General features: G+C 41.4%; 3 protein-coding genes across 8 annotated transcripts; all 3 read left to right on the top strand.

Annotated features, from left to right (window-relative positions):
• The first annotated feature begins 73,917 nt into the window (after nt 1–73,917).
• On the top strand, nt 73,918–79,904 carry LOC118563695. Of its 4 annotated transcripts, none has more exons than XM_036138932.1 (2): nt 73,918–77,137; nt 78,095–79,904. In XM_036138932.1, exons 1-2 carry the CDS (start codon nt 74,063–74,065, stop codon nt 79,223–79,225), a joined length of 4,206 nt encoding a protein of 1,401 aa, XP_035994825.1. In that variant the 5' UTR covers nt 73,918–74,062; the 3' UTR covers nt 79,226–79,904. The 4 variants fall into 4 exon arrangements, with proteins under 4 accessions (XP_035994825.1, XP_035994823.1, XP_035994824.1 ...); XM_036138930.1 differs by having other exon boundaries at nt 73,918–77,141; nt 77,463–79,904; XM_036138931.1 differs by having other exon boundaries at nt 73,918–77,476; nt 78,113–79,904.
• A 29,677-nt stretch (nt 79,905–109,581) lies between these two features.
• On the top strand, nt 109,582–240,842 carry man1a2 (mannosidase, alpha, class 1A, member 2). 2 transcript variants are annotated; one of them, XM_012852461.3, is made up of 14 exons: nt 109,582–109,872; nt 112,699–113,237; nt 140,361–140,622; nt 158,457–158,553; nt 178,452–178,570; nt 193,046–193,126; nt 209,664–209,758; nt 212,333–212,456; nt 214,236–214,329; nt 223,208–223,323; nt 223,526–223,745; nt 227,000–227,172; nt 234,100–234,215; nt 236,283–240,842. In XM_012852461.3, the coding sequence occupies exons 2-14, from the start codon at nt 112,924–112,926 to the stop codon at nt 236,416–236,418; spliced, it is 1,947 nt and encodes a 648-aa protein (XP_012707915.1). In that variant the 5' UTR covers nt 109,582–109,872; nt 112,699–112,923; the 3' UTR covers nt 236,419–240,842. The 2 variants fall into 2 exon arrangements, with proteins under 2 accessions (XP_012707915.1, XP_035994821.1); XM_036138928.1 differs by lacking the exons at nt 109,582–109,872; nt 112,699–113,237; nt 140,361–140,622; nt 158,457–158,553 and adding an exon at nt 178,251–178,360.
• A 30,286-nt stretch (nt 240,843–271,128) lies between these two features.
• On the top strand, nt 271,129–275,022 carry tent5c (terminal nucleotidyltransferase 5C). 2 transcript variants are annotated; one of them, XM_021310580.2, is made up of 2 exons: nt 271,129–271,482; nt 273,318–275,022. In XM_021310580.2, exon 2 carries the CDS (start codon nt 273,340–273,342, stop codon nt 274,489–274,491), a length of 1,152 nt encoding a protein of 383 aa, XP_021166255.1. In that variant the 5' UTR covers nt 271,129–271,482; nt 273,318–273,339; the 3' UTR covers nt 274,492–275,022. The 2 variants fall into 2 exon arrangements, with proteins under 2 accessions (XP_021166255.1, XP_021166254.1); XM_021310579.2 differs by having other exon boundaries at nt 271,129–271,487.
• Nucleotides 275,023–288,358: the final 13,336 nt, after the last annotated feature.

Genomic DNA, 288,358 nt, shown 5'->3' with positions numbered 1-288,358 from the left:
TCTGCTGAAAGTCTGTAGTTCCCATCTCAACTGGAACAAAAATTCTTATGACATGCACCGTTGTTACAATGCCATCGTTTACATCTCCATGGCTTCTGGTAAAGATCACAAGCTAGCAATTATTTAAATTTTGTGTGAAAATACAAATGTATTATGTATAAATATACAGTATGTACGAAAAATGCAAACCAAATTGCTACTGTCATGTTATAAAACACTGACATTCATCCATGAATCAGGCCTCCATTTTGTTACCAGAGATGGGAAAGTACCTCCTCTACCATACAGAGACTCAACATAAAACCAGCGAAAAGAATCTTCAGAGAAATGTTTTATCAAAGGTCAAATTACTCTCCAAGGGTTTGTTGTGGTGGGGGTAGGGGTTCCGCATCTTCTGCTCATTCATCAAACAGGGTCTCCAGGGCGTGTCGCAGAGGGTGAGGGCAGTTGTGGCCCTCTGGGGTCAGAGATATACTGCCCCGTGTGTTCGAATAGGCAGAGAGCTTCCTTTTTCTGACATATGCACTAGACTTATGTGGCAGGAGGCCAGTCTGGAAAAAATGCGTAAAAACTTTTCACATACCAGGAAAATCTTTTGCATTGTCATGGCCTACGGTAGATAACTTAAGGGTTGAATTACTAAAACAATTCTAATAAATGCACATTACTTTTATAAGAAATATAACTGTCACAGTATTAAACATGTTTTATGTGGTACATAAAGTCAATATCTAGAGTATAAACAAATCAATGGCCAAAATAGTGAGAGACCTTAAATAGCTTTTTGATTTTGTGGTTGTGAGTGTTTTAGAGTATGGTTTTGGGTAGCTGAATTAATATCATGAGCAAGTATTTGGCAACAGTGGGAAAGAACAACTTTCTTTGTTAGTGGAAGAAATCACCAGAACCAGTGTCAAGCTGGCTGCTTGTACTGTTGAGGTTCAGAGGAAAGATAGCAGACAAAGAAAAAACACACTGCTTCCAGACAGTAAGATAGACCATTTTTTGTAATATTGATTACTGATGGCATGCCAGTAGTTAACCAGTTCCACTATTTATTCCATAATGCAGCTCTACAGATAATCAAGGCTAAAGACTTTGATGCACAAGGTGCACTTGGGAATCATTTTCCCTGCGTTTCCAGTTGCACAATTTGCTGATAAACTGATCATGCTGCAAAATGAGTTAAAATGACTCACACTGACTATGAAAGAAACAATGATCAAGGCCAGTTTTGTAATCCATTTGCTTTTAATGAGAAGAGAGCTTCTGCACATATCCGGAGATGTTGATCTCTCCTTCAACCAGAAAGTTTCTGATCCGGCTTCACCCATAGTTAAATAAAAATGTATTTGTGCTTTCAGCAGGTAAGTGTATTTAATTCTTCTTCTAGCAACAAAAAGCACAAAGAGAAAATAACTTTACCCTGCATCTTATTTGGCTGCAAATTTCTACAAGAAAATAAATATTACATTCTAAAATGGATTAACTGCCCTGCTGAGAACAGAACCAGTAGGATTGTATGCATTTCAAACTGAGTGCTGGTAGCAGACATATCCCCCACATAGTTCAGGCAGCCTTGGCATGGGCCGAAACAGCTGCCCACATTTTCAGATTTTCTTCATATTCCAGGTAACTGGCAGCTCCAAAAAGCAGAAATCCTGTTATCATAAATCCAATTTTGAACACATTTTCAAGATCCTCGACTGACAAAATGGACAGACACACAATCCTCCTCACACCGTGTGTACAGCTGTACATGTCCCATCGGGCACAAGGGCTCTCCTTTTCCCAGTCTTCTCGTTGAAGAAATTTGATCAGTTGCATTGAGAGTCCAGGTGACCAGATCCATAATTTATAGTTTAGATGATATGTAAAAAGAGGCTCTAAAAAAGATCGATAGAAGAAAGCATAGATGTTGGGGAGGGAGAGGGGAAACAGAGCAGAGAAAAGAAAAACGTCTGCCGTCACCGAGAAGCAGAAAATAAAGAGTGACGCATCGTAAAGTCCCACCTCCCATGCTGTAATTGGTAGGGTCTGTTTTACCACTTGGTAATAATAGCTGCGCGATATAGCCGCTCGTTTTCTCCCGGTTATTACCACTTTTCTTTTCTCGGTTACTTTCTCTTCCCTCTCGCTGGGTAAAGAGTATGGAGTGTCCTCCTTTACAACAGAAAACTGCAAATATAATGATCTATGGTCATCTTTGCTTGTTTTCTACCCCTCCTCCATCAACAGAAATTTTTTCGTACAGGAGATACACAGGGAAAACGCATAAGGCTGACAAATGAGTCCCCTTTTCGGCAACTGAAATCAGAAATAGAGAGGCAACATGGCGCCTCCCAGTGGGTGCACAGACACCTATGTGTTTATAAACTACTTCTAAATTATGAGAACGCTTTCACTTTTTTATGTAAGGTTATTAAACTTTGGCAGAATATGTATTTATAAAAACAGTACTTGGTTTTTGCTAATTAAAAGCCAAATTAGTTACACACTGTCCCTTTAAAGAAAACAACAGATTATAAACAAATTAAATTATTATTTTTTCTCCGTTCTCTGCCCATTGGGGTGCAGTTCATGAAGCAGATAAATGTATTCAGCGTACTTTTCTTTAGGGCATCATCCCAATCTTTGAACGACAAAGGTGAAGTTATGATTATATTATCACACAAAGACTGCAAAAGTTGTTGCTACAACTTTTTAATCCGTTTTTGCTGGGCAAGTGTGTTGCTGGTCGGGAGCAGCATTCCAGAACAGCATTGGGGGTTGTAGGAATAAAGTAGGGGAAAAATAGCTTCTTGTGTCATGGTTTAGGTTTTTGTTTGATTTGCTTTGGACTTTTCTTAATCAGCCTTCACCTCTAAGCCATCATCCAATCAGCTTAGTCTCCCTCCAGCCACCACTCTGCTCTAAATCAGCTCCACCTGTTCCCTCTAATTACTGTCAACTCTGTTCACCTGTTTACATATACCTGCCTCAGTCATCCGCTCACTGTCAGAACGTCTCATCTCGTCTAGTGTGATGTGCTTCGACTCTAGTAGTTCCTGTGTGCTCAGCCTGCTGCACTCTTCTGTTTGCTTCTCTGAACAAAGTTGCCTGTGTCTGCATGCAGCACCTCTGCCTGTTTTCTCCGTGAGTTCCAGCCGCTCGCTCTGCCCGTTCTGGTGGTTCCCCGGTCCACATCGCCTGTTCTGGTCTGTCACTACCTGCATCTTCTGGTCCCCTGCTCATCCCTGCCTGCCTAAACCTTCAGCCGTTAAATCATCTGGTCAGGTCTGGTCCTGCTTGCCTGCCTCATCATCCACTGCTCATCATTTCATTAAACCTTTTAAAAATCTAACACTGTGTCCAGCTGAATATCGGGTTCACTAGTATTAATCATTACATCTTGAATATGTAAAAAAAGGGGTTGATGTGTGTGGCTTTGGCTGTTTTAACTCTTACTAGAGAACCAAACTGAGAATAAAAGTTGTCACTGGAGACTAAACGCAATTATGAATAATTATTGGCATATAAAAAAAAGTATCTTTATTCATAGGAAAACCCAAAGAGCACCTGGCCTTTTGCTTACCATTTGTTAAACTTTGCCAGGAAGGAGTTTTACTTTAGACTTAATTTGTTATGTTACCACTAAAAAAGATTCTATTCTAAAGGTTCTACTTTTTTATCTAGAGCATTAAATACATTTGCATGTAAGATATCAAATATGAACTTGGATCAAATGCTTGCCATTTTATATCACAAAAAGTGACAAAATATGCCGTGATGCCTCTAATATGTTCTGTATGTATATTCTCTTCTTGACCTTATTAAAAAACATATTTCATTTTTGGTAACCACAGCAAGCCGTAAACAGTAAATATGGACATTGGGAAATGACGGATTCAAAAGAGTGGCCACATCAGGTCACCTGGTCTGCTGCCGGCTCACCTCTGCTCTAGCTCTGCCGTTAAAACTGTGTGATTAATGGTCTGAGCCTCTGAATGCACCAGAGGGTCCGCGGCGTTGAGCGCTCGCAGAGGCGGAAACATGCAGAAAGGAAGAAAACGATGTGGGAATTCTGCTTGCAAGCAAATATACAGCTCTCTGTCAGTCTTTTAGTGTGCAGGTCATGACTGAAGGACCCTCTGTTATGATTGGGCCTTATGGGTTATTTTGTCTAGCGGCTAGCGGCAGCAGGGTGATGATAGCTTTCTTAGGAAGAGGAAGTGAAGTGATGTGGTGTTCTATCAGCAAGACTGTGCAGAGAACCCAAACTGAAACTTATCTTTTCCACTTTGGTAGCGTTGCACTAGATATCCTGCATTTTTATATATGTATGTAGTATGTTTATTAAATGTAGCAACTTTTAACCCTGCAGTATTTTAATCTTTCCTGTTTCAAAAACAAGCAGCCAAGTTAGTCTGCCATTCTGATCCGTATTGCATTCTCTGATGAAGGACTCTCTGACCGGAAGCTTACATTAAATAGTGAAATCTTTTGCAAATAAAGTGTGTGGAAATGTTTTGTTTGCTTTTGGACTATTTTTGGCTTCCAGCATCTTTACTAAGATTATATCCAGGTCGAGCAGCAGACCTGCTACAGCTAGACCAGTTATGCATTGAAAATAAAGAGATTAAAGAAGGGCCTAAACATTTTTGATTATACCAAACTTCGATGGTCTCTGTTTCAACACTGTCTTGACAGTAAAATAGCCATGTAGTCCTATAAAGGCCCCATGTCCTGATTATTTTCCTTTCTGTTACATGATCAAAATTTGACACGTCTATCATACATTTCAAAAATCCATCCAAATCTCAATCAAATCCTTTCATCCAGTAGCCCAGTTTCATCTCTACATTCCTGTGGCCTAAATGTAACTAATAACAGAAACAAAATGCTAATAGAAACATGTATGAATTGCCACATTTTCCACTTTTTCTATGCACAATGAAGTCTAAATCTAATGCAATATTGTAGTGCTTTGCCAAGGTTTCCAAAAATAGATTTTTTCATTCTGTCTGTGTTACATCAGAGATCACTGTTCCCCTCGCTTTATTAAACATAGTAATCCTTCCATGTTCCTGTAATGCATCCTCTGTATCTGGAGACAGGATGATTCAACCAACACAAGAAGTGGAAAATTTAAAAGAGTGAGAACTGGTGTTGCCAGAACTGGAAATGACTGGGACTCGTATCAGGATCACTGTAGAGAGGAGAATAAGGTTAATGGCCAGGAATAACTCAGTCAGGGTGACAACACACTGAATAAACGCCACTGACTTTATCAGATATTGGGGGGTTGCACTGGCTCTGAGGATTGAGCCTAATGGCTCCATCTGGAGGATCCAGATCACTTTGTGACTGATCCGACTGTGTTATCTGTTATCGCTAGGCAGGGCAAGAGCTAGCAGGGAAGTCATTGTCAGTTTAGGAGTCATACACAGAGAGACAGTACGCTTGGCAGAAGTTGCCAGGAGGGCTAGGCGATAGAGGAATGCGGGTTCCAGACGAGAGAATTGGTAACGGGAGGCACACGCACCGTGAGGGATATCGAAGCAGGGCAGAGACAGGAGACTGGCCCGAGGTCCAAGCTTGAGTCATAAACAGCAGGCAGGCGAATCCAGACGGGGCAGAGGCAGAAAGGTTTGGTTGATAGGCAAGGCAGTAGGTCAGTGTCCAGAGATCAGAAGCCAACAGGAGTATCTGACAAGGCAGACAGGAGCAAAACAGGAACGGGACAGGTCAGTAACATGAGGTCAAAACAAGGAATGCTGGATAGGCTACTCATACAATAGCTTTCAAGAATCTGGCGGTCACACACTGGGAGAGCCAGGAATATATAGTGCTCCTCCCAGGTGTGACAGCTCAGTAATTAGAGCTGCCACAGGTGTTACCACTCAGCTCTGATTGCCTGTGCAGCACAGGGAGCGGGGGATGACATGATGGCACTGCACACAGCAGCTTCACAGGCAGGAACAGACTGCAATCATTACAGTTCCTTTATTCAATTAATAAGGGTTTGCTTATGAGAACTAGAAATAGGTAGATTCCTTATCTTCTTTTTATGAGGAACTATGTTTAATAAACATTTTAGCACTTAAATAAATTTTGTTTTGTACTTGGAGTCTACACTCTAAAAAGAGAATGCAGCTCCAACTTAATGAATTTGCTCAATGCAGGTATATGAGATCCCTCAAAGCAATATTTATGAGATGTTGATTTCTATGGTAATTTTTGCTTTTTCTGGGCAACAAGGGGAATCCAACTGCACTGCAAACTCTCTGAGTAAAATGGTGTGTTTAGATAAATCTGTAATTAAAAATTGTGTTCCTATACTGGGCTTATAAGTGAATTACAGTTTTGGGACGTGTATCTGTGGCACCATGTTTTTGTAAAGAGTAAGACCGTAAAGTTTATATTGAGTACAAGTTTTTCTATTCCCTTTTCAAAATTAAAGTCTGTATGAAAGCATACCTTCAGGATTTAAGTATATATTTTTGCTTACCGTTCTCAAGATTTACAGTGATTTAATGAAGGCAATGTAAAATACTGATTTTATCAAAGACTAATATCTCATTTTTAGCGAACATAAGATGGTTGACTTATGCAAACGAGGGAGTATAGGATTACTTAAATGAGGGTGAAAATGTTTGGTAAAGAGTTTTTATGTCATGTTGATATGACTGTAACTTAAATGTTTAGATCCTTCCAAAGTGTAATATGTGTTTTCAAAGACATAACTTACTAGTAGAGGGAGTTGTCAGACAGGAATAAAAATAAATATGTTGCATCTTCAGTTAAAAGTTGCCTGTGTCTGCATGCTGCAGTTCTGCCTGTTTCTTCGTGAGTTCCCCGGTCCACAGCGCCTGTTCTGGTCTGTGACTACCTGCATCCTCTGGTCCCCTGCTCATCCCTGCTGCCTGCACCATCAGCCATAACTCATCTGTCAAGTCTGGTTCTGCTTGCCTGCCTCAGCTGCCGATACGCATCCTCACGATAAACCTTTTAAATATGTAACTCTGTGTCCGGCTCAATATGGGATTCACCAACATTATTCATTACAGTAAAGGCCTGTCCTGGACAATAATTAAGAAGGAGGTTGGTCTCACTGTGAGGAACTAAGCGTCAAAACTGACTCAATTACGCAAAGGGTTTAAGGTACTGAGAGAATTTTAAAATATGGTTAACAAGGAGCCACTGGAAAAGAAATTGAAGCTAAAATGTCCTTGAATTCAGATTTAGTGTACCCTGCATAAACTTAAATTCTAAAAATATTGAAATTATTGGTGAAATATTGTGTTTTACCTTGTTTAACTTGGTAAAATCCCATTGAGTTCAAGATAATATTTGTTGTTATGTGAATATGCCAATGCATTGAATAGTCAATTCAATGCAACCTCAATTAAATAAGTGACTTTGAATACATTTCACAAGAAAGCGATGTCAATTCAGTGAGTAGCAGTAGTGCTACAATGTCTCCTGCTGGCATGGTGGTGGTGAAAAGTGTTGCAATAAGGAGTCTGAGCAGGAACCGTCAGGTACCCTGTAAGAGCACAAAACACACCTGCAGGTTCTAAGGTTATGTTGGTGGTGACGTGGCATGTTGGTGGTGACGTGGCCATAGATGGTATGAAATTCCCGAATTACTGAATTACTGTCCCAGTCCGCCCCTGGTAGTTGCTCTACATTAATAAAATAAATAGTTTCAATAATATTCTAATTTATTGAATATGACTGTAAATTGGAAATGTAACTATCTCTGTTATCTATCTTCTGGTGGAAACAGAAGAGGTGGTATAACAGTAAAAGGTGTGCTTCAGTGATAGACAGTGCTTCTTTAAGGTAATCTAACTGGATGTATTGTGTGTCATTGATGCAGGTGCTGTTTTTATTTATAGGATAAAATTAATGTCTTTTAGACAATTCATTTAGAATTATGTTTTAAAATTGCATAATTCTTTGATTGACCGAAATGAACAAAGCCTGTTCCCAGAGCTTACACTACCATACCCATTAACAAATAAAGGTATGAGGACAGATGGACCCTCTAACATGCAGGGCTTTACAATTCAAATATTCAGGTTTCAAGAAGACTGTTTGACTCTCTTTCTAGTGATAGAACTGTAACGGTGTTAGGAAACAGAAAATAGACTTGAACAACCCACAACCCCACCCCCCACCCCCACCACCCTACACAGATAAATTCTTGTGCTGTGTTAAAGGCACGCATCAGGTAGAAGTGATTAATGAGGCTCTGAATATTTCCTGGTGATGCCTGTTGCTGTTTTTTTCTTTCATGTCCAACACACAAATGCATGTAGACACACTGTGACTGTTGCCCTTTCATGTGAGCAAAAGGGCAACTGCAGGGACCAGCTGCTAAGAACTACAGCAGCTATGTCCCTTTCACCCGAGCAGTTGGCTGCAGCCCGGTAAACATGCATATACATAAATATACATCTTCAAACCCTGATTTTCCCTTTTTCTCCTAACTCTTTGGTAAGGCTCGGTGTTCTCTAACCTGACTCTCACCAGATGGATGTAGTTCCGCAGAGCTCCACACGGCTCCACACATCCATCTGGGATTGCTACATTGGAGATGTATTTCAGAAGGAGGGGCCTTATCACAAATCCTTGCACATGATTGGATAAACCACTTGTCCATCATCTTTGCTGTCGTACTACAAGCTCTTGCCAAACCTGGTCGGGAGACGTGCAAATACATCGTTTCCACTATCAAAAGCCTTCAAAGCCGTTCTCTGGTGTTCTTTTAAAGAATTAATGTTCAGTAGGTTGAACAACACAGATGAAATAGCAGCATCAATGTTACGGCTAGCTTCCTCGTTGCAAGCTGCCATTGTTGTTTGAATCAAAACAGTCGCTTCTCTGGTACGTCACATCTACGAAAATCCCGCCCGGCGATCCTGATTGGCTCGTCCATTTTTTGTGGTGTTGAAATCCCTCTCAATAGCAGCGAGTCCAGATGGATGTGTGGAGACATGTGGAGCTCCGCAGAACTACATCCATCTGGCGAGAGTCAGGTTAGTTGCTCTCACCTGCTGGATCACATGACCGTCCAGTTTTTACTTACATCAGATGTATGGAGATTTGCTTTTTGGTGGATGGACTGATTTTAGACTGCTGCATTGTACTGATGTTGTGATTGTGAGTTGCAGCTTATAGGCATGTTTGTCTGACATACCTGTGTAGTGTTTGGTCCATGTCGATATTATTTGTTTTTTGATTATGTGTAGAGGCAATCTGGATTTGATTCCTTTAGTCTCGACATGGTGAAAGTACAATGTTGGGCGTGCTTTGGTGGTGCAGTGGGTAGTGCGCACAACCCACTTATCCTCAATGCAGCTGACCAAGATTCGACTCTGACCTGTGGTCCTTTGCTGCATGTCTCTCCTCTTTCTTGTACCCCTTTTCCTGTCAGCCCACTACATGAAAAACAAGCCACTAGTGCTGTAAAAGCCTAAAAAAAAAATACAATGTAAATGCATAATCCAAATCATGAAAGACATGCATGAAACATAATGTAAATCAATGTAAATTGTTCTGGTTTATTCTAGGAAAGTTACACTTTAGGAACCAAATTTTGTAAACATATAATGTCACACAAGGACACAGCTGAGGAAAGTTTGGTGACAGAAACACAGAGGATATTCTTCATCATCCACTTCAGCCTGTCACTGAGTTGCTTAGAAAAACAGGTTCAGAGCAGAGCTGAGCTGTAACTAGGATCAATTGTTCCCTCAGGAATGTGTGTGTGTGTGTGTGTGTGTGTGTGTACTTGTTTATGTTGCATATTTAAGCCCTTTTCTGGTATAATCACTTACATAGTGAAGACCAATCTTATGGGAACTAAAGCCGGCTTCTAATGCAGCTGAGCTCCATTTTCAGGGTTAGCAGTCTGGGTTAGAGATACGGTCTGAATTAAGTTTAATTAAGGTAATGGATTAGGGATAAGAACAATGAAGTCATAATATGGTTAGAAATACAAACTCATAAAATATTTCCCTGTCAATTTGTGATGCCTCTGTTTGGGCAGCATGGAATTCACTGGACATAATTAGAAAAGATCCCTTGCTTTATGAAGCCTAAAGGTATATCTCAGAGCAAAAATTAGGGCATAAAAATGTGCACTAGCAAGGGCAATGCTACACATACATAAAGTTATTGGTTTAACTGTGTCATGATCAGTGACTAGAAACAAGACTTGTCAAGTAATTTAAGGTATCTGAAGAGTGTCTGGAACTGTATTTAACACCTAATATTCGTATCAGAAATTGTATCAAAACCATTATCAACGGAAGGACACCAGAGAAATTTTGACCACTTTAGGAAGCCAATGTCACTTCTTGGATATGGAGGGTGAAAGGGGATGATATTAAATAAAAAATAAATGTACCATGAAATAATGAAATATGAAATAAACTAATAAAATCTAAAACTACATAATGAAATGTTAAATGAAATACATAGATGTACTATTAAATGTTCCATTGAATTATTAAGTGTACAATTAAATGATGAAACGTAAAATTAAATATAAGTTCAGAAAAGATCTTGCTCTGGTCCAGCGTGGGGTAAACTGTGACAGACAGGATCAACATTAGCCCCGCCCACTTGCTAACACATTCTCTCACATACTTTCTAGAGATATTTCTGACCAAACTAGAGATATAGAGGCTGGAGTTGCTCGACAGGTGTGTGATAAACAAATGGCAACACCTTATTGAAGTTATTTCTACACTTTCCAGAAAGATATTGACCTCAGAGTCAATATTCAACCAAGAAGTCTAGCTCAGTGTGAAGCAGCTAATCAGGCATCAGGGTCTCCCTAATCCTGCCCACTGAGTTTAATGGGTGAAGGTGATAGTTTAAATGATTTCATGATGTGTCTGCTGTGCGACACCATGAAATAAATAAATACAGAGTGAAATAATGAAATGTATAATAAAATTAATTTATTTGACAAAAATGACATTTAATTAATCAATGTCATAATTTCAAAGCCATATTTTATTATTTAATGGAACATTTCAACATTTTTGTATTACATCCCATAATTTCACTATGCACTTAATTAATCATTTTACATTTAATTATTTCGGGGCAAATTTATTACATGATATATTTATTCATTTATTTATTTAATATTTTGCTAAAATGCACAAAATATCATTGTTTTATTATTATTATTATTATTAACAACAACAACAACAACAACAACACAAATAATAATAATGATAATAATAATAGTATTATTATTATTGTTGTTATTATTGTCATCATTATATTATAGTCATATATGGTGAGGACAATTAAGGACAATTAAAAAAGAAATGGAAAGAATGTTTTAATATTTTATACATACAAATATTTTAAAGCAATCCTTAGAAGCACAATTTTTATGTGTGCAGTGATACAGATGGAGCAAATTACTTACAGCTTGCACGACCATAATAACCAATCAGAAACAATGTTTGAAACTCATAAACTCTGATGACACTAAACGAGAATATTATAATTTGTATATTTGAGATGTTGCCCTCATTTACCAGCCCTGATTCACACAGCCAATATGTTAGAAGAATCTTTATTTAAACAAGATAAAAAACATATTTTATTTGTGAAAAACACAAAAAGGGCATGTTCACTGTTTTTTGGCAAAAGGCTGAAGGTTTATGTTAAGACATGATAACGAAAAGAAATAAACTGCCCAGAAAACAAAACTTTTTAAAAAAAACAAATCCTTGTCAGTTTCATACATGGGAAAACCTTTTCAAATCCTTGCTTTATTAGTCAGTTATATTGGTTTAAAGGCCGCTTCAGTACTTGGTTTATGCATGTTGCTGTGCTGATAAAGTTTCAAGTTAAGAACCAGAAATCCTGGAAGGTTTTTACAGGTATCGATCACTTTCCCCATGAAATGTGTCCTACAAACATGAGCAGGGGTTTCTGTCACTGCGTATTTCTCCAACTTTGCGCTGCATTTAACACACTCTCTCATGGACTCTGGGAGCACATAACAGTGATGGATGGGCCGTGTGTGGAGGCCATTATTATTTGTTATGTGAGCGGGTGTGTGTGTGTGACCTAGCCGAGCGGTCCATACACCTGCTGCGCGCCCTGAGAGCCCCGGCAAGCTGGGAGAACAGCTGGACGCATTGATTTAGCAGCTCAGTCTGTAGGCTGCAGGAACAAATCAAGCAACAGCTAATAAAACCACCCTTTATGATGCCTGCCCCATTTGCCCTCCAAAACAACTGGCTACATCATGTGTTTTTCTAACGCCTGCTGCCACACTAAAATTAAATGCCAGGCTAAGGTGTCACTTCTGGATGCTGTGGAAATCAGGGCCTGATGTTTGATATCTAAGGCTTTAATACTGCAAGAGTAATCAATGTTGCATGGTGTATATATGGGTTTGGATGCACAACTACGTGTTATCAAATAACATATTTCCAAGGGCAGCTTGCCGAGTGAATTTTCAATGTTAGCGGTTGCATGTGAGTGCTTTTATGGTTGTTTGTCTTGGCACCTAGACGTTAATGTGACTAAAAGCTTGTTTATATATTTCTGTCTGAAGCCATAGCTGGCTGAACAAGGTTTGAACATTTAGAGGTGTAGCAGTGGGCTCATGAAAGAGGATTTTATTTAACGTGTGTTTATAAAGGGGTTAGTTCGTTTTTGCATGAGAAAGTTCTGCTAGAACCTTTCCACACAGAGCAGTGAGTGCAGCTTTGCTGAGAGTCCATGTTTTGCAGATGATCGTAAATTATCGTAAATTTATTCTGAGCCATTTCAGTTACACTGGCTGACGAGCCGTTTGATGCAAATAAAAGATTAGCTCTTTCACTTGTTTTATACAGATTCTATAATCTGTAAAAATAAGATTTTGCAATTCAAAAGAAGCCCTCAGCCTATTTACCCAACAACAATAGATGTTCTCTGTCCAGTTGAGATAAAAAGTACTGCTGGTTCCACGGGTTCCCCTGGTAAGTGGTGGACATGCATCCAGCCATCCACGTGATGAAAAAGACAACATGTTTAATCAAACAAAGGCACATTTTCCCAAAGCTCCATGGCCCAGTTCTGATGATTAGGTGACCATTGTCGGTACTTTCCTAAGAATGGATACCCTGACCGTACTTAAAGGTATATAGCTAGATCATATGCCTATAAAAAAGACCAAAAACCGTTTGATCATGATAAAATAAGTTATATACACCAAGTGTCCATCCTGATAGTGTATTGACATCCTTTATGAGCCTAGAAATAACCACCCATCGGGCGCGATCAGCAGATATAAATAGATGTGGCGCCATCTACCGGCAGCATCACAGAACTATCAGAACTATCATGTGCTGACAAATAAATGAATTAATCAAAATTCAATTAAGCCAGACCGAGCCTGACCCTCTGAAATGCCTTGCTGTACAGCTGCAGCTCGGCATGATCGAAGACCAACCGTTAATAATTAAATAAAGCCATCTTCTGCAACTTTAAGTACCTCATATCAGAACATTTACTCACATCAATTAACTCTGTGGTCACATCTGAGCAATCGGCAGGTTTAGCTCAGTATGCTTCAGTGAACACCAACAGTCATACTGTATTCCCAGCGCTATTGCAGGCTTTTCCCTCTTGGAAAAATTTTATTTTTTGTCTTTTTTACACTGGATCATGGACCTTTCTTAATGGACCATTACCTCTCTGGGAGATGCTAATAGCAGTTAGCTGCTTCCTGGTTTGTCTTCTGCTGCGCACATGCAGTGATGTACTTCTGACAGGGCTTTTTTTTTTTTTACTAACAAATTGAGCAAAAACAAAGCAGAAAACACCACAATAAAAACCAGTACACCAGCAGAATGCGATAATCTTTCATAAAAGCTTTGTATGCTACCAGTGTGAGTTTCTAACATACACATTTTAAAAATGTCAATTCACATGGCTATGCACCTTTCAGGGAGGGCAGTTCCCACACTATGCAGTGGGCCATGGATTATCAACCTCAGAATAAGGACATTATGAATGACTTTTCCAATTCTTTGGTTTAAATTAAACTAAAGTAAAGTAAAGACTCCTTCTTAAACCTTACTTATTCTTTTAACCTTATGCTGTCTGTGACTGGTCCCACGCATGAACATAGACACACTCGGGCTTCATCTTATGGTTTGAATGACCATATCCAGCACCATAGTTGAACCCCACGCTGCAGCTCACCACCCCCGGTGGCAAAGCCCCGGGGGTGGATGAGATTCACACTGAGTACCTTAAGGCTCTGGATGTTGTGGGGCTGTGTTGGTTAACACGGCTCTGCAGCATCGCGTGGACATCGGGGGCAGTTCCCCTGGATTGGCAGACTGGGGTGGTGGTCCCCACCTCAAAAAAGGGGGACCGGAGGGTGTGTTCCAACTACAGAGGAATCACACTCTTAAGCCTCCCTGGTAAGGTCTATTCCGGGGTTCTGGAAAGGAGGGTCCGTTAGATAGTCAAATCTCGGATTCAGGAAGAGCAGTGTGGTTTTCTTCCTGGCCGTGGAACACTGGACCAGCTCTACACCCTCAGCAGGATTCTTGAGGGGGCATGGGAGTTTGCCCAACCAATCTATATGTGGATCTGGAGAAGGCATTCAACCGTGTCTCCCGAGGGATCCTGTGGGGGGTACTCCGAGAGTATGGAGTACCAGGCTGTCAGGTCTCTGTATGACCGGTGTCAGAGTCTGGTCCACATTGCCGGCTGTAATTCGGACTCGTTTCCGGTGAGAGTTGGACTCCGCCAAGGTTGCCCTTTGTCACCGATTCTGTTCATAACTTTTATTGACAGAATTTCTAGGCGCAGCCAAGGTGTTGAGGGGATCCGTTTTGGTGGCCTTAGGATTGCATCTCTGCTATTCGTGGATGACGTGGTCTTATTGGCTTCATCAGGGCGTGATCTACAGCTCTCACTGGAGCGGTTCGCAGCTGAGTGTGAAGCGGCCGGGAAGAGTATCAGTGCCTCCAAATCCGAGACCATGGTCTTGAACCGGAAAAGGGTAAGAGTGCCTTCTCCGGGTTGGGGAAGATGTGCTGCCCCTAGTAGAGGAGTTCAAGTATCTTGGGGTCTTGTTCACGAAGGAGGGGAAGATGGAGCGGGAGATCGACAGGCGGATTGGTGCTGTGTCTGCTGTGAAGCGGGCGCTGTACCGATCCGTTGTGGTAAAGAGAGAGCTGAGCCAAAAGGCGAAGCTCTCGATTTACCGGTCGATCTACGTTCCTACCCTCATCTATGGTCACAAGCTTTGGGTCGTGACCGAAAGAACGAGATCCCGGATACAAGCGGCTGAAATTAGTTTTCTCCGTAGTGTGTCTGGGCTCTCCCTTAGAGATAGGGTGAGGAGCTCAGTCATCCGGGGAGGACTCAGAGTAGAGCCGCTGCTCCTCCACGTCGAGAGGAGCCAGTTGAGGTGGCTCGGGCATCTGGTCAGGATGCCTCCTGGACGCCTCCCTGGAGAGGTGTTCCGGGCACGTCCCACCGGGAGGAGGCCCAGGGGAAGACCCAGGACACGCTGAAGGGACTATGTCTCTCTGCTGGCCTGGGAACGCCTTGGGATTCCTCCTGAGGAGCTGGCCCAAGTGGCCGGGGAGAGGGACGTCTGGGCCTCCCTACTGAAGCTGCTACCCCCGCGACCCGACCCCGGATAAGCGGAAGAAGACGGACGGACAGGCTGCAGCTCACTTCGGTTGTGTTTTTAACTCTACCACAGCTGGTCAGTTTTCATCTAATGTCATTCACCACTGTGTATGGTATGGTATGGTATGGTATGGTATGGTATGGTATGGTATGGTATGGTATGGTATGGTAGGTGGGTTACAGGGCCAGCCTTCTCTTGACATGTGGCCTTGGCTGCTCATGACCCTGTCTCACGTTCACCACCCTTCTTTCCTTGGACCACTTTTGATAGACCGTGACCACTGCGGGCCAGGACATGACCCCACCAAATATTTTATACATTCCCTATTTTTGTTCTTGTTCATTGTGTAGAGACATACAAGTTATTTTTGAAATACATTTTGTTTAGCCAGCTTCCTTAAGATTGCCCATAGTTTTTTCTTTGGATATTGCCTGCTTTCTCAAATAGTTCCTCATCATGTCCTTGTACTCAGCCATGACAGACATCATGGTCTATGGATAAAAATTCCTCAGGTAGGTTGTAGCTTCTGTGGCTTGTAAGGTGTGATGGTGTGAGACGGATAAGAAAAGCACACTGAGTCCTCAGTGATATGTGCTCATCGCTGCCAGAAAGAAAAAAAATAACACACAAATAAGTGGCACGCCATCGCCACAGCGGCTATACTGAACCGCTTAAAGTGTTGTGCCGCTGCTGATGCTGTGACGTTGTTAAACAGACAGCGTGTTGGTGAGTGACACCACTTAGTGTCATGCTGTGAAGCTGATGAAAAGCGACAGGCTTTATTGTGCAACAAAATGAGCCTGTCAGCTTGTTGCCGAGGTCGAGGGCTTACATTCTGCTGTGCTATAAATGCTCCCCAATAATAGATTCATAGCTCAACACGCATCAATCAGAGTTTAGAAGAAAGATGCAGAATGCCATCCATGGAGGAGAGGCGATCAGTTGGAAACCTTTTTGAGTTGCAGAGGAAATGACCACAGCTAGACCTACATTCTTTTACGGCCTCACCAACATTTTAAACCATCAATAGGAAAATGAGCTCAGGAGCTGGGTTGAAAAACTGAGAGATTATCTTCAGCTTTGTAGGCTCACCTTGTTTTATGCTCTGTAAAATCTCTGTCAGGAATTCTGACGTCGAAGCCAAGACTATCAGAGCCAAAGTTGGATTTTAGATGTTAAAGCCATCAGCTGTGTGTCCCTGTGCATGCGTACCGAGAATGAAGGAGTTTCTATTTCCATATCAAATGGCTGCAGAGCTTACAGCCATGAAGTTTCACCATTCCATCTTCTTTATTCATGTGTGTGATACAATCCCTGGACACATTGTTGGAGATGGAAAAAGATGCTATGAACATCTCTCCTTATTGTGGCCTTACTGTCAACACCACACAATCTCCCCATAAAACACACTTAGTTATTCTATTCTTACAGGACTGCATCCAGGAGACCACCAGGAATTGCAGAGCAAAACGCTTTTGCTTTCCCCTTTATCATCTCAGCAAACCAGCTCCTCCTTTGAATGTTTTCATTCTCAGCCACACAGAATCTATAAGCATTGATTGAAATTAGCTCTGCTATTCTATCATATATCTATATCTATATCTATATATATATATATATATATATATATATATATATATATATATATATCTATATATATATATATATATATATATATATATATGTACATACACACAGGGTGTCACGATAACAGTTTTTTCCAGCCCAAGTACAGGTGCGAGTACCTTAAATATAGTCACAGATGTATTTTAATGGGAGTTTGGGAGATAGACCAACACAAAATAGAATAAAACAAATATATGCGTTTGCAAAGTTTTACTTTTCAAATATAAATCTTAATTGTGTGGTGAGGGCTCTTGTTCTGCCTTAACCTGGCCTGCAAGCTGAATTCTTGTGATATGAATGCGATCACAAACACGTGAATCCATCTTGTACCGCTCCCGCCTCAACCGCACGAGACCGAACCAAAACGGGTTGGGCCAATCACGTTGCAGTGTTATGGTTTCAAGGCGGTACATACAGCTGTGACGACAGCAAGAGCTGCAGAGCCAACAGGCAAACCAAAAAAACATGGCAGCGCAAGAGGACGCATGTGTAGCTGCTGCTATCACATCTGTTTGGTCAGAATCCACAATTGTCACAAGTGTCACAATCCAAAAAAGCAGGTTTTGACCAGCGTAACTTCTTGTGGTTTCTCATGGCGCCTGCTGCTTACATTTTCATTTGATACAATGATTAGCTAAAACCAACCTTTGGCAGGCTTCGCCCAATCAGCACAGACGCTTCTGCTGAACATCAGAACACAACAGAGAGTGCTGCATATTATAAAATCTGGCTTGCCATGTTAGTTCTGCTTCCCTAGAGAATACTTTGAAGAACCAGCTTTCAAGGTAATTAGTCAACCTTTAGTAACCCAAATTACTCCCTAGTAGCTCTTTTCATCCAGGCTTGCCCTGTGTTTAACTCCATTCATTTAATTCCTTATTTTGAGGAGGCTTTATTAGCACAAGCAGACAGCATTCAGAAAATGCACCTAGTAAGAGATTAAGAATGTTTATATGAATAAGAAATGCGTAGAACCCTGACAAAACGGAAAGAACTAAATGTGGAAGGAAGGAAGGAAGGAAGGAAGGAAGGAAGGAAGGAAGGAAGGAAGGAAGGAAGGAAGGAAGGAAGGAAGGAAGGAAGGAAGGAAGGAAACACGTTCTCTTAAGGCATCCATCCATCTAAAAAATAGTCAATTCAGTCCAGTCACACAGACAGACTCCAAGTCAACTAAATACATTTCAAATTCATCCTTTAAATAAAACATGCAGTAAAGTTCGCTTAGTTATTCAAACGGATTAAAAGTTTTTTTTTTCCTCTAAAGAATAGATTATCTCCAGGAGAAGAAAAACTTAAAAGGTGAAATATTTAAAAGAGACCTGAAATGGTAAATCTATTTCTGCTCTGAAAACTATTATATTTTAAAGTGTTTATTTGAATAGAAATCCTTTCATGTCCCACAGTGGAGAGATTCAGGTGTACTAGCTGTAAAGTGAATGCAAATGGAAGATGAAGACACAGACTGTGACGGGGTTCTTCTATGCTTGGTCAAACATAAATGACTGGCCAAGGCCGGAAATCACTTTAGTGAAATTTATTCAGTTTTTCTTTCAGGTGAGCCAAAGATGGCAGGTGCATAATATATACAAGGACGTCCAGGCAGGTTAAAAAAGAGACAAAAAAAAAAAAAAAACAGTACCTTCCATGTTACAGGCATTCACCCTCAGTGTGACATCTCCGGAGTCTAACCACAGACTGCCTCCATGTGGAGCAGAGCCCTGCTTTTAAAGCCACAGGCTCTGCCCACAGGAAGTTCAAACAAGCAAACAAAAACCAAACAAACAAAAACATCTAAGCAATTACTTCTAACTCAAATAAATTAAAGTATACTAAATAATAATAAGGAAAAAAATAAACTTACAATCAAAAATACAGTACTCAATTTAACAAAACACTCAGTACTTCTGATGACATCACATCATCATGTGACTCCCTCCCAGCACACCACAGTCCAGCAATAAACCTGCTTGAAAACAGAACCGGGAGAATGTTTGAAACTGAAACAAAGGTTAGAATAAATGCTAACTGAAGCAGGAACACCGTGTGTACACCCACAATGAACCACATCAGTTTAGCTGCAACAAAAAGTTTAGAGAAGATGTATGTGTCTGTGTGTGCAGGCGTGCTCGCATGCTGATGCAGACCTATAACTACGTCCTGGCTCGTGACGGCTCCTCCGTCACACAGACAAATGTAAAAAAAAAAAAAAAAAAAAATCGACATATATATAAAACCAAAACCAATTTGAATACGCAACACGATGTGCAAATTTTCAACATGAGAAAAATAACACTTTACAGTTATTAGAGGGGACATATAATCATGCCAAATCCACTTGTTGCGCCATTAAATACATTTTGCTTTGTACTTGGAGTCTAGAAGTGGATACAAATTGTATGTAAGTCTATCCATGTGTTGCATATATATCTTTATATTCTTTTTGGATCATATTTTTATAGTCATTGAGTTTTTTGTTGTTTTTTTTTCTTGTATTTGAACAACTACATCACTGTATTTTATGCGGAGCTGAAAAACATGGCCAGCTAATCCATTTCACACTTTGCCTCTTGGAGCGATTTTGTAGTCCAAACTTAAGGATGCCAAAGCGACAAGTGGATAAATTGATGATAATTGAAGTGGAAGAAATTGATGATGAATTCCATAGTTCCTTCAGAGTTCTCGCTGAAATGTGCATGGCCCATCTGTCCTAAGTCAGTGATGTGGCTAAAGTCAGATAAAAAAAAACTTTTGCCTCCAACATTTACATTGTTCACCTTTTTCCACAATGGTTTTGAGGTCAGACAGACCACGCACATGTGCTACAGCAGATCAGTGTGAACATTCATACCTTCTCCAGGTTCAAAAACTGGTGTTGCTAGAAAATCCCTGATGTTTCAGTCCTCTTTTCAGCACCTTTTAAAATAGTAATACTCTTAAATGTACAAATTTGAAATGAGGCAAAATTAAGTTCCTCAAGAAATTATAAAGACATGGAGAGTTTTGATAAATGGCTGGGAATTGTAGTTCCTAGCCATTTATACACATGGCGAGAGGTCGCTCATTGTTGAGCGTTTATGGTACAGAGCCAAGCGGCAGTGGATGGTGGATAATTCATGCTCAGTGCCCAGTGCTCCCGAGGAACAAGCTCTAAATTATCTGACGGGGAAAGAGCTGCCAGACAGAAAATTAAGGAGGAAAAAACTTTTCAGCATGATTTAGTCGCTATACACGACTCTGGGGCCTTAGACGTCCCTTTACAGCCTGACTTCCAGCTCCAGAATGAGTCCCCCCTCCATGTTCTTTTTCCCCCTCTCCTCCATGCTGAGAGCACCAAACTGTTGCCGTCTTGTTGCCTTGTTTTATTATCTCTCCTAACATGTCCGCACAGGCTGCTCTTTGTCACCTTCCAAATTTCCTCTGAAATGTCACCATGGCTGTTACTGTCCAGGCGTATACAAGCCCCCGGTGGTGGAAATTACATTCACTACCTGCAGAAATCTGGCACGACTGGCGAGGGCCGCCATTTGGCAAAACAATCAGGAGTGGTTTATGTGTCTGACCTTCACGTGTCTACAAGCAGTAAATACATTCGCCTGGTTTCTGTTGTTGCATCCCAAGCAATGTGCGTTCTAGTGAAACTGGGACAGCAGACCTTGAGAGACACTTTGGAAATAGGTAACTAATTTTTTTTAGAATTAAATACTTGGTAAGTGGACAACACTTCTATTATTATTATTATTATTAAAACTGCTACTACTACTACTACTACTACTACTACTACTACTACTACTACTAATAATAATAATAATAATAATAATAATAATAATAATAATAATGCATTTTGCACAACTCTCAAGTGAGTACTTGATCCAGAAGGTGAACGTTGATCATGCAACCTTTCTAATGTGGTGTCACACATTCACACCTCTTGAACTTTTATTTATGTGACATTTGAACCACAAAGTTTCATGTATTTTATTGAAGATTGGAGTCTTTAATCATCAATTTTCAAGAGGCTTAGTCACGTACTATGACTTTACACATTTCTACGCCAGTAGCTCACTGCTTTCATGCAAAGGTTTTCCGATTAAATTATCACACCCTATTGGTTTGTTAATTTTTATTTCTGTGTTTTATTCTTTGTTTTTGCTCTATTTGTGAGCAAACAAAGCTCTTTTGTATTATTTACAATAATAATGTTGTGCATGTGTGCAATGAGTAAACAAGAAGAAGCAGCAATGGAGCCCACAGATATATATATATATATATATATATATATATATATATATATATATATATATATATATATATACATATATATGATATTATAAAGATGTTATAATGAATAAATACTATTAAAAGTATATGTTTATTCTTACCTGTGAAAGGTAATGCCAGTAGGTCTGATTTGTACTGTGAATCGGTTGGTACAAATCCACAAATCCCTGACAATGCCGTTAGCACTGGGACTGGGGCACTCAGACTTGAGACAGCTGATGTCTACAGTAGAGAACGTTGAATGCGACAATATACTGGGACGGGTGCTCAAAGATTGTGCTGACCAGCTGGCTCACATCCTCACGCACATATTTAACAACTCGCTGGCTCACGCTTAAACGATTACCACACCGTCGCGCTCACTGCGATCATGAGGAAGTGCTTCGGGAGGCTGGTGAAAGACCAAATTATCTCCAAATCCCCCAAATTTTGATCTGCTTCGACTTGCTTACCACTCCAACGGCTCAACGAAGGACACCATCTTCTCTGTACTCCATCTGAGCCTGCAACACCTGGAGCAGAGTAATAACCAAGTGTTTATGCTGTTTCTGGACTTCAGCTCAGCATTCAACATAATCATCCCCCAGCACCTGGTGAGAAAACTGGTCCCCCTTCGAATCAACCCCCCCCCCGAATCATCAGGACAGTGCTTCCCTCCATCCATTGCCTATGCCGCTCACAGACACTGCATGACCAGGGCTCAGAAAACCATAAAAGATGCCTCACACCCCACCCTGCTGCCTTCTGGAAAGAGATTCAGCAGTTTCAAATGCAGAAAAAGTAGATTCCACAGTTTATATCCACGTATCGTAAGACTGCTAAACTCCCAAGAATTCCCCCTCCTATACATAGAAAACTATCACTTTACATGGACACTATTGTAAACTCTATTGCTCTGAGTAACTGTGCTATCAGCATTATCATATGGTTTATTCGTCATTGCAATCCTGCTGCTACAAATACTTATACTATGTATACTATGTGTTGTCTTACACATAACTCTACAATTAAAATGGCATTATTTTTTGGCTTGCTGCAACATTTCTGACAAATGTCACAGCATTTTTTTTTTTAGTTTTGCTGCTACATTCCTGACAAATACTAACAATGTTTTCTCTTGAGCATTGCAATGGAACTCAATGTGCATTGTGAATGTGCAATAAAGTCTGTCTAAGTCTATATTCTAATATGATCCATGTTTTACTATTCTACATAGCTCAATTGAACAGTGTTTAATTTATTTTCCAAATACATTCATTCAGTACAAATTATTCTGAATGGTAGACATAAGACAAGTGATCTAAATCCTTCCACAAATCCCCCTTTAGCAACACTTTCACCCGGTTGTCTGCTACATGGATTTGGTTACTCTAAAATTTCCATTTTTCTCCCCTTGTTTTCACTCCTTGTTTTGGTTTTCTGTCAGCATCAATATGTTGGCTGTGATATTTCCTTTTCAACGTGTTCCATCTCCTGATGGTTCGCTAAAACGAGGCCCAGAGCTTCAGCTTTTAACATGTTTCCAAGTCTTTGACCTTTGCCCAAGGAAGCATGTCGTAGTATTGTTGGATATTTAAAAGCGACGACTGACAGAAAACTAACTGACAGTGTCAGTGAAAATGTAAATAGTTTGAATGTGGTGAAAGCTACTGGCAAACGTGGAGGGGGTGGGGGGGTGCAGCAGTAACAGTTTAGGGGGTATTTATGGCCAATTTTCAACAAAAAACAATACCAAACTGTCTCTGATTATGTTGATAAAGACATTTGAAAAAATATTCATAAACATCTTTTATAGTTAGTCACATCCACAGACTTTAACATTTTTTGTTGGGTTCTAAGCAATAGCCCAACGTAACATTTTGCATAATTACAAATTTAAAAAAAAATATGCATGGTTTTTAACAGAGGTGTACTCAACTGTCTTAGGAAATTCATTAAACAGACTATAGCTACATACAGTCCTGGTGTGTGTAACTTGATCTCAGTATGAATCCAGTGTTTCTGTGATGGCCTCAGAGGATTGTTGGAGAACATTAGTGAACAAACAGCATCACGAAGAGCAAGGAATGCAGCAGAGAGGTCAATGATACTATTTTGTTCAAAGTTGAGTTACAAAACAATATCCCAAGCTTAGAAGAGCCTTCAGAGCACTCTTTTATACCATCATCTGAAATGGAGAGTGTATGGCACAGCTGCGGACCTACAATAAAAGGAATATCTACTTAAAATGATGGGCAAGGTGACCACCAATCAAGGAGGAGGTCCATGGTAACTCTTAAGGAGCTGCAGATGTTCACAGCTTAGAAATTAGAAGAAGTATTAATGCTGCACTCTACACACCTTGGCAAGCAATCCATAAGAGCTCCTGCCTGCCGTTGGCCACAAGTCATTTAGCAGACAGTAGGTGCTTTGGTCAGATGAAACCAAAGTTGAACATTTTTTGGCCTGCATGCAACACACTGCGTGGCGTAAAACTAATACTGCTGATCATCTTGGACACAGCATCTCCACGATGAAGCATGTTGGTGGCAGCATTGTGCTTTAGACATGGCTTCCTTCAGAACACACTGCAAGCTTTTCAGAGTTGATAGGAATATGGGAGGTTCTGAATGCCGGACAATCTCGGAAGGAAACATATCAGACGCGGAAAAAAAGACTTAAGGCTGGTGCAGAGAGGTTCGCCCAGTCAGCATTAGAGTATTTCAACAGGAGCACTTGTGAAGTATAAATATACAGTCAATCGGAGCAGGAAGACAAGCATTTAGACATAAATTGACATGGAGGGATGCCTGTCAGCCCAGCAACAAGGTTCTGCCTTAGCTTTTGTCACGTTAATTCCCCAGGCAATCAGCCCCCAACCCCATCCCCATACCTGTACCCACCCCCAATCCAAGTGAGAATTTGAAACAAGACTGCCAAGGCTGTACCATAGTGAAAGCTGGTTTTACCTGCTGGTGGTGATGGTGGTGGGTTTTATAGACCCATATTCATTGGTTTCTTTTTAAACCTTAATATTCTGTTCAGGAATAATGGGACCTGTGTTGAAGGTGCTTCAGATATTTGCGGGCCTAAGCTGTTTGTTGTGTCGTGGATGACCTTTGTGAATCGTGCACGATTTGTGTTTTACTTGCTTGAACTTTGCACATTTCCTCCTCCATGAGGAAATGTACGTCCTTTGTGTGCCTGAGCGTCGGGAGGTCTAGACCGAACAGATAGAGTTACAGAGTGTGACTGAAGAGCTGATGGAGGGATTGCTATAAATTGACTCACCATGCTGACACGTCGCTCACTCCGAGGTCTCCTTTTCACAGCATAAACACTCCATCAGTCAGCACAGACAGTTTACCATCGATGGAGCAGATCGCCGTTTAATTCCTCCCCAGGCACAATAGTAAAACCCAATCCTGTGCAGGGCAAATACCACAGAAACCCCTGGCACAGGTTTGTTTGTGTATTTGCTGATGACGCCTAGTTTGACCCAAAAGTAACAATAGTTTTAGCAGATTTTGGTGGTCAGACGTCTCTAGTGGAAGAAAAGTCAATCCCGCTGGTACATTTCCGCTATTTTCAGAAATCATTAGATTACAAAGAAACAAAGAATCTTATGTTAATGATTCTTTAAATGGCAAACAGACTTTTTGATCATCGGTGCAGCGGTGCATTTTACAGTGCATAACACCACATATAAAGATCATATGACGCCTTTAAGGATTAGTGAGAAATAATTGTTTACTTGCACCATTATTTGCATTTTATGGACAATCGAGAAAACAATTGTATGGTATTTGATGAATACAACATCAATTCACCTGTAGTTATACAAAACACATTCCTCATAGACAGCATTCATCTGTAAATCCTGCTTGCTTTGTTGTTGCTGCCAATAAAAGCTTTGAAGGGGGCTCATCCCTTGACCTCCTCCCACCGTTTTTTGTCCTCCAACTCATGTCCTCTGCACCTTGTACACCCCTCCTATATTTAGAGAGGGGTATTTGGGGCAACCACTCCCACCCATTCTTTCTCTCTCTTCTCCAACCTCTCTCTCTCTCTCTCTCTCTGTCTCTCTCCCCCCCCCACCCCGCTGGTATTTTGGCTCAATTTGTTTCTGTCAGGGAAGGCCCAGCGATCAGATCGTGGCGCAGACATCTCATGGTGAGACGTAAATATTCTGATAAGCTGTGAACAATGTAGTTGCACGTTAATGGTCCGGTCTGGAAACGTGATGTTTCGTATGGGGCGGCCACAGAGGGGCCACAGATAATCTTTGGGTTGCGCCGCAAAACCAAAAACCAGAGCCATGACAGGTCGGTATTGCAGAAATGAAAAGGATCCTCTTTAGAGGACCTAACGGTCGTTCCTATTTTTAGCAGGAGTCAGCTGATTAGAAATGTCAAAACATATTTTTTTAGCCTCTGCAAAAGTCTTTTTGCAATGTTTTAGAAATGTTGTAACCTTTCTAATTTTTGAAGTGATGCAACAACATCAGAATATTTCCATGTAAATGGTCAGCATATGCAGAATAATGCATTTAAAACCGTCTGGAAACCTCCACAAACTGCAACTTTATAGAAGTGCCTATTGCCTCCATCCATCCATCCATCCATCCATCCATCCATCCATCCATCCACCGTTCCATCCATCCATCCATCCATCCATTCATGGGGACTGGACAGGTTGTCATTCTATCACTGGTCAATACATAGACACAATATAAATATTAATGTCAACACACACACACACATACACACACATCCTTGTTTAAAATACAATGTGAGGACCGTGACGTGACCTCCGTAGACTTCTGTTCATCTTCAATCCTTTCTGTGGCCTAACCCTAACCTAAGCCTAATTCGTACCTTAGTGCTGAACCTAAACCCCTAGCCCAGGAAAAAGTGAGGACCAGAAAAAAGTCCTTACTTTACATCATAGTCCTCACTTTAGTAGTAAAGTGAATACATTTTTTTTTATCTTTCAGCTGCAAGTACAAGAACACACACACACACACACACACACACAATATCTGAGGGTAATTTAGAAACACAATTTTTCAGTCATTAAAAATGAGTCAGATAAATCCTTATTAATGAATAAATAAATATTTATTGTACTGAATAAAACATTACTCTTGTTTCAGTCAGTCTCACAAGTTTATATTCATGTTTCTTTAACAAATTGTACTGCAATTACTTGGTAGATTTTGTTTTTAATGTGAAAAATCTGGATTATAATTGTTTCAGATAAACCTAAAATGTTGCCTGTAAGACAAAATCCTTCATGGGAAAAACTTCCAACACTTGGCAAAGAAAAGCACACTTTTCAGAGATTTCCAGTGATTCTTTAAACCCCAAAAAAATCCTTCCTTTTCTTTGACAATGGGTTAATTTAATGTTACAGCTCTTTAGAACCAGGTTTAGTAGAACATATATGTCAGCTCTTTTAATCCAAAACTATGGATTCATTTCAGGAATATCCTGTGTGTTTAAACACTGTGTGAGACGTGCATTTTCTTTTCCATCGTCTTTTTTGTAAATGCATTTCTAATGCTAATGTCTGTGAAGTCAATTAATGTGAACGACGATGATTCATTAAAACTTATATAAAAATATTTTTTAAAAAGTCTCAAGTATTCAGCCACATGAACATGTCAAATGAACATGGGCTTTTTTGTTTGCATGTCAGATACGTTTGTGTCACGATTCTTAACGATTAATAAAGTGCATTTGACAGTACCGCTACATACTAATTTTTTCCCACTAAAAACTGAAAATGAAGAGGGCTATGTATCTAAACTCCCTTTGCCCCTCGTTTAAATGATCTTGAGTAAAATACCTAATCCCACACTGATAAAATTATACACATGTAAAGTTCACCTTTCAGCAGTACAAGAGTGGCCAGCAACAGTTGTGAAACGGCTATGGAAGGTTTTTACACAAAGTGTGCAAAGTTACCTTGGTTTATGAGCTCTGACTGATGAGTATGTGTGTAACTATTCACACACGTGGGACCTTCATGGGTGGATAACCGTGTGTGTGTGTGTGTGTGTGTGTGTGTGTGTGTGTGTGTGTGTGTGTGTGTGTGTGTGTGTGTGTGTGTGTGTGTGTGTGTGTGTGTGTGTGTGTGTGTGTGTGTCTGGCCCGGCTGGCTTTGTTTGACCAGCTGTTTGGAGGGAAAGCCTGATCCCATGCGACCTCGTGTTTCTCCAGCTGCTATTGGATCAGAACAAGCAGCTCTCTCTTCCAGGAGTCCCGCGTTAAGAGGCCGAACTCTGCTCTCGCCTCTTTTCATAAGTCTATTTTTAAGGGTTGTTATCATTGGTTGCAATAATAGCGACCAGTACTAGAAAGTTCAACATTTAATTTCTAATAAAATAAGGAAAAGGAAAGGTGCTTGCCAAATTTCCTAGTTAAGTACTATTTCTGTCCCAAAGTGAGAAAAATAACATACAAAAACATCCCTGCCTGGCGTGGAGATTGGCTGCCTATGTCACATTAGCAAACTGATGACAGAATACAAATAAATGACTGTAGCTTTTTGTTTTATACATAATGCAAAACTAATTTAAATGGGGAAACAAATATAATATATAGAATAGAAAGACTCATGACTGAATATACTTCCAGACTGCATGAAAAATACAGTACTAAAGAATGTCTTGATACTAGTAACTTTAGTTATTCTAATGTGAATTGAAATCTGATACATTTATGTGAAAACTTTTGAGTTCATCAAAAATGAGTTTTCTAACTGAACAGCTAAAAGACTATTTTATGATTTTTATGATGTCATCTTTGCATGGGCTGGTATGAGATTCTCGTGGAACGACAACTAAATTTGCCAGTTTCATATTTTCATGGAACTTAGTCAAAAAAATAGATGACATTTAAAAAAAAATAGTAAAAGAAAATCTAAAACATTTCCTTAAATTAAAACAACTATCCCTACTGCTGTAGAATTATATATTGGTTATTGTTACAATTAATAACTATGGCTATATAATTATTATGTAATGATGCCAATTATAACAATAACTAATTCTGATATTGACTTTGATTTGATTTTGGACTTGGGTAAAAATTTAAAATACACACCTAATAAATTTAGCTGTAGCTTTTTTGAGCTAAATATTCAACGTCTTATGTAAATATTCTACGTATGTTTAGGTAGCTAACCTGCATTCAGCTGCTGAGTTTTTTTCACATCATGACAGAGATGGAAAAGTGTATCTGCCCTCTCTGTAATATTAAGATGTTTTTCAGGAATATGTAGTTTTAAACCTGCATGTTAGTACATTTTAGATTGACCCGTGTTTAATAGCCAAATGATAAAGAACTGACCCCACAGCCACCGCCGCAGTGTTCAGTGTTTGAAATAAACTGGATCTCCGGTGTGTAAAACATTTGCATCACCAGTACCAAGATGTGCCAATAAAAGAAAGTTACAAGAAACTCAACTATGTTCATAAGGTATAATCACCTTTACAGCTTCTCTGTTTATACATAGAACAACTTCAAATATTTGATATCTCATGCCCTGCAGAAAAGGAAAATATGGTTTTGTGCACAGTATATGTCGTACGTCTGCGGCCAAGCTAAGGTATGTTAGTCTTTAAAGACATTTTAGATACTCAAGGATTAAAGAACGCTGTTTACGAGGCGACAGAGCAGCAGCCACTGAGGACCAGGAAGAGGAATCTCCAGAGGAGAGAATCGAGCCGAGATCGGCATCAGCGAGGTGGTGAAACCTGACGGCTTCACACTCACGCCGTCACACAGATGCACACTCTGACACCCGCTGTGGCGGACAGAGCCACAAAATCACACAAGAAATGCTTCAGCCAGACACACCTCTGCAGTCTAGTAAAAAGTAGATGCACCTCCATACACACACTCACACAGATGCTTTCCCAGGTGAAGGTTTCTGTTGCAAACACAAAGCTCAGTTAGAGGGGTAAGTGTGTCTCCCATGCACGTTGCCATTTATAGTGAACATTTAGAATCTTGTTCGCCACAACAGGAAAACCGGTTTTGTTTGTTCCTCCTCAGAACAAATTAGAAACAGCGGGAGAAATCGGCTGGTCAGGAGGTCTTCTGTGGCATTTCAGAGTCAGACCAACCTATGTGACATAAATATCACATTATGTGCTCAAACACTGATAAAATGTTTGACATACATTTAGATAGGTTACATATAGGCATCATCAATATACTAGTAACATAAAATATTGCAATTGTACCACTAAAACGCATAGGCTATAACAATTGCACTCAATCATCTGTTTAAAGAGAAACTCAGCATTTAGTGAGGCAATGATGGAAAAAGGTTGCTGAACATCAAAAGTAAAGATTTTAGTCTAGCTTTTTTTTTTTTTGTCTTGTTTCTGATTATAAATGATGCAGGGATTTCCCAAAAGATAACAGTTTTAGCAATTTTCTAAAAAAACAAAAAAAACAACATATTTTAATTAGCATATTTTGAAGATTTGTCATTTGTTTAAAACGTTTTCAATACTTGACCAAAAAGCCTCTATTCATGCCAAAGCAATCAAACTCTTCTTCTAATGTCTGACCACCTTCTTGCATTTTTTTCCCTCTGGTATTTTTGTGTGACGCCTTTCAAGATGACTAAAGGCATTTAATGAAATTCAAAAGAGTGCTCTAGATCTAAATGTGACAGAGGTATGAATACATTGTTGGCTTACATATATAATTTTGGCTTCATCTTTGATTGATAAAAAGTAACTTAGTACATCTGTGGTGTGTGGTTTTGTACACTTTAGGTTGGACTTTCTTTACTGAAGTAAAGTGGGTTGGCTAATCAGAAATGTATTTAAATGTTCATTATTGTGACCACTATTTAGCAGCACACTCATCACATAATTTAACCCTTTAGATACAGAGTGAAAACTTTAAAGTTCACATTTAACAAACATATCTAGATTCCGATTAAATCAATGTAATTATTTTGTAATGGAGAGGACAAACAGGCATTTGTCATGCAGGAGCAGAGAATCAGGCCTCGACATTTGCAGTAATCCCTTGTCTGTTCCCGACTCTTGTTTACAGATGTCTCTCTCTTTCTTTCTTTCTTTCTCTCTCTCTTTCTCTCTCTCTCTCTCTCTCGCTCGCCCCCCATTCAGTTTGGTAACGTTTTAAAGCGTCCAGACGGCCTTTTCTGGGCTTCCACCTCAGCTGGTCGTGCATGTCTGTCAGCACTGCTATTACTATCATCTGCATGTGTGTGTTTTTGTCTGAGTCTGCATGTGTGTGTTGGAGTGTATTTGAGCCTCTGACCTTGAAAATACCTCTGAACATTATACTCAACACCTTCCCACATGCACATATATACTCATGTACATGTTAGCTAACTCATATTCTCGGCTTCGGGCCGTTGACCCTTTTTCTTGGTGTTACATTACCGGCACATGTTCAAATCTTTGCATTCAGAGCATAACATGCATATTCCCCCCTCTGGAGCTTCTTTTCTCTGAAGCGCCGTCAGGTTGTAAAGAAAATCGTCTTGCTGCTCACTGGCTGACAGAATTAGCATCCAACAGCTTATGTCAGAATGTTAACCCTGTAAGAATATTAAAAATACTGAGGTGTACACGAACACTGAACAATTTTAAGAAAACCAAACCAGCTCCACCAGCTTGAGAAACTGAATTTATTGTCTTTAATAGTCATAAAAGCATCAAAATCTAAAATAGAATACACAAATAGAAAAATAATATAAACTTTATCATATTTCAAAAATATGGATGTTATGCATCAACAGCAATTTGTATGGATATAAAACTGTAGATTAGTGTAGATATTCAGTCTCATATTTAGTTGCTAACAAAATCCTTGGAGATGCTATATTATTTAGATCAGTGCAATCTTTTACAGTTTAGGGTTTTGATGCGATTCTTCTTCCAAAATAAGATAATTCAGCTAATTTTAGACATTGGTAAAATAAAAGAGCATTTAGAAAAGTAAATTCAAGTAAAATGCACACGTGTCACATTTGAGAAATGTAAAGGAAGTTAGTTTGTAAATTTGCTCCACACTGTTAGATGTTTGAGCTGAAGTGCTAAAGTGAAGGGCTCAGTGGTCACGTTAATGTGCTAATACCACAATGGGTGTCAGACAGGGGGAGATGAGGCGCTAATTTCCCAGTTTGACAAAAGGACTGTGATCCATAGCAGTTAGCGGTTAGACACACTAGCAGGTGTGTGTCTATGTGTGTGTTAGAGAGAGAGAGAGGGAGAGAGAGAGAGAGGAAGAGAGAGAGAGAGAGAGAGAGAGACAGACAGAGAGAGAGAGAGAAGTAGACCTTAAAAACTGACAGACTTTCTTAAACCAGGTCCGGGTCATATTTGGGCCTGTCCAGCAGAGTTACATGAGCCCTCGTGAACAACTTGTGCTTTCAATCATAACATGGATTGAAGTCACTGATTTCAATCTGAAAAACTCACACAGAAAGAAAAGGCAATTAGAAGAATTTTATTGATACAATATTTTAAGAGTTTGGCGCTCAGACCTCGGCAGGAAAAATTCACGCTGAATTATACTTGAATATGCATTAGCAGGCGTATGAGAACAGGGATATTTCCCCCCCAGGTCTGAAACTGGTGGTGGAGTGGGGATACATAAAGTTTGTTCAGTCCATATGCTGAATTGTTTGAGCTAGATGTCCAACTTGATAAACACAGGTTTGCATGAACTGTCCATGATGAGCAAGCATGAAGCGACTGTGGAGAGGAAAAACTCCCCTTTTGGAAGAAACCTCTGGCAGAACCAGGCTCAGCATGGCGGTCTTCTGCCGGACCGTTTTAAAGAGTGACTGGGAATTCCATAAGAGTCCAGGAGGAATTACACTCTGATGGGGATGAGGTTGAAGGAGGACCGTAGGAAAGCCAGGCGAAGCTTGCTACAATGGTGGAGAAGGGGATGGAGGTGGGTTGAAACCGGTCAACAGAGTCCAAACCGGACACGGCGCAGCCACCGCTTGCTCGCTGAGGAGAAGGCCGAGACGAGGATGTGGAGTTCTTTTTAAGATGAACCCAGGATGCTGATTGGCTTCGAGGAGGAGCAGTTCAAAGCTGATTGCTTGTGTCAGAGGCGGATGAGTCCCTGATTGATGGAGGTAGGCAATAGAGTTTCTTCAGTCTGAATTTTCGCTTAAGCTGCATGTTTCATGTCATAGCAACCAAATGTCAGGTTAAAAAGAATTACATTTAATCTGCACTACTATAGTATTATTTTAAGTCATAAATCATTGATTTTAATCATATAACCAACACCTTACCAGCCTTGCTTTGTCCTTTCTGTGTTGAAGGTGCTTTTGCCTTGCTGTCAATGGGGTAGAAGCAGGGAATAGCCTGGACAGATTCCCAGTCCGTTACAGAGAACAAGACAGACAACAACGTTTTGCTCACACTTACACATAAGGGCAGTTTAGCATGGACACTTAAGCTAACATGGATGTTATAGCTTAAGTTTCAGCAAATGATGATCTAAACATCTCACTTTGTTTTAATATAGCACTTTTTTTTAGGCCAGAGAGAACATACAAACTCCTCACAGAAGTTGAGAGTCCAACCTGGGACCTTCCTGCAGTGAGGGCAGCACTGCTCAGTGCTGCTGTTAATCAATTTGGACGTATTTAATATTCCAGACAACCAGCTTGAGTTTTAGTTTAGTTTTTTTGTTTTGTCTTTTGCTGTGTTTCACACAGGTTGCTGCTAAAGCCCTTTGCTAAACTGTAGAGTGAGACGAACAATGTAGACAAAGAAAAGAGGGGGACAGAGTACGCGCGCAGTGCTCATTTGATGTAAAAAACACTGCATGATATCATTTAGGTTGTCCACACAGCCTTAACATGAGTGCCAAATATACTGCTGTCTAAAGTCGTATGTTCCAATTAGATATCACTGAAGAAATTAACGTAAAATAATAATAAAATAGTAATAAAGACAAAGCTGCTAATCTTTCATCCTGAAAGATAAGCTCTGCTGGGGATCTTCAATCGTTGTGGTCGTGCAGTCTGATTATCATGATTCTGGTGAAGGAGTGTGGCTTTGTGTATGTATAAGTGAGATCTCCCCTGAATAGATGATCTCTGCTGGAGGCTACCTGTTGCTCACCTGGTGACAACATTTCTAATTGGCTGCTGGGGATTTAAGCAGCTATCCGACAACCAGTCTTCGCCTGATGGTCACTGTCCTTGGTGGAGTCCAGCCCTTGTATCTTCTCGTTGGTATCTTGTTCTGTGAGAGAATACTTTTGTCTCAACCGCCTTCGTCTTGAACTTATCTCATGTGTCTTCTGTGCCTTTGAGGTGAAGCCGTTGACTGGTGCTCTCACCAGACTCTGGATTAGCTCAGCGAGGCTTTTCCGTGACAGTCTGCTCCTGGAAATAACCTCCTTCCAAAAACCTCCCTACCCCCAAGCCAACAGGGTCATCTCCCCCCTCTGCACTCTTCACTCCAAGTCACTCCTTTACAAAGGCAGAAGCATCCATTGTTGAATAGTTATCGCCTATTATTTTGTATAAATAAACACTCATTGGGTTTATTGTTGCCCAGAGTCCTGATTCTGCATGTGGGAGTCAAGTGTCTGTTTAGCTCTCTCCTTACCAAAGACGACCAACAACAAATACCAAATAGTGTCAGAAATGTTTGTGCTGCGTTATTGTTGCTTCAACAGATATCTGATTCTTGTTCACTTTTGCCAAGCCCTTAGCACTTCAACGGCCCACTGCTTTCCCTCATTCTCCTCTCCCTCTTTTTAGCACCCAACTCTACTAATAATCGTATTAACACCCTTACTTTGCTGTCACCTCACACAGTGAGACATGTTACAAGTGATGATTGGTTTTCAAACTTTTTCCTAACTTAGTGGGAAGGGCTTCGTTTGGAAGTGAGTGGCGGGCGACTCAAGACACATTCAGTTAGATGAGCCAAAAACAATGCAGCAGTATCTGAGTGCATTTTACTCATGACAGAAACATCAAAGCAAAGAGTAAAATTTAGGATGTTTAGGCTAGAATGATCCTGATCCCATTCCTACATCACTGTAAAATTCCTTCCAGTGATCATTTCCCGGATAAAATAAATAATTCAAGTTATCCTAAAAATAAATGTAGTCTTTGAACTGCTCTTGGCGTTTTTCAGTCAGGTTTCCGTGCTCATCAAAGTACAGAGACTGCTCTTGTCAAGGTGTTCAATTTTTGTCCATATAAATGCAGCCTGTGGAAGAACCACGGTGTTGGTATTATTGGACCTCGGTGCAGCATTTGATATTGTCGATCGGTCCATTCAGTTGGAACGCCTGGAAAACTGGGATGGCCTTTCTAGTACAACACTGAACTGGTTTAAATCCTTCATAAAGGTCAGGGATTTTTTGTGTCAGTAAGAAACTTTACATTAGAGAGCACAAAAATCATGTGGGGAGTTCCCCAAGGGTCCGTCCTGGGTCCCATCTTATTCAATATCTACATGTTTCTGCTAGCTCAGATCTAAAACAAATAACAGTATAAATCATTATAACTATGCAGACGACATGGCTCTACATCACCATGTCCCCTGGTGACTGAATCCTTTCAAGTGGCGAATAAATGCTTAGAAGAAATCAATGAGCCAAAATTGTCTACATTTGGACAAAAACACAACTGAAGTAATGATATTTGGACCAATGGAAGAGCGATCAAGAGTTAGCACAAAGCCTCAGTTGCTTCAGCTCATAACCACTGATGAGGAAAGGAAATCTGGGAGAAGTGATGGACCCAAAACTTCAGAGGCATCTAAAGACAATTACAAAGTTGGCTTTCTATCACCTGAAAAACATTTCCAGGATTAAAAGACTAATGACTCAGAAAGATCTGGAAAAACTAATCCATGCGTTTATATTTAGTAGAATTTATTACTGCAGCGGTGTTTTCACAGGTCTGCCTAAAAAGTGGATCAGACCGCTGTAGCTGATCCAGAACGCTGCTGCCCGCGTCCTCACTAAGACTAAGAAAGTAGAGAACATCACCCCAGTTCTAAAGTCCTTACACTGGCTCCCTGTATCTCAGAGAATAGACTTTAAAATACTTCTGTTAGTCTAAAAATCCCTGAATGGCTTAGCACCTAAATACATCACAGACTTGTTATCAGCGTATCAACCCTCCAGACCACTAAGGTCTTCTGGCTCCAGTCTACTCTGCATATGCAGAACCAGAACTAAACACGGGGAAGCAGCTTTTAGTTCCTATGCTCCACTTATCTGGAACAAACTTCCAGAAAACTGTAAACGTGCTGAAAGCCTGAATTCCTTTAAATCAAGGTGAAAAACCTATTTGTTTTTGGTAGCCCTTAAATGTTAATGCTGAAGTTTATAGTCCAACTTGTCATATATCCTGATGTTCTGTTCATTTACAGCACTTGGAATTGTCTTGTTACTGAAATGTGCTCTACAAATAAACTTGCCTTTGAAAGGAACACACACCTGCCTGCCTTTTAAAAGCCAAAAGTCTAATTTCTACTGCTAAGGTGTTTGGGTCATGGATGTGCAGTAGATGTTATTGGACACATAAGTGGCATGTGGGAACTTTGATGACCTGCAAAATATCTTAAAGCAAAAACAGAAAAATTAGGCTACTTCAAGGTACTGCATTTTTTGGACTATAAGGCGCACTTAACATCCTTAAGTTTTCTCAAAAGTTGATGGTGTGCCTTATATATGATTAAAGTTGTGCTTACTGACCAATTCTATGTGGTACAATGTGCTCAAAAATCTGTTAAAATGTGTAAGTACGACTTTGGTAAGCAACAAACCCGCACCTCTCAAAGGATATTCTGAGCATTACAATACACTGTGTCACTATCTGATCAGACCCCTGAGCTGTCTACAAGACTGCCTGACTGTAATGTCTAAACTAGAAGTGCATTCATGTGAAGACCCCACATACTCCGGCATAGTTCACTCCACGGAGGACCACGCGTAGTTGAGGCAGACTCTCTACGGACTCCACGAATACTGGTATGTGTCACACTATAAACATCTCGGAGGCAAGAAGTCTTTACATTGAACTGTTTTATATATGACACTAAGCTTGATACACTGAGCTGCTCCAGGCAGACAGTTGCAGGGACAAACAGAGTCACAGTCCCTCTCTGCTCTCACTGAAAGGTGTGCGGTAGGAGTCTGCTGGAAAACAAATGGCTCTGGGTGCTCAGCTAGCTAATCACACATTTTACCCTCCATTCCGCCGCTAAGGCCCACTGGCAGAAAGTGTGGGAATTGTAGGAATTTGCCAAAAGAAATGTAGGCAACAGTACGCTCGACTATGAAGGGTAAAACGTCTGCGGAGAGTCAGTGCGGAGTCCGCACAGCTCACAGTATGCGCACAGTACGGACAAGTATGTGGTAGCCTTTAGGCAGCCCGTGGCGAGAGTATGTGCTAGCAACAATAAACCTAGTAAGTTAATTAAATATAAAAGTTACTTTTTTTTGGCCTTATGTTAGAAACAGGGCAGTGTAGTCCAACTACTCTGTCCTCCCTACAGAGACGGATGGCTCTCACTCTCAGTAGAGTGCTGTATACATGAAGAGGCGGAGTGATATTACACACTTTGGAGGAATATTTAGTGCACCTTATAATCCAGTGCACCTTATGGTCTGAAAAATACGGTATTGCAATTAAAATGCTCCCGTGACTGGGACTTTTATTGTCATTAAAAGTCCCAGTCAGTTTATTCAAACACTATTAAATAAAATGTGGAAATCTTGATGGGTATAGAAGACCTCAAGGTAAACCCAGACTCTTGAACAAGAAAAATGTTTACAACCTTGTGCTTGAATTCATCCAAGATCCCAAGATCATTTCTGACATAAGAAAGCTAATATGTGTGCTTTAGGTTGAAGATTTTATCTTTACAATTAGTCTCTGGAGGTAATTATCTTCTAAGAATAACTACTGTGGAACAAATAGCAAGAGATCCAATAATATGTTACGCTGACCTTATGAGTATATGGATGAATTCAAATAATGATCAATGTGTTTAATGAGTGTTGGACAGATGGTCAAATTTTTCCTAGTTAGTATGTGGGGGAAAAGGTAAGCTCAAATATAAAGGCCATGATGCTAGAAGAAAGTTGGGTTGGAAGTATCCATCAAATCTGAAATGTGAAGATAGAAAGGATTGCTATGTTTGGAGATGAAGGAGCCACTCGGACAGTGTTGAACGACTGGACACATGGAGTGGAGCAGAGGGGAAGGAAGAGGAGACAGAGGTGAAGGGCAGCGGCTTGGTGACAACTCTGACAGTTTCAGGCCTCGTCCTTTCCTTCAACTCCTGGGGTATATTTAAATCCAAGCATTGCATTCATAGACCTGTCTCTAAGATACTTTACATTTTTGCGTGAATAGTTTTCCAATTCAAGCCTGTGAGTTTATGCATGTGAGGAGAGTGGATTTCCTCACAACTACAAAGGAGGAACCGTGTTATCCACGGCAAATACGGATGGAAGTGGAATATCTAGCAACCTGTTATCCAGCTTTTCCTACAGGGAATTATGCTCTTCCTAATATCAAGGCATGGCAAAATGATTTGGCAGTGACACCAAAAGGGAGATTAACAATTAGTTCAATTCCTATAAAAAGAAAGGAGACAGATACGCTTGAATCCATTTACGGTAATCTTATTTTGAAGTAAGAAAGAAAGTTCGATTGATTGAGTCAGTCAAAACTTTTCATCAGAATGACAACTCTTAAGCATTTTAAAAAGCCTAAAAACCCTGTGAAAAGAATTAACAGCATCCAGTTGCAGTGCTCCCAGGTTATTTACCCTGTAAAGGTGGTCGTCTTTATCGTAGACTTCTTTAATAAGAAATTTGTACATTTTACATACTTGGTAGAACAAGGAAAACTTTACCAGGGTAGCTTACAAGGGTAGTGTCATGGTTGGATAAGAAGGCACAGGCTGCCATAGTTTACTGTATTCTTATTTTTTGTCTGCACCATCAATACCAAGTCAAATTCCTTGTAAGTGCATACGTACTTGGCGATTAAACTTGATTCTGATTCTGATTCTGATTCTAAATCCGGACTAGGCCCCTATTTTGGAAATGTTTTCTTCTCATTTTCCATGAACTGAATACTGTGTATTATCTCATGAGCTTAATGTACCATTATAATCTACCATTTCATTTCATTTCATTTATTTAACCAGATTTATTTACTGTAGAATCTGTGAATGGCTGTATTTGAAATAAATTATTGTATGTTGTTGGTTGTTGTTTAAGTTCCTATTCAAGTTCAATTGCCCAATTCCACTGAGAACCTTCTCTGCTGTCACATGACTTTAAAACCAGTTAAAAATACATTTCAAAATTCTTGAATATCATCGAAAAATGACAACTGGCATTTAGTGGGTCTTTATGGGAAAGAAATCATAAATGGATCTCCGTCTGTCACCCTATCCACCCATCTGACCTCTATTCTGTTTGATCCATGCGGTGTCACAGGGGACTAGTGCCATCGGCAGCAACTGGGAAACAACCAGTCAGATTTCATTATGCTCTGGAAATGTCCGTTAGCCCTTATGACCCAAACATAACCTATAGACTGTGTGGTCTTGTTGGAATCCAGCCATGGATGTCGAACAAGGACTTATACACGGAGAACAAAGGTTACTGGTACAAACTCTAAATCCCAGAATGCACCACATTAACTTATTTCAATGGCAGCTTCCAGGAAGGAGGAGTTTCACAGCTGGAATTTGAGTGGTGATATGAGACTGCATAGGTGGGATACTCAAGTGATCATCTTAATTTGGCTGGCTGAGTAAAAGACGGCATCTTCAAGGATACCTTGAAGCCACAATCAGTACGGTCTGACGTCTGAGTAACCCCGGACCCTATTCCAGCTGAAAACAATTCTAGCAGCCTGAACCTAAAACAAACCGTGGGTCTTGAACGTACATAATCAAATTGAACTGGTATATCACTGCATAATTTTATTGGTTATTGGTTCCAGCTGTATTATCATTTCCCTTCGTTATTTATTCGTTTTGGTAATTCTTTCATTTTTACATAGGCTACAAGCTTAGCTAAAGAGTTTGTTGACTAAAGCAGTTTAACTGGAAATTAAAATATTGTGTTGGTACATTTTTGTATCTCAGAAACAAGACGTTTGTGTTTACTCTGTATATGCGTGCAGTATTTACTGTTTAGGAACACCAATGCATGAATTCAAGCATTCATCTATTGTTCTGTAACACCACCTCTCAGCGGGCAGACCATGAAACAGTAACTGACTGAGACTGAGAACATTTGCCTAGTATTTCCTAATAATCCCACGGTAGTTTTGATTAGAAAATGACTAGCCTCGTTAATAATTGCCTTTGGCACATACTAGTATGTATTCATAGTGGAATCAACATACTGTTGCCCTGCAGTCTGAATAAAGTTAATAAGAGTGACTGACAACACGATTGCTGGTGTAATTGTAAGGACACTGACAGAAGTTCTCTGTAAGATGAGGAAGGCTTTTGTGAACCATTAAATTTAGTAAACTTCTATTAAAAAAAGAATGGTCGTGGTAACCAGCATCCACGTGCTTAGGTCAAATCAGTCTATCCGCATGTGTATGCAAGCTGTGTCATTTTCACAGTGTTATTAGATGACGGACTCTGATCTGCCCGTACTGTGTAGCGGCTGCTGTGGATTTGTGATTAGACCGCAGCTGTCCCCGAGAACTTTATCGTACTTCCATGTTGGGGTTTCTCCTGAAACCGGATAAACTTTCCATCCTCTGGGGCCAAGACTGAGTGGTCGGGGAGCATCTGACACCACATCAGATGTGTGGAATTTAGGGAATTGGCCTGTTCTTCTGATAGGCAAGCCCCCACAGAGGGTGCCATGTCTACATTCTGTTTATTTGTTGCCACCCTGTCAATAAAACCTCCCAATAAACCCCATGCCGATTCTCCGCCAGAACATCTCTAAAACTGCCTTAAATTTCTCCCAAAAACACCGCTGCTCCTTGCATGTCTCCCTGTCTTCTCCTTTCAGCCATTTCTACCTCCTGGGGTTCAGTCCCACGCTTTCACTCCAAGTCCCAAATACACGCTCATAAACACGTAGCGCTGCTTGGGTTTGGTGACATGTCATGGTGGCTATGAAGGGCACTAAAAAGGCTCCAGTGATGAAAAACCTCCCAGCCGTCCAGGGAAGCCATCTTCTGTTTCACGCCAGGCCAGATTTATGATTTCGGCACTCAGCATCTCTGCTCTCCTGCTGAGATGTGAGGAGAGATTTAGAGAAAGACGTGTAGAACGAGCTGGAGGAATGGAGACGATTGAGATGTGGAGAGGCAGTAATTGGTGGAGAGAGGAGTGGAGGGGGTGATAAGAGGGAAAGAAATAAACAAGAGTGCAGGTGAGAGATGTAAGCCAGAAAACATTCACAGTGGGGCCTGCTTCAACTCTTGGCTGATCTTTCTTTTTACCACAAAAAGCTGGCGCAGCCTCCTCTTCACTGAGGATACTGCCCTAATCTATCTTACAATGTTCCTTCTCTCATCAAACCCTGTTTAGGTGGCCAGTCAATGTGTGGGAAAAGTATATGTCCTGTTCCCTGAACCCATCCTATTGGAAATGCAATGCTGTTTAAGGAATGACAAGATACTGAGAAAAAAGCTCCAAGTTGGTAAAAATCTCAATCCCAACTGGTTTTAAATCTGGACTTTGACTGGGCCGTTCTAACACATGAATATGCTTTGATCTAAGCTGGGATGTACCAATTCGGATAGGTATCGCATTCTTTTCAAAGCGTCCGCATGTGGCGTAAAACGGATAAAATGCCACATTTATCCGTCTTTAACGTCACTCTCCTGTCTCTCACTACATCCACACACAGTAGTAGCAGTTAGCGCTCCATAGAAGACCGTTGCTAATAGCTTACCTTTCTTAGGCTACGTTCACACTGCAGGTCTTAATGCTCAATTCCGATTTTTTTGTGAAATCGGATTTTTTTTCTAAATATATGCGACTTGTATGTGATCTCCTGTGTGAACTGAATGCGTTCTTCTTAAGTGTCCCGCATGCGCAGTAGAGGACGCAATGACGTCACACGTAGCAAGCGTCCTCAGTGTTTGTGGAAGTAAACAAGGATTAATACTGGCACACATTTTTCGGTTATTAATTTCTTTTCTAACCGGAGCTTTCCGTCCATTGACTGCTCTCCTCATTCTAGTCCGCCATGGGTGTCGTCTTTCTTCCTGCTTCTGCATAGCAGGACGCAGAATAGTAACGTTTGTCGAGTATCGTGACGTACAGGTCGGATAAATGCGACCTGGCCGTACAGACATAGGTCGCATTTGAAAAGATCAGATACGTATCGGATTCAGGACCACATATCCAAGTGGCCTGGGTCGCATTTGAAAAGATCCGACCTGTGTTGTTCAGACTGTCATAAAAAGATCAGATACAGGTCGCATATGGGCAAAAAAATCGGAATTGGGTCACTTCAGGCTGCAGTGTAAATGTCTTTCTTTGATATGGTCCTAATATTGTCAGCTCCCATTGCTCAACCGCTTTCTAATAATAACAAGGAGAGAGGCTGGCTGGTACCCATGTTTTTTTTTATTTTATTTTTCTTTTTCTTTACAAAACTTTATTGAACATTTCTAGAAACAGTTACATTCAGAATTACTTCCACAAACCGTGCACCGCTATTTGATGTCTCCGTCTGTTACCCGCGCAGGCGGTTCACTTTGAGGTTTTGAACCGTTCAGATAGCATGATGAATGATGACGGTTGCATTTAATAGTAGTATGAATGACCACCTCAAAAAAAATCTGATTTCAGCAAAAAATCTGAATCATGACATCATAATGACCTGCAGTGTGAACGTAGCCTAAATGGGTTTGGATACAAATGCTTGCCATAGTGTTCAAACCCTGTTAGTAAAAACTGTACGGGAAAAAAATTCCAATTCAAAAAAATAGTTTGAATTACATAGGAATTAATTAAATTGTAATGTGACTAAATTTGAAGTTTGTGGGAATCCATGTTAAAATCTGTTGTGTTAATGTGCTTATTTTTACCTTCTGTGTCACATGAAATACTGGATTAACATATATAGTTTTAAGTCCTTTTTTTACTGCTTTAAATGTCACAAAGAGAGTGCAGTCACAGCCTACCCTCCCAGGAGATGACTGTTTCAGTGTCCATCTTCCTGGAATACGCTGCTGCAAGAACTGAAATGATCCAGTTTGATGTCTTTGGGACATTTTGAACACACTTTAAATTGGAAAAACATATTTTTTAACATGTTTTTTAACTCTGTTCCCTTTCAAATGCCAAGATGATGATTTATAATTATTGAGTTGTTATTTTATGTATCTGAAGGGTTTGGTCTGCAGGTCTCTCTTGTAAACGAGACCACCAGTCTCAGTGAGATTACCTGTCTAAACAAAAGTAAATAGAAATAAATTCTATAGCCGACATGCCTTTTAAACTCTGCGGCGTTCTGTGGAGATGGTCAGCCACATCAGAGCATATCCCTTCAACGCCAACATTTACGTCCTTATTTCAAAGGTTTGGAGCGCCGTTTTGCCCGGCTCGTTCAGAAAGATTCCACATAAAGCTTTCAAAGAAAAAAAAAATCATACTGAAAAGGCTCCATGCAGGCTACATAAAAACGTCCCTCTACCATCAATCATTATGTTAATATACTGGGTTATGAAATAAATTTGTTGAATGAGAGTCTGATGGAAATTTGGAAGTGTCGACACCGACAGCTCATGGAAAATGTCATTCACCGAATGGCTGAAGCGTGGCCAACACGTGTGGCCACCTGCATTTTGTGCACGGGGGAAGTGAAAAAAAGAGCTTCATAAGCAACACATGAACAACTTATCAGTCAAATCTCCTTGATCCATTACGTCAAAAAGTGAAACCAACCCCTGCCTGTGAAAGGTTCAAGTGCAAAGGGTCACCGGCTCCAATTAAAATCCCAAATGTCAGCCAAGGGAACCGGTCAGCATTCTGCCCCGTCTTATCTCATCTCAATCTGGATTTCTGGTCTGACGCGAGAATATGTAGAGGAAAGTCTGACGCTATCATGTAGCTACATGCTGATGAGTAAACGGGAGAGGAGATGGGAGGCAGACATGCAGTGCAGGGCAAAAATAACAAAGACAATGATCAGGGCCATAAATTACGCCGCAGACACATCAACCTGTCTACGCAGTCCTTAGGTCGAGTGTCAGCTGGTTTGGGAATGAAAACACTTAACCCGCGTTGCTCAAAAGGTCATAAATCAGAGTTCTCCTCTGTGACGTGAGTTATGGCTCCTTGTTAGGACCGGACATCTCTGTGTCTTCCTTTTTCCTTCCACTCTTCTGCACCGTTTCTTCCACCTGGCGCAAGGGATCCACCGGTGCTGAGCGAAGACCCTCTTTTCCAACCACGCAGAACTAAAACCCCAAATGTACGTTATAAAGAGGTGAAAACCACAGAGGTGTCGCACACAATTTATTTTTACAAATCAGACACGCTACACTCCCATGTGATATGGGTGGTTAATCCCCGCTGGTGTAAATTCAGATTCTGCTCTAGTACGGGAACAAGACATCTTTGGAATGAGCCCCTCCTGCCAGTTAACGGCGCTCTGCATGGGAGATCCCCCACCATGTTCTCTCTCCCCACCAGCAGACTGTGGTCCTTAACCCAGAACTCACGACGTAAAAAAACGCTTCGTCTCCGGAGCTTCGACTGATCTGACGCCGAACATGAGCCCCAACACGGGAGCGCTATCATCGGCTCATTTCGCTTTTCCTAGCATGGTTACAGGAATGAAATACGGAGAGCTTGAATCAACATAGACAGTCGCTGGACTTTTTACCGGAGCGAGATGAGTGAAGGATTTAGATTTCTTCAACACAGTAATTTGGGGATATAAAATAAAAAAGTGCTGCCAAAGCAGTGTAACTGAGCCGTGGGAGACGCCGTGAGCACGGAGGAAGATTTATCACCTGCGTGTTAGCCAGATAAAATGTTACCGAAAACCTCTGCGGTAGGTGGACTTTGCATGAAGGAGTCAGATCGGGATACGGAAAGATGTTGATGGATAAAGCCCTATAAAACAAAAACAATGAGGTAGAAGAGAAAATAACGTTGAAGAAATACTAGCCTATTCGTCCAGAGATCTCTCACACATGCTGGGTAACTTAGCTCCGCAGCAGCTGAAAAGTCGTCTCCTTTCTTCCGCCGCGGCTGATAAAACAATTGTTGAAAGAGGAGGATTTCTCAAGGAGATTTCATCTGTTTTTCTATCCCTCCGCGTCATCTGATCATGTTCACTGCCTCAGTCTCTGGAGATCTGACAATGGTTATCGGCGATTAAATAAAAGCGGAGAGCAGAGGTTTGTCATTTTAGAGGAAGATAAAGAGGAGATAACTGACAAGTGGTAGCTGCGACTGTTTGTATAAGCAAAAAGAGATAGTAGGAGCTGAAACATGATGATACCCAAGGTAACTATTGAAGGAAGAAAATATGAAACAAATGGGAGGGGGCAAACCTACAGAACTGAAGTACAGAACTTGTATATGAACATATGCTAAGAGACCGACATGTTAAACGACTTGTTCGTATAAGAGGCATAATCAGTGTCTTGTGAAAGTCTTTTTTTTTAAATTTTGTGTTGTTACAACCACACCCTCCATGTATTTCGTTGAGTTTAATGTGACAAACCAAGAAGAGCGTACAGTATATGTGCAGAGAAAAATTATTGCTTTAGCAAAATTACAAATGTGGAATATTTCCAAGTATTTGGAATATAAGGCTCTTCTTCGCTCTAAAACCTTCTACTGCCACCAACATTTTTTTATTTTTATTTTAACTGCTGCTTCCGCCATGTTTTACTGTGGACATTAGTGTTTTGGGTACAGTGTTCATTTTTCACCAGACATAGTATGATTCAACTAAACAACAAACAAAGAGAAAAAACAATTTGATCTGATCAGAGCTCTCATATGGCTTGTGACAAAATGTTTTGTTTTATTTTTATCATAGCTTTTTTCTCACTGCTCTTTTATAGAGGGCAAACGGGTAGAGTGCATGGATAAAGTTGCATTTAACAGGGAGGAAGGGTACGCACTCCAAAAGTGAAGCAATCGTCCCCGCACCCGCAAGGTGAGTTTATTGGACAGGTTTGTCAAGTCAAGTTTATTTGTATAGCACATTTCAGCCGCAAGGTGGTTCAAAGTACTTTACATCATCATAGACACATGGAAACGGTCACCGGTTGTGAGACCAGTAACATTAAATTGTATCAGGTGATAACGTCAATGCACATCAAATGGTCAATGTTCCTGTTACTATGGGTGGAAAGTGTGTCTAAACAGGTGGGTTTTCTTGCTTGTGGGCACTAACAAGGATTTTGATTCTTGATTCTTCTGTTTCCATCACCTGCAGCATAAATCAAGCCAAAACAACAACCCACGGTAGGTAAAGTCGTTAAAAAAAGATCCTTATGGTCTTTACTGACAGGCTGTGTTCCCCATCTTCCAAGTCTTTCTGTATGCAGTTGGTAAACATATCATCTTCTTCTACGTCTCTAACCCTTTGTTTATTTCTGTTCACACCAACTGTAAGTCGTGACTATTTATGATACCGTGCATGGCCATTTCGGGTGTGTGACGTCATCTGTTTCTTACCATGTTTACTGCATGTCAACTGGTTATGTTGAGTACTGCCCTCCATGTGTTTTTGGAGAGCACTGCTGGTCTTAGATCAGCCTCAGAGTCTGATTTTATGTTTTTTCCTGTTGGCTGATTTCACAACACTTTCTTGTAGGATTTTTGTTTTTTTTTCTTGCAGCCTTGGGTAAGACATGTATCTGTTCTTGTGGAGTATGGAGATGCCTTTAAACTAGGTTTCACTAGGTTCAACACTCAACATGGTATGGCTTAAAACACAGGATGAACATGTGGAAAACCACCTCATGCCCGCTGTTAAGTGGACTTACCGATAAGTATAAAAAGTGCTATAGGTTTGGGGACTTTGATGGACATGAGAGAACGGTTGATTTTTGTACCTTAAGAACTATTTCTGTTTCGACTGGGCCTTGTATTTTAGATTGCTAACCTGCTAAAAGACAAAATAAAATCACAAGAACAGCTTTATTGTTTTTTTTTTGTTTTTGTTTTTTGTAGAAGCCACCGGAATTTTTTATTTATTTTATTTATCTATTTATTTATTTATTTTGTGGGGTATCCTAAGTGTCTATTATGCAAAACACTCTTGCAAGGTAAGGAACAGTACCTGCCCACAGCATCGTGAAACCTTACCATACTTCTCCTAGCTTTTCCTTTTTCCCAAAAAAATCTCCTAATGGCAAAGCAGCAACCCTCCGCTTTCAGTTTTGATTCCAGTTTTACCTCAAAGATGTGCCACAAATCCATGTTAAAGGAACAATGAGTGATTTTTCACCACTAGGTGGGGCTTAAGCATTGTCTGTAGACCAAAACAAGATGTGTGGCAGCTGTTCACATGCACGCCCGTGCATGCATGTGGATTCACGTTCATGTAAACAAGAGACTGGAGAACAACACAGAGATGCGGTGTGACGTTATAACATAGTTCTTCTAAAAAGATACCTTTAGTTCTTTACAAAAAAAATTGTCTATCTAAAATAATTACATTTCGCTTGTTGCTCCTTTGAGCAGACAAACATGCACACTCGCATACGATAACAATCAGTTAGAATGGAAGAAGCAGGAAATCACATAGAGCTCTATTAGCATCCAAAAGCATTAGTGTGCTGTTAAATACCTTGGCTAACAACAATTTTATCCAGATGTTTGTTTACAATTTTAGTATTTAAAATAAATGTATGTGTTATGAACACCAGGAAACAGCTGTTCATTCAGCTGCTCAGTCAGCTCCATTTTTGTAGTCTTATGGCTCACACACCCAACATCATTATCATTATCTTAATCACCCCCATTCTGTCTCAGAAACAAAACCGCCTTGTAGTATTCTGGCTGTATTTTTCCTTATTGTGATCTTTTTTGCAGAAAGCCATCATGCTGCCATCTGTGTATCTGGGTGGCAATCCTCCCATTACGCCGACCTATAATGGCGACCTTAGGTGGGTGTTCGGCTACTTCTGTTTTACAATCATGTATTTGTTCTTTTCTTTTAAAGCCAGTCAATGACTGCTTAACAACGGTGAAAATCTTAAGTTATTGTTCAAAAACACAAAACACCTCAAAGATTGAAAAGAGGTGCATGGTGAATTAAGACTTAGGGCTTTCGAAGAGCATTCAGACATCTTCATGCTTCGCTTCACACCAAATCTAAATTCAGAGTTTGTTGCTAAAAGACTCAATGCTAGTCCCATCTGAACATGTAAGTCCCAGCGGTGTTTAATAAACTCTGGGTGTTCACATTTGTGATGATAAGACAGAAAAGATGTTTTCCTAATGTCTACAAACTTTGTCTGTAAATTATGTTTTATGAGCTTTATGATCCACGATGCTGTTCTTTGCTGCAGTTCTCAGGCAGTGAGTTTTGGAAGATATTTTTTTAGCTCTATACAATCCTCTTTCTTGTGCAGGGCTTGATAAACTCTGATCATTGTTCAAAGTAGTCCACTCTCTGTATGCTCCAACCCAGTAAAATGTAATTGCAGAAGAACCTTCCTTCTGTCCTATCAGAAAGGAAGGTTGTACAAAATATTACTGGTTTAGTAATGGAACTAAAGTGGAAGTTCAACTGAAGAAACTCTGCTTACTTCCATCCAATTGGAGGCCGGTCCGCTTCTGTCACATCCAATCTGCTCCGGGCCACACCTCCACGAAGTCCAATCAGCATCCAGCGTTCTACTTAAAAACTGCTCCATATCATCCCTCAGCCTGCTTCTCAGCAATTGCGAGAAGACTGATCATGTCGGACTTCGATTCGGATGACCCTCAACCCACCTCCATCCCCTTCTCCACTATAGTAGCAAGCTCTACCAGGCTTCGTCAATGCACCTTCATCCTCGTTCCTAACAGACTGCTGTTCCTCCTGGACTCTCCGGAGTTTTTCCGCAACTCCCTCGGTCCGGCAGAGACCGCCATGTTGAGCCCGGTTCTGCCAGAGGTTTCTTCCCAAAGGGGAGTTTTTCCTCTCCACAGTCGCTTCACGCTTGCTCAGCATGGACAGCTCTCAATCTAAGTTATCCTAGCGGGACCAGCTAAAGCTATCGCCTCTCAACCAACTCTTGGACTACCTACTTTATCTATCTCCACTCCACCACCAGTTTCAGACCCGGGGGAAATATCCCTACTCTCATACATCTGTTATGTATATTAAAATATAAATCAACATTCATGTTTCCTGCCGAGGTCTGAGCGCCAAACTGAATTTGTATCAATAAAACTCTTCTAATTGATTCCCTTTTTCTCTGTGAGTTTTTCAGATTGAAATCACAATCATGTAATTCTGGTACACATGGTAGCATATAGAATATATTTCTAAACATGGTAAACACGAATAGATGTATTCAAAGGGAATACTTGAGTTATTTAAATCGCTCAGCGTAGGATTGTGCTGCCGCAGTAAAACATGCTTTTATTTTTAGGGGCTAAACAGAACTTTACTAAAGATGCTGAAAACTATGGTGGATGTTAAACAAATTATCATCTGCATATCTTCACATATTTTTTAAATTTTGCTTGATGTTAAGAACAGCAGCAGATCTGACTGGACATGTACCATACATCTATTGTAAAAAAAATGTCAAAAAGGAAATTGTACAATACTGAACAGCTCCCATTCAGTCATGCAAAACTTTTTTTTTCTTTCATTTTAGAGAGAGATTGGAATGTTATTTTTTTATGATCCTGTTAAAATACAAATGCAGGTAACTCAGAATATGGAGGAATGGCACCCATCACATCCAAAGGTTTGAACGACCACGGAGAATAAAGAGTCCAACCTGCTTGTCTTGGCAGCGGTGTGGATGAAGCATTGGCCGAAGGGTAAAAACCTGAACCACAGCAGGCGAGGATACGGCGCAGTGAGAGAGGAGAGGTCTCCAATTAGACACAGCAGGTGGTACGAAAGGAAAACAAAAAGTGGGGGGGCATGGAAGACAAAATCAGGGAAATGTTTGGGGATAAGATGTGTACCTAATAGTTTCACTAACCTAATCATATGAGTAAGACTTCAGCGATGGCCGGAGGCAGCTGTCAGGGGCTGCAGCCGTGATGCCAAAGAACCTGCTTGTTACAGCCTGTGATCCCTGGCTGCAGCAACACCAGCTCAGAGCCATGAAAGGAAAGAGGCCTTCAATTGAGTTATTGGACCGCGGAGCGAGCGAGGTGGAGAGAGTTCTTTTAACTTAATTAAACACTAATAGGAAGCAGTCGTAGCCTCGCTCCTTTTTTTTTTTTTTTTAAAGGAGCCTTTCATGTGTGAATTGTGTATATGGGGCTGAAGGTGAAGACTTTGACAGAGATGTTTGTGAGCTCGGACCCCCCCCGGAGTTTCTGCTGCTGGTCAAGTCAGTGGTCTTATTGCGTTAGGATAGACAGATTAGTGTGTGCGCTTGTGTGTGACTGCTTGTGGCTGTATGTGGGAGAGTGTGTTTGGATAGCCCTACTCTTATAGGATTAGTCTGAGGCCATGGGGGGGGGGTGTTTTTGAGTTTGCATATTGCGGTCGAACTCTTGTTTTATGAAGTTAAAACGACGTACATCTGAACTACATTACACACTGCAAAAAGAGAACTAAAAATAAGTAACATTTTCTTGAAATTAATGTATTTGCCCTTGATTTGAGCAGGTAAATAAGATTATTTGCCAATGGAGTATTTTTACCCCTAAAATAAGATAATTAGATATACGGCACTCGAAATAAGATGATGGAGATGAGTTGTTCCTATTTTCAGTGCAAAAATCTTATTCCATTGGCAAATGGTCCTATTTATCTGCTCAAATCAAGGAAAAATACTTTAATTTCAAGAAGAAAACTCTTATTTTTAGGTCTATTTTTGCAGTGCATTTTTGCATTTTCGCTGCCAGTGAGCTGTTCTGAAAATGCGCGTTTTACTTTGTGTCTAAAAGCTTAAAAAAACGGCTTTGTTGTTTTTTTTTTTTTTCTCTCTTCCTGTTGAAATACTGGTCCACAATAGTTTTCCCAATTCATCGCAAAAGAGGGCGCTTGGGTTGCTCAGAGCCCAAACCTCGTTCCCGACCGAGGACCTTTGGGATGAGCAGGAATGCCAGCTAAAAGCTAGGCTACTTCCCTGAAGCACTTGGATGTAACCGAGCCTTTTAGTAGCCAAATGGAGGCAAATCCCTGTAGCTCGTCAAAAATCTAATAGAATGTTAGAAACCTGAAGAGAAGCTGGCCTCTGTGGCATTAATGCCGAGGGTTATGAAAGTTAAATTACCTGGGTATAAAAGTGGTCAAGAACGCAGTGTATTAAATGGATGGGGATAAAATCTCACTAAAGCTCACACACAATGTATCATCAGTATGTATCAAACATGAATGTGTCCCATTGAATAAAATATATTATTTTTACCTGGAGGTAAGGGGCCAGAAAACAGTCTTTTTGCAAGAGAGGAAGGAGGATCTGTCAAAATTATTTATTCTACAATTGTGCTGCACAAGGTGGCAGCTCTGTTATATTCATTGCCATATATTCTTTTTAAAGCGTCCTGACTTGTTTCTGGTTGGTACAACCCATTTTAAAAGTATCATTTAACTGGTCTTGAAAATTGTGAAGCTGTACCTATTACTGCAGTTACTTTCTTTTGCTTTTGAAAAGTTGTTTTGATGTGTAACTATAGCAACGATACAGTTCCTGTGAGAAGTGGGAGCAGCTGATCAACATTTCTAAAGCTCATATAATATCTAAACTAGGACCACAAATCCCACATGAGTTAAAGAGATGTACAGCATGGCTTACGAGTTTAATTCGTACTGCGATTTAGTTCGTAATTCCAATTACTTGTATGTCAAATCCACTTTCCCCATTGAAATATACTGAAACGCCATTAATCCACAATTCTTTTGTTACGTGGTTTTGAAGGGAAAAATGTCAGACACAGTATTGTATAACACACAGTACAATAGAATATAGTGAAATAAACAGGTTTTTTAAGTGAGGCCCTGTGAAGCAAACAGCATGAAGATGCTGATGGAAGTGGAGGAGAAATGAACAACTGAATACCTGAATCTTATTCGCGACTTTCCCCCCCCCCCCCCTTTTTCATCCCTTACTTTCATCTGCAGGGGTTTTCAATTAAAAGCTGTCCAAATCTGTTTCATCCTCCCTTTCAGGATGTCTCTGAAATAAGGAAGCGCCAGGATGAATGCTTCAACAAATGAGCAACAGATGCAGGAGCAGACGGAGGCTTTCCATGAAATAGGTGACTCGGAGGAGGAGGAGGCTATCCTTTTTTATTTTATACATTTTCTATTTTTGTGTTTCTAGTGACCTTTATTTCAAAGTAGGCTAACAGGAAATGGGGTTGAGAGAGAGAGAGAGGGCCGAAACTCAAACCTGGGACAGCGGCTTTGACGACTGAGGGCTCCTTACATGGGTTGCGAGTACTACTCCTGCACCACCAAGATAAATTAAGATAAATTAAACATTTGGAATGTTGAAGAAACTTTCAGACTTTAATCAAAAATAAAAAGTTGCAACTGAAGTTGTGGTTTCATCAATTACACCGAGTTGTCCAGACCTCAAGTAGCAAAGAAGCCTGGTGGATATCTTGACTCTGCAGGTCTGTCAGTAATTAAGGGCCTTGTATTTGGAAATTAAACTAAATTTTCAAAAAAAAAAGGGGGGGTTAATAATAATCAATTCATGATTTAACAAGGAGGTGAGAAAGATTATATTACATGAGAATTGGTTGGTTTGAACGCAATTTATCCCTAATGAACCAACTCATTACTTGAGACATGCATTTTTATGTCCTCTGGTTATATTTTTCTGATAACCAGAGGACATTTTTGTGACACGGTCACAAAAAAGCAGAAATTCAAGAAAATTATTTTTCACCGCACTGTAGCTTGAACTCTGAAACACAAAAAATAAAATAAAAAAATGAAAACATGTGGCAGGATTTTCTATGATTCCCAGTTGGACGAATTTCCATTTCAACATTTTCTATAATTTTCAGTTTTACGTGATATTTTTCTTGTCACATGCGGCACATGTGAAGACAAGGTTCACAGAGCTTGCATTTTGTAAAAACAGAAAGTCGGCCAATAGTGATAATTTTTTGCTAAACTCTGCGACGACGACATGAGCTTCAAAAGAATCCAGATTTTCCACTTTCTACTGTTTCTTCTTCCAGTACCAACAACTCTCCTCATACCTCCAGTAACTTGGACCCGGTCATCTGTTTCTGCTGCGAACATCGACTGTAGTGAGTCTCCATCTGACAGGCTGAACATCTAGTGGGCGCCCAGACATGCCGATTACGTTGACCAACAAATACTTTCCTCCAAACAGTCCTGTGTGATATTAATACTACGCGCACAGATGATATTTGCAGTATCCTGTGCAGCTCTAATAAACCTTTTCCTTAAGGATGACCAAAGCCAACCCTCTATCTCAGCCGTTTTACAAGCCACCATTAGTTAGACTGTATCTCATGTCAGGTTCAGCCCGGTCTTGGGAGCTAGTCGGTGTTTTTGCAAAGCCCGGTCACATGTCGTGATATCCGAAGAAAGCCGTTCACGTTCGTTTCTCTCAAATCTCCCAAGATTAGCCAGATGCCTGGAGCCTGCGGTGGTCTGATCTGTGGCCGCAGGTCATGTTTGGACTGATGCTTAAAGGCTGGGTTGGTTTATTGGTTGGTCAGTGGTCGGTGTGTGTGTTACTGGCAGGAGGGCTGTTCACTGACGGAGGGATTACAGCGGGCTGGATCTCAAGCCTCTGTGCTGACAGACGTCCTGCCCCCAAGAGTCAACACACACACTTACTGTGGATCCACGCTCAGGCTGCCTGAGCCTGATGTATGTGTGCTCATCGTAGTGACGATTAGGCAGCATCCCAGGGCAGTTCGTATTCGATTTGACACTCGTTGTTTAATCTGAGAACACCTAGATAACTCCCTGTTATTACATGACTCACAAAACCTGATGATTCTGGCCTATGTGCCGGTTTCAGATAACTAGTGCATATGGCAATCAAGGACATGAAATACATCTTTGTATATAAATGAAATCAATAAACTGTATTTATCTATATAGCAGTAAAAATCAGAGCAATGATCCACCAAGAAACAAAATATTCCACCTAACTCTCTGAGTGACAGCTCTCCGTTCTTCCTGGGTGGTCTGTCTCTGTGGTGGTAGCGGTACAAGTGGCCGGGGCGAGGAGGGCTTTGACAAGCTCAATTATTCATCACTCATTTTTCCTTAACTGAAACGATCACATCATCTTTACCATGTGTCCAGGTGGGTCTGTTGTCAGGCTCAGTTTTATTGGACTTTTCTCTGTTTATTTAAGTATTTCAGACTTCTTCCTTGACTGGGTTTTCCGAGCAGTGACAAATGAGAGTTTCCCTCATCGTGCTGCTTTTTTTTTTTTCCTTTTTCTTTTTTGGAAGAGCACCAAAATAACACCCCGCTTAGTTTTAAAATCCATGCAATGAATCCAAATCTTTGAGGTTGCCGTGACCCTAATCTTCACCGATTCTCACCGATTCGTTTCAGGACTCTGGTTGGGTCATCCAAAAACCTTAATACTTACATGCACACCTTCCATCCATCCATCCATCCATTAGTCACACGATTTAGCTCATTCTTAACCAGAGGGGATATAGCCACTTCAGTCGTTTGTGGCTGAAACGTCTCCAAGAGAGGCAACAGTGCCAACAACTGCACCACCATAAAATAAAAAATGACTTTAAACAGCCGAGTGTATAAAGGATTTTGGGCGGTTAGTCTAGGATGTATCACTACCAACGCGGGGGTCCAGATTTTTGCCAGTATGTAAGTGGTAAGGTACTGTGGACTACAAAATGATGGTATGTTTTGAGTGCAGTTTCATGACGTTCTGGTCTTATTTGGTGTTGCATTTTTTTTGTTTCAATGGAAATGGTCGTTTGGTAATTAGAAAATCGTATTTGATGAATACTCCTACCATGCTATTCCCTATATACCTTAGCATACAACAATATATGGATTAAATAAATGTACACCTTTTGGAAGCACTAGAGAATATTGATGATAAATGACCCGTACAGTGCTTTATCAACTCCTGAGGACCCCAAAGTGCTTCACACTCTAGATGTACATATATACAAGTCTTGCTTTAGCAGTGTTCTTCAGGTCGTTGTCCTGCTGGAACCATCCTAGTCTCACATCACAGGCACACCGACAGGTTTTGGTCAAGAATTTCCCTGGGTTTAGCACCATCCAGTTTTTGCTCAACTGAGACCAGTTTCCCAGTCCCTGCGGCTGAAAAACATCCCCGCAGCATGATGCTGCCGCCACTGTGTGGTGTGTTAGGTTTGCACCACACACAGCATCTTTCTTTGTGGTCGAAAAATTACATTTTATTCCAAAAGCACTTTCCTTCATACATTTAAGGAGTCATTCACATGCCTTTTGGCAAAATTTAAAATGTGCTTTCTTATTCTTAACACAGGCGTTTTTCTGGCCATTCTTCCATAAAGCCCAGCTCTATGCAGGGTACAGTTTATTGGTCCTATGGACAGAGCCTCCAGTCTCTTCTGTGGAGCCCTTCAGTCTCTGTGCTGCCTCTCTGATTGATCCCCACCTTGGCCAGTCTGTGAGTTGTGGTGGACGGTCCTCTCTGGGCAGGTGTTTTGCTTTCCATTTGAAGATGATGGGTCTGATGGCGCTCTGGAGGAACATCAAAGATTTGGATGTTGTTTTCTAACCCCCACCCTGACTTGTACTTCTCAACAACTTGTCCTGGCTTGTTAGGAGAGCTCCTTGATCTTCATGGTGTGATGCCTCGGGCTCAGTGGTGCTGCAGCCTCTGGGGCATTTCAGAAAAGACGTGTTTATGCTAACAGATCATGTGACACTTAGATTCCACACAAGTAGACTTAATTTAACTGATTATGTGACTTTTGAAGGTAGTTGGTTGCACCAGAACTTTTCGGGGGCTTCAAAGCAGGAGGTGAAAACATGTACAATAGGTATTTTATTTGGTAAATCAGAGGTTTAATAAAAATAACAATATTATATAATAAACGTCATATGCACATGCCAATATCTACGTTTTTTACTCTTTTTTTGTATGAATATTTTTTTCACTACCAAAGACTATTTTGTGCAGATCCATCATATAAGATAAGAACACACATAACATCCACATAGGGCATCCACATAATAATTACAGGATGGAATATACCAGAATTGGAGAAAAGCCGAACAGCTTTTCAGTACTTTTGTGTGCCGCTGTGTCATAGTTTGCATGCTTGAGTATTTTAGGAAATTAACTGGCGATTAAAGGCCTGATTCCCCAAGGGATGTGTTGCTAAATGGGAGCAAAGCAGAGACTGTGCTTCTATCTAATTCACATGGTTTGCGCATCAGCAGGGGCGAAACACTGTTAACTGCTGCCAACTGAGCAGCATCTCTCTGGCTTAGACCGCCCACGATTTAATGAGGTTTATTGCATGTTTAATGAAAAAAATGGCACATATATATAATGTTGGTTCCTAGGTATAAAGCATCAAACTCTCAGGGCTGTTGATCACATGAAATTAGTGAGGAAATATGACACCACACTAAATAAAGTAAAAGCGAAAACAGCTCATTTACAAAGAGAGGGCAAGCATGACATTGCAGTTTGAATCTGCATTTCTTTCAGTGGCATGTTTCCAACGTTGATGTAAATAAAATCATACTAAAACCAAAGGAGGTGCTTTTACAATTCTAGGGATTTATGTCGTCTAAGAATTTTATAAAACATTTCCATTTTAGCTTCCTGTTTGTCGAAAATGTGAAGCAGAAATTACATTTGTAAGGATTTGCAATTCTTGTGAAGACTTTTCCCTGTTAATGTTGCTATAAATATTGGAGCACATCTTTTCCTTGATTTTTGCGTACTTGAACCAAATTGTTCTTATTTTAGTATCCGCATGTGCCGCTACATTACTGGCGGGATTTATTAGCTCCTGTACCTATGAAACCTATTTTTCCATCTGAAAGTACAGTTATGCACGTTGACTATAGTTCTGTTTGTTGCACGTTTTGGTCTCTTCCAACAGGCCTCCATAACTTGCTTGCTTCCTGCCCCAGGCTAATAACCATGTCCTTGCTAAAGGGTTAAAACAGTCATTGACCTTTGGCCTTTTGGTGTCACACCACACCCAGATGTAGTTCTTTACCACAGAAAAATCTTCACAGGCATTCCTTAGATTGCTTCTCATTTGGTCTTATTCCCCGTTTCCTCTGATTAGGCCCACTGGAGTTTTGACACCTTGATCTAATGTTAGACCAAACACAGAGCTGGCTGCCAGGATGGCCTGCTGATCTAGTCGGTCTTAAAGCCCCGGAGGATGTTTGGGCAAAACAGCGGGTAGAGCTGGATAATTGGCTGCATATTTGGGATTCTAAGCCTTCTCATAACCACAACACGCGGCGTCTGCAGTAAAACAAAGCATGATTTACATTGTGTCCCTGGTGTTTGCCGACAGGTGGGTATTTAAAAAAAAAAAACAGGTGTGTTCATCAGATTGTTACTGTTTGGCTAACAATTCAGTTTTTTCGGATCTCGTTTTTACTATTTCAGCTGTTTGATACACGTTACTGTCAAAGTTGGGATTCAGATGTGGTCTGTAGTGTTTATTAATGTTATTAACAAAAATGACGCTGCAAAACAGTTGTGACAGTAGCATGTGTGACATTTCACACAAAAAATGATAGATCTTTTTTATACATAAGAATAAATCTGCTAAAAGTGGTACAGTCCTACTACTTCCACTCACACTGACAAAATAAACTATTAGAGTTTAGCCAATAATATCAGTGTAACAGTTTGTCTGCATTTTATCTGTGTAGATTTTAACCAATATTCATTAACTTTCTTTTAGCAGATTGACTGCTAAAATACAGCTTAAAAATTTAACACATTTATAATCAGTTTTCAACTTGTTCCACTTGCTGAAAAAAAATTATGGAAATTCAAACTAATTTTTAAGCCTGGGATCATTCTCTATGGAGCTCTATGTTCTCCCTGTGCACGCGTCTTTTTTAGATTTAGTCATACAGAGTGATGTACAAACCTATTTCACCAAAAACCACAGCTAAATGTGTCATTACTGGCAAACCGTAACCTTAGGATTCAGATGATTAGCTTGTTAGCACGTTTGGCTGTAGCATTAGTGCTTTCACTAATTTGGTTTAAGCTGCATACAAACATAAACTCCTGCCTCAGCACTGAAACTTTCTCCACCACCACTTTCTTTTGACAGTCTACAAGTGTAACTAAGTTCATATTTAATCATAATGTACCCATATAAACATGTGTTTATCATCCATACCTCCTCCTGGTGGACACAGAATAATGGTTGACTAAACCAATATTGTCAGTTCGATTGTAATCAAAACGTTTCATTAGGATTTGGTGCCCAATAAAGACTAAAGAATTTAACAACTATTAATTATTGAAGATTACATGCCTGATTTTAATTTTCAATTGTTACTTTTTAAGACCTATTAATTTTGCTCTTTCTTTGTATATCTGCTGCAGTAAATTTGACAGAATCCAGCACATTAATTTTCTGTCATTGGATTCATATAACAGTATGGATTAAGTTAGTGTTTTCTCACACAGGAAATTGCGCGTCTGTCAGGGAGGTTAATGGTCAGCATCCTCTTCATAAATCACAGCTGTAATAGGGAGCGAGCAGTAACTTGGTGTTAAATAAAACAGCTTTGCTCCTCTAAGTTTCTAGCCGGAGCTTAATTAACTTGAACTAAATTTGACTTCTGCAACAAGGATAAAAAAAATACATGTTAATGCTTTTTTTTTTTACAAATGAAACACCTTTGACCTTCCAGGCTTAGTTCAATATTTTGCTAATTAATGTAACTAATCCACATTCGTACCATAGTGTATTAGATTGATAATAGATTAGCCTTCTACAAACAGTCGGTGGCATGTCGTTCCATCGAGTGGCCTAACACCACCCTGTAAATCCTGCTGAAGAGAGCCGTCGTTAAAGAGGTTTTGGAGAAAGAAAAAAAATGAAAACGTGTGCCATCAAAGTACGACCAAAATTTTTATTTATTTTCTGTGTTTAATTGGACAAATAAAAAGCATTCCAGCCCAGGAGCATAGTGGCATTATTGTTCTCGGAGAATAAACACAGAGGGGTCCATGGTGGACTATAAAACTCCTGAACAAACAGCTCTCTCAAACCGCCGTATTGAATGTCTGTTTATGACTTGTAATATGAAGTGCAGAGCCCTAAAATCACTAATTACATCAGCCATGTCCATTTGTTGGGTGAACTCTTAAAGGGCACATTAGTGCAACTCCCGCTCTCAGCCAGTGTGTGTGTGTGTGTGTGTGTGTGTGTGTGTGTGTGTGTGTGTGTGTGTGTGTGTGTGTGTGTGTGTGATACATTTTGTGCCCCCTTGACCGTCTTGTGCTTTAGTGAATATTTTGGGCCTTTGTAAAAACACAGATCCATTTGCTCGGTTTTAACTTTATTCCTGAGAGTATTTAGGGATTATTAGCGTGCTATGCGTGTTCTGCACATGTCCTTGAGGCGTGTGCGTGTATCGACACTCAGAGAGCTGACACTGAATGAAGGGGGGGAAAATGACTTCCTTTCTCTTACTCTGCATACTCTGGCTATTAAAACATGTTTCGCTCCTCTGTTTAGACGAGCCGCCTGCTTCCCCAACGTGCCGTAATGACTTTACTGACCAATTAAGTGCTGCAGGAATCGATGATTTAATCAGTTCCGGTTGAGAGCCACAGCCTTGTACTTAGAGGAGTGACTCTCATGTGTGAACCTCTCTAGGTAATGCTACAGGTCAAGAAGAGGACAACAGGAACGGATCATCAGCAAAGAGCAAAGATAAAACACTTAAATATACAGGAGATTTTCAAACCCAAAAAAAACAGCCTCTCCATGATTAGACCTGTCCATGAATATCAGGAACAGGATTGGTGATGAGGGCGCAGTGCTGGTAGAGTCCAACCTGCACCGGATAGTCTTAGGAACCAACCTTCATTGTGAATACATCGTAACGTGGAGCTGGAAATGGCACGAAGAACTGGGGGCTAGTCTGCAGGAAAGCCGTCTCTTCTCCGGTCTGCTGTGGTGCTGAAAGAGCTGATCCAAAAGGAAAATCTCTCGGTTTACTGGTTGGTCAATTCTGAAACTTCCTTACAATCACATTTAAAAAAAAAAATCAAACTTGACACTTCGTTTGAATTTCCTCCGCTTGTAGACCATATTCCTAATAGCATAACAGCTGAATTCAAATTCTTTTTTCAAACCCCTGGCCAGACTCATACGTTGACGTAGCAGTGGCTTTAACAGTGTTTCTCCATGGAGAGCCCCAAGCAGATCCTCTAAGTAGATCCTTTGCTGCTCACCGTGGAAAGGATCAGGCTCTTCTGATCCTACTGGCCCGTTCAGCCTTACTTCAAGAGTCAAGAAAACACCAAGTTCAATCTATTAAGCTCAAGCAAGGCAAATGCTAAGTAACCATGTTTGGTTAATGCTAATGTGCAACCTGGTGGAATAATGTATGTGGGATATTGAGTACTTCTAATTGAAATTAATCTGGGAGTCTTTACTTCAGCTTTGCTTACCTGAAATGTTCAGTATTTGTATCAAATATCCATTTTTCCTAACATATAAAAAAAAAAAACTTTCAGCCTTTTTACATGTGTTGTTTGTTCAAAAGTACAATCGTGAGATATAGATCGTTACCAGAAGGACAACATACAAGTCTTTAGCAATGTCTCTCTGTGGAGAGATCCTTTGCTGCTCACCATGGACAGGATCGGGTTCTGGTGCTTTTGGGCTTCTTGTTCGTCTCGTTTTTTGGAGATTTGTTTGATACAGCTTCCTTAAATGAATCCCATTTAGTCAATATTGTTTGTTTGAAGATGGAAATTACTGGGGAGTGGACAGTTTAAAGAAAAACACAACATAGCAAAGTAAAAAAGAATAAGATAATGCGTTTGCCGGTAAGGGTAAAGACGTAACGTACCCCTGCAGACGATAACAATAACGCATACAAACATTGAGACGTGTAACACGTCTGAGGACAGCAGAAAGATGGAAAAACTCTGAGGATCCAGAGAAAGGGAGCATTCATAACTTGCCTCGTGCAGCTCTGAGGCTCGGCTGGCCTTGCTGGCTGAATGCTCCGTCACCTCATCAGTCAACGGCCGGGACTGCCTGCAAGTCCAGCAGCCGCCGCCCGTTCCCCCTCGTTCCGCTCCTGCTGCTGCTCCAGCGGCCACATTACAAGCACGTCTCATCAGCCTGAGCCGTCACCTCATATCTCAGCTCAGGTACGGCCTCATTCGTGAGCGCTGGACACAGACTTAGCACAGGGCCTGTCACTGGGCTGACTGGTGGCCAGGTTGGCTACGGAGGAACAAGGCCAACCACTCCACCGTCTGACTGGATGCTGTCCTGATGGGGCTGAGGTCATCACTGACCGTCAACTATACCCCTGAGAAACAGTCCTGCAGCAAATAACTTCATCTGATGAGTCACCACCCTAGGTTGACTAAGAATGAATAAAACATACGGATTTGATGACAGTACCAGTACAAGCTGGCAGAAAACCTTCAGACAGCATGCGTTCCCACTGCTTTAACAGTTACAACTCACACGGAGAAAAAAAAAAGTTTTTAATGCAAAGATCTTTGAAAGAACAACTTAAGATGGAGTACAATTATCCCAGTCGCTCTATGGAGTGTATATATTTGTTCCTCAACTTTTAGAAGCATGTATTTCTGCCTTAAGGAGGGCCGACTACGCTCAGCACCTTGCACAAGTTTTCACACTAAACTTGTATTTTACTAATTATTTTATTAGGATTTTACATACAGACTAACATGAACACTCCTGGGGAGTGTTGGCCGAGTGGTTAGAGCACTGTGCTTGCACTCAGAGAAGGATGCAAGTACCCGGTTTGATCCCCAGCGCCGGCACTCTGGGTCCCTGAGCAAGACCCTCAACCACAAATTGCTCCCCAGGCACCGCACATGGCAGCCCACTGCTCCCCAAAGGGGATGTGTTAAAAGCAGAGAACAAATTTTGTTGTAATGTATGTTTCAATGACAATAAAGATGATATTACTATCATGAAGCGGTGCCTAATTGTGAAGTTAGTGGAACATGCTGCATGGTTGTTGAACCACGCATTTGTGTAGTTCAAGCTGCAGGTCTGTTGTAGTGTGTCTAGACTCTCTTTGCACCAGTACAGGTAGGAACTGAGCCCGTTCTGCTTTGCAGAACAGCTCGCTCTCCATCAACGGAGAGCATCTACGTGTTTCATTCTCTTCACTGAACCTGCGCCGGGTCCGAGGAAGCGACCTCCCCCGGGGCGCCGTTGATGCGGGAGCGGCCACAGACGGGGGATATCAAATGACAGCAGAAGATGCGACCTTTATCGGTCGCCGGTCTCCATGGAGTTCTCTGCCTCCGCTTCCTGATGAAAGCAGGCATTTCCTGTGGCCCCGCTGAGCCCGGGCGCTGAGCTAGTGGCAGTTTATCGATGCCAGAGTTGGTGCTCGCAGGGGGGTAGGAAACAGAAAGAACCGGTGCAAGGTAAGCCTCGCACCTGTTAGAGTTTAAAACCGATTTGGTTGGGAAAAAAAGCCCTGATGTAAAACGCTTGCCCCCCCCCCCTCCCCTAATTTAGAAAGCTGGTCAGAGCTGAGCGGCCTATAGTATTTTCATCATCGCTCAGCGTTTCATTTCAGCGTTGCGTCTGCAAATAGATTTTTGGAACTGACTCACGATTCTTCAATAGCAACGTCAGCCGGTGGTGAAACACGACCTGCACTGTCGTGGAAAGACCGAAGCATTCGTTAGAGGATCCATTTGGACCAAATCTTGACACCCTCACCTGCTACCAATTAATCCGAACACTGAGGAATCTTCAAAAGCAGGATTGCGTTTATAACCTGGCACCTTTTTTTCTTTCATCTCCCACTTTTTTACTGGCTGGGTTAACGTCTACCGAATGCAACAACCCACTTCCCCCTTGAACCTTTACTGTCAAACCTTAATTCAGTTTGTTGATCTTTTTCTTTTCATTACTTTACAAACACGAATGCATCGCAGACGACATACACAACATTTAAGGTATAGAAGCAGCAAATGTGAAACGTCCTGTGTTCTCAAGTCAAGCTGTTTAAGAGTCGGCGTGTAACTTTTGAGCCGGGGAGCAGAGCCGCAGTAAAAAGGAGGCCCAGTCACTGCTGCCAGCGTCTATTTCGACTGCGGCTCACAGACATTTATAGCTCATATCACATTCACTCACTATAGATCCCGCAGAGCAAGCCAGCATATAAAAGCCACCTATAGGTATTATGTGTATGTGGACCATAACGCCGACTGATCCCCTGTCCATCTCAACGTGAAGCAGTTAAAGCGTTTAAAATCGCGCATATTATTGTGGAACGGGCGTTACACGTCCTAAATATTAACTCTCACTTCCTTGTAGTCCTCGTAAGAGAATGAGATCTGTTTTACAGGAAGTGGTGTATGCTGTGTGTTTCTCTAGAGTAGAAAAAGGCAACAGAAAAGGTGAAGAAGCAGTAATAAAGATGTAAATAAAAGATCCAGGTAATGGCTGCCCTTATGCGTGCTCTGTGTTAGTGATGTCTATAAAAAAAAAAAAAGCTGTATGTTGTGTGCCAGCACCAATATTTCCTCCTGTGGCCTCTTAAAGCCCCACCACCTTAAGCTGAGCAGGTGACAGGAGGTGCAGACTTGGTTAAGAAGGAGCAAGACTGCCATCTAGTGGCTGAAGGGTGTGTTGCACATCTAGTCATGTCTTTCTGTAACCACTAGATGTTTACAGGCAGCATTTTCTGGTAACTGGTCATTGAAATGTTTGGCTTCGAAGCACATTTCTGGTGATATTTGCAATAAATATAAAAGCAAAGCTGGTAAATGACATGCATTCAACAAACACAAGCAAAGATAACCCCAGTAAATATAAAATCTAGTTGTTTTTATAAATAGGAATTTCATTCATTTAGAGAGCAAGCTATCCAAACCAAACGCGTTTCTGTGTGAAAAAAATAAGTGGCCCTCATGCCTAATATGGAAACTGTCATCAACATTTGTACGCATTAATGATTGTTTTAAGGTCATGGAATGGACTCTCAGTATATAGCGATACTTAAACTAGGCCACTCCAAAACCGTCGTTTTGTTTTCCTTTCTTTATTGTTAGATATTTAGAGGTGGACTCTAAGGCGTGTGGGAATAAAAGTCATCAGATGACTGTAAGGGAAAGAATTAAAAGTTTTGTTTTGTTCAGTTTAATCTTACAGCAGACTTTATTTTCCCGCCGTGCTCCTGCAGCAGAGACAAACCTGCTTATCCAGCCCGTTAGCGTTTTAAGTAAATTCGTGCGAAACCGGTTCTGAATACAGTGGCAGGAACCGTCCAGACTGTGCCACAGAACCAACAGCCTGGCGTTAGAACCTGTCCCTGTTGTCCCTCTCAACATCTTCCCCAAAGTGAAGCCAGGTATTGAGAAGTTTACTTTTAAGAGAAAAACATTGTGATAAGGTTAAACCTTTAATCAGATCATTTATATTGGAGCCCCCTCCCAAAATTCCCTTTAAGTAGATAAATAGTTAGTTCTAGAGCTTTGTACTTAGCTTTGTCTTCAGCCTGAGCATGCACCTCCAGAGAGTCCCCGTGCTGTGGAAGTCGTCCTGCATCGTTCCAGTGCCAAAGACGGCGCATCCCAGCATCCCTCAGGACTACAGACTGGTAGCACTGATGTCCCACATCATGAAGACCTTTGAGCGGCTAGTCCTGGGGCAGCTAAGGCCCATGGTCAGGCCCTTCACTGATCCACTACAGTTCGCTTACATGCCCCACCTGGGAGTCGAGGAGAGCGTCATCTTCCTGCTGAACAGAGTCTACACCAGGGGTGTCAAACATACGGCCCGCAGGCCAGATTCGGCCGTCCGAACAATTTAGTCCGACCCGGTGGCTAAATGATTATCATTATTAAAAATAAAAAATATTTTTTTTTTTTTTCCAGTGTCCTGTCTGACAATGTGGCAATAAGAATTGTTGTCTTAATGCCAAAAAGAGCTCATCAGATCTGACTTTCACAAGTGCAGCAGTACAGCTTTTGCCATAGTGCTCTGCTTGATTTATGGATGTGAATAGTTTTATTATGATTCATGCGGGGAATATCTCAAATGATATGGACACTACAATGGGAAATTAGGAGAGGAAAGGAAGAACAAGAAGAAAAAAAAACAAAAGATGAAAGAAAGAGGAGATGAAAGGAAGAGAATGATAAAACAATTATTGAAAAAAACATGTACTTCGTTTAATTGAAAGTCTGCAGTTCCTATATTGTCCACGAGGGCCGCTGTGTTTTAATTAGCAGATTAAGCTTCAGGTGTGGAAAAAATTTAAATAATTTCTTAATTTTTATCTGTTTGATGTATTTTGTCATGCTGGACAGTGTTTTTAAGTTCCAAAAAATGTGAATAAATGTTTTTCAACATTGTATAATCACTGTGATCAGTTCTTATGCATAATGCACAAGTAAATGTTTAACACATACTTTTCTTAAAACCGCTGAGGTTATTCATAATATATTGTGTAAAAGTGAAATTCATTTAATATAAAAATCAACAACAAGTCCACTTTTATTAGTTCTTGCAATGAGTTTACTCGTGTGTTCCTCTTGAGATCAGATTAAGCTGTATGCGGCCCCTCAACCAAAATGAGTTTGACACCCCTGGTCTACACTCATCTGGACAAGCCGGCGAGCACTGTGAGAATCATGTTCTTTGATTTCTCCAGTGCCTTCAACACCATCCGTCCAGCTCTACTGGGTGAGAAGATGACGGTGATGCAGGTGGAGGCACCCATCGTGTCCTGGATTACATGACGGGCAGACCACAGTATGTACGCCTGCAGAACTGTGTGTCTGACAGGGTGGTCAGCAACACCGGGGCCCCTCAGGGGACTGTCCTCTCCCCCTTCCTCTTCACCCTCTTCACCTCAGACTTCAACTACTGCACTGAGTCCTGTCACCTTCAGAAATTTTCTGACGACTCAGCAATAGCTGGCAGCATTGAAGAGGGTGATGAGAGTGAATATAGGTCATTGGTGAGCAACTTTGTCACTTGGACTGAGCTGAACCATCTGCAGCTCAACGTGACAAAGACTAAGGAGCTAATAGTGGATCTGAGGAGCACAAAAACACCTGTGACCCCTGTTTCCATCCAGGGGGTCCCTGTCGACACTGTGGAGGAGTATAAGTACCTTGGAGTGTACTTTAACAATAAGCTGGACTGGACCAGGAACACCGAGGCGGTCTACAAAAAGGGTTGTGGGGATGTTGTGGGGGAGGAGCTGGACACTCTGACAGCAGTGGCAGAGAGGATGATGCTGTCCAGGCTACAGTCCATCTTAGACAATGTCTCACACCCTCTCCATGACACACTGACCCAGCAGATGAGCTCCTTTAGCAGAAGGCTCTTCTTACCCAGATGCACCAGTGAGCGCCACAGGAAATCATTCCTGCCTGTGGCCATCAATCTCTACAACGCCTCCCTCAGTTATCCTAACACCCCCCCCCCCCCCCCCCCCCTGTCATTTATGCATTCTCTGCACTGTTTTTGCACAAGTCACCATCGCTTCACTGGGATTCCCAAGGTGAAGTGACATCACTATTGTGATATGGTAATACCTTATGTGGAATGTTGTAAATATATATATGACAATGTGTGTATTCTGGAGCATGTATCAAAAGTAATTTCCCCCTGGGATCATTAAAGTAAGTCTGAGTCTGATTTCTTTTTACTAATTTATGGAAAATTTGTGAGATTACTAACTAATGACAAATTGTGTGTAATTATTTAATTTTAAACTGAACAGTTAATATTTTTTCTTCCTATTCTTTTTAATTAAGTATGCAATTAAGGCCATTAATAAGTTGGGATAATTAGAGATGTCGTTTATTAATGGGTTTGTCCAAATTTTTAAATATATAAAGACATATACATGCATAAGCATAATGGATTATAAAGCATAATGGACCATCATTTAAGAGCCCTATCACTTCTACACATTTTGAGAGAATCCCATGCTTTGTGTGTAAGCTTTAGAGAGACGTTCTCATTCTTCCTAATGTTCAGTGGTAAAGTTCCCTGTCCAACATGGAGGGTGTGAAGAGTCCTGAGCAAAGGATTGAATGGGACTGCATAGAGTCATAGACAAAGGCAGTTTTTGAATCATTCTATTATAGAATTGGACATTTTTAATTTTATATAACCATTTTGGTCATTTTCATTATGTAGCGATTCATTTGTTTTTGGGAAAAACCATTGAATGCGTAAAGACGATCGATAACTACAGGCAAAGAAATCCTTTGTTAGTTTGAATTCATACATGAAATGGCAACAATTTTCTAACTTTGATTCACTTATAGCTCACTGATTAGTGCTCTGACCTTTCTCCGGCAAACTCTCAAAGGTCTTCTCTGACTTTTGACAGGCGTCTCCAAGTTAGCCTACAGGCCTGAAAGTCAGCCGTCTGAGAAGAAACTGTAAGAAGTTACCTCACCACACGTTCAGTTACGTTTCCCTCTGATCAACGTGTCGGCCTAAATAACCCTGAAGGCCAGACGCAGCACCCCGTCCCTCTCCTTCGTATTTAGACGCTTTAAGATCAGTTTATGGTTCCTGGCATAAACCAAAGCTGGGTGCCAACAGTGAGAGGCCCGTTTTTTCCTAGAGAATTTAATATTTTGCTAGGTGTGATGTTTACAGCTTCATCATCAAATCCAGCCTAATAAAGAGCTGCTGCCCATGTTTCTTTTTACAGCCCTTTAAAATACAGAGTTAATTAGTTTTTTTTTGTTGGCTAATATTAAAACGTGCGAGGTGAGCAGGAGGAGTTTCAACGGCCTTCATTTGATTATTCCTACAGTGCCCCACGTTCAGGATGTAAACACTGTGGAGAATGAAGTTTGCGATGTGGGTCTGAAAGCGTTTTGAAGGTCCGGCGTTCAGGATAATAAATCCTCAGGATGAGGTGGGAACCACCGGGCGGTCGGGTCCTCAGGAACATCAGCAGCTTCTAAAGGCCGCCTCCACATCCAGACCATCTCTGGCTGCTTTTGGCTCGGACCTGAACGGCTCCCTTTAGGCTTGTGAGACAGAAAGCGGCCTAAATCACACCTGTCCTCTGTGGGAGGAGATCCTGAACGCAGCACGGCTTTAAACGTGACGTGAACCCATTAAAAACCTGATCGTACAATAATGTGGCCGCAGTTTGCACACGGACGGCTCTCTCAGCAGAGCGGGATTTATTCCTCACAAATGAAACCCTGTGAGAAAACTTCAGAAACTGTTTATTTGGGGAATAAAGCACGTCGCTGGTTAACACTGAGTTACATCCTGTCAGGATTTCATGACATATAAAAGTCAGCAGTGTAATCCATCTGCTCCAGTCCTGAATTAAAGATGGAAGGAAATGAGGAGGAGGAGCAAGTTTTTACTCAAAAACATCAAAAGATCTTATACTTTAAGCAATGATCTGAACAGCCTGCGCTGTTGAATGAATGTTGTGGGGGGAAAAAGCAGTAGGGCTTCAATAACCTTTTAATTAGGATTCTGTAAAAACTCCAGTTGGCTTGATTCACAATGGATGAAACATCTTATTTCAGCCCTTTTTTCCTATATCTGACAAAATCATTTAACTGTCCAAAAATGAAAGAAAATACAAAGAAATATAAATACAATTGAGTGGAACTTTTCCCACGCTAAAAACCCTGCATATTTTGGTTGAAAGGCTTTTTAAAAATTGGTAAATGGATGTAAATTATAAGGTCTTGTCACATTAGCAAACATATACCTATTTTGACCGAAAATGCATTTTACTAAAAATAAATATGTAAGTTCCCATGACCCTGAGAGATTGTAATAAATGGATGGAGGACAGACCGACAGATGGAAATTAATAATGAAAAAACAGTGTTTTCTCACTTGGCCATTTGATCCACGTTTGATCATTAGTCCATAAAACCTTTGAAGACTCTTCCTCAGATAATTCAAGCCCACTCTTGATGCCTCAGCTTATTGGTCTTGTTCATTTGTAGAACATGACAGCGCTGGAGAACAGGTAGCTTCAAGTTGTATTAATTCTCAAGTCTGTTCATTTGTGCCTTTTCTTTAAACACATTTCTTGGGACCCAACAAAATGTTGATGGTTCTGTGATCAGGTCCCGACGTCCTAGCAATTCTAACAGAGCACCCTCTGAAACACTTTATGTTTTAGCCCATTATGCCTGTGGAACAGAAGCTGCATAATAATTGTGTACACTTTGAAATAAGGTGTTGATCTCCTTATGGCACGCCCTCCCTTGCTGCACAATTACATATTAACCTGTATGCACAAATGCAATAGGTTAAAGTTGCAAAGGTATTATGACATGGTCAAAATGCTCACCTGCCTAAATTATGTACCTATACGGAAGGTTAAAAGGGACAAAATTAAATATAGTATGAAATAAATAAATCTTAATTTACAATGGAATAAATAAATGTAAGCTTAAAGTAGAAATAAGCAAAATTTCATTATTTTAGATAGAAAGAACTGAAAAATGATGATGTGAAGAACTAAAAGTAATATTTCAGATGGCGTATGGCTTGATGTCATAAACCATCTCTCTGTGTTGTTCTCCAGTCTCTTGTTTACAAAGCCGGGCCGGTCACGCTTGCATGTACGTGCATGTGAACAGCTGCCACTCAGGGCTTAGCCTCTCCCTCCCCATAAAATACCACCATCAGAGCAGTAGAGCGTTCGATCAACATGGTGGAGACCACCCCAGCAGATCAAAATGTTCTCTTACTAACAGCATCATAAAGTTATGAGTTACTTACTTCTTTCCTAGACATGTTCCTCTGAAAGGTGATGCTATTTTGTTGTTTTATCCTTTACAGATATGCGCAGCTGAGTCCACAAGTGATAAGGGGAGGGGAAAGGAGGGGCTGGGTTGCAGCTGAAGTGGAGGTAAAGAGAGGTGTCATACATCTTGTCATACATCTTGTTTTGTTCTATAGACAGGCGTCACCTAGTGGTGAAGAATTGCTTATCGCTCCTTTAAATACTTAAAATGTAAATTATAATTATAATTAAATAATTAAATGTGCCATGAAATATACCTGTCAGTGATGACATTAAATAATTAAATATCATTGTCAATGTCATTTAAAAAAATTAAATTCATTTAAATATATATATGATACTTTCACTCCGTCTTTATATATTTTATAGGAATTATTCTAATTTTATTCTAATTACTCTCAGGCAATGTTTATCTAATGCCATGGATCTGATGAGCATTAATGAGAACAGGGCGGAGCTTCACAGGTGTGTCAGGTGTGTCAGACCAGCACTAGTGCCGAGATAATGACACTCAGCTTGATTTGATTTGACTCCAGTGACGGACTGGACTGTCTGGCATTTGGGCAGATGCCAGAAGGGCTGCAGGCCCTCGTGGGCCGTTTGGGCCGGCCAATCACGAGGCGGCATGATCGTCAGGTGTGCGCGGCCCCTTTCACCCTGTTCATTGTAGGCCTACTTTATCTCTCGGCCCACTAATAAGCCAAATGCAGGGTTTCCCGCAGCGCTGCTCAAACTCACGCTACCGCCTCGCCAACATTCCAAAAAACAAAAAAACAAACGAACTCTATATGCTTGCATGTTTATTTGACGTTAACACGCGGTTTTTGTTGCTGCTTTCGCGCGTGCATATAGTGAATGACAGGGAAAAACACATGGATACGCCTCCCCCCCCCCCTCGGTCCGCGCAAAACTTGTCATCGTGTTAGAGTTCAACACCAATGGGGCTACAAACTTGCGTGTTATTTCCGTGCATGTGAAGTTATATCTGTGTGTTGCGGGCACGTGCACGCGCGTGCGTGTGCGTCCCCATGTGGGCCGCTGCTTGGTGAAAATGCCAGGGCCGTTTTTTTAATCCCAGTCCCGTCACTGTTTGACTCCAATATCAATATTTATTACTTTCAAATTAATCCTCAGTCATTCAATCAACAAAACCAGCCAAATATTATATTTATGTTCAATTTGTTGAACACTGTTATATTAACAGGAGAATAAAGTGCATTTGATTAATGCATTTAACGTATCACAGGAACCAAAAATGCGCCCAAACGTCTGATTTTAGGGACGAAGGCGCTTCTAAAATCCTGTCGGCCATTCTGCAAATTCATCTGACTTGCACTTTCTCGCAGGTAACGGTAATGGTGCTGTGATAATGCCCCCTATGGGTTGGGAGGTATATTGATATTAAAAGCCAGAATAGCCATATTAAATCGTTTTTAAAAACATTGATATTAATCTTTGTATTGATTTCTATGCAAAGCCATAAACATCAGGATTTTCAGGAGCAAAAGAGGACTCTAAATTATCTTTTCCTGACTTCGTTCTGTTGGGCAGCATTCTGAAAGTATGTGATGAGGTGAAATACTTGGAACATTGCACAACTGCTGACCTGTCTGATTCAATTCAATTCAATTCAATTTTATTTATATAGCGCCAATTCATGATTCATTCATGATTCATCTCAAGGCACTTTCCAAAGTCAAATTCAATCAGATTATACAGATTTAGTCAGATTATTCAAATTGGTCAAAAAGTTTCATATTTAAGAAAAAACAGTAGATTGCATCAAGTCTTGACAAGCAGCAGTCACTCCTCCTGAAGGAGCGTAGAGCCACAGGGAGGGCCGTCTACATTGTCCATGACTTTGCAGCAATCTCTCATACTGAGCAAGCATGGAGCGATAGTGGAAAGAAAAACTCCTGCAGAACCAGGCTCAGTATGAACGGTCATCTGTCTCGACCAACTGGGGGTTACAGAAGACAGAACAGAGACACAACAAGACAGAAGTACACATTGATCCAGTGATCTGTTCTACATTAGAAGAGAGGAGAAGAGCCTGATAACTGTGGCTTGATGGGTTGAGTAGCTGTCTGGTAATCAGAAGGTTGTGGGTTCAATTCCAGCTTCCCCTTGCCACACGTCAATGTGCCACTGGGCAAGGCACTTAACCCCAAATTGCCTACCGAGCTGTGTATGGGAAGTGTTGGCCTAGTGGTTAGAGCAACGCGCTTACACTCAGAGAAGAATGCAAGTACCCAGTTTGATCCCCAGCGCCTGCACTCTGGGTCCCTGAGCAAGACCCCCTCAACCCCAGTACGCTCCCTGGGTGCTGCACATGGCAGCCCCCTGCTCCCCAAGGGTGATGGGTTAAAAGCAGAGAACAAATTTTGTTGTAATGTATGTTTCAATGACAATAAAGATGATATTACTAAAGGATCTGCCTCCCATTCTACTTTTTTTTAACAAATCCTGTAAATAGCATCATTGATATCCTGACCAACCCTGTGCAAAGCTCGGTTAGGTTCTTTTCTAGTCTGTGGAAATGCTGGCGCTTCAGCTTATATGGCAATGGATGAACATTCTCTTGTTTGCGTGTCTTATTGTTGTTCTTGATGACAAAACGACGTGTTTTAACGATTCACTTTATTTTCCATTTTTGACCGAAACAGCAGTACATGTGTAATACTCAACATAGACAACAGGTGGCAGTATTGTAACTTTTCCAGTAAAAACCATTGTACAAATTACTGCTTTATGTTTTCAACAGTTCTGTTTGGCTGTTTTTAATAGGACCAATTTGTGTCTAAAATAAAGTCGATGATTATGAATATTAAATAAATAAATATTCCATGAAATAATTAATTGTAAAATGAAAATTTTAAATAAATAAATGTACCATTAAATGTTCCATTGAATAAATAAATGTATAATTTATTTATTAAATACATCATTAAACAATTAAATGTAGCCTACCATTAAATTATGAAATGTTAAATATGTAAATGTGTCATTAAAAAAATATGCCTTTTCAAATTATGACATTAAATAATTAAAATAATATTTTGTTAAATAAATTCATTTGAATATACATTTCATTATTTCATTCTGTATTTCTGTATTTAATGGGTGGGATTGTAATGACTGTAGCCACAACATCAGCAGGCTCCACCGACTGCAGCCTCAACAGATGCTGGTACCGTCCAATTAACCTCACAGTGGTCATCAGTCGCATAGACATTATATAACATTATATAACATTATATTATATTATCAGCTGTTTCAACTGAGCCGCTGCTTCCGTCGAAATGGATCGCAAGTCAGCTCTCAACAGGCCCAGGTAGGGAAAAAAGTTACAGTTTGACATTTAGAACTGGCTCCAGTCTCCAGATCAATGAATCTACAGAACTGTATTTGATTATTAGGAGTTTCCTTGGTTGCTGTTTTGATCAACGCGATAAAGCAAGTTTTCACAACCAATGAGCTCAATGTTTGTCTGCAGTCGATTCTAGTTGGACTGGTTAAAAAACAAACAAACTACTGTTATCGTTTTTCTTAAGCCGCTGAATGCTCTCTAAGTTATATAATATGATAGTATAGAATGTGAAATAAACAAAACCAATGAAAATTGTATCAGAATAATAGCAGAATCGAAAGGATAACCCAATTTCTAATTAATTGATTGAATAAAGTAACCAAAAGGGTTAATAGAAAGATAGTGTTTCATAGCACTATAAATGACCTCAGTCATCATTTGTTTACTTTCAATTCGGTGTCATTACATCTGACATTCTGAATACAGTTTTGCTTTTATTTGAAAATGCACAATATCTACACAAATGTTCATATACTTTATCATTCATAATTGTCATTGGAATGTTATACGTATCATTAATACTTTGAAGTGCAACATTTTGTTAAGATCTTTATATTGTGGGATTTTAAAAAAAACATTTTTTGAAAATTAATTAATACTTGGAATTGCTTCTTGGGGATAAAAAAAACAAACAACTGTCTTTCCCCTAAACTAAGTAAATTTTGCTCGGCTGTGATAACATTAAATTGAAAAGAACTGTATAAAGAGTTGGGGGGGGGGGTGGAATGGTTGTCAGAACTACGGAACTAAGAAACACTGACTCTGCTAAAGTGTGATGTCACACAGCTCAAATCTGTGTGACATCACACATGACATCACCACATATCTAAAGAACAGAGATGACATCACAGACTCTTCAATACATGCCCTTTTTTTCCACTGAGGGCAGAAACTGGTTGGAGTTACTTGAACTAGGAGCTTTTAATCGGAACATTTTGAAGATTTTGAGGTATTTATAATTTACAGCAAAACGTTTTGAAAATGCGTAAATTTAGGAAACAGAACAGACAGAAGGAGACAGACAGAGATTCATCTCTAACAGGTGCCAAATCCATCTTATTACAAATCCTACCTGGGGCAGAAGAACTAATCTCAGATACAATGGCTCAAGTTACGACGGATGTTAATGAACTTTTGCAATTGTGTGCAAAATGGAAAGCAGAGGAACGGATTGGAATTAAACAGGCAAATGGGAGATTTAGGCCATGTGCATCTGGTCATTATCAGAAAAAAGTGACATCCCACTTGAAAGATTTTTTTGCAAATCGACGGGCCTTGATAAAAGCAGAATGTGAACAATCTAAAAGTGGATCGACCACTGCGCAGGTAAAAGCTTTAGCGGCTAAATCAGGACCCAACAAACCTGTTGCAAAGACATCAAGCAATGAGACTCTCAACGATACAAATGCGTTGCAAGAAAGCTCTAAAGCGGACAAAACCATTGTTGATGCAGATGGACCCAATGAAGAATCCAAAGGCTTCAAAGCCATGATTCAAAGGTTAAAATCTGGTGTTAAGGGGATCACAAAACGCAAGTCAACTAAGGCAGGCCAGGAGACTGAGGAGCAAGACTTAGCAGATGATTTCAAAAGCAAGGAAATTGATGCTTCTGGAAAGGAACAATGTACGTCGGCGGAAAGTGAAACACATCCTACTGATAGATCCTGTGAACATGGTGATGAACATATTGGAAAGGCATCTAGTTTTGGGTTACCTAGCCATACAAAACCGTTAGAAGGAGGTTCTTCTTCTGTCACAGACATTAGCGCCACTGATATAGATGAACTCATTGAAGATCAGGAGTCTGGACTCAAATGCTCCAAAACCATTTTTCAAAGGGTGAAATCGGCTTTCAGTGGCCCAGGAAAACGAAAATCTCTTAAAACAAGCAGTGAAAATGATACTTCTAAGTCATCTTTTGAGACAAGGTTTACAGCTCCACCTCCATCACCATCATCTACTTCAACTGATCTGAACAGTTCAATTGCTAAAACTGTGTTGACATGTGAAGACAAACCGCAGGTAGAAACTTTAGAGGCCAAATACGACACTAACAATATTGACACAGATGGAGCAAGTGAAGATCAGAACTCCGAGCCGCAAGACTCCAAAACCATGTTTGAAAAGGTGAAATCTGCTTTTAAGAGCTTAGGGAAACAAAAAAAGAGGCGACACGCTAAGGAGAAAGACTCAGAAGATGATACTGTTCACAGCAGTGATGTTTCTGCGGCTTCTTCTGGGTCAGGTTTCCAGGGAAAACCTCCATCACCATTATCTGGTTCAACCGATCTCTGCTCTGTCCATGTAGAGCCGACCACTGGGACTGGAAAAGAGGAAGGTAAGCCCGAGGCTAAAACCCCTACAGCTTTTTCCAAATTTAATGAAAATCTTGAAGAGAAATCAGCCGTCAACAATTTGATCGCTTTTGAGTCTGATTCTGAATCTCAAGAACCTGGGGGTGAACCCATTTCAAAAACACTGAGCTGTGAGACCGTCAAGGCTACAGATGTGTCGCATGAAGGATCTCCGCTGTCTGCAGACAGTAACATCATTGATGCAGCTGTACCTAGTGACGATCAGAAGTCTAAGCTCAAAGAAACCAAAACCATCTTTGAAGAAGTGAAAGCTGCTTTTAGGAATTTAGGAAAACAAAAATCACAAAAAAAGAGCCGACAGACTGACGAGAAAGACTTAGTAGATGATACTGAAAGCAAGTCTTCTGAGTCTGGTTCTCGATCATCTCCAACACCATCAGCCATTTCAATGGAAAGCTTTATTGTCACCAAGGTAGACAATAAAGAAGATAAATCAGAGGAGACCACAGCCTTAGATGAAACACCTGGAATGACCTCCCCTCTTCTGTTTTCTTCGCAAAACAAAGAACTGACGAAATCAGATCTCCACGGTGCTGTCCATGTAGACTCAACCAACGAGGCAGAAAAGAAAGAATCAGAGCAGATTAAAACAATTCCCTGTGATGGTTTCCCCCATTTAACTGGAAATAGGGAAGAGGTCGCCATTGTCACAGCTCCATTTTCATATTTGGAATCAACAAGCGGAACCAAACCCCAAAAAGAATCCTCTAGTTTGGATTCCAGTGAGCCTGGGGATGAACCTTTAGTAAAGCCATCTATGTTTGCTTCACCTAAGTCAGACATTAACATCACTGATAGAGACGCACCAAGTAAAGAGCAGAAGTCTAAACTCAAAGGCTCCAAAACCTACACCCCAAGGCCGAAATCAGGTTTCAAAGACTTGAGAAAAGACAAACTATGCAATGAAGAATGTAAATCAGAGCAGACCACTGCCTTGGGTGAAACAACTGGAATGACCCCCAGTCTCCTGCCTGCTTCAAGGAACGAGGAACTGACAATATCAGATCCATCAGAATCTCTCCACGGTGCTGTCCATGTCAACTTGACCCATGAGGCGAGATCAGAGGAGATTAAAACAATTCCCTCTGATCTGCCCTATGATGCTTTGTCCTGTTTAACAGGAAATATTAAAGAGGACTCCACTGTTACAAATATGGCGTCAACAAGTGAAGCCAAACCCCAAAAAGAATCTTCTAATGTGGATTCCACTGAGTGTGAGGATGACTTTTTTGGAAAGCCATGTATGTTTGCTTTGCCTAACAATGCGGAAGTGTTACGAATAAGATCATGTACAACAGACAGTAGCATCACTGAAATAGACGAACCGAGTGAAGTGCAGAAGGTCAGACCCAAAAGCTCCAAAGCCAACAATCAACGGCTGAAATCAGCTTCCAAAGGCTCCAGGAAACGCAAACTATGTCTAAAAGACCAACAAACTGAGAAAAAGGACTTAGCAGAATGCAGCAGCACGTGTATTACTCCCAAATTATATCCGGATTCAGTTTCTCGGGAACCAGCTTCTTCAGGAGAGCTCAACTCTTTTCATAAAGAGACAATCTGTGAGGCAGAAAACAATGACTGCAAAGCAGAGGAGACCAAAGCATTGGACAAAGAATATGTGACCCGTCCACACATTGAACAACAGCATGAAGAAGAAGCTGAAGCACTTAAATTAAAGGAGATGGGTCTTTTGAGTAAGATGGCGAGCTGCATGCCATCTCCAGCCCATATAACATTCGCTCACACTACATCTGACCCCTCAATGAAAAAACTCCTCGCTCTGCATCTGGATTCATCTGATCAGAGTGCAAATGAAGGCAAATCAAAGGACATCAAAACACTGGACACACTTAGTAAAGTGAAACCTACCTGTGTGCCAGCTCCACCTAACGGAAAACTGAATGACACGACATCAGATTCAGCAGAATTGGATCTCAGTTCTTTCCATAACGAGTCAACTAGCGAAGAAGAAGCTGAAGCACTTAAATTAAAGAAGATGGGTTTAGGTCTTGTGAGTAAGATGGCGAGCTGCATGCCGTCTCCAGCCCATATAACATTCACTCACACTACATCTGACCCCACAATGAAAAAACTCCTCGCTCTGCATCTGGATTCATCTGATCAGAGTGCAAATGAAGGCAAATCAAAGGACATCAAAACACTGGACACGCTTAGTAAAGTGAAACCTACCTGTGTGCCCGCTCCACCTAACGAAAAACTGAATGACATGACATCAGATTCAGCAGAATCGGATCTCAATTCTTTCCGTTATGATTCAACTAGCGAAGAAGAAGCCGAAGCACTTAAATTAAAGAAGATGGGTTTAGTTCTTATGAGTAAGATGGCGAGCTGCATGCCGTCTCCAGCCCATATAACATTCGCTCACACTACATCTGACCCCACAATGAAAAAACTTCTCGCTCTGCATCTGGATTCATCTGATCAGAGTGCAAATGAAGGCAAATCAAAGGACATCAAAACACTGGACACGCTTAGTAAAGTGAAACCTACCTGTGTGCCCGCTCCACCTAACGAAAAACTGAATGACACGACATCAGATTCAACAGAATTGGATCTCAGTTCTTTCCATAACGAGTCAACTAGCGAAGAAGAAGCTGAAGCACTTAAATTAAAGGAGATGGGTCTTTTGAGTAAGATGGCGAGCTGCATGCCGTCTCCAGCCCATATAACATTCACTCACACTACATCTGACCCCGCAATGAAAAAACTCCTCGCTCTGCATCTGGATTCATCTGATCAGAGTGTAAATGAAGGCAAATCAAAGGACATCAAAACACTGGACACACATAGTAAAGTGAAACCTACCTGTGTGCCCGCTCCACCTAACGGAAAACTGAATGACACGACATCAGATTCAGCAGAATCGGATCTCAATTCTTTACGTTATGATTCAACTAGCGAAGAAGAAGCCGAAGCACTTAAATTAAAGAAGATGGGTTTAGTTCTTATGAGTAAGATGGCGAGCTGCATGCCGTCTCCAGCCCATATAACATTCACTCACACTACATCTGACCCCGCAATGAAAAAACTCCTCGCTCTGCATCTGGATTCATCTGATCAGAGTCACACGTCTTCTCCAGTCCATACGGCATTCACTCCCGTTACATCTGACCCAACAAAAGCCAAAACCCACAGTGAAAGTAAAGCATGTCAACTTGAAAAGACCAAAACACCCACCCCGGAGGTCTCTGCCATATCCTCATCTCAAAAAGGAGAGCATACTCAACAGAAGCACCTTGGCTTGGACATGGCTGTTCAGAATAAAATTGCATCCATGCCAGCAGAGCATGTGGCTCTTTTGGAACAATCGATTATTGCTGCTATTGTGAAGAGCTTCGATGATTTTACCCAAAATCCTCTGGCAAGCATTCCCGATGCAGCATACACGAAATTAGAAAGCGCCAAAGACACACTGATTGTCCTCACGGAATCCACCTTTAAAGACTTAGTTAAAGACAGAAATATCCCCTCTACCGGCCCCCCTAAGGCATGTGGGGCAGCAAAAGATCCTGAAATGGCAACTCCCAGTAGAGCTAGTTCCACCACAGGCTGTTTCTCTAAATTCTGGGACCGCATTAGGAGGTGGTGTCAAATTAAAAGACGGTGGAAATTGTCCTTTAGAAGGAAAAATAAGATTGCAGCAATGGTGGATTTGGAGTCATCACAACAATCTCACATTAATAGGCCTTGCCCTGTGGGCCTTTTTGAAAGCTCCTCAAATAATAACAAAGCTAAAACGAAATCCTGACCTGCTATCTAAATTAAAACCACACACTGACAACAAATGGTAAGGCAGTCTCTTAAATCTTTTACTAAGTTTCTTTTCAAATAAAAAAAAAAATCATATAAATCCAAAAAGATTTCTCAACTCTAAAATTAAAACAATATAAAATAAAATCACATTATCCTCACATTATCATCACACCATCATCCAAAAAAGCTAATTCAAAGCCCTATGATGGGCTGCACAGTGGAGCGCTTGCACCGGTATTACTTTGCAACAAGCAGACCCTGAATTCCCGTGTCATTCAGGACTTTTCTGGGGTGGGCAACCTCCAACCACCCAACTCCACCCCTCCACTGTGCCGTGTGGGTTCTCTCCGGGTGCACCGGCTTCCCCACCTTCCAAAAAAAGACGTGTTACATGTATTGGCCACTTAAAACAAATTTTTGCTATTAGCATTATTTGTTACTCCTAAAAAAGGAAGTCTGAATATGCCCAGATTGTTAATTTAGTAATCAGTTTCAATGTTTCCCATTTTTGTATTCTTTCATGGATTTGATCATTATCCATACACAAACATGTGCACTGACTTCAACTTCAGACAAAAATTATCATTAACATCACCAGACCAAGTTTAACCACTTAACTAGAAATCTTACAGAGACTTACATATATACATATATATATATACATATATACATATATATATATATATATATATATATATATATATATATATATATATATATATATATATATATAACTTATTGTTAAATGACTGTATTATAATTGAAAATATGGATTGTGATCTATCCTGTTCGAGATAGGCTCCTGTAACTGTGTTAATTTATCTTTTTTATTGTACTTTTTGGTAATGCAGCCCCAAAGGGGGCACAGTGTCCTGTGTCACATTTTGGGCCGGTCCCAAGCCCGGGTAAATGCAGAGGGTGCATCAGTTCATTCAGTTCATCCGGCGTAAAACCTTTGCCAAATTTACTATGCAAATCAATTACATGATTTGTCAAGGCCTGTGTTAACAACACCCGCCAATGGGTACTGGTGGAAAATGGGCTACTGTTGGGCAGACGTCAGTACACAGACATCCGCGCAGAGTCTGCATACTCTAGGCACACTCTTGCCGGACTCCACACAGACATGTATGCACAGAGCTAAATTTTTCTGACCGCGTATGCGGTGTCACACCATAAACTGCTTGGCAGGAAGAATTCTTCACACCAAACTGTTTTATATGTGACACCGGGCTTGATACACTGAGCTGCTCCAGCAGGCGGTCACAAGGACGCGCAGCATTACAGTCCCTCTCTGCTCTCACTGACAGGTGTGCGGTGGGAGCCTGCTGGAATAGAAACAGATCTAGGTACTCAACTAGCTGATCACACATTTCACCATCCGTTCTGTCACTTCGTCCCGCTGGCAGAAAATGTTGGAATTGAAGCAATTTGCCACAAGAAATGTAAGCAATAGTACGCTTGATTATGAAGGTTAAAACGTCCCTGGAGAGTCAGCGCAGAGTCCGCGTGGCTCACAGTATGCTCGCAGTACGCCCAAGTATGTAGGAGCCTTAAGAGTGAATATAGGAACTTTGAATGTTGGGACTATGACAGGAAAAGCTGGATAGATTTTCTATCCAGCCGCACGGACATTTGATGAGGAAATCAGTGAATGCAGGTGCACTGGTGAAATTTTGTTCAATGCTGCTCGTTCCTTGCTAGTTTCCTCTTGCTGCACATGCACACTTCTAGTGTTTACATCTGGGAGGAGGTGCTCAAAGTTAAAAGAGGGCACATGGGGCACGGATTTAAAACACAATACAGAAACATACCTTGCTATACAACCGGCTGAAATGTACCAACCCATACTATGAAGAAAGTAACATGGAATCAAGGGTGTAGGTTTGATTTGAACTTTGGTAGGGACACTTTTGGTCCAAAGCTTCATTGGTCCTACGCAATATGCATGCTCCTATTTTTTGATGCTTGATTTGAGTGTCAGGACGCGTTTTGCCTGTCTAAAAAGAAAAGGCAGCATGATTTGCTACATTTATACAAATTTTTTAAGCACGACACACACTAGATGCTGTTTGTTTATCTTTAAAGCATCACTGGATCTGATGAATGTCGAATTGGAACCTTTTCCCACTTTGAAAAAGTTTGCAATTGAACTTACCAGCAACAGAGACAGATGGTAAATACGTGCCTATTAAACCAAATATATTCAAAATATGTCTGTTGTCTAGATTTATCCTGTATTTTCTTTTGAAGATATAGAAATGTGGAGAGATAAACCCCACCCTTATTCTTTTTTTATCAAAGATACTCTGTCTGCATCATAAAACAGCTAAATTATACATTCAAGGGACTGCAAATAAATGTATTGTATTTACTTTGCACTGGAAGTAGAAGTGTCACTGACACTGACAGCATTTCAAATATTAAATTCAAACTTCAACAAATGTACAACTGGGTTGTAGTTGCTTTGTGTAGCCCATTTTATGTAATTTATCTTAGCATTCCAAACACATTTCTTACATCATATATCTGAAGTGTAGATAACAGCTTCTCCTTACCTACATCCTCTCAGACAACTAATTATTTCCCTAACAATAGTGAGATTTTAATGTTTAAATGTGCAGTAAACCTTAATACACGAGGAGCATGGAGGACCCAATACTGTACTTTGAGTAAGATGGTGACACCGAGACTGAATTATTACATGAGTGGTTTTCCATTTCATCATTGAAATGAGAACATATTAATTATTTGTTATTTTTATTATTTGTCTTTATTCTAATTCTAGAAGTAGAAATAGTGAAATAAATAGCACTATCATTATGTGGAATCCTAATTAGTCTAAACATAATATAGCAGTTGTTTAGGCGGCATCTAGTGTTCTTATACTGTATATTATGTAAAAGAAATAACACCTGCTATTTATGCCTGAACTGCCTCATAGGGTCAACAATCAATGACAGCAACAATAACAACGAAATATGTTAAAGTCTAACTCTTGGACTGAATGTATTTTTACGCAGATGCATTCAAATAGTCACCAGAGTAAAGAAATGTATATTATACGTGAATTATGTGCGCCGTTTGGAAGTAATTTCGATAAAACTTGCTGTATAAGCGAAAGAGCCCGAACATTCTTCAATCGGGCTGTTTCGGAATGTGACGTCACAAACAGAACTAGTACCGTGCATCCGGCTGCTAACACTACGACTTTTGCAACTGATTTATTAAATTAAATTAATAACTCTTACTCTACGTACAAAAAATGTATTTAAAAAAAAGTCTGATACATCTACAAACTCCACCTCAAGCATCGGCGACTATGAAATCAAATATATATACGAAGAAACAGAATTTGAACAAGGTGAACCTGAGGAGACTATATCTAACGCTGCCCAAGACATAGAGCCTATGCTCCATTGTAAGTACCCCTCAAAATCCTCGCTCGTGAAGTGTGAATTGCATAACACTTTTGTCACTGCCGGCAATCCAGTCCTTTCGCGTTTCTTTTACGAATTTATCCCATTCACAAATTTATCCCATTTCTGTCCTGGTCTCAAGTTCTCAAGTCCTGTTCACGACTCCTGGGTTCCATCCTGGTCTCAAGTTCTCGACTCCTGGGTTCCGTCCTGGTCTCAAGTTCTCGGCTCCTGTGTTTCGTTCTAGTCTCAAGTCATCGGCTCCAGTGTTCCCTCCTGGTCAGACTCTCCGCACCACTCCTGTCGGCCAGCTTCTGCACCCTACATCTCCGTCAGTTAAAAGACTCTGGTTCCTCTCGTCTTCCATCATCCACACTGTTCAATAAACTCACTTTTAAGAACTAGCTCTGTGTGTGCGTGCTGTGTCCGGGTTCATCCTAAGAAAAATCATGACATTACGGACCGGTCAAAGGAAGAACCCGAGCATGCACAGAGCTTGGTGCAGAAGCTGGCAGGATCTGCTCCATCTTCATGGATGACCCGCCTCGGGTCCGTCTCGCTTGGGTCGCTGTGTTGCGACGCCTTGCTTCCGGTTTGTCTCGCCTGAGTCGCTGTGTTGCGACGCCTCGCCTCTGGTTCATCTTGCCGGGGTCGCATTTGTGTCGCACTGCCTCTGACTCTGTTCCCCGGGATCGCTTTCGGCGAGGCCCGCCTCTGACGCTGCCCAGCATTTTAAGACGCCGCTTGTAGTCGTCGCTGTCCAGCGTAACTATTGCTGCTGCCCAGCATGTTTAGACTATGCTGCCCAGCGCCTTCTAGTTTCTGTTTTTGTTTTGAGTTATTTTTGGTCCTTGTGTTTTGAGTTACTAAACACTTCTTTGTTTTAGAGTATTTCGTTTGCTTCTTAGATTTCTTAGAGTTCTTTAGTTTTGGTCTTGTTTTGCGTTCTAGTTCTGAGTACTTGAATTTCTATTTAGCTTTTGGTTTTTTGTTTTCAGCTCTGTTGTAGCTTTTAGTCTTCTGAGTTTTGCTTTTGAGTTCCAGTTTTTTACCTTAGACTTCCTGTTTTGCTTTTGTGTTCTTATTTCTGGCTTTAGTTATCTAGTTTTTCATTAGTTTAGTTGTACCTGCCCTCGTTTCCCTGTTTTTCTTTATTTTATAGTTTTGCTGGTTCCCTTCCTAGTTTTCTGGTCCCTGTAGTTCCTGTGTAGTCCTGTATTAGCATTTTAGTTCCTGTCAAGTTTGGTAGTTCTGGTCTTAGTTCTGTATTTGTTTTTCTAAGTTTTTGTTTGTTTTATCCCCTTAATGTCTATGTGTATGAGTTTCTGCGCCGTCTGGGTTTCTGTGCCGTCTGGGTTCCTGCGCTGTATGGGTTCCTGCGTTGGATGGGTTCCAGCGCTCTTTAAGGTCCCTGCGCTCTTTAAGGTCCCTGCGCACTTAAGGTCCCTGCGCTCTTAAGGTCCCTGCGCTTTCAAGGTCCCTACGCTCTTACTTCCCCTGTTTTCTTTATTTTAGTTTTGCCCTGTTTAGGTTAGTCTAGTCCTCTAGCCTTCCGTAATTTTTCATTTTGTTTTGACTTCCCCTGGTGGCTCTGTTCTGTTCCCCTGTTTCCTGTTTGTCCCTGCTGTGTAGTCGCCAGAGTTCTCCGGCACTCGTGCCGCTGTCTGTGCCCTCTGGCGCGCCTGGCCTGTTGCTGCCTAGCCCTTTGCACCCCAGCAATCTCTTCCCCTGGGCCCCGGCATTTCCCTCGCGCCCCGGCGATCTCTTCCCTTGAGCCCCGGCGTTTCCCTCATGCCCCAGCGATCTCTTCCCTTGCGCCCCAGCATTTCCCTCGCGCCCCGGCGGTCTCTTTCCTTGTGCCCTGGCGTTCCCCTCACGACCCGGTGGGGTTTTTCCCTGGCGTTTCTGTTCACTAGTGGTGCTCCAGCGTTTCCGTACGCTGTTGAGCCCTAGTGTTTCCGTACAACTGTTCTTTCCCCCTGGCTTTTCCGTACGCTAGTTGTGCTCCTGCGTTTCCGTACAGTGTTGAGCCCTAGTGTATCAGTCTGCCTGTCTTTCCTCTCTGGCGTTGGTACGCCTGTCTTGTCTCCCTGGTATTTCCTTTGGCCTGTTCCCCAGAATTCTCTGGACTTTCAGTTCACCAGAGTTTTCTGGCCCCTTGGTTCCTCAGTGTTCTCTAGCCCATTGGTTCTCCATGTTCTTTAGTCCTTTGGTACTCCGTGTTCTCTAGCCCTTGGTTCTCCGTGTTCTATAGCCTTTGGTCCTCCGTGTTCTTGAGCCTTTGGTCCTCCATGTTCTTGAGCCTTTGGTCCTCCATGTTCTTTGACCTTTGGTTCTTCGTATTCTCTGGTCCTTTGGTTCTCCGTGTTCGCTGGCCCTTTGGCCCTTCAGCTCCGTTCCGACTCAGCCCGCAGTCTAGGGCTCACCGGTTCCAGTGTTCCGCTGTGGTCCCTGTCTTCGGCTCCTGTGCTCCGTCCTGGCTTCAGTTCTCAACTCCTGGTGAGCCGTCCTGGTCTCAAGTTCTCGATTCCTGTGTTCCGTCCTGGTCTCAAGTCCTCGGCTCTGGTGTTCCGTCCTGGTCTCAAGTTCTCGGCTCCTGTGTTTCATTCTGGTCTCAAGTGTTCCGCCCTGGTCTCAAGTCATCGGCTCCAGTGTTCCCTCCTGGTCAGACTCTCCGCACCACTCCTGTCGGCCAGCTTCTGCACCCTACATCTCCGTCAGTTAAAAGACTCTGGTTCCTCTCGTCTTCCATCTATAATGCCAGTTCAAACGTGACGAGACTGCATTAATTCGGGACATGACGGACTGCTTTTCCCATGATGCAATGTGGTCAAAATGGCCATCAACTCCCATCATGCAACGCGGCCCAAAAATGGCCGCCGCCATAACAACGGAGCGGAGAGATAACGTTACTAGGGAAAATGTATTTATTGCGGCCACACACGACAATCTGCCTTCTTCCCTGGCGGCTGCCAACCTGAGAAGACACACAGCTGTTTCACTTCGTTGGGGCAATCTCACGCCACATGCTCGAGTTTCTCGCTGGACCAAGACTTTTCGAAGCAAACTTTATCCCTGCTGACGCAGGAGGTCTACTAAAATAAGTACTTTTAAATTCCCTCTGATCCAAAAACTGAGAGCCGCCTTATCTCCCAGTGATCGAAGAGGACCCCGCTTTGTCTGGCCAACAAAGCGACTGTAAGCCCGGCGGAAGAAACGAAGGAGCCTTCTCATTCCGTCCCCGCTGCTGCTCGCTCCTGTCTGCAACCGACGCCGCGTTAGTCGGAGCGCTCGCGGACCCCGAAGCCGGGATTCCACTCCTGGATCACCTCAAAGTAACGGGGTTCTCCTCTTTGTGCCTGAGCAGGTGTAGTAACTTTGTAGGTGTAGGTTAATGCTTTTTACTCCACGACGAAGTTGGATTTATTTTGCTGAATATTTTCTTTGTATGTGCATGCATTTGTGAAAGTGACTTGGCTGTTGTTTGTTGTTTGTGGTCCATGGGGACTCCGCCGTGAGTCGATTCTTCAACTTTTTCATCCTTTTCCTCTCTCTTTGTTCCATCTTTGCTTTGCTTATAAACGGAGACCGCGAGCTCAGTTTGCGGTCTCCGTTTAAACTCCCCAGTTAGCCGCGCCCTCTCGAAACGATGTATTACCCCATCAGCGTAAGTGTGGTTACGTCATTAGGACCTCCCCTCACGCATCACGCAAATTTGTAGATCATACGTCATCATAGTCGCCATCTTGAAAGGGTGTCGGGTGACTGAAATGTGGTATTAAACGACCGTGAGCTGGACTTAGATTCGCTAACCGCTCATGTTAATCCATTTGTTTTTGTTTGTTCTTTTATTTCCACATATATTTTGCATGTGTAGTTTAGTAGTGAGTAAGATTTCCAAAGTCGTTGAATCAGAGAATTACTGTAACAGGGAATTGCTTTTGGTTCAATAAAAACAACAACTGCGGAATAGAAATTGTTTTGTGTTCAATTTAATTCACAGTTGCATGGTTATTCAGAATTCAGAGCTAACCTCCTTTGGAGTTAACATCTGATATTAATACAGAGACAATATCATTGGATGGTGATAAGGAATAAGGATTTAAACTCTAATTGCAGTTACATTGGGGTTCTCACAGCCTGCCGGATAAACCTCGTCGGTTAAAAGTCCGACCAGATCATTTATTCCAGCATAAATGAGTTTATAACAGCTATTTAATTAATGCATTAGGAGTATAAATCCTTACAAGCTTATAGCTAACATCACCAACATTTGAACTATATTTTGTTATAGCGGAATTTTGAGTTGAATGATTTATTACTTAAATTATAATACCAAATTACAATTAATAATAATAATAAGCATATTCAAACAGCTTCTGGCATAACACATCATCCACACTGTTCAATAAACTCACTTTTAAGAACTAGCTCTGTGTGTGCGTGCTGTGTCCGTGTTCATCCTAAGACAAATCATGACAAAAAGAGATTAGGTTTTTGCTGATAAATGCATTATACTTCAGAATTAGATGTCATTTTGAGATGCTAATGTTGGTTACTTACATTTCTTAAGTTCCACAAATCCAAACAGTCTCTCCTGCTTCTTTACAGAACTGCACTCAGCAGCTTTCACCTATTTTAGTGCTGATAGTATTTAGTTTCTTAACTGGGACTAGTTTCGTTGTCAAGTATTAATTGTGGTAACGGCAGTATCCAAGTATGAATTGAAATTTAAATCTTGCGCTCCAAGCAAACAGGCACGCACACACGCACTAGAAATCAGAAAGAGGGAAGGCGGAATTTAAGGCAGTACAACCAATGAGAGTGGAGTTTAAAAAAAGTACAGATCACAGTCCCGTGTGTTGCCGATTTAAAGGGCCAGGCAGACAGCGGCAGCAGCCGCAGCGAGAGGAGAAGAAGGGAAGAGTGAGGCACGTTATGTCTATCCATTTAAGACCTAGATCTAAATTATTATTATTTTGGACACACACACACATAAAAAAACACACTGACAAAAGGGCACTTTGGGCATCAAGTGGCAAAGGGGCAGGTGCTCAATCCCTCTCCGTGCCCCCCTCTCTCTGCACGTCCCTGGTTTACATATCCTGTGAGCTTTGGTTTCAACTGTTCATTGTAGCTCCACTGCTCCCACCACATATTTTGAAAATGGCTGAGTGACAAGAAGCAAACTGTCTTACAAGTTTGTAAGAAAAAGAGGAAGGCTTTAGAAGAAAGAAATAAGCCTACAGTTTATTTGGGAGATTCTTTCACGCTATCTAGAAGTGGAGCAGGTAAGATGGTCTTGCATATGCACAGTTATTCAAAAAGGGACATGAGTTTACAGAAAAATCGTCCACTATACATTTAATTGTATGTTGCAGTTGTTTTTTGTTGTTTTTTTTACTCTTTTTGTTGTAAAAAGCCTTTTGAGACTACCTTTGTTGTGATGTGGTATATACAAATAAATCTTTAACTTTTATGGGAGACTTGCACTGAGTGTTAATATTTTACTTCTGATTTAAAGGAGCCAACAGTTTCTGCACATCTCAGGTTTTCAAGCAGTTTGTTCCAGAGTTGAGGAGCGTAGAAACTAAATGCTGCCCTTACTTCTTTAGTTGTAGTCCAGGGAATACCACAAGAAAATACCTCTAATATATTAAGGCCATCTTCTTCAAGACTGATATCTGAGCAGCAACCCTAAATTGTATTTAGTCCCAAGACCATTCAGTCTCTAATAGACCATCAACTAAAATTTTAAATCTATAATTTCCCAAACAGGAAACCATTACCATGACATAAGGACGGTGTAATGTGATCCATATTTCTGGTATTGGTTAAGAATTGGGCAGGAGCTTTTCGGATGAGGAGCAGCTTATTAATGGATTTCTTGTCAATTTTTTTTTTTTTTTTTTTTTTTTACCAAAACCTGTATGTATATACCGTTATAGGAAGTCTGAAAGTAAAAGAATGCAAGAGTTTTTCTGTATCATTTTTAGATAGGAAACCCTTTATTCTGGCAATGCAATCACTTTTTTCTAATACTTTGAGTTTGAGTGTATATAAGGATACAAAATGTTTTAAGGGGAAAAAAGTTAAGTAACTGTCAAAAGTAACATTTTTAAAAACGCTACAATTATCCTCTACCTTTACTTGCATTTACTTGTTAAATTAAAATTAGATAAGAGAGATTTTTGAGCCATTTAATGGGGTTATGTATTTACATAATAAAGTAAATATATATTACATAATAATGTAAATATGTCATGTAATGACTGGTTGCATGATAAATGCGCAGAAAACCTGATGGTGAACTATTTAATCCTCCATCATCACCCACTAACTGGACACTAAACCACCCCTAATGGTATTAAATCCTAAACACCCCAGCAGGGGGCAGAAGAGAGTCGCTTTTCCCCCTTCTTTTCCCAGTGTCGTGCCTCTTAGGCTGTGATAAGAACAAACTGTGTGACTTAACAAATAATTCAGAACTGTCGTTTTCAAAAGTGTTTCAGCTATTCCGAGCATATCACAAATCAATGTCATAATTTGTCTAAGACCGATTATAGACTTTATGACTGTTTGAGCACCACAGGACCTGTTTTGCTGAAAGCCGTTTTAGAGACACTTGCAGATTTCTGGTGCTTGTGAACTTAAGCATTTCTTCCAGCAGATTAGGAAGGGGTTACTTCCTGGCGACTGTGTAATAAATGTTTGGTGAAAAGACGCGCACGCTGAAAACTGGAGGTCGGTAATGGCTCACACACTCTCTAAGCCGCTCTCATTCCCATGAGATGCAGGCAGGTGGGGATTTAAGATGATGGAGTATCTTAAAGAGTGACTTTGTCACACTCTCTTTTTTTTCTTTTTCTGTATGTTTCTTTCTTTCTGTGGACTTCATTTAAAAGGACTTGAGTGTGCAGACACACAAAGACCTCCACACACTGCAAACGCTTTTGTTGAACCTCATAAACCACTCACTTCACTCACCATTGAACACTAAAGTAATGTACGTTGCAATTGAGTGAGTCAGAGATCATGATGCAATATATTCTCACAGCTGAGACATGTCTGTTCTTCTGTTTAATCTTTAATCTTTAGGGCCTTTTCTGCTTTCATGGCGTGCCTTTTCAGATTATCTAGAGATGGAGAGAGCTATTGAAAGTTTAGGTGCTGTCTGCCGCTCAGTTGCCCAGCAAGGATGAACACCAGCAAGAAAACATCTGTTGTATTCATCTTGTAAGGAAAGGCAAATTTAATACAAAACACTTTTTCTTTTTGAATATTCCTCCTTCCTGCTTCGAGACTCCCCATCCCTCATCAAACCAACCTGCACTTTCTTCCTCTCTAGCAACTTAAAACTCAGCATAATGTGTCCAACAAAGTGCCTATAAAATGTGTACAAACCTTTTAGATTATCCATCTTTCAAACACCAGTCTCTGGTTCATTAGCAGTTTTGCTTCGATTAAAACATGAAGTCCTAAAGGACACTGAAAGCAGCTCAGAGCAAAGATAGCTAAAAAGTGTGAGTCAAGGGCAACTATTTCCTAAGTCCCATACTCATTCTATTTGTGGAAATAACAGGAGTTATTTACTTGTCTAAATCTGCCCACAGCTAACTGTCCTCACAAATTGACAGACTGTGAACGTAAAGTAGTCTCCCATAGCCCCTACAACCCATCATTTTAAACTTTTTAACGCTTTTTTTTAGCTATTACTTTCCATTGTCCTCCTTGTACATATTCAAAGTGCCTCAGTTTTGCACCTCTAGCTCTGTTTCCAGACTAATCAACCTGAGCTTTCTCTCTGATGAATAATTCAATTCAATTCAATTTTATTTATATAACGCCAATTCATGAAACATGTCATCTCGAGGCACTTTACAAAGTCAAATTCAATCAGATTATTCAGATTGGGTCAGATTATACAGATTGGTCAAAAATGTCCTATATAAGGAAACCAGTTGATTGCTTCAAAGTCCCGACAAGCAGCATTCACTCCTGGGGAACCGTAGAGCCACAGGAAGAGTCGTCTGCATTGTACATGGCTTTGCAGCAATCCCTCATACTGAGCAAGCATGAAGCGACAGTGGAAAGAAAAACCACCCATTAGCGGGAAGGAAAAACCTTCAGCAGAACCGGGCTCAGTATGAACGGTCATCTGCCTCGACTGACTGGGGTTACAGAAGACAGAGCAGAGACACAACAAGAGAAACAAAAAAGCACAGAAGCACACATTGATCCAGAATATATTTCTAAACCTGTCCATTTTGGCACATCTCCATAAAAGTCTCACCATCTTTAGCTCCGTCACCTGGTGTCCCCAGACCATTCAGTACATCTTACCTGGTGCCATATGCCATCCCTCTGTTATAAATGCCTCCTGACACCCACATTCACCCATTCTACCCTCCAGTCTCTTCTTAGTTTGCCTTTAGCACCCCCGATTGGTTATCACCAGAACTTGAACAGTTCAGATAATTGTCAGTTGACTGATGGTCATCAAAGATGTTTTCATGGCGATCGTTGTGACACCTCAAAAATTGTTCCAAGGACATCTAATATATCTTGTGTTTTGCATCTATTTTGTCTGGATAATATAACAAGTAATTTATTGTAATTTCATGCACACTCATTGGCCAGTGCATTAGCTACAACTTGCTTGAGCTTCCTTCACTTCTGCCTTAATGCTTCATGTTGCAGATTCAACAGTGTGTCAGAAACATTCCTCTGATATTTTGGTTCATATTGACTTGTTCGCAGCATACGGCTGCTCGAGACTTGTGATCTGCGCATCCACAACATAAATCTCCAAGTTCCACCACATCCCAAAGGTGCTGAGTGTGTAAAGTGTGCCCACGCATACAAAAAAAAAAAAACTATGATGTTTTACACACTACTCTGGATGTACGAAAATGAACATCACTCATTGAAACGTTGCGTTGAAACACACAAACTGTTTCAATGAGCGATAACGAACACAAAGTACTAGAACTCATCCAAATACAATGAAATATAGCTCCATTCAGTTTTATGTAACTCAAGGAATATATGTTTGTTCGTGAGTTTGAGCTTTGATGGTTTGAACCCGTACAGGGAAGTTGAATCACATTTGGCTTCGTACAATAATGCAACACAACTCAGACATCAGATATAAACAGTAAACCTCTGGTTTTGTCAGGTGCAGATGTAAATGTGCATTGATCTGTGCACTGAGGAGCATAAAATGCATGTGGATTATTTAAAAGGCAGTTTCATTCTCACGGAGAATGAGATCATGTCAGATCAGCAGACTAATTCCTAACAGGTCAGGTGAAGACAAGGACACGTGTAATTGTGGAACTATGGCGGTGTTGGGGCTGCTGGAGGAGATCGCAGATGGAAGAATGCGGAGGCAACGTGTTTTCAGAGGTCCCACTGGTCAGCTGCCAGATGATGAGTGGCTTACTACCCAGTTTAGATCGTCCAGGGCAATTATCTTTGAACTGGCCCCAGCATTACAGAGGGAAACCAAGAGGAAGCGCTGCCAGTGCCACTTCAGGTTCTTACTACTTTGTGGTCTTTCACAGTCGTCCCTGAGCAGTCCCATGCCAACCATATGGGACGGCCTCATCCATGTTCTTCAGATACATAAAAGTCTCCAAAACTGTGGCTCTCAATTGCAGTAAGTAGCTGATTTCCTCATATAATCAGAGCTATGACTGCACTTGTACTGCTATGAGAGCACCATCTGTAAATTAATCTTGTGAATAGAAAACACTGTAATTTAATGTATGTGCAACCTAAAGAAAACGGAGGCTTGCTGGGGGAATGTGCTTTACTGTCTGATTTTAAATCTCTTCTTAAAACTCATTTCTCTGCATCGGCCTTTGACACCATGTGAGAAGTTGATGTTAGCTTCTGCTTATTTCATTATTCTTTTATTGCATGGCCACTAATGCATTTAATTATATCCAATTTCTGTATATTATGTTTGTTTTTCTTACAATAGCATTTTATTGCAGTTGATATTTTCATGTAATTTTTGTACAGCATTTTGGTCCATTTGTCCATTTAAAGTGCATCATAATGTGCTTCATAAATAAAGTCGGATTGGATATTTGTGATGTGCAAATGTGTCTCACAAAGACAGTGTTATGTTTCTATGCTCAAATTAGGATTCCACTATACTATATGAATAGTTATAATTATTTTCATTATAACAGTTGTGCTGGAAAGAAAATTAGAGCTTGTGCGATGGCTGACTTTAAGGTAATATTTTTTAATGTAGCATCCTAAGTTGTTTTAAAGAGTTAAAGTAATTCACATAGTGTGTGTGGTGACAGTCTTCCTAAACGAAATATGGGAAGCATATTCACTTCATGACAAGGATTTGGTGTACATCCCAACGATCCGCATTAAGCTATAATGAAGCTCAACGCAGCAGCTAGACGGCGGCGTTTGAATTTTACAGACATTGAGGAACAAAACAGGTACAAGCAGACAAGCGTTCTATTTTCAGCCAGTTTCCTTAACGAGTCGCTGATGTCACTCAAGAAGCTGCTGGTTTGCGGTCATTCACTACAACTATGTTGCCATGGTCATTTGGACACATGGTGGTTGCCTCCCTGGTATTTATACTGACTTGCATGTATTTAGGGCGGGGACAGGCGGCCCTAGGTACGTGTGCAGCTGCTCCAAATTTGATGCAAATTAGCATGTATAGAGGAAAGGTGTGCAATAAAATATCTATGCACCGACCTTTAGCATGAAAGCTGTGCACTCTTTTATCCATGAGTGCCCTTGGTGACTGGCCATCGGATTGCAGTGAAGCTTTTATCATGTATAAGAAACCATTTTGGGAAGTTTTTGACTGTCATTGTAAAAGCAGCCATCAGAAGAGTAGGCGGGTCTTAAATGGATAGACGTAAAGAGTAACAGTACTCAGGTAGGCTGTTGCTTTAAATTATGCACAGGAGGTCCAAATGTGGCGAGAAAAAACCTGGAGACACCACGGCGCATCACCGGACATCACTGCTCCTCCTCTGGTCCGATCCCGTCCTCTTGCCTCAGCCCCGTTTCATTCAGCCCTGGTTGGCACCTCTCCAGTTTCCCCAGCGTTCTCTTGTTGCACATTCAATAAACCTGTTACACTGCCGCGTGTGTCCGTGGTTCTTGCTTCATTAAGAGTCCTCGTTAGACCAGCATTATGACATTTATATTATTTCAGTTAATTTAAAGGTATTGATTTAAATGATAAATGTAGACCAGCAGAATATCAGGAGCTATTCAACTTTTTTGCATATATTCTACATTAAATTAAAAAAGAAATCTGTCTCAAAAGGCAAGTAAGCCATCTGATAGTCATCCCAGGCATAGCAAAATAACAACATTTCAGCTGTATGCTTCTCCATTGCAGGGATCAACACATTCCCCAAATGTTCTTGCACTGTCACACAGAAATACATTATTCTAGCGGGAAACGTCTCCATCCATCCTGTGAAGCATACAGTATATGTCGTTACTCTCTTGTTCTGTTGGAAAGTGATCGTCAAGACACCTATAAAATAAGACAGATTTGTGTTTAGTTTCTGAACACCAAGCTGGATGACACAACCTAACTGTAAAGCGGCAACAGCAACTTAACGTGCATAAAAAGAAAAGGAAAAGCTGAGACTGAGGACAGAGATGCAGGTCACGTACCGCACCATCATGTCACTTTTAATCCAGCGTTGTGACGCGGCAACTGACATCCCTCTCTGAGAGACACTTTATCTTTGGGCTGCAACGGAGCAGCGCTGACTCCGTCTTTGTCACGTTTATGCAAACACGCCGTCACACACACTGTGTGAGGAAGGTCACGCCGTCTAGGAACGCTGGGTTAACAATATGAACGGTCTCACAGGACCCGCTGAGGGAGAGCCTACTTTAGGTATGAAGGCAACCCGACTCTGAACGCATCATTCCAACCTTGGAAACATGGTGGTAGCGGCATTATGCTGTGGGGCTTCTTTCTTCAGGATGAACATGGAAGCTGGTCAGGGTAGGTGGGAATATGGATGGAGTAGGGCTGGGCAATAGATCAAGATTTTAAGAATATTGAGATTTTTGTAAAAAGAAGTATAAGATGAAACTATATTGTTTATATTCAGAAGGTCCATGTTGCGTTATAATTATACTTTAACGTATTCCAGTAGGTTATTTTTCAGCTGTTTCTGGTGTTTATCAACAGCTAATGTGACTGTGAGACATCGGGGATGAAGCTTTGATTCAGAGATGCCTTTTTTTTAATTACTTTATGAAAAGAAAAACATACACACTTCTTTACTATCAGGAAGTCCACAAAATGCAGTTCAAAGTCTTCAGCTGATCCAAAATGCTGCAGCAAGAGTTCTGATGAAAATCAACAAGAGGGGTCATATTTCTCCAATTTTAAGCTTCCCTTCATTGGCTTCCTGTTAAATCAAGAATAGAATTTAAAATTCTTCTTCTAACGTATAAAGCCCTTAATAATCAAGCTCCATCATATATCAGAGCTCTGATTACCCCGTATGTTCCTAACAGAGCACTTCGCTCTCAGACTGCAGGTCTGCTGGTGGTTCCTAGAGTCTCTAAAAGTAGAATGGGAGGCAGATCCTTTAGCTATCAGGCTCCTCTCCTGTGGAACCAACTCCCAGTTTTGGTCCGTGAAGCAGACACCCTGTCTACTTTTAAGACTAATCTTTCCTTTTTGACAAAGCTTATAACTAGAGTGACTTATGTTACCCTGAGCTACCTATGGGGATGTGCTTCTATGGGCTTAGGCTACTGGAGGACATCAGGGTCTATTTTTCTCACTCTATTGAGTTCTACTGTTCTTCAATTATGCATTGTCGTCATTTCAGCTTTTAACTTTTTGCTCTCTCTCTTTTCTCTTCATAGTAGGTACACCTGGTCTGACGTTCTGTTAACTGTGACATCATCCAGAGAAGACGGCTCACCCGCTACTACCATCTAATGTAGAACAGATTACTAGATCAATGTGTGCTTCTGTGCTTTTTTGTCTCTCTTGTTGTGTCTCTGCTCTGTCTTCTGTAACCCCAGTCGGTCGAGGCAGATGACCGTTCATACTGAGCCCGGTTCTGCCGGAGGTTTTTCCTTCCCGCTAATGGGTGGTTTTTCTTTCCACTGTCGCTTTATGCTTGCTCAGTATGAGGGATTGCTGCAAAGCCATGTACAATGCAGACGACTGTCCCTGTGGCTCTGCGCTTCTCCAGGAGTGAATGCTGCTTGTCGGGACTTTGAAGCAATCAACTGGTTTCCTTATATAGGAAGGTTTTGACCAATCTATATAATATGATTTATTTTGACTTTGTAAAGTGCCTCGAGATGACATGCTTCATGAATTGGCGCTATATAAATAAAATTTTATTAAATTGAATTGAATCCAGATAAATATCGCATATCGGTATTTAGCCTATAAATGTCAATACATTATTTTTGGTCCACCCAGCCCTAGGATGGAGGTAAATCTTAAAGAAAACCTATTAGAGGCTACAAAATCCTTTCTCTTCACAATAATGCACTGCTGTATCGCATGAAATCCCATTCACATACAGTAATGTCTGTCACAAAATATCGAAAAGTTCAAGGGCTGTTGAAACCTTTGCAAGGCCCTGTATGTCCCTGCATTGGTGTCTACGTCTGTGTTTCCTAGAGGCTTCACAGGGACTGCAGGTCATTCGGGTCGAATAGTGTGTAACCAGATTACAAACAAAGAGGCCAGGCCACGGTCGTGACAGTAATGTAGTTAAAGAGCTCTAAATGGAGCTAACCAGCTCCCTCTGGAAACAAGAGCAGTTGGTAAAAGCCAATAAAGCCTTTTTTATAAACTTACCGGAGCTTAAGTTCACAAGCACCCTGCTGATGGAGCAACATGATGAGCTTGGTTTTCTAATTGGAGATCAAGTTCTTTAAAAAAGGCTGTGATCAGTAAAAATGAGCTGGGTTACAGAAGAGAGGCACGCTGACAACATAAGCGCAACTTTTAAATTTAAAGTAAATTTACTTTAGAAATTGGAGCTTTAAACAGACACAATGTGTAAAAACCTTGTTTCTTCGCATATTGACGGATAATAGATTGTATGAATAAAGTTCTTTAAAGATGACGTCCAATGTCGTTTTTTATCGCAAAAAAATTATGCACATAACCATAAAAAATGAATTCACATTCAAGGATACGAATTTTCAAAGCAATTTTCTTCACTGTATCGGTCTTTTCGAGAACTTTCTCAAAAATATTCACCCAATATTTTTTATAAAAAGAGCCCTCATCTTGGGCCAACTTCCAGATTGTTGGCTAATGTAATGTTAGATGCTGAGTGGTTAACATTTGTTTCCGTTCTACCAAGACAGTCATGCAGCAGAGTGGCTGTTTCCATCCTCTTGCAGCACTGTGGGCTCTTCCAGCTGGACTACAGCACCATTACTTTGTGACTTTGTCTCTATTTTTAGCAGGTGTTCACACCCCACTAGCCTCTCTATTTTGAAAATAACGAAAATTGACACGTCTAATGATTTTTTTTTCTACTGTCGTTGAGGATCTTTTGAGATTGACATGAAGAGCAGTGTAAGACGGTCCTGCGCAAGTGCAGTTATTAAAAAATGGACTTGGGGAAACTTCCATTAAAATCACTGACTCTAGCCTTAAAAGCTCAGTCGATAATAATAATACTACTTCTGCTACCAGATGCTTTGTCAGTGTCTTGATCATGGAAACTACTTGTCAGCTGTTGGTGCTTCTACACCTCACCCTCAGAGAGGTATCCGCAGCCTTTGCTGATGTAAAGGTTCATGCAAAGCCATTTGTACATAGCTCATGAAGGGGGGCTGTGAATCAGTGGGAAGAGTAGTCGTCCTGTAGTCTGGAAGTTGTTGGTTTGATTCCTGCTTCTGTCACATCCCACGGATCTGTGTATCAGTGTTTGAATGCGTCTGCGTTAGTGAGTGTGGCTCAAGTGTAGAGCGCTTCAAGAGGTCAGCAGTACTAGAAAGATGTCATATAACTTCAGTCCATTTACCATATAAACTTATTTATGTATTTTTTAAATAAAAGTAGTGCAAGCCCTGTTCAAAGGGTGTCAACCAGAACTACCCTATATGTTGTACAGGGGTACGTAGTGAGGTGATCTGGGCTTTAATATTGTTTACACCACAGAGTATTGTTTTTCCCTGATGTTCTCTTCTGTCACATGTTTGGACAGTTAGTTTTATGGAGGAGCCGGGCATTAAAACCAAAAATCTTCCTTAAGAAAGACGGTCTTTGTATCATCCCCACTAAGCGTCTTAAAAGGAAACACACTGATGTGCTGATTGATTTATGATAAAAAGGATTCAGGAAAATCATTTCTGGAAAGATCTGTGGAAATTACTTGAAGAGGTAGTTAAGAACAAAATCGGAAGCAGCCTGTCCCAGAGTGATTCAATCATCTCTACTTTCCCAAACCAAAAGTCATGTAGTCCCAGTACAGATGACAACATCAGGACCCTTCATTACATGAATCTTAGTTAATGAAAATAACTTTTCCAAAAACAAAAATGAACTGCTTTGTTCAAAAGTTGTGTCTGAGGAACACTGGCATTATTTTCAGTAAGATTGAGAGCAGGGATCTCAAACTCAACATCTGGAGTACCACTGTGCTACAGCATTTAGGCCTGTCTCTGCTTAAACACCCATGAAAGAGATAACTAGAATCCCTGGATGACACTTTACGTTTCATAATGTAATTTCAGTTCACATAAAAATGTAAAAGATTTGGCAGTAACATAAAAGTAGTACCCCTTAGGCCCAGTTTATACAGTTTATCTGCAAAAAAAAAAAATTCATATTATGGTTAGTTTCACTTTAAACTCATCATTCTGCAACACGTTTTCTCTTTTTGAATATTTCTGGGTTATTTTAATGTGACATCTATTGGCAGTACACTATTACTACACAGTAAAAAAATATCAACATTTGCTACAAGAGGCACAGTTTTAGCTACTTTATACACTGTAAAAGGATATATGCCCTTGAATCCTCACCGGATTCAGCCTACCTTGAGACTGACACATGTGCTGTAGAGCCAGGTAGCATAGTCAGGATGCTGTTTAATTCCGGTGTGTTGGACAACAACACTTCTAAACATGGCACTTCTAAACACTAAACACTAAACTTGTGTTTGAGTGTCCTGAATAGACAAATGTGTTTGACAGACCCAGGTTTTAGCATATCTGGCCTGAACCGGAGCAGGCTTTCCAATATGGTTGCTGCAACAATGGTTGCAGGTCAAACAGCCAATCACTTGATGGGGGAGACCACCATGAATACTGATGGCAAATTCAAGATTTCTGCTTTCCAGAAGCCCATCAGAAAAGTGTATCTAAGAGTGAGGTTGAGAATTTTATGAAGAGGAGAAAAGAACAAAATGACCTTGTGTCACTGTGTACAAGAAAAAGCTTTGGATGCAAAATAATACAAAATGTTTTTTGTCTTGTGTGTCGGTCTTTATTGGTATCTTTGGATATTCAAATACTCTCAGAAGTAAGAACGATTGCTGATGTGCAGCTAGCTGATAGGTCAGTATATTCTGAAATGTTGCTTAGTGAGCAAAACAAACAACAGTATGACAAAAAGCAAACCTTATAGAAATTGTGAAACGTAACTGATGTTAAGAATAAGCTACTGTTTCTTGCTGTGAATTCGACTAAAATGTTTTTTTGGTTCCCTATATATTTCTGTGTTTAGAGAAAAACCCCAGAGCTTTCATTAAAAAAATAAATAAAAGTAACCTGAAGTGAAGTTAAATGTCTGGGAATATTTTCCTTTTCCTTCTGTTATCTGCACGCCTCAGAAGACATAGCTCATTGAGCTAAAGCTTTATCTTGAGCCACAAGATCAAATGAAAAGATATGAAACAGCAGTATTGTAGATGAAGAGTCTTTTTTTTTTTCAAGTGCATACACATTGGTTTCTGGTTAACCTCTGGTGCAAAGAAAAGAATCAATCCCAAGAAGAAGTGCATTTCACAGTGAATGGAAAACAACAGGGGGGGCATTAATTTTAATTGGACTGAAAATCAAAATGGATAGCACTGGGGTAATGAGAGGAGATGCACACCTAATCATCTCAACTAATCCATGAGCTGCAGATCAAACGCAGGTGGACATGGATTGATCAGGGAAACACAAGACACATAGGATGTTTGGGTTACTGAATCGTAGAGGGATTATTAGCCTACTTCCTGAACCAATGGGAGTAAACATTTATCGTTCATCACTGCAGGAAAATATTTATTATTTAGCCAGGCAGCTACAACATATAATCAGAAATGCAACCTTGAATTTTGTATTTTTTCCTACTTTAATGTAAGTTTTGTACATTTTGTACACAAGGATAAGCTTAATTTGAGACATATTAAATTATTTTTCAGGTCAATATACAGCACTTGGTCATTATCGATGCTCAGTGGGTCGTTGCTCCTTCGGTTGCCCTCCTCAAAAACTCACCTGTGTAACATGAGAGGGTCCAGATTTGACACTAACCTGACCAGACGTATCTTTGATGTAGGATTTACTATAGAAGGGTGAATGTGGCCTTGTCTTTACAAGTAACTCGATGACTTCTCAATTTGCTAGTCCAAAGTGGCTTGCTATCAGATTCCAAAATGCTGAAGTCTCCATTATACTGGTGGGTTGTCGCAGCAGACTGGGCGCAGGCCCGTAGAAGCACTGTAGACGTTTAACACAGTGATAGGTGCAGTATTCTGCAAAACCAAAGGGGGCAGAACTCAACTTAACATGTGGAAATTCAGTAAAAAGAGAACAAATGTCAATTTGTTTCAGATTTTGTATCGTTGGTTTGCACTTCTCGACCACTGTAGTATTCAAAGTAGCCATTGCCAAAAAAAAGTTTGCCTGTTCTGACATCAAATGGCCAAGAAGTTTCAAGTGGCACAATTATGTTAACTGCTATGTTGTTACTGTTTATTCTGTGATTGAAAAGTACTGGCATGCTTTTAGGGGTGAGTTTTGATTTCTGTTTATATCACTTGCAGCATAAATCAAGTTTAAAACAACAGCCCACAATATGTAAAGCAATCAGCTTTTATTTAGTAAAGCAAAGTGTTTTTTAAACCTTTTATTTAAAAAAGATCTACAAACAGGCTGTATTCCTCATCTTCACATCTTTCTGTGTGCAACGGGTGAACATACCATATTCTACTTCTCTAGCTCTCTGTTTATTTCTGTATAGCTGTCATAAACACACCTATTTTTCTTCATGCTTGTTTATAATACTTTGGACAGCCATTCTGGAAGTGTGACATCAACTTATTTGGGTTTTGTGCAAAGTTAAATTGTTTTCTGAAATGTGAATCCGTTTCAAGATTTGTAAAAGTGTCAGAGTCAGATTTTGTATTGTTGGTTTGCACTTCTTAGCCACCGTAGAATACGCCCATTTTGAATCAAAGTTGCCTGCGCAGTCCGCACTAAATTACAAAAACTCTGCGTCGTGGTAGTTAGCAGGGGTCCCATGCTTGGGGACAGTGCGATTATGACACCTTGGAGCACGCACTCTCCCCACCAGTATAAAGCTAGTTTCAGGGAGACTGCGTACTTTTCTGACGGTGCAGTGTTGCCAGTGGCCTTCGGGGGCGCTAATCCTAGAAGTTACAGCTCTAGCGCCCCTAGTGACTAAAAGGTACACAGTGGTGCTTTAAGTAAACACTGCGATTCATTCTTTCTCATTATTTAAAACCTGACCTTGAGTGAAACCCTGAGTTCCTTTAAATTAAGGTTAGAAACCTATTTGTTTAGAGATGCCTGTGAATGTTAAAATTCTATTTAAACTGTTGTAGTTGACTGAAACCTCGTTAGAATAGTTTATGGTCCAACTTATCTTGTCTGTGTCTTTTCTTTTCTTATGTTGTATTAAATTGGACTTTGAATTGTTATGTTACTGAAAGGTGCTATACAAATAAACTTGCCTTACTTTGCCTTACAGAGGAGCTGCAGAGATTCATAGCTCAGGTGGGATAATTTGATGACAGTACTGCTGTATACATGCACTCCACAGATCTTCAGAGACAGTGGTGGGGGAATAAAACTATAGAAATTATTATTTTTTATTTAACCTTTATTTAACCAGGAAAAAAAATCCCATTGATATTAAAAACCTCTTTTTTAAGGGAGTCCTGGCCAAGAGGCAGCAAAGTTACCCATTGAACAGGTATACATTAGATTAAATGACAGGCACACACAAAAGAAAAAAACATATCAAAGAAAACAATTACAGATAATTGAGGCCGTTTCAAATTCTTTCACTTTCAATTTAAAAGCATTTAAGGATAAAAACTCTCATTTCTTTGAGCCCTTAAGAAAATGCTTTTCTTAAGGACTCAAAGGGAAGCAGGACAGGGTTAATGGAGAAATAAATGCAGGATAAACCTGAAGGAAAATTGGTCAGAGGCTTCAAACCAATTAAGACTAGGGTGGAGGTTCATCCTCCAACAAGACAACGACTCAAGATAAAACTGCAGGGGGTTCCAATTATATTCATGTGGGAATGGCCCTGTCAAAGTCCAGACTCCCCACTGTGCTATCTGTGGTAAGACTTGAAAAGTGTAGGTCACAGATGCTCTCCATTCAAACTAATTGAGCCTGAGGTATTTTCCAAATAATACTGGGAAAGACTTTGTAGTGCCTAGATGTGCAAAACAGGTAGAGAGACACGCCAAAACACATGAACCTGTAACTGCAGCAAAAGCTTGTTCTACAAGCTACCACCTGGGGGTTAAATGCAGATACAAGCCATAGTTTTCAGATTTTTGTTCGTAAAAAATAAAGACATGTCCTGTTTTACATTTCATTATCTTCAGAACTACCTTTACGTTGATCTGTCACATACAATTCCACTAAAATATGTTGACGTTTATTACGTGACAAAATGTGAAGCGGTTAAAGTGGATACTTTTTGCAAGACAACTACATCTCCGACCCCTCTGTTCCCTGGAAGCATGCGAACATTTCTCCGGTGAAACGCATCGACACAGTCCCCTCTCTTAACAGGGTGGGAGCTGGTGCATCACACCATTAAGCGGAATGCCAAACAGCAATGCGTGAAGCAGCGCTCCCTCTCAGCAATATATGCAGCTGTCAGCACTGGAGCGTGGGATTAAGGCTTCGGACACACACTTCTTGTGCAGAGACTAGCTGTCCGCCAGAGCCAGAGGTCAGAGCGGCTCTTGGCTGAGCACTGACAGGCGGGCTCCCACAGTTGCAAGACTGAAGGGGGAAAAGTGTCAGATTGTCCCATTTTTAGACGGCGGAGCTAAGAGTAGAAGGAAAGATTGTGGTTGTTTCTCTTGCACCTGGACTAGAGTATCTCTTAATCTGCCTGCTTCTACTGGAAACATCTTGGTACTTTTGTGATACTTCTCTGCTTATCCGTCCCACTTATCACAAAGAGGAACCAGCGTTTTTCTCCTTTGGCGTGTTGTTATGTCTGTGGGGTTTGGAATGCGTGATAAATCCTTCACACTCCAGAAATCCGTCTCTCTGTCTCCGATGAATAAAGATGCGTCGAAGTGAAGGACACTCTCCCTTCTCTCAGTGCCCGGCGCCGTCTCTCTGGAAGCCCGGCTGTGATTTGGAAACCGTCGTTCCTTTTGTGACTGCTCAGCTCTTTTTGTTCTGCTGCGAGCCGCCAACGTCGGCCGTGGGATCAGATCTCAGCAGCTCTTCTAAGGCGCAGAGTGTGACTGATTGTGATACTCTCCCGATGGTGGGGGGGGGGGGGCTAAGCTACAAACCGCAGTGCTGCCTCTAATTCACTCCCTGAGGCCTGTCCTGTAAATCAGACACCCCAGTACTCTTGGGCGGGGTGAGGCCTCCACCGGTGGCAGCTCAAGGACCAGTCCATGAACCCGGTGGGCCGATTCTGCTAAAACTCAGCACAATACTGCCACTGTCGTCCTGATTGGAGCTTTTGTGTGGTTAGATCGCCTACCTGTCTGTCTGTCTGTCTGTCTGTCTGTCTCTCTGTCGGAGGAGGAGATCACACTTTGGTGCGTGTGCTGACAGTGCAGCAGTTCTGACGGACAATGTTCAACTCTGAACTGTCTGAACACAAAATAAATGGAGTCCACTTTGGTAAACACGTTCAGTAATGTGGAAAATATTGGCTAGGGTGACCAAACGTCCGTATTTCCCGGGACATGTCCGTATTTCACGTCCTGTCCCGGGCGTCCCGTTTTTTTTTAGAAAGTGAGGAAATGTCCTGTTTTTTTAATTACCTTGTTAAATTGACAGGCACTAGGGCGCTATGCACAGCGCTACGTGTGACGTCCTCCCTCGCGCTTGTCGCCCCCCCCCCGCTCGGCCGCGTTCACCTTACAACAACCCCCCCCCCCCCGCTCGGCCGCGTTTATATTACAACACCCCCCCCCCGCTCCGAGGTGTCCTGGTTTACCCAAATGAAAATATGGTCACCCTGATATTGGCCTCCCTACAGCTTTCTTCTGTTGCTGCTTTTCTTTCCATGTCATGAAACACATTTTTGTACCAAACTGAACTCCTCTTTGTCGCTATGCTGGAATTTCAGCTTACTCTTCTCCATAGAGTTGTACAAACAGGCAGTTCCTCCTCTCCATCCAAACGACCAGATTTCTATGATGTGTTTTAGCTTTGAGATGTGCAAACCTGCGAGAGACACACAGCTGTGCGAAGGTGATTTGTGGGGGTCTGTTTTGTACAATGGAAACAAAAGATGTTGAAGTTTGCGGTTGTGTGGCAAAATAAGAAAAATACACGGGGTGTGAATACTTTACCACTGAATTTGCAACTGGAGCTGGCTATCAACAGACAAGCTCAAGGCCCATAAACAAAATATCTGCTTACATACAGCTAACATATCTGATTATGCTTATTTTAACATATTATGGAATTAAATTGTTTATTTCATTTTTTAGAACTTCCGCTCACCTTATAAAATTAGAATTTAAGAAAATACGTTGCAAGTGTTCTCAAAAATGCCCTTCACAGCTAAACAAATGTTGAAAAATAAACAGATTTAAATTGAATTAACTTTCTCAAATGTGATTCTTTATATGCTTCCAGCAAAAGTTGCCAACTCTTTAAATTGGTCTCATGAAGTAGTTATTTGTGAAACCCAGCTAGAACTTGGACATATGGGAGTCTGAGCCCGCACAAAGTGCTCACTCTACCAATATTTTCATTGGATTAGGGTTAGGACACATCGTTTCACCAGTAATACTGGTGAAAAGATATTCTTGCTTGAATGCAGCAAAACTGGCCCAAACCATGAAACTATTCCCATCTTGTTTTACGTTATCCGTTTACTTCAGTGGTCAGCAGGAGAGGCCCCCCTTAGACGTTGATATTACTTGTGGTACAATTGGGACTTTATGGACAATTGTCTCTACTTAAACAATCTGCATAGGTACAGTAAGTCTGTGAGAGGGTAGGAGTAACTTAGAATTTGAAAATCTCTGATGCAACTAACATTACAACGGATTACTTCAAAGTAAACTTAAAGAGATGCTGGATAACAGACATGATAATTGTACTGTATTCTTAAAACTATTTAACCTCTTCATCACAGACATCTTTGGTGTTCAGTGGAGCTCTGCATCTGTTATGAGCAGAGCTGCTGTAGCTTGGATTCATGGCCAGAAACCATCTTCTGCCATCGTTACTGAGGAATCTTAGCCCTCACCCTCATGGGCTGAGACTTTCAGTCCAGTAATATTCCTGAGCTGCCATACTGCAAAAAAAGAAGAAGCAAATGTCTGTTTCAAATGCTACCCGAGATTCTTCCATGTATTTCAAAACATTCGACTATTGCTACTGTAGTAGCTTCTAAGACACCTCCTGAAACAAAGCTCTGGTAGATTTGCAGATGTGCAACAGACAAGCAAATGGCTGGTCTTTAATAGAAACCACCACGGCTTTCTGCAGGTCTTTTGCAGACAGTCGAGAGTTTTTGAGCGCCTGCCTCCTCTGTAATCTAGTGGCAGCTGTTGATAGCTTCCTCGTCCTGCCACCAGGTGGCGTTGCCGCTGTTCCTTTCACTTTAAACCTTCAAACAATGCGAGTTTCAACCGTACCATTGGGAACATTCAGAGCCTTTGCTATCTTTTTATTTGTTTCCTCGGCTTGGGAGCTGTATCTTCACACAGCCACATTTCTATCATATAATGTAACATTACTATAACCTGTCCAGGAATAACAGGCGTTGTACTTTAAGCACACCTGATGCAACTAACGAAGCCAATGATTGATTGCGTCAGGTGAGCCTGAGATCACGCCGGATTTATAAATGTGAGCTCTGCTGAAGAAGGAGAATCAATAAGGTGAATATTTTGTAGACTGCAGTTGACATTAAAAGTTAGACTTGGTGTTGAATTTATTTGGATAGTATCCTTGTGTTAATAGGTTAATTTAACACACACACAATTAAGTCAATTTGCATGGGGAGGTGGAATAACTTTAAGGTGCAATTGTTGTAGCGGAGCTTCAGACTGTCTTGATCGCTCAGTTTGCTCCAACAATAATAAAAGTTGCAGCCACTTCTACCTCACACAAATTGTGAACTGAAAAAAAAAATGCTTTATTTGTTTTGTTTGTAATTGTCTCTAAATGGTCATATTTAAGCTCCCTTACCAGTTTCGTTGCATTTTCCCATCACACTCACACTTCTCAAGCTCCAAAACACCTGATCTGGCTTTCAGCGATCCATTGTCTAACTCTAAAGTGTATATATATACTTAAATTGAATGGGTGGTTTTAAATTTTATGAGGTCCCCTTGAGCTCTTTTTCCACCAGGCTGAGAAACGGTAGTTAAGAGCTCTGACACGCAATGCAGTGGAACAAATCATGGTCACCTTTGCTGTTGCTGTATGCGAGGGTTTGTGGTTCAAGTCCTTTGCAAAAGCATGTGTTCCCATCACATTTTTTTTTCAGATTTTCTCCCAGAAACTGAGGCGTGGCTTCCAACGTTTTTTTGCACAAAATTCAGAAGGCTGTCGCGTGCATTTGTGTTTATCCTGTAGACAACAGATTATTCCATCATTCCTTGGAATCTCTGCAGCTCCTCCAGAGTAGCACATGCCTCTTGGCTGCTTGTGCGACTAGTGCTAGTCACACTCATTCAGGTAGGTTTAGCCCCTTGTAGACTGTTGCGGTATATTTGCCTCAAGCTGCTTGAGGTCTGCACGCGGCCAAAGAGGTGATAGTATCCCTCCAGCGCTGCTCGACAGTCACTCAACACCTACGATGCATTGCACGCACATCTAGCTGTTTGCTGCTTGCAAACTCAATACCTTAATGTGTTGTATGTACTGTATTCAAACAGCAAACTGCTTTGATTTAGACTTAGACTAACTTTATTGTCATTTTGTATGCACAGAGTGCCTACAGAACGAAATTTCGTTTGCATACAGCTTGAGAATTTCAGTGAATCGCAGTGGATTTCAGAATAAAGTAACTTTGCAGGATAGTTTCAGGATAAAGTGTAGCAGTGATTTCACAGTACAGCAATTGGAATGTAAACAATGCAGGACACGTGATACAGAGTCCAGTTTTAACTTCAGCAGTTCAACAGTCTGATGGCAGCAGGGAAAAATCTTTTACAGAACCTGGTGGACCTGCAGCGGATGCTGCGGAACCTCTTCCCAGAAAGCAGCAGGGAGAACAGTCCATGGTGGGGGTGTGAGGGGTCCATGATGATGTTACGGGCTCGGGACACACATCGCTGTGATGAAAGGTCCTTAATGGAGGGAAGAGGAGCCCCAGTGATCCCTTCTGCTGTCCTCACCACTCTCCTCACGTTCTTTTAGTCGGCGGCACTGCAGCCTCCACACCACACAGAGAGACAGCTGGTCAGAATGCTCTCTATGGTGCTTCTGTAGAAGGTCTTGAGGAAGGGCGGGGAGCTCTGTGAGCTGTTCAAAGCTTGGGACATTGTTCTATTTGTAATCTCCCCACAACTTTTCCCCTGACCTTTCTGCCGTCTTCCTTGGTCTTCATGATGTCGTTTGCTCCCTAACGTTCTCCAACAGACCTCTGAGGAGTTGAACAAAGAAGGACTAGAAAGTTACACTGGATTTTATTCAGTCGTATGAGAGGAAGGCGGGCTGCCCACAGACGAGCGCAGTACTTTTCAGATTTTTATCCGTAAAGACCAAAAGCAAAACATGCCTCAACATTGCTTCTTCTTTGCAACTACGCCTTGCTTTGTGTAGGTCTGCCTAAATGTCTATATAAATGTGCAAAGAAACATACTTTTGCAAATAGGATGCACGCCCTGGCTGCTCGAGCCACGCTACAGTTGATAAAGCAGAGTGAGTTTGCCAAGTTTTGTTAATGTGGCGCAAAGAACCATTACAGTGTATTGATCCAGAAGTTCCAGTTAGTTGAACCCGTGCGTGTCGTTTGATAACGTTACTTTTCCCAGTCGTTTTGAATTAGCTTTTACCAGGCGTCTCTGTCTGTTAGGGATGTGTACAATCTGAGAATGAAGTTCGCTATTAAAAGTAAACTCTCTTTTTATCGCTTTCCTGATAATGAAGGTAGCGTTGTGTAAAGCTCAATAGATGAAGTAAAAAAAACAAAACATAATGTACTCTCTTTTCACTCCCCTGAAGTGTTTCTATTGGCGAGCTAGACCAATGGGCCTTGTGATGACTGCTAAGACTTCTGTTTTATGGTGCTCAGTTCTGAGGGGATTCACAGAGCACAGAAAATCTGTGTAAAAGCAACGTGGCAATTATAGGCAGGGTGGCTGCTCACTCTGAGCCTCCTGACCAAGACGAATGAAGCACTAAAGACAAATGAATTGGTTTCGTTTGTTTGCTCAGCTTTATGCGTGACATGATCTATAACAAGATGCCATTTTTGTCTTAAGGGGCGAGCAACAGTTCAGATCAAAGGAGGCTTTTTAATGTCAGCCGTGACGATACTCCTTTTTTTTATTTTTATTTTTTTAAACAAACATTGCAGGAAAGCTGCACTTGGAAAGGCTGTAGGAAAATACTTCCTCCCTTACCTATTTCTTCTGTTTTTATTTATTTTCTGTCGGATTTCATTGATTTAGCAAATGAGACCCCAATAAACACAAAATCAGGCTGTAAATGATTTCGATGTGTGAAAAGAAAGAAGCTATTAAAACTAATCTGACCCTATATGAACACATCATTCCCTCCTAAACATGACCTTTTTCTGAGATTCGAATTCAAGCTGAGTAGATCCTGGTCACTGGTGACGAGTCAGGTCAGGAGAAATTATTGGTTTTTAAGGTGGATAAACAACTCCCTGGCTTGCTTGTTTTAATTTGTGTTTGTCTACGTAAGTCAAATACTAAAACAGAGCAAAGGCTATGTGTAACTGCACTAATACTGCACTTGCTTCTATTTTACAAAAGTTATATATATATATATATATATATATATATATATATATATATATATATATAGTATTTCCACGGCAGCATGTGGGGACAATGATAGATTTTTGATATATCAAGACTCTCTCATTGTCTCCACATGTTGCTGTGAAAATACTTTTTTTTTTAGAAAGACACCGACTCAGGATCCACAGTATATATATATATATATATATATATATATATATATATATATATATATATATATATATATAAATTATTTAGGTATTTTTTTGCTGATCCATGACTTTTCCCTGATCACGCAACAGTGGCAGCGCTTTAATTTTGTTTCCCAGTGCATGATCATATTTAATTCCATGTATTCAATGCTATTTGCAGAACAAATAAATCACGGAGAGAGACGCATCGTGGTATCAAAATGTCGCCGGTGTTATATTTACATGTGTGTGTCCTATAAATATTCATGGTTCGCGCAGAAGGTCATTGGTTCATTTTCTCCGCGTTATGAATCCATATGGTCGGTGAGTAATCCTGCCAGACTCGTTTAGTCAGACGGTCCCTAACTGGAGGAGGCAGGCTGAGTAGCTGATGCTGGGATCGCGGAGCGGCAGCTCCGTCAGTCCGTCGCTGCGGTCCATCAGAGCGGAGCGCCTTGGTCGGTCAGCGTCGTCGCCATCCTCCCAGCCTCCGCGGAGCCCAGCTGGCTGGAACGCTGCTCCGTGGCGCCAGAGACGCGCTGCCGCCCGCAGCCAGCCGCGACGACGACAGCGTGGGCTCTTCGTGGACATGAGGACATCTCCCAAAAGGTGGAGCGGAAAACCCCGCACGGCTTCCTTTTTTCGCAGCGCGAGCCAGAAAGGTGGTGATGCAGCGCTCCGAGGAGGCGCCTCTGTCGCTCCGTAGCTACCCAGCTAGCTAGCGTTAGCAGCCTAGCCGCGCAGCTAGCTCCCCCCCTCCCTGCAGCTCGGCATTTAGCACCCTGCTGGTTAAATAACGCAACGGGAAGCCTAGACATAAACACCGGAATATTTCTATGTTTTTATTCGTGTGTTTTCCTCTGGCGTTGGTCGACTCTTCTTCTCCTGCTAGCCAGCGGTAGCAGGAGAAGTTAGCTCCCCCGGCTGTTAGCCGCTGTGGGGGCTAATCAGCGCTCACAGGCTGAACTTGGTATTCAGCCGCCGAGACGCCGCTGCTCCACGCTGACGCGGAGAAACCCTGCGGTATGAGCGAGCACAGCCCGCCGGGGCCAAAAACGCCGCCGTTCACCGGGGGTCGGACTGGCTGTCTTTTAATCACCGGGGCTCGTTTCGCTCGTTTTTGCCCCGAAGAGCAACATTTGGCCACCCGTCAACACGGTCGGCCACAGGGGGGGATTTTATCCCAAGCGCACGTCCGAAAGTATTCAAGAGGTCTCTGGCGTGTTAGTGGAGGGAGGGGGGGGGGAGGGAAACCCACGATCGCGTTGTGTTTGATGGGGATGTTTGACGCAGGTGTTAAGCCGCACGCAGCTGCTTTTCCCCTGGAAGCAGACGGGACGGACGCAGGCGGATCTGGGTCCTGTTCAGGTGTCTGCATGTCGGATCCAACAGGCGACCAGAACCGACAGAGAAATCAAAGCTGCCTTCCGGCTCCATGTTGATCACACAGATGCTGCACAGCCTACCCCCCCCCCCCTCCTGATACCTTAAGCCTCTTGGAAATGTGTTTTTGTCGTTTTTTTGCCCCCCCATTGCTGGAGGATTAAGGTTTATGGTTTTGTGAGGAAGGAATATGACGAGATGGAGCAGGGAAGGATTGCGTACTGTTTTGGACGTTTCCCTCTGATAAGGCTCGGTCTTCTTGACTTGTCACTTTGTGTTTTAGAAATTTTGAGTAGATTTTTTTTTTTTTGGTAATGATCAATCCAGTCTGTGAGTGTGTAGCCGGATGATGGTAGTGGCTCTGTGGCACATGCTGCAGAAGATGAGGAAATAACGGAATAAAGACTACGAAATGCAGAAGCTCCTGAAAAAAATCTAAATATGAAGAATCAAGGTCTAAAACATTTTTTTTTGTACACCGTTTCACCGGACTGGAGGGTACCCAGAGAGGGAACCTTGACCACTCTCTCTCTAGGTTGCCCGGGGTCGTATCTTATGCACTTTTCTGCTCGGCTCACCCGTTTCCGTGTTGCTTAGGTCATGATTAACGTGACCTAATGATGACGATCCGTCGGCTGGCAGGTTATTGTGAAGCTCTCTGGCGTTTCGTAGTTCACTCTGCCGTGCTCTCCCGGCGCCTTCAGGAGATAAACATGGCCACGTCATCACAGATCCTCCCCAACGCTTCATTGAGGGCCTCCGGTGCTTTATACGCCAGAAACACCTGACTTGTCTGTTGCAAAAAAAAACAAAAAAACACCTCGTATTAAGCTTTCACACCAGGATTTTCTGAGAGACTCGAGGCGATTGGGAGGGGAGTGCTGAAAAAGGTCACACCATCATCTAGGCGGGGTCGCTACCTGTCCTGTCGCTCTGTTTGTCTGGATCAACCGCAGCCGTGCATAAATTACACGTATGAAAGACTTGACGCCCTCTCTCTGTTTTGCCGGGGCATTTCAGGCTCACCTGCAGGCAAACCAAGACCCGGGTCTTTCAGGTGGACCAGGGTCTGCCGCAGAGTCCAGCCGGGCTTTAGAGCTGCAGCGGAGCAGACGGCGAAGCCGATCTCTGAGCCCAAACGCTCCTCCGTGTCCGTCTTTTTCATGGCGGTGTAAACGGCCCAGTTCTGGTTTTCTCAAAACCATGTGGACCGCTTTCACACGTGGAGCTAAACTGGAGTCATTTCACATTTCATCCATCCTGGCGCCTCTACAGCAGCAGCCACGGCGCCACTAAAGGCCGTTTTATTTTATTTTTTTATTTTTTTGTTCTTAATCTCGTCTGCTGTCATTGCTCAACAACTCCATAATGACACGGAGACGCCAATATCCACTAATGCTTTTTTTTATGGAACAATTACATCTATTATTCCATAAACGGCGTCCTGCTGTGGGACGTCTACTTATCCTCCTGTCTTCTGCGCGTGTCGGTCGCTTTGCTGTCGTGATTCGTTCAGGCAGAAGTCTCAATAGTAGTATGTACAAAAAAAGAAATTATACTTAAGCAAAAATCAGAATTGAGCATCAAGACCGGCAGTGTGACCTAAGTGTGATCTGATTAAGGCTGGGAGAGGATAGGAAACTCCACACGTTTGTTTGTGACGGCAGGGCAGGAGTGTTTTTTTTTTTTTTTTTTTCGGTTAAGCCACGGGCTAAAAGAAATGGGCTTCTGTGTCAACATCATGTTTTTCTCCTCGGGGGAAACAAACGCTTTGAAACTCCAAACATGAAATGAACTGTAAATAAAAAGAATGCCGCGGTTGCGCTTTTCCTTTTAATACTAATTGTCAGGGGAACCGACAACCGTGCTGTTTTGCTAAAAGCAATTCCTGTATAAATGTTCTCAAATTGATGGTTGAATTTGCTTTTTTTTTTAAAAACATCAACGTAAGACTACGCTGACCCGATGTTAAGACACGCCCCTTTTGTCCGGCGCGTGTCTCTGACGGAGGCCACTGGTGACCCTTGACCCCTCCTGTCTCTGTCTTTTCAGATTGACCATGACCTGCTCCTCGCTGACTAGTCGCTCCCTCGCTGAGGTACCTCGCTCCTCTTTGGTTTCCCCACGCCCCGACGCCGGGATGAGATAATAAAGCCCAGCAGCCGACGCATGCTGCTACACCTCCACCTCTGTGGCACCCGTAAACCCACGCCGACCCCGCCCCATCCCCTCCCAGAGTGACCGCTTTTAACCCCACCCCCCCTCCCCCTCAGAACCATGACCACCCCGGCTCTGCTGCCGCTGTCGGGCCGCAGGATACCCACGCTGTCGCCGGGCGCCTCCTCCTTCACGCACCACCGGGCGACGTTGAGGCTGTCGGAGAAGTTCATCCTCCTCCTCATTCTCAGTGCCTTCATCACCTTGTGCTTCGGGGCCTTCTTTTTCCTCCCGGACAACTCCAAGCACAAGCGCTTCGACCTGGGCCTGGAGGACGTGCTCATCCCGCACATCGACTCGCCCAAGGAGGGGAAGCACGGCTCGGGCCAGGTGATAATCCACGGGCAGGGAGGACACGACGAGAACAGACACAGGTGAGTCCGGCCGCCTGTGGCTCCGCGCCGACGTCACTGGTTATACGGGTCTGCAGCGACAGCCTGAAGGGCGTGGCCACGCTGGCGGTTAGCAGCACGCTCCGCTGAGCGTTTAGCAGTTAGACATGTAAACACAGGTGCCCCCCCCCCCCCCCCCCCTCCTCCTCCCAGTCCATCTTTCTCAGCCCATCTGGGCTCTCCTGCGACTAGAGCGCTGCCGTCTTTGTGTCTCCTCTGGGTTTTATCGTTGAGCTTCTCAAACAGCAGACATTTTATCACCTTGGCCCTGTTCTCTGGCTTTCCATCGTGTTGAGCTTGTTGAGCTCGCACGCTCGGCTGTTTCCAAAGGCATCTGTGGGTTATGAGCTGCGTGTTATTTGGGATGGAGGAGTCTCTCCTGGTTTGTCGGCGTTCCTCTCTTATAGATGATAATCAGACGTTTTTTAATTGTCGGCCCGGTTGGTGTGCTGTGCCATCTGGAGTCCACTGAGGAAGTGTGTATGCATCGTCTATCAGCTGTTATTCCTGGAGGGGTAAAATTACCTACGGGGGGGGGGTTCCCTGTAGGAAACAAGGCGAGACTTCCACTGTGGCGTTGCCTGCAGAGGGCTTCATTTACCAAGAGGCTGTGGATTTGATACTTTAAGGAGGTACCTGCTAATGTCCTCCGGAAAATGAATTTAAAGCGCTTTATTTAAATCTCGCAGATTGCAGACGAACGTCCACTCAGAGCACTTCACCAGACAAACGGGTCCAATCGATAAACAGAAGCGAAGAGTGTAATTAAGTCGAGTAAATCATAGACGCATTCAGATGCCTTCCATACGCTCCGATACAAACGTAGATGTAGTGCGGAAAGAGAGGAAAAACGGGTCGGTTATACAGCTGAAACAATCTGATTAGTCAGATTGTTGAAATAATCGCAACTAATTTAGTTGTCAAATCGTTACCTAGAGTATACAGAGTCTAAAACATGAAAGAACGACCCAATCAGAGCATCAATTAAGTCAGAACAGTACCAAAAGTATATACATTTTGCATTTAAGAAGAAAAACCTTTTTTCTCTAAGTACGCTCTGTCCAGAGCTCCTCAAGTGGCATAGTTCTAGCGTCATCTGGTTTAGGTTCTGAAAAAGAAATCTCCTATTAAACACCATTTACCATCTGATTATTAATCCATTAACCGAGAAAAAAGTCAACAGATTAATCAATTAGCAAAGTAATCGTTAGTTGCGGCCCTAGTTATATTATCTGTTTTGCAAAAGAGGGATACAACAATTAAGCTGCCATGTTTTTGTTTTTTACATGCTCCTGCCATTAACAATGCACTTAAAATATGCAGTAGTTATTATTTTATTTTAAAACACTTGTTTATTGAAGGTCCTCGCCAGGATTTTCTTTTCTGCATCATGGGGGACAGCTGGTGGTTTATATTCCAGAGTAATTTTAAAAACTTTCAGCGTAACAGCCCGTCACGCGCTGGCAAAGAACCCTGGTGTGTTAATTTACTCAGAGTACCTTCTTAGATTCATCGATTTAATCAAAATAAATCAATAGATTAATCAATTACTAAAATAATCAATAGCTGCAGCCCTAGTTGGTTTTAGTCAGTCTGGTCATTGCAGTTCCGAGCTACCATGTTGCAATTAATTTTTATAATAGCCTTACCACACAGTCCTTTTCAGTTTTCTACTGCCTGTTGGTAAGAAGTTCCCGGTCTCTGGGTGTCCAGCTGCTTGCATCAAGTCAAATCAAAGCGTGTCAGCAATTCCCATGTTGCAAACTACATTTTAAATATTCAGCCTGGTGGATGGAGTCTTTCTGTCCAACACACACACACACACACACACACACACACACACAATAATGCTGACAGTCACAGAGAGTGGCTCAAGCTTCCTAATTACAGCTTGGACAGAAAGACGTGAGGAAAATGAGGATCTATCTCAACTGATATTGTCATTAAAGTATTTAAAAGTAATATCGTCATTGCATCATTTTTGAATATTTTGAAGTCCTACCACAATCCCCCGTCTTTTATGTTGAGCTGAGACTTCGGTATCTCAGAGGTGAACCTCTAAGGGCCTTGTTAGGTCACCCTGGTAATGCGTGCTGAACTAATGGCGCCGTTCTGCTTTAGAAGTTGGACTTTTCAAGTTCCAGCCAGGAATGCAACAAGAAGAGCCGCTGAAGTGGCGATTCTGACTGGGAAAGTTGGATTTGGCCAAGCAGACCAGAGTTTAGTATCCAGTAAGGATGTCACTCGCATAAAACACAGTGGAAATGAAGCTATTCATTGCCCTCATCCTGTTTGTGTGTTGCATTTAGCCAGTATCACACACAGTGCTTAAAACAATGGAGAGGAATACATGATTGTGTGTATCATTAATAGCAGCCAAACAAAGGGCAACTCCCACTGCTTGAAAACATTCAAATAGGGTGCAACGTCATTCCCAGATGTCATACCTGACTTCAGAGACAACTTTTGGTTGAAATTATTTCTAAGACCAACTGTTAACAAAATCTTTTTGTTTTTCTTAGACAAAATCAGATTTCAATATTTGTCTCAGGATGGAAAGGGGATACAACTTTATGGGTTAGTTCTTACTGCCTGAATTTATTTTCATTTAAAGGGATCTAGTCACGTAGTACCAGGGTTTCCCGCCACATGTAATTGATCGTGGCGCATTGACATGGCAAAATAAAAGCCTCCACACCTTCAGAATAAGTTAAAAAAAAAGTTAAAACAATGTAAAGTATAATATGACATATATCCTATATTATGTATTGTCTGTATTTGCGCACTTGCACTAACCATAATCCGAGTTTGAAATGACTTTAAATTTAAAATGTACTTTATTTTGAAAAACAACATGACTGTTCTTTCCTGTCTGGCTGCAAAGCTGGCAATTTTCTTTTGAAAAGGACTAACAACAATAACTTTTAGCGACTTTTTTTTGTTTTAATGGCGACTTTACCAAAAGCACCGATCGTTCTAGAGTCACTGTAATGAGGCAACAGCGAGAGCCGCTATGATGGTTCCTACTTCCCTCAGCGCTGTCTCACAGGCACACCACAGCTGCTGCTGCCTGGTCACGTAGTTTGGTATCCTTGGTATGTGTAGAATATGCATCAACCAGCAATAGTGGAATAAAACCCTCTCCTTGGCTTCATTAAGGCCAGAAGCAAATTCAATACAGTAGTCTGCAGTGGCTTTAATGGACTGTGGACATTCAAATAACCACATTCAGACTAACCCACATGTAGATTTTGATCAAATGCTATTATTTAAATATTAAGGGACCTCTTTTTTTATTTTTTACCCTTGATAAAACAGAAAGCCCCCTGAAATGCAATCGGAATTACAAACCTTTCTTTTTTTTTTTCTTTAATCTAACTTCTGCTGTCATCAGAAGAAACTCAAAGACATGGAAGGAAAGGCTTTGCATTATTTGCATCTTGGTGCTACATTAAAAGCAGTAATACTATAAAATGCTCACAGTGTTGCATAGTTCTCTCAGGGGAATACATTAGAGTGATAAATAAGATGGGTTATTTCTATGTTTTATATCATACCTGGACTTGTCAAGGTTATCATGTACCTTTTTTGAGCTTTTGCTATAATTTTACTGTGGAGAGTGACTTGCTGTGAACTGAAGAGGAATCAAATGAAGCTTGAAGTAGGTTTGTTTCTAACAAGGGCCTTGATGGAAAGCGTTCCTATTATGTTGTTGTTGTCTTGTTAAATATTGGATATTCCATCTCTCTGTTTAGATGTTACAGGGTAAGTGTCTGTTCCATGACAATAATCTCATTACAGGGACGTTTGCTCCATCCATGGCTTTTTAAAACATCCAAACCCATCAAAGGCAGATGTGTACTCGGTTTAAAACTCAGACCGAGGGCCCGTCTCATTTAACAGCGGTGTGTGTTGTCGCCAGATGCCAAGACGGCTTAATTGGGACAAAACGACGGTAAATACTGTAATGTAACTGCTCAGCTTGACTTTGGTATTACCCACGTTAAGAAAATCAAGAGTTGCTGTTTTCTTAGGACAGTGATACCATGAACTACCAGTCAAAAGCCCAGAGACACCTTCGTATTCAAGAATGTTGGGAAACCATTTCATGAAGCTCACCAGGATAATGCTAAGATGGGCTATTTTGAAGAATCTAAAAGATGCTTTCAGTTATTTCACAATTTTGTGTTTGCTGCAAGACTCTGTACAACGTTACGTCACAGTTTGTATGTCTTCTATGCATCTACAATTTAGGAAGGAAAATCCATTGAATGATAAAAGGTGTGTCCAAATGTTTGCCTAGTAGTGGACGTGCTTATAAAATGAAACCCTCTGTAACTTTACCAGATGATGTGAAAGTGGGGGGAGTGAGGGAACAGCACTTATCGCCGGTCAGACATTCACCTAAAACGATTTCGGCTAATTCAGGCTTTTAATGATTTATTTAAGACATTATTTTCCACGATGGACAAAAAAATGCAGCAAGCATTTTAAATCAGTCATGATTCTGTCTAAGTATATGTGGTCAGAAATGGTGTCACCCATTCTGTCTGGTTGGTTTGCTGGCGTGGAAGAGGCTTTTAATAGTTTACCAGCTCCCACAGACTATGTCGGTCTGCTGTATCTGTCACGGTGCTGATGTGGGTTTAGGATCATTTTCCTGCTGCAACAAGTTGTGTCCAACTTTCAAACATCTAGCTGTTTATTTGAAGGTGAAGTTCAAGAACTGGACTGGATCCGCTCCATGTCTATTCAAAGCGTCTTCGCTGAATGCATTCAGGGGTGCATGAAGCCACCCACCCAGCCTGTGATGTGCATACATGCATGGGTGGCTGGTTGTGGCATAACATGGTGGTGAAGATATGGAAAAATAGTTTGATCTATGTGCGGACCTCCCATAGGAACCACAAATGAAACTATTGATGGAGCTCGGCCACGCAATCCATGGCATAGTACCGTAGTGGCTCAGAGGTCTAGTAGTAGACCAGGAGTTCAGCATAAGAACCAGAATACAATGCAGCACAGAGCCCAAAAACAAAATATTTTTAACAACTCAAATGCCAGATAGCAGAAATGTAAACAGTTTCTATCCTAGATATTTAATTCCTTGACTGATGACTTGAAGATAAAAACGGCTGAAGCCACCAAATGTCCTCAGAAACAGGTAGGGCAGCGCCACTTTCTCAACTTCACACTTACTCTACCATTTAAAAAAAAAAAAAAAAAAAAATGGCATAGCAGTTGCTCTGCTGGCTCTGGGGTGTTTTTTCTTCAGGCGTCTGATCATATGTATGTTTGTAAAGATTGAAGAAATCACATGGGGTGTGCTGGAGGTTTTTGTAATACTAATGTTAATATCTTTACAAAGCGACCCAACAAAGATGGCTGAGCTTGCTGGCCGACAACACTTGATAAAACCCTGTCTTTGTGTGATGTAATGTACGGGTCAGAATCTTTTACTATCTCACAATTTGATTTGATTCTTGGGGATTTTTGGCACTGTGATTTGATTCAAAATCAAAATTTTCTCTTTGTCGCTGCCCACCCTTCTTTTAGTCTCTTAATAAAGCTGTGGCAGTGAAAAACCTACCGGATGTTATGGCGTAGAGATGCACCCATCCAATTTCCCCCCCCCGATCCAATCTGATACTACGGCACCAATCCGGTACATCTGTTGAATAAATAAACCGTGCACCGTGCCGTGTGAGTGAAGTTATCAGGCAGATGCTGCATGTTGCAGTCGCACTTGTTGGCGATTAAGCTTTGAAACGTTTCCAAATAGCAGACTTGGCTCGGTCTGGCGCTTGCCCCTTGTTTGCATATCGCTAGCTGCTGTGCATGCTCTGCGTAACCGCCGTTACAAAATAAAATAGAAGTGACTAGATCACTGTTACTGTATTGCTGTGTATGTTATTAATAACATATTTTGGAAACACATTTCTGGTGTTTCCAGAGTGCTTAGTGTTGAGTTTACACACCTCGCACACTCCGTAGCTCCTGTCAGGCTCGGTCTGCCCGGGCGTTTGATAAAAACCAAAATGAGTCCAAATCTTTGCCTCCAACCAAAACAAGCGGGTCGAATCTCTCTCTCTTCTCTCCGTCCATTTTATTCTAAATCGCAGTAAATGAGAGCTGCGATTCATGTATAAGTAATTATTTTTGGATCACCCCTAATGAATTGTCTTGTCTCAGCTGCTGAACGAGTCCACCACCCTGCTGATTGCGCTTTAGATCTTCCACTGTCACAGCGTGGTTAGCCTCAGATCTTTACAGGGATCAGTAATGTAAAACAGGCTTGATGCGGGTTCTTTACGGCCTGCTACATTTCACAGAATTTACACTCGTTTGATTTCTCCGACACATGTTCTGCCTATTTTGTGAGCACAACTTAGCCTTGGCTCCATTCGTCGCCTGGGTCGTATCGGTTTCAAACACGCTCAGGTACGTAGGATGGTGGAAGGACGTCCGACTATGGGGGAGGAAGCTGAGAAGCACAAAGCTGAGGTATGAATCAGTGCGTCCTTTACTTGGTTAATTGGGTTCATGATAAGTTACTAAGCATGTTATTGTAGTTTTTTTAATGGACTGGATGCTAGTAGAAATAATAATAGTAAAAAAAGGCCCAACCCTTTTCACAATCGTTCTTCTCATTATCGACTTTAATGGCACAACTAAAAGTAACCTGGTGTCGGCCCTTATTGCTTTGCCACATGTCGTTACTGCTGCTGGAATAAATCATCATCACAGCCCAGCAGACATGCTGCATTTATTGTGAAGCTCAGGCAAACTTCAAAGCGCTCTCATTTCTCATTTATTTCTTATTCATTTAGTTTGATTTTTGGATGTCATTCCTCTGTCTTCATGCTGTTTTTTCTTTCCTTTTTTGCCAGGGTGGTTGTGTATTTCTGTACCTGGGCAGTAATTGGAGTCAGCTTCTATCCCAGTTCTCCCATTTATTAAACACACAGGCACATGGCTGTGAAATTAGGAGTAGATGATCTGATCTTGTATCTGTAGCCATTAATGTTTTTTTTTTTTTGTATTTTAAATGCGCATTTTAAAATATCTCATTAGAAAAGTTTGATGGGAACTGGAAAATTTGAAATAACGTCCTTAACTAAAGTTTCTGCGATCGCAATGTGGTTTTTGGATTTTCTGAAAATAATAATATTAATAATAATTGAACTGTATTGATCTCACAATGGAGAAATTCACTTCTGCATCTTAACCCATCCCCTTGGGGAGCAGTGGGCTGCCACTGTGCGGTGCCTGGGGAGCAATTGGGGGTTCAGGGTTTTGCTCAGGGACCTATAATGGCAGCTTGTGGGAGTTGAACTCTGGGACCGAAGCTCTGTGCTCTAACCACTAGGCCACCACTCCCCTTTAAAAAGGGTTAATATTCAAAACGAGAGAGATTTGCCGTAAGTTATTGCGCAACATTTACCTCACATGACTGGTCAGCTGTCGCCGTTTACCCAGATATTCGCGTGACGCGCGTTGGACCGCGTTTCTTACTGTACGTCTCTGAACAGCGTGCAACGTCGCCAATACTAGTTGACCTGACAGAACAATCGCAACTTGCCGATAACAGCACATTGCTGAAAACCTCTCAATTTTTTTTCGTTATTTATTTATTTATTTTTTTCATTTTTTTTAAAAGGATGACTTGGGGTTTGCAACCTCTACTTCCTGTTTATTACAGCCACGCCTAACGTCTACTTCAGAGAAAGTTACGCATAGCCTCAGCCTGGTTCAGCAGATGGAAACGTTTGGAAATTAGATGGAAATGGACATTTATGCGACATTTTAAAAGTTAATTTAAAACTTGCATGACAGTTGGATGACATGTGTTTTGATCATTTTAAACCTCAGAGTTTCGACCTCAGGTGATCTGTAAAAAAGGAAGTGGAAAACGTCCCATGGTTGATATATCAGCTAACATGAAGCAAGTCCAGAAAACTCTCACCATAATGTCTGATATTAATTACTTAAGGTTTTAGCACTAAAAATCTGGATCCCAGGAATAGAGATGTGCAGCTTTTGTCAACAAAGGCTTGAACCGCAGCTTGCTTCGTTACATAAATATTCCCCCTGCTGTTTATATTTTCTGCATGTTTTTCTCTGGCCTCTGGCAGCGGGGTCAACGCGCTGAAGCTAATGGCTTTGTGTCAGCGGCGTGAGGCCCGTGCTTCCAGTCCAAAGGGCAACGCCTCCAACGCGCCGCGGCAGCGCCGTCTGTGAAAAGTCTCATTCCCATAAGTGGCAGCAGAGGAATAACTGCACATTTGACACGCCGAGCCGTCTGGAGCACTCGGCAGTGAGAGACGGAGGTCATTAATAACGGCAAAGTTAGCGAACTGGAAAACGGCACTCTGGGTAAACATTAAGTATGAAACGAGCGTAATGCTCTGCGAAAGCGCCGCTGAGAGGTGCGGGCTTGAAACGAGCTGTTCTGCAGCGTTACGGTGGCCAGCTGATCCAACGGAGGAGCGCCACAGAGACACGACGCGCTACAGGTGGCTGACATCAGCCACACCAGCCTGAGAGCAGAGATCCCGCTGGTGGGAGGGCAGAATAACCACACGTAACGTAGATGCACCACGTACGGCCTGTATTTATAGATATGAACACCTGTAAGGTGGAGTGGACTGAAAGTCTGGTCATTTGCCTTTAATCTTTCTATGTTGTTTCATGTCAGATCCCACCTCTGCGCTTCTGGAAACCAACATGTAAAATAAAAATTTTAAAAATGTTCTGTTTTTCTTTTTAGAAATCCTGGTTTTAGTTTTAAATTGCATGTTTGTTTGACAGGAAACTATAAAGAGTTGTAAGCTCTTTATTCTCTGCCCTAAAGCTCCATCAACCCAGTTGATAGTTTATCCGTCAGTCTCCAACCAAACATCCGTTTGTCCATCCGTCCACTCTTAAGCTTCTCCAGTGTCCCTCTGTCCCTGCGGCCACCAGTCTTTGTCCTACATTTCCTTCCTTCCTTCCTTCCTTCCTTCCTTCCTTCCTTCCTTCCTTCCTTCCTTCCTTCCTTCCTTCCTTCCTTCCTTCCTTCCTTCCTTCCTTCCTTCCTTCCTTACACTCGTTGCCTCCTTCTTTCCTTCCACTCGTTGCCTCCTTCCTTCCTTCTTTCCTTCCACTCGTTGCCTCTTTCCTTCCTTCTTTCCTTCCACTCGTTGCCTCCCTTCTTCCTTCCACTCGTTGCCTCCTTCCTTCCTTCTTTCCTTCCACTCGTTGCCTCCTTCCTTCTTTCCTTCCACTCGTTGCCTCCTTCCTTCCTTCTTTCCTTCCACTCGTTGCCTCCTTCCTTCCTTCTTTCCTTCCACTCGTAGCCTCCTTCCTTCCTTCCACTCGTTGCCTCCTTCCTTCCTTCTTTCCTTCCACTCGTTGCCTCCTTCCTTCTTTCCTTCCACTCGTTGCCTCCTTCCTTCCTTCTTTCCTTCCACTCGTTGCCTCCTTCCTTCCTTCCACTCATTGCCTCCTTCTTTCCTTCCACTCGTTGCCTCCTTCCTTCCTTCCACTCATTGCCTCCTTCTTTCCTTCCACTCGTTGCCTCCTTCCTTCCTTCCACTCGTAGCCTCCTTCTTTCCTTCCACTCGTTGCCTCCTTCCTTCCTTCCACTCGTAGCCTCCTTCTTTCCTTCCACTCGTTGCCTCCTTCCTGTCTTTTTTTTTTGTCTGTCAGTCATAAAGTCAAAGTGAACGTTTGTAATTTTCCTCTGTTGTTGTAAGAGCAACAATATGAAGTTTATAATCCTAACAGCGTCGGCTCAAAGGCAGAAGGCTGTTTGGCTTTCTGCTGGTTCTGCTTCAGATGTTATGGCTTCTCTGGCATAACACCGGTGGATGGAGTGGGTCTGTACTCTCCTCCACTTCACTGCAGACCGTAGCGAGGGTTCTGGTGGGGAAGCTCGGTTGATTTTCCTCTAAGAGAGAGACGGATCATGAGAGATCTGGTGCTCTCCGAGGAGAGGAACGCTGTTGATAAGATGGAGATTCCGTCCTCATGTGCTGTCGTATTGTCAGCTGAAACTGTGTTTGGCTTTTTCTACTGCCAGCTGGAGTGTCGGAACAGCAGAGAAGCTAAATGATGCGTGGTTGTTTGGCTGAGGGGCTGGCGAGGTTTCTGAATTTTCCAGCTGCAGCAGGAATTTGGCAAAGGCTGCTTTGGTTTGCTCGCCCTGGCGGAGCGGTCTTTATTTCTCCATAGCCGTGCTCACAGCTGCAGTTTCTCGCTTGCTGCCAAAAGATGGATTTTTATTATCCGCAACATTCTTTTATTATTGTATCTTGTCATTTGGCGCCTTGAAATATAAAGGAAAGGGTTACTTTCACTATCTTCTAAACAAGTGAACTGCTCGGTTTGTTATTTAGGGAACAAGAGTGATGCTGCGTCTACTGCTCCGATCAGATTTGAGTCTCTTTTGTGTTTCATTTCCCTTGTTTGGTGTGATCTTACCGCTGGTTTCTCTGTGGAGCACAGCTGCGAGCGCTCAGGTCGGCCAGAGGGCCGTTTGTCTCCGTGTTATATTTGGGTCAGACAGATAAGTTTGTATCGTTTCATTCGCTGGGTTCATGTCCTGTGACGTCTCCAAGCTACATGGCTTCAAAAAGAAGGAACATTTAAGCTGAAAGAGACAGAAAGAGATCTGTTAGCGGGGAAATTGAGCAATAATTGTTTTTTGCTCGTTTGGAACCAGATTGTTAATGTCGTCAGGTTCCTAGATACGGACCCTCTGCAGCGGCAGTACAGTAATTCCTCTTGGAATTAGGAGCAAAAGCTACTTTTCAGCTGAAGTATAAGCATAAGTAGCAGATCAGCATGTGATCCAGGCTGCTTTTGTAAATAGGCCAATCTTTTGTGCCTTGTGTTTTTGGTTTAGCTTTTATATCCCCTTTTTGTGTCACCATTGATTTGACCCGTTCACCCCGGTTTCAGCTTTCCAGAGTAATAAAAGCTCACTTTCCAGGCTGCAAGATCCTATGGCTCAAGATCTGTAGATATTCTATCGCCGTGCTATTTCTCTTCGATGTGAAAGCTGTCTGAAGTGCTGTGTACTCAAAAAAATAAAAAATAGAAGCTTTATTCTGTTTGTGAAAACTCAAAAAGAGCATTTTTAAGGTGAGGTGGAAAACATCAGCCAGAAATGGGAAGCAGTCCGTGTTTTTCTTTCTGTGCTCAGATCACTGTGTGGCATTTTTTTTTTCTTCTTAATATTAAAAGGGATCCCAACTAGGAATTGTTCAATAAATGCATGTGTTTTGAGTCATTTTTAAAAATCTGAACAAAAATCAAAAACAGGTTTTAAACATATGCTGCAATGGGTAAAGAGGGTCATTTTGGAATCCATTCATTTACTGTTGAATTCAGATTTATCATGGCTGTCAAAGAACCTGCAACACTTTGCCTCTTATGTGTAATTGTTCTTTAAAGCCTCCCAGTAGTGATTAAAATTGTACCGGCGAAGTGAGACCAGAAAGCCCTATATTGTGACTGCATAGCCAGTTCCAACCCCCCCACAGGTATTAGGATCTAACAGCAGCCATGTTTAAGTCTGCTCCCAGACCCGGGGAAAGCAGCATGTCAGCAGCCAGTCACACTGCCTGTAATACGGATTCAGCTCCAGTTAAAACTTGAGTGTTTAGTTAGGATTAAGATTTTAGCAAGTTTCCAGAAAATATTTAGGTTTTTCAGGTGTGTGTGTGTGAGAATCTCTGCTTTTCAGTGTCATCTGGTCTTTGAACCTGCTGTGCAATCATTGAGGTGTGTGTGTGTGTGTGTGTGTGTGTGTGTGTGTGTGGGAGGAAGCCCCTCCAGATTTCTGAAAGTAATTGCAAATTTTGAAAGGCGTAACAGTGTAGAACAAAATGTAATGAATCACCGCTCCGAGCGAAATTGCTTTCCAACCTCACGCCGCAGAAATATAAAGGAGCAGCTCTGCGTGCGCAGCAGTTTGATATTTGCCTAAAATAACAGCTTTATGTATATTAGTGTGGGTGAAGTTCACCGAATTAAAAAGTTGAGGCAAAACCCTAAAGACTTACGGGCAGAATTGGGACAGCCTCAACAATCAATACAGTTTACCCTCCCCCCTCCCTCCCTCCCCAAAAAAAAATAGGATGTAAGGATAGATTGAAGGATGGATTGAATTCAACATGTGGGGTGTCTCGTGTATTTAGCAGTTCAACATTATATAGTGACTGAAAGAGTAGGGAAGTGAGAAGAGGCGTCTATGAGGGGGGTTTGTTGATCTGGTTAGTTTGTCTTTTGTTATAGAGAGAGGGAGGGAGGGAGGGATGGTCGCCTTCCTCCTCCTATTTCCCATTTTCTCTGGTATATAGCCATTGTGACGAGACCTCTGAGAAGCCAGAGGAAAGATAAAGCCAATTTGGTTGGACTGAGCTGCACGAGTGCTGCTCTGTGGCTTCTTGGTGAATAAAACAGGCCAAGTTAAAGATGGGTAAAGGCAGGGAAACGGGTCTTAAAGAAGCAATGATATCAAAGAAACACGTCTCCGGTCCACAGAGGCTCTCTGTCCATTGAAGTAGGATTAAAATGAAATCCATTCATTAAATAAAAAAAAAAAAACCCCGGCTCTCAGATTTTTAGGGCTTTCATTTAAAATCAACGTTTGTGTTATCAAAGGAGATTACAGAACAAGGAGAGCAGTAAATAGCAGTGACCATAATCATTCTAGAAATGTAATAAATAGGAGGCTCTTTAATAAAACGGTTTTCTCATAACCGTGCAAAGCTTCATCAGCGGCCTCTGGCCATTCATATTTCACCAAGCGAGCCACCCGTATCCTGTATAAACGAACCCGGCAATGCTTAATCGCAGGAGGGGCGCGGGGTGGAAATCCACAGCGCTGATAAACAGCACAGTGTATAAACTTGGCATCGGATGTCTCCCGTTCCAAAACGTGCACGTCTGAGATTGCCATGGCTTCTCAGGGTTGAAATATTTCACCGCTCCTGAAGAAACTGCGTCGGGGTAAAGTGCAGCATCTCCTGTCCTTGGTGTCCTGATTAGAGACGTTCAGGGAAATCAGACGTTAACCTTTTTGAGTAAAGCTGTGGAGGGAACTGAAGATTGGGGTGATGGCAAAGAGGCCTTCATACCTGATCAATGGTAAATAATCCAAATACTATTGGAGCCCAAGCTTTTCCTATTGAATGCCTAGAGGGTTGCAAATCATCTTTGCAAATCATTTTTCAACAGTTTCATCTTTTGAGCCATGCCTGTTTGATTTCTTATCACAAGCCAATTTCTTGGCTAAATGAAAAAGAACCCCACGTCTAAGTCTGCCAGAAGTATAGAACGTCTTGAAAAGCAAGTCAGATTGGCTGATTCCCATGACCAGCTGGCTGGGGAGACCGTCTGTCATCACCACCTCCTACTCTCATCCCTTTGATAGGTTTACAGCGCTACCCCTACCTCGCTTGGCAGCTTTAAGGCGTACAGCGGCAGGTGGACTTTAACCCCCCTGCTGTCTCTGACACCTTCTGTCCGCTTTCCAAAAGGACAAAGTCCCTGTTTCAAGTGTTTTGTGAAAGGAGCAGCATCAGAGCTCTGATTGAAATAGACTATCTCAACCTGGTGAACTTATCACCGCTCTACGGACGGATGAGCCGTGAACTTCCATCATAGCCAAAAAGGATTTATGGTTGCGTTGTCATTGCATGCAGCTGTCTATGCAAAGCGTTTGCTGCAGAAGCACAAAGTTGCTGAGAATCAAAAGGACAAATTGTTTATGCTAACCTTTGGGGTCGCTGAAATAGAGGCTATAGAAGCTCTTACTTTACGTGAAGATATTTTGGATTTGGGCCCTATTGTCCAAAAGGCCAGTGACTTTCATGATTAATCCCCACTCAGTTGTTTGACAGTGTTGGCTATTTAGGGAATCTCTTCAGCAATATTTCAATTTAACACCCAAAGCGTCCCACCTCCCAAACCTCTGTTAATTAGGTTTCCATTTTGTGCTTCACGACGGGCCTGTCAGGACCACCTTTATTTGTTGTGACTGCATTAGCCAGCCGGCCACAATTTAGGTCATGGAGAGTTCATGGCGTAAAGAGCGTAGCCTCAGGGCACAGGTCTTTACCCGGTGCATGCAGCTAGAAAGACCTTCTACATGTTCTGGTGCGCACTCATGCACTGAATAAAGGATTTACTGGTGCAGCGGTATGTAGGTCATGATTTATTGTCACCTTTATAGTGGCCACTGTAGTGTCTTTGTGCACTTCAAGTAGTGATGGGTTCAGGGATCTCCAGTGAGCAGTAGTCCTTCACTTCAAGTTGTTGACTTAGCAGAAAGAACGCATCAGGAAATGAAGACTGTAGTTTTTACTAGACTGTGCATTTTATCTACAGACCCATCCCCTAAAATGATCAGATTTTACTTCCTGCTATGATGATGTATGTGATTCTTTACCTTTCTGGTTCACTTGCTGCTCCACCTCCCACCCCCGCCCCCACAGATTCAGTCTCTTTGTCTTTATCTTAATAAAGACAAAGAGACTTAATTTTTGCTTAATTTTTGAATTTGCACATTATGGGACAATGAAGCTATGTCTTATCTCCTTAATGTCTCAGATCATCAAACAAATTCTGATATCTGACAAAGATAACCTGAGTAAATGGTACTAAGAATCAACAATAATCATTAGTGCGGTGTGGTGGTGCTAGTGGTTAGAGCAGGGCGCTTGCATCCTGGAGAGGCCACAGCTTTGTGGGTTTGAATCACACAGACTGCCACTCTGGGTCCCTTAGTCCCAGACTGCTCCCCAGGGGCCACGCAGTGATGGTCCACTGCTCCCTGAGAGCTGGGTTAAATGCAGTGTTGGGGATGACAATTAAAGATAAATTTTTTTAAATTATAAAAACAAAAAAGCTGTTTTCAGGTGATTTCTTTTATGAAGTGGAAAAATGTTACCTAATTCATCCTGGCTAACTAGTTGTTGTACGTCATGTTGTTAGACAGGTTCTGTTGAAATGATTTGGTTCTACTGCTATGGCAGGTATTAGGCCTGGGTGTGGCTGGTGGAACGGAACCAGAATATGTGGGTTATGACAATTAAGTCACGATTTAATAAGAGTAATTATTGTATCACATAGTGTCAGACAGGTTTGGATCGCTTGGTAATTGAAATAACTGAAAACTTAGTTTCGATTGCGTTTGATTTTCATACAAATGTAAATAGGAAGGCTTTCCCTTTTTGTGCTTCATTGATATACTCACTTTACAAATCCCGTGATGCTTCACTCATGCCATCGGTTGGTCACACAGGATAAAACAGTCAATCCATGTATTATCTGAGACTCAGACGGGTGCCTTGTCAGTAGCTTGAGATGAGGTGACATGACAAACAAGGTAATGCGCGCACCATAAACACACAACAGCACATATCTTTTCATAGTCCGATACAGCAGGACCGTCTGATGCTTCATATATCATCAGTTAGGATGCAGAGGTGTTGAATCCAGTCATGTGACTCAGTCTCAACTTGATAAAATCACTACTTGTCCCCAGAACTCAAGAGTCATTAGTTTTCTCTGGAATTCCGGTACTTACCAAAGTGATCCTACGGTTAAACTGGTTCCAACAACATGTGACTCTGTCGTTGGCCAGATGTGTCTATGTTGCTGTGGTATATTTCCTATCGCTGCACTATCCCAAACCTAATTTCCTTTGCCTAAAAGAACAACAACTTGGTCTTGGATGCCCCACCAGGCGGGCCTTATCCGTTGCCTTGGAGAGGGCCAAGCAGCAGGTTTCATTATGCCACTGAAGGCTAAACACAAATGCCAGACAAGAGGTTTGATGGGATGGGGAAGTGATTACTGCTGGAGTGACCGACTGGACTAACTAATCAGTTAGTCCAATCATGAAGCACTTCTTGTTTCACAGCTAAATTTATGTTCGGTGTCTTATAACCGCACTCATCCATCAACTTGTTAAAAAAAACTTGAAGGTATTTAAATAAAGATTTTAAGTGAAGGAACTTTGCATGATTGTTAAGTGAGAAGGATATGAGGGAAAACTAGTGAAAGATATTCAGTGCTTTTATTAAGAAAAATCTGAATAGGGAGTCATGCAAATGTATATTCTAGTGATTGACTACAGCAGTGTCATTCTTAAAAACAGAAAAACAAGACATAAGCATCCCTAAAGGACACCCTCAAAAATGTAAAAACCTCAGAAGAAATAAAAAGTATTTGGGAGAAAAATACGTAGAAGGACAAATGTAACATGTAGTATTTACATAAAATGCAGCTTGTGCTGAAACAGCCCATGAAATGGGCTGGTGGTTTATTTGACTGTCAGAAACGCTGTTTTTTTGCTCTGGTTTCACTTTTGTTGTGTTAAATCGCTGTTCATATAGACAACATATTGACTATTAAATGACTGACTAACGTTAACTTCTTTATTTGAAGCAAAATCATTTATTACTTATTATTGTAACAGAACACATAAGCAGCAACTTGTGTTTTGTGCGCTTATTTGCTCTTTCATTCCAAATGTTCAGTTTTGGAAAAAAGAAATGGAAATAAAACTTTTTTTATTTTTCATCCGATTCATCGATTAATCGTAAAAATAATCGACTGATTAATGGATTATCAAAATAATTGTTAGTTGCAGACCTATTTAAAACAGTGACGAAGTTGAAGGGTTATGAATTATTCTACAAGACACTGCATCACAGCGGCCCCTGTTTGACATGGTGTCAACACACATTTGTTTTGTTTTGAACACTTTCTGACACCCTGACACGCGTACGAGGTGAGCTTTCACGCATTAGTGATCCGCCACTCATCACCATAATTTAAATATCCCGTGTGTGTGCATGTTGCCTGCAGCTCTTCCCACCGGGGCATAGAGGAACGGCGCCCTCCTCGCCTATAGACACAAGTACGCAGTTGCAGTAACTGTTACATTGTTGGCACAACAACTCAATCAAAGAAGCCTAATTGAAGGAGGAAGGCTTCCCGTGCACGCACTCGTCACAGACGCGCCGCAGCTCGACGTCGTGCTGCACACCGGGAGCATCCTCGCATACCCATCCGTTCAATCACACGAGCATGCAGTGGCTGCCATCTTGATGTTACAAAATCTGTTTTCTATCAATTAAAATCAGACACGGCGAGTTGCAGCATGAATATTTATGAGGCGTTTCCACGGCGATGTTGTGTAACTTTGAAGGAGTTTATTTTAGACACAGTTGGCCCAGCATTCAGCACCGGGATGGGATTATAAAAGCGAATGCTCTCTGTGTTGTGCGTAATTAGTGTAAGAGCTTTGCGTCCTTTTTACAGTTTTTTTTCTTTCTTGTGTAGCTGTCTCCAGCTATCCGTTTAGAGAGTTTCTTCCTGTATATCTGTGTTTTATTCTCTCCTCCTGCTCAGGCGGAGTTAGACACCGGTGCCTGGCCTTGGTTTACCCTCTTTCGCTCAGTGATGTCTCCTTGGAAATTAGGTTTTCCCCATATTGTTCACTTCACCATTTTTACAGCCACACATTCCTTCTCGACACTTTGCAGGGAACTTTTCTCCCCCCGACTTTTTCTTAAACTCTACTTCCTATTCTACCTTTGCTGGTGTAGATTGTCTGTTAATACACTGCTGCCTAGAGCAATGTGTGCTCAATGCAGCCTGTACTTGATGTCAAACCAGCACAGACTCTGAAAGCCTTCTGACACCTGTACGTTTTCACACTCTGGGGCTTTCTCACTGTGGGAAGATTTTTTTTTTTTTCTCACAGGAACAAAGCTAAGGGACCTTTCCGGGAGAGACTAACTCAGGGCCTATATATGGATTTGAGAAGACTTAATGTACAGATGTCTTCCCCAAGTTATTTAAGGTTGAGGCTTTGCCATAACCAAGCTTTAATCTGATACTCTGTTGCGTCATTGCGTGTGTTAATGCTACCATGACCAGTTGACATTAATGATGACAGTGACTGTAATATTTAGCTGAAAAATGTTGTTAGTCGACGCATAATTTTAACAAATGACTTGTTAAAATTTTCAATAGACCCATTATGTGTTAAAGTTACAAAAAACATTCAAATATGCTTATGAACTCATTCGCTTTAAGGGGCAGTGGAATAACATTGAATTTCCTCAGTATTACGTGCTCTACATTAGCATTATGATCGTGTCCTGCTTAACGATATTGTGGACACCACCCCGGTCCCTGTTTCTTTAACGCGACCTATATTTAGTCTTGGCTGGATGTTCTTGAGGTCAGTCCTAATATTCTAAACCAGCATGCAGTCAACTCTGTTAACAAAAGCTGCTCAGTTTGAATATCGATAAAGAACAGTCAACAGATGGTGGTGAATATTGGCTAATTGTATAATTACTATGCTTTCCTCCAGTGTACACTAGGGGGCACTAGACTTGTAACTTCCAGGTTTAGTGCCCCTCAAGGCCACTGGCAACACTGCACTGTTGCAAAATTAATCAGTCTCCCCTCATCTTTTGGAATCTGATAGCAGACCACTTTGGACCAGCAGACAGAAAAGTCATGCAGTTACTTGTAATTTGTTTTAATGCTTGGGATGAAAACAATACATTTCATTTATTAATGTATTCTAGTATCTGGACGGAATACACGCTCTGGGCTCTATTAATTACTATCAAATTCAAATATACTTTATTGATCCCAAATGGAAATTAAATGTTGCTGTAACTCCTATTGATCCGAATTCTTCAAAGAGTTATTGTAGATGGTGATGATTGTTGGCAAGAAAGATCTCTGGTCCAGTCACTGTTTTCTCAAGACAGTCTCATGAAGAGGATGGTCATGGTTGTCCATAATTTTACTGGTTTTATAAAGAACCCTTCTTTTGCATTATCATCTCCTGATGATCCTAAAGCAGAGATGCTTTGTTAAAGGAGCAAAAAGCGAAATTTCACCACAAGGTGTGCTGTAGAGTAAGATAAGGCCCTCTCTACCTTCTCTCCATCCACACGAAACACAATCGTGTTATCGGTCGTTTTGTTCTAATGTTCTGGCCGCTGTGTCTCTATTCTAAAATCACCACTGGTTTTACAATTTTACATAATGGACATTAGAAATTTTAATGCAGGGTGACAACCACTTCACTCTTGTCCTGATCAGCCACAGTTCTGATCACAGATTTAGTATGGATGGGCACAAAGGCCATTAGGGAGACTAACTCCTGATGTTGAGCTGTAGCTATACAGAGAAAAAGGCCTGAATCTTCATTGATCAAAGCCGGACGCTAAATCAACGGATGTAGGCGTGAATAATGTACAAACAGCACCTTCTAGTCTGGACTTTAGCTCTGTTCCCTCACCCAAAAGCTGAACCATGCCAGATCTCTTTGGCTTCATAGCAATGATGCAATTATTTATTTTTTTGCATAAATTTTTAACAATATTTGTTTTGCTTCCGAAAAGCAAAAGGCAGAACAGGCAGGTGCCACGGCAACGCTGTAAGACAGATGTTTCTGTCCTGGAGAGCGCGCTTTGTGTCCCCAATCACTTTGCGTGAGTGCAAGGCTACGAGCTCTCCCTGCTGCTGCGGCGTCTGTTTGAAACATCCACACAGCGTCCTGATTGATGTGAACATGAAGGCGTCATTTGGTCGGAGCGTCTCTTGCTGCAGCCTTGTATCAAACAGGAATCTGTTTCTCCTCGTTTCATGAAAGCAGCGCACGTCTCCCAGCCTGACACTACAGGCTATCAGGCTTTCTCACACCAGGCTGGTCACTGTGCTCCCAGACCCCATTATTCTAATCTAATTCTTCTAATTATTCATGCAAAATAAAGAGCTGTATGACTTTGTTGTATTTGGGGTAAAGTCTTAATCGGGTTAAAATAGAGCCGTTCTGTTATAATAATGCAGACCTAAGAGCTTCTGTAAGAAGAAGTGAGCCGACTTTTAACATCATTGCATTTAGATCACAGAAACTCAGGTTAGAAAGTAGCAATCCAGTAGCAGAAACAGGATAATAATACCTGCTGTTTAAGTCACAGATGTTGTCCCCCCCACTTTATGTTGGAATCCTGTAGTTGTGAACCTTGGAACTAAGGAAATGCTTTCTAACGTAAATGTGACAAATTGAAGGGGAATGGATAAAAAGAAAAGTAACTGCCTTTTGATGTCAATCCTAATGGCTAGTTTAAGAATAATCTCAATTTTTTTTTTTATTCTCAGATAAAAAAATGCGTGAAAGTCCACCAGTTGGCAATACTAGTACATAGGGCTCGGAAATATGTTGAAATTTTAAAATTATCCATTGAAAAAAAAAGAGATATAAGACAAGACTATATTGTTTACATCCAGATGGTCTATGTTGCGTTAGAATGATACTTTTATGTATTCCAGTAGGTCGAAGTTGAAGGGTTACAGCTGGTTGTTAAAAAATGTGCCTGTGAGCCATTTGGGATAAAGCTGGGATTCATACATGCCTTTTTATAATTACTTTATAAAAATAAAAACATATTGTGATAAATACCGTATATCGGCATTCAACCTAAAAATACTAATACCATTTTTCATTTGTCTCACCCAGCCCTACTAGTACATCTAAAAAATAAAGTGTAATTTTTTTTGCCAGTCTATTCAGAAAGTGAAACGGTAATTTATTTAGAGATGCCTAACAAATGGAGTAAAATATTTCAAGCTTTAATTTCTTGTACTTCTGAAGATTTTGGCCAACAGGTAAAGAAAACTTAAAATTCAGTGTCTCAGAACATTAGAATAACACATCAGACCAATCATAAAAGGATGTTCTAAGCACAAATGTCAGGCTTCTGAGAAGTATTTGTCCATTTCTATGCCCTCATTACTTGGTTGGTCCTCCTCTTGCATGAATTCCTGCATCAATGCTCCGTGGCATAGAGACGATCAGCCTGTGGCACTGTGAAGGTTTAATGGAAGCCCCTCTGATAGCTGCCTTCAGGTCATCTGCCTTCTTGGGTCTGATGTCTCTCATCTTCCTCCTGTCAACAGTCCATAGAGATTTTCCTATGCGGTTCAGGTCAGGGGACGTTGTTAGCTAGTCAAGCACATGAACTTTGAACCAGCTTGTGGTACCTTTGGCAGAGTGGGCGGGGTCAAGTCCTGCTGGAAAATAAAATCAGCATCTCCATACAGCTTGTCTGCAGAGGAAGCATGAAGAGCTCTAGGATTTTCTGGTGGAATTCTGCACTGACTGTGGACTTCAGAAAACATAGTGGACCAGAACCAGCAGATGACATGGCACCTCAAACCATCACTGACTGAGGAAACCTCACACTGGACTTCAAGCAACGTGGATTGTGTACCTCTCCACTGTGGCTTCAGACTCTGGGACCTTGATTTCTAAATGTAATGCAGAATTTACTTTCTTCTGGGAACAGGGCAACAGTCCATTTGCTTTTCTCTTTAGCTCTGGTTTAAAAGTGGGTAGACACGAGGAACGTGACATTGGTGGCTCTTGATGCTCCAACTCCAGGCTCAGTCCACTAATTATGAAGTGATTTTCTCTGTTGCCTGTGCATCTTTTCCTACCACACTTCTTCTTTCCCCTTACTTCTATGTTTTTATGCTTGGATACAGAACTGTGCGAACAACCAGCTTCTTCAGCAATGGCCTTTATGACTTCCCCTTCTTTTGAAAGGTGTCTATGTCCGTCTTCTGGACATCTGACCAGTCAACAGTCTTCTCCATGATTGTGTCGCCTGCTGATCCAGAGTGAGAGACCATTTAGAAGCTCAGGAAACCTTTGCAGGAGTTTGAGTTAAATAGCTGATTAGGGTGCGACACACTATTCTAATTTTCTGAGACACTAAATTTCAGATTTTCATTATCTGCAAGCCATAATATTCAAAATTCCAAGAAACTAAAGCTTGGAATATATCACGATGTGTAATAATTCTGCATAAGCTTCACTTTCTGAGATGACTGGCAAAAGATAATTCACTTTTACGCAATATTAAAATCTTTTGAGATGTTCTAGTATTATCTGAAAGTTCAACTTCTGCATTGCGTCTTTATGCCATTCTAATTTTATTCTTCAACACAACTATGTTATCTTCAAAACCATCCATTACAGTAGTCACTGATGGACATTATTTACTGTAGGTACCTGCATACTCCTTCAAGCTGTAGATTGCCACTTAAATTGCAACTCGTCGTTGACGTATGTAAGCCAATGAGTTGTTGGCTCTGACTGGTGATCGGCAGGCTAAATACAAAAAAAAACTGATTTATTTATTTATGCATTTATTGTTCTTTAAAACGTCAAAATCTGTTTTTTTTGGTCAGTGAACTCGTCAACAAAAATCAGATAAATGTTCCAGATAAACAATACTTCTTTTATCTTCTGCTTGCAAATCTGCTGCTTTCTAAAAAGAAAAAAGAAACGTGTAATGTTTGCATGGTAGCAGGAATACAGTAATTGAACTACCATTGCTGAATATCTGGATGACTAAACTAACTGATTCTTACAGGATTGCTTGAAGAACCCCTTCCACACCCACCCCCACACCATCAAAATTCTCCATTGTTTTTGAGGTTTCATATCTTGGCAACTTCAAATAAACAAGAAGTATAAAAAACACATTCTTGGCTTATAGAATTTACTGGCACGACACTTAAACTACACTATGTTACCAAATATTGCTTCCAAGCCGTCTGCTGCGAGTGCAGCATTGCACGCATTGATACCGAGACGCCGGATGCAAATCAATTCATTATGCGGCTCACTGTAGGCCCCACTGTCCTTCATGGATGGTTTAGACGAGTCTTTGCTCCGGGGCACCTGATTGAAATGACTGCATCGCCTCCTCAGAGAGCCGCGAAGCACTGCAGAAGCCTGCTGATCACTCATTCATTTACGCCAGCAGAAGGGAAACATCCAAGTTATGTAGGACGGTGGGTCATGAGGACCAGGACTGAGAATCACTGTTTTAGGAAATCTAGGTCCTTATATTAAAAGGGACATTTTCAACAGGCTGACAGCGTTTCCAGCTTCACCTTGTTCCACAACGGAGAAGCTTAAAAGAATAAAGATGAGTAGCTTTGCCGTTCCGCCTTCCTGTTATCTGCTGAAGGTGCTGCTCTCCCTCACTTCCTTACAGCGTGAGTAGAGACACGTCATGGAAGATGGTTCCCCTATAAATAACTTCTTACATTTCTTTAATTCATCTCACCTAATTATGAAAAACGGGCTTCTTTCCTCTGTAACAAGAAGAGTCTGGCTGTCATAATGACTCACTGATGCTTGGTGTGGTTAGTTCACTGACTGGGAAAGATTTTACTCATTGGCAGATCCCAGTCATCAGCTGATTTTATTGTTTTTCACAAACGACTGCATAGACGGTTGCTGTAGTAAGTTATACTATTGATCAGTCATTTATAATACCTTGTACTTGCAGACATGATCAGTGATGTTTTCCTATTGGCTTAGAGGTTGAACTTTCTGAACCGTTTTCTCAGCTGAGACCACATGGATCTCAGCAGGTCTTCGGTTCCTGCTACATTTCCTGTGTGGGTCATTTAAGAGCAAACATGTACGTTTATGTTTTAATGACCTTCCGAGTTACTTTCAACATTCCTAAACGACTGCAGTTCTGAAGTGTTTGTTTTAGGGAAACACTTTTGCACACGGATACAGATTAGAAATGAAGTCGAGCCATTATTATGGATTATTACAAGATACCGATTAAGTTAATCTAAAGTTGATTGATCTTATTGATCAATTATTGCTTAATCGATAAGCGGCAATTTTCTTAAAACCCGGGGCTTTCTTGTATCAAGAGGGTCTTTCCATAACATGAAGGGCTAGATTATTTTGTTTACTGATTTAAGAAAGAGGCACAGAATTATATTTTGAGTTTAATGTACTAGTTGTATTAAATACTGACTGACTAAACAAAAAGGCTTTCTCACACATTAAACTTAGACATAGTTATAAAACATAATAAAACAGAAACCTATTAGGTTACTGAATACAATCAAATGAGCTGGATAGAATAACGTGTGAAAGATTTCCAGTCCTTACCAAAGCCGTCACCATAAACCATCTTGGCTTCATGTCGTTTTCTATCATGTTTGTTTTTGAGCAACGCCCTCCGCCTTTCTATCATAACATCCTCGCCTTCCTAGCACATCAGTAAGTTTTGGTTGAGTGGTTGATGCTGCTCCTCCATGCAGCACAGCTGAATTGGAGCTTTAACTTAAGGAGCTTGTTGAGTGTTTCTGCCTTTTTGTTTTCAACTATAAACACGTTTTGCATCCTTGTCACTAAACGGTGTAAAATAATCCGGTCTCCGTTTGGACCTCTTCACGTTCCTGTTCCATCATGCCTCCGCCATGATCATTTCTCTTACTTCTGTGGTCTGAGTCCACTTAAAGGTGCATAGTGCAAGTTTTGAAGTTAAATATTATTTATCTTTTTCCCATGCATGCCCTGTAAAATAAGGTTCTCCTCTATTTACCGCAGTTGCCTCTAGGCTCCATTAGTCAGTTCATGAGAGAGTTAGATGAATCCTTTGCATCGTTAGTATTAAGTCATATCTAAGATGAAGACTTTACAATGTTTCACTGGCTATGTTTACATGCACAAAATTTCACTATCGAATTGAAATGTATTTGGATTAAAAAACAAAATAATCAGATTTTACCATTTTATACGGGCACACAATCAATTAACCCGATCATAATGTGCATTTGCACCTGGCTTTATTCGGAATAGAACCACTCTGACATTCCCAGTTCTTGAATTTCTCTAACAAAACATAGAAGAAGAATTTCTCTCTTTGCTGAACAACAAAACATTTTATACAAAACAGTATTATATGAATTAATTGGTCTTCCTAGCACCTAGGCTGGCCATGCACAAGGTTATGTTTGAAACGTTACTGAATAAATAACAATTTTTAGCTGTTTTAATATTTCGAATAGAAATGTTGTATCGCTAGCCTGACAGTTTTGCTCACATGCACACTCAGGATTATCAATCAGTAAAAACCACGGCTCTCATTCGGAATACAATTTCATTCTGATTGAACTTAATCCGACCAAATTTGGCTTGTTTACGTGACACATTTTTATTCCGATCGATTAAAAGGATGCTAATGCTACACTAGTTCTTGTATAAATCACAAAAGATTGAGCTGACTGAGCAGCCAAGTGAGCGGCTGTTGTTTTTTTTTTCACATGCTTACCTTTGTCTAAACTCGTTAGAATTGTAAATATGTGTCCATTGTATTGGTCCTTGTTCTTTTATATTTGTTTCGTGATTGAATAAATGGGTGGGAGAGGGCCCCAAAGCAGGGATAACAATTGTGAGAGATGCAGACTTGCAGTGGATGGCCATTTTGTTTCTTTTTTTTTTAGATGAGAACATTTTTAGAGGATGAAGATGAGCTTTCAGCGCAGCTTAGGTTTGTAACAAACAAGGTCTAGGCTTGAAACATGCAGCTCTGAAGCCACAGATTATTAAAAGAAGTTACATGAGGTCAAGAGCAGATGGGAGAAACCACAGCTGGTCGACTAAACTATCTTATTTGTGTCTTTTTAAAAGCAAGTGAAATTAGTATTCTTAGCTGAACACAAAAGTTGTCATGAGTTCATCCCTACTTAACATGATGAATGACGCCAAATCTCCTCGCTGATCTTCCACCGTTTATCAGCGCTCACTGTTGGAATCCACCAAACGTTTAAGGGAGACTCAGAGCTGCTCTTTCCTCTGTGACCTTTGAGGAAGAGCACAGCGCCTTGGTCCTGCTGACACCTCTGCCGTGTTTGTTTTTCATTACTGGAGTACGGCCTCATGGGACAGAGCAATGTCAACAGCCCGGGGCTCGCGTCGCCACATGGAAGCTCAGCCTAATGTTTCACTGTCACCGCAGCAGTGCCAGCCTCCTCCTCGGGTTCATCTGTGCTTGTCCTCTTTCCTGGAGCCGACGTTGCTTCGGATTAGTGAGGTTCAGGTTCGGCTTTCCCAGGAGGGAGTCAAAGGTGCTTTTCTTTTTTCATAATGATCTGAAGGAGAAGTGGTAAATTTCTGCAGCGGTTAGTTGGGCAGTTTATGCCATTTGCTCTCATTGAGCATGTCCACTACAGAAAATGGCAAATACAGTTTTCAACAAATAAATATATGACGACATTGAAAAAGGGAACTAAAAGTAAGATTTTCAGGAAATTAGGGTATTTTTTTTCCATGATTTGAGTAGGTAAATAAGACTATTTGCCAAAAGAATAAGATTTTTGCACTTGAAATGAGATGGAGATGAATTTTTTCTATTTCAAGTGCAGGATATCTAATTATATTATTTTAGGGGTAAAAATACTCATTCCATTGGCAAAAAGTCTTATTTACCTGCTCAAATCAAGGGAAATACCCTAATTTCACAATAATTTGACTTACTTTTAGTTTCCTTTTTGCGGTGTTGATGCATATTTTTCACACGAAATATTTCTTTGCAGTCGTTGCAGACCGCAATTAATTTCCCGCAGGGCCAGAAATCATACTGAGAACTAGGGCTGGACAATATAGAAAAAAAGCATATTGATAAAATAGAAATCATATTGAACAATATTGATAATTATCAACGAATTCAAAATATTTTAACTGCAGCTCTGGCCATTTTATACTGTTGCTTAGCAACCTATTAATAGATAGAGAACACACAAACACTGAAATCAAACCCAACCCTTTATTCAACCAACTTTTTTACCAAAACTACAAGTTTTTAAAAAGAAAAGGAAAGCATGCTCTCTAAACTCTTTAAAGGGGGCGGAGCTTAGTTCCTGGGTCTGTGTTTGTGATTGGTTGGGAGGACGTAATTACTGTAATATTAACCTACATGATAGGCTGGAATACAAAAGGATGTAAAACTGTTATTCTATTTAACTTTTTATTGATCTTTTTTTTTTCTATCATCTATATACGTCTGACGATCGATATACATTGGTATTGAATTATCGTCCAGCCCTACTGAGAACTAATCTTAAAAGCTGTTTTTTGCATCGACTTCAATAAAGTTTATTCCTGCATGCACTCTCTCTCTCTCCCTCTTAGCCAAATCAAACAGGTAGCAGTCGGGACTCATCTACCTTTTTTCCTTTCTCCTGCAGGGAGGAGGAGGAGAGCCTACGCAACAAGATCCGCGCCGACCACGAGCGAGCGCTGCAGGAGGCCAAAGAGAAGCTGCGCAAGTCTCGTAAGGAGCTCAAGGCGGAGATTCAGACAGAAAAGGCTAAAGTTATCGAGGACCTGAAGAAGAAGGAAGCGGGGCCTAAACCGTTACCGCCCGTCCCCATGCCCAAGGTGGTCGGCGTCAGCGACGGGGAACCGGCCGAGGCCGACGTCAAAGAAAGGCGGGATAAGATCAGAGAGGTAAGAGTATCTCTGTGCAGCCCTTTAGAGATTTACTGCATGGGGGGGCTTGATTCAACTCACTGGATCCCAGCACAACACCTCCTGCTGGTGATGGTGAACAGGGTATGCAGTGTCATGCAGAAGCGTTAGTGAACGTGATCACATTTGGTCTCTAACAGCTTTTTTCACCTGGAGACCAGAATTTTCTCCAGTTTTAGTTTTCTTTGCAAAGAAGCTTAAGCTCCGTCAGATCAGATGGAAAACATCTATGGACATCAGTCTTCAGCTTTTGCCACAGATTTCAGAATAGGACTTTGACTAGGCCGTTCTAGCCCATGAATATGCTTTGATCTATTCTAAACCATCTCATTGTAGCTTTGGCTGCTTGTTTCAGGTCGTCCTGCTGGAAGGTGGACCTCTCTACTAGTTTAACCATTTGTGGCCTCTAAGATATTTAGTGTTTCCCATTATGTCTACCTTGTTCCCTCATGACTTCTGACAACCTGTAAATAGGACTTCTTGGGCCTTAATTTATGTTGTGACAGAACTCTGAGATGTTCAAAGGAGGTGTTAGGATATTGGTTTACAACCTAACTCTGCTTTACTTCCCACGCCCTTCCCACTGACCTCTGCTGTGTTCCTTGGTCTTCACAATGGCGTTTGTTCACTAATGTTCTCTGACAAACTCACTTAAGCCTTTAGAGAATAGCTGGATTTATGATGAGATCATTTACACACAGTCTTTATTAATTAGGACTTCTGAAGTGAACAGGCTGTGCTGGATTTTATTTACGGGTATTGTGGGTAAAGGGTGCTGAACAAAAAAGCAGGCCACACTTCTCAGATTTGATCCTGACTTAGATGCTGACATCCCATCCTCCGCTGTAGCACCCGTTCTGGAATGGACGAGCATGAACTAATGTTGCTGTAATGTACGTGTGGTGCAGTTGAACTGGGAGGCGTGGCCCTCAGAGCCAGAGGGCATCTGTGACTGTATGCTTGAATACTTTGTGTCGCCTGCTGCCTGTCTCAGAGCCAGCTCCTATTGAAGGCCGCAGCGGGCCAGACAGACAGTGCATGTGCAGAATGCAGATGGTGCTATCTGGTGCCGTTCTCTTCAGACACCATGCCAGCCCCAGCGTATCTCCCCCCACCCTCTCTGCAAGTTTCCTCGCATAATTGCCTCATATCGTGTCTCATGAAACAGCACTTGGAGTCAGAGCACTCGGCGTGCAGAGGAGCAGGCCCGGTCTCTCCGAGCTGCCTTTGTCTCTAAAAGCCTCTTTTGTTCCTTCTCATAATTGCCATGCAGAGAGAATGCCATACACCCCCAAATGAGCAAGAACGAGGCAGCTGTATGGGCAACAGCGCAGCACAATCCCCCTTTCCTGATTGCCTCTCAAATCCAAGGAGAAAACCTCATAACACTGCAGAATAGTCTGTGTGAGCGGAATACAGGAGCTTTGCAGCTTTTTATTCCCTCCTCGCAGGCTGCTGCCTGGCTCGCATTTTGATGCCGTCAAGTTTAGAGGGGGTGTTTCAGAATCCATGATCTTGCCAATGTTGCACGTAGCATGGAGCTGTGCCCCGACAACGTTTTTGCTCACTTCTTATGGAGTAACTCTGATTTTGTTCGACATTTTGTTCTCTGCAGACAATTTAATGGGCATCCATGAGTTTAAGGAGATGAAAGCCGTTTAGTCTTTAGGGTAGGGTTAGTTGTCTGGTGGTCTCAAAGCAGCACTCATGTTTTTAAGAGGATTGATCTTGTGATCTGGCTGCAAAGAAGAGGTTTTGTATCTGGGCAATAAAACAATGGCAATAAATACCTCGGGATAATTTCTCCTCGACCGACGTACGCGAGAGGGTCGACGTGTTGCTCCGTGCTGGACCAATCACACGGCTGTAATAGAGCCACGCAAAGTTAGGTTGATGTTTGGACAAAGTCGGGGAATACCACCAGTCTGTTAAACAGCTGAACCTAAGGCTGGGCGATATGGACCAAAAATAATATCCCCATAATTTCAGGCTGAATGTCGATATGTCATATTTATCTAGATATGTTTTACTTTTCATAAACTAATTATAAAAAGGCATCTCTAAATCAAAGCTTTATCCCAAATGTCTCACAGGCAGAGTTTTAAACAAACAGCTGTTGATAAATATGAGAAACGGCTAAAATATAACCTGCCAGAATACATAAAAGTATAATTATAGCACAACATAGACTGGATATAAATTATATAGTCTCAGCTAATTTCTCTTTTAAAAAAAATCTCTATATTTTAAAAATCTCTATATATTGCCCAGCCCTACCTGAACCAGTGCGCAGAATGTGAAACTTTACAATCCCACACTTGCTCTCATCTTATATTATCTCAGCTGATATTCTCGTAGAAAAGTATTCTTGAATTCAATATTAAGTACAATATTGTTGATTTAGATGTAAGACGTGCTACAAGGTGAGGTGCATTAAATTTATATCACCCAGCCTTACGTCAGTGGGTATTGGTTAGATTTTGGTAATTATTAGCACTGTTTGGTTTTTCTTATTTGACTCTTGGGAAGATGTTTTTTTTTTTTTTTTTTTTTTTTTTTTTTGGTCCATGCTAGTGCTAGCTGTAAAGGGTCAGGTCTTGTCTATCTGATTATGCAGCAGTTTGGACATTAGTCATGTTCACCCGAGTTCTCCTGCTCATGAATGCTCCGTCTGCTATAGAAATGGTGCTTTTATGCCTTTTAAATCATATTTCATTGACCATTCAGGAGGAAACAACCCACTTCATTTCATACTTTCAGCGAGTCAAAGCTCTGCTGTCTTGTGCTGTTTCCTGTGTGACCGAGAAGTTTCTGCCTGAGAATAGGAAGAGCTTGTTTTTTCTTTTTTTGGGGTGGGGGGATTAAACAATGATGGGAAAATTTTAATTATTGATGCTACCAGGCTTGTTATTAAGCTGTCGCGTTATATAATATTAGAATATCGTTGGCTGTTAAAATTAGCGGGGCTTTGCAATTTGCTGTGGCTGTGTTACATTTGAGCGTAACTGGGAATTTTCTAAAACAGGATTTTACTAGATACTCTGAACTGGGGTTGAAAGCTGGAGCAGTTGATGTTGGTTCTGATGCAGAGATACAGAGTGGATTGCAGTCTGTTGCATATATGGGCCAGCAGCACAGATGGAGACTCCTGTTAACGACCAAACGAGCATCAGATCTGGTCCATGAACAATGAAACAAGGAGGCGTTGTTTGAGGAATCTCCATGTGTGTTACTTCACCCAGACGATAAGCTGTGCCTATACTTTCCCTGAGAAATGCATGTGACCAGGATGCTCTACAGCTAGAAGACAAGCTGGCAGAGGCGTTTTAGTACCTTTTTTTTGGGATGATGCTGAGAAACCTTTGAGAATCTGTTGGATGTGTTGAGCAAATGAGCTCCATCCACAGACACCCCACCCCACACGTTAAAGGACCTGAACAACCAGCCGCTAACATCTCGGTGCCACATCCCACTGCAGACCTTCAGGAGAGTGCTGGAGTCCATGCCTCGGTGGGTCTGTGCTGTTTTGGCAGCAAACGGAGGCCCACGCCTGTTAGGCTGGCAAACATCATGTGATGCCTGATCGGTTCAGGTGCTGCACTGAGAGACCCAATGGCTCCAGTAGCTCATAGTTTATTGCAGTTATTGTGGTAGTTTGTGGGCACCTCCACTTTAAAATCCACCTGAACATCAGCCATCGCAGGTTGCTTCTTGATAAGACGTTTTTATGGCAGCAAACCCTTCGCACGGCTCTTTAGAGCAGATGTGTTACAGTGAATCTGACAGAAAACAGAGTTTACCGCCTTTGGTTTCATCTGCCCTTTTATTCTTCAGGTCTTTCAGGTCAATTTAGTGAACATCTGATGGGTTGGAAAACACCGATTGCAGGTTCACCAACAAAAACGACCATCTGAAAGCGCCGCTTGTCTGACGTATTCCTCATAAGGGAATTAATTATTCTCATTTTAAGCCTGTTTAGGGAAGAGCCTTCTCTGAGAGGCACGGCAGGCCGTTAAAACAGACATGGCTGTCCTGAGTAAGGCTTTAGTTCTGTATGAATACACAAACCCCATGGAACGGGTTCGGGTTTGTTTTGTAGATGTACCAAAGTCCATCTTTTTTGAAAGAGTGATGCTTTTTGTCCTGAATACAATTTTGTGTAAATTCATAAATCTGATCAGTGTCCCGGAGTACTCTTTGATATATTAGTGATATTTTTGATATCCCTCTTAACTGAGCATGCTGCTCCCATTCCTCCCAAGTAGGATTTATGAATAAACGCGATGACACGTGTTCTCTTGTTGTTTCAGCTGCTCCATACATACTCTAGCGCTTTAGCTTTCTGTTTATCTGCCGGTAAGACTGTCTCTCTCTCTCTCTCTCTCTCTTAAAGCCAAAAACAGAAAATAGGTTTTCCTTTCAAATAGCTGTGCTTCCTCTGACTTCATTTCTAAACACAAGGTTTAAATGTAGCGCTCAACATCAAGCTGATGTTTGCCGCTGCTTGGAATTGAAACAAATCTCTTCTTTGACCCTGCGATGCCAGCCCAATCTGCAAGGCTAACCCAGTTTGGTAGTTTATGAACGGCAGCTCTCTGGTAGAAATGTTTGGTGAAAGATTAAAGATGCCTACAAAGGCTGGTGATAGGAACAATTCCTTTTACAGGCACTTTCAGTCTTTACAAACATGGTTTCCCTTCAATCAGCTAATAATAGCATTCATATTTAAGGTATTTTATGTGCTCTTGGAGTCACCGAATTGTGATGTAATCTAATTCTGTAAATAAAGAAAGCTTCTCTTTCTGAAGTCAATTTCAATTTAGTATTTAACAGTTTTTTTTTTTTAGACCCACTCCGATTGTTTCTGAGGAAAGTTATTCAGCCTTCCCAACATTGGCTGGTGATTACAGCTAATTGTTGAACATAATCGCTGCAAAGGACAAAAAAGTCTATAAATGATCCTGGTTGGCGCATCAGGAGGGGGTCCCAATACTCGAGCTCCCTGGAGCTGCCTGTCGATTTGGCTCACCAATCGCTCAGCTGTGACTTCAGAGAGGAAAAAGGCAGCGTTTACAGATTTGCAGCTGGCTCTGGAGCATGTGCTGCTTCCCTGCAGAGCTATCGACTGTGGCTGCAAAGACCAGATAAATCAATGACCGAAGCAGTCTCCTTTCTGCACAGTTTGAAAGGTACAACTATCCAGAGGTGTTGGTGTGTGTTGAGACCACAGTGGGGTCCGATAAAAGCCTGCGATCTCTGCAGAAAAGGTATACACATCCATCCTCTTCTTCAGCCCTCACACAGAGAACTCACTCCGTTTCCTTTCTTTTACAAACTTCTAACAATGTTTGACCGATTCCCATAAACTACTCCACACTAGGTCTATTCATGTAAATGCAGCTATAGTTTCATCCATGATTATCCCTTTTATTCAATTCATCTTTTCACATGATTAACAACTTATTTTCCACTTGTCTAGCTAATTAATAAATAAAAGAAAGACATAAGTTTGGACTCACCTTCTCATTCTATGGTTTGACTGGTAGTGTACATGCAGATGAAACGGGTAGCCTCGTTCATCCCATATTTTTAGCATCAACATCTTTATTTAACATTTGTCATTATGGCCTTTAGAGAGATGCCTTTGTGGGCGGGAGGATTTCACTATAGTCTCCTGTGTTGCAGCCCAAGTTTATTGTTTTCCTTAAAGTAGCATAGTGTAAGGTCCAGGATTGTTTCAGACGTCTGCCCCCTGTGGCGACAAGTTGAAATGACACCAGTGTTGGGCACGTGCGTGGAAGAAAAGTATATGCTGCTGTGACTGCACAGGACTTTTGTTTATATGCATAATGTCATCTTGTGAGGTAAGAAAGTTATAAATATTAAAGTAAACCCGTGTTCTCTGACTAGCGCATCGATCACAGCGGAGACTGAACAAAGTAGCACACAGCGGGTCCCACCTACACACACCCAGGGGATTCGACCCAAATCTCACACTCATGAGCTGACTTAATGTTGCTTTATGTTTGACACATGTAGGTTCTTCACGGACATGAGACATGGAGACACAGCATCTACGGCATTTATGCTCCATGCGGCTCTTCCTCTGAAGTAGCATTGTTCTCCTAGACTCTAGAGGGCAGCGTTGTGCTCCTGGACCAAGCGTACTATACCCCACTACATGTAGAAGTAGAAAACACGTTTCTTCACAACATTTAAGTCTCTTACCTTGAAGGCAATTCCTGGCCAGGAATTGACAACTTTTGGGGATAATCACAAAGATGTCTATATTTACAAGGAGGAGTGCTTGCTCATCCGGCATGTTTTCCGCGTGGGACTGTCCGCGTAGTTACAAATTTTCCCAGATGTGCGATGTAGAAACTTTAGACGTGCCGAGGAACGTGGAAGCCAAAATTACGGTTTTGTGCAGACGTTGCGGTGCATCAAGCATAGAGCAGGCTTAATCCAGCATATAGTTTTATCGGTATCGAGGTGAACTGCTCAATATCGCCCAGCTCTAACTTATGGTTTGTGCGGTGAGCCAGCAGCATGATTTACATGATTAAACGAGTCAGAAAACCATTATGTAGATTAAGAAGGTGAGATACATTATTTGAATTTGTGTCAACCCACAACAGGATCGCTACACTGAGTGCGTTCACCATTATTCCCTCACCGCCAACTACATATTTTCTAGGTCACATCAGTGTGGACTATTGCTGTTTCCACTTGTGATTTATGATTGTTTGTAACGTCAGCCTAATATAATCCTCCTGCAGTGGTAGTTGATGAGCTGCTTTTTAAAAAAATAATCACATCCAGGTGTTGTTTGGACATCATGCGTTTATTGCAGGCCATGAACACCATTTTCCTGTTAAAACAAGTGATCAGTTCCAAAACAGGCAAACAGGTTGGTCCGTTGACATGTTTAAGTCATAACTTTCAGCGTGCACTGGAGCGGCTTGCAGCTCCTGGAAGTCAGAAATCGATCATTGGGTTAATCTTAAATTAATTAAACGTATCGATCGACTAACGATTCATTGATAGGCGGCCATTTTTCAAGGGTGGGAGCAGGGCGGGACTAACAGGAATAGCAGAAACAGGTTAGAACCAATCAGATACCTACGGATGTGGCGCCATAGGTATCTAAGCGACACGCCCCGTTTTAAACACTCCAGTGAAAGATTTTTGCTGCTTTGTCTAAAAAAAATCAGTGGATATAAGATGTACTCATAAGTACTGTCGTCATTTTCCGAAGCACCAAGCAACAAAAATCCCCGTGCTGCATTATGGGTAATTCTGCCACTAAGAGTGACACACCGTAAACTCCCGCCTCTTCTTCACTGATCAGGAAAGGTTTGGACTTTTGAATTTCAAGCCAACCTGTCATCTGATTATGCTCCAAATTGCTGGATTCTTGTCACCGACTGATTTCCCTGGTCTTACCTTTAGGCTGCCAAGTCTAACTGTGGTAAGAAAAGACTTTCCTTAGATGTTGTGCAGCTCTTTAGAACTTCATTAGGGTGGTACGAAGTAAGAGCTGAGCTGTCTTTCACCGAAGCACTGGTACTTAATCCTTTTTTTAGGGTGTAAAAGCGGGAGAATCCTGACCGTCGTTAGCACAGGACAGACATAATGAGCTTCACCTATTAGAGCTCAGGTGATTGAGCGAGAGTGACATTATAGCCGGCAGAAGACGGACTCACCCTGCCCCTCCTGGCTGCTGCCTCAAAGCCAAAGCTCTCTCTCCAGGTTGGCTTCCTCTCTGAGCTATTTAAGGCAATAAAAGTACCAAATGTAACCTGGGTGATTTCTCTTTATTTAGTATAAAATCAAACGATGCAGTTTTGATTCCATTGCAATGCCTTTTTTGCTGTTTATACTTTTTTTTTCCTCATTAAATCTTTCAGCTGTAGAGATTTCCGCACCCAGACTCTGTGAAAATGTGTTCTCTTTCACAAAATCTAGTAGGAAAACTATTCCAACACGCCCAGACAGTTTTCTCAACTTAGGTACAATTTTCCTCTTGACAGAAAAACAGCCGTCTCTCGAATTCTGCAGCTACATTAGTTTGCCAGGGAAAAGAGGAAGTGCAGGCAGCCTGTGATGGATGTTAGACATTTTCTCTGCTGGGTGCAATATATCAGGGCTTTTCAGAGGATGGCATTATCAGAGCATATTGATTCTCAAGACACTATGTTCTTAATTTGCTGGAGGAAATCTTCGATAGAGAGAGGCCTTCAGGGTAATAACGATGATGATAATCGCTCTTTACAGGTTGGCTTTTTTTTTTTCTCTTTTCACGGTCCACGTTTTGACCCCTTGTTATTTCTGAGTGCAGCAGAATATAAAGCCATCAAAAGGCACCTCACGATGGTGCTCTGGCTGAGGCCCTTAACTATAACAGTAAAGCATTAAAATCCTCTTAAGCTCCAAATTAAATCAGTTCATTCATTCATCGTGTAAAGTAGATTTTCCCGTTAAGTCTGTTTCTTTAGAGTAGGAGGGGGTCATCATTCTTTGGCCACCCTATGGATCTGCAGGGTTATATTTGCTTACCTGCAGATCACAGTCCCGATAACAGTCAGGTCAAAATGAGCAGACCCAGTAAGGGTTTCTGCATGAGAATATAATAAACATGACCTTGTCTTTGACTGGGTCTGAGGTTACACAGGATGATGTAATAAACATAGCAGATTCTGTTTTTATTTGCTAAACAAAGGTAAAGCCAAAATCAACAGGCCGTGCATAGAAAAACTAAGTGCACCCCATTATTCAATAAGTTTGTAAAACTCTCAGTTGTTGTTGAGGAACTTTGACCCACTCCTCTTCACAGAACCGATTCAGCTGCTTGAGATTTGTAAACACTTGTTTCTGCACAACTCAAGATTTCAATCGGGTTGAGATCTGAACTTTGACTAGGCCATTGGAACACATCGACGTGTCTAGATCAAAATCGTTTTCAGACCTGGTAAAGACCAGGGTCCGTGTTCAGAGATTCTGAGTCCTCTCAGAGAGATCCTATCTTGGCCTAAAGATTCCTGCCCACGAGTCTTACGTACACATCGCTGCTGAGATGCGTGAGGAAATGACAGAAATGTTTATCTTAGTGAGGAGGTGTGGTGGACCCTGTTGCTAGGTGTGACGCTGTCTTCCAGAGCTGTGATTGGTTGATACAAGAAACGAACAAAAACAGCCACCAATGCGCTCCTAGTAATCAAAGGAGAGAAATTAACGGAGAAATGTTTGTCAGGATGAGGATTTTTTGCATAAATTTCACACAGCATCAACATGTTTGAATGCACCTTGTTTTCATCCCCATCATGATTTATATTTGCTTATTTGGTTTTACTCACCAGTCATTGTACTACTTTATATGTTTGATATTAATGCGTACTCACCTGTCAGCATTTTACGTGGGACTTTGTACTGCTTGTATAAAGTGATTGGATTTGCCAAAATGGCGACATGAAATGGAAAAAAAAAAGGTGGGAGAACCAAACGGGACAGAGGATCAGCACCTCTGTCCACACAGCTCTGTGAGGAGACTAGAGGAGTGTTGAACGGTAAACTGGTCCCTGGATCACAGTGCGAAGAGGCAGACTTTGAAGCACAATGCAGCAGATTAAGGCATCTTTAAACTAATTGATTTCCCTATATGTGGATGAAAAAGTTTCTTATCTACATTGTATGACTGTTGAAAAAGTTTATGTGCTTATTCCATCCACTGTTAAGCTGGTGGGTCCACCATCTTCCCTGCTTAAGACTCATAGGCTCGCTGAAAGTCCTCCCCACCACTCCTGTAGGAGCACTCTTCAGGTGCTTTGTGAATAACATTTATCTTGCTGTGGTAAGATTTTTCCTAAACTGACGTCACTAAGAGCTACTTTTAGTCTTAGGATCCTTTTAGAATACGGGCACAGATCTGTTTGCTGATGTCCTCATAAGCGAAACCCTGGAATTGAAAGAGGGTACACTTTCTTTTTCCTGTGACTTAAACTTTATCCGTTTTGCACCTGGATACTAATAAATCTCATAACTTATTCCTAACCCAAGAGTTCCAGTGAATATCTTGAAAAAACGTCTTTCTATGGAGGCACTTTGACATAATATTTACTCAAGTAATATCTGAAAGTGGCAGATTGTGTAATGGTGCCAGTAGTAGCCGTTATACCAAATTTCAGTCAGTGTCCAGATAGAAAAAGGAAGAAAAGCCATCAGCAGATTGAATTTAACAGCCCAGCAGGTATATCACCACACTTCCGTTGTCCTCCCTGCAGTCTGCAGACGTCACCTGAAATGGATGCAGCCCCGGTTGTTGTTGTTGTTGTTGTTGTTAAAAAATGGAGCAAATTGTTCTTGGATGAAGCCTGTTTATAAATCCCAACTTGCTACTAGAATTGGAATTTATATCGAATCATTATTTGAACCTTATAATGGGTTGAAATCATTTCATTCCTGTGCAAGACTCCATTTTGAACTCTTAGTTTGATAGCTGCTTGAAACCCACCTCTAAAGGGCCCCATTCACTGCCTCAATTTCATGGGGAATTTATTGCTACCCTTTGCCTAAGTTCTCTGAATGTATTTACTGCAAGGAGCAATTCACATGTCACACTCTCACAGCCCTTGTGCGTCTCCTGAAAGACCTTCCGTTAAAGCCAGATAGGAAGCTAGCAGAGGTGAGCCAGAGGGAGATGAGGGCAGGGGGACGGCTGCCGTAAATCAGTCTCAGTGACTCTGGAGGTCAAGCGGAGCGTCACATAACTCCAGCTCAGCTCTCCAGCTCCTCAGACATCCAGCGGCTTGTCAGATGGATCCTTTCCTCCAAACAATTGCCAGAGTAACAGCCTTGGTTGCAGCTCCTGGTTAGATTTATGAATATTTTGCCGCCCTGTGCTTAACCATGTCCGTAGGTTGTGTCTGGGTTTGAGTGTGCTGCACAAGAGGAATATAAGCATTTAATTTATTGCTGTTGTTTCTTTGAGAAAGAGGCAGAAAAACCCAGACTGTTTTTTTTTAATTTTTTTTTTTATTTCCTTTTATCTGAGATGCTATTCATTTTGAAACATGTTAAATATTTCCTGACTGAATATAAACAATATATACGTGTTAGCAATAGAAATGCCATTAAGGGATTCTTTTTAAAATACACATTTTAAATACCTGGCTTCTAAGCCACATATTAGCGCTTAATAAATAATAAATAATATTTCCCATTCGTGGCCCAAGCTCAACATTGGGAGAAACTGCTGTAAACAAGAACATTAACAGTAGAAAATGCACCAATTAGACTTTTACAAGCAATTTCCAGGTTCCTTTAGAATCTCGGCAGCCAATTATAATGCAGGCACATGTGATTGAAATCAGGAAAATGTGGCAAAAATTGACCATTAATGATGAAAATGTTTTCTCCTTTTGTCATCTGATTCTTTAGATAGGTGTGTTTTTAATTCAACAAATAATGAAGGAATTGGATTATTCCAAAGCCTAATTTAGTTATGCAAGTCAAAACAAAGTACATTAAGTGTTTGTTGATGTACTAAAGCCTGGTTCACTCGGCAAAATTTTTAAAAAGTCGGATGGTTTTCAAAGCCTGAGAGCCACATATAAGGATAAGAAATCGTAGCTGGGACAGGTTGGCTCGTACAGTGTGTGGTTTCCAGTCAGACGGCGACTTTTTTTTAATTCAATGCTGCACCATGTGCATGGCTTCTCACTTTCCAGTTTCATGAACATCAGCTTTGTTGGTGAAGGAGGGAACCAGAGGCCTTTAATTCCCCCCCATTCTGACCTTATTAACATCAGGTCACCCATAGACTATGACTCTTCTGCAAGAGTTGGCTCAGCTCTACAGTTTTGCTTTATTAAATTTATGCAGGGGTTGAAAAGCATTCATAAAAAAAGAAATTCATCTCTGAAATAAATGCTCATGGGCATCTTTTGTGCAAAGGTAGGAGTTTCAGTAGACTCTCACTGTATAACCTTGAGTAAGAAAACTTACACTTGAGTAAGAAAGAGAAAGTGTTCCTCAGCATTTACGCAACATTTTAAACTAGAGACAATTATTCACATTCCTGCTAAAATGACACATTTGTTTTTACAGTTTGCATAAGTTTTAATGTAATTCATAAGATTATTAAATTATTTTTTTATTATTCTGATACATAACAGCAAAAAGATAGAATAACACCCACTAAATTTGGTTTTCAAGGTCTTACTTGGCAGCAGTGTTGTAGTACTCGAGTCCGAGACTCGAACTCGAGTCCGAGTCTTTAGCTAAATTTAGAGACTCGTGACTTGACTTGGACTTGAGCACTGATGACTCGAACTTGGACTCGGACTCCTACATTCAGATCATTCTGACTCGGAAATTGAGAAAAAGACTCAACTTTTTTTTATATCATTAGGCTATAATTTTAATATGTCATTAGAATATTATTTGGTGTATGATTTTAATATCTAAATGTCGTACCGCGCACGTGACGTCACCATCTCATGAGCAGCGCTCCTTGCCGCTAAGGTTGGGCAAACAGTGTGAGAGCGCACGTAGCAACCAGCCATTACACATGCAGCAGATAAAACGATAGGACCGACTTTACAGCTGTTAAACTATCACAAGAGGATGTCCAGGCGCCCATTTTACTGGTAGAACTGTGGAACAACATACCAACGTTCAGCTCAGACGATGGATTGAGTGTCGAGGGCTTATAAAGACTGGAAAACTGGCCGAGTTGATAGAAAGGTAAGTCGTTGTTTTTCTCCTGCTCGGCGTTCATGGAGTCATTTGCAGTTTTTTTCTGTTTGTAGTCACCGTCCAGGAATCGGTATAAATTTTCCGGCCCGCCGAACAATTTAGTCCGGTCCGGTGGCGAAATGCATTATCATTATCCAACGGCTGTATCTCCTCGCTGCATCGACCGATCTGCTCCAGATTTGTTGTGAGTAATGGTGGAATGCTGCCGAACGCGTTTGTGGGAATCGCCCGGTGGACGGGCGAGGAAAATGCGTAACAGCATCTGCGGTGGCGGGCGGTGCGCGAACCCCGCCCGCCGGCCGTCACCGCGGCGGTGAGCGAACCCCGCCCGCCGGCCGTCACCGCGGCGGTGCGCAAACCCCGCCCGCCGGCCGGCACCGCAGCGGTGGCCAATAGGCCGGAGTGAGCTTGGCTGCGAGGGCCGATCGACGCCGCTTGCGGCTTTAACATCCTTCATATGCGGGCTATCAGCGTACCTCGAGTCGCTGTTGCGCGTTCCATAACAACAATGTTTAAAAACCATGGTTAGGAGACGTCTTAGACTTGGAAAAAGCGGTAGTTTTACTGAGTAAAACCAAGGGTAAGTACAGCGAAAGAGTTATTAGTGCAATGGAATGTTACTGCTTCATGTCATACATCACACGTCACGGCGATCAATAGTGACTCGACTCGGACTTGACTCGGATGAGTAGTGGACTCGACTCGGATTTTTTTTTTAATGACTTGGACTTGACTCGGACTTGAACACTGGTGACTCGAACCTGGACTCAGACTCGAGGCATAGTGACTTGACTACAACACTGCTTGGCAGATCTTAATGTTTTGTTGTTTAGCTGCTTATTTAGTATCCCAAGTTGTGTAAGAAGTTGCTATTTGCTTATTTTGTCAAACGCTATGTTCAGGTAGAGCCTGCTGTCGGCTGCTTAAAAGCAAAATTCGTTGGCGGTGTAAGATGTGCAACGACAACAAAGCTTTTATTTTGAAGGTTATATCAACAAAGAAATTTCAGTTCATGCTACAGAGAATGAGAAAGATTGAATCTAAATCAACAAGACATGCACACAGGTATTTGTTTAAATATGAAAAAAATGTCCCCAAGTTTTTTACAGAATGTGTATTTTATGGTGAGCTTAATTTTCTGTTAGCTGTCTATCATCCATTTTAAATAAATAGGACAATCTTGGTCCCTTCAGGTTTGTCACAGTCGAGATGTGTTTTGTGAACACAAATCCCATCGAGTTTGGCTTCAGAAAGTTACGTTTTATTGTTTTCTACTGAGTGAAGATAGTTTTTGTGCTGCAAGTCAGCCAGCATGCCAAAAAAATCCTCTTTTATAACTTTTTACCGACTTTGAAAAAAAATTACAAACCGATTTCTGACACTCCCAAAAGTAGGACTTTAACTGACACAAATTGAATTTTAAGGTTTCAGAAAAGGGGTGAATATTGGTGATCAGTGGCCAGGACAGGTGGGTGACACAATAAATGGGTCTCCAAGGGTTAGGTTGGGTCACATTTGAGTCTTCAGTTGTAATGTCTATTGCTGGCAGAGGATGATAAAGCTTGTTTTCAGTTCATTATCAAATGTACATTTGGGAACTTTGTGCTTAGCCATTATTCAGCCTTCAACAACAGTCAAAGTGGAAAACGTCTAAACTCGGCGTCAAAACAAAAAAATGCCTAGAAAGAATTGAATGATCCTGACGAGGTAACGTATCATAGACAGTATGTGGAGGCCCACATCAATGCAAAAGGTGGCAAACTTTGGCGTTGAGACTTCTAGGTTATTCTGTCTTTCTGTTTCTCTGCCAGTTCCTGATGAGATTTGGCTCTGATTACACAATGAGCCAGCCATTTGGGCCACCTCAAACCAATTATTCTCCTCAGCCATTTTCAAGAGGCTCCCAAGACCCAGTGCTGGCAAACAGGACCTTTCAGAATCAATCTTGGAATATGGTATCTTAATGTCCAATTAGTATTCTGGAGTCCCTTTTTATATATGAGCAATTTGTCAACAGTGCCAAATGCCCAGCTCTGCACTGCTTGTCCTTGGCATCTGGGCCAATCAAAATCTGATGACACAGCCAATCAACCCGCATCAGAGCGAGCCTGTCAACGTTTTAGTGTCTGTGTCACGGTGTGTATTTATTTGAGTAATAATCATGGAAAGCCACGAGGCCCAGAACGCTACGCTGCTCCTGGGTCTCATCTGTAGTAGTTTGGCTTCAAGCCTGCTCCAATGAGTAGGTTGAATAGGGGGGGGGGGGGGGGGGGGGGGGGGTCTGGATACTCCTCGCTTTACATGGCTGCACGAAGAGGCAGCCTGGAAGCCAAGATGGCTTGGCTAAAAGCAAGAAAGTCTGATCAGTGTAGGCCGTCACCAAGCTAACTGCTGCGTCATACTCCTATTGGTGCTGGAGGCTTGTTCAGCTTCTACTGGCCTAGTTATGGCTGCCAGCTCACACTCCTATCACAGCTATGGGGATAAACTACAAAAGCTACTGGAGTTAAACAGGAACAAATGTTCTATATTCACAAAATTAGCTGAGAAAATGTCATTACTGGGAAGACTTTTTTACTTTATGTTGTGCAATGCTAGTCTTTTATAGATTAGGTTTATGAAATGGAAAATCCAATTAAATACAGTAATTTTGTAGGGATGCACGATATAACGGCATTATTGGTATTGGCCGATTTTCTTTTTTTCTAATTTATTTTTTTTTGCCCATACTGATTACTCAAAGCACTTTTACACTAAAGACACATTAAGCTACAGTTGGCAGTGCAGTATCTGTGTGTGCAGTACTGCAATCAGGAGTGACTACGGTTGTCAAACTCATTATCTTAATATAATTGATAGTTAAAAGATGCTCATTTGCATCAAATGAGCATCTCTGCAGCTCTGCAGCTGCAAAGCTTTGCAACAATCTCTGCTAACATGTCGACTACAACCAGAAAAATATCAAAGACCTTCTTTATCGTCAAGACAAACTCAAACGGGTTGTATGGAGAAATGCTCCTTATATGGCAGATAGAGAAAAAAACATAATGCTGAATGATGCCCAATGCAAGCTAGCGCTACCAGCTAACACTATAAGCTGACATTACAACACTGAAAATAAAATAATTGCATGACTGAATCAAAGGTACACACTTCCATAGAGGATATCAGCGCTTATACTATTAGTGTTACCTGGTCTACTGTTTTACCAAGCGGAGGAATGAGACTTAAATTATGCATTTATCTAAACGAGCACTGAGTTGTCCCCGACTTGTGAATTTTGCCCACTTCACATTTACGCTACTTTTGTCATTGTAAATATAAGTCTTTTGCCATTAACCAGAATCCTGTGCCTTCTAAACATGTTGCTTAGGTAATGAAAATGGTGTCAAGTATTTGTCTTAGTATCTGTATCGAGTTTGACATTTTTGTGTCATGGCTACCCTAGAATTGACGGCGTAGAAAGCCGTATTTGGTAGATTGACTAGTTAGTGGCTTTGTGATGATGGGGAAAAGAGAGGAAAATGTGGCTTAATCTTAAACAATATGAGTCACAATGTCATGTTTTCCTTACACCGCGCTGCGCTAAACTGAACAGTGACTGACTGGAGCTCCCAGAGGGTAGATGTGTCCAGCTCCAGCACAGCCTGAGGAAGCGAGCAGCTCAGCTTCAGTAGGGCCTGGCACCATTTCTTTCCTTGGCTCCGGCCTCTTCTCTTGTTTCCCCTGGAGCATCTCCTCTCATCAGCGCCTCAGTGTCAAGGCTCATCTCATAATGCCTTGCTCTTTGTCCTTATTTCCTTCACATTTCTGTTGTTTGGAGCCTCTTCAGAGAGGTTGTGGAGAATGAAGTGGTTTTTTTTTTTTTCTTCTGTAAGGTCACCTGGTGTCAGAAGATGCATTGAGGAAGAAAGATATGACAGAAGGAATATACTAAGCTGACTTCTTGTTGAATAGACTGCACAGGTTTCCTAGTTTTGGTGCTTTTTTAAATATAGACTATCTCACAAAAGTGAGTACATCCCCGCATTCTTGTAGCTATTTTATTACATATTTTTATGGGACAATACTGAAGATATAACAGCTTCATACAATGTAATCAGTGGAAATTATATGCTCCCTCTAAAATGATGGCCACAAAAGTGAGGACACCCCTACGGCAAAAGTGTCAATATTTTGAGTGGCCACCACTATTTTTCAGCGCTGCCATAAATCTCTTGGGCCTGGAGTTCACTAGAGCTTCACAGGTTGCCACTGGAATCCTCTTCCACTCCTCCATGAAGACATCATGGAGCTGGTGGATGTTGGAGACCTCACGTTCCTCCACCTCCTGCTTGGGGATGTCCCACAGATGCTCGACAGGGTTTGGATCTGGACACATGCTTGGCCAGTCCAGCACCTTTACCCTCAGGGAGCTTAGGGAACGGATCTAGCGAGCCTAGGGCCAAACCTTCTTCTTTGCCATGAGGTGCCATGTTGAACCTGCGGTAAGATGGTGAGAGTGGTGACACCAAATTTAACACACCTTCCCATTCACATTCTAAGACCTTCTAACATTAACAAATCACGACACCAGGGCTCAACTTGGACATTTTCACTATTTTTCCTTTATGATTAAGATGTAACCTACAGTTTAGAAATGTTTAATAATTTTACTGATTTCTAAACGACTACTGTTCTGCATAAATTTAATCTATGGCTGTTACTTAATCCTGCCACAACAGTGACATTACCTTGCCATGAAAAGCAGCTCATGTGAGTGCAAAGCTGCATAAAGAACGCATCCTACGCCACGGTCCTTCATCATTCAGTCTTGGAAGCTAAATTTCTGCGTTTACATGGTCTTCCTCACTCCCAAGACCACCACTCAGACTGGTTTTTATGTGTTGTTGCAGAAAAGCAAACGCTGACTACAACTCTAATCAACATCCAGCTGAGCTGTTTTACATCCAAAGCTTGAGGCCAGAGTTGTGGCGGCGGTGTTTCCCCACATCAGGACACAGAGACATGACCTCCTCTAAAATCCTTGTTTTCTCTGTCCTTTTTGTTTTGGTCAGATGATGAAACATGCATGGGACAGCTACAGACAATACGGCTGGGGTCACAACGAGCTGAAGCCCCTCGCTAAGAAAGGACATTCAACAAATATCTTTGGTAAGTCAAACACAAGCTCCCTTCTCTGTCTGCCTCCGTGCCCACTGGCTCTTCGCCCACACGGGTGTACATCACACCCATGCATGCATGCATGACTGCACACACACTCTGTCTTGTTAACACTCTCACACACACACACAAGGACAGTTTTTGTTTTTTTTCTGCACAGCGTTATGTGAAAACGCCTGCAGCAGGATTTACATCATTTTAGACAGTGTTGGCAAAAAGATGAAGCCCAAGAAAGGTGAAAATCGCAGGCATGTAGGCTAGGGAAATGTAGAAATCTTTGCAGTTATCTTTTTGAACTCTGCATTTCCATTATAGGCATGAATTTACTTCAGATGACATTCAGTTTTGCAAGAGTGACACAAATGTGTCAACTTCTCTGCAAAGTACTTTATGTACATTTCTGTGATCGGTAAAGATTTATTTTCCATATCTATGCGTCTTTGTGTTCTCATCCTCGAGAGCTTGGGTTGCTGTTTCTTACACTCAGCCTTACAATAGTTTTCATGCACTTTTCTACATTTGGTCCTGTGACATTCACAAATTTGAACACATTTTGTGTGACGGAGCAACACAAACTATTTTAAAAAAATAAAAATCCAAAGAAGGAAATAAACTTTGCCTTTCATGTAAAATGATGTGTGTTGCAGACAACCAGCTCTAAACATAACCCTGAACACCCCATCCCCATCAGTAACCCTGCATTTTGGCAAGTTTAATGAATTGATATGCCCAAAGTCTGCTGCGCTGTAAACGTTGCTGGGTTTTTGTGGTACTTTGTACCATATTTTTTGGACTATAAGTCTCTCTGGAATATAAGTTGTATCAGTCAAGAAATGTGCCATAAAGAGGAAAAAAACATATGTCACACTGACTGGACTATGTACATTTATTTAGAGATGTATTTCACTCTATCAATACTAAAAATTGACATTTAATCTGGTAAACCCATTTATTAAATCACACAGCAGCATCCACAATCATCTGAATAACATAGAACATACCTGGGAGGATGAAATTAGTCCTTGAGCGTAACTGTGTTACATGCTAAGCTAACAGTGTGACACGGATTTTTCAGAGCAACATAAAGCTCACGTGCATCAGCGAAGTTATAACCTGCCCGGACAACAGACCTGTTAGCTAGCGCTAGCTGTTATTAGCGTCACTGACAGCCCAATAACAGGGTTCTGTTGCGGTCCCTTTGAGTTGCACCACCCAATGCTCTGTTGCGTGAAACAGCGAAACAACGTACAAATGTGTTCAGTCTTTGTCTATAAGTTGTTTCAATTAGTTTTTAAGTGGTACAGGACTAGGATATAACTTTGTTTTCACAAGCCTAGCTAGCCCTCTTAAGGCTGTAACGGTAATGGTTACTTCTTGGTTCATGTTGGTATGATTTACCATTTAAAATTGATAAATGAGTCGCTCCTGACTATAAGTCCAAAAAAATAGAGTACAATGAAACAGGAACACAAAAACAAATGCACAAAACCTGCGATTGGATATTAAACCCTTATTTGCCTTTGGTATTTAATATACAGCTTTGTGTTGATCTGTGATATAAAATATCAGTAAAATACATACGTGTATGGGTGTACTTTAGAAAACTGTTCAAGGAGTTAGAATACATTTCTAAGGTACTCTACATCTTTGATAGATGATTAAAAGATTCTCTGCTTATTATTTGGACCATAATTCTGTTTTTAAAGATTGATAAATGAAAATTTGCGCCATCAATGATTTGTTATGAAGACTTGTTGTCTTAAACAGTGACCATTTCACAGAATAATGGTTTTGTCTGGAGCCCCGCTGTGTTTACAGTGACCTGCTGAGGTCTTTGTCACGAGAGGTTTCTTGTTTGAAGAGAAATTGCTGCTGGCAGAGCTCTTTTTCCCACCGAGGGGTCAATCCAATACAACCTCTCATGTCTGACGTTTGAAGTTCAGATGCTGTTTTCTGATATCCTCCCCTGCAGCTGGCGCCTGTGATGATACAGATCACACAACCTGAAGTGGGCCAGAGAGTTTCTTTTTTTTTTTTTTTTTTTACTTTGTCAAAAAGTATAAAAATATGACAAGGAGCTGTGTCTTTTTATGCTGCTCTTTTATCTAAAGACACTTCAAACAGAAATCGAGAATGAAAAGTTTTTCTAAGCTTGGGTGAAGGACCTTAAAAGTCAAGGAAAACCCTTAAAGTGGGTGCACTATGTGGTGGTACTAATCAAAGTCGGATAAATCTAGTATGGGATATTAAATGCAAGCTGTGGAGCACGCAGCTAAAGGCAAGACTTGACTAGTAGCACCGTCACCAGAGAATAAATGGTGTTAGGAGGGTAGTGTACGGGGTATAGAGTGTGACCTTCTTCTCACCCGACTGCTGCAGACAGACTTTTAAACTGTTCATGTCCTTATTTTATTCTATACCTACTTCATCATCTTTGATTCTGAAACTGATTTTATGGCCATTTTGATTACTTGTAAGAAAACCCCCACAGTTCTTCAGTTTAAGGTCAATGAATAATCGGTTTTCAGTTTATATATGATCCCCTTCATTTGTAAAGTTTTGCCCCGCTAATACCGACTTTAACTCTTTACAATTTCTCACTAAGAACAGAAATACTGTATAAAATATAAAGACAGTCTTATATATATCTATGCCAGCCTTTCCTCCATGTGTGCTTTGTAATTATTCATATAGAAGCAGGGGCGAGGTCTCACTCTGTGACCAAGCAGGCCATATAAATGTAAAAAAGGGTTTTGCAATGTAGATTAAGTTAATGCTGAGATTTCCAAAAAGCTTCCGGCATTCAAGAAAATTGGAGTTATTTTCCTGCACTGCACTTAGCCTTCCTGTTATCTGCTGAAACTCTTGCTCTTTCCCAAAACATGAATGAACCACAAGTATGTTAACATGTCATAGATTTCTTTTAAAGGGACCATGGCGGTGTTTAATATGGTCTGTTGTGCACTGATGAGGCTGTATTAACGTCAAAACCGTCTACTGCTCGTTTTTTCTGTTATCATTGTCTAAAACCAAGAAAACTCTGCCCTAAATGAGCATCAAATGAAATATATATTAGATTGTGGGTTATAAGGAAATTGAGAATTTATTGTGAGATGTGAGGCTCCAAATGCTTGTGTGTTTGTAGTTTATTCCTATGAGGGCGTGTTGCTCAGCGCTGATTGTTTGTGTTGTGAATTAGTCTAGACTTGTTAACTTTTTGCATTTATTTTTTGTGTATGTTTGTGTCTAATCTTGCAGACTATTTATGGCAACGTGTGAATGCATCGTCGTGATGCTTTTCTGGTCGTTTCCTCTGCTAAATTGGCTGAAGGCGCCCGTGTTCCTTTTATGAGCCGCTGCTAAATTCTAGATTGATGTTTTTGTCTGTGTGTGTTTGCACTTATTGCTTTTCCAGCAAGTTTGGCTGCTTGTCTGGAGGATGTCCTCTTTTGTTTCTCAATGTGTCCATGAGAGATTTTCCATACTTGGCTTGTAAAAACTGGGCAGGAGGATCTGCCTGTAATTATTCATAGGCTGGATAGGAAGGAAAGAAGGTGATAAATAAAGCTTTACTCTCTTCACAGAACACACTTCCAATCCTGATGAGGGATGACCTCGCTACTATCTGATGCTCATTGTATTGATCGGGTGTGTGTTTGGGTTTGAAATAGTAGAGCGGCAAGACAGAGGGATGCATTTTAGATGCAACAGTTAGTAATACTGACACGTCAGTCAGTTAAGCTTTTTTTATTTAACATCTTTTATGCTATACAACGTGTTACAAAATAGAATTAAATTGAATATCCAATGTTCTGTTCTAAGTAATGTTTACCATTTCCCTATAAGAAAACATAGCCTTTAAAGAGAAACCTGATAGGAAGGGCAAAGAAGTTTTATTTATTTTATTTTTTTTAGTTTTTCGAGTTTGTCTAAAGTGAAATTGAAATGCAATATTTCAGTTTTGCTTGAGCGACTGTGAAGGAGCAGCCACACTGCAATCGAAATGTTGTGGGTTTGATTCATGCTTTCTCCTGTCACATGTCGATGTGCCCCTGGGCAAGGCACTTAAAACTAATTTGCCCACTGATCTGTGTATCGGTGTGTTAATTTGAATGTGATTGTGTGAATGCGGCTCTAGTTTCACCCAGCCCTTCTAAAGCTCTATAACACACAAAAGATAACTTATTTTTGCCTGTGTTTTTAAAACGGGTCTTAAGGGTATAGTGGACGATCTTTGTCGGCTTTAAGTTCCTTAGGTATGGCCTTATCTATTGGTTGTCCCACATGCCAATCATTGTGACGCGTTCACGTAATGCCAATGTCCGTGCACGTTCCTTGTTCATTTCTGCTTGCTGGCTGTGCATGCGCACTTCTAGTGTTAAACAGCCTTGGCTTTTTTTGTCCAGAAAGGTGTTATAGCTGCAAAGGTCTGTGGGGAGCCTTCTAAATCCTTCTAAATATGACAACAGCATTATCTGCTGTTTGGTCTGGACCTGTGGTCAGTAGTATGAGCAGGAAGAAATTATCTGTAATCCTCAGAGCTTCACTGCATTGAGGTAATGTAGTGAAAAATGTTTGTGTATGAATATTATTAAACTCCTGAAAGAGTATAAAACTTAATGTAACTTTGGTTTACTGTAGGATTCTAGGTAATATTTATAATGGCTGCTTCAATGCATCAAAGTGAGTTTGGAGCATACTTGTTAGAAGTGGAAATAAAGATTGGTTCTGAAGATGAATTTTTACACGCTGATATCATTGCAGAAACCCAACCCATAAACTATACTTTAATGCTTATTAATTAGTTGTCTTTGTATTTGACAAACTAAGGCTGAATCACATTGGCAAACAAAGAACCTGGAGTTACAGCGTCAGCACATGAAGCTGTGCTAAACAGTCTCTTTCAAGTGCATTAAGCTCCTGGCCCAGCTGCAAGCAAAGTGTAAGACTCTGGAATGACCTGGAAATTTAAAACCTTTTTCCAGGCTTAAAAAAAAAAAGTATGAACATGGATATAAACAGCATGCAAAAATATACAAAGAAATTATTGTTTTTGGTGTGAAAGCTCAGGATTAGATGTGTGTGAGAGAGGGTGAAAAAATTAACAATAAAACGTGACTTTATTGAAATGTAAAATTAGTATTAGTTTATAAGTATATGCGGAATACCATGTCTATGTTTATTTAAGAGGCAAAAAAATATTTCGGCACCAAAACAGGTATTTATTTACACCTTTGTTCACACATTGCGTAAACATCAGGGCGTCATGATTAGTGATTTATCCATTATTGGCCAGTTTAACATTTTATGGCACCAGGATGTTTTCATTACAATTCTGAAAAGTGCTTGAAAAATAAAAAATAAAAATATTTTTTGTACAAGCATGTTTTTTTTACCAGTGTCATATATTGCAAAAGTGCATATTAAAATGCCCAAATACGCTTTTACACTTTCAGAAATAAAATTATACAATATGCGATTAATTTGCAATTAATCTTGAGTTAACTATTGGCATTATGCAATTAATTGCAATTAAAAAAATGTTATCGTTTGACAGCCTTAGTAAAAACACAAAAAGAACATGTTCACTCATAGATTTGTGACATTAATATTTGTGCCACTGGTTTAGTGGGATACTAACCATCAGAAGCCCGGATGAATGGTTTCTATCTGACTCCTTCACTCCAGTCTGTGTGTGCGGCGTCCATATTGGACACAAGGTTGCTCTGTGAGCTCTGACTTTCCCAACCAGAATTCAGATGCTGTTCTGGTTGCATTTTCTACTGGAAACCCAGAAAATCCATCTTCTGATGACAAAGAGGACATGCCCATGTACTTTAGTTCAGTGTTGGTAGGAAACCATAAAGGGAGAATACTGACTTTGTTTGTAGCAGCTAACGCTTAGCTAGTTACAATACTTTTACAATGCTTAAACATCATCTGTGTCTTAGCTAAAACACTGCCACAAAACTATTTAAAACTGGAGGAGGCTTCTTCAAAGCTGCTGGAACTGTCCTTAAACATCCTGACAAGAAGTCATTATTAGACTCAAGCATTAGGAGTCTCAAACATAAATACAGCAATGTGTCAAGAATAAACCTAGAGATGAACCAGTCGACAAGAGGCGAAATTCAGCCAGTTGTCCCTTGATTGGTACCAATTGCTTATCAACAAGTCAAATATAAAAAAATTATAATTATTATTGAGGAAATTTATAAAATTGATTGAATCTACCAGTGAATTAAATCTGTGACCACATTGCTTTGTTTTGTATTCGTTTAAACAGTACTACCTCTTTCAGCAATATCCTGCTTTCACTTTGCTCCTCTTATAAGCTAAAAATCAAACATGTAACTTTCTGAATCTAAGAAAGCTGCTCTTTCTATTTAGCCACCATCAACTCCATATCTTTACTTAAATAAAGACCTTTATTTACCGGGATCATAATTATAGCTCACCCTTCTTTGACCAGATGAAGTCACCTTCTTACAGCTGGATCAGTTTTTGCAAGACATAATTTTGCCAAGGAATATGTTGATTTAATAGCACAAGATCTGGCTATAGATAATTACTTTTTTATTATATTTTTACTGAACAGCGTTGTCTTGCTATGGCCCCACAGCCCTTTTACTGGACTCAAGCTTTACAAACAGCAGCTTGTAAAGAGAAACGGCCTCAGTGCAGTTATTATAAAGAAAAATGTGCAATGGGTTCACCACTGGCCTTGCTGTTTAGCCTTTATATGTCCAGAGAGAAAAGGAGAGGCCAGGATGGTAACAAGAGGGCTTTAGCTCTCATTGCAACACTGGGCTCAGATAACCTTGAGTTCACTGCCTGGACCTTATTTGTCTTCTTTTTCCTCCTGTGCTCTGTGGAGAATACAGAGTGCAGATATTGAGCGCAGATACTAACAGAGGCTTTATCTTGGGGCTACACGGTTCAAGCAAAGATGACTCGGGCTCTTGTTGAGGAAATATAGTTTAAAATGGTTCAAGAGAGTCATGGTACCCTCAAAAGATATATTACAAGTAGGGATGAGGCAGTCAGAGCCCAGAAAATACAAAGACCATTCTAATGGTAGGAATTTACATAAAGCGCTGAAACTACACTGCTAATCGTACACACTATTTACATCGAATCATATTTTCAAATCAGTTAATTATTATTGAGAAAATTTACAATAATTTCCCATTCCTATATCCAAGTAGAGTCTCAAAGGATTTTAACTTTGCATACTGCTGTTTTGTTGTTTTCCTTGTAAGGTTAAAGATTAAATAAAGTTTTTTTTTTTTTTTTCATGCAAGAATTGTATCATAAATTGGAAGTAGAACAAACAAAAAGGCAGATTAATTTTGCTAGCAAGTATTTTGTTATAAATCAAAACCTGGGTCGTTTATTTTTAGGAGGCATTTGGATTGGTTTTGGATCTGATCCCTATTTTGGCCTGTCCACTTGTGAAATAATTTCCATAACGGCGAACCAAAATAACTGAGTAATTTAGTGTTTCTCAAAATAATGGTACAAAATGTCCTTTGGGTTGGGAGAGAATGTTAAACATTCCTTTTGAGACAGCTCCAATGACCAGAGCTGCAAATACTTGCTTTGGCAAAAGGGCAACATTAGCAGCTACCAGCCGCTGTCATTGCAAAAGCAAGTCAGAAAACACTCACCAACCTAAAATGAGCCAAGTCTTAAAAAGAAAACCAATTAATCACTGATTATTTGCCATTGTTAACATATTTTTTTAAAGAATCTATCTATTTGGTGGAAATTAAGTGTTTGTAGTGAATACTGTCCTGTTTCTTTACTGCCAGTCTAATGAATGAAAATGGAGCATTGGAGACAAATTATTATTATTATTTAAACATAGATCTGTTTTAGTAAAGATGAATGCTGGGTATGGCCCTGGGAAAGGTGGGTGGTGTGCATGTTGTTGTGGTGTTAGCATTGTGTTACTGCCTGATCCTCACCATAAACAATAAACTACTCTCCCAATAACCATTTAAAGTTTTAAACTTTGACTGCTAGAATACCCGAACATATGACAAATGTTCTTTATATTTGACTTTAGGCCTTTCAAATAAATATTTCTTGGCTTTCAGTTTTGCCAGTGGATCTGCAAATAGTTTTTTCACAAATCATTACCATCTTAAATGTAAATACGTCCATACAAATTAAGTTTTGTAAAAATTTATTTCTTGTCTTCGACCATATTCTAAGCTGTATCCAGTTGGTTCATTCTCAACTGTTCACGTTCGGTTAGAAGATTAGGATCAAGATTTTTTTTGTGTTTGAAGTTGTTTATTTCTTTACGTTTAATTTTGACTTCAACTGATCTTATTGAAGCAGATGTAATCTTGTCTTCCAAAACGTTGGGGAATTGACGGGTCAACTGGATATGTGCACTTCATACTTTATCCAGTGTCCTTTTTTCCCTTTGCCTTATTGGTTTCTCAGAAAGCCCGCTGCCTGTTGACTTTAATCTAAACTTGCTGCTGGTGACTGTTGCACGTCTCAGGCTCTTGGCGGTCTCCCACAGGTAGTGTAACACGCTCACAGTAACTGATATATCTCTGAGTGCCTCAGGCCTGTAGGAGGTGGAAGGGATTGAGATGATGCAAACTTGGATGGGTTTCTGGACACTTGACTTTCCTGTCAGCCCAGCACTGGGGGGAACTTAGTCATTATTCATGACCGCCGCCTCATCCATTATGGGATTACTTTGGTAGCTGAAGACATGGCAGCCTAAACTGCGGTTTTATTTACACATGGGCTGTTGTTAGGTGAAAAGACCACTCTGCACCTTCCTGGCGTATTTTTTAATAAGTCAAAATTTGTATCAAACTTTCTTTTTTATAATAACAAGACACACAAAAAGAGTAAATGTAAGAATGACTTCTTGACAAGCTTGTTGTGCCTTGTATCTCCATAAAGTCAATATATGTGGCGGGGGTCGGATATCAGGGCAATTGTTTTAGTCAGTGTTTGCAGATCTGCACTATTAATAACATAAGTAATAATTATCATATGCAGATGATATTGTTATGCCAGAAACCTGTTTGATTATGAGTATTATTATTAAATATAATTCGCTATTATAATTTTAATAATAGATCATTCAAACTCAAATGGTAGCTATAACAAATGTAATTCAAATGGTTGTGATCCAAGGGCTACAAGCCTGTAATGACTAACACTAACAATGCATTTATTAATTAGCTGTTATGAACTTATTTATGCAGCAAATGCTGATAACACAAATTATAACTGCAATTGGAGTTTTAACCCTTGCTTTGGGGGGGGGGGGTGAACCAGAGGGGAACCACACAGTCTCTGGCTTTCCGACGCTTTGTTTGACCAAAACAAGACCGGAGTCTGGCGATCACTGGAAGGCTTCCAGTATGGTCGTCAATGAATTCAAAGTACTTTTAAAGTCGACCTCCAGCATAGGCAAGCAGGGATAAGTTTGATTCAGAAGTTCTCGGTCCAGCGAGAAATCGCAACACGTGCCATGTGGGGAATCCCACGGGAGAAAACAGCTGTGTGTCTCCTCAGTTTGCCAGAATGCCAGCAATGAAGGGAGAATTGAGCACGCCAGGCGCCTTTATGTTGTATCATAGCAACGTTATCTCATTGCTAGGCCCGGTGGTCGCGTTGACCATATTGCATGCTGGGAGTCGGTGGCCATTTTGACCATGTTGCATGCTGGGAAATGTGGTCTGTCACGTCATAAAATGGCACAACATTATATGCCCTCGGTATTTATCCTGTCCCTTAGGGGGGCTGTAGGCTACCACTAAGTTGCATCTGGGGAGCATTCTGGAGATAAGGGTCTTGCTCAGGGACCCAGAGTGGCAGTCTGTGGAATTCAAACCAGGAAACTTTCAACTTTCCTAGTATGCAAGCACCCTTCTCTAACCATTAGGCCACCACTCCATCATACTTTGACATATACTGCCTACCAAAGCACCATTAAAAGCCACCAATCTCCAGTAGCTTGACTCTGGTCAGGTTTGAAGTAACCACTGAGCTAACCCAACTCCTTGTATCCAGTTCTCTGGTTCCGGACTTGAGTATAATTATCCTGAACAATTTCAGTCTGTTGACAGTGGTCATGAGCTCCTTCTTTGGCTTTGCAGAAAAGTAGCTCTTTAGTCTGGTTTTGAGGCACCCTGGATGATCAGAAGCTGTTGATGGTGGCTAAATTTGGGGTTTGGCACCTGGGAACAATGTGCCTGGTCAGAGTCCAGGGAGATTGGGTGTAGGTCGTCCCTAAAGATTTCCCAGTGTGCACCAGTGAAGACAAGCGGTTCTTTCCTTCTTGGATCCACCCTGCCAAATATAAGCAGTTCTACTTTTTAGATTAGCTGTTCTAATTTCCTGATCTGTTTTGTTGTGGCTTCTGCAGCCCGTTAAAGTACTCATAGGAAGAATCAAATTCATATTGAGAGCAGCGGGATATTTTTCCTGACTCAGTGTGTAGCTTTTTTCTTCCCAGCATCTAGAACCTGCGTTTCATATGATTGGTTCCCAGGGTGAGGATGTCCATTAGATTGTTCAAAATGATTTCTCAAATGACATTATGGCAATTTACCCATGAGTGATGACCAACAATTTGGACATCCATCCATCCATTTTCCGACACGCTTATCCCTGCTGGGGTCGCGGGGGTTGCTGGTGCCTATCTCCAGCGTTCACTGGGCGAGAGGCGGGGTACACCCTGGACAGGTCACCAGTCTGTCTCAGGGCAACACAGAGACAAACAGGACAAACAACCATTCATGCACACACTCACACCTAAGGAGAATTTAGAGAGACCAGTTAACCTAACAGTCATGTTTTTGGACTGTGGGACAAAGCCAGAGTACCAGGGGAGAGAACCCACGCATGCACAGGGAGAACATGCAAACTACATGTAGAAAGATCCAGGGTGGATTCGGACCCAGGACCTTGTTGCTGAAAGGCAGCAGTGCTACCCACTGCACCACTGTGTAGCCCCAATTTGGACATAATGGAGCAAAATAAGAAAATTGACACATTTTGTCTTGTAGGTTTATTAGAGTTCTAGTTGCTCTCCATGTCTGGTCTTAGTCGTTGCCACAAGTAGAGGAGTTCAAGAGTCTGAGTGCTTCTTCACATGTGATAACGGAGCAAGTTTCAGGGCCTTTGTATCGTAATGCAGACATCGCTCCAGTCTCTGCTGTTTCCTGGGTTCATTTGAGATACAGATTATGACCAAAGGAATACCATCCTGGATGAAAGCAGCTGAACTACACTATATTGCCAAGTATTCACTCACCCATTTAAATAATGGAAGTCAATCTTTTTCATTGCAACAGGTGTATGAAGTCAATAACCCAGGTATGCAGATGGTTTCTTTGAAAAGGACTTTCTTTTCTAATGTTTGTGAAAGAAAGGCTCACTTTCAGGCACTCAGTGAACTCCAGAACAGTTCTATGATAGGATATCACCTGTAGACCATGTCTAGTTATGAAATTTCTTCGCTCCTAAATCTTCCACAGTCAACTGTCCGTGGTATTATAACAAAGTGGAAGCGATTTTGGAACGACAGCAACTAAGCCACCAAGTGGGAGGGCATAAACTGACGGAGCTGCAGATGCTGAGGCGCATAGTGAGCAGAGGTTGCCAACTTTCTGCTGATCCAATCACTGCACACCTCCAGACTTCATGTGGCCTTCAGATTAGCTCAGCAGCAGAGCATAGAGAGCTTTGTGGAATAGGTTTCCATGGCCGAGCAACTACATCCAAGCCATTCGTCTCCAACCGCAATGCAAAGTTTTGGGTGTGGTGATCTAAAGCACGTTGCTACTGGACTCTAGTGCAGTAAAGTTGTGTTCTCAGGATTTGGTGGTTGCCAGGAGAATGTTACTTGTCTGACTGCATTGTGCCAAGTGTAAAGGTGTGTCTGTGGAGGGGGGATTCTGGTGTGGGGTTGTTTTTCAGGAGCTATGCTTTGCCTCTTAGATCAAATGAGAGGAAGTGAATTCTTCAGCAGGTTAAGAGATTTTGGACGATTCCATGCCCCCAACTTTGTGGGGACAGTTTGGAAATGGCCCCTTCCTCTTCCAACATGTCTGTGCAGCAGAGCACAAAGTAAGGTCCATAAAGACATGGATGAGAGAGTTTGATGTTAATGACCTTGACTGGCCTGCACAGAGTCCTGACCTCGACCTGATAGAACGCCTTTAGGATGAAATTAGAGTGGACAAACACTGGTTGTCCCACATCAATGTTCAACCTCATAAATGTGCTTCTGGAAGAGTTGAAGCTGTTATAGCTCCAAAGGGTGGACCAATGTCATATTGAACCCTATGGATAAAGTACAGGATGTTACTGAAGTTCATCTGCGAGTCAAGGCAGGGTAGTGAATATTTTGGCAATATAGTGTGAGTGTCCTCTGTCTGATGGCTTAGCTTGGCTTTAGAGATGCGGTGAGGAATAGAGTTTCTGCTCCTCTGCATCACAGGGAGTCAGCTCAGGCGCTAGAAGATAAGGACGCCTTCGGGGTGCTTTCCGCTGGAGACCCAGATTAGCCTGATGGGACGCTCTGACGTACGGACGCTTTGGTCCGGGTTTCTGTGACCTCATCACTGAGGCAACCACAAGACAATGTGTATAACCTTTTTAGTCTGGCTGGCACCACAGGACTTGATGATAAGTAATGAACTCACAGCTTCGTCTGTTCTGGCCAACTTTACCCTAAGCTTTGCATTTGAACCTTCAGTTGCTCCCACACAGGCGCCCTGCTGCTTGTTGCTGGTCTCAGCTTGGCTTTCTGCCTGCTCATCCAGTTGTTTGCCTCATGGCTGACCTGGTCTAGCGCACGCTGTGCTCTGCATTACAGCGTGTTAATGGAGCTAATCTGTGCCTGTTTAATGGGGGGAAAGCAGTATGTTTATTTGATTGTGTTAAAGGTCATTCCCTCCTGATTTCTAAGCGTAAATGTTCCTCAGTGCTGCACATTACTACAAGCCATCAGTTGTCCCCCAAATAGACTGTTCTTCTTATCACCGACTGATGTTTTCTGATATTGTTTTCAGAAATTGGAGGTTTGCCTAATGTTGATTCGATTTTACCTGGCGGATCAGGAGGAAAAGAAATCCGCCTGCAGATTTAATCTGCCGTTATAAAAACACATTTGCAATTAGCCGCATAATTACATTAGTTGAGGTCTAGTAAACTGTAAAGATTTTGTTTTTTAAAAATGAGGAACTGCTGGTGTAAAAAATGACAACGCTCCGACGTAGCTGATCTGTTAATCACCGTGGCAGTAGGAGGGTTGGAAGAGAATGAAGGTTTGACTAATGATCACTTCATAATGACAGCCGGAGGCAGCAAAGCAGCTTCCTGTGTAGGCGAGGGGAAAAAAGGGGAGACGCTGGGAAGCAGAGATCATAGTTTCAGGGGAGAACATGAGAGACGAGCACAGCTTGCCTCTCATTAAGCTCCATCCTCCTCACTTACCGTCTCGATCCGGGTCGAGCTGTCCAGCAAACCACTGCGAGTTTAAAGTGGAGCACAGGGGGGAGACTTGTAGGTTCTTGTTGCCCTCACTTTTTGTAACAAAGGTTTTTAGATTTTGCTCGTGAAATGGGTAACCTTTTGATATTGATCTCCTTATTATAGGGTTTGTTTTTACATTGTCATACTGGAAGGCTCCTCTTATCAACTGGTTCGTACCCAGTCTGGGAAACTGTTTGGATGTCTTGGATTTGGTGCTTTCCAGGTTTGGCTAATTAGGTAAAAAAACGACCATCTTCATTTTCATTTATTATGTTTTGTTCTTTTGTATGAGCAAAGACAAACTAAGACATGCACTGCACTTATTGGAAAACCTGAAAAGCATGAGATTAGTGGCCTGTTTAGGTACAGATTTTTCACTTATAAGACTGAATCATCCAGCAAGGTGTTATATTTTCAACATACTGTACAAATAAGCAGTTTATTTAAAAAATAATAAAAGTATGTTTATACCATGCCTTTCTAGACCTTTAGAGACTTGGAAGTTGGTTTTCCTCCTGTTTCTGTGGCACTGCCTCCTTTCAGAGGAAACTTTTAGCAGGGCTGCAGGTGCCAAATAAGACAGCAGGAGGCTTGAGGATAGGGGTAGCAGGGCCATCCAAAAGCTCTTCAAACAGCAGAGAAAAGGGGCCAGTTTTTTGGTTTTAGAAATAAAAAATGTGCTTAGTGCTCACTTTTGTTATCCACTTGCTTGAGCTGCACAATATCTCAAACTGGAGTCGTCGTCTGAGTATCAAAGTATGAGATTCAGTCGCAAAGGGCTGCCATATTTACTACTATATTTCAAGTGTGGCGCATTCACGCTGCATGTATTCAACATATCTGGCCAGTTGAATGGATTCTGCATAGACCCTTAGTTTCTTTAGTGGCTGAGATGCTAAAACCCGTCAGAACAATCTGTGTTGATCAGAATCAGCATTGTTTTCATGATTTTCAGCAATAGCATCAATACATATACTACCAACTATGTGCCAGACGAAGGGGTTTCTTCCAACTAATGACTACACCACCTTACCACCTCTTTACGGTCTTAAACTTTTTATGCTGCTTCAAACTACTAATGTATTACAGGCAAAGAGAGCCTGCCAACAGTTATTCTAGTCCACGCAGCTCTATTGTGTAGAGCCATATTTCAATTATGATACATTTACAGCGTTTTGTGCAACCCTAGTTTAAATCCCATCGATGCAAACCCTACTGATTGTTTTTTCTGTAGAAAAATTTAAATGAGGTTAAAAGTGAATACATAGAAATCCACCAATCAAATATTTGTCTAATTTCCAGTCAGTTGCCAATCTAAATTTTAGCCAATTTTGAATTTATTTTTAAGAACTATTATTAAAAGCATTGACAACATCTATGTGCTGTCTGACCTTACTGCAGCTAAGTGGCCATTATATTACTCATATTAGGAGAAGAGGCGTTGTCACGCTATATGTGAGAGGAAGAAATACCAGGGTTTGACTTATTAAAAACAAGACAAAACGATTGAGGAAGAATATGAGTCTATTTCAGTCAACTGCTTTTTAAAAACATTAAAAGAAAATGGAATTTTGCTTTTGCTAAAATGGGATTATAAGTGATTGAAATTAAAATAAAAAGGGTTTTGACATTTTAAATTGTCTGTGGCCTTGTGTCTTAACAATTAGCATGCTTAGATTTGCTAACTGTAAACTTCAGCCTCTGTATTTTTGCCAGAAAATGTAAATATAACTCTTTGATGGCCAGAGGTTAAAAGCCCTAAAAGATACACCGAGTAACTTTGCTGTTATGAGTTGGTTCCATGTCAACCTGCTCCTTTTCCACAGAGTGGACAAAACTCTCTCGTGACGAGCACAAACTGATGTCCTGTGGTTTATGGCTCCCTTTAGGATCTAAAAAATCAAGTAGCAAGCTACGAAAACTTCAACAGTAACAGCAACCTGAACGAACAGCCGACACGGATGGATGGATAGATTTGCTTCCGTTTGCTGATTAGAAATTGGCCAAAACCAGTCGACAGTCAGTTTATCAGTCCATTTCTACTGGGGCTGCACGGTGTTAAAAAATGACGTGGTTGGTAGATATTGCAATAATGATGGCGGGCTTTTCTTTCTCATCTGTGCTTCCACCACCCTCTGACCTTAAGTGATCTGTGAGAGGCACGAGGATCTGCTGCGGTGAGACTCCCTCCAACAGGCTGAGGACAACATTGGCAACGTTCAAGGTGTCAACTCAAGACACCATTACACACACTAATGGAGCAGTAATATATTTGAGACATACTGTGCAGCCTTATTTGCCTCACACATGTAAGAACCCTCAGCTTACGTTGGTCTCGACCAAGTGTGTTTTATCTTTAGGGGTTTTGGTTTCTGCTTCAGTTCTTATCTCACCTGCTTTCTCCTCCAAGTGGTTCTAATTTCAGGAAAGCCTTTAACAGGGTACCTGTGTTGTCTTTGAAAAGTCTTTGTCATGTCTGGACGTTTTTTTTAAGTTAGAAAGTGGGCGGGAACCCTGCTTTAGGATGAACCGATGTGAAGAGATCAAAATTCAGACGCCATTGTTGTACATGCACACATTCATATACACATCAATATAAAAGACAGAAGTTATGGCGCCTCTACCCTTTGGAGACCATTATTCAGGATCAACTCTTCTCATTTTTTTCATGGTTGTGATTGGGCTAAACCAAATTTGACATTGGTTCTGGTATTTTATCTTCATATTTAGTTTTACATGTTGGTCCCTTCATTATGCCTTTGGATTCAGACCTTCATTTTCTGACTCTTTCTTCACCTTTTACCTCAGCCTGTTCCTTAGCTGTCACCGTTCCCTTTAAAGTTATTAGCGTAATTTTCCTCTTGCAGCTCAAGTAAGGCTATCAGAAGCCTTTAGTGGTAAATCAGTGCTGACAGCTTTGACTTTGGCTTTGGGCCTAGAAACAGGCAGAGTGGAGCTTGAGCCAGGGAGCTTGTGTTGAGCTGAAGACCCAGCCAAACCAGTGACCCTCTGAGGCTCTCAGCAAAACCCGCGCTGCTAAATAAGTCGCTAATAAGTTATCAGTCAGCAGACACTGGTCTGAATCGGCCTGGAGAGCAGACATGGCTGCTTGGCTTACAGCGAAACAGGCTTAAGGGTCACGGTGGAGATGGACCTACAGAGGACCACTTCATAACTGCCTGACATGTCGGCAGTAAGTTAGAAGGGGCTAAAACATTGTTAGCGGTGATGCTAAAAGAATGAGCACGAAGGGGAGAAAAATAAGTTTATCTAAATATAAGTTTTTGTTTTTTTAAATAAACTTTAGAAAAAGCAGTTATTGTCAGCTGATTTAGTTTGCTTCCAGGTCCAGGATGATGGCTGGTAACAGTGCCAGCGTTGGTTTGCTCTGCTGACACAGCTGACAGATAGAAACGCAGGCTGTGTTGACGCTGAAGCAAAACACCTGAGCTTGTGTTGTGGATGTAAAAAAAAAAAAAGAAGAAAAAAAAAAAACTGAATTCTCTTTTTGACAGACTAATTATTATTACACTGTCTGGAAAAGTCTGGGGTTGGGTTTCACTGTCTACCAGATCCTACATTGTAATAAGGGAACAAAACGTAAGCAACATCTTGGTAAAAGGAGTGTATTTGTCCTTGATTTGAGCAGGTAAATAAGATCTTCTGCCAGTGGAATGAGTATTTAGACCCCTAAACTAAAATAAGATAATTAGATATACTGCATTTGAAACAAGATGATGGAAATGGGTTGTTCCTGTTTTAAGTGCAAAAAACCTTATTCCATTGGCAGAAAATCTTATTTACCTGCTCAAATCTAGGACAAATACACTCATTTCAACAAGATTTTGCTTAATCTTTGTTCCCTTTTCTGCAGTGTAATAAAGGAGAACATTGTGAGGATGTTAACATGCCTACCTCCCTTTCTGCCTCCCTTCCTTCCAAGTCTTCCTCTATAAGGACATATAACCAGGATATAATGTGGGATGTAACAATGATATAACGTAGCTGAGAAAGTATAACTGTGTAGGCAGGTGAGCGCAGATGATGGCGCGGATGCAGCTCCCGTCTCACACAGTCGAACACAAAAGGAGGCGCATATTCAGTGCTTCCCTGTGTTCCTAACTAGACACTCGTGCAACACACAGACTAGATGTAGCACGTCCATCACAGTCATTGTTCCTGTTTTCTATTCAGCTGTCGTCCGCAGTTTAACAAACGGGGAGAATGGGGCCTGAATGATGGTGCGACGCCTCTCACCCCCGTGTGAATTCACACCACAGAGCTCAGACGCCTCCTGTCTAATGAAACTGGCATCAGAGCCAAGAGAGAGGTGTGAGTGGTGGAGATGGAGAGAGCTGGAGGGAGATGATGGAGAGAGGGAGACGAGAGAGAGGCAGGTGATATTGTGATGGATGGAGAGGGGGCACTAATGAATTGAGTTAGCGTTCAGTTTTAGTTAGCGGGAAGGTGTGTTACACACATACAGCCAAAGGAAAAGAGGCAAACGGTGTAGAAGAGGATGAGTGTGCTTTTATTTCACGGGTGTCTGTGTTGGATGAGGTTGACGTGATCATTTCCCAAATAAATACACCTCATTTTGCCCAATTAGTTTCACATAAGCAGCTCCTGGCATATGTGTGAAGCTCCTCGCGATCGGTGCCGCTCCAGCATCATGTCATGGAGGCTGGGTTGCATGAAAGGCTCTGGGCAGCTGTGGACATGGGCGGGGAAACGCTGCAAAGCAAGATAAGCCCGCCGTCAGGTAAAGGCAGGAGAGGATAGCGGCTAAACAGGCCAAAAAGAAGCAGAGAGCTGAACACTCAACCCAGAAAAGAAGCAATGGATGTGTGAGAACGGGCAAGCAGATGGTAAGACGAGAGCCTGAGTTAGGGTTTGGATGGAGCGATCAAAGAAAGATTAGGGAAAACACAGCCTGACATTGATGAACGAGAACAAACAGATGGTTAGGTAGGAGGAGGAGGAGGGGCTGATGGCAAGACGGCGGGAGTGATGGAGCGGAAAAGAGACGGAGAGAGGAGTCCCTTGTTTTCAGCTTATTAGAACAAGCTGCAAGTTGGCGAGATTTCTCAAGGTTAGGAAGGTCAAAGAAACAAAACAGCACTCTTAAGGGTCCTTTTTAAACCCGCAGACAGAAGGCTCTAGATGTGCTGCCAACAATAAGGCTGTCTGGAATGAAAATGTAACGACTCAAACAGTTCAGGGTAGCGTGTCTTATAGAAGCACTTTGTGTATTTTCTGGGATTTTAGGTCATAGAGCAACATATGAGTGAGTACACTGCAAAAACAGAACTTAAAATAAGTAAAATGTTCTTAAAATATGTGTATTTGTCCTTGATTTGAGCAGGTAAATAAGATGGTTTGCCAATGGAACAAGATTTTTGACCTTAAAATAGGAACAACTCATCTCCAGCATCTTATTTCAAGTGCAGGATGTCTAATTATCTTATATTAGGGGTCAAAATACTCATTCCATTGGCAAATAATCTTATTTACCTGCTCAAATCAAGGACAAATACACATACTTTAAGAACATTTTACCTTATATTTAGATCTGTTTTTGCAGTGTACTTTCTAAAGCTGCCTTTCACCGCACTCACAGCTGCTGATGTCTGCTTGCTTGTAAACCCCCGAGGGTCCAGAAAGATGCCAGGACTTGTGAGAAGACTAACAGGAAAAGGTGGGGAGGGGGGGGGGGGCAAAGGTTGGGGCTCATCATAACTAGAAAGAAGCACATCCACACATGCCTTGACTGAAAACCGAGGTCATCTACCTCCATGACTCTGGGCTCTGATGGTGTCACTCTGTCACGAGGACGGCCCTCTGCTCACCCAGCAGCCGAGCCGTCCATATCCGGCAGGCGGCCAGGACATCTTGCCATTATCTCCGCCTGCCTGACCGCGGTGTATTTTTAGAGATTTAGAGGGTTTGGCTCCATGATGATAACTCTGCGGCGGCGGCCGCGGGAAGCCGGGCGCTCCGGTTGGGAATGGAGTCGTAGATAACGAGGGACGGCGGACAGGCTGAGGGACTCAAGCGGGGCGTGCAGCTGCTGAGGGGAAATGATGGAGGATTTAAAGGGCAATGCCGTTGACTCTCACCATCAAAATATAATAGCATTTTATGACCGCTGATCTGACGGGATCTCGGCCGCTTCGGAGGAAAGGGAGTGTTTTCCCGCAGCTACACAGTGCTTCTTGATACGTTTTTGTCACCCAAGCGTCTGAGTGCAGGGTTGATTTTTCTATTTTATGGGGTATGTTCTGTTTTTCCTGGCTATCACGCTGCTGGTTGTTTGCACAGAGGGATCTAATGTTGGGATTTGCTTCATCTTGTGCTTTCTCCAGGTAACTCTCAGCTTGGGGCGACCATTGTGGACGCCTTAGACACGCTGTACATCATGGGTCTGCATGAGGAGTTCAAGGATGGCCAGGAGTGGATCGAGCAGAATCTGGACTTCAGTGTGGTGAGTGATCACTTTTACTGTGCAACCACATCTGCCGGAGCTTGTGTGAAAGGACAGACTTCCATTTCTTTTGGACACCTTATTCAGTAGTTTACCTGTTTTTTAAGAAGGGGCTGCTAATCAGGATGATGATAACCGTTTGACTTCATTCGGCCTGCGCCGCTCTTTCGCTGCTCGGGTTTAATAATCTTTCATTTAGCCAATCACTTGAGTCACCTGCTGTCTGTGATGGAGCTTTGGCTGATTGGTGCTAATTTGTTGGGTTTTCAACAAGCCGTTTTGCTCAATTATCTGATAATATGCAGATGTTGGCAGACTGTGAGGAATGAAACGCCCTTACCCTCCCTTGTTAACACCCCGCCGTCACAGCTGAGGTAACCTGCACACGTTCTGCCAGAATGGGTATTCTCAGTGACATGTCATGGTGAATGCCAAACCAAACGAATAAGACATAGGGCCGCTTCATCATAAAGAAAAGTCTGGATCACATCCATTTCTGATCGGTATTTAAATGTTTGCAGATTTATTCGAAAGGCTCGCGATTGCAATATTGAGTGTTGCAAGCACAATATCTGTGGTGATTAGCGCACATTTTCAGCACTCTTTGTTTTTCCCCATCGTCACCATGTCCCCCTGCTGTCTGGAAGCTTTAACGTCTGATAACTAGAATCAAGTGGCGTCGGCGGTGGTGATGATATTCTTAGCATGCAGAGGGTGCATGCATGACGCAGTACTTTTAAGACGTCTTCTGCAGTTGTGATTGCAGACATTTGTATTGTGATAATGATTGTGCTTCAATATATAATGCAGCTCTAATTATTTCAAGGCTATCAAAATATTTCATCTGCTGCAACTCCTAAGAGTTGAAATAATTTTTCCTTCAGATTCAGTTTTTTCTGTTTGTTTCTGTAAATGGGCACGTTTAACTGTCAAGCCATTTTTCCCATTTAACAAGTCTAATCATGTGGTATATGTATATGACTACTTTTTTAACAGTTCTATAGTTTAAAATACAATAAATGATAAATATGAAAAATTTATGAATTTAAATGAAAACATTATAAAAACTGTTTTGGTTTAAAAAAAAACATTTTTTTTAAGGGCTTGAGAATTTATGAAGAAATTATTAAAAAAAAAGAAAAAATATATTTTTGTAAAAGAAAAAAGCTTACGGTGTTCTACATGAGTAAAAACAGCCCCTTTTGTTTAAGAATGATTGATTCAGCAAAATGTAAAACACTCTACATTTGTATCCTCTGTTAGTGTGTTGTGTCTTCTAGTATTTCTTTTGACCGCGGCTAGGATTCAGTCGCTGCTCTAAGTTGGGTTATGATGAGTTTTCAGAACAGAACCCTAAACCCCCCACAATGTTCTCACAGCACTTTACCTGAAGCCCACAGAGCTTCATTTATTTCTAGAGGTCTATCTGGTCTAACATTATTGTTTTTTCGCCTTGTTGGGGCACCGAGTGTGTGACTGGATGTCAGTTCTGAGCATTAACACAATGCCGAAGGTGTCCTGTTGAAACAGGCTAGAAAAGCACAGTAGATACGTCTGAGTTCCTTTTCTCTTTAACACTTTCCATTCATACAACTGACCTGATGCCGCTCTCTGCTACTTTACCACGCTAGTTTCCTGATTTCTTTTCTCCCCATGTGCGATGAATCTGATGAAACACACATTCTAAACTAAACAGGATGGAGTTTTTATCAGTTCCTCCCTAATAATTAGCGTTTTGATAAGAAATTGCAAACCTTTAACATAATTTTTCTGTGTTTGCCTAATCCCCATTGCGCCCTCTGATGTTGTTTTCCACTAACAATTAGTCAAAATGGGCCTTGAACTTGGTTTTCTTAAGCCAGCTTGTAAATTCACACTTCATCACAAAATAAAAAAGTAACAGCCTCGGCGGACTTTTAATACGCTCAAGAGTTTATTAATGAGTAAATATGATCAAGACAGTCGTGCTCCTTGGGTTCACCCTAACATAAGGTCAGTAAAAGCATTCTTTAATCTTTCCTCTGTTCTTTTCCTGATTCTGTTGACACGCATGTCCACCGTTCCTCATTGGTTTTGTCCTTTTTCATTCACTTTTACTTCCTTCTCTTTCCTCTTCCTCTAAGCCAGGGGTGTCAAACATACGGCCCGCCCAACAATTTAGTCCGGCCCGGTGGCTAAATGCATTATCATTATTCAACAATTTTTATTTTTTTTTCTATCCAGTGTCCTGTCTGGCAATGTGGCAATAAGAATTGTTGTCTTAATGCCAAAAAGAGCTCATCAGATTTGACTTTCACAAGTGGAGCAGTACTGCTTTTGCCATAGTGCTCTGCTTGATTTATGAATGTGAATAGTTTTATTATAATTCATGTGAGAAATATCTTAAATGATATGGACACTACAATGGGAAAGTAGGAGAGGAAAGGAAGAACGAGAAAAGAAATAGCAAATGTGAAAGAAAGAGGAGATAAAAGGAAGAGAATGATAAAACAATTATTGAAAAAAAACATGTACTTCGTTTAATTAAAAATCTGCAGTTCCTATATTGTCCACGAGGGGCGCTGTGTTTTAATCAGCAGATGGTAGCACTGAGCTTCAGATGAGGAAAATTGATTTTAAATCATTTCTTAATTTTTATCTGTTTGATGTATTTTGTCATGTAGGACAGTGTTTTTAAGTTCCAAAAAATGTGAATAAATGTTTTTCAACATTGTACAATCACTGTGATCAGTTCTTATGCATAATGCACAAGTAAATGTTTAACTGAGTACAAGTATTGTTGAAATTGCACATTTTGTTAAAAATGCTGAGGTTATTCATAATATATTGTGTAAAAGTGAAATTAATTTAATATAAAAATCAACAAGTCCACATTTATTAGTTCTATTTAATCTTGCAATGAGTTTACTCGTGTGTTCCTCTTGAGATCAGATTAAGCTGAATGTGGCCCCTAAACCAAAATAAGCTTGACACCCCTGATCTAAGCCGTTTTCTCTTAAACTCTCGTTTCTGTCACCCCTGCAGCTCTCCTCATTTGTTTTCCTGTTCCAGTCGTCTTTCTCTCACCAGATGTCACTTTTTTTTATGTTTCTCTTTCACTGGCTTCCTGTTGCTAACCTCAGTCTTCGGTTACGTCCATCTCTTCTTTTTTACACTCCATCTGTTCTGCTTGTCACTGTTTCCTCCATTTTTTTTCCCCTTCCACAACAGCATGTCTTCCTTGCATTGTTTTCTTTGTTCATCGCTTCACGTTCCTCCACCCTGCAGTCCGTCTTGTTCCTAAACTCTTGTAAACTTTTTTTGTCTTCTTCTCCTGTCATGTTGTCCTTGCAAGGGCAATTACAAATGCTCAACCTTTTCCAGATGTTTTTCCTGCGTCAAAAGCATACACTTGAATGTATTTAGTTGGGGTTTTATTAGTTAGACCAACACTATGGCCAATGGACGTAAATGGGAAGCAGAAAAAAAAATTACTCAAGTCTTTCCAAAAACTGTCTGGAAACAAAAATCTAAAAAAAAAAATCCTTTTCATTTAGGCCTCTTTAGTAGAATAGGTTGGCCAAGGACATCAGTAATCAGAGTAGATAACCATAGTAACTCTGGAGGAGCTGCAGTAATTCATTGCTCAGGTGGGAGAATCTGTGAACAGCTCTCCACAAGCAAGAAAGGAGCCGGTGTAGGCATACAGAAGAAGGTTCTGCTTAGATGAAACCATGATGGTTTGGTGCTACATGCAGATGCAGGTCACACCTTTCAGATCATTTGGAAAAAATGTTAAACATGTATTATTGTCCTTCTGCTTCACAGTTATGCACCACTTTGTCTGTCACATAAATACTCACAAAAATAGGTGGAAATTGGTGGTTTTAACATTACAAAAATGTGGAAATTCAATTAAAATATACTTAAGTTATCCCAAATGGAAACTAAATTAACACACTTCAGGAGCCTGAGTACCTTTTTAAAAGGTTTGCCTGTGTTTTTACGTTGTTCTCTCTTTATGCTAGCTGGGCTTCTTGCCATTCATCCGTCCTGCTGGCATGGCTTTCATCACTTTATGCTTCCTCATCAGGATTTTCTCGCCTCGTTTCCTGATCTCTAATTTCTCTGTAAATCACCCTGCCCACATTTGGTTATAACTTTACTTATCTGCCTCCGCTTTTTCACCCTCCTCTATCGACTGACTGCCGAGCTTGTTAGTCTCCCTCCAGAAGCAATCACAGGGCAGCGAGCAGGTAGGCAGAGGGGAACGGACAGCATGACACTCAGAGGGCTAATTAACCTCCAGATCACCGTGGTCCAGCTGTGGAATAAGAAAAGCCATGGAGGGGAAGCAGGGAGAGGAATGAAGCCAAGGAGGGGGTCTAGACATAGCCAAGGAAGAAGAGTTGTGAAATGGGAAGATGTCAGTCTGGTGTTTGGGTCCACCAGTTGGGTGCTACAGGTCAAAGATGATGGCTGTGTCTCATTTCGAATACTTCCGTCAGTGCACTGCTGATGTGCACTGACCACTTACTGCCGTAGTGCCCACTTTCGACCGTTAGTATTGTTCCAAAAGGACCACTTATGTTAAAACACTTACCGGAAATGACGGGATGACGTGACGAACGCAACACACGTGACCGCGAATTTTTCAGACCGCCAAAAAATATATGCCGGCTTTTTTTTTATATAAAAACAACAATCGTTTACATTCACAACATGTTGAAATTACATCGCCTCCGACGTCAAATACGTCCTCCAAAATATTGGCTGAGCATGAGGTATGTTCGTGTATTTTACAAACACCTATTGAGTACAATGCCTCGTATTACCACCATTACTTACATTTATATGATTGCGGTCTCGCAGCTCCGGCTGTCTCGGCTGAATTGTCCGTCATTATTTTCAAAATGGGAACATCTTCCCGACGTCCTTAGCCCCTCCGTTTCCGCTTTGTAGTCAAGATGGCGTCCGTTTAGTGCGAGTAGGGTCCATCGTTACACACTGCATTTTGTGCCCGTTTTTAGGGGGTCATCCGGGTACTTTCAGTGCACTGACTTTTTGTGTTATCTACACTACCTACTTAAAACTAAGTGTTCGAAGTGTAGAAGTAGGCGGAATGAGACACAGCCGATGTCTTTGGGTCTTCAGAGTAGGACGAAATCGGCCTGCAGATGGTCTGTAAATCAGGTCTTAACAGCTGCGCTGAAACAGGAGGGATGGAAATTGTTTACATCTTCCTGCTGGAGTGAAAAGTATTTTTTCCACGCTTGGATTGGCAGTCAGATTGGAAAAGTTCAGCAACAGTGTTTTTAAAATTCAAAACCTTCTTCCGGAGGCACCTTCTGCAGAAGCCAGCTTCTTGTTTGACAACAAACTGGTTTATGGCAGAAACAGGTGGAGGAAAAGCAAAGACACTGACAGCAATGGGAGGCTGTGAGAGGGGGGGATGCAAACACTCTGGGTCTCATTTCTAAAGCTTTGTGTGGAATCCATACTAAAAGTGTACGCACCGCAAGAAAAATGTGTACATCAAAAGAATTTCAGATTTATAAAGCCGTGCACACGAACACCAGCACGCAATTACCTTTATAGATCTACAGCTGTACCTGAGCGTTTAACTGGCTCCTCCTCATGGTCTGCCCTCTACGCGCCCAGATTCATGCAAAGCACCTCACGAATGTTAGTGGATTAAAAATGGGACAGCTGATCGTTTTTTTGTTGTCGTTTGTTATTGTAAAATGGCAACCATGGAGGAAAAGCACAGAAATTGTGAAAAAAAATCACAGAGAGGACTTGATTAAATGTGTAAATCAGAGGTAAAAGCACAGATGTTGTTCACATTAAAAGAACTTGTTAAAAAGTAAACTTGTAGTTTTAAACGCCCGATGACACCCGCACACTGAAACTCCTCTGAGGCGTCGTGGTCAGGTCGACAATCTGACGAAGGAGGAATGAGAGCCAACCCCATTCTCTGCACTCTGGGGAATAGAACCAGAAACCGGGTTGTTACAGCCACTTTCCCCTGTAGGTTATAGCAGCATGCAATGCTTGCGGTCAAAAGCGCCATATTGGCTTGTCATCATCATCAGCCAGAAAACCTTTGAGCGCTGAAACCATGTTCCCTCCTAATACTCTTATTTGCAGGTCCTCCAGCAGTGGCAATGCATCCACCTCGCAGCTTTACGCACCAGTGTATTTGACTGTTTACAGCAATTAAAGTGATTGTCGCACAGCTCGTCACAATAATCTGTTAATCTGTGGTACACGTCACCCTGGTGATCATTGGGGAGAGGAATTTGAAGGTAGAAAACTTCCGATAAAATGTTGTTTGGGCTTTGATTTTTAGATTTAAATTGGGTTCTGGGTATTTTGTAAGTGTCACCAGCACCAGCATGAATAACTCTGGGGTTTTAAATGCCTATGATAAAGTCGTTCTATGATTAGGGTCTGATGAAGTGAACTAGAACGGCTGAGAGGAATCATGATGCAGGCTGGCTGCCATTCACCACTTCACCATCTGCGTCGCCAATTTCCCCCCGTATCCAAAATGAGCGTACGCCTGGGTCAGAGTTTTCCCATCAAGTTTTTTTTTTTTTTTTAATAGATCCCAACTTCTGCGTGGAAAGTGATGTACGCATGTTTCAGGCCCCATTTTGTGCAAGTTTTCTAAATGAGACCCCTGGTGTTGAGCATCAAGAAGCAGGAGAAGAGAGCCCTTTTGATTCCTCAAGAGGGAGTGCAGAGGAGGTATTTCAGGGTAGAGAGGGAGGAGAAGAGAGCGGGATGAGGCTTTAAGCCTCTGTTAACAAGCTGGAGGAGGAGGGAGGCTTTCATTAGTGTTTTCAATTCACACCTGCATGCATTAGTGTTGAGGTTTCTGTCGTCCGCTGAGGTCTGAGGGAAGGTTTGGCTGGTTTAGGATGGACCTGGGCTCTATGCTCATCACATGCGCCTGCCCTCTTCTCTAGCTCTTTATAAATCAGGTGGTTCTCCAGCTGATGGCTACCAGTCTTTTACAAGCTTAGAGAGGCATGGCAGCAGGAATGGTATCAAGCTGAGTCCTTATTTCAGATCTGTTGAACCTTAGCGGGCGCAGCTGTTGCCAGCCTGCAATAAAGAGCTCTGGGATTGAAATAAAGCCACAGTCTGGGTTTCCATTCGCGGTGGTGGAAAACTGAGGACACAGGTTTGGACTGTGCGTCCGACGTAAAAATGGATTTCCATTTATGCAGTTAAAAACATCATGCTTAGTCACGTTTAATTACTCTTTGTGCACGCATGAGTGGTCCTGTGCTACATTTGACCTCTCCCTTCAGGAGTCGCTGTAGTGGATCCTCTGCCTCCATCTCACTCTGTCAGCGTCCTCATCTGTCACACCAGCCGTCTGCAGAGCTGCTATCCCTCCTCTGGACGTCTCTAAACCATCCCAGCCTTGCTGAAACTTTCTTTCTCTCCAGTCTTTTTGCCCTGAACCTTTGCTCTGAGGAGCTTTTTTTTTAATCCTGTCTGTTTTGCTCCTTATGAAAATCTTAACATGTGCAGCTCTGCTACCTGTCTGTTACTCTACCTGCAAACTTTACAGTGCATGTCTTTCTGTCAAGCCTCCCCTTCACTCTTTCAGCTATGCTTCTTTTTAGAAATCCCCCTCGACATTAAGCTCCATCTTCTCTATCTCGCCTTCACTCTCTTCTTCATCTGCCTTTAGCATTGGATGGTTAACCTCATCCACCAACAGTGCCTCTAGTCCTCGCAGCTTTCCTCTTGCATCTGTTCCCATCTCATTCACGCAAGTGATCTCTCCTGTTTCTAGGGACTTTCAGGCATCTTCTCTTTTTCTGCTGTTCCTGCTTGGTCTTTATCATTCTGTCTTTAAACTGTTTAATCAAAGTTGAGTTCTGGCACAGAAAGATATCCCAGGCTGTTCTTGGGCCAGGACCCTACAATCTGACAGTTTATTTTCCTTTTTTGCACTGTTGCATAGATATTAATAATAATTAAACATTCTGTATCTATTTAGGTCTTTATTTGCATCTTTATACCAACAGCACTTGCTTTGTCTCCAGTTATCAGACCAAGCCAACACAACTTTGGACAGACCACTCTGCTCTCTCAGCAGTCAGCTGACTATAGGAACACTGGCTCGCTTTGACACGGAGCTGCTGCTATCCCCTTCATAGAAGGTTTTAATCTTCTTTACGGCTCAAGACTGCAAATATTTAGTTACATTCTGCGACCATGTTTAAATCCAGCAGTGCTGCAGTCTGTGCCGCAACGTGCTGCTTTTGCTTTTCTTTTATTTCCTTGCCTTCTTTTTTCATCATTATTACTGCTGATGAGGCGTATTAGAGCCTATAGCCTCTTTTGCAAAACAGATTTGTCATATTAGCTACAAAACAGTCAAAATTGCTTTGTAACCAATTTGTCCAGGTTTGGGTTAGGGATTCAAGTTATCAATTGAGTTCATCTAAGGTTGATTGATCTTATATATTGACTAACGATTAATTGATAAGCAGCCATTTAAAAAAAAAAGAACTGAGTTAACCCCTGTATCAAGAGGGTTTTTCCATAACATGAAAGGTTCATTTATTTACAATATGCTGAATTTTAAAAGAGGAGCATGGCTGTAGTTTAACAGTTTATTGTGTTTATTGTGTTAAATATTGACTGAATAAACAAGAAATTGTGGTTTTCTCACACATTATTAAACTTAGACAAATTTATAAAATATAACAGAACAAGAACCCGTTAGGTTACTGAATAGACGCAAACAAGATGAATAGAATAAAATATGTGAAACACCAATAATCCTCACAAAAGCACTTATCATGAGCCATGCTTTTGACATGTTTTTCTATCATGTTACACATTTGTTAGCAATGCCCTCCACTTCTGTCATCACATCCTCGCCTGCCTCGCACATCAGGGAGTTATGGTTGAGAGGCTGACGCTGCTCCGCCATGCAGCGCGGCTGAATGGGAGCTACATTAAGGAGCTTGTTGAGTGTTTTTGTGCATTTTGCATGTTTGTCGTCATTAAACCATGTAAAATACTCCCCCACTGTGCTGTTTTTGGACTGTTTTACATCGTCTCCTCATAATCTTTTTCTCTTACATCTACTTTGGTCTGGCTCAGCTTAAGGATGTGCAGCTGCGCCCTCTTCTGGATGGCGGCCACACTACAACACTGAAAGAAGGTTCAGCTAAGCAGACATTATCATCATTTAATCTAACAAACCATTAATCGGCAGTTATTTGCAGGTTGAATGTTTGCATCCCTAGCACAGATGAAAGTGTAACTACTTATGTGTTTTTTAGGGATATCTGACATATGTCACGGTGATTATATTCTGAATAAAGCCTGATGCATGTACGTCATGATTGGATGAGTTGTGCTCATATCAACAATGTATTTGGCGTAGGTTTTCTTTTTCAATCCGCACACATTTCAAACTGATCAAGGAACTTTGCGCATGTAAACTTAGCTCATGTCTCGTTGTGGTTCTGGAGTGTGCATTTTGTACCAAAACGTGTTTTTCTCTGCAACTTGCGTATAATCAAACAGATGAGCATGGCACCTTCAGGCGTCTAGAAATTGTGTCCCAGGATAAAGCAGACAGGTGATGGTCCACAATCCTGTTGCTGAGGTGGTGGCTGATTCCTTTAGATTTTCTGGTGGCGTCATACAATCAGGCAGTGGGTTTGAGGCTCAGTAGTCATAGTTTATATAATATAAATTAGAAGTTATTTTTCCTAAAACAGAATGTTTAGTCTGATTTAGTTTCAGACAATGAGAAAACAAAAAGGTCCAAGTGTATCTTTTTTTCTGTAGTTCTTCAATGAGTTCTGTCTCACCACACAAGGCCTGGCATGAAGTTTTCTTTTAAAGAGGTTCTTTTGTTATAGAAAAAAATGAGTTGCTGCTACTTGGATCACAACGGGGAGCGCTGTTAGATACCCTGCTGTCTGGACACAGGAGACACCAGCATTCCTTCTCACAGTCTCTATGAATGTTTATTTTCTCAACTTAAAAAGACAGACTCTTTTATACCATACCAGAGCCTTGTCTATGTGGAGGATGAGATATGGAATCGGCTGTGTAACTCAGTTTTACAATGTCGCCCTTTCCACGCTTTAACAGGTTACAACTGTAATTTCCAATGCATCTTTTTGAAACTTTGTGTGATAAACCTACTATCCATCATGTTTTCTCAAATCTGGTCTTTATGATAGAGGGGGGCAAAAAACCAAGAACATCCATTTACGATTAGGTACAAAAACCAAAACTGAATTTGCTTGTCCTTCATTCAAAGTGCTATGTGTGTAGCACCAATAAAAGCGGCTGTACTGTTTTTTGTGCTGTATAGCCTGATAAATGTATTTATAGGTTGCATATGTTGAAGTTAATTTATTCAGTTGCTACCTTCTACCTTCTCCACTAAATCTGAATTAAACCTATCACCTGCCATTACCCTATGCGCAAACCTTACAGCTCATCATTGATTTAATGGCTGCCATGTCAGGTTGAGCCAGGCAGTGAGTCATTACTGGACCGTCTAGTGTCCAGGTTGGACCCTGGCACTGCAGCTCGCCTTCATCTGACGGATGTGTCGGCAGGAGGTCTGCATCCACCTTCAGCCGCCAGGTTAATAGACTTTGTTAACAATCCCATTAATCACTCGTGTAAGGGTGAGGAGTTTGATCAGCAGATCCAGAGAGAGAGAAATTATCTCCAGCCATCGAGCACACTTCTGCCCCCGGAGGATGATCTGCTTTCATCTGCGCAGTAGCTGGACTTCTTTCATTCTGAACTAAAATGCTACGTGTCCCACTCTCATGTTTTTCTGGCAGTGCAGTTTTTTGTTTTTTTTCCTGTTCTTCAGAAACACAGAAAATGTTTGCTTTTTACTAACTGTGACAGAGATTTGTTAGTGGAAAGACTGTTTGCTTGGTTTCCATGCCGGCTGGCTTGATAAGCTGCTGGAGAAGTCGGTGTTTTGGCTGAGACGCCTGGCTGGCATATTCCTCAATTGTCATCAAGTTTCACTTTCTTTATGTTAGAAATGGTGCTTTATTTTTATTTATTTTTTGTCTATTAATGAAAGCTGTGGTTCTTCCTTAACATTGTAAAAATACTACAGAGCAAGTTTATTATATCTACAGAAGATTTGACCTTTTAAAATAGGTCTATAACATTACTTCTAACTACCTTTCATGTTCATAGTTTACCACCCGAATATTCTGAACTAATTCATCTATCATTTTTTTAATGAAATGAAGTAAAGCATACAGGACGTCATATTAATTACACCATTGCATTGCTGGGCTTTGCCAGTTGCTTCATCCGTTTCAATCTCTCCTGTTCACTTTACTCACGTAAAACTATATTTAAAGAGGACATTTAATGCTTTTCAATTCTTCCTTTTTACATTGAAAATATAAAAGTGTATAAAGTGGATCTGCAATGCTTTGGTCTGAATTGCTCGTTAATTTACCCCCACATTTCCCCTGCGTCTGAGAACAACTCGTTTCGGTCCTGTTTCTTTAAATCTAAAGGAGACACTTCACGCCCCGCCCCTCTCCAGGTGGCACAGCGTACTCCACCCTGTTTTTGTGGTATGTTGGAGGATGGTATGATGAGCAACCTAACGTTTTCACTTATCCACCTGCAGCTTCAGGACCCTTCAGCTTGGACTACAAAATCACTCCCAGAAATAAAGATGGTGGATTTACGACATTAAGATGGACCTTCATGACCTTGTTTAGGCAGCTCTACAGCAAATGCAGGGATATAATTGTTAAAAAAAAACTTGATAGAAAACCGAGAAAACTAAGCAGCTTTAAAAATATGACCCAAATTGAATGTGTGGGTATCTGTGCAGTACTTGGACTGATTACATTCAAACTTTCTACACTCCTAGAGACTCCAAAGTACACAACAAAATGTATTCAAGGGCTAATAAAGTGGACTTTGCATATGTTTCCTTTAAACTGAGCAAAAGTTCCCAATAAAGCAGTGTTAAGTTTTGATAAGTTACCCGAGACACTTACTAATCCTCCTCCAGGCAAGGTCCTTTACTGTTTCTGTAGTGATAGCTCGACTGATCATAGATAACAGGAGGGGCAAAACAGCGATGGTGAGTTTGTCCTCCATTGTTGACTTCCTGGCTATTCATGATCCTTCCTTCCATTGGAAAATCTGCCACTACGTCACATGGAGAGGTCTCTCTTATGGGTTGACGCTCCGTGTTTTTCAGTTTTTCCAACTCTATTGTTTTCTGCTTTAGACGAAGAAAGCTCAAAACGTGACGCTCCTAGAGGCGCGCCCACCATAGACCTTGCATGTAAACCAGATGCCCCCGATGCTGAAAAAACTTTGGTTGTGACAGCAGCATAAGGAGGGGGGCTGAGCAGAAGCGCAGCACTCTGCTTATCTTTTCTGTTATGTTTAAAGTGACCCTACACCTTTTTAAAAATTTGCTTCTTTCTCTGCTTTTTACTTTGCCCGTCTCTGTCTCCTAAGCGGATATCTGCACCTGCCATCCACGTCTCGACAGCGTAGGCTATCATTAGCGGTAGCCGGCCGACTGGAAAACACCCCGCTCTGAATAGATAAACATCATTTAACGAAGCTTTGTGGAAGATAATTTAGCCTTTATGAATTTTAGTAATCAATGTCCTCAAATCATTCAATGAACCGTGACAACCCTAAATAAGAGGATAGAAAAATGCCGTATGATTAACATTTTCCCCTTAGACAGATGTGTGCAGAACACATTGAACACACACACACCCAACCACACACAGAACTCACAAAGTTCTTTGCCTTTTAGCAGAAATATTGCAGAAGTTTGCTGTAAAAGTTTTAATAATTTGAATGCGACCTACTCTCCCAACTAGAGGCCTATTTAATGATGAATCAGAGATACTTTAATAATGATGCCAGAAAGAGCTACACTCTGGTTTATTACGTAAAAAACTGTTCACACTTCTACAAGTAGTTACGGCATCTTATAAATGCCTTTGTGGACAACACTGTTTAACTCAATATGGGGTTGGTCTGAGGTCTATCATTATATTTATCAAATCAGACATTGAATGTCGGTCTGCATGTTTCTGCACCTTTTCTTGTTTCCCCTTTAATTTGAATATTTGTATGATTTTAGTCATTCAAAAAATGCATTGGGATTGAAATACTAACCTTTTTATAAAAATCAGTTACTAATGTGGATATATGCGTATGGCGAAAACGCTGCATCTTTTCTCTGATGGACTGGCAACCTGCCCAGGGTGTACCCCGCCTCCTGCCCAATGTGACTCTGCAGGGATGAGAGATATAGACGATGGATGGATGCTGTAACTTTTAATCTAAAGGAAAGTTGAAGAAATGTCTTTTTGTAGGAAGGGTCTGTGTTCTGCTCATTGAAAACAAGAAAGAAAGGCCCACATCTAGCAGAGCATCAAAGGCAAGAGGTCTCCTTTTGTTTTTTGATTGATTCAGATCTTTTGCTGCCAAAAGCCCAGAATCAGTCCTACTTCAAATGGCTCACAGATCCTGAGAATAGAGAGGTGTTGTTCAAAGGAAGGGCCGATATCTACACACTGTTTTGTGAAATAACGTAGTTATCTGCTGGTGAGGGAATGATTCAACATGAGCTCAGGCTTTACAAGAAAATCTCTTCACAGGAGATGTTTATTGTAAATACATCTAAGAAGCAGTGTCAGACTATCTATGACAAATCTTGACACACAAGGACTTGAATCTGAGAGTCACTAGCTATGTTTACATGCACAAAACTTCACGATCGGATAAAAATGAATTTTCCATAGGTTGAGAATTTTTACCATTATTTTATTTATTTATTTTCTGTTCAAGAAAATTGAGTAAAACTTTGGGGTTGGGAATATTTTTTTGGTAGTCATCTACGAGGAGGGAAAAAACATGAGTGGTTGCCTAGTGGTTAGAGCAGAGACTTGCATCCTGGGAAGGCTGAAGGTTCCCCTGTTTGAATCCCACAGACTGCCACTCTGGGTCCATGAGCAAGACTCTCAGCCTCAGAACACTCCTTGTATGCCAGTGGCAGCTCATTGCTCCCTGAGGGCGGGGTTAAATGCAGAGGGTACATTATTGGCATGTATGCATGTACAAAGTAGCAATGACAAATAAAGATGATTATATTACATATTATGTAAAAACTTATGACAAGAATTAAGGATATCCATGGTCGACTTTGAGGATGTTTGCACACCCCAAAAACAATGAATGCTACTTGAATTGTTACTTTTTCATCTTTGCACTATTTTCCTGTTATTCCATGAGAACAAAGCATCAACAGATGTTGTGCTTGAATTTCAAAGTATGACTGAACACAATTAAAGGACTACTGGTGTGCCATAAAGCTCTCTTTCATGTGATTGGTATTAAGACCGACCAATGTCCGATTATCTAAATCACCAAATTTTTCATTGCTGTTTATTTCTTGTGTTTTCCCAGAATGCCGAGGTGTCAGTGTTTGAGGTCAACATTCGGTTCATTGGGGGACTCCTGGCAGCATACTATCTCTCTGGACAGGAAGTAAGTGTGTTTCACTATAATCTGTTGAACTCCTTTTGTTTGGTTTGATGCTATAGACTTTGCAACAATTAGAAATGAGTAAGAGGGTGATAATGTCAGGACTTTTTTTTCTACTTGCCTATGAGATTAAAGAACAAAATGCAAGAAAACAAAGGATGTAAAGAATAAGAGTCAGCTTTAATCACCAAGTTTTGCGCAGAGAAACAAGGAATTTCACTTTGGTTTGGTGAAGGCCAAGCTCAAGTCCCCAAACAGGTTCCTAGTAATTTCTGTCAAAATGCGATGTGGACGTGTTGGTAGGAGGTGTGAATGACTCCTTTTCAAACCTGCAGTAGAAGCCGTTGAGGAGAATTTACATAGGCAGCAATATCAACTACACAAAATGGTTTATAGTGATGTCATGGCCCCTTTAAGAGGTTAAATAAGACAAAGTTTGGTCTGTGGCTTCAGCTGTTGGGTGTTAAAGATGGATTATTCCTTAAAAATCTAACTCTATTTTCTACAGTTGCCAATTGGCAAGAATTTTAGATGGATGATGCTGTGCCGATGAGAGCACCTCCAGTTAGAACTTAGGTTTCAGAAATAACTACTAACATAGTTTTTGATCCTTTATGATCAGTAATAGTTAATTAGTGCATTAGTGCATTACATCCTAGTCCCCAGAATGTTACCTCTGTTCTTTTCTGTAGATGAGGTAAATAAATGTGATGGCATTCACATGCAGAATGAATTTCTTCAGGTTAACTTACTAGTTTTTGATTGATTTAGAAGCTTTTGATGTGGAAGTTCTCACGTGTTTAAACCCATATATACTCTGAAAGGGACTGTTTGTTGACATCTAAGAATGTCGGACAGGAAGTTGCCAAAATAATTCCTGCAATGCATTTCGTGATCTAGGAATTGGGTGGATACAGCGGCTTTTTCTAAAATCTTTCCCCCTAAACTGAATTCTTTCTATCTCTCAAAAAAGGATTTAAAGGTGCATGGTCACATTATATGACTTTTTATTTATTCATGTCAGTAGTTCACTCTGGTTGCATACAAAGTTTTTATGAAAGTTTATCACGTCCTGCTGGTGTATTAGTTATTATTTTGCCATTTTTTACGCTTTATTTTGCTCAATTTGTTAGTAAATAAAGCCTTACATGTTTATTTTTAATAAAAGAGGAATTATGTACTGCCCATTGCACAGCACGGGATGAAACATAGAGGCTTAGTGTATATAACCATATTTTAGCATTATCAAACAGTTTTTGGTCTTTCTTTTTTTATAAGCATATAACTTGGCTATATACCTTTTAACAGTTAATTGCATTTTTTCCCCCCGTCTTTAACTATATTTTAAATGGTTAGGTAGCTGGAAAGTGTGCAGCAAATTATTTACAAGATGAGTAATTTCTTCTGGTTTGAAAAAGCAAAGATAAAGTTCAACATATTCGATCGTTATCTTGTAAAGTTGCTTGAATTTAGCACCAATGAAAAATAAATTGAGCTACTCCCACTAACGAGTCCCTGGCCATCTAAAGGCTCTGCACACTTTGACTAATCACTGTGACAGATTATGATTTTGTGTCAAAGGTTTTCCAAACGGACAAACAGAAATGTGCTAATTCTCCATTACTCTGCCCTCTGTCTCCTTCCATCATTCAACTCCACCCACTTCCCCCAAACATTCATCAGAGCCCACTTGAGTAATAACAGAAGCGGTGGGTGGTGGGAAAGAAGGGATATGAAGCGTGGGAGGTGAAGACAGTGATGGAGGGAGCTGAAGAGAGGGTGAAGGATTCTGTGCACTGGGGCTGTGAAGATGAGTGGAGGATGTTTGGAGGTGATTGTTACTAATAAAAAATGAGAGAATGACGATGATGAATGGCTAAGGGGTAACAAAAGCAAGAGGGACTGATTCTTTACTCTTAGTGAACACGTCCTTGAGCAAAGCACTTAACCCTCCCAACTGGTGCAGTCAGAAGCAACTGTGAAATTTGCTGTGTTTATCTCAAGGGAGGAGTTGTGGATTTGCATTAATAGTTAAACCAATGAGCTTGTGTTAGCCAGAACAAATAAGGCAGTAGTTGCCCTTCTTGTGCTTGTTTCTGGCTTAGTTAGCCACCCTGAAAGCTTCCACCTCCTGCAGATCTTTGCACACTTACTGCTGCTGGAATTGTGCAGACTGACCTTGTTAGAGCAGTCCCCTGGTGCCGGGCCGTGTGTCCTCAGTGGTAGTAATAATCTGCCGAGCGCCGCTCTAAGCATCCTTGGCTACACGTCCTTGGCAACGCACCTTTCCCTGGAGAACATACCTACTCAGCCAGGTCACACGCTGCCAGATAAGGCGTCAAAAGCGAGGAAGGCCATGCCCTTTGCTGCTGGAGAGTCTACAATAGATGAATGATGCAATAACTGATTGCATATGATGATTTAGTTCTGATCCACTGCCATTACGAACTATTTTAATGTGAATATAAATGTTTTACTAAAGACTAAACTTTGGACCCAGTTCTTAGAGAGTCGGGCTTTGCAGTCCCTTTCTAAAGTATTCATACCCCTAACATATTTACATTATCCCTTTACAACCACTGACCCATTTTTTTATGATTAGCCAACACAAAGTGATGTATTGTTGTAGACTGGAAGCAAGATCATACATAGTTATGAAAGATGAGGAGCCAGGTTATTGATGGACTTGAAAGTGAGCAGCAGGATTTTCAATGCTGTAGTGGGCTGCTGTCCGACCGGGATAGTTTGTTGAATCTTGTCAGTTCTGGTGATGATGCAGCGTTTTGGAGGAGTTGTATCTTGTGGGTGTTTTTTTGGGGGGGAGACCCTACAGGAGGGAGTTGCAGTAGTCAAGATGTGAGGTAGCAAGGATATTGACAAGGATAGCAGGTGTGTGAATGGTTTGAGATGGATGAACATTGCAAATATTTCTCAGGTGAAAGTAAGCGGTGCATGTGATAATACTGATATGTAACTGGAATGAGAGAGTGCCGTTTGTGACTACTCCCAAGCTTCATACCTGAGGGGATGGGGACATGTAAGAGTTATCAATGTTCATAGAAAACCGTCTATTTTTTGTTGTGTAGATTTGGTGCCAATTAGGAGGACTAACAGTTTGATTGCTGTTAACGTGTGTCTTTGGTCAGATTTCATAGTAAAGTCCCCTCGGTTACAAGCTCGTATCCAACAACAATTTTTTTTTGGCAATCCTTAGAGGTTAAATCAATGGAAAGAAAACCTCCACATGGTCACGATCACCATGTTGCAAGTCATTCCAGCAGATACTAACGCAACCATGTTTTCTTGTTGCCACATGTCTGTTGAGGTGATGTTTAGGAAAGATCTGTTCACTATCTGACTTATCGCTCTGCTTTTACGACCACAAGATGGCTGTGATGCATGTGGCTGCTCTGTTCTAAATTTAGTAATTCATTTGGAGGAATTCCCTATTGTGTCAAAGGCCGTGGCTGCAGCCGTTTAAAGAAAAGTATTCAAAGTTTACCCTATCAAAAACTTTTTCCACACTAAGTTGGTGTTAACAAAATATCACAGGATATTATACCTGTGTTCTTGACAAGTCATGAGTGTAAAAAAGTAGTCCAGACCAACTACCACAACGGCAGTCTTATCCGACCAGATCGCCTTGTTCCAGGTGTTTGCAGTGTGACCCACCTGGCTTTTGGCAAACTGTAAAATGGACTCCTTTGGGCTTTCCTTCTGTAAGCTCCTCTGGCCACTCTTCCAGTGGCCACATTTGTGGAAAGCATGACTTATTCCTTCAGATTTGTCACGTAAAATACAAATAAAAACACTGATTCTTTTGTTTTAACTTAGGATGTGCTACTTTGTTGGTCTATCAAAAAAATCCTAGTAAAAATATGTTTAAGTTTGTTGTTGTAACTTGACCAAATGTGTAAATGGTCAAAGGCTGTGACCCTTTAAGGCGCCGTAATCTCCCGTCAGTCTTTGATATTAGAGTGGATCCTAAGAAGTCTAATAGCAAGAGAAAGACTTGCTGCAGTGGGTGGATTTGGGAGAAATGGCTGAAGTGATGTTGGCTCTGTGTATTGGAGAGACTTCTTGGCTCATTTAGAGGTTTGTCGTTTCTCCCACACAGGATCCTCTTTCCTTCTTCTGACACCATCTGCAGATTTCCCCTTTGGCTTCTCTACTGAGTTTTATCTGCAGCCACTCATTATTTAATGTGACCAGTATTTCACAGGTTTTAGTCAGGTCCACAGCATTTTTAAAGCTGCCAGCAGTTATAGTAAAAACACTGAAATGATAGCTCTACTCCTGTCTTCAGCCAAGCTAAAACTCCTCTGGTGAGATGGTCTTTATTCTTGTTTAAGACGAAACAGAGAACCATTGTGAAGGCTCTTTAGAAACACTAAAGGAGGGACCAGAAGAACAGAGAGTGATGAAAGACCAAATAGCTGTAGTGAAAGAAATATAGATGCAACAACAAAAGCAGAATCATGTAGAGAGGATGAGCTGGAGATCAGTATTCAGGAGGAAGTGGATCGGGTCTCGGGGAGATTGCAGAGCAGCAGTGATGGATTGTGTTTACTCCTGTGTCTCCTTTAGTTTCAATTTTATTTTCCTCTAATGTCCCCACCATCTTTTCCCCCTACGGTCTTAGAAATGTAGAAAGTTAATATATTCTCAGTGGTGCAAAAGGTTTACTTGAAAATTGCTTGTAAATTTCCAGTCGAAAGTATATATTTGCATGCACTGTATGAAAAAATGCATAACCACTTGTTCACTGCCTGATAGTTATTGAGCTGAACTCTTTCCTGTTTTGGACAAGGTAGGATTACTGTTGAATAATCACTATATATATATATATGACAGATGATTTTGATAGATGCATATCGATAATGGAAAAAAAAGGACAATAAATAGTTCAACAGAAAAGCATTTTTCCTTTGTTTTGGATTCTAGCCATGTAGGTTATTATTACAGTCACTACATCCTCCCAACCAATCACCCGGAAACTAAGCTCCGCCCCCTTCAGAGAGCGCACATTCTTTTTTTCTTTTATAAAAACGTACAGTTTTGGTAAAAAGTTGGTTGAATAAAGGGTTGAGTTTGAATTCAGTGTTTTTATCTAAAAATAAGTTGCTAAGCAACAGCATAAAACGGCCAGGGCTGCACTTAAAATAAATGTTTTGAATTTGTTGATAATTATCGATATCAATCAATAAGATTTCTATTTTATCGATATGCTTTATTTCCTCTATGGTCCAGCCCTAGTCTTCCCAAGACATTACCTCAGTTACTCTATTTTGGGTGTTTTCATGTTTGGAAGATCCATTAATGCCCAATCTTCAACTCTCTGACTGATATGTGTTTTTTATTTTATTTATTTTACGTCACAGTCTTACTAATTCTGCTATGATGCTGGTACTCCTGTGTTTCCCTGTTGGCGTGGTGTTCTGAGGCTTTAAAGCTTTCCTCTTTTATTCTGGCCAAACGCTTTAATTTTAGACCACAGTGCATGTCTCCTATAAGACAAGGTTTTAGTTATTTCATCTCTTTACCAATTCAATGAGTGCATCAGGAACTGCAGGTATGGACTGACCGGCGGCTCTGCTTTGCGCCTGAAAACGTCAGCTAAGAAATGCCCCAAGCAGCAGTGGCACAAAACGGCAAAGAAGCTAAATTATCAGTAGCCTCTGGCGTCTACCACTATGTAGAGCTTGAATGAAAAGCTGACATACCTCCATAGAAAATAAAATGAGCTTTTAATAAAAAGGTCCATAATGCTTTTGTGCTTCCTCTGAGTTTAAACACCTCACTGGTACCGAGTATAACTAACTCTGAGTCTTCTTTCTTGAAGAGGGTTGTGATTAGTAGCTTATAGATCTTGGTGCAATCACAGGTTGGGAGAGATCAGATTTTTAAGATTCCAATCATCTAGTCACTTCTAATAGCCTATCATGCTAAAATCATACAATTCCTGTCACAAGCCCATTTTTCAGCGGACGTTTATTCGACACTTGATTGCATAGTGGAAAATACTAAACATTTTGCAAGACCACAAAATGTCAAATACACATAAGGAGATTTGAGAAAAACAATTTCATCGGTACAGGTACCTGTCCCTGTGTCTGGGGCTGCATTACGGTAGAAACACAATCTGCCTCAGTTGGTCTGTAAAATGAAGGCATTGTTTCTCTAGATGGAGGAGGCCACTTATAGAAAGGGCTTGTGGCGTCGTGTTAATGCTTCAATTGTAGAACTGAAGAAAGGATTGTTATTTGCACAAATGACTCAGTTCTCAAGTGTGTATGTGTTCCCCTGAGCATGTTTAGATTTTGCTTCTTAGGTCAGGACAAATCTCACAGCACAAAAGGATTTATATCAGTTTTTCATGGAAATTCTGTGGTTGGTCTCTTTGTAATAAAACCTCCAAACAAGAGGTGTTTGTCTTTGTCCCTGTTGATGTGTAATCACTAAATGACACATTCACATACATCTTCTATCTCATCCCTTTAGAAACAGTTTCTCTCGTTTTCACACCCTTCCGTTCTTCTTCAGCTGAGAAAAAAGGCGAGCTGTATTAACATTTAAACTGCAGCCGGGCCCTCTCCTAATACGGTTTATAGTGTGTTATGGTGTGTTTATGTAGCCATGATGTGAAGAGTCTTCAGAAACTGAGACTTGCAATAAATCAAAGCAGCTCAACTCCAAAGACAGCTACCAGACTGTTCTGGCATTCTGCTACAGATGGAGATGGAAAGACCATCAATATTCATGAGCCGTCTAGAAAAGTTTGTAATTTAGGTCTTTTCCACGTCTGGATTCAGCGTTGAAAAAAATGAAAGGGACTATTACTGTCAATACCTTTATTGACAGTAACAGTAACATCCTTCATTTTCAATCTATTCGCCCACCCGCCCCTTTTCATCCATCCCATCTTTCACCCATCCCTCCTTGTTCACCAATGTTTCCATCCATTCTTTCACCTACCTGTCTCTGTGCATCCTTATTTGTCCATCCATCTGTCCATCCATTTATCCATGCATATATTCCTACAGCCAGTCATCCTTGTTTGTCCATCCAGAAGTTCTTTCACACATTCATCTATCAATCTATTCATCAGTCCATTTGTTTGTTTAGCCGATCCACCCACCCCTTACCTGTTTCTCTCTCCATTCAGCCATTTAACCTTGCTTTAACAATTGTCTAAGCGGGGCTGGGTAACGCTTTAATTCTGAATCTTGAATTTATGGCGTTGTGACCTAAAACATATATTAGGAAGCTTAGATGGCAGAGAAACGGTAGAACAAGCTAAGCGAGAATGTAGCGTTGGGGGCAGGTAGCACAAGAAATGAAGCCAGATGCTATGGCAGTGAGCAGGACAAGGATGAGCCAGATTGCACCTAGCAGTAACAAGGTCAGGGGAGTAAGCCAAGTCCTGTTATGTATTATAATGAGAGGAGAGTATCTAAAAGTGAAGCCTAGACTCTGCAGGCATAAACACTGTGGTAGAGCCATCCTGTGGATGAGCAGATGGAGGGCGCGAGTTAAAGAGATGGAGGATGGCAGCAATGGAACATCAGATAAAGCCCAGAGGTGCTAGAGAAGAGAGACAGAGGTACAGGCATAATGATGGTAAAAGCTGAGAGGAAGTATGATGGAGAGAGGCTGAACACCAAAGATGGATTGGAAAAAGTTAATGCGAGGCTGGCGGAATAGCAAACTGGAGGCAAAACTTTAGAAACTTTGAAAAAAGAAAGTGATAAAGTATCAAAATAATATTTCAAGGTTTATTTTCAGACATGCTAGGTTTTCGCCTCACATGTTGTTTTGCTCTCGTCCGATCCCTTTTACCGCCAAACTGCGCGGCTCGTCTCTGTCTGCCTGCATCATGTTGAACAAGGAAAGGTTTAGCTCTAAGCCAGGGACGGGTCTGCTCTGCATCCAATGACGGGCTGTTTGATCTCACCGGGGAGCATCAGACACCCTCTGATGTTTTGTCACATGCTGCATGCGTTGAACTGAATTTGAAGGCTTCAGTCTCCTCCTGACTGCATCTGGACCGCCGCTGCTCAGCGGGAGCGCAGACAGATACCTGCAGGGGAACCGAGCTCCGCTGTGATGATTACCAGTGTGCTGTCTAAGCAGATCACTTAAGCTTTTCTAGACTGAATAGTTTTGAAGATGGTCCAAACCTATAAGCAGGTGACTGTGACACGGTTGTGCATTGAGCTCAAGATAAAAACAAGTCCGACCTGCTGAGTAACCTGCTTCTCAGTTTTAAACTGTGGAGGCTGGAAAGTCCTGATGCCCCTAGTTATTGTTGCGTCAGCTGCTGCTCGTCAGCACACCAGTTTGGGAAATGAGGACTTTTGAATATTTGTGGTGTTGGTCATGGCAGGATTGCAGACACAATCCTCCATGTTTTGTAGTTTTTCAATCAAGAGCTGTAAACAACTTTTTGAACCAAACACAGGTGGAGACGAGGTAAAGCTTTTTCCAGAAGTTTCCCCAAGTCCCTTTTTAAATAACTGTGCTTGCGCAAAACCGTCTTACCTCGCTCTTCTGCTCTTTAGGGGAATCGTGTGAAAAAAATCTCCCAAATCCACTCTGGTCTTATTTCTTTCTACTGAGGCCTTCCTCTTGTTCTCATAAACATGAACATTGTTTGCTTCTTGCGACTCTCAGCCATGTTTAAAGTATACAGTGAGAGTAGCGCAGCTACAATGAGCCGTTAAACGCTAAGCTATAGCCGCTAAGCTAGCCGGATACATAAACACTAGAGGTACACATGCGCAGCCAGCAAGCAGAAACTAGGAATGAAAGAGCACGGACACTGACATTACATGAGCATGTCAGAATGATTGGCATGTGGGACAACCAATGGATAAGGCGATTCCCCCGGAACCTGAGGGACAGAGGGGGGTGAGTATATAACGTCTCTGGGTCAGAGCAGGAATAAAACTTTGACTAATACTTGCCCTTTGAACCAAATGGTAAAGATTGGTTATAGTTTTTACAGGCCTTCAACTTGATGAACAATGATTTTTTTTTTTAATCTCCTTTTTCTGAATACATAAAGTATTAACTAGTTTCAGGATGAAATAATGATTTTACCTAGTATAACAGTGTTTCTGAACAGGATTACCAACTGTAGCTTTAAGCCCAGCCAAGCAGAGCTCATGGAGAAGGGCATAAGAGACTAGCATGAAGTCACATGGAAACTAAAGGGTAACAAACATGCATACACACTCATTTGACCTGCGTCCATCGCTATTGAAACATACAGTATGTATATAACACCAAATAAACCCAAAATGTAATAGAAACACAAAAAAATCTAAAGTAGGCAAGGCAAGTTTATTTATGAGGCACTTTTCAGTAACAAGATGATTCAGTGCTGTACATGAACAAAAAAAAGAAAATAAGCATTACATATAAAACAAAAACATCGGAGGCAAAAGGAAAACATTACTTAATTGTTATTTGTTAAAAGTAACACATTTTCTGGTGGAGCCAATGTGATAATTTTTACTTCATAATTGATGTTTGCCGTCTCTATATGTCCTGCAATTCTGATTCTTTTGACAAGCATCCATTTTACTGGATATGTAAATATTAGGCTATGATTCTGAAAACACAGACATTGTCACGTTAAATAAGATGTTTTTACTGGAAAAATGTTTCAGGTAATGCAGTTTTTTTTTTAACCTGGGATGGTAGTTACGTGGCTAAGGTTCAGCAGGTTTTGGGTCTGGATTTGCATCAGCGTCTTGTTGCCTAGCAGCTCCCTTCTTGCAGCCTCCACGTGTGTACAGATTAGGTCGTCACTGGTCCATATTAGTATAGTTAGATATATCGATGAGCATCGGTAAAGCTGGCTTTGTGCATCCATGCCATGATAAAAGACCAGGACACAGAGTAAAATGCTACTGTTTGCCTTATAGGACTTTTGTGTTTTTTGTAATGTGTGCAAAGTTGATCTCACTCTTACGGACTTTAAAATTTGACTTGAAAAAGGAAAGGGAAAGAGGAAAAGCTGTCAAGTGGCAGATCACCTGATGGTTAAAATGTGACTTTATTTGTTAAATATGTTCATATAGTCTTTACTGATTATAAAAGCATGAAATGAAGCCAATCTATAACTTTTTTCCACTTAGAGAGCAGCAGATAATGAGGCCAACTCCACTTATTTGGAGCTGCAGCTGTTGAACCTGCTTTGCGAAAACCTTTTTTCTTTTGCAGAAATGGAGGCGATGACATGCTCAGTAACTGCTGCTGCTGTGCCACCCAGCAGGCGAACACACGAGGAACAAGGCAAACCGAGAAACAAAGATGCCGTAACAAACAGGAGAAAATGTTTCATCTTAACTCCGCTTTGGACTTTGCACCCCGCAAACAAACAACTTTGCGTGATTATGCAAAGCCGGGGGAAACAGACCGCTGAAGTGCAAGTCAGAATAAGTCAGTGGAAAAGAAGTCAAGGAATTAGTGCAAAGAGGAATGAGGCTGGGCAGAGGGGGTTGATGAAGAGCAGCTGAAAAACATAAGGAGATGGGAAGGTAGTGAACACAAGAGAGGGATTAATGCTGAGAACTTCGGGGTTTTCAGGGAAAGGAGACAAATGAATTTTCTTTTGAAAAAAACAGTGAAGAAAAGACAGTTTCTCTTTCATGTAAGCATTACACTTTAGATTCTTGGTTTACAAAGAAAGTGATCAGAAATGCTAATTTCGCTATAAGGTTTAGTTCTTAGACTTAGATAGGTAGCGTTGCCCTCATTCTGGTTGACTTCAAGTGGTTGTGTGTAAAATAAATTGTATTGCAGAAGCATTCCTGCCACTTGAACTTCCTCACATTTTTGACAACCTCAAAAATGTACATATTTTGGGGGATTTTATCTGATAGACAAATGCAAAGTAGTTCAAAACTGGGAATACAAATCTGAAAAGTAAATGTATAACTCAATGATTTCAGCCCCCCTTCATTTAAAACACCTTAACTAATAAAATGAAGCACAACTAATTGTCCGAGGTCTCCTAACTAGAAAATACGCTTCTGTGACATTTGTTCTGAACTTAAATCCAATTCTTTTGTATTGGCATGAGATGTTTGTGAGAGAAAATGAACTGTACCCTGCACCCTGAACGCACCATCCCCACTGTGATCCACGGTGGTGGGCGCATCTTGCTGTGGGGGATGCTGCCAAAGATTTAAAAAACTGAGGTAGAGGTTCTCCTTCCTGCAGGAAAACAAACCTGAACGTACAGCCAGGTCGACTGATTTAGATCAAGGCTTATTCATGTGGTGAAATGGCCTAATTAAAGTATGAATCCAAATCTAATTGAGAAGTTGTGGCAAAGCTTAAAAATTGCTGTTTACACACACTAGTGTGTTTAAGCTGACTGACCTCTGTTGCAAAGAGTGGCTGAAAAATAACGACACCCCCCGCAGCTGTAATTGCAACGTAACAAATGTGAAAAGGTTCAGATGGCAGTGTAGGTTATGAAAGTGCTTTAAAAAATATAGCTGTATAATATATAGCATTGAAGGAAAGATTTAGTAAGCGAGCACCAAAAATTATAGATTGAGTAAATAAGGAAGTCTGCAGTAACAGTCAATTTCAAAGCCAGATTTACTCATTTCTAAAAATTCTCAATGGGGAAGCAGATGTCAAGTGTGTCATTTACACATATTGTGACTTGGAGAAATTACGTCCTCTCAGAGCTAATTTAGGGACAGCCTCTGAGTTTCTCTCATGGCAGCGCCTCTTTGTGTCTCGCCCTGCCTTTGATACCAGGCCAGTGAATGCTAAACAATGTGAGTAAATGGATCAGCTAATGGTGAACTGGCATAACAAAGTCTGAAAAATGACACACGGTAATCAAACACACAGTGAGTGACTTAATCCTGTCTCGCCTGCTCGGCCCCCAGGGCCCGTCCTTCCAAGCAGACGCATTCAGCACATTTCCACAGTCTTCTCCGTAATCCTTTTAGGAGGCTTCATTACATGTCAACAGTGGCCCACTGTGTACCCCAGAGACCGTGTTAGTCGCCCTGTGGAAAGTGGCTGTATGCAAGGCTTGAATGGATGAGCTATTGTGGGAAAAAGGTCAAAATGACCCTAACTCCCATACTATTAGAGATTTAAAGAATAAAAATCCATTTTACCCTGTAAAAATCAAAGTACACAGGCGCGCTACCTCAGTTTGTCTTTTGTGTGTGTATAACTGATGTCTAATAGAGACAGTGTACAGCTGAGTAGTTTACTTCCACCATACTAAAAAGGGACATTGGTTTCTTCTACTATAGTTAAAGGACATATTACTGAATACTCTGACTTTATGGAAACTCATTTGATAAAAATGTATACCAACTCTTAAAGCTCTAGCTCACATGGGTTGCGCCGCAGGACAGGGATCTGAAGGATAGAACCGCATCCACCTCTGAATGGGTTAAATATAAATGCCTGTGCAAAACGATCAGTTATCCGGGTCATCGCAACAGCAAGCAGGCTGAAATCGGAGGCAACCGGACTTTCGTTCAGTTCTTTCTGAGAACGTTTTAGACACCTATCCAGGAGTTTTTGTCAATTCTGGTCTCTTGCACTTCAGCAACCTGTAGTTGGTGCACAGCTGTTTTTCAGGACATGGAGACCAACCATCCTAGTCACATTCTCAGTCAGATGCAAATCAATGACCCACCACCACTATCCTGGGTCATTAGAAGCTATTGCTTGATGGGAGCGGAGTACTTGGTCACCTGAATCATGATGAGACTGCTGATGTAATTTCTCTGGAATGTGTTGGAGGACTCAGCTGTAAACTCTGGAGAGTTGGAAATGCAATCCTCCCCCTCTGTTCAGTGTTGGCTTTTCTCTTTTGACCAAGATGGCTTCTTTCACCCCTCTTTCAAACCGTCTGTTCTCCCTGTCAAAAATCTGGACATTATTATTGTCAACTTTGTCAGCGCCAGTAGACTGCTGAACCTTCTCAGAATAACTCAGCGAAAGCCTGCTTGCTGTATATATACATTAATAAAATGTGTCACTTTGGCCTAGTCAAAGTCGGGGCCTACAATTGCTTGAGCTGCTGTGGTGTGTGACGTTCATGCTCTTATACCAAGCCAATGCTTAAAACACGTTTTTCACTTGGATCCAGGTTGGTTAGCACAATTGTTTTCTCTTAATTAATCAGATGAAAACTGCATTTAGCATTTATTCAGCTTTTGTCTGAGGTTAGAATTAACTTTTTTACAGCTTTGCACATCTGTGGCAGCAGAACTGAGCAGATTCTTTTCAATGTGTTTTCTTTGTAAAGCGAACACAACGTATCACCCATTGCACTCTGGTTTCCTTCTCGTGGGTTTAAAATCCATACGCGTTTGTGTGCGCACACTGAATACATCCCAGAGTGATCGATTTCTAAGAGCGCCGTAATGCATTTTAAAAAAGGCCGGACAATCAAACTGTCGGGCCTGGAGGGAGAGTGATTGGAGCAGGTTAGGAAATGACAAAGACCTGCCTGGGCCTGTCTTCCCCAAAGGTTTTATCTCGCACCTCCTAACGCCCCAATCTCGTCTCCATGTCACGCTAAATATGATGTCAGCAGAATAGATGTGCGTAGACCTTCAGGGGGATTCTGCAGCGGTGATTAGATGTGTCAAGGAGAAAGAGGACTTGAGCGGCGTGTTGTTTTTGTTGACGGCGCGACGGCGTTACATTTCACGATTCAGTAGTCATTGGTTAGCCGGGACAGATTGTCAGCGTGAATAACATCCATCCATTATGAAGACTGCAAAATGAGGACGCGCTCTACAAATGAATGCCGACTCTCCTCGCAGCCTTGAAGCTTTTTAATTATCTCTCCTTAGCAGTTTGTTATAGGACCAGAATATAAGATTTGACAGAACATCTGATCTTAAGCACCGTCCTGCTCCCTATTATTGAATTTAGTTTACATGCTTAATCGGATAGTGCTCTTCAGGAAAAGTTACCATCTAAAAAGCACCAGCGTTGGGATCTGTTAGAAAAGAAAAATACCTCCTCATACAAAACGTGACTGTTTTTCTCCGTCGTCCCCCACAGGAGAGCCGAGAGAAGGAAAATACACTGGCACTAATTAAACTAATCCCTCTATACCTCTCTTAGGTTTCCGTTCCCTTGTTTGTCGTCACATTTCCCTGTTGGCGTCTTGTTCTTCTTTTTGGTTTTTTTTGTTTTTCTTCAAGCCTGTGTCTGGAGGAAATCACTGCAGGAAGAAGATCGTCATAAACCATGCAGTTTTATCTGCGAAGGCGGCTGGCAGTCGCCTCTGATGGGTCGTTTAGACGTCGTTCTTGCCTGATGCTACCAGCAGCAGCGCTGCCAATAAAACTTTAAGGGCCTTGATGCAGCCAAACGCGGGGTCACAGATAGATGAAGGCTTTTATGATGATGGGGGATGAGCACACATGAGGACAGACCCTGACACGGGTTTACAAGTTGGCACGTGTAGATGGCGGTGCCGTATCTACATAGGCAGGTTTTGTAGAGGCGAGCAGCGTCTTTACTCAATGTTAGCCTCACAAGGTTTTCTAGCTTCTTTTATTTAATGGTGGAACCTCCCCTGCCTTCTCCACCGTGTTAACAACATATTTGCTGTTTTACTGATCCAACAGAGAAGTATATCTTTGTCTTCCTTCAGCTATGCTGTCATCGCTTAGAGGCATCAGCAACATGTTCCCTTTGTTCATTGAGGTTTGCATGGAGTCGATTTAGCACAGCTCTTAGGGTCTCACTGATTAGCTTTCTAATCAGGTTGAGGTCTGACGAGAGGCAGAGTCGTAGCTCTTCTGGTTTATTTTAACAATCTGGAGTGGAAAAGGATGAATTAGCAGTTCCAGAAACCGCTCAGCTTGAGCTCAGCAGACGTCAGAAAGCAGCAACGTTTCTACAGAAATGGTCACTGGAAACACTTTGATGTAAAGGGCTAAATATGTGATGATGTGCTGCTGAATACAAGTGCTTTATAATAAGAAGAGCAGAAGGTTGGCCTGATCCAAAGCTTAGAAGTTGCTCTTTCTAATTTTAATAACATTTAGAAAACTCTGATGCAGTTTGTACTTAAACAGTCGTCTGTGTTGATGTGAGATGTGCTCCTGAAGTCCTGTGAACACCAGCTTTGTTTGCTTCTCTCTCCTTGGCCTCCTCTGATCCTCTCTCAACCGTCACTGATATGTTTCTCTTTGCATTTTAAGCGTTTCACATGCTGCACATACTCAGACTCATCTCTGCATCTGTGTGACGGTGGGGCTCTCTCCCCGCCGTCGTTGTCTGAGTCTCTCTGTGATGTTTAGCTCCAGTTTGACCTCCAAGTCCTCTCTGTACTGTCTGCTTCAGCGTTCTGCAACACCAGACTGTGTTGTTGCTCCATCATTACTTTGTGGGATGGTAGGAATTTCCCCGTATGGTGGGACAATAAAGGTTTTTCTTGTCTAGATTATTTTCTATATCTATAAAGACTCCCCAGCCCTGAGAAAATTGTCGAAGACTCATTCTCCGTCTGCACTGTGAGGAGCCGTTTTACTCAGCATCGCTGTTTTTATGTCAACTAGCTCCCACTGTTTAAATGAACTTTGGATGAGGTGCACTTTTGGGTATTACAATAACTTTTAAATGAATGTTGAGATAAATACAGAGCTGTGCCAACTGATTTAAAAAATTGGTCAGAACCACCAACTTTTCCCATTAACTGCTCTAATCAGTTACCAGGAGGTAAAATACTGAAGAAAGAGCTTGTTTTTCCTTTTTCATCAAATGCATCAAAAGGTAAAAAAAAACCTCTTTTATCAGGCCATCAACCAGCAGCACGTATTTAAGATTGACTCTTTTGAGTTTATTACATCAGATAAAGATTGGGAACCTATGCTCTGATCCACTAATAGAAATAATGTCATTTCTTCAGGTTCTTTTGGATTTAAAACTTTATCAAAGAACAATTTTTTTTTCTCTTTTAGGAAAAAAAAAAAGGAAAAATCTGTATTGGGCTGGAAAAGCCAGATCAGTGCATGTCGAGGTGACAAAGAAAGTGTCTGTTTTCTGTGTATCTCAGCAGTGAGAAGTAAACAGGATGTTTTAGATAAATGAGATGTTACCTAACTGACAGGCTGAGAGAACAGCAGCTGCAGCGGATTTGTGATCTTCCTCTCGCACATATCTGGCAGTAGGTTGTGTAAGATCAAAAGGAGAACATGTCCACTCTGTCAATTTGTACTTTAATCAAATTAAGTCCGAGTCTGGCAGATCCTTCATCTTTGCTCAGTCCCTAGTCTGGCCTTTTCATCAAAGCTAATTTTGTTAAACCACCTATTTTTCTGCAACACAAGTAAAAGTCTTTTTATATTCTAGGATTCATATCTTCATGCAATAATCATAGTTTAGCTAACTTTTTTTTTTTTTTCATCATTCAGCAGTTTCTGAAGGAAGTATCGCACTGAAGAACTTTTTCGACCATAAAATATTTGAATAAACTGTAATAATCTATGTATCTTCCTCCAACTCTTCTCTGTTTCTCCAGATGTTCAAAGTTAAGGCAGTCCAGCTGGCTGAGAAGCTCCTTCCTGCCTTCAACACCCCCACCGGGATCCCCTGGGCCATGGTCAACCTCAAAAGGTCCGCAACACCAGCAGTAACCAGCCTCCATCACTGACACTGAAAGGACACAATTACATTATAGCCATGTCTTCTACACGACAATCATTCAGTCGCTTGGGTCAGAGCTGGTTCATTAATTTAGCTACTTACTGAAAGCTACAATATCAATAGAAAGAAAGTACTCTTAAACAAAATGAAAGTTTATCCTATTATTGATTGCTTCTTTACCAGCTTCTAAAATTCTTTAAATGTACCCGTCAGTGTAAAAAAAAACCCTAAACACCCATTGAGCAGTGCTATTATTTATTAAAGATAACGCTAAAACGGAACAGTTTGTATTCTAGCTATAGGCTGAAATGATGTTAATGCCTTAACATTAGGGTTAGGGTAAAACATTTTGCTCTGGCTGAACAAACATATAGGGCTAGGGTTAAATAGCCTGTTGACACTACAGCAACTTTAAAGCTGCGCCTTTTTATTAAAATGGTAAATCAGGCTTTTTCCTTTTACAAAAATTGCAAGTAAAAGTCAGAGACCTTCATGTCCTTGCAGATGCTTTTAAAACCCGAAATGTTACTTCTAATCTTTTAGTCTTGTTTCCTATCATTACTCGGTTATAAGATAATTTAGATCCAAGTTTCCAAAAACAGATTCCACAATCCCGAACAAGTAAACCAAAACTGTGGTTGCTCGTAGAGATGGCACATGGTTCAGTAGCTCCTTTACCATTTCCTCACTCCGTTGATTTTTTTTCACAGCTTTCTTAACATCCCACCGCACCTCTTCAAACAGACCGATGTCTGGACTTTGACTAGGCCACAGCAACGCCCTGATTCTTTTCTTCAGCAGCCATTTTGTTGCAGATTTGTTTGGGACTATTGTCCAGCTGATGACCCAGTTTGACCCAAACTTCAGCCGTCAGACGCATTTAACTGGCTGCCATTACACCCCCACGCTTCAGTTAGTGGAAAGGGTTTTGTCTGTATGCAGTGTTTAGTTTTAAGAATGGAAATAATATATAGAGTATTTAGGAATTGGGGATTAAAATATATTTATTCATGCATTATCATTATTTCAGCTTTTTTAGTACAGCAACACTAACGTTTCTGTTTTGTTTTTTTTTTATTTGTTTTTTTTTTTATATCCGTCTCTATACAGAACTTTATAAAATCTAATTTGGGAATGGAGAGAGACTCAGTAGGAGCCTCTAACCACTCAAAAAATCTATCCTGTATGTCTGAAGGAGTGCAGGTCCGAAGTAATTCAGTATTTCTGCTTCTCGGCGGTGATCAAAGTCACTCACCTTATTTAGTTATTGTTAAAATAAAGGTTTGAGGGTTGCAAAAGCAATGCAAGCCTCGGCTCAAATCAATATCTGAAATATCGTTGTGTTAGACGGCTAAATAATGCTTAGAGGTCTGCAAATAACAGTAATGTCCAATTATTCTGGCACAGTTTCAGCACATCCACGCTCCACCCACACAGGCGTTTTCACTCACTTTGCCTGATTAGACCTCTTCACCAGGCTGTGTGGGTAACTGCAAACTCTGCTCAAAGGGCAGAGCAATGTTTGCTAATCCTACATCTCCTGCACACAAATTCTGACCTCAAACAATTGGGTTTTAAAACCAGAGAGTGCCTTTATGTTCCTAAAGAGGCGGCAGAAGAGTGTAAAACCCTGGTTCAGCCTTGCTGCACAGCTTCACTCAGATCTGGAACAGACTGGAGACACTTTTACTGGATCTACTGCTCTCATTGCTTTTGTGCCTTTTCTTCTTTTTCACAGCAATAAACCTTTGGGACCTAAATGTATGCATTTATATGTATATTTTCCTTTCTTTCTTCCCAGCATGTGTAATAACTTTACATCACTTACATCCCATTTACCGTTACATCATCATTAAACAGGCCTTCAAAAAACTAATGGGTGGTTTGTTGCCAAGCACCAAGCCTCTGAGGTGTAGTACAATAGAGGGATTTGTTTTCCTCAAGCTAATTCTCAGAAAACCAGAGCTTTATGTTTTAGTTGATTCTCCCAGCAGGTAAACACACCACAGGGCTCGGAGCTACATATTGAGAATTATATAAAAAAATCCAACCAAGATGGACACACTTATATGAGAGATCTTCACAGATTCCACACTCTGGTTTCCCGCATGCAAACACTCTTTCACTGTTTCTCATTCCTCTCCTACTAACCAGTTTTGAAGACGGTTGGAGATCAAACATTTAGGTGTGGTCACAAGTATTTAGAGACAAGAAAACGTAACGTTTAATATGACGTCTGACTTCTTTGGAGACACACTGTAGATCTCAAGAGTGTGCAAAAAAAATCAGTATTTACCTCAAAATAATGAAACCATGATAAATCATTTAAAAAAAATCTTTCTCTATTACTGTGATGTATCCTGTACAACTCAATTGAAAGACAAATCTTAGGGGAAATGAAAAAAGGCCTCTTCAAGTGGCCCCCTCAAACATTTCTCCTAATGAAGCCATTATTCTGTTCTTTTGTTTGTATTGTTTTGTTGGACTGAAGGTGAACCCAACAGTGAATCTGAAGTTTTCCCTTTTTTCTTCCTTCCTCTCCAGCGGCGTGGGTCGTAACTGGGGCTGGGCGTCGGCCGGCAGCAGCATCCTGGCCGAGTTTGGGACCCTGCACATGGAGTTTGTTCATCTCACCTATCTGACAGGAAACCCTGTTTACTATCAGAAGGTAGCACTGCTCACATACATATATGTGTCGCTGATATTCAATGTTAACATTTAACGTTGTGGCAAGTTTTGCTGCTGTTGCACTGCATGTATTCACTGTGTTGTTGTCAAGCTAACAGTGTAAGGAACTTTGTATTAGGCCAAAAGGTAAGGGGAGACGTACTGAAAAAGATAAACGCAGAAGTGTGTTCATTCTGTCTTCCCAGCACCCAGAATGGAAATGCGCCAGGAAATTAACATTTTGCCTACCCAACATAGTGTCTAGCCACTGATGGCTAGAAGCAGTCGGGGCAGCCTGAATGACATTATCGGAATAAGTGTTTATATGATTGGCATAAACCACCTAGCTCATTGGTAATACTAAATCATTCCGATTAATCCGATCACAATATTCCAATCAAAGTGTTTACATGACGCATTTTTTTCCCAATCAGCCCTTTATTCCGATCTCTTATGTCCATGTAAACATAGCCAGTTACAGCAGATAGGAGTTGGCTGCTGTGGTAATGAATGAAACAGCTGAGTGGCTGTTTCTTACCAAACTTGCTCACACACGCCTGACTTGGTTTCATTTCAGTAAGTGTCCCCTACTACCAATGGGAACATCTACCATAACCCGCTCTGCTTTCTCTGGCCAACGTTCCCATTTCCTGGATTGACCAATCAAGATGTTAGCTTCAGCCACCACAATCAATATGAATGGAGCACTGAGATTCACCACAGGATGTAAACCTCTCATCCATCATTGGTCCTTATACTCTCTGGTTAATTGGCCTTCACTGTCGACATGCACACTGTTGCATTGGTATATTCTCTTCCACTAATCAAGATCAGGCCTTTTACCAGGGTAACTGTCTTACTTTAAAGGGGCTTAGTCACTTAATATGACTCAGCAAATTTCCACACCAGTAGTTCTCTGCTTTCACACAAAGGTTTTCAGTTTAAATTATTGCGTCCTGTTGGCTGCTTGTTATATTTTATTTCTGTGTTTTACACTTTACTAACATATAGAGTCAAATTAAACAAAGTGCTTTTGTCTATGTTTACCAGAACAAGACCACAGAACCCGGAAGTACGATATTGCATATGCTCACAATTAGAAAAACATGGAGAAACGATGGCGCCCACAGACATATAGTGTCGTGACGTTAGAATTAATAAATGTAATCATAAGTACATGTTAAGTCTTCCCTGTGAAAGGTAATGCCAGGTGATCTAGTTTGAGCTGTGAGCTGGTTGGTACAAATCCACACAGCACATAATGAGGAATTATTTTTATTTCAATAAAGTTGAAATAAAAAAATCAATACAATTCACCTAACCCTGGAGGCACAAAGATGTCAAAGAACGCCTCTCACCTCCTCAGAAAAATTGTAAAACTCCCTCGTCAACTTTTCCTTATCCCGAGGCGCGTGTCCTTCAGACTGGTCTTCTGCAAGGCACTTCTCATCAGGATCCCAAGCAAAAGCATTTGAATAGTACTCTACATCTGAAATGAAGGCTTCCAGGATCGCGAGGAAAGTGTGGAAACACACTGCCACACTTCCCGCTCCTTGCTCAGCTCCATCCTCCTCCTTATTTGCCCTGATTTCCTCACCTTCCGATCTGTGGCAGTGCTCCTCCATTACTGACGAAGCTCTCCCATCAGTTATCAATTGTTCCCAGCAATTCAGTTCATTTCCACCTCTGTGTGTCTTTCTGTCTGCGGACAAGCTTTTTTTCTGTCAATGAGTACATTGCATTACAGTTTAAAACTTAGTTGATTTGTTTGTTATTTCAGGTAATGCACATCCGGAAGCTGCTAGCTAAGATGGACCGACCCAACGGGCTCTACCCAAACTATTTAAACCCTCGCACAGGCCGCTGGGGCCAGCGTAAGTACTTCATCCCAACACATCTGGTCTTGCTGTAAATTTAATGTAAATAAATCAAAATTAAATCAATAATGAATACTTTAATGTTTTTTCCACACTTACAACTGTAATATTTTCACAAGAAGCAGCGGAGAGAGCTATTTAATATCTCTCGTTGTGATGTGTTACCAGTGTCAATGGTCTTGCCGTTACCAGCTAACGTTTGAGCCAGCACAATAGTTTAGAACAATCAGGATATTTGACCAGAACTTCTTTATAGGTGTCCTATAACACTTTTTTATTGCACACTTTGCATCCAATCAGAGTATTCACCCAGTAGTAATTCATTACATCTCTGGATCACTGGTGTCAAACATACCAGTTGGGAGAAGGTGTTCTTGTGAGCTTGAAACTTCCCTCAGACGTGCTATTACAACTGAGAAGAGAGATTAACACCACTAGAAGAAAAGACAAAAGTTTAATGGATACTCATTAATGAGTACAAATTGACTCAAGCAGAAGACTGAAGATGGGGACTTTTGCATTGTCACTGGATTGATTACATTTGGCAGTTGGCCCAGAGAAATTATCAGCTCTCAGAGAGAAGTTCTTTAAGAAACGACAGAGAGACGGCTGTGCAAACTCTGAGTTATCCGGGTCATTGCAACAGCAAACATGCTTTAAACCAGTTCCTGAGAGAACTGAGTGAAAGTCTGGTTGCCTCCGATTTAAGCCTGTTTGCTAAATGACAGAGACTTTCCTCTGAAACCTTACGTTTCTAGCCTATTCATTTTTTGGCTTATATTCAATGGATTTAATTAAAATAGATAACTCTATACTAATTAAACACAGATTTTTTTGTTTTCCATATTTCTTTTGAAAGGATAGTTTATTTGATATTATTGCCTTTAGACACAGGGTTATTTTTACAAGAGTAATGTTGAGTGGAGACAATAAATGGTAAATTTGCTTCTGTTATGTTTAAAAAGCAGAGAACATTTTAATGGCTCTTTAATTTATTTTGCCTCTGAAGTGCTAATCTAAATGCTTCAGCAAAACTAAGTGTAATAAACTAACATCTCACAAAAGAATAAAATCACAGCAGGGGAATCAATAGGGATAAATGGAGACGATTAAAAGTCATAGGAGCTTTCCATAAAACACAACAAAAATACAGAAATAGAATTGTATTGTGTAAGCAACTTCCAGTGAGAAGTTGTGGGTCTTTAAAGGCACCTTGAATGTTTGTTTGTGGCGTTTTAAATTAAGTGTAGTGACATTAAAGCCCCCAGCAGACAAGGCATGGTCTTAAAAAACAACAATAGAATCCTGAAATGTTTTCTTTTACAGATAGGAAACCAGTGGATTGAGGCCAACACTGTAGATATATGGTCATGTACGGTTATAAAGACAAGGAGCTGCATTTGGGCCACCTGTATATAATGAAGTGACTGATCTATGTCCTTATCTCAAAATTTACAAATATCTGTGTTTTTGAAAAAGTATAAATAAATGTTTTAATTTTAGAGGGGGGATGGTATGCCTTGGCTAAAAGTAGTTTTTCAATATGCTAATATAATGTATCCTAGAATGATATTTAACCTTAGCTACCTTTATCATAGTAGTTCATGTAATCCATTTTAGCTAGTGTGCTAAGTTAGCATATTAGCGTACCATGTTTCTCAGACTATTAAGTGCGTTTAAAATCCTTAAATTTTGTAAAATTGATTGTGCACCTTATAATCCGGTGAGCTTTATTACCGTTGTGCTTACTGACCGATTTTATGTGGGACAATGAACTCAAAAATCTGTTTATGTGTAAGTAAGGCATTGGTTAGCAACGAAGCCGCTCTGCTCAATGGATATTCGGAGCAGTACGGTGCACTGTGTCTCTACCTGATTGGCCCTGTAACAGGACCCCTGAGCAGTCTACAAGACTGCCTGACTGTAATGTCTAAACTAGTAGTGCAGTTGTGTAAGACAGGCCGTGCCCAGAGTACACGCTAGCAACAATAACCCAAGTAAATAAATTTAATATAATTAGGGTGACCAAACGTCCGTATTTCCCGGGACATGTCCGTATTTCACGTCCTGTCCCGGGCGTCCCGGGTTTTTTTTAGAAAGTGAGGAAATGTCCTGTTTTTTAAATTACCTTCATTGGACCATTAAATTGACAGGCACTAGGGCACTGCGCTACGTGCGATGTCCTCTTTCGCTCTTGTCGGCCGCGCTTGTCTCTTCACCTGCCCCCGCTCGGCCGCGTTTGCCTTACACCCCCCCCCCCCCCCCCCCCCCGCCCCCCCCGCTCGGGCGCGTTTACCTTACAACAAACATCTCCCCCCCCCCCCCCCCCCCCCGCTCCGAGGTGTCCTGGTTTTCCCAAATGAAAATATGGTCACCCTAATATAATAGTTTCGGAAATATGTCGGGACTAAATATTTGAACTGAAATGGTGGCTCAGCCTTTAAAGTTATGTAATGTGAACATAACCGTGAACATGAAAAACCTGTAAAATGACAAACTGCTTGACCTTTCTAAACAAAAACATATCAAATATAGTTTATATTGTTTGTTTTTGCTGTAGTATATTGTGTTCAAGATTAAACTAAGGCCTGGTGTCAGACGTCTTCCAAAATGTATATTCAAAAATATTTTTTCATGTCTGCTTGGGCTAATTCTAACATTTTGGAAGGGTTAGTTCATAAGATGTTATTCACCCTGAGGATTCTTACAAGTTTCTCCAACAAAAAAAAATACCAGTAATTAAACATTCACAAGATAGCAGTAAATACTTTGTTTAATATCTTTGAGAAATAAATATATATAGGTTTATTCTAGTCTGAAAATGCATTTGTTTTGTATACCTGCATTCAGTGGATTTCTTTAAATAGAGGTTTGATGGTGAGATACTAATATCTCCTCGGGGTTAATCCCACATTCAGTGAGAGGAAATAAAAAGATGAAATCGGTTCAAAATTAAATACAGTGCAACTGTATGCATGTGTAGGCTTTAAGTTGCCATGGCAAGTGTGCTATATGAAACACTGAGTTTCATAAAACTCCAAAGTTATTTGTAGATGGATATTAAATATCCTCCATCTTTTATTTGTTTTACCTTTGAACAAAATGAATTGCTGGCACTTATGGATATTTACAAATTGAGGGGCTCAGTAATGCATGGATCGGAGGTTTGGCACTTGAACTTATGTACTCATAAGTGCAGACTTTGAGCCTAAAGCTTGAGGAAATAAATGGATGAAAGATTGAGGCAGGGCAGATTTATTGGTAGATGGATGAGTACATTAATGGTTTGAAAGTTAGCTTGCGAGCTGCGCGAAAGGGAAGATGTTTCTAATGGATGGTTTGTATTTGTGTATGTCAGGAAGAGACATGTTGCACATTTACTTCATAAATGTCTGTTGGAGAAGGCAATGTACTTTCTTACCATCTTTACCTAGCAAAATACTTACTAATGGTCCATTAATGCTAATAAATCTTTGCAGAAATATCAAATCATTTCTAATTGAGCTGATCAGTAATCATGCACCATCAGCAACCACACTTTTCCCAGAAGCATATTGTAAGTGTGCGCATGTAGCAGGATGACCCTTTGCAGAGTGTTCGAAACCAATATCAACATATATGCTAATATGCTAATTTAGCACCCTAGCTAAATCAAAATGGTTTCCGCTTGGATTTAACTGCAGCCATAATCTGAAGCCTCAAAGGTAAATGCTGGCACCATGCAAAAAAAACAAAAATTCAAAAATCCAAAGCTTTGTTTTTCCTCAAATGTCTTCTTGTTTCTTGTCATCCGAAACACATTTAACTTCTTCTTTTTACAAATATAGCGTTTATTATAATTTCCATTGTCAATACACCCACAGCTTTTAACAATTGTGTGAAAAACAATCTTTCTTTTAACCTAAAAGCTGAACCCCAAAGAAGTCTTATCCAAATCCCAAGCTAATGCTTACTTTAAACATACATTGTCTTGCAGAGTAATCCCTACACCTTGTACTTTTTCAGATATTATGTTAAAACCACATTTTGAGTGCAATTTATTGGGATTTAATACAGAAACATAATTATGATTTATCTGTGAAATAGAAGAAAAATAATGCATGATTTTCCATTCTGTTTGCAAATAAAATCTGACACATTTGTACCCAGCCCCCTTACTCTGATACCCCTAATAACTTCAAAGATCTTATCCTAGAGAACTGTAATAAAGATTGGTTGCTTTGAAAATAACTATAAATCACATTTTCATGGATCCGTTTCATGATATTGGAAAAGGAGATCATGTTGGAGGACAGGAAATAGCCCTGAGCTTGAATCCAGAAACACCATCAGTTGAACACTTTGCTTGTTTAACACATTTTTAGCCTACAAAACATGCATCTTAAAGCTAACAATACCGAGGTATTTTAACTGTCATAAACATTACTAGATTTAAAATGAGGCTAAATGCTACATTGTTCCAACTCAATCTTTATTACCCTCTTTCACCAGAGACTAATATAGAAGTTGTCCTGCTTGGCCTGAATTCTGCCATTTGCTTCTTGATCCTGATCTGGACTAAGCTACCATACTCAGTTTGCAATGGTAAAAACCTCTTATGGTCATCGCGATAAGCACTGTGTAGCTTTAGGCTGTGAGCTCAGTCCATTGCAGTTCACATTGCTAGCACATAATTGACACAATGCCAACTATAAAATCGCTCCTCCCATGCAGAGGTTTACCCAGGCCAATCTAACCCCTGACAAGACGTAATGGTGCTGATGGTGAAGCTCACAGCGTTACGTGAAGCCGTTTTGCCTTCTCTCCCAACATAAAGGCAAAAAAGGCAGGGGGAGAAAAAGTGTTCAAACAAGTCGTATGTCAAGTCAGTGAAGTTATTTCAAGGTAACCATGGACAAATCGACGTTAAAGCCCAAGTTTGAATACCAAACTTAAACCCAACTTAAAATATATATTAGTAACTTAAAATAGTTACTGCAGAATACTGTAGATGTTTCCATGCTGCCATCGAGCTATCATGCTAAGAATTTACTGTGAAATTCTGTGTTAGTGGTCTAAATCTTACATTATACTACTTATTAGGGCTTTGTGCGAAATCAGAGTCCTGTTAACTGATCATAGTTGACAAAGATTCAACTTATGCAACCAGAAGTTGCAACATCCATATGTCCAGAACACATAAAACACAGCAGAACTAGAATGTTTCTGAGTTTTCAGCCAAACATGAGGTCGTTCCCCTTCAATCACTGTTGTGCTCAGCTGCGTAGCCAACTTTTACATTTTTCTAGACTCCTAGGTTTTGGGGAAGGTATCCAACCCTCTAAACATTCGAGTGCATGTCTCAGTTGTGCTTTCCACAGTGACACTGTTTAACCAGTTCTACCGATGTTTTTTCACATAATCCCTCTGACTGCGATGCTTTCGTAATATAAACTCCTGGCAATGTTGTTGGATGTAAATGGTCAGCAGCTCCCGCAGATGAGGTGCATTTCACTTTGATTGGCCAGTTACTGACGAGCCTCCAGGACTGATTGACAGGCAGCGTCATGCCAGCTGTGCATTCACACAATAGTTGGTATTATCTGCCTGTTCTCAGCCTCCCCTGGTTCTTTTATCTGATAATTTGGTGTTTGCATTGTAGACTTCTGTATTAATAAAAAGACTCTTCAAACCGTAACTATATTTTACCATATTTAATCTAAAGGCAGAGTAATGTTTACAGACAGAACTATGTTCTCATAACAACGCAATGCAACCGGTCCCTGAGAACCTCGTTAGTTGCGTTAAATACCAGGTATGTCCACCCATTCAGGGCGTTCCCAGTGTGATATCGACATTCCTATCATCCAAATGGTGGAGAAGATCTGTAATGCAGACGTCCTTGCTGACACATATCACCCATAACATTCATTCTGTCCAGTCTGAGTATGTCAGACACTTTGCCTTCAGAGTCCGTTTATCTGTAATTTCCATGGTAACCAACTTTGCAGTCCAGTCTCTGTAATCTCATGCACACATAAGGAAAATATAATCATTACGTTTACGGATGAAACGGGGGAGATGATCATGGATTCCCAGTGCTCACGGCCTGAAGAGGCATCTCAGCATCAGGAACCATGCAGCAGTGGGAGTGGGTAGTGTTAAAATCTTTACACTGCAGATTGCTGTTGACCACACCTGGTTGAAGAGCAGTCCTGGGATTACATAATGGGCCCCGAAGAGAATGCACTCTCTGAGGAATGTAATACAAACATGTAGTTGAATGTGTTGACATAACGGCGTCTCAGTCTGGAACTCGTATAGACGATAGCGAGAGGCCATTGGAGTGTCACTACAATAACGCCCAGGATGTGTTTTAGCTTTAGGAACAAGGTTCTGAACGTCGTCACCAGTGCCTCAAAACCTCTCAATTAACTTTGGGAACAGCTTGAGGCAGAAAGCAAACTGTTCGTTACCAGTGTCCACTTTATAATATTGCAGTTTTCTAGTATAATTTGTTTTTTCATTTGGATTATAGCTGTTTTCCACACTAATTGTATGAAACAAAAGAGCTCATCCAGACTCTTCCTTCAGATCCAATCCCCAGTGTTTGGAAGCTGTTGTGGGTATGGGGGTGTTTGCATATTTTTCAGCACCTGTCAGTGAAGCACACTTGAGCAGCAACCCTTTACGTGCATTTAAATTCATTACGGGACCGTTTAGTTAGTGCTTCTTAGGCTGGGGAGACTCGGTGAGCTGTCAATTGCTCTAATCAGCACAAAACACCAGTAGCACGGAGTCCTCTGTGAGCATATTCAAACTGTTCTGTCAAACCATTTCTCCCCCATGTTTTCATTTTCGTTTAGCATAACAATCTGTGCTCCATGAATCATGTCCTTTTACAATAATTAACTCCAGCAGCAGGATTTTGGCAAAAACATTTTCTGTCTTATTTGTGGCTTGGTGATCGACCTTTTGTTTTATTAGATGCTCTGAGATTGCTGCAAAAAGCCGCACTTCAGTCTCTCCTCGAGAGTTTTTTGTTTTTTATGTTTTTTTGGTGCAGCAGACTTAAGTGCATCTTAAAAGCGGTGTTTACTGATTATTGATTAATGTGCTTTACTTGCCTCATAAGCAGTGATTAGCCTATGATTTTGGACATGGGACTATGAGGACCTTTCTGCAGTGAATATCATATACTTATTCACCAAGCAGAAGTTTGTGAATTATCAGTAACAACTTGTAGGTACTCTGCAAGAATAGAGAAATGTATGTTTTAATCGAGATGGAAAGAACAAGTACCAAGTTTCTTTTGTTGGGGACGCTTCTTACTTCACAAGAAACTGAAGTGCAGAACTTCTGGGAAATCGTCATAGTTTCCTCCTACTCTATCCATGCATCGGCGTACTAACCACGCCCACTTCAGTCACATTGGTCACAGAGTTTTAATTAGGCCAAAGCTAATTATTTTCTACTGAATACATAAACAGCATTTCCACCCGAGTTCTTCAAAATCTTGCTCTTTATCATTTGCTCAAGTTGTTAAACTCACATTTTTCCAGCTGCAAGATCTGTTGAAAAGTATTGCATTCACAAGCAATGCTTTTTTTTTTTTTTTTTTAAGCCACTTTAATAACTTTAGATTGCTATATGAGGGCAACTATGGCTTATCTTGTCAAACTGGCTCCAGGCGGTACCATCCTTGACGTAAACTATAAAAGGAGTATGAAAATAGGTGGCTCAACCCTTTATAATGACATAATGACGTAGTGCCGACTTGGCTCTCAGGTGAGGATCAAAGAGTATCTTGTGTAAATGCAAGCCAGTTCGTTTGTAGAACCAGTGAAGAAATGGCTTTAGCACCAGCCGAAGTTGAGCACAGGAACCCCATTTGGTGGATTTGTTCTAATAAGTAAAGCAAATGGCCAAACTTGTCTTTAAGTTAACAATGAGTTGCAGCCATTTCCATCTGTTAAAACCGACTTTTAAGGAGACATTAGATAGAAGACCAAAGGAAATAAACAGCAGAGCACAGTCATCCCTCAGTAGTGTCTTTAAGGTGGGTGGCAAGGTTTCCTCTTGACAAAGAAGGAATGAATAATTCATCCTTCCCTTTTGCTCTTTGTCTTTGAATATCCCTCCAGCTCCCTAAAGGCATGTTATTCACCTCCAGATGAAGATCTTGACGATAAGACACAAAGTATCTGCTCAGATATCAAATGTGGCTCCTAGAGCTGAAGAGAGTCTTTATGCACTGTTTGAAAAAAAATAATAATCAGATTTCACCACAGAGAATAGGAGCTAGGCTTTTTTTTTTTTTTTTAACCAATGAAAGGGTAAGATTAGGATAATGATGAAAAGAGACTTTCAGAGAGGATGAGCTGGCATTTTTCATCTGTTCACCATCATTTGAATTTCAGGTAAACATCTTTGCTTGTTTAAAACTTGTGTTTAAGATATTTTTTCTGAATCTTAGATTGAGAGGACCATCAAAGTACACTCAGTTTACTCTTTAGGGCAAGAGTGTTTTTTTGGGTGAGGCCTGACATTTGCACACAAAGTGTCCCATGTTCAGTCTGCTGCAGCCAGCAAATCTGGCCAGCTATTCAAGCTGTGTAAACCTCAGTAACTATTACCGGGAACAGTGAAATATGGGAGAGGGTAAACAAAACAGGAAAATGAGGAAGCATGCTGCCAGTATTTTGTGGATGCAGAGAAGAAAAAAAAAAACATGGCTTCGATGGGCGCCATGCTGTGCTTTGCCAAGGACGCTGAGGCCCAGTTTAAAACTGAATAATTCATGCTATTCTTTCTGTTCTCTCAAATTCCTGTCTCCAGCTAATCTTCTGCTCCCATCTCTCTTTTTTTTTTTTTTTTTAAACCCATTTCTCTGCAGATCACACCTCGCTCGGTGGACTAGGGGACAGTTTCTACGAGTACCTCCTGAAGGCGTGGCTCATGTCTGACAAAACTGACACAGAAGCACGCAAGACCTATGATGATGCCATCGAGGTACGCAGTAGAAATATATTGTCAGCTTTGGACTCATCCAGTCTATGTTATCTGTTTGTTAAAACTTTTCTTAATATTTTTTATTTTTTCTGGTTAAAAAAAATCACCAGAGACGGTTCATTCAATTCTTTTCACATTTTCTCCCAAAACTCATCCTCCTGTGTTGTTTCCACAATGACGCACACTAGTCCTTTGCCCCTAGGCCATCGAGCGCCACCTCATCCGAAAGTCCAACGGCGGTCTGACATTCATCGGTGAGTGGAAGAACGGACACCTGGAGAGGAAGATGGGCCACCTGGCCTGCTTCGCCGGCGGCATGTTTGCTCTGGGTGCCGACGGCTCGCCGGACGACAAGGCGGGTCACTATCTGCAGCTCGGTGCCGAGATCGCTCACACCTGCCACGAGTCTTACGACAGGACAGGTGAGAAGCGTGAGGGGCTCCATAAATACACCGTGTGGGCCTGCTTTGGGATGCAGAAGTACTGCTATGCAGATATGCTGTCAAACATTTGAAGGAGATGAGGCGTCGAAAGCATTTTAAAGTAGCTATAAAGTCATCAAATGGGGTCAAAACAGATAATTGTGAACAGGTAGTTTAATGAATGACTTTAGCAGCTGAAAACAGCAAAAGTTTTCTTATTAAACGTCATTTGCAAGGCAAATGGGTGCAGCTGGAGGTGAAATGAAGTCATCAAGGGGGAATTGCTCCTTTAGTAATTCATCTGAACTGAACTTTCTTTGCTGCAATGCTCCTGGAACTGCTTTGGCTCAGTGCTCTGAACACCGAGAGCTGCACATGCAGCAAAACTTTACATTCAAGATTAGGTGAAGCTGCAGGGTCAAGGTGGTTGTTGTTTTCTCACGCTTAGAATGTTTTTCAAATTTTTTCATGTTACAACTATCATCTACAATGTATTTTGGGGGTTTTATGAATTAAAACAACAAAGTTACTGTGGGGCAGAAGAAAAATTAGGTTTCTAACATTTTTACCAACAAAACCTGAAATGAGTCGTGCGTTTTGTATTCTGTCCCCTTTGCTCAGACACCCCTACATAAAATCCATGGCAACCAGTTGCCCTCAGAAGTCGCCTAATTGGTGAACAGAGTACTTCTGTGTGTAATTTCCGTACTGTAAACATAGCTGTTTGATGAAGGTCTCAGTGGTTTGTTAGAGAACATTAGGAAACAAACAGCATCATAAAGACTGAGACACACAGCAGAAAAGCCAGGGAGAATATCTCACCGAGCTCTGTACAGTTCATCGTGATGGAAACTGGAGAGGATGGAGCAACTCCAAACCTACCAAGACGTGACTGTCCTCCCAAACTTGAAGCAGAGGGAGCCCAGAGAGATCCATGGTGACCCATACGTACCCGCATAGATCCGCAGCTCAGTATGGAGAAGCTGTCAACTATTAGTTGTGCAACTTGCTGATCTGATCTTTATGTTAGAGTAGCAACAAGTGAGTCTCCCTTTAATAAAATCATGCCATACACAGTACAGTACAGCTCCAAAAATTTAAATGTCATGAAAAAGTTCTGTTTTTGTCACTCATTTCAGAAAGTGAAACTCATCTATTTTATAGATTGAATAGACATAGTGAGTCTGTGTTTCTTCCTATTTTAAGGATTATAGCTCACAGATAGTAAAAACCCCAAATTCACTGTTTTGAAAACTTAGGATATAGTAAAGAAAAAAGGCATACTCAGAAAGTTGAGTGGAAGGAAGAAGTGTTGTAGGAAAAGGTGACCACCAACAGGGAGAACTGCAGCCTTGAGAGGATTGTCAAGCAAAAATCCATTGAAGAATTTGTGGGAGATTCACAAGGGGTGGACGGAGGCTGGAGTTGGTGCCTCAAGAGCTACGCACAGACCAATCCTGGACATGGGCTACAAATGTTGCATTCCTTGTGTCAAGCCACTCCTGAACCAGATACAATGTCAGGAGCATCTTACCTGGGCTAAGGAGAAAAGGAAATGGACTTTCTTGGTGGTCCAAACAGCAGTTTTTAGATGAAGGTAAATTGGGTTTCATTTAGAAATCAAGGTCCCATCAATTCCTATTGCCATATTGCTAGACAGGACACTGGGGAAAAAAAAGAAGAAAAAAAAAGAAATCAAGGTCCCAGAGTGTGGAGGTAGAACGGAGAGACAAAGGTTCCACGTTTGTTGAGATCCGCTGTGAAGTTTCCACTGTCGTTGATGGTTTGGGGTGCCATGTCAAATGCTGGTTCTGGTCCAAAATATTTAGTGGATTTCCTTTTTATATTTGAGGTACATTTATAGCGGCATGCTGATTAGCTTATTATTGAATTACAAAAGAATTTTTTTGGTATCAGTGACGCAGGTTCTTTGTTAAGGATGGAGCTTCTCCGTGCAGTAATGGTTTGGATGCTGTGGGAAAGTCCCGCACTCTGAGCCCGCTCCCGCATTTCCAGCCCCATTAATCATGCCTTTGTCATCTTGAATATAGATCTCTGTCTTTTGGGAAAGCATGAATTTATTCATGGGGAAGCTTGCTCGTTCAGAATCTTTAGGCTATCAGCTGAGCTTGTTTGTAGCCACAGTGCTGACATCCACAGACACGTAAGGTGGACAGTATAGGCACAAAATAAGAAGGGAGGATGAATATAATAACAGGAAGTACTGCCCATGTCCACATAGTGCCTCTTGCTCATGTTTTTTTTTTTTTAAGAACTTGCTTTCAGATATATTGAGGTACACTCATTCAGTCCTTTAGGTAAACCCAGGTGGGGTGTTTCTGTTTTTGCAGCCGATAAATTAATATCAGGTTGTTGTTTTTTTGAGCACTATAGAAGCTGATTTGGTCTTGAGACCTCCCGATGATACCTGGGAGGTATCTTTATTTGTGTTTATTTTATTTTTCTAAGTTAACGTGCTCACCTTTTCTCTCCTTCAGCGAAGCCTGACCGGGATCAAAATGTTTGTCAGTAGTCTGATCCTGCATCGTGATGCGTAAGTCCGTAATTGTGAGGCGGCTCTGAGATGAGAGGAGAGGTTGCCGTGGCAACAAATAGAGATGGAGAGAAGGTGAGGGAGAGAGAGAGAGAGAGAGAGGTGCACGGGGAGTTTTACTGCAGCGGTCAGGCTGTCTAAATTTGGGCTCTCAGTTATTGAGCGGTCCGTCTCGGGAGCCGTCCACCATGTTTGTTATCCTCCCAGAGACAATGTCACTGCTTTGTCAGCTTCTCGGCTCTTCCCCCTCTTAGACTCTTAATACTCGCCATACTTAATTGGCTGAAAACGCTGGTTGTAAAAAGATAAAACGGTAGTAAAATCAGTGCGGCTGGGTGCTTTTTATTACTCACACACACGTGTGCGCACAGTCATATCAGCAGAGTCTCATTATCACCAGCAACTGAACCGTTAGGACAAACAAGGAGCAAAAGATAATGTTGATCTCGATTCTCCTCTTTCAACTCTTATTAATTTGTTCTTTATTTATCCCCCTTCCCTCTTTCTCTCCCCTCCTGTACTTACTCTCCTAACCCACCCCCTCAATTCATTTCATCTCGCCGTATCTCTGTCTTTTTTTCAATTGTGAATTCCCTCTGAATTTTCTTTACCCTCAAATCTTTCTCTCCTTTATCGTTTCTATTTCCTTCCCCCCCACCCCCTCCTATATTCCTTTTTTTTTATTTTTAATTCTCTCAAGTCCTGAAGCTGGGCCCAGAAGCCTTCAAGTTCGACAGCGGCCTGGAGGCGGTGGCCGTACGGCAGAACGAGAAGTACTACATCCTACGGCCGGAGGTCATCGAGACCTACTGGTACATGTGGAGGTTCACCCACGACCCCAAATACCGGCAGTGGGGCTGGGAGGCAGCAAAGGTAAAGCAAAACGTTGATCTGGGTTTTCCTCCCCCACCATGGTGCAGCAGGTAGTTGTTTAATGAATGATGTCAGTAAACCAGAGAGTAGACAGTTGAACATGTTACCATCGTCATCATCGCTGGTTTCTTATAAATGAGCCCACAAAGAGCGTCTAGCAGGAGGTTTCTACAGGTTGGTGCATGATTTATGTAGGGCGACAAAAGTATTCATACCCTTTGCACTTTTCCAACTTTTGTCACGTTACAACTTGAAACTTTGATGTTTTACTTTAAATCTTTGCATGACAGCCCAACACAGTATAGATTACATTTGAGATTGATCTCTGGCGGTGGTCAGCATTCAGCTTAAACTTTGCAGCTTGAATTAATGTAATTAAAACCAATAGTCAGTACCTTTTACTGAACCTCAGATTATGTTTTGTAACAAGTGTTTATCTACATTTATTTTGGATTGCAAGAGACCAAGAGTGTGTTTTACACAATTCGGAGGGAAAAAAGAGGGAGGATTGGGAATACCTGACCTCAGTATGTTTACAGCTTTTTAGTCTGTGTGCTTCTTTTATTACAGATCAAAATAGAAAATGCTAGAAGCTGAAGCTTGAGTCAATCTGCATCAGGGGATGGAAAAAAAAACATTCAGCAGGAAAGTCAAAATTAGATCATTAAACAGACATTGACAATCTGGAGTAAGATTGTTAGAGAGTTCAGTTTGCAAGGATGTGTTGGACTGCTTAGCTGCATGATGATGAACTGGGTTTAGAAATGAGGGGAGGAGGTTTGAAACATCAGGCAAACTAGCTGCACACATTAAAGGAATTTGACCTAGATCTATGAGACCTGTTTAGATACCTACAGCTAAGGGAACATTATCTACAAAGATTAAAGCCTTCAAAAGACAATAATCTGATCTGTATTTCAATTGAATCTTAAAAGAAAAAAGAAAACACACCAGTTACTTCCAAGCTGACCAGCTGAGATGACAACTATATTAAAAATAAATGGGTAGAAGAACCAAATATAGAAATTTAGCTGGGCTGCAGCTCTCCTCCACCAGCTCAAAAAAAGGAGAACATTTGTCTGGAAGAGTTTGATTCGCTCTCACCACAAATAAGGATCCAATTGTCAAACTCACTGGAACCCAGCCCAAGGCATTATGGGAACTTGGGTGCCAAGCACTCCCATATTTGTGGTCTTGTTAGAATATAATAAAACCATTCTGGGACTAATTTGCATGGCACCGTCCAAATTACTTGGACGTGAAATACCCAAAAGTGGGGAAATCTTGCTTATTTCTGTCACCGTAATGAAACTCTGGTTAAAAGAGAAGATTGCTGTCTTTAAGAACCTCATTTAGGTACTAATTTGAGCCGCATGTCTGTCCCAGCCTTGCATGTGTGCACATGTGCAAATCCCAGCATGTATGAGTGCGACACCCACCTCAATTCTTCTGCAGCCAGCAGGTTTTCTCCCAGCATTGTTCTGCGTTTAGCTCGTTCCTTCTTCCCTTCGGTTCTGAGCGGCTGCTGAGGAAAGGCATCCTGAAAACACGATGCTGCCACCGCCGTGCCTCAAAATGAGAGCGACATGTTCAGGGCGGTGTGAAGGGTTAGCTTCCTACTACACATGGATTTTAGCTAAAATTCTAGTTTGTTCTCCTTTTTCTCTTTTGCTCTCACTTCTTTTCTCTTCTAGTTTTGAATGAAAGTGGATGTCATGTTCATAGATTCTCTGCAGCTCCTCCAAAGTTACCTTGGCTGCTCCCTGGTAATGCTCTACTTGCCCGGGTTGTTATGTTAGTGGACGGACATGTCTTAGTAGGTGTGCAGTTTCCATGTTTGGATGATTAACTGAACTGTACTCTGAACGCTCAGGTTCTTCTCTTACAACCTCACCCTGCTGTATTCTTCTCCATATCGTTCTGCCTGACCTGTCTGCTGCACTTCCTGGTCTGTTCAGATGTAACAAATCTCTGGAATCCGTCCACTGGGTTTGATTTAGGGTATCATAATTAACTTTACACTTTAGAGTTTTATTTAACTATTAAGAAATCCTGATACTTTTTCTCCCTCTCAACTATTACAGACTAGTTTGTGTTGGTCTCCCATATAAAATCCCAATAAAGTTTCTAGTTGTACCATGAGAAAATATTCACGGGGTGTGAATACTTTTTCAAGGCAGCGTAATATTGTTAGTGTCTTTCTGTAGATGACAGGACTGAGTGTCCTAGATGGGTTTTAAAATAGTATGCTTTCCATCCTCTGAGACAGAAAACCTTTCCAGATGTAGAAACAGGGGTCTGCCACACAGGTAGCTGGTGGTCCTGCTACTTATTCAGCGACCCACCTGCTGTTCTGCACCTCCCAGCAGTGCTGGTCAATCCTGCTAAAAGCACCTTTGCAAACAGAAGATCATCGACCTCAAAGTGCGCCCTGCTTGAAATAGGTCTCGCCACATAGTATCCTTTCATATCAGGCAAATTATCCTCACTGAATGCTGAAAATTCACATCCAGGAGTGCAGCTATTAGTCATTATGAGCTGAGATACAGCATATCCTTCATAATGGAAGAAATGAATGTAATCAGTGGTGTTCAGAATAAAGAGCACGTCTGAAATGATCGCCTCAATGAATGCACAAAGACAGAGCAGGTAGCTAAAGTGCTGCTATAAATCAGCACCTAGTCCCCAAAGCAATCAGGGGGTTGACATCGTTGTTTGTTTTTATTTTAATTTTTGTAGAGTTTGAATTTTGTTCTATATTTCTTAGGGTTTTTAATTACTTTTTAAACGTTTTTATGTATTAAACTATTAAATCACTGCACAAATCTTACCTGCACTAAGATTCTATATAGTTTTTGTCATGTCAGATGGTTCTAGCATGTCTTAAACAGCTAAACATGGAAAAACTGTCAGCTTCTTAAATTATTTTGCTCACGTTGTAACCCGCCTCCATGTGACTGGTTGATGTGGTCATTAAGATCTGCTTTATTTTATGTGTTTTTTTGGGTTTTCTTTTGCTGTTTTTTTTTTTTTTTTTTTTTTTTTTTTAGAACCATACTGTGAGACAACCTTTACCTCCTCCTCTTTGTTGTGATGAAAAGCTTTAGGAAAATAGAACCAAGCTGAGAGCCGCCTCTGACAATGGATTAAAGAGCTCACCTTCTATATGGGAGGCGACGTGTCTCCTCAGTATAAGTCTACATCATTTTCAACTCTTGCTTTCTCCTTTCTCCTGCCAGTCTGCTTGTCATCTTGTTTTTCTCTCTGTTTTTAGCAGCTCTTTGTTTTCCCTGAGTGGGAGTAAATGCATATGAGTACAAGTGCCAGGCAAATGTACTGGCAGGTGTGTTTATTAGCTGCGATTGTGCCAACCCTGAGTGACACTAAAGAGAGCTGGCGGTGAAGGCCTCATCTTTGCATCCTTTGCATAGTTGGACTTTATGGGTAAACACTCAGTAATAAATGACAGAAGCTGTTCTTATTTAACAGCAGGTACACCGAGTCATATATCATCATCTCGTCCGACGTTATCCAGCATAAATGTGCTTTCTTGTGCCGTAGTTTCCTGTCTGACTGTTGTGCGTCATCTGTGATTACGGTTGTTAGAATAATCACTATTTAGATATGATCAATACTAAAAATGAATAATTCAAAGATGCTAATTTGCGACAAAATCGATGCTTTTTAGCTGAACATGCAGGGATGAGAATAAAACGGTGTCCTGCTCTCATGGCGTTCTGACCTTAAGCTTTGAAGTAGCCTAATGTAGCATAAAGCTAAATAAGCTAAAATAAAATCTCCACCAAGAGATGAAGATGTGGCAACTGTTTTTCTTTCCTCCATCGTTGTTAGAAAGTTTTTTTCTCTGAATTACTTTGTTACGTCCTTCTCCTCTAAACCTATTCGCTCTGAGTTTGTCACTCCTTACCTGAGGCTTTTCTTCTGCTGCTGTCTTTAGCTTAACCCACTCGTGTCTCGCAGATGTTGTTTCCACCCTCAGCTACTTTTACTCGGCTTGTATATTTTGTCAATCTTGATTAAATGCATTTCTGGCCGAGTTCTGACATCCGAACACCTAGGCCTCAGTATGTAAGCTCATTGGCCACTTGGATACACCCGTTCAGTTGCTTTTTAAGGTCGACATCGAGGCAGCCAACAACACGGCAGCCACTCGGTGCATTTAGGCCTCTAAACCAGGTGAAGACAACTTGCTGAAGTTCAAACTGATCCTCCAACCAGGCAATTAAATGTAGGGTCTGAGTGTTTTAGAAAGCGCTGATCTGCTGGGATTTTCCTGCACAACCATCTCAGGTAGAGAGGGAAAACGACTAGCTGTGCGGACAAACATGCCTTGTTGACGCCACAGCTCAGAGTAGAGCCAGCAGACTGGTTGGAGATGGTAGGAAGGCAACAGAGGCACAAATAGGTAATACCATCCCTGAATGCCCTGATGTGTTTTACCCTGAAGCAGATGGGCTACAGCAGCAGAAGACTGCACAGACTTCAGTGCTACCTTCAGCAGGATAATGCAACGTATCACAAAGCTCAAAGTGGTTCCATGGACAGAACGAGGACACTGTCCTCCAGCAGCAGCCGCTAAATCTCAGTACAAAGAGCATCTGTGGGATGTGGTGGAGGGAGGTTCACATCAAGGCTGTGCAGCTGACAACTCGGCTGCAGCTATGTGACGCTGTCACGTTGATACGGACTGGTCTCTGCAAAGAGTTTCTGAATCCTCGTTGAGTCACTGCCAGGAGGAAATAAAGCAGCTCTGAAGGAAACAGGAGGTCCAGCCTGCTACTAGTAAGGTGGACCTAATAGAACGGCTGATTTGTCCACATGAGCTGCTTTTCTGCTTGCTCTGCATCATGTCTGTGCCTCACATGCATGTGTGTGTGTAAAGGAGTTAGAAGGTGATGGGAAATATGTGGCACCCTGGCAGCTGTCGCCAATCTGCCCAGTTCCCTCCCCTCCCCTTACGACTGGACTGTTTAATGCTGTAAATAATTTGGCAGAGATGATGGCGCCTTCATGAATGTACAGGTCCTCTCACCCCAGACTGGCTTTTACCGGTTAAAAGATCGGCATAGTGCTGATTTTGGTGTTAGTAGCAGTACATACAATCATCCCTTTTAGCTTGGCGATATATCTGAGCAGGTGTGTGTGTGTGTGTGTGTGTTAGCGACGCAGCGCCATGAATCAAGTAGTGCGGGCTCACGCACGCCGGCCCGCAGCAGCCCATGAATAACAGGAATTATGGTCCAAAGTCTTTACGGAGCAAATCTGCTGACAGCAAGGAGGTCGTTCGAGGACGGTGCTGGATGGACTAAACAGGGGTGTGTGGGAGAGAGAGAGATGGGGGGGGGGGGTGGCTAAAAGACAAGGGGCAGGGATAATACTTTCAATTACATGTGTTAATAGTGAAAGTCGATAAGCCCTGTCCAGCAGTGTAATGCAGCTGGAATTAGTATGCAGGGGTCCAATTCACTGTAATCAGTTCTCTTTGGAAATCAATGGAGCTCATATGTGCTTGTGGACTGTTAGCATCAGCAGCCGGACGATCGATGCGCTTTAATGACGTTGTGTGAGAGAAGGGCCGACTCATATACCAGCTTTTATCAGTATTTATGTCTGAGCAGTGCGTTTTGGGAGCCGTCTCACCTGACACAGCTCGTCTGCTGTGAGCCGTACCCCTACGTGGGTCTCTCACCGCTCCAAATCCGCCGTCTGCTCCCTGGTTGTGTCAGCAGCAAGCTGAGTTGGAGACGTCAGGCCTCGGATCAGAACCTCTCCTCATTCTGTCATTCACGTTGTTTACGCGTTTGCTGCGCTTACAGTCGCACCTTGCCGGCGAGTTCAGTCTTTGAATAAAGGAGCTTTTGCTCTGCTGACGGACGGCGCTGTGTTGTGTACGTTGAGGCTCTAAACAGTCGTCTAGTTTCAGAGTCCCAACGCCGTCATGCTGTGCTGCCAGGGGAAAAGCGTCGCTGCGGTCGGCGAGACGAAATCCTCAGAACCAGGGATATTGCAGCTCGTTGTGTTAAATAACCCGGATCGGTGTCAGGAAGGAAAATGAAAACAGGCTCAGCAAACGACGCCCTGAGTTCAACGGCAGGAAAACTTTGCGGTGATCCAGTCCCAGTATTTACAACACTGAGGGAAGGTTTGTGCGTGGGCATTAGGGGGTTTCAGTAAAACATTTCAATCGGCCTTTTATTAGGGGAAACTATCAGACAACAATCAATGAATTTCAAAGACTACAAAAGAGTGCTCAAGTTTAGATTTATGGTGAATTTCTTTAGCCCATATGGTCAACCTTTAGCCCATATGGTCAACCTTATACAGGACTGTAGACCTGTACAGGTCTACAGTCAGACCCCACACATCCTGCATAAACTTTTACCTTCAGGTCCCCCCCCCACCCTCAGTAGTCACATCCAGCGTCAGAAACATGTCATGTTGCTGATCAGTTGCTGCCACAGCGCAGGAGCAGCTCAAATTGAATCAGTGCCGTGATTACGAAGGCGGAGGAAGAGCGAACGCAAACGTGGCAGATAAACTGTGAATTCTGGAGAGCCTTTCTGTAATCATCTCTCCCCGTATTTTGTTGAGCAGCTGCCTCCTGAATGTCTCCCCAGGACTCGCTCTAATCTGTCTCAAGCAAAGAAATTAATTACGGCGTGCTTTTATAAGCTTATTAAAATGTGCTCTCCTCCCCCACACTCTCCCTTTGCTCTGCTCCTTTTTGCTCTCCTCATTCTTCTCGTCTGTCATTCGTCCTTTGACCACTTTTCTGCACGTCACCCCTGGTTTCTGTTCTCCTCTTCATTCATTATGCCCTTTTGACGTCTGATTTGTGCTTCCCCTACACTTCCTGCTCTTCCTACGTCTTTCTTCTCTTTCGTCTCTTCCGTCCGTCTCCTGCAGGCCATCGATAAGTACTGCCGGGTGAGCGGAGGCTTCTCTGGAGTGAAGGACGTCTACTCGTCCAACCCGACCTACGATGACGTGCAGCAGAGCTTCTTCTTGGCCGAGACGCTCAAGTAAGTTTGATTGAAGGACTTTCCTCCTCGGGTTTAAAGCGTGCTGCACTTCATCCGGAAAACTCTTTGAAACTTCACTTGTACGCTACAGGTTGTATTTAGCTCAGAACGGCTCCAGTAAATGGTGGGGTGTGTGTAGCAGCAGAAGCTGGTTTAATGCAGAGGGAATCTCTGGTTTGTCGTCATGTCAGTGTTGGACTGAGGAGGAAGCAGGGAGTCTGTGGGAAACGCTGAGGAGGCGCTCTGCTGCCCTCTAGTGGCGGCTCAGTGTAAATGATCCCCTCCAGGCTCTGTGCTGTTGTTACCACATTTTAGGAATAAAGTCTACATCAAGGCTTCCTACACAGTCTGGAAGAGCCAGGAACTTAATTTCAGTTTTTTCCTGGTCTGGATAAAACTGGAAAAAGAAAATGGGAAAAAAATTCACTTCATCCTTCGTTTGTACCTTGTTACTTCCTCCTTCCCTATCTTGCTACCTTGTGTATGAAGGTTCTCCACCTCTGGATTATGGTTCTCACCGCGGTTCTCTGGAGACCTGAAGCCTTAGAAGTACATCTATCCTTACTTATTTCTCTCCTTTCTTCCATTTATCATTTTTACTTTTGCTCCTTTCTTCCTCCCTCACTTCATGCCTTGCTACCTTCTGTCCTTCTTTTAATCCTCCCTTATTTCCTACATTACTACCTTGTCGCCTTTCTTCATTCTTTCTGTCCTTCCCTGTGACCTAACACCATTCCTTCCTGCCTTGCTACCTTGTGTTCATCCTTCCTTTCTCCCCGTCTTCCTACCGTTGTTGCTTCCTTGTACTTTCTTTCCTTCCTGCCTTCTTTCTATCTATCCTTACCTTCATTTTATCTTCCCCCCATGTCTTTCTTTCCTACCGTGATTTATTGTGCCCTTCCATCCTTAGACTCTTGTTATTTTTCTTTCTACAGTCCTTCTTTATGTCCTCCCTCCCTCACTTCCTTAGTCCCTTCCTTCCTTGTGTCCTTCCTGTCTGTTTTTTTTTTTTTTTTTTTTTTTCCCAGATCTCGTATGAAAAGCCTGAACATTGTTAGTCGCCGATTTGAAGTGACCTTTTGTATTTGAAATGTAAAACTGGACTAAAAAGACTGAGAACTTCAAACCTGAGTCTGGAAAAGTCAGGATGTGTTAGATAAAAAAATACAGATGTCTGTAGCTCAGTTGCTAAGCCAGTTTGACAGTTCAAAGATGAGAATAGAGTAAACTGACATTTCCTGGCTGCTGATCGGACTTTGGCTGGAATGAACACCAACAAAGCTCCTGATGCCACCGGAGTGTCTTTGGTGTGTGAGCAGCGAAATGTCAGCCGCCACACTGGTTGGTAACTCCCAGAGACCGTGACATTTCAATCCTTATGAGTTTTGAAGCCTTTTGTGTCCTTTCTCAGTGTTTTTTTTTTTTTTTTTCCCAAGCTGGCTGCGAGAGTCCCATCAGAGCGACACAGTTGGGCTCCGATTGGCTGCCGGTCTCCTCTGATCAGTGCAGATATGCAGCTTTTCAGACTGATCAGTGCAGATATGCAGCTTTTCAGAACCGTGGCAATTTAAACAACCTGTTTATCCTAAACCGTTCTGCTTTGTTCATTTTTTTCAGTCTCGTTCAATTTTATTATTTATTAAGTTAGTTTGCAAAGTTTATGATGTGACTGAAAGTGGCAGAAAACAGAAAAATGTAATTGTGGGCGTGAAAAATAAGTGGCGGGTTTTGATAATACAAATGTGTTGGAATAAATCCACTAAGGGAAACTGGCTTATTCAGTGTTTTAGACTCTTTGAGCTGCTCCGTTAGTCCATATTTATTCTGGTCTGTTAACTTCGGGCTGGACCTCAGATACCGGACCTAAAAGTCCAGATTGTTGTGATATTAAAAAATGAGACCATGATGAATAATTTAGAAGATCATCTGCTATAGCAAAGGTCTTCCTCTTGAATAACCTGGAGCATTATTCAGTGGCTATTCAGAGTCTGATGTCTTGTACTTTGTTAATTTCTTCTTCAGTAACCTGTCCCTCTTTGTCTACCCCCCCCCCCCCCCCCCCCACAGGTATCTGTACCTGTTGTTCTCCACAGACGACCTGATGCCGTTTGAGAGCTGGGTTTTTAACACGGAGGCCCACCCGCTTCCCGTCCTCCACCTGGGCAACATCACTCTGCCCGGCAGCGAAAATGCTAAGCGATAGACCCACACGCCCGCCTCCTCCTCCTCCTCCTCCTCCTCCTCCTCCTCCTCCACAGCACCAGGGGGCACCACCTTTCTGCTCACCTGACTGATCGCCCAGAAACCCAGCCACCCAAACACCAGACACACTTCCATTGGAACTCTTTCTCTGCGTTTGGACTGCAGACATGAGCCAGAGGAGACGGAGACACCGCTGCCCAGAGGAAAGGACTGACCCTCTGGATCTCCCTCCTCCTCTTCTTCTTCTTATGTGTCCTTCTCTTTAAATCTCACTATAGATCAGTGTCTTCATTGCTTAAACAGACAGACGGTGGGTGTGCTGCTCAGCCTGTTACTGGCTCTGAATCAAGGAGCTCCATCCAAACAAGAAGCTTGATTTTTTATTTTTATTTTTTATTATTTGACCAAACGTTCTCCATGCAGACTCACACTGAGGCCCTAAGAGACGCTGAAGGATTACGCGGAGAGACACTTTGACTTGTTTTTTTCCCACGCTAACGGAGTAATGGACTTTCACAGGGTCTGTTAATGGGACATAATTATTTTTTTTGGTTTTAGACAAAGCATTAATGGAGACACAGGGTCGTATCAAAGCCCGCCGCGTCTCCCTGACTGAGCCTGTTTCCGGTTTGATCTTCATCAGATGGACCAAGGCCTGAAACTGTAATCAGGTCGCCTCCTGACCAGCAGGTGGTGACAGCAGTGACCGCCTAAGCTAAAGCTTATTTTTTTTTTCTCTGTTACGTTAACCTGTTATAATAGAGAAATTAATCACACCAAGACAGCAGCAGGCCTCTACATACCAGTCTCTGTCCCAGCCTGTAAAACCATTCTGCTGCTGCTTGACTGCATGCTGCTTTTTCATCGGTTTTCTACAGTTTTCCTATCATGACGTCCCTTTTTTTTTCCTTTTTTCTTCTCCTCCCTCCATCCTCTGTTGGATCTCCTCGTTTCCTACGTTCTCTCAGTACAGATTCCTTTCCAGGTTGCACATCATGAGACCATGCTTTGGTATATGTGTTTGTGTTGGTGGCTCTGCTGTAAATCATTTCTTTGTGCACTTTGTATGGGAAGAGTCTACGCAAGGAAAAAAAAAAAAAAAAAAGCGGTGTAGCACTGAAAGAGGTGAATAAAGGATGCCTCAGTGCAGAGCCCTCATGTACCATTTTCTGTGTCCCTCCGCCATGTACGTGTTGGCTGCATCACCCGTTGGATCTTCTTTGGTTTGATTTTAACCTCAACCTCTTCAAACCCTCAGATGAAGTAGCTTCGAGTTTCTAACAGATGCTTAAAATGCATAAAAAACTTTTTTAAATTGTACAAAATATAGTTAATATCTCCAGAACATTTGAAGTATTTTTCCTCTAAGGGTTTTTAACATGCCCTATAAAAAGCTAAAGGCCATATATTGTTGTTTTTGCAGCTTTTTCCTTTCTGGTAGCTCGCTATAGTCATTTCCGTGTTCAAAATGAAGAAACATTGCAAAGAGTTGTATACAGAACAGCGAACTCAGGCAACGGTGATAGGATGGCAATGTCTCCAGCTCAAATGTGAGCTCAGAAGGTGAAGATGTGGCTTGGAGATCCAGTAGCCTGGCACCCTACTCAATGGATTAAAAGCACTTTGCCACAGTAACAAGTGACAAAATGTGATGAAAATTGTAAAATTAAAACTCTGGCATTGAAGTAAACCTAATTTCTGTCCTAGTTCAGAAGGTAATTGTTACTCAGGTGTCCAAGCACTTCTCTCCCAACTACCCAGTCACCAGGATGCTTTAAATTGCCAAACGATTCAGTGGTTGTATAAAACCCGGCTGCAGTGAAGGGGGACAGCCGTACGTCCCACTTTTCTACAGATAATCGGTGTTTTAGTTTTAAAGGTTTAACTCGACCACAGCAGTGTAGCTGGTAAAGCATTAGTCCTTGGTCCCCTTCAGCCATGTGAGCTTTTAAGGCCTTTCTGCTTTAAAATGATTTTTTTCTCAAGCCGCCACTCAGCCCTGAAATCAAAAGCTTGATGCTAAGGCTTCATGTGTAGTGGCTAGAAGAACCGTCTGAACGCTGATTTACAGTGTGGTGGGACCCTGTCCCCTCAGCTCTGGGCTGATGCCTCCCTGTTGATGCCGTGGGGACCAGAAAGTGTTTTGATAATAGATCTTTGAGGAAATCCAGAGCTTGTACCGTCTGTTTCCTCTGTTCCAGTGTGTTTATGTAAGAAAGGACTTTTTCAGGTGTTTGTTTACAGCAGGCAGTCTGCCTCTATGGTTCCCTATGACATCATTTAGGGAAGCCCCTCTCCATTTTAGAGCGCCGTGTCTCCAAAGGCTCATTAAACGTATCGCAATGACTTATTTGCTTTGAAAAACCATGGATACGGCGCTGATTATTCAATGGTTTGTTCTCTTTTAACCATGCTTGCCCTTAAACATGTTTACCTCTCTCTGAGAGCCCAGCACCACCACGTTAGTTCTTCCTCCTGTCAACCTGGCTGATACTCCACTCACCTCCAAACCTCTTTATTTTCATCAATTCTGTCTCGAGGGCTTTAAGCTTTTTGATGCTCGAACCCAACTTGTTAAAACGACTCAAAAACCAAGCAGCGAGGAAACAAACAAGCGTCACATGGAGTAAAAACAAACAAAAGATTTGAAGCCAGCTGATGAACAATGTGAACGTTGGCCACAAAAGAACGAGCCGTGTTGGCGGCAGAGGGACCACAGAGGCAGGCGGGCCTAGAATCTATAAATAAAAGCAGCCAGTGAACGGAAACCGGGCGACTCATGTAACATTTTAGTTCGGTTCTTTATTTAAACAAACGCAGCGTTTTTCATGTCGTCTTTCCAGTTAAAATAAAATGATGAAAAGCGTTCGGGAGGCAAAGATATTGGGCTGAACATGGCTGTCGTGTCCAGCTCACCGTTCTCCCTGCAGCTGGAACTACCTGCAGCGATGAAGCAATGTTGGGTTTTCCTCTCCTCCGTCATAACGTCACAGCCAGTCATCCGACCTCTACAGCTGCTCTAGTGCAGACGGTCCCAACACCGCGGCCTGGATGTGGTTTGGGTCTCTGTGACGGAGTCCCTGCTTCGCTCATACCGTCGCCTGCTGTGCTGCAGCAGCGCTAACCGTTCTCTTCAGGACTTTCACTTTCCGCTCCTCATCCTCGCGCGTCACGCTGGCTACAGCTGTGCTCTAGCGTTTTTCTGGTTTATCGCTGTGATGTCGTCAGCTTGCTTTTGGTTTCCCTCCTGACGTTCGAGGCATTTAAATTCGGACTTGAAACCAGGTCGCAGTAACCAAACGGATGCCGTCTTTTTTGCAGCCACTACAGCCGTGTCCCCGAATGCGGTGCCTTGAAAAAGTATTGACGCCCCCCTTTACATTTCTTCATGCCATGAGCACAAGCTTTAAAGGATTTCATAAACCCACACAAAGTCCTGTAGAAAATAAAACATGGTTTTCTTGTTTTTTCTTACGGATAAAATGTGACGGTCAGACTCTTCACCTCGTTATACTGAGAATAAATTGCAGATGGACTTTTTCCTAATAAGGAGACCTTCAGAGGCCATTGGTTGCACTTGATGGAAAATAGTAAAGCGGCTGAATGTGAATGCATGCCTCAATTTAGATCTTTTTTCTGGTAAAGAAGACTTTGTGTTTGGCGGTCTATCAGTAAAATGAAGTTTGTGTTTATAAAGGGACAAAATGTAGAGAAGCTCTGGGGTGTGAATACTTTTAACAGGCTGTTCCTCCTGGTGTCGCCCCATTATGAGTTGGGCTCTCCTTCAGTTCCAGCTCTCAGCATCCTTCCACATCATGGTGGTACCTAGAGCAGGTAGGTCCGTTCAATGCTTGAGCAAATGGAGCAGAGCCCAGGTTTAAACTCTGAATCATCCTCTCAGTTCACTTTAAACGACGCCGAGTGGAGTTTGTTTAGAAGAGCTCCCTTGACAGAGTACGCAGCAGCCCAGACATGATTACATGTGTATGAAAAACACCAAAGGCAACATAAAAGCCGAGGAGTTCCTCTGAAATTTAGCCCAAGCTTTTAAATCTCCTCCAAAGCAGGAGGCGGTGTATCGCCGTCCCACCACCACTTGTCACTGCTTCATCCGTCCCAAAGCCGCTCTTCTTCATGTGTGCGCTTTATTAAATACATTGATGGGGTTGAATTAATTACATTTGCTCATTATTCAGTTCATTGATGCAGTACAGACTTGGCTCTCATCGTGCTCCCCTCCCCCTCCTCCCCCGGCCGCCATCATCACCACCGACTACATGATGAGGAGGAAACCTGGGCGGCCATCAGATTTTGAAAACTGGGTGTTCTGTATTTGTATTTTTACTGAGCTACAAAGTAAGATTAAAGTATCTGTAAATATGTTTAAAACTGAGACACATCCAATAAAGATGTTCTGAAACGTGACCGGAGCCGTTTCCATTGGTGTTTTTTAATATTAAGCAGAGGAAGCAGTGCTGATGAGCCTGGAGGAACTGGCCTTTAACTCTGGATTACTGAACACGCTGCACCGACCGGACACAGCTGGGCTACTGGAACATCGGTAGTCATTTCTCATTAACAGGGTCCATTTCCCCAGTAAAGCCTCTACGGCTCGGTTGTAAAAGAACCTTTTTGGGAAACGGCGCCAAAAGCCACTTCCAGTCGGTCAGGTCCAGCTGAGGCGGTCTGATGAATGGAAACATGCAGGAGGGCAACGTGTTAAAAATGGAGCGAGGTTTTCCCTTAGCAAAAAGTACTTTACTCAAGTGTACTACCAGCATACTTATTTCATACTTAAAATGAGGCAGTGTACTTGAATCTTACTTTTTATAAACTATTTCATGTACTTAACAAAAGTATAGTGGAGTATACCTGACTTATACTGAAGTATAAACAGAACTCTAAGAGTAAGTACATTAATACTAAGACTTAAGCTTATGCTTAAGTATACTTAATAAAATAAATTCAAGTATACTGCTTTTTGCAAAGGGTTTGTTGAGATCTTTGAACACAGGAAGAAAAGGTGCAGAGAAGTTCTCTGAAATATCTCTGTATTTATGAAACATCCCTGCTGCTGTGATAATACAGATTTTATACAAATTGGTAAAGGGAGTGAATGCTAGTAATTCCATAAATCTATTAAACCCGCCTGCTGCCACCCTGAAACACTGTTGTACTGAAAGGCCCACACGTTTTCATGTTCAATAGGTTTGATTAATTAAATTGTTTCTCTACCAGTTTGTAAAATAATAATAATCAGGCAGCAGCAGTTCAACCAAATACTGCTCCCAGAGTCCTGAGCAACGCCTGGAAAACGCATCACATGAGCCCAAAACTCTGCAGTGGGGGCTGATTTGTAAAAAAAAAAAAAAGATTTTGAACGTTTTGTAGGCAGTCTATAAGGCTCTGGATGGTGTCGGCATAAATGCGTTTCCAAGTGTCCTGGTTAAAAATGAACCATGACAGCATTTAGTTTCTGTGCTCCTCAGCAGGGGAACGTACTCCCAGAGATGTGCAGAAAATGTTGGCGCCTTATTTTAAAGGAGTAAAGCTTTTACAGTTTACTGCAGCTTTATGACCGTATGAGTTCATTTCTATACGTCTTGGCTCATATTTATTTCCACTTTAACTTGTCACTTTTATTTGTTGCTTAAATTTGTACTGTTGCTCTTTAGTGGTGCGTTTATTTTTTTAATGTAACTTTCATCCCTCTTCCTGCATTTTCCTGTAGCGCATTGGGGATTTGACTATAGCGCTACACAAGAAGAAAAAAAACTTTTAAAAGTCGACTAATTAGCAATTTAAGAACTTTTCTAACCGCAGAAAGATGTTTAATTTCAGGAAATGGTCAATTTGAGATTCCTTAGCGTCTCCTGTAGGTATCCCGGCATCCACCCTTCAGAGCGTCTTCAGTCGTTTCTGCTGCATTTGATGGTTGAGCGACAGACGTTGAACGTGTGCCTGCTTTCGAGCAGTGATGCGGTCACTATGAGACCCACTGATCACACTGATGAGCCTGGAAGAACTGGTCTTTAACTCTGGATTACTGAACACGCTGCACCGACCGGACACAGCTGGGCTACTGGAACATCGGTAGCCTGATGAGAGTCCAGCAGCTCGTCATTTCTCATTAACAGGGTCCATTTCCTGAGTAAAGCCTCTTCTGCTCGGTTGTAAAAGAACCTTTCGGGGAGCAAAAACCGCTTCCAGTCGGTCAGGTCCAGCTGAGGCGGCCTGATGAATGGAAACATGTTTGAATGATCAAATGGACAAACAGCCGCCTCCTAAGCACATGCGCCATCTTTCATGGCAATTTCTAGCTACAGCATCACAATTATCTACAACAGGGTTCTTTGTTTAGTAGAATGTCATAATTGCGTTTTAAGAGTATTTTTTACAGAACTCCAATGTTTACTTCAGATATAGTTCAAATCTAAACTTTATCAGAGGCACACATTGCATAGAGCCAAATGCTTTCTGGCTCTGCTACTTGTGACGTTAGTTTTTTTTTTTTTTTTTTTGTCGCAAATCTCTCCAACTTTTTTGTGAGACCTTTGAAGATGTACTGAGCTGTTTTTATATCAGACTAATGTGTTAGCAGAGCAGATGATGGGAGAAGGACCAGAAAGTAGGCGACTAAAGAGAACGAGAGAGAGAGAGAGCACATGGAGAGAAAGAGGACCAGGTAACAGACCTAAGCATATCAATTGACCGATCACCCACTTAATTTCACCGATCAATCGCTACAGACCTGCAGTCTTCATGAGGCCTTCAGATCAGATTAGCTCCAGGCGTAGAGAGCTTCATGGAATGGGTTTCCATGGCTGAGCAGCTGCATCTATTCGTCAACAAGTGCAATGCAAAGCGTTGGATGCAGTGATGTAAAGGAGAACGGTGCTTGTCTGAGTGTATTGAGCCAAGTGTAAAGTTTGGTGGAGGGGGATTCTGGTGTGGGGTTGTTTTTCACTGGCTGGGCTTAGCCCCTTAGTTCCAGTGACAGGAACTCTGAATACTTCAACACACCAAGACCCAAGACCCCTTCCTCTTCCAACATGATGGAGCACCAGAGCATAAGGTCTATAAAAACATGGAGGACAGAGTTTGGTGTGGATGACTATGACTGCCCTGCACAGAGTCTTGGCCTCAACCCAATGAAAGAGCACTTGGATGAGAAAGTGAAGACTGAGAGCCAGGCCTTGTGGTCCAACATCACTGTCTGACCTCACAAATGTGCTTCTGGAAGAATGGTTAAAGATCCACCTAAACACACTCAGCACCTTGTGGACAGCCGTCCTAGAAGAGCTGAAGCTGTTCCAGCTGCAAAGGGTTTTACCAATGTTTTTATATATATATATATATATATATATATATATATATATATATATATATATATATATCTTAAACTAATACTTCATAGAAACTGGTTTTGATTCAATGTCAACATTTAGTCTTCTTTGAGACTGTCAGAATCCCACACCTTTTCTTGTCAATACTTATAGTGGTACATAGTGGTACATATTCTGTTTCTAGTCGTCTTCGTTTTTAGTCAGATTCTCTTGCTTGAAGATTACAACATGTCTGTGTTTCAACTACCTGTCTGCAAACTAAGGATTTGGTCAAACAAGAGAGAGGAAATGCCAAGAAAGGTTTACCAGGAGAGCTGAACTTTATGAGTGATCATGATGCTGATGGTGGGTGTGCGTCAAAGAAGAATGAATGTTGTAACTAACAACTACTCCAGACATTTAGAATTGAGAAAGCCTCTTGGATGAGAAGTGAAGTTTTATCAGCTTCAGAATGGAAGTCCTTTAATTCTATGTTTTCAATTCAATTTTATTTATATAGCACCGATTCACAACACATGTCATCTCAAGGCACTTTACAAAGTCAAATTCAATCAAATTATACAGATTAGTCAAAAAGTTTCCTATCTAAAGCCGGGCGTACACTGTACGAGTTTTTCAGTCGTGGTACTTATATACATCTCAAACTGTGCGACGGAACCGCGGGGTTTAAAAAGTTCACCGCTCACGATCTGTGCGGTGCGACGCTCGGACGAGACCGAACTGCTCACACTGTACGTCGTGTCCCCTCTGGGACCGCTGGCTGTGGTGGCAGAGGCAAGCGAGCGACGGTAGGTGACAGGGACCCAGAGCAGGGGTTCGAGCCCAGCTCTGGCGAGGCCCGCAGGAGGCACCGGGCGTCGGAGGAACGGAGGGGAGAGAGAGGAGAGACGAGACGCATCGGCGGAGGAGTGCCGAAACAGGCGGCCAGCGCGTTGCGCGGACCTGACGGCTCGCCCTCCCCAACACCGGCCGGAGGAAACCCTCCGGCCGGTGCAATCTGCAACCCTCCAGCAGATGCAATCTGCTGGAAACCCAGCAGATTGCATCAAGTCTCTCCAAGCAGCATTCACTCCTCCTGAAGGAGCGTAGAGCCACAGGGAGAGTCGTCTGCATTGTTGATGGCTTTGCAGCAATCCCTCATACTGAGCAAGCATGAAGCGACAGTGGAGAGGAAAACCTCCAGCAGAACTAGGCTCAGAGTGAACGGTCATCTGCCTCGACTCAGTCGGTCGAGGCACGGTTAACCAAAACTCTTTCTTTAATAAAACAGAGTTTTGGTTTTCACATCCATACAACCAGATAAATCACTATTTGAAATTTTAAAGTATCTAGAAAGCAAAAAAAGAATTCAGATGGAATCCATAAAAAAAGCATTACAAACAAACACATTCCCTGTTGAATGTCATAAATACATTTACCACCTTTCAGTCTCTATCACAAGCATCTGGTTAGGCTGCATGTACACAAACATACCAGACTTGTGTTTTAACGATGTCTGAAAACGTGAAAACAAAGGGCTGCAAAGTGGTGCAGTAGGTAGCATGAAGGTCCAGGGTACAAACCCCAGCCTGCCATCTTTCTGCAGGGAGAATACGTGTTCTCCAGGTGCATAAATTGGTTCTCTCTGGGTATTCACTTCAAAAACATGACTGTTAGTTGGTTGCTCTACATTGCTCTTAGGTGTGCACATGGTTATCTTTTGCCCTGTGATGGATTGGTGACCCCCTATATGGAAAAGTGGGTTTGGAAAACATGAATAATTCAAAAATGTGCCTGTCTTTATCAAAAGGTCATCAAATTAATTGGGATTTTTAGGATGATGTGTGTTATATCATTTGCATAAATCTGAAAAAATGTTTGGGGGAAGTAAAATTTTTCACAGGCTCTTCTGATAAAAGAACATGATCTCCGTTTGCACAAAGTTTTGCTTTGTTCACCTGTAAAGCTTCGGTAACGAACTGTGACGTGAAAAAGGTCGCTCCTCCAGGTAATTGTGAAACACTTAGTGACAGAATCGGCTTGTTAGAACTCGTTAAACATGTCGGGTTCTCTGGAAACGTATCAACGTATTCTGAGCAACAGGGACAATAAATCTGGACCGGGTGAGACAGTTTTCAGTCACAACCACTCCAGCTGAGAACGCCTGCCGCCTACACAGAGTTGTTGTTGTCACAATGTTTATCGAACTCCCTTCCCTCCATACATGAGGGCCCAACGATTCTACCTGCCAACAGGCTGTTTTCACACATCCTGACAGGAGCTAAGGTTTCCACACGCTCTCTCCTGCTGACAGAAATGTAGAAGCTCATTTAAATCGGTTGGTTTAATGGTAAGAATATAGCTTTTAAACATTGTGATTTAAGGTGATGTAAGAATTGGGTTGTATTTGTCCTTCTTCAGTATTGAACCCACTTTGTGCAATAGACCAGTACCAGTAGCAAATTACACCCTCAGCATGACACTACCACCACCATGTTTGTACAGTATCCTTAAGTTTAAAGCCTCACCTCAGCTCCTCCAAACGTGTGTCTTTCTAATGTTGCCAACTGGCTAAATTGTTACCCCGTCCTACCGTTAGACTTTCCTCTAAAAGACATCTGGCTTGCCTCTGCAAGCAGCTGCAGATTTCAGGGGCAGGCTGACGTTATGGTTACACTCCATGCACTCTCACATTCTGCAACTCAGTGGGTTTTATGTGATGAGACAACAGAGATCAGGGATGTTCATGCTAACATTCATACCAATATTTTACTTTTCAAAATTTTTTGTTACACTGGATTTTATATGGGCGATAAGAATAAAGAGTGGAGAACAACTTTAAACCATTCTAGCCTGAATTTTAGTTGTAACACCTATTTAATAACCCTCTGTTGTTTTATTTCTACTTTACAATCATGCATAACTTTGTGTTTGCCAGTCAGGCAAAATTCTTGTATAAAATATTTAAGTTTATGGTTATAACTTGTGAAAATTGGAAAAGGTTTGTGGATTATTCATATTTGTGAGGAACCCTACTGTCAGGACATTTTATTAGAAGAACAAAATGCCCAATGGCAAAACCTCTTATTATACTTCACTTTAAAACATAATTAATTACTCAATTAAGGAAGTGATAAATTGGCTGGTTTAAATCTTATCTGTCGGACAGATTCCAGTTTGTTCATGTTAATAATAAATCTTCCTCAAACTCTAGGGTCTCTTGTGGAGTACCACAGGGTTCAGTCCTTGGACCAATTCTATTTACTATATATATGCTTCCGATTGGCAAAATTATCAGACAGCATGGAATTAATTTCCACTGTTATGCTGATGACACTCAGCTATATTTATCCATAAATCCTGATGAATCCAATCAGTTACTTAGACTGCAGTCATGTCTTGATGACATCAAAAGCTGGATGACTTTAAATTTCCTGCATTTAAATTCTGACAAGACAGAAGTTGTAATCTTTGGGCCAGAGTCTTCAAAAAATAAAGTTCTTAATCAATCACTTAATCTGGATGGCATTAGCTTGGCCTCTGGTAATAAAGTTAAAAATCTTGGTGTTGTTTTCGACCAAGACATGTCATTTAAATCCCATATTAAACAGGTTTCCAGAGTTTCCTTTTTTCACCTCAGGAATATCGCCAAAATTAGAAACATTCTGTCCAGGAGTGATGCTGAAAAACTAGTCCATGCATTTGTTACTTCAAGGCTGGACTATTGTAATTCTTTACTATCAGGAAGTCCACAAAATGCAGTTCAAAGCCTTCAGCTGATCCAAAATGCTGCAGCAAGAGTTCTGATGAAAATCAACAAGAGGGATCATATTTCTCCAATTTTAGCTTCCCTTCATTGGCTTCCTGTTAAATCAAGAATAGAGTTTAAAATTCTCCTTCTAACGTATAAAGCACTTAATAATCAAGCTCCATCATATATCAGAGCTCTGATTACCCCGTATGTTCCTAACAGAGCACTTCGCTCTCAGACTGCAGGTCTGCTGGTGGTTCCTAGAGTCTCTAAAAGTAGAATGGGAGGCAGATCCTTTAGCTATCAGGCTCCTCTCCTGTGGAACCAACTCCCAGTTTTGGTCCGTGAGGCAGACACCCTGTCTACTTTTAAGATTAAGCTTAAAACTTTCCTTTTTGACAAAGCTTATAGTTAGAGTGGCTCATGTTACCCTGAGCTATCTCTGTAGTTATGCTGTTATACGCTTAGGCTGCTGGAGGACATCAGGGTCTAATTTTCTCACTCTACTGATTTCTACTGTTCTTCAGTATACTGTTCTCCAGTTTTGCATTGTATTACATTGAAATGACTGTCGTCATTTCAGCTTTTAACTTTTTGCTCTCTCTCTTTTTCTTCATAGTAGGTACACCTGGTCTGGCGTTCTGTTAACTGTGACATCATCCAGAGAAGACGGCTCACGCGCTACTACCATCTAATGTAGAACAGATTACTAGATCAATGTGTGCTTCTGTGCTTTTTTGTCTCTCTTCTTGTGTCTCTGTTCTGTCTTCTGTAACCCCCAGTCGGTCGAGGCAGATGACCGTTCATACTGAGCCCGGTTCTGCCGGAGGTTTTCCTTCCCGTTAATGGGGAGTTTTTCTTCCCACTGTCGCTTCATGCTTGCTCAGTATGAGGGATTGCAGCAAAGCCATGTACAATGCAGATGACTCTCCCTGTGGCTCTACGGTTCCCCAGGAGTGAATGCTGCTTGTCGGGACTTTGATGCAATCAACTGGTTTCCCTTATATAGGACATTTTTGACCAATCTGTATAATCTGACCCAATCTGTATAATATGATTGAACTTGATTTTGTAAAGTGCCTTGAGATGACATGTTTCATGATTTGGCGCTATATAAATAAAATTGAATTGAATTGAATTGAATTGAATTTGTAAGCTAAGATTTTCTGAGACCTTTTACATTTTAAGGAAAATGTGCTCTAGTTGTTTGACATTTAATCTGGTAGAAACTATCTCTGCGTTGTGGGTTTCTCTGCCCTGATAGTTGTGTCTTTTGCACTAACCAAAGGGGTTTTCTGGGAGCTCTGCTTCCCTAACCAGCAGGATTACTCTTGGCTTTTGTTATGCATCAACAACACATGTTCTGTAGCGTCACCACGCGACATTTAGCACCTGCATCACGACCACAACAATCAGTCGTCTCAAAAATGTCACAGAAAACCAACACGTTTCCATCCGGCTCAGACCATTCCTGTCACTGTCACTGACCAACAGTTCTGCTGCTTTCTCATTCTTTTACACAGATGAAATCAGATTAAACAGCTGAATGCAAAGTTAGCTTGGCAAACGTGTTGATATCTGGATTTGGTCACGTGACATAGAAGCCGTATTTTACTCTAACCCTCAATAAAATCCACTTCAAAAGTAACCCTTATCAGTGAACAGCGTCTGCTTGTGTGTAATTCAGTCTCAAAATATTAGAATATGGGTTGTGGTGAAGATCGTTTGTTTCCTCGGTACGTTTCCTACAAAATTCACTTCAGTCTCATTCCATTTATATGATCTAAAACCTACACATGGGCATTAAACAGTAGATTTACAGACTATTTCGATTGAAATATCCCCTTTACAGAAGAAAATCCTTATTATTCATTATCATAAGACAAAAAAATTATTTTGCCTTTTTTCTTTTGCGATTTCCTCCAGAGAACATGTATGGTTCTTATTGTTTCAGGTGGTTCTTCATAAAAAAAAATTGTTTAACATATATATATTTTTTGTCTCTCTCCAAATCTTTTACAAATATGTTTTTACTGTTGTTTTTCTTCGAACTAAGACTGAGCTTTGATGAATAAAACGGCTGAAAAAAATTATTTCCTAAATGTTCACATCTTCAGATTAATCTATTTTTTGTTTTTTCTTCCTCTTCAGGATTATATGGTGTCTCACAAAATTATCTATGGGCCAAATAATTCACAGGTGTGAAGGAAAAACACGTCCACAGCATCACGGAGTCTCCACCATGCTTACGAGCCTCAGGTAGTTAAATTAGCTGGGGAACTTACTGGCCCTTTCATTCTGTTAGGAAAAAATGTGTTGTGTCTGAGTTAGGAACTGGTTTGAGACCTGTCGGTTAAGACTGAATTGGCTCAAAGGCATTTTATGAGCCTTCAAAAACCCTTTCAATGGTTTTATCATGACAACAAACAACAGTGTCATCCGCATAGAGATGCACAGAGGCTTCCAAGGTGTTTTAGCCTGAATGAGTTATTGTTACCTTTAGTTGGTGATGTTAGTTTGTGTAAAACAACATCACAAAGGTTAGAAGTTTTTTTCTAAAAGGTGTCATAATGGATTTATTTTCATGTTTCAAACCGGTTGGGATAGGGGTGGAGAGAATTGTTGGGCTACAAGTGCAACTGTGTGCAACATAAGGAGCTTTTTTTTTTTTTTTTTTTTTTTTGTTTTGTTTTTTAACCAGCAGATTTTATGGGTATCTGGGGAAGAGCATTTCTTTAGAGTTTCAAATAAGGTATCTACATGACTAGACTAAAATTATCTGAAACAAACCTTGCCAGGGTGGGACCAAAAATCAATTGACCTAACGTAAGATATAATTCAGCTTTGAGGAAATAAGATAGCCATCTGTTTTTGCTAAGCGTTTTCACACTGGACAGTTTAGTAGAACACATTTAGCTTCAACTGAAACAATACAGTAATGTATTAACACAGAACACAGTGTTGGTGAACACAGCTTATGCGCTCAAAGCACTATTTGCATTTTTCCCTTGTTTTAATTTACAATTGCTCTTCAGAGGAATTCACTTGTGTTGTGCAGCAGATAAACAACCCACCAAGCCCCTGCACTGTGTCCATTTTCATTTAGTAATTAGTAATAGTAATAGTAATTACTATTATTACTACTATAAACAACCCACTGAGTCCCTGCACTGTGTCCATTTCCTTTAGAAACAAAAACCTTGACAGAAGCAGGTCAACGTGGTCTATGGCAGACTGTGATAGTGAGGTTTTATTTTCAAGTAATATATACAGTATATCCCACTGGGACCTGTAAAACATCCCATCATCTGCCACAACTGCCAAGAATGACTGGCAGGCAGTCAGACTGATGGTGGATCTGCTGAAGCAATAGGTTCCAACATGACTTTACATGAAACATGATCCTAGGTGTATCTTTAAAATCAAAACAAGTAGCGAGGTGTTCTGTGAGCGTTTAATGCATATTTATTTCATCTGTGTGACTGCTGTGCTGGTGTCAATGAAGAGGTGCAGTAACAAAATATGATGTTTATAGATGGCAAACATACAATACATGATTATAATCATCACCATTAATGTGGAGTCATATTCTGGCTGTAAGTCGTGGATAGAGTTTTTGATTCCAGCTATGTCACATGTCGATGTGCCCATTGCCCAAAGGCACACCAACAACATTGTAGACTGAAGCTGGATTCAGTGCATCAGAAGCCACAGACTACACACAGACGAATGATAAACGTGGGCTTTAAATGTGGCGCCAAGTCACTCCTGAACAAGAAGTGCCTCAGTCCTCTTTTCAGATGGAAATCTGCATTTCATTTGGAAATCAAGGTCCTGGAGTCTGGAGGAAGAGACGAAAGGCACAGAACCCACAGTGCTTGAGTTTCTACAGTCAGTGATGGTTTGGGGTGCCATGTAATCACGCTGGTGTTGGTCCATTGGGTTTTCTGAAGTCCACAGTCAACGCAGCGTCTACCAGGAAGTTTTAGAGAGCAACATTCTCCCTGCTGCTGATAAGATTTTTGGAGATGCTGATTTTATTTTCCAGCAGGATTAGTCACCTGCCCACACTGCCAAAGGTACCAAAGGCCTGTTCGGTGACCATGGTGGTTCTGTTCTTGATTGGCCGGCAAAGTCCTCTGACCAGAACCTCGTAGATGATTTCTGGGCTGTTGTTAAGAGGAAGATGAGAGAATCTAGACCCAACAAGGCAGATGACCTGGAGGCAGCTATCAAAGCAACCTGGGCTTCTTTTACGCCTATGCAGTGCCACAGGCTGATGGCCTCTATGCTACGCTGCAGGGATGCAGATATTCATGCAAAAAGAAAGCCCCCATCAAGATTTGATGGGGCTTTTTGAACCGGTGCTTGGGAATTGAGAGCATAGAAATAGATATTCTTTGAAGACTCATTTCTGTTTTTACATCTCCTTTTTATTGATCATAAGATAAGAAATACCTTTATTTTTCCAAAATGACAAAACACATATATACAGGGGTTAGAACTCAAAACTTTGTGTAAATGAATAAACTTGTTTAATAATTTAATTTTCTGAGACACTGAATATGGGGTTTTGGTTGTCTGTAAACCAAAATCCTCAAAATTACAAGAAAGGAAGGCTTAAAATAGTTCATTCTATATGTAATGAATTTCTTTAATAGATAAGCTTCACTTCTGAAATGATTGACACCAAATATTAACTTTTGCAGGATATTCAAATTGTTTGAGCTTTACCTGTATGTTTACTAAAGCCAACAAATCACACAAAACCTAAATTCTTTGTGCAACAGTGGGAGTTTAATATTTTGCACACTTTGTACTTTCTGCACTGGGCATTCCTTATTCATCATCTGGCCTTTGTTTTAAAATAATTGTACAACTGTTGAAAAGGAAACAATCATCCGGCTATTTATTGTACTTCAATATAAAACAATAGATTGTAACAACATGTAGGACAAAAATATACAGAATGGTGCCTTCATATTAGGGAGAAAGCAAAAAGCTTTAAGAAGCCCTGGATGGTGCTTCAATCCAAATTAAAATAAAAAAAAATGTTTAACTCCTAAATCAGAACTATTACACTGAACCTTATGGGATGTACTGCTCTTCTCTGACACCTCTCTATAAGATCCAGCGTTAACTTTTCAGCACAGTCAGCTGTAATTGCTGTTTTACTTCACCTTTCGCTTCAGTAACTGATGCAAATGTTTTGTGGGACCTGATTTCTAAAAACATTTCGTAAGAGCTGCAATTATGGGGATGCTCTGATCCAGGCATTTAACTATTATCATTTGACTCTTAACTCAGCTTCCAGCACATCAACTCTAAAGACGGCATATCAACTGGATGTCCCTTTTTTCTGAGATCAACACACTGCAAAAACAGAACTAAAAATAAGTAAAAGTCTCTTGAAATGAGTGCATTTGTCCTTGATTTGAGCAGGTATCTGCCAATAGAATGAGTATTTTGACCCCTAAAATAAGACAATTAGATATACTTCACTTGAAATTGATGATGGAGATGAATTCTTCCTATTTTAAGTGCATAAATCTTATTCCATTGGCAGATCATCTTATTTACCAGCTCAAATCAAGGATAAATGCACTCATTTCAAGACGATTTTAGTTATTTTTAGTTCCGTTTTTGCAGTGCAGCACCACACTACAATAGCCGGCTGACATGATCTTTTGGCTAATCCTAACAAAATGCCAACATTTCTGCATTTGCGTCATTTCCCATTATGTATCAAATTTAAATCACCTAGAAATGTGTGCTTCCTGCTACGATAAACCACGAGCTATAATAAAGTATTATGAGATGGAAAGTTAGGAGTGCTTGGGAAGTCAACACCAAAACATGATGTCAGCGTCTGAGTCACAGAAAAGGTTAGGGTAGGTTTTCGTCAGCGGACGTAGTGGAACCTTTAATGGCACTCCAGTCTATGGCAGTCTGTTTGCTTGCATGGGTACAATATGTGCTTCACGGTACATGCAAATCAATCGTGTGTGTGTGTGTATGTGTGTGTCACCGTGTTTAATGTGTTAATGGCCCCTGCTGCTCACTGACCCATGGCCTGGACACACTGAGTCACTTCTCAAATGGCACAAGAGGCAGGCAGGTAGCAAGGCTGCAGCCGCAGGACGGGGGGGCAACACACACAGACACAACGCAGGCCTGCCCCCACCCCTCCGTACACAGCGGCATCACCATATCACCCGTTCATTCATCTTTATTTCCATGATCACCAAGCAGATGGGTTATAGCACAAACAACTAGCTAGTGTAATGTTTAGTTCATCTCTTCGGCTGTAGCAAACACATCTTTATTGGTCCTTCCTGTTCCACAATAACAAGAGGCACAGGGATACCTGGGAAAAAAAAAAAACCTAAGGTGTGTTTTTTTTTTTGTTTTTCTCCAGAAAAGACGTCCGGTTAGGTCGAAGGAGAAAATATTTAGCCCTAGGTTAAATGGGAAAACTGGTTTGTTCTTTCCAATGTATTTTTGTTGAAGTTGTAGCATTTTTACCTCGAAAACAAAATTGCGTAAGCATTTCGCAAGCTTAACAGATAAACGCCTCTGGCATGTTTGCCTTCCTATCAAACCCTCGAGAAAGACATTCTGTCCTATTTTCCCATGCTGTGGTGTTGATCTGCTACAAAAGTGGGTAATAATAATAATAAATAATAATAATAACTATGTATAAGGAGACAATGTACAGCTCAAACATTAATGTCAACACGTGATGCGCTGAAGCAGATTATAGCATGAGCTAATTCACATCTGCAGTCACTTAACAGATTACAAAATATGTATATACAATACTACAATAAAATAAAACAACACTACAAATTCTGTTCCAGTTACAGTACATGAGCAGCCACACATGCTATTGGCTCACACACAGTCACACAATTAATCAACATTTTTCTCAGAGGGCTGCAGCCCTCTGAGAGTTTTCAAGTTAGATTTGAAAACTCTCAGAGGGCTGCAGCCCCTCACATCATCAGGCAGTGCGTTCCACTGATTAGTAGCCTTTATGGAAAAAGCCAATTGCCCAGTAACGGCACCGTGAAATGAAATGGTACAATCTCTCACTGATGATACTCTTGTAGATCGAATTGTCTCTAAACAGCAAATATACACAAATTTAAACAACAGAGGGGGGCAGACCGTTTCATTTTTGGTACTGCGCTTTTGTTGACCATTTACCAGCTGATAGCTTACAGTTTCTAGTAGTAATTCAACAGGGTTAGGGTTATCAACATTTGGAACCAGGACCAGCAATATTCAAAAAGTGTAGCTGATGACAAAAGGTAACCTGCAAACGATGACATAAGAAGGTATTCTTTTAACACCGTAAGACCTTAGCGTTATTAATTAACAGTTTGTAATATAATCCTAATATTATATTTACAACACATATCCCAAATACCAAACCAGGCTAAATTAGCTCATTGGGATCAAGTCTGTTAAGTCCGATGCACGGCATAAATATGGAGTTCTGTTTGTGTCGAGAAAACAGTACGTGACCCAGGCTTTTTCTGTATGCCAGGCGTGGAGGCTGAAAGAGCGCGCAGCTCGGTGTTGTTGCTACGTTGGCAGACTGACTGCGTCTCTACAGCGTGACCTCCTGGTGTCAATCAGTAACAGCCAAGTTCTAAAACCATCAAGACTAACCCAAATTCAAGTTCAACACAATCAACACATGCCCTTTGTCAAAGAAATACAAAGGTAGAATGGAAGGTTTTATGGAAAACTAAGTGCACCCAAAAATCCCTAAATTTAAAATCTGCAAAGCGCTGGAATCCAAAGAAATTTACTTCTTCCTTTTTCCTATAAACAATTATTCTGTTGTGTTTCTGGAATTACTGTTTGGGATTATGTTACTGTTGTGACTTTTACCTGATCAGATGAGCTGAATTATTTATTTATTTATTTATTTTTTTTATTTTTATTTTTTTTTTGGTCCTTGATAATGAAAATGGTGATCATCATTTAAATGCCATGTTTTGCCACCTCCAAGTATTGGTGCCCCTAAGGCTGTTAATCCTTCTCTTAAATAAAACAAAATACAAAATTGAAATCCACTTGACCCAGAAGCTCTCTGGCAGGCATACATCTCTTAGAAAAGTACTGTGATAGTAGAATGAGATTTTATAATCAATTAATTATATACCATCCAACTTTCTGGAGGGTAAAGCATACACAGTGATTAACACATTAGTCTGTGTGGTGTTTTGATGTGACTCTGTGATGCCTTTCAATAAACAATACATGCTTTGGTCTTTTTACACATCTTTAGGCAGGAGGGTTTACCAGTGGCGTCTGGGGCATGATAACTTAGGTGGGGCACAAAACCTCAACACCTATTAGCAGCAACTATTTTTTGTGATGCATACAACCTGACTTTGATCAATTTGAATTTAAACAGATAAGTTAGCATAGCCCAACTCACTGGAAATGGCATTTTATATTGGCTAAATGTAACCAAATATTTATACATAAAACTACAAATAAAGGCTCACTCATATTATTAATTTATTGAACAGAAAAGATCCTTCAAAGAGCTAGCATGGCCAACCAACACTAGATTGTCGCGCTCTTTCCGGCAGAACGTAAACGCAATTCCTCTATTTTGATTGGACGATCCGAGCTTGAGGCCAGAGGATTTCTGCCCCACGGCTGTCTACTAGACTAGAGCATGTTGGGCATGCCCATTGCAATTTCAGATGTTCATTATTTAAACAATCGTTGGTGGGAAGGCGCCAATATAAAGTCTTAGATATAGAGACACAAATGTTTCTAACAAAATTATGTTGATTTTTTTTTTTACAGTATTACACTATAAAGAACAATCCTGTCCCACTGATTATTGCGAACATAGAGCTCCTCAGTGACATCTGGTAGGGTCTGGCCCCACTGGACCCAAACGCAGAGACACCACAGAGGCTTCCACTAACAAACTTTAGAAATCTAAAATTTAAACTTCTCACGTTTAGGTCTGCCATCCTTGCAACAAAAGCAAAGCACACAGAGATGCCATTGTGCTTTGTTTGCACTCTCTTAGTTAGTGGACTGCCTTTGCATACTTTTTATTTTATCGGTTCTTTATAGTACATGCAAAGTAGATGAGCAGCCTCCCCCTACCTGTCTTCAGGCTTGGTTTCATCTTATGTCTTTGTTAAACAGCACATCTGATGATACCAATGCAGTACAGCCACTGCTCAGCTGGCATCACAGTGATCATTGGTGTTCATCTTGACGTGTCACATTGAATTCATGTTGCTATTGTTTGTTTTGCTTGTTTATTTGTTGTTTTGTTGAGTGACTTATTTAACACATCAGTTCTTATGGACATTTTGAAGCATAAAATTGGATGAAATAATAGAATCTGAGCTGCTTACAAACCAAGATGAAAAATGATTCCTGTTCCAGTTGAGAACTGCTGAGGAAAACCAGTGAAGTAATGCCTGCATTCTTTTTTTTTTGCTGTTGAGCAATAACGGCGATTGCTGTAGCCTGATGTGTGTTGTTGTTTTTGTGACACCCTCTTTTTGTCAGGGCCTTTTACTTTGCTTAATCATTGCTGTTTGCAGCTCCTGATAAGCCATGGCGATCAGCCTGACTAAGAGCACCCAGCCTGTTCTCCCAGGACTTTAAATCCAACTGAAGACTGCCACATCTCCCTCTCTTCCAACCAGAGATGGCAGGAAGGAGGTTACCAACCCAGGTTCCTGCTGGTGCACCCAATACAGCCAAACATACTAATTATGTTTATTTAATTGGGTTAATAAATTACATGGGTTTATTTCTTTTTGATAAGAATTCTTTTCCTGAAAAATGCTGTGTTTTCAAATTATAGACTTCAGTGACCTCTGTAGCAATAAAAAGACCCTTCAAACAAAAACTATACTTTTATATATTTAATCTAAGCTACAACTTCAGTACTGGACTTTCATACACATAACAATCGGAGATTTCCGGTTGCCAGAGAGAGTCATGTTCATTCCTCACACAGACATTAAGTAGGACCAATTGTGTGTACACCCATTCAAGTCCGTACACAGTATGATATCAGTGTTCCTTTCATCACATTGGTGGAGAAGATCATATTATAAAGTTGTTATGGGAATATTATTCTGAAATCACTATGGCCTCACGCCACTCGGACATGTGAGCGCGGGCCTGCTGATTGCCAAGGCCAAATGCTGCGTAGCTGCAGTGCGGGATGATGGTTGTCTAGGATTGACTGTCTTTGTTTTGTCTCATGCCTAGGCCACTATGGAGTATTAGGGAGAGCCGAAAGCGAGGAGGGGCAGAAACAGGCAGACACAGACTGCGGCGGGACCGTGAGGTGCGATTACATTCCATCTATGTGATCTCTGCTCTGTTTCTCAATAAAAATGCTGGAACTTCATCACTCTACCGTTTCCTTATTTAATAACTGTCTAGGAAGCCAGTTATTGTTTAGAATACCTAGAACAAAAGTAGACGTGACCAAGCTGACCTATTTACCCCTAATCTGTCATTCTGTCCAATCTAAGTATGTCAGCCTGTGAGTCTCTGGTGCCTGTGGTTTACCTGTTGTTACTGTTAACTGCATTCTGCTCTACTTCATTATCTCATAATCCGCGCCTCTCATGCATCTCATGCATCTCAGTGGGTCCAATGAGCAGAAGTGTCAAAAGTATTCACATCTATTGCTCAAGTAGTATAGATACTAGGGTTTAAAAATATTTCAGTAGAAGTCCAAGTCCAAGTGCTGCTGGGTTACAGCAACTACTTAACATCTGTTCTGAGTATGGTCTGGAACACGACATTAAGTACAATCCATCTAAAGGTGTGGTCATGATCTGTAGGATTAAAGAAGACAAATCTATTCAGTTTCCAGATTTTCGGCTGTCATATACTGTGCAGAGTGTTACAAACCAAATCAAGTATCTTGGGCACATTATCACAGAAAATCTGTCAGACGATGATGATATCTATAGACAATGTATAATGTTGTTGTATGCTCAAGCTAATACCCTTGCACGTAAATTTGGCGCATGTACTGATGAAGTCAAAGTGGAACTGTTTAATGCATATTGTACCTCTCTGTACACTGCTCACCTGTGGTCTACATATAGAAAACCCAACCTGCAAAGGCTGCAGGTGGCCTATAATGATGCTTTGCGGGTACTTTTGAAACGGCCAAGATGGACTAGTGCGAGTGAGATGTTTGTCTCAGCAAGAGTCAATACCCTACAAGCTGTTTTAAGAAAGTTAATATATAAGTTTATCTGCAGGTTAAATGCATCTGGCAATGATATTATCTTGTCACTTACTGACACCACACACACATCTATCTATCTATCTATCTATCTATCTATCTATCTATCTATCTATCTATCTATCTATCTATCTATCTATCTATCTATCTATCTATCTATCTATCTATCTATCTATCTATCTATCTATCTATCTATCTATCTATCTACTCAAACCTGAAACTCAAATGAAAGTACCAGATATAAAACTACTTAAATTAGAAGTAATCCCCCCCATTACTGTGATTGTATAGTATGATGTTAATATTGAAAAAATTGAGATTGACTGTTTTCCCACAAATATGTCCATTGAAAACAAGCCATTTAAACTGTGGGACTGAAAGAACTGGGGCATTATATAACAAAGACCTAACTGTCTCAAAAGCATGTCTGCAGAGCGCTGAACAGACAAATGTGTTTCTAATTTTCAGCAAGTCAGTTAGAGGAGCCATGAGATCAGAAAGATTTCGGCAATATTTGCAGTAATATCCCACCAGACCTAGATATCGTAAGCTCTGTTCGTTGCAGGTAGAGGACAGTGTCCACAGCTTGATTTCTGCCTGTACTGGATCAATGCGACCCTGCCCTACCACATGACCCAAGTATGTTACAGTAGCCTGAACAAACTCACATTTGGCCAGGTTGGCATGTGCACTGGCCAAACTATTAAAAAAGGGCACAAATGTGCTCCAAATGAGTGGACCAAGTGTTGGAACACACTGCAGGATCATCCATATAAACTGCACAGCCTTCCAGATCTCCCAGGACTTTGGTCATTAGCCTCTGAAATGACGCTGGAGCATTTTACAAATCAAAGGGCATGACCTTAGGAGTACAAGCCACTTTACGTTCTGAAGGCTAAAGTTTCAGAGGGACTGGCATTAATTTGGGCCCTAAAGCATTTTGATGTGTATTTGGGTTCTGGTATCATTCCTATTGTGGGCCATACAGACCACAATCCATTACCTTTTCTCTACTCTCTGCATTGTCCAAACCAGACATTGATTAGGTGGTCATTGTTTCTGCAGTCTGACTGGGTTGTTCTGTGATAAATAAAGGGTTCAGACAATTGCAGATCCACTGTCTTGAGCTCCAAATAGTTAATAGTCACAATAATAATCTGCCCCTTCTTCATCCTTGTCTTTTTTTTCTTTTTTTTTTCTTAAATTGCTTCCCCTGGTACCAGGTTGCTGAAGGGGGAGGTTTAGGGATACAGTGAGTTACTTTATTTATGTTTTTTTATTATTATTATTATTATTATTGCCTTTCTATTTGCAGCATAGATATGCTATCCCCAATTAGGGAACAGTGGTGCCTGTAGCTCCTATCCGGTCATACAGTTGTCTGGTACAATTTAATTATCACATTTGCAACTGTGACGCTCAAATGTGTAACATCTGTAAAAGGCATGCAAATAAGAGTATTATATTTCTAATCTCTCGCATATGATTTATAATAATCTTTCCTCTTTTAAAGAATGGTACCAAAAAGGAAAGCTGCAGATTCCACCATAAGACTCACATCTTGTTAGTTCAGTTTTTAATATATCAATGCATGTGGGTAAAACGAGTTTCATGGTCTTGTGTTTCAAAAATGCTCTGTTTTGTGTGAGAGGTTGGAAGAGCTGTGAGGTATTTACTCAGATGATCCCCACCCTGGATTTTGCAGCAAGTTCTGTCAGCCGCAGTATTGACCCTCAGCTACATTTGGGCTCTTTTACAGCTTTCACCCGTTAGTTTTCAGTGTGTTTATCGTTGCTGATTTTTCCCTGTGTGTTTGTGTCAATTAATAATGATGAGATGTGATGCTGTCTTTTCACACATCAAAGGGAAATTGCTATGTGCATATTCTACAGTGCTCGTGGTGACAGCTTTTTCGTAAATGTCCTCCTGCTGTGTGCATGTGAGAATAAAGAAAGATAAGGTGGGTGACCATATTCGGATTTCCAAGAATGATGAAGCTCTGTCTGGAGATAATTTTGTTTAAGTTTAAAGGTTAAGTTTAAATTTAAATAAAATGTGTTGCAAAACCGGGTCTGGATAGTTTCTGTCAGTTAGTAGATGCATATGTCCAATCTCTTCCTGTTTTGTACTCCTGATTCTTCTGAATATAACCAAATTTGGTGGTTTTATTATTCAGTCACCTCAATGCTGCAACATACTTGGCTCGTCCAGCTGCAAGAACAAATTTTGTTCTCGTATTCCTGCTCTGGGAGTTCTTGCTACTTCTTCTCAACCAAACGTCTGGGCAGACCTTTTTTTTCCTCTCAGGGTGTCAGGGTGCCTGACTGCTGTTCTCTGATTGGTCAGAATTTAAATTGGAACAGTGGAAATGTCTCACCAATCTATCGAACTAAATGCTGTAGTCGACCTGTTCAACTCTGGTGGTTTAAACAGTCAAACAGTCAACACCAATGAGACTACAGTACTGCACACCCCCGTTGTTTGCAGTCTTTCCAAATAGTACCAGAGGACACCAAGACCTATTTCTGTCTGGTCCTCCATATTCAGCTCTCCGCCCACCCTGTGCTTGGCTCCATCTTTGTGCACCCATCATTGATTGATCTTCAGCCATTGCAAATGGGGTACCGCGCGCAAGCTATTTTTAGAAGCACAACGTCACGATGACGTCACATCACGTGGCACGCAGTGGGGCAAACTCCGGAAAGCCGCCGTTGTTTTGCTGTAAAAGAGACGTGCGTTAGCCTAGGTTTTACTCGGTAAACGACTGCTTTTTCCAAATCTAAGACCATGGTTTTTAAACATTGTTGCTATGGAACGTGCAACAGCGACTCGAGTTACGCTGATCGGCCGCATATGAAGGATGTTTTCTTCAAGACTGCCAAGGAGAAATGTGTGCGCTAGTACACCGGGGCGGTCGGCCTACACAACAGTTCAACCCGGAAAAAGTTACCAAATTCACCTACATATGTAGCAAGCATTTTGTCGGAGGAAAGGGCACAACCGAAGAACATCCTGACCCAATTCCAGCGACATCAAGTCAAGGTAAGAGTATTTTGGTGGCCGACATGTTAATAAAGTAGCGCCTGCTACCATGACAGCATATAGGCTATCCTGGTAGCAGGCGCTAACATGATAGCCTGCTACCAGGATAGCTTACTCAAAAACATTTCAAATGAGACAAACATTAAACATATACCCATTCCTGGACGGTGATTGCAAACAACAACAAAAAAAAAAAAACGGTCGACGCTGCCATGATCGCCGCGCAGGAAAAAAAAAAACAAAGCTTACCGTTCATCAACTCGGCCAGTTTTCCAGTCTTTTTAAGCCCTCGAACCTCAAGCCATCGTTTGAGCTGAAGGTAGGTGTGTTCTTCGACAGTGCGACCAGTAATCCGTGTGCCTGGGACATCGTCTTGGGAAAGTTTAACGGCTGTAAAGTCGGTCATATCGCTGGTTCTGTTGCGCTTGTAATAGCTGGGTTAATCGTGCGTTCTGTCCTGTATGCCCTACCTAAGCGGCAAAAGGGGCGTTGCTCTTGAGACGGTGACGTCACGTGCGCGGTACCCCATTACAAGGTTCAAACATTTTGTTCTCCTCTTCCTGCCATATCTGCCACTTTGGTGTTGTTTTGTCAAATTTCCACAATCTTAGCACAGGTGTGCTACAGTAGGGTGGACTTTCTAGGAGTTCGGCAGCTGAGCTTCTTGAGAAGTATGAATAGACAGAGTCAAAACAAACTTTTTTCTTGTTTCTGAAATTAATATATTTACTATTTAATAACTGCCTAACTCAGCAGGGGGATGAAACAGATTGGGCAGGTTTTGATTGAAAACCCCTGCAGATGAAAGGGAGAAGAATGTGCCTCTGTACATTTTACTGTAATGTACTTAATAAAACCATCTTTATTTCACTACATTCTATTATATTGTTTTTTACAGTATGTTGTGTGTTATTTATATTAGCATGTTTCTTTCAACAAAACCATTTAACAAGGAAATTGCTGTGCTTTTATTTAATTAATTAATGGCTTTTCAATGTATTTCTGTGGTTAAAGTTGATTTCACATAGGAGTAATTTGAACTACCAGCTCCATCGTGAAACAAAATCAATTTGTAAGTCAAGACACCACTTCAGATGGTTGTGACTGTGAGGTTCCTTTCCTTAATATCCCATAATTCAGGACTTCCACACATTTGAACACAGCTCACAGCTTGAGAAGCCTCCAGTTTTACAACTTTTCAGAAGAATCTGGATCGTTGATGATGTTTAATGTTGCGTTCTATTTACAGTCGAAACACGGAAATCCCTGCTTCCGATCGGAAAAATCAACTGTAACGACCGCAATAATCGGACATTCGCTTCAGAAAGTCGTAGAAACTTTTTTTGAAAACATGTGTATTTATAAGACACAGTTGTAGGAGTGTGTCTAAAACAATGTTACATAAAGTGGCTGCTACTCTGAACTGAACAATGTAAAAGTGATGTTTGCATGTGGAAACTACAGCTTTAAAGGACGTTTATAAGAGGTAATACGAAACAAAACAACAGCTTTCCTGGCTGTCTCCAAACTGGAATCTACTGAACCCCTAAAGGGACATTGAAGGGAAATAAAAAATATATATGTACTTTCTGGTGCACACCAGAAAGTGTTTTTTTTTTTTTTAGATTTCCCTTCAATGTCCCTTTAGGGGCTCCGTGGGAACCCTAACATTTTGATTTCTGGTTTTTATTTTTGAATCCTGACTTCTCCAACAGTGTTAACTGGAACACTGTTTACTCAGGTTTACCCTATTCCAGGGCAAGGCAAGTTTAATTATAAAGCATTTTTCAGTAAGACGACAATTCAAAGTGCTGTACATGAACAAAAACAAAACATTACAGAGGAAAGAAAAGCATTAGAGACAGAGGGGGAAAAATTACAGAAGCAAGCACATTGCAGTCGGATAGTGGCAGCAGGTCAAGATACAAGACAAGTTAGACTACAAACTTCAACATCAACACTTAAAGGCAGCTCTAAACAAATAGGTTTTAGCTTCAGCTCCTGTTTTCTTTTACTGAGACATATGGAATGCAACATCACTCCTCATATGCAATATTGACTCATAACACGTGTAGTGGATGGTTTTCTGTGTTCATGATTGTTTAAGATGTTTTAGTATTTATTACCATATTGGCGCATATGTGAGTGTGTGGGTGGAAGTTGGGAGATTATCTTTAGGGATAATGCTCAGTATGTACAAATTGTCTTATTGTTGTTTGTTTTAACATGAAACTTTCAATAGACTACAGATGTAAATTAGCTTTAGCTGCAATGTGCATGCATATATGTATTATGCAATGAACTGATGAATAAGTGATGAAAATGAAATGAAATATACATTTTTAACATGTGACATATTGGGATATTGCATACACCATTTTTACATAACCCCACTTAAAAAGCTCTGAACTCTCTCCTTTAAGTCCCACTTTTGGACTCCTTTTTTTTTAAAATCTAGGCTTACCATGATAATTCATGCAGAGGCTGTTGTCTAGTTTGCACTGACTGAGTTCCATGACTTCATGCCTAAAATGGAAATGTATGTGTTGCCATCCGCACTGATGCTTGAATGCTGTTCACGTATGCATGTGTTTATGTTCACCAAGGTTTGTTGAGAGTCTGTGCAAAGTTCCACGGTTAGGTAAAAATAGAGGGTACACTCTCCTCTACTTCTAAATTATAGTGGTGCAGGAGCCTCATAAATGATTTATTGAGCATAATAGTTTTGTTTTGGTGGAAATCAATCAAGCAATCGGAGGAAGTGCTCAGGCCAAACCTTCCTTGAGTCAGAAGTTGTCTTACATAAATCATGACATGCAGACTTTCAGGGCTGCAATCGACGCTACCACATGTAAGGATATTTTTTGGCTGTGTTGTGTTTCAGACTTTGTGGGAACAGTTTGTAAAAGGCTGCCCCCTGTTCTGGCATGTACTGTATGCCCCACGCCAAGGTCACTGAGCCGCTGGTAGCGCTGATGGTTGACCCCACCTTTGCATGTTAGGACACTCTAAAGTGGAGTCACCCCAAGTTCAGACTGAGCAATGGTCAGAGAAATAGTAAAAAAATTGTCACTTCTCAAGCATAGGGCTCGATGTGCAGCCACAGAACCAAGTGATGTTGCAGTATTGAGTTGACCATAAGCAACTTTGCATACCAGAATATTGTCCAATCTGGTGCCAACTCTCCGACAACTGAGGTTTGGCTGAAATGAGAACATTACCCTTTAGTTTTTACTGAAGCACAACTGTAGAATTTTTATTACTGTGTTTAAACTATTCACAACACAGAGGGATGTCCATTGAGTGGACATGCAAAGAAACAATAGAAAACTGCTTTGAACCTCAGATGACAGCTACGTTTTTTCAATTGTCCCGCTCAATTATGCTGCCCCTTCCAATAGAATGGCACCTTGATACATAATACATGTACATTGGCGTCACTTATTTAGGGTTCTGTTTTAGCCTCCATTTTACTCTCTATATTTACAAATATAGTTGGGAAGGGGACTAACTGCAACCAGATTATATTTCTCTGCGGATCACACAGTCGTTCATACAGGGCACCTTCCTTAAATCATGTTGTGGAGCTTTTACAGGAACCTTTCAGCAGTCTTTGTTGAACACCAGAATAAACGTATGGTTTTACTCATTCCTATGTTAAAACTGTTTCCTTAAAGACTTGCTTCATCATGAAGACCTCCTACTGATAGGAAACAAGCTTAAATCGGAGGCAACCAGACTTTTGTTCTGTTCTTTCTGAAAACGTTTCGACACCTTTCCAGGATATTTTGTCAATTCTGGTCGCTCGCACTTCAGCAACCTGTAGTTGGTGCGATGCTGATTTTAAGGACATGGAGACCCGTCCTCCTAAGCACATTCTATGTCAGATGCAAATCAATTACCCACCCACCACTGTCATGGGTCGTTAGAAGCTATTACTTGGTGTGAGCCCGTTCGCTGTTGCGATGACCCAGGTAAATGAGAATTTGCACAGGTAAACTCCTAATGATATTTCTGCCTTGGGCTGATGTCAGTACGTTAGCGTCATGCCTTTACTGTAGAACTGCTTGCTCTATCGGTTTTCAGCGGGTCTGCAGAGAGAGCGTGGGGATCCCCTTTCTAACGTGCTCCCCTTCACTGCTGTTATTATAGGCACCGGCAGGATGTATAGGGGCTCCCCTCAACACACAATTACAACATGCCTCAAGCTTTCCCCTGCACACTCAGTGGTTTCAACTCACCTCCTGGTTTCCCCATCACCACACAAGAAACTGCATCCTGAGCGAGAGCGGTTTCTTCTGACTTCCTGCTTCTCTCACATACTGATGTGGATGTGTTTTTTTTTTTCTCTCAACAGTTTACAATCTCTGGTTTAGTGCACACAGTGTTTAATATCACAATGCATATTGCTTCTAAAAATGAAGTACTTCTCCATTTTAACTTTGGTTTAGCTGTAATTCCTCAGTTTTAGGTGTTCAGTTAGTTTTTAATTGTTGTAAAATCAGTTTGAAAAGTGAATCCTGGTCACATATGTTTTGTTTTGTGTGTGTACGTTCTGAAGAAGTGACCGAATGAAACCTGACTTCCTCAAAATTTGAAGAATTTCCCCCACAAAATAGTTTCTGTCTGTTGATTCCTGCATGGCAGAAACCATCAGCAGAACCTCTTGAATATACCTTTGTTAAAATAAGATCCTCCATTTCTGGACACATATTTGGTTTATTTTCGTTTGGTTTCTATAAAGAGCTGAGAAAAAGTATGGAGAAGTCATGTGACCATGTTTTATGTCTAAAAGTAGCGGCAAATAAATTTTTCTGTAGTTACAATGTGTCGCTTGAACCAAATAAAAAGATTAATAAAAAAAAGGATTCATAGGAGGAAACATTTAATCATTTTTGGCTGGTCACATATGTTCATAGTGAAATGATTTCTTTTAAAGTTTGTTTTATGAATTATATGTGTTACTTTTTATTTTGCACATCTAGTAAAGTGCTCTTTGGTATAATGTTGTTTCTTTTTTGTAATGGACATAAATAAAAACCGTGGAAACTGTGATGTTTTTTTTAGCTTTGTTGTGTTACAGATTGTTTTTGCTCATTTAATTTCCAATAAATTCCAATAAACTGGCAAAACAATAAACAAAACCAGTAGATCTAAGTATCAACAATGCAATTTTACATTCTTGTCATATATTAAAGTCCAGGATGCAAAGAGACACATCACGAGCCATGTTTCCTATTTACCATCTACTTAAGACTTAAAATCTAAATATTTGACAGCAGTTTACATTAGCAACAAAAAGAGAGTTTGTTTTCATAGAATTTGGTAACAGTAATTTGTCAATCCAAACTGGTGCACATCATGCCACATTACGTACCACACTTGCTTATTGTACTAAGTCAGCTTTAACCAAATCTGGCAGTTTTAAAATATGTATTGATAATTCCCGCCTCTCTCCCACCTTTCAGCTTCAGAGCCTTGGTGTCACCCTGGACAGCCCTCTCCATCCTCTCCTTCATTTTCCACACACAGAACATCACCCGGTTAACTTTCATCTTTGCAGCATCAAGTTCTTCCTTCATTTTACTGGTTCACAGTACGCTCACCTTCTGACTTTACACTTTCAGCTCCCTTCCCTCCCTGTCCCCCAGAAAACCTCCATAAACTGTAACTGGTACAAAAGACAGCAGCTTTCATTGTTACATCATCTACTTCACACCTGTACATTAACTCCACTGGCTCCCTGCCACATTCAATATAAATCATGATCAATGCTATGAACATACAAGGCCAACCACAACCTTTAGTAAATTTCTGACTTTCATATCTATCCAAGAGAATGCAAGTTCAAAGTATTTGCTAGGTGATTTATCTTTTTAGTATTTTATTTAGTACCATGTTTATCCATAGGGTGAGTTTAAGGTGCTTATAAATAAAAGGTTATATTACAGCAAAAGGTGAACACAGACAAACTCCACTACTGAAATACTGAAGACAACAGGGAAGGGATTTAAAAGTAATTTTGCCTTTGACATGTTCAAATTGATTTTTTTTATTTGCTAGTTTGACAAGTTTTATAATTTTGTCATACAAGTGACAGGTTTATGTGTAGGTTTATGTTTCTGTGTTGGTTTATATGTATTTTTATTCAATGGCGACTCCAGAGACTTTTTTTCTGCAGGTGCTTAACATTTTACTGAGGGTGTTATGAAGGATGATTTGTTCCTACATTTCTGAACACACACAGACCAAAGCACAAGTGCAGCCAGAACTAGGGCATCTGCAAGTCACCAATTAAGTGGGTAATGAATGTGTGGTATAATGCTGCTCAATTAAGGCATATACAAACATGACGTGGGACTGAATGGTGTAGTATGTAAACCGTTACAATGGATTCACTGCATTCTGTTTCCCCAGATGTATCTGCATATGTGGAAAATATTGACCAAGTCAGCCTTTGTTCAAACTTTGCTGTTGCTCCAAACAGGCGAGATGGATATTTTTCCAGAAGTGGTCATCCTGGTTCATCCTGACTTATGTCCTTTTGAGACATTTTGGAGCTTGTTCAACATTATGGTCATGATCATTTCCCTCTGCTTTTCCTCTCTCATCCAAAACATCCTAAAGCTTCTTGTATGTACGGCAAAGGTTGTGCGTGATGTCAACGGTTTCTTTTGAGGCAATATTTTTTAATAATTTATTAACCACGATCACTCACAAGGGCCGACTGAATTTCACTCGGGAGGTGGTCGTGACAGGCTAATCGCCCCATGTTACCCCCTGTATACTACACGACTCAGGACGCACGATCAAGCTGACTTACTGGTTTGTGCATATCCAAAGAAAACTTTTGACCACCACTACTTTCATTCAAGACATCTGTGGCCAGTTTGAGATGTTCTTCCAAAAGTTCAAATGATGGAACACCAACAAACCTCAGACTGGCAGATATCTGCTTTGCAAAGACCCACCCTACTCTCTTTCTGATTGGCTAATGTACCGGCTCTGTCAGGTTTCATTGGCTGAGAGAGCAGCTTCTGTTTAATACTTTGAATAAAAAAGTCTAAATGGACCCGCAACAAAATCAAGTGTATCTATTTTTCTCCTCATTTTCCAATTGATGGAAATCCATCACAGTGTCCATGCTCTACTTCAGCAACTGTCAAAAATTGTTGAATTTTTATTTATTTATTTATGGTTAAATAAATACTTGTAAAAGTATAAAATACCCAGCAGCACTGAGTTCCAGGACAAAGTCTTGTTTCTGGAACACCCAGTGAAAACCCACACATGTACAAGGATGCCAACTATTCCAATGGTAAAGTCATAAAAACATTCAGTTGGAAATTTCTCCGATCTCAAAAAAGCCTTTGATAAATGAACCATCATGCGAATTAATTGGAAAGATATTCGATTAAAGAAGCTCATTTCACACTTACAAACTTACCCAGTAATTTACTGGTGATTTACTAGGTCAGGGAGGGTTATGTTTGAACAAAGCCAGAGTATCATACCTGCTACCGGGACCAGATTACCGTGTTTACCAGGACCGCTCTAGTGTGAATAAAACTGCATTTGCGTGATGACGTAAGATGGTTGTAGTCTTTGTTTAGCTCCTCCCCTGATGTCTGCAAGTCACTCCTCTGACTGAGAAATGTACTGAAATTGTATTTCTTCCGTAGTTTTCTTAGAGCTACTAACCACTGTAGGAGCCATTGTTTGTTGTGGCTAATCGGCCGTTTGACAGACTTCTTTGGAGCTTGGCTTGACCAGTTGCATTACTGTCACCTGCAGGTGATAATAGGTAGAACAAATATGCCCGTCAAAGTGTGACGTGAGCTGTTTCCATGTGTGAAAGGCGCTAATTCTTGTTCGACCCGGGAATGTGCCCCGAGTAAATTACTGGGACTTACTGTATGTGTCAAAAGGGCTTAGGCTAGAGATACCATAACACTAGATGACAAGTAATTTTAGAACCAGGAAACAACTGAAAACTGAGACATGAGTCACCATGTTTGTCATTTTTTTTTTGCTTGTGGCTGTTCTCGGAGGTTGACATTAGATCCAAAGCTGTTTTTTATATATTAATTGTATTAGTAGGGTTTCAGATACTGCATTCTAAAATAATGGCTGTTTGGAAATGACTGACAATTTCTGTTCACAGGGAGACTAACTTTATCTACACTGGAGGATAAATTCAAAAGTGCATTTAAAAAAGGAAATGAACACAGTATGTAAACAAAAACAAGGCAAGTTTATTTATAAAGCACTTTTCAGTAACAAGATTCAAAGTGCTGACAAGATGATATAAAGTGCTGGTATATGGTAAATGCAAAATATGTTTGAAAACAAGTTCCTTGGCACAAATATGGGTGATGTAATAATGTGGAAAATTAATTTACAACACAAAGAATACATTTGGAAGAAGCTTTTCAGTATCATGGTTGCATAGAGGCTTGCTCAGGGGCAGATATGGTCCATTTTTATCTGAAACTGAAGGACTCCCCGTTTTAACGCTGCCCTGGGCAACTGCCCATATGAGCAATGTCAAAAACCACCTTTGACATGACTTGATTTAGTTAAGAAAGTTAAATAAGGGGACACCTTTAATTTTTGATTTATGAACAGGGAAGAAAGGGATAAAATTAAATGTCCTGCTTCTTCCTAACCCTATTTGGACATTTTACATATCATAAGGAAATATGCATTTTAACGTACTGGCTGCCCATGTGGGAAATAAAGCCTTCAGTCAATTTTAAATGTTTAGTTTAATAATGGAACCATATTTCCTTTCGGATGTAAAGTTTCCATGATCAACGAGCAGAAAATAGCTGCCCTCTGTTTATGTTTATTTGTTAATGAAAGCAGTACAATGATCTGGCTAAAGTATAAGGCAAACAATCAGACAACATACACCAGATCTGCCAGGTAATAAAGAGCACAGACCATATACAAAAAAGTAACAACAAACAGCAAAAAACTTAAACAAGTTACAGTAATAAAAAAAAAACAGCTGAACTCAGAGTCCAATAAGGAATAATGTGATAAATTGTGTAAGTAGATTATAAATCAGAAATATTAGGATGAGAGGTGGTCATTACAGTCGCTTATACATGTTTGTCTGAGTGTCTAACAACTAGAACGCCAAACAGAACACAGTCAGTATATATTTGTGGCTATTTCTCATGCACTATGGCCTTTAACACGCACCACGTGATAGCTAACGTCACGAACGCCGGCCGCCTGTAGACGCTTCTGGTAACTTGGCAACGCCAAAACACTTTTGACCAATCAAACGCTTTGTTTGGCGCATTGGCACAATGGAACTCAGCAACTCAAACATCCGAGTCGATCTGTCGAAGATAAATGTTTTGGATTTCTGGGCAGATATATTAATCCTCCCAACTGAACACCGTTGCTCGGCTCATAACTTGGTTTGGAGTTACTGAATGGCGTCCACGTAGGAAAAGGGACTGCGTCATACTACGGCGCATTTATTTCAGCGGGTTGTACTTCGGCTTTATAAAACAGGCGTGTCTGGCGCAGAGGTTGTGGTTCAAACGCTGACTTTCCAGCTCACAGCGCGTGCCTCTGTCGGATAGTGGATTATGTGGAGGCGTGTGCTTGAAGTCAACATCTTTTTCGGACTTTGAATGCTTCCAGTGCACTCTTTTGGTAACGTACGTACTCCTTTTCTTTTTTTTTTATTATGTATTCATTCTGGGGAAACCGTGTGCTAACATTTGTTCAGAAAAGTGATGTACATAAAAATTGTGCCGTTACGTTTAAAAACTCCCTGACCGTCTCAGTGACTCTAAAATGTGACACTGTTGGAAATTTCTTTAACGCTAGACTGCTTCTCTTGTTTGCTCCAAACCGTTTGAATGTAATTAAAAGCTCGAGTCTCGTCGCCATATGGATGGAGTTTAGCCCAAGTTTATTTTTTAGCAAACGTGACATTAGGGCTAACTTCATAGCTAGGTGTCTTTTAAATTGAGAGACTTCCAGCGTAAGCTGTTTAAATTGATTAAAAACACGTTGGTCTCGACGTTGCTAGATCAGCACGGATGCAACATTATCTGTGGCCGCCTTTGCTGAATGTGTGGCGTTAAATCGAGTCGCAGTAGATATATTTAGTGGCCGCCAGGGTGATTTAGCAGCTGGTTTGATGGAAGCTCGCGTTTGTCTCTCAGCGGTTCTGGAATGAAAGGCAGGCTCGCGCGGTGAACTGTTCTAGAAGGCTCACGGGCTCGGCTGCTGTGCGCGTCACTGAGCGCGAGCTGCTCGTCTCGTGCTCGCATTCTGCTCTCGCTCGTGCCGGCTGATATAACGCGGGATTCGTGTTTTGTTTTTTTTGTTTTTTTTTTTGTTTTAAAACTTTGGAGCGGATGTTTCAGCCCCGCTAAAGTCGGTTCTGTGGCTGAAGAAGCGGTCGTTCTCCAGTCGCTCTGTTTCCACCTGATAAAAACAGCCGGGCATTTCAGGCAACTGAGCTGTCGCCTTCATGTTTTTAACGTAATGTCAACCATCTGTCGAGATAACCGTGCTGGCCTGCCCTGGCCTGAAGCACACAATAAAAACTTCTGTAGTCAAGATGAAATCAAACTGTTCTGCGGCCAAACTGCCAGTGAAATAACGCGGACATCCACCAAAAACAGGCCTACATCCAAAAATAAAGCTTTATAAAAAAGGGAGACTACCAGTTCCTACCAGACTGCATTTACAGCTGATCTGTTCCTCTCTGGCAATAAAACACCGTCAAAAATGTATGTGATGGGTATAGCATTGAGAATATGCACCTTTTAAGCAATAATGGGATGACTGAAACGATTAATTTACACCATTTTATATATTTAGAAAGATAAACTAAATAACTCTCTTCTAGAAACACAATAATTGGTAGTATTTATTTTTATTTAAATTTTGTAGACCCTTAAAATGAGATGTGAATCAGCAGGTCAGGCCTCTGAGAACCACCATGGACCAGGAATGGACTGATGGGTCCGTCTAGTTGATGCTGACAGGCGACAAAACAAACCACAGTTTAACACTGACAACTCCACTGGAACCAACAGCTGCACACTAAGGTTCTAGAGGCCTCCAAATGCACACGAAAACGTGCTGGAAACGTACGAGTTGAAGTTTTCTGCAAATTTTTTTTTTCTTTTTCCAGTCGGCACCCAGCATGTATTTTAGGAATAAAAAATAAGAGTTAATTAAGCATTTCTCTGGTTACTTTAGATCAGCTGATTCTGGCTCGATGGCAGGATAACGGCGGGTAAAGTCCACCCTGTGGGGCGACTGAATTCCTAATGCGAGATCGTTTCACATTTATTTTTAATGCTTCTGAACCCGGGTCACCAGGATGTGTTTTTCCCACCTACTGATTTAATTCTTATTGGGGGGCTTGCATCCTGCTTGTAATCCGCAGCATGTGTGTAACTTGTATGTTTTGCTTGCTTTTTCCTCTGTGGCCGTCTACTGAAAACGTGTCTGTTTCTTCATCTCAGTGAATTTGAATCTTGAGTGAGGATGGACAACAAGGAAGAACCCAGCTGCAGCTCCACCAGTGACCTCACCTGGGAGCAGGTGAGCCGGCTAAACGAAGTTCTCACAGAGGTCGTGCCCGTCCACGGACGAGGCAACTTCCCCACCTTGGAGGTGCAGCTGAAGGACATCGTGGCGCGGGTGCGCTCCCACCTGGAGCGGAGCGGCATCCGGGTGAAGGACGTCCGTCTCAACGGCTCCACCGCCAGCCACGTGCTGGTGCAGGACATCGGCTGGAGCTACAAAGATCTGGATTTCATCTTCAGGGTGGACTTGCCCACCGAGGCGGAGTTCAGGCTGGTTAAGGACGTGGTGCTGGGAATCCTGCTGGACTTTCTGCCCGAGGGCGTGAACAAGGAGAAGATCACCCCCATGACTCTGAAGGAGGCGTACGTCCAGAAGCTGGTCAAGGTCAACACGGAGCAGGACCGCTGGAGCCTCATCTCCCTGTCCAACAACCACGGCCGCAACGTGGAGCTCAAGTTCGTCGACTCCATACGCCGACAGTTCGAGTTCAGCGTGGACTCCTTTCAGATCGTGCTGGACTCCGTCCTCTCCCACTACGAGCAGGCGCAGCCCGCCATGTCCGAGGCCTCCCACCCCGCGGTCAGAGGGGAGAGCGTGTACGGAGACTTCAACGCCGCGCTCACCCACCTGCGCAGCAAGCTCATCGCCACCAAGAGACCCGAGGAGATCCGCGGCGGCGGCCTGCTCAAGTACTGCAACCTCCTGGTGCGGGACTTCCGGCCGGCCAATCAGGAGGAGTTCAAGGCCCTGGAGAGGTACATGTGCTCCCGCTTCTTCATAGACTTCCCTGACATCGGGGAGCAGCAGCGCAAGGTGGAAGCGTACCTGATGAGCCACTTCATCGGCGAGGAGAAGAGCAAGTACGACTACCTCCAGATCCTGAGGAAGGTGGTCGACGAGAGCACCGTGTGCCTTATGGGCCACGAGCGGCGGCAGACCCTCCATCTCCTCTCACTGATGGCCTTCAGGGTGCTGGCGGAGCAGAGCGCCATCCCGGACGCCTCCTGCGTCACCTGCTACTACCAGCCGGCGCCGTACATCAGAGACCACAACTTCAGCAACTACTACGTGGCCAACCAGAACATTCCAACATGGCTGCCATGTAACTGATGAAAGGAACGGGAAGGCTTGGCCGCGGCTGTGTTTTCAAAAGAGGAGGAAAGGAAGCGACTCGGCATAAAAACATGTAAAAGAAGAAGAAAAAAAAAATTTAAAAGAGGGGGAAAAATGTCAGAAAAATAACACAGTGGCAATAAATGCTGTTTCTCTTAAAGGCACATTTTCAGTGGACAGATGTTTTTTGCTTTTTGTTGGTGTTTTTGTTTTTTTTTGGAATTCTTTCTCATTCCTTTTCTGCAGAGGTGTTAACGTTTTTAAGTGTTTTTTTTTTTTGGCTTTTTTTTTTTTTTTGGCTTTTTTTTTTTCTTGGTGTATATACCTTTAATCTTAATGGAGATGTTTTCGTGCCTTAACCTCTAGGTATCAAGTTTACCCCTCCAGAGTTTTGCGTATGAACTAATGTTAGAAGAAAAGGGACAAGGAAACGCTGTAGCTCTAAGTTTGAGCTCCTTCTTGTTTAAAAAAAAAAAATAAGGAAAAAAAAAAAGAGGGAGAGAGAGAAAAATGAAAAGGCTGGGGGGGGGGGGGAAATCACAAAACTGGGGGAATAATGTTGTATTGGGGAAGATTAAGTATGTGCGTGCTAAAAGAAAAGCTTGGATGGTTGGTTGTAGTTCCTGAGGGAAAGTGAGGAGAGCGATAACCATCAGTCGGACCTGAAATCATGAAATCAGCGCCGCGGTTTCGCTTCGTCTAATTAAAAATGTAATCATCCTTGACAATGTGCCAACCCTCTACATGCCGGCAGTGCCTGATACTTGTAAACAATGCAAAACTTTATTATTTTTCACATTTTCCACTGTGAACTTCAGGGTAAAGCCCCCCCCCCCCCCCCTCCCCGGGGTCCAGTTTCCCCAGCAGAGACTGGCTTTGAGTGGAAATCTCTTGTCAGGCTCTATTTCCGATTTGCTGCCTTCCCTCTGTTTTTAAGTTGCTTTCAGAAGAAGCTGCGGGTGACCTCCAGAAGTCCGAGCGCGGTGGTTAGTGCGGCGGGGCTGCCTGACGGGACGCGGTGGACGCATGCCTCCACCGGGAATGTGCCTGGCAGGGATTCCTGGGCCCACCGGCCGGCCGCTCTGCCCTTAAAAGGCTCAGCACATGCAGGGGCTTGCAGGGCTGTCCCCTCGCTGCCACTGCAGCCCTGAAACGGGATCCTCCTCTGACGCAGCTCCAGGCCGTCTATTATTATCCTCCCTCCTGGGACATGTGCTGCTCCGGCCACCTTACATGTCAGAGCTGAGTCACTTCCTGTCCCCCATCGGGGGCCTGCTTGGACCGGGCAGCGTTTGAACCCCTTTTGTGGTCATGAGAGGATAGATGACATGTCTCCCCTTTCAGACTTGAATATTGATTAATGTGAGAGCTCCAGGCAGCCCCCCCCCACCCAACCAGCTGTGAATCTCCTAAATTTCTGTCCAGCGAGGCCTATTATTAGCTGTTAATGTTAGCTGGTCCCGACAGAAGGCCAAGCTGTCCTCTCCTTTCTGTCTTCCTGATCTCACAGCAGCATCTAGACAGAGGAGATAATTGTTACACTTGCGTAAGCAGCCACTCCCTTCTCCCCACAGTTTCTTGGTAATATAATTGCTGCCGCCACCTGTGGTGGAGGCCGATAACCTTATCAGGCCGGCCCACAGCACGGAGCTGAGGAGGGCGGACGAGGAAGACCGGCCTCCACCTACAGATCACATGGAGGTCGGGCTGTGCTGTGTTCACAACCTGCTCTTTTTTTTGTTTTTGTCCTGCTGTCAGCTCTGGACCAAAGGCAGCTTTCCAACCAGCAACTGAAGTGCCTGTCATTTCTTTTTGGGGAGCAGACTATTTTTAAAGGGGTTTTAATGTTTATCAGGAGGGAAGAGTCTATTTAGTTTCTTAAAACCCAGGCACACTTTAGTGGAGGACTGTCACTGCTAGTCTTGATTGGTAAATTCATACATTTTGTCAAGTTTGGGAGCAAGAGTAAAACTTTTTTTTTTTTTTTTTTTTTTTTTTTTTGGGGTTTAGATTTTCCTATAATTCTTCACTTTTAGTCCCAAACCAACCCGCGTAGCCATTCCTGTCGGCTTTTATTTGACTGTCTGCTCCTGTTGTGGGTTCCCGCTGCCAGCCAGGTTGGCATTAGCCTCGCGTGCTTTAGCAGATCTGGGTTGTTTGGTGTTTGCAGAGGAAATGTGTCATATTTTAAAGCTCAGTTTAAATGCCAGTCTTCCATCAGCTTCATGCCCCCAACCAGCTGGGAGGAATGGAGACGAGCTCATGTGGTCCGCTGCAGAGTTGTGAACTATTTTTTTTTTTTTTCCAACCCACTCCCCAAAAATCATCCCCCCTTTAGAACTCTGGCAGTCTTTTTTTTTTTTTCCCTCCTGCCCCATTTACCCTGGATTTACTTTAACATTGCTCTTAGGACCCTCCGTTGCTGCTTTTTCTTTTATCCATAAAACCCTGATCCCTCCGAAATAACTTCATTTGGCTTTAGCCAGGAAACCGATCTGTGACTTGGAGTGAAATGTGTCAGCTAGCAGCGGCCTGAAACGTCTTTAGTGAGCAACGTTGTGAGGCGGCGGGCCGACAGAGGAACTGGGCTTTTGTTGGCGTCGCTCGTTAACAGCAGTTTTTCAAGCGACGTCAGAGAAAATGCATTAAATCCAATCTTGCATTTTGTTGTTTGTTTTTTTTCTTTTGGAGTTGAGAATGAAGACGGTGTGGAACGTCACTCCTGAGCTTTTCTTTTCGTGCCCAGCCTGCTTTAATGTGTTTACGGTTAGTGGCAGTGGGGCAGGGGGGGGTGGTGGGGGGGGGGGGGGGGGGGGGGGTGCTGATACGTATTTGCTAAGATGAGCTGGTTGTGAAGAATGAGGCGTAGTTTGCTGATTTTTGTTGACCCTTTTTGTCGGCCCCCACCTTTCTGCTGTAAAGCTGTCACATCAGTGTCGCTCCCCTCTCTTTGTTTGGGCCCATTGTCTATTAGTACAGAGTGTTTCATCATTCGACACCTGTAGATGTATCGTTTTCTCCAGAGGGGCGTACGGTGCCCTGCGACGTAGATGTTTAGTGATCATTTGTCTGAAGTGCAAGTGTCACACCATGAGAATGTGATGGGGGATTATCTAGAAGCTCTCCTACAGTTTCTTTATAAAGAGTTGTGAATTATTTTTCCAGCAGATCTGTGTTTACCTAGATGCGTGGATGTGTGTTTGTGTGTGTGTGTGCGCACGTCAGCATGTGTGTATGAAGGGATGGGTGTGGTGATAAAAGTTTAAAAAGTGGGGGATAATATGACATTTGTCGCACTTTTTTGTCGTTTTTTTTTTTTTTTTGAAATAGTAAATGAAAACGAGCATTTCTATCAGCTTTGATTGTGACAATGACTGATGGTTACGATGGTACTATTTCATTTTTCAGCACTTTTACCTCACTTGAGTTTTCCTTTTTTGAATGGAAAATGTAAATGTACACCAGGAAAGTGTGTTTGAAGAAGAAATCATGAATTAAAAAGATTTTTAAATGCATTATTCTCTCTTGGTGGTTTGTTTGCTAGGTTTTAGACTAATGCAGATTCTCCCTGTTAAAGCTAATATGACACTTACCTGATCAGACATATTTTTGGTGCTCTGTAGGATTTATTCAAGATGGGTGAATGTGACCTTGTCTTTACAAGTAACTCCATGGCTTCTCTGTCTGCTGGTCCAAAGATGTCTGCTATCACATTCCAAAACAAGGAGAGCGACTGTTTAACTTTGCGACATTGCAGTGTTGCCAGTGGCCTTCAGGGGCACTAAAGCTGGAAGTTACAGGTCTAGCGCCCCTAGTGGCTAAAAGTTACACAGTGGTGCGTCAAACATTTCTGAAGAGATTTTGCAATTATACATAATTTGGGTCAACCAAAGTAAAATTACCTTTTAAACTAACATTAGGTGCAACATTTTTTTTTTATTTTTTTTTTATTCTTTTTTTCTCCTAAAGATGTGATTTAATTTCAGGATTCTTTCAGGACTTTTCACTAAATTTTTAGAACAGGATGTTCAACAAAGGCAACCCGTGTAATGCAGAGACTGTAAATGAAAGCTCACTTGTCCTGACTTTACGTTTCTGTCGTTTAGTGAAACCCAGCCTGCATGGAGCTGGTTCCCAATTTTAAGAGCATTATGCGTAGCTAAACCTCCAGAATTTTTGGTACATTTTTGAAAATGACAATGTTACATATTCAATAAATTAGAATGAGTTCAGGATTGTTTGTCGGGTTTAAAAGTATCTTTTGAAAATAGCCTTTAAGTGGATATTAAACATAATTTTCATTAAGTCCACATTTCAGCGTTGATGGTTGTTATTGGTATGATTTAATGTTCTAATCTTAAATGTTGCGCTCAGTAGCAGTGAGGAAAATCTGAATAATTTACAGAAATAAAGGTTTGAAAACTAAAGTGTTTTTATTTTAGTGAATAGCTACTGAAACAAACTTTTCAAAAATATTCCAATCAGTAAGGCATGGTGGTGGAAGCATCATGCTGTGGGATTTGTTCAACGGGACTAAAATGATTTCTGTAGCTTTCAGGTGTCACCAGGAGACAAAGGTTTGGAGCAGCCCGTAGCCAGAGTACCGAAATTTGTGAGGTTCTCACAGTTGGATTTGGAGACCTTTTGCTAAGGAAAAAAAATGCTGCGTATTATGACATTAACTTCAAACAAGACTGAATCCTGAAAACAAACCAACTAGGAGTTCTACAACGTATCATACTTCTGCTACCAGGAAGAATGGAAACCTCAGCGTTTGGCACAGTTTACCCTCGAACAGGTTTATCAGCTGGACCGAATGAGGGGAGAGAACAGATTCCTACTTTTTCACATCACAGTTGTACTTTTAACAGCAAGGTGCATTTAAATTGTCTCACTTCAACACTTCCGCTTTGGATTCTAGCTTTCTCTGAACTAGTCTGTGAGGTCCGTATGTAGCTGAAGCTTTCTTAGCAGTGAGACTTTCTAGGACTGGCTTGATGGTTAGTTTAGCTGGAGAATGACATCCCACGTCACCCTGGAGACTGAAGACCCAAACATCTGTTGGGTGTTAGGGGTTATCGCAGCCCCTTCACACCAGGTAGGAGCTTTAAACATCTGTACAAAGTGGTGTTGATCCACTTTTTGTTATTCGAGTTCTGGCCTTTCCCATCTTGGACTGCGTCCTGCCTTCTCTTCGATCCTGTGGGCATCCTGACGGGAACTTAAACCAGAGATGTTTTCCGTCCGCATCACTGCGGAAGCGGTCAGCGGGGAGACCCGTTGGCTCAGCAGTCCGTCAGAACCAGAACATATTGCTCACTCGGTGATCCCAGTGCAGCAAAAACACCTTCTGCTCCATCCAAAACCTTTTATTGGGTAATAACCTGAATATTGCTTCTTCTGAAGACGCTCTTTGCGGTGTGCTTTCGACTTGCCACAAACTAAACATGATCAGGAATTTTTGGGTTTCAAGATGATCACAGTGTTTATTTTTTATTTTTGTTTCTCGGACATACACGTACTACTTTAACACAAAAGCAGATCAGCCAGATCATTTATGTGCGACTCCCAGCAGGCTATCTTCACCACGTGGCTTTGCGTGGACCTTTCTGCTGCGGCCCACTGAAGCCGCCGTCTGCTCCCCATTTGCTCTCTAGTCACTATCTGAGGGGAGTGAGTCATGCCGTCGACTTTGGGGGATGAAGTAATCCGCCGCCTGTTTTTCCCATCCTGCTTCATTCTCTTACAGATGCTTTTCTAAAAGCCTCAGTAACCTTTACTTCTGTCCTACCCAACCCTGGCTCACCTCCTCCTCCTCTTCCTCCTCCTCCTCCTTTCTCCACTGTGGTCTAAGTGTGGTTTCACATGAACAAACCTTGGAAGATCAAATGTCTAATCTGCAGTCAACCAAAAGGTTCCTCTTATGTAAAGTTTGTGGTTTAAAGAAACTGTAGCATTTGTGAATTTAGGTTGAGGTCTGATTCATTTAAAGCGTCGCACAAGAATCCTGACGTGGAACCTTCTCTTCATCACGTCCGTGCCGAAGCTCTGACGGGGTCTGGCGTTAATTTGTCACCAAATTACAGGACGGATGAAAACAGTGAAAAACACCGCAGTATGATTCGTCCCAGAGTTATACTGAGAATTAAACTCTAGCCTTAAATCATAAATTAACTGTATAAGTGCACAGGAGAGTTTATCCTAGCTGTGGAAAATTGCTACAAAGGGTAAACGTCTCACATCAGGTGTGGCGACCCAGAGAAAAATGTACCTTAAATCTTTATTACGAGCTAGAATTCGATGCTATTGGTGTCCTGTACCGCACACAGTAGACATAACGTGGCACACGAATCATTAAGGCTTCGGTTTCGACAGAAGTTTAGACAATAAATGGACCAGTCAGTTGAGCAAGTAAAGCGACTGGGGGAATACGGTGCCTTCCTTTTCCGCATTTTGTTAACAAGCAAAAACTTCACTGTAATTTATTAGTAATCTATTAATTTATTTAATAGAACAACACAAGGTCGACCAGAACCGGCAAGTAGAGGGACAAGGATACATGGTTTTAAATTTCCTTTACAAATAAAAATCTGAAAAGTGTTCAAACCTAGAAGTGTCTAATATAAGAACTGAAGAAAACTTATGAATATTAGATGAAAGTCAAGGATTTTTTTTTAAATATCTAAAATTCTAAAATAACAGGCCAATCACATCACTTGCACTTGACTAGGAGATCATGCAACATTTTAAAGGATGCTGGAGCTCCCCGTTTGTCCCAAGAGATTAAGTTTTGTATTGTCCGGACTGCTGACGCGTCAATGAACATCCTGACCCTTCAAAAAGAAGATTGTAGCAATTTATGAGCCAGGGAAGATTTAAAGAAAGAATATTCTACAAATATATTGTTTACAAGTGGAGGACGTTCAAAACAACTGCTAACATGCCCAAGTCTGGCCGTCCAAACAATTTCACTTTAAGAGCAGACAGAAAATCTACCGAGACTCTGAAATGTCAATCATCTGGCCCACAGCAGGGAGGCTCATGCTACTGTTGATATAACATGGCTTCAGAAAGAGGCCGCACTCATTTAACTGTCATGTGAACTATGCGTAGAGGAAACCTTTGGTCTCTAAGAAAAAACCCAAATGTCCCAGTGACGTTTGCAATAAAGCAGACAAGTACCAGGATTTCTGTGGTTAGCCCATCTAAAACTGATTTGGACACCAGAACAGAGGGCATGTTTGGCATAAACTACACTCAAAACTTTAGGGGGAAAAACTCATACCAGCTGTGAAGAACTGAGGTGGGAGTGTCATGGTTTGGGCAAGTAGTGGTGCAGCAGAAACTGGCAAGCTCCCCCTCACAGAGCCCACCATGAACTCTACCGCCTGTTACAGACTTCTTGAGGAAAATGCAACACCAGCTGTAAAAAACTATCAAAGCTGAAACCACTTGACCCCACGAAAAGACAAAAAACACAAAACTCCCAGTAAATCTACCGAGGATGAGAAGTAGGACCTGGGAAGGCCTGGGTCCACTCAAAGCCCAGATTTTTATCTCATCACAATCAGCTTTATTGTGTGGGTACAAAAAAAGAATTTGACTTCGGATTCCAACGCTCTTATCGTGTAAAAATCAGACAAGTAACAGCAAGCAGAGCAGCTGGACTGGACTGGACTAGTTTGGTGGATGAGCAGAACCACGCAGAGATGGAGTGATGGCAGTAATGATGGAGATGCTGTGGAGGGACTTGAAAGAGGCCACAAGCAAACCTTCCAGCGTCTCCTTGCTATAAGCGAGGACTGGAGCAAAGCCCCCTCAGACTGACGTCAGACACCGGTACCTGGCTACAAGAATGGCCTCGCTGAAGTTACGGGGTCTCCTAATTTTTTCCTAAGCTAGAAGACACTGTTTATCGGTATATTATATTCATTGAGAGAAACAAAGTCAAGTTTTTATTGTTTAAATGCACTTATTTACTGAACAAAGTCAAAGCTAAAATGTAGGAGTTTGTGAAAAATGCAAAAACTCCAGAGATGTACAAATTCTATAAGACTAGAATTTAAGGGAGGTGTTTTTTTCTTTTACTTTTGGCCATAATGACTATACATATTTGGTGGTGTTCATTGGGTCCCAAATGTTTAATTAGAACTGGAAGAGATAAAGGATTTAGTCTGCAGGCTTAAATCCTGTACAAAAGACAACAGGAAAAATGTTTCAGACCATCAGTCGTAAATGCCAAGTTGAGAAAACGAATAATATACTAGTTGGGATTTTGGGACTATTTACCCTTTTAAACCAGGTTTATCAAATATGAGTCATTCACTCAGAGTTATACGTCCTCTTGGGAAATCTAGTACGGTGATTAATTTCTTTAAACTAGGCTATTTCACAAGAAAGACCTGCCCATATTTACAAGAGCCAACACCTCAGAGTAACGTGTGAAAACGGCACACCAACATATTCATTGGGTTGAACAATCAGTTTCTACTTTAACACTCACTTCAAAAGGTGTCAGGGTCAAAATATAAGCTAGAATTTTGTATTTATAGGTTGTGTGTAGAAATATCTCAAAGAGGAATCAGCCAGCATTTACTTTGTAGTAATTTTACTTTGTATTAATTTACTGGTAATAAAAACCAATGAAAATGTCAGCTAAGTCAACTTTCTAGCAATAGAAATAAAACAAAAGATTGAATTACTCTGGTGGTTTTTTATTGTTTTATTTCAAAGGCTGAGAAATATTGTTGAAATATTGTAGAAAAAGAAGTCCATTGCATTTCTAGAATACAGCATCTATTGTGCAGAAGTCAGTTCACCGCTGGAAAGTGTTGGACTATATTCATGTATTCATATTTATGTGTGTCAGTTTATCGAGGGAAGGTGGGTATTGTTGCACCTACTTGAGTAGAACGAGTGACCAACAGAGAGATCCGGTGTTGACAGGATTTTCAGCTTAATCAACCATTAACCACGATCAGCTGGTCAGAAACTCAGTAATGTATTTTTGCCGGGAGGGAGGTTTTTTTAGAGAAATGTGGGAAACTTTTGGAATATAAGATATTTCCAATGATAGTCAGAGACATGTCCTATAACATGATGTTCATTCAGGCTGCAAGAAAGTGAAAGAGAACAAGATTTTAAGAAGATAACAGGAAGGCTGAGTGGCCCATTGCAGAATTGCTTTGATGTAACCATTATTCCACCTTTATGTGTCTTCAGACATGCTAGATTGGAAAAGTTGTCAGCCTTTTGGAAATCGCAGAGTTAAGGCGATGCTCTCTATTCTTTGGGGAGACTGAAATCTTGTTTTGTCGTTTGTTTTGTTTTTTTTTCGGAAACAGGAGTCCTAACATGTTGCAGCTTTGTTAGTCTTTTTGTTAAGGCAAGGCAAGGCAAATTTATTTATATAGCACAATTCAGTACAAAGACAATGCAAAGTGCTTTACATGATTAAAATATAGCAAAATAAAACAGAATAAAAGCAAGTACGAATAAAATGTAGATAGAAAAAAAGAACAAAAAAGTGGTGATTCAGTTAAAGGTATACTATGCAACCGGGGTTGATTTTCCAGCGAGGCTCCCCCCAGAGGGCGGAAGTAAAAGTGCACTGTCGTAAAGATGCTCAGCTGTTCTGGTTTCTCCGACAAGCCAGGCGCCGTTGTTTTGAGCTTAGCAGACAGGCGAACGCAACGAAAAGTGGAAAAAACGGCAGTACAAACAATGACTAACACAGTGAAAGTATGAACATCAGGGTTTATTTGACGTTAACACGCGGTTCTTTGTTGTTGCTTTCGCGCGTGCATATAGTGAATGGCAGGGCAAAAACACATGGAGTTCTCGCCTTAAAGCAAGACCGACTCTCGCGGTCTTGCACGAGACTTCTGAGCCTGTGGGTGCGGGCCGAGGGCTCTTGCAATTGCAAGTACGGTATTTCCCCCACAGACCACCAGGGCGGCCGAGAAAACCTTTGTTCGACCTGAAATGACTCATTTAATCATCCAAAACGGTATGGAGCACATTAATTAACTGAAAAATGTTGCATAGTATGCCTTTGAGGCAGTTGAAGGCAATCCTAAACAAATGTGTTTTTAATCTCGATTTAAAGGAACTCCGGCTTTCCGCACCTTTACAATTTTCTGGAAGTTTGTTCCAGATAATTGGAGCATAGGAACTAAATGCTGCTTCTCCATGTTTAGTTCTGGTTCTAGGTATGCAGAGCAGGCTGGAGCCAGAAGACCTTAGTGGTCTGGAGGGTTAATACACTGATAACAAGTCTGTAATGTATTTAGGTGCTAAGCCATTCAGGGATTTATAGACTAACAGAAGTATTTTAAAGTCTATTCTCTGAGATACAGGGAGCCAGTGTAAGGACTTTAGAACTGGGGTGATGTGCTCTACTTTCTTAGTCTTAGTGAGGACGCGGGCAGCAGCGTTCTGGATCAGCTGGAGGAGATATTAACAGAAAAGACGCAGCAAATTTTGTGATGTGTGCCAATCTGATATGTGAATCATCGATAGTTTGCCAATAAAAAATGCTAACAGTGTAAGGCTTTTGACTTTTAAATAGTAAAGTCCTGTTTTACAGGGACCATTCAGTCACACAAGTTTTCTCTGTTCCTGATAAAAATAATTAATAGCTGCTCACAACAGGAAGCCTAAAAGGGATGTTTTCATTGCGGCTTTTATATGCTGTTGTGTCATAGTTCTTTAAAAAAAAAAAAGTTTAAATTGGCTAGGGTTAGTGTTGGTAGATCCTAGCTTAAATAAAAAAAAAAGAAAAGATAATTGGCCACAAAGTCTGAACACTGAACTCAATGCACAACTAATTCATGTTTTGCATTTAATTTTTAAATTTTCAGTAAGTTTCAGCTTTAAGTTCCTTAGAACAACCAAAGTCCACAACTCATGTAGGTGTATGAAGTCACTTTACCTACATCCTACAGTCAGCTTTTTTTTCATTTCTTGCATGTCAGAGGCAGGAGCTCTGATAAAGGTGACAACGGGTCTCCGTCACGGAGTTTCAGACCTACAACAAAAATCTCCCCCATCACACGCACCCACATCCCCTACGCATGCAAACACATGTTAACGTGCTGCGAGCTCACACACACACACACACACACACACACACACACACACACACACACACACACACACACACACACACACACACACACACACACACACACTGAAACCCTGCAGCCGTGTTTGGCTAGGTCAAACAATGCACCATTTCTGGAAAAATACTGAAACAATTAAGCAGAGAGGAAGAGACAATGGTCGATGGAGCAGAGCGGGAGGGCGTGAGGTGCTGGGGGGGGGGGGGGGGGGCACATACCTGATCTACACTGATCTACAGCAACAGCTCCTCTTCATCTCCCCATTTGCTTAACTGTTTAGCTGCTATGCTTTAAAACTTTAAAAATGGCCACGTTTGCAATTAAGTCGTGTTCCAAGTCGGGCTCTGAGTTGAGCTTAGAGAGCTAAGATGGTCAGGGCGGTTGTTGAGGATTACCTGTGACTGTTTCATTCATTGTTCTTGTTTTATTTTGAGAATCATCCTGCCACAGGCTGACTCAGAGATTCTAATTTTTCAGGCAGGAAGCCATGTTAGTCATTTCAAGACCTAGCAGAGTTCTGGTGTAATCTGTGTTCTTGCGCTTAAAGCTGTGGGACTTTTTCAGAGTACAGGACCCTCAAGTACAGTTATGCCTTAAAACATCTTACATTAGAGCTTTTCTTTGACTCAAACATAAGTTTTTGGCGAAAAGGCACCCACATCCTATTGACTTTGTTGCTCAGACCTCCTCTTCATTTTTGTCTTAAAGCAAACTCGTCTAACATTGTCCACTTCAGCACGGGTACAGTACATTACAAAAGCATTTACAACCCTTAAAGGTATTTACTTTACAACCACAAACTACAAGATTTATTCTTTTTTATTTTCTTTTGGGGCTCTAGTTGCCTTCATTTATCTGTTACTTAAAAGGAAGACATGCAGAGAGAGAAGGAGAAGCCAGGCAGTAAACAGCCCAGGTCCAGGAATCGAACCCTACACTGCAAAAAAAACAAAACTAAAACTAAGTCAATTTTTCTTGAAATTAGTGTATTTGTGCTTGATTTAAGCACGTAAATAAGATGGTTTGCCTATGAAATGAGATTTTTGTGCTTAAAATAGGAACAACTCATCTCTATCATCTTATTTCAGGTGCTGTATATCTAATTATCTTAGTTTAGGGGTCAAAATAGGGCTGGACGATATAGAAAAAAAGTTTATCGATAAAAAAAAATGCATATTGATCGATATCGATAATTATCAAAAAGATTTAAAACCTGGCTCTTATGATATTGCTAAATTACTTACTTTTAATAAAGAACACATAAACACTAACTCTCGATAAAATCCTTATTTAACCAACATAACTGATTTTTTTTAAAGAAAAATAACTCAACTTAAGAGACCTGGGTGATGTTATTAAATACTGACAAAGAATAAACTAAAGTGACCAGTAAAATGACCAAAATAAATATACAAAATAAATAAATAGAATAGCCTATTTAGGTGGGAATAGTACACTAGTTACTCCTCAGGTTTCATAATTGAGAGGCTGACGCAGGGCTGAGGTCCGACACAGACTGCAGCTCATTTTGCACTGATTCCCTGCACTAGTTGCACAATTTAGGGAGCGCTTTAGAGAAAAACTTGCGTCCCGGAACTTTATATCGCGGATCAAGAGTGGCAAGTAATTGTTTGAAGCCAGGTTTTTCAGCAGCGCGGGGCTAAAAAGGAGCCCAGTTTAGCTGCTGTACCTGCTTTGTTTTGGAAGAACTTCCAGAAGATTCCTAAGATGATGACGCGGTGTCGCGCGGGGCTGACACAGCTCGCGCTGCTGCGGTAGTGAGCAGCTGAGCGGCTTACGTGATGAAACAAGTTGGTTGCGTTACCAGACTTTGTTTTTACCGGTTCCTTGAAAGTTTTACAAATCACTGGTTTATTTCTGTCAGACTGGCGAACTAGTAAAACCCCGTTTTGGGACCGTTTCCTCCGCCGCTCCTTGCTGCTACATATTAACATGCTCTGTGTTGTGGTTTGAGAGGGCGGAGCTTTATGACAGCGTGCCTGGGTCCGCGATTACGATTGGTTGAGAGGAAGTAATGACTGTAGCATCAACTAATATGATAGGCTGAAAGGAAGGAAGGAAAACCGTCTCCATATCGAACTTTTATGACCCTTTTTTTTTTCCTATTGCGCCACACACGTTTATCGATCGATATATATTGTTTTGGAATTATCGTCCAGCCCTAGGTCAAAATACTCACTCTATTGGCAAATAATCTTATTTACCTGCTCAAATCAAAGACAAATACACTAATTTCAAGAAAATTTGGCTTAATTTTAGTTCCATATTTGCAGTGTAGAATTTATGCTGTGCCGGCTCTACCACTGGGATTTTGTATAACAGCCCAGCACAAAAAGTGCATACCTATGAAGTGGAGGAAAAATCAAACCGGGTTTTAGAACTTTTGAGAAAAGTCTGAAAATCCGTCTAGAAGTGGAAGTTTTAGTCAGAATAAGAGCACATATAATCAACTAATCTAAACCAAGGACTGCAGGGGAGAATCCGGCAACTTTCAGATTCTTTCCTGCTCCAATCCGTCTGAATCAAATGAGCGGCTCCTTACCAGGCCTCGGCAGAGCTGAATGACTGAATGCTGATGAGAGAATTCAGTCGTTTGATTCAGGTGAGTTAGAGAAGAATGGAGAAGATGGAAAAGTTGAGGGATAGAAGTTCTCGAGGGTCATAGTTGAGAAGCCCTGATCTAAAGCCCTGATCTTTCCTTATAGCTTTAGCTGCATGTG

The sequence above is a fragment of the Fundulus heteroclitus genome, chromosome 7 (genome assembly GCF_011125445.2).
Source record: "Fundulus heteroclitus isolate FHET01 chromosome 7, MU-UCD_Fhet_4.1, whole genome shotgun sequence".
NCBI lineage: Eukaryota > Metazoa > Chordata > Actinopteri > Cyprinodontiformes > Fundulidae > Fundulus > Fundulus heteroclitus.
Note: the sequence above shows the minus strand (reverse complement) of the source record. Positions and strands in the feature narration are given on the sequence as shown.

Coding starts and splice junctions, on each gene's coding strand:
- LOC118563695 (XM_036138929.1), top strand. CDS start 74,063: ATGCGTAAATTTAGGAAACAGAACAGACAGAAGGAGACAGACAGAGAT. Junction 77,798..78,112: donor GTTTAGTTCTTATGAGTAAG/ATGGCGAGCTGC, acceptor CTTTTGAGTAAG/ATGGCGAGCTGCATGCCGTC.
- man1a2 (XM_012852461.3), top strand. CDS start 112,924: ATGACCACCCCGGCTCTGCTGCCGCTGTCGGGCCGCAGGATACCCACG. Junction 212,457..214,235: donor ACCCTGTTTACTATCAGAAG/GTAGCACTGCTC, acceptor TTGTTATTTCAG/GTAATGCACATCCGGAAGCT. Junction 214,330..223,207: donor CACAGGCCGCTGGGGCCAGC/GTAAGTACTTCA, acceptor ATTTCTCTGCAG/ATCACACCTCGCTCGGTGGA.
- tent5c (XM_021310580.2), top strand. CDS start 273,340: ATGGACAACAAGGAAGAACCCAGCTGCAGCTCCACCAGTGACCTCACC.